This window comes from Geotrypetes seraphini, chromosome 3, assembly GCF_902459505.1.
Source record: "Geotrypetes seraphini chromosome 3, aGeoSer1.1, whole genome shotgun sequence".
In the NCBI taxonomy this organism is placed as follows: domain Eukaryota; kingdom Metazoa; phylum Chordata; class Amphibia; order Gymnophiona; family Dermophiidae; genus Geotrypetes; species Geotrypetes seraphini.
The window spans coordinates 103,827,949-104,092,738 of record NC_047086.1 but is presented as its reverse complement, the minus strand read 5'-3'; the positions used below and the strand labels follow the sequence as shown (position 1 = coordinate 104,092,738).

At 43.6% G+C, this 264,790-nt stretch overlaps 1 protein-coding gene and 1 long non-coding RNA gene across 2 annotated transcripts; one reads left to right on the top strand and one right to left on the bottom strand.

Moving 5' to 3' along the window:
- Positions 1 to 25,876: 25,876 nt before the first annotated feature.
- On the bottom strand, positions 25,877 to 33,191 carry LOC117357908. Its single transcript, XR_004538896.1, has 3 exons — positions 32,996 to 33,191; positions 27,678 to 27,791; positions 25,877 to 26,361 (listed from the first exon to the last, which is right to left on the bottom strand). It is a non-coding gene; the product is annotated as an uncharacterized LOC117357908 (long non-coding RNA).
- Positions 33,192 to 33,472: 281 nt separating this feature from the next.
- SDC1 (syndecan 1) lies at positions 33,473 to 161,683 on the top strand. Its single transcript, XM_033939158.1, has 5 exons — positions 33,473 to 33,615; positions 129,096 to 129,174; positions 139,097 to 139,638; positions 144,346 to 144,490; positions 159,139 to 161,683. The coding sequence occupies exons 1-5, from the start codon at positions 33,559 to 33,561 to the stop codon at positions 159,303 to 159,305; spliced, it is 990 nt and encodes a 329-aa protein (XP_033795049.1). The 5' UTR covers positions 33,473 to 33,558; the 3' UTR covers positions 159,306 to 161,683.
- The last annotated feature ends 103,107 nt before the right edge of the window (positions 161,684 to 264,790 follow it).

Below are 264,790 nucleotides of genomic sequence, written 5' to 3'. Positions count from 1 at the left end.
TGTCCAGCTGCCATCACTTTGGGAGGTTTGCGGGGCAAAGAACCTGCACATAAGGAGGGGGCAGAAGGAGATGCTGGACCTGTGTGGTGGGGGAGGGGAAGCAGAGGACAAGCAGGCATCCCTTACCATTAGGTGGCCCGTGTCATTTTGCAGGGCTCATTCATTGGTAGCCAAGCCCCTGTCTCAGCAGATTGCTCCCCAGTAGAATTGCAGGAGACTTGGCAGGTTTGAGCAACATCTGGTTTAATAAACCCATGAAAGAAAGAGAAGCAAAAGAGCAGCTGTTATGGAGACAGAGCATTTCCAATTCTGCCACAGTCTGTCTCTGTGTGCAGCACTTTCAGTCAGTTTCACAACTCTGACAGAGAAGGAATTAAGCTAGCTCTCCAAGCTCATAGAAAGGGGCAGAAGCCGAAGAGACTGATTAATAGCAGACCTGTCAAGTCTCTCGCATTCAGTGGCAAACTCCTGCTTTTGTGAGCAGTGGCAAAATGAGGGTTGGAGACACCTGGGGCAGTGGTGCCCTCCCCACATCATCCTCTCTGCCCCCGCCAACCACTCCTTCCCCCCCTCCTGCACCCTTCTTTCCCACATATCTCTTTAGATCTTTGCCAACGCGAGCTGCTTCTGCCTGCTGCTCGTGCCAGCATTGGCTCTCCCTCTGACATTGCTTCCTGGCCCCGCAACCCGGAAGTGATTTCATAAGTAAACCAGACCAGTTAGCGAAGCAGACCTGAGAAGCTGCTCACACTGGATAAGATTTAAAGAAGTACTGGGGGATGTAATGTTCCTACCAAGATGGCAGCCAGGGCAGTCCACCCCCCCCTTACTATGCCACTGTTTGCGGGTCCTCTCCCCGTTAATCAGCTTTCCTTCCCATCAGCAGCAGATGCCTTAATAAAATGTTATCTGATGCTGCCGGGGAAACAGTCTTTTAACAGAGCTGTGAGACTGGTCCCTTGGCAGTAAAAGATTACATTTTATTAAGGTGTCTCCTGCTGCTGGAAGGGGAGGCAACTGCTGGTGCTGCAGGCTGTAAATCAAGATGTGCCAAGGGCAGAGCTGTGGGTGGAGCTGGGCAGAGTAGGGTGGCTGGGAGTGTGGCAGCTGTCATTTGCATTGAAATGTATACTGTAAATAGCACACTCAGCATCTGTGCATGCTCAAGTCCTGCTACTTGCACCCCCACCAACCTTGTTTCAGAGAAAGCAGATGCTCAAGGTCCCGTGCTTTTTAGCCACATGATGTCTTTTATGCAGCTGATAGTTGCCACCATGGGGAGCAAGGCAAAAGGAATGAATACCTCAGAGTAAGAAGCAGGAAGGAAAGATACTGGGGTGCCATGGCACCTGTGGCTTCATCTGTTCCAGCACCTAAGGGTTCAGTGTTTTATTCACACTGGCAAGCAATGAGTGCAGAAAAGTTGTACCATGGGGAGAGGGAAAAGTACAGTGAATGGGGAAAAAGGATGGCGTGGTTTTCCTGGATCCTTCGCAGCATTCCTAATCTACCTGCAAATGTACCTTTGATACTCCTATGTCACTGCCTCATACAAGGACAACCTTCCACCCATCCCCCACCCTGGTCATACCTCTGCTGAGCACCAGACTCTTCAGGTATCTGACACCCCACTGCATGCATTCTCACACTCCTGTTCCTCCACCTCAAACACCTAACCCAAGGCAAATTCTCCCTTACACATCCCCAAAATACTCTCAGTTCCTCTAGGTGCCTCCTCCCTGCACCTTCTCAGCTGTTACTGTATCAATGAGGAGAAGATGTGATTGTAAATAATATTTTCAAGTTGGCCAAACTGGTGGAAAGTGCAATGGCAAAAGCTAGAAAAATTCCTTTGAATTCATAAGGAAAGGAATGGCCAAAGATGGTGATAGCTCTCAGCAGAGATTTAAAGACACTGTTTTGGATTACTCATGCTTGGAGAATAATATTGAAATGTTCTTATGTTAGGTATTAAATTGTCTAGTACACATTGATTTCTAATTGGTTTTTTAATTCTCTTTACTTTTATTCGTGTATGAGAAAATATAGCATTCCCTCATAGAATATAAAAGACAAGGGGGGAAAGGTTGGTTACTAAACTGGTACATGTTAAGTGCCATCAACTTATGTTTGAGGCCTAGTGACTTGATGAATTAAAGATCAAGGAATCAAGGAAATTCTTATATCTTGGCATCCCAAGTCCTCGAAATTTTCTTCACACTTCTACCTCTAACCCTCTGTTGTAGTGCCTTCCTATTTCTCCTACTGTAAACCGCGTCGAGCTCTACGAACGTGGAGATGATGCGGTATACAAACCTAAGGATTAGATTAGATCTAAAAAGAAATCAGTTTTGTGCTAGTCTAGTAAGGTCCTCCAGCGTCATCCCCATGGTTTTCAATGTGTTCAGCCATCAGACTCCAGTTCACCCTCTTCGCCTGTTTCCTTCGATCTTCCCAAACATGACATCCTTCTCCAGTAATCTGTCTCTTCTGACAGTGTGACCAAAATGGAAAAACAGTCATAACTTTATCATTTGGACTTTGAGTGACATAGCCAGTTTGATCTCTTCCAGAATTGATTTGTTAGTTCTTCTGGCAGTCCATGGCAAGCATAAAATCTTTCTCCAGCACCAAAGCTCAAATAGTCAATCTTCTGTCTTGTTCCCGTAGTGTCCAGTTTTTATATTCACAATTGATCACTGAGTGTGTGGACAAGTCTGATCTTCGTTTGGAGTGTTATTTCTTTGCCTTTGAATACCTTGTCAAGAGCCTTCATTGAAGAGTGACCAAGTTCTGTTCTGCAGAGTATTTCTTCACTAGTTGCTTCTTTTTTTTATGAAAGAGCCCAGGAGATTGAAATCTTTTACAATTTCTATTCTATTGCCTTCAAGCTCAAAATCTTCATCATTTTCCATATTCATGATCTTCGTCTTGTTTATGTTCAGTTCTAATCCCATTTAATGACTTTCGGCTTTGACTTTTCTCAGTAGATACAGCAAGTATTCTTTGCTGCTGGTGATAAGCGTTGTATCATCTGCATAGCACAGGTTGTTTATATTTTGCCACTAACTTTGAAAACAACACTTCTTCCAAATTTGCTTTTCTGAAGATAGCTTCACTGTAAATGTTGAACAGGTAGGGTGACAAGATGTATCTTTGTCTGACACCATGTTTAATTAGAAACCAATCAATGCTGCCTTGTTCAATTCTCACTGCAGCTTCTCGATTTTCATAGAGGCTCTTTATCAGCTGAGTTATGTGTTTGGGTATTCCCATTTGCGCTAAAGTTCTCCATAGTTTATCACGAACCACACAGTCAAAAGTTTTGCTGTAGTCGATGAAGCAAAAGAATAGGGGTTTTTGGTATTCTTTGCTCTTCTCCAATACACTGACAATAATGTCTCTTATAGTTAAGCTCTGGAACGTGTTGCCAGAGGATGTGGTAAGAGCGAATAGCATAGCTGGTTTTAAGAAAGGTTTGGACAAGTTCCTGGAGGAAAAGTCCATAGCTGTTATTGAGAAAGACATGGAGGAAGTCGCTGCTTGCCCTGTATCGGTAGCATGAAATATTTCTACTCCTTGCGTTTTGGCCAGGTACTAATGACCTGGATTGGCCACCGTGAGAACAGGCTACTGGGCTTGATGGCCCATTGGTCTGACTCAGTAAGGCTATTCTTATCTCTTATTAATGCTTTCTGGATTATTCCATTGGCATCTTTAATTGTCCCCGATCGAGGTTGGAATTTCTGCTGCAATCTCTTAATATCCTGATACACTAATCTGGTTTTTCCATTTACAAGTTCTTTTTTCAGTTCCAAAATTTTATTATATTTTGAAATAATAAATCCAAACAGGAGAAAATATATGCTTAGAAAAATATGTTCATAAATACAGACATATCCATAGTATAGGGTATTTGAGAATTCACATGAAACATGTTACAAAAACACCCAATCCAACCCACCCTCAATCCCTAATGCAGAGAGTGATTCACATACCAATATCCACACACATACATATATAATCATTCTTCCAACATACATTCAACCATTATTATCCACATATTCTTGTATTGGTAACCATATCCTATGGAATTTAGCCCTCTTACCCCTTTCCTCCATAATTGCAGCTTCATATTTCCCAGTCAAACATACAAAGTTCCACCAAAACTGAAAAGATAAGGACGCATTCTTCCACATTCTTAAAATGATTTGAAGTGCAATCGCAGTAAGAATTTGCTACTAACATGATCTTTAGTTATATTGACAGAAGCATTAAAAATGTGGAAAACAGCTCCAGCATATGTTAGAGAAACATTTAATGTGTAATAACATATGAACATGACTCCATACCTGTTGCCAAAAATCAAACTTTAGGACAATAAAACAACATATGATCTAACGTTCCCTTATCACAGCAGCAGGACCAATACAAAAACATAGTAGTAATGGAAAAGGTATCAATCCAGGAGTCATTAAGCACATCAAATATAAAACACCTCATAAAAAGACAGCATAATCTATTTCCTGGTTAAGCCCATGTGGGGTGACTGTTGAATCTACAGTATATATAAATCTTTGTTCAGTTTGAAGGAGCAATCTATCTACATCCCCACCCCTCCATGAGGGATGTGGCATGCTTAAAGCAAAGGAGAAGTCTTCAAAGATGTATGCTTTCTCAATGCAATGTTGCACCAGTGGCTTCTTTATGACAGACCTTTTTATTGCACTTTTATGTTCCCAGCATCTGTCTGTTCAGTGGTCTGATAGTTTTACCAATATACAACAATTTGCAAGGGTAGATGGCAACATAAACCACCCCAGCACTCTTAGTGAAATCATGTAACTCGAATTGTGTCCTGTAAATATTTTAATGTTAACACTACATGCAGCACAAATGCCACATTTATAGTGCCATGCATGTCTGTGAATGGCTGTGACGGTATTCCTTGGAAGTGCTGAATGAACTAACAAGTCCTTTCAATTTCTTCCTTTTTTATGAGCCACCATGATTTCCTTGCCCTTGAAATATTCAATAGATTTCACAATATGCCAATGTTTGTATAAGGCCTTTATAATGTCTGCTGACAAGTGTATGAAAGGTGAGGTGCATACAGTTTTCTCATTAAATTGTTTCTTACTTGGTATCAACAGCTTTTCTATAACCAGTTGTGATAGCCACATACCTTTATCTGAATTTTAGGTGACACTTCCTTTGATCTTAGATTTTTAGTTGGATTTTTTAGCATTTTCCATTTCTCTTTTTGAGTTTTAACCATATTTTAAGCTTTTTATAAGGGTTGTAACAGTTTTTACATTTTTAAGTGATTTGAATTAACTTTCACTTATATGTGGGACATCAGACTCCTGCCACACAAGTTTGGCTGTGTGACCAAGTTAGTCTGTTTGACACTTACAAACCAACCCAGGACTCTATAAGCTTCTTACTGGACATCTTCTGTAAGTTTTAAATACATTTTTTAAAATCCTATATTTTATTAGAAATTTTTAAAAGAGTGTTTTTAACTTACTTTTTACCTAATAGTACGTGTGGTACCAGATTCCTGGTACATTAGTTTGCCTGTATGAGCAAGTTAGTCTGGATGATGCTCATAAACCCAGGACTCTAAGCTTTCTGAGGCATGCTTTTTGTAAGTTTTAAAACCTTTAAGACTTTTATTTTACCAGAATTAGTTGGAAGTTTTTCAGAATTCTTCCTGACCATGAGATAATAAATTTATAACCCTGGCTTCCCGCCTTGCGCTCGCCATGCAGACTCCGGCCAGCTCTGCAGAGTCAGGGAACCCGCAACTAGGGCTCACAAAAAGATATTTCTCACTTGTACACATTCAGTCTTACGGTTCTTACCGTGCTTGGGCATAAGTCAGAGCCAGATAACTTCAGTAGGCTGGAGAAGACACAATTCCGGGTCTCAGTTAACTATGATCGGGCTAGGCTCTGCTCTCATGCTGAAGGAACAGCCAAGTCCAAACTATAACTGAATAAACAAACTCTTTATTGAACTTTGGTGTTTAGTTAACTGCAGAACTATTTACAATTTTTTCACAGATTATTTGGCAGTTGCAGGTACAAAAGGCATTTCATAACAGTCCAACAGTTTTTATCCTTTTTCTTCTCTTGGTACTCTACAAGGAGTAACTATAATCTTTGTCCTTCACCTTCCAGGGGATTTTAATGACAAGTATTTTTTTTAAAATTTTATCTTTTAATTTGTTTTTAAGTCAGTTGGATTATATTGGATTTATGTTTATATCATTTAGTTATTAGCCCCTGAAGAAGCGGTACTGGTGAAACGTGTTGGGCGCTGCTTCTGGCAGAATTTTCAATAAATTTATTCATTCTCATTTGGTCTATCTGTTTTATGCTCCACTTTGTATTCCTTAGTGGACCATCTGCCTTGCTGTTTCCTCACACTAACATTGTTATATACAATGTAATTTTTTTTTTTTTTTAATTATTTATTTATCAAGTTTTCACATTTTATAAATCAAGTATCCACTTGTACAGAAAGTTGAAGAAAAGCAGGAAAAATAATACTCAAAAGTAAAATACATAATAATCAAATAAAATAAATGTTTAGCTTAAATTCAGCTCAAGTCCTCTAATTAGATCCAAGAAGGATTAGGCGAACATATTAACAAATATTAATTCAAATATATAGGAAAACAAGATCCCTTGGCTGAGGAAGGATATCATTTATTCAATTGCACTTCACTTTAATTTCCCTTCGTCCAGTCGAGTTCTTGCCAGAAAGGCTGTCAACTGGAATGGCTCAAAGAATATATATTTTTTCATATGATATTGTATTACACATTTACAAGGGTGTCGTAGAAAAAAAGTCCCTCCAAGAGATGTAACCCCTGGCTTCATCAAAAGAAATTCTCGCCTTCTTCTTTGAGTGTCCCGTGCCAAATCTGGAAACATTAATATTTTATATCCAAGAAATTCTTTCATTTTATTTCTAAAGAACAATCTAAGCAACCAATTTTTATCTGGTGCAAGAGCCACAGTGAGAAGCAGTGTTGCCGGAGATGTAGCCTCTCTGTCCGAAAGTTCCAGCATTGCTGAAACATTAAGTGGTTGATTATCCTCCTGTTGTTTAGATGGTGATTTAATAACTTTCACTGGCAAGTAATATACTTGAGTAAGTGGTGGTAATGTATCCTCTGGAATACCTAAAATCTCCAACATATAACGTTTCAACATATCCCTAGGTGTCACCGAGGCTATCCTAGGGAAATTAATCAGTCGGAGATTATTATTACGAGAAAAGTTTTCCAAAGTTTCCAGTTTTCTGCGCAAATTTGTGTTATCTTTTACTAATGCATCACTAAGCTGTTTTGATGCTTTTAACTCCTGTTGTATATTCACAATAGAATTCTTGGAATCGTCAATTTCAACCTTTATATTTTTTATCTCAGTTTCTTGAAGAATGATTTTATTTTCCAGCTGCAAAAGCTGGGGCTTAACAGACTTGGCTAGGTCAGCAACTAGGTCCCAAATTGAATCCAGTGTTACTTCTCTTGGTTTTTCTATAACATATGAAAGATTAGAAATTTGAATAGCCTCACCAATTGTTAGCTGTTCCTGGCAATCCTTCTGCTGGGCTGGGATATTCCCTGATGTTTCCAAGTCCTCGGTACTTCTTGGACTCACCTGAGAACTCAGGGAGTCCATCTCCTCGCTCCTCTCTCTGTTCTTCCTAGCCTCCGAGGATAGGTGCTTGCCTTCTTCCGGCAGCTCCTCCACTCGTGGGGAGCTGGTAACCTGAGGAGGTGGGGGAGGTGCCCTAGCGTCGGGGCTCAGCGTAGTCTCTAGCCCCAAGGAGATCACCTCATTTCCGCCCCTCTGAGGCGGGGGTGCCGACGCTGCCGGGATATCCTGCATCCGACGCAGGAGTTCTTCGATATTGCCAAAAGAGGGGACCGCAGAACGCCGTGAGGCTCCAGCGGCGCTGCGGCCTCTCCTCTTCGGCATTTTCAAGTAAGTAATTCCGCTCCAGGGAAAATTTCAAACAGTCTCCTCCGGTGTGCTGCTCAGCCTCCGAGACCGTTGGCCATCTTGGATCCTACAATGTAAATTTTTATTATTATTCATTCCACAAATTTGACATCATAGGCTGGGATCTCCTAGAGCAGTGGTTCCCAATCCTGTCCTGGAGGACCACCAGGCCATTCGGGTTTTCAGGATAGCCTTAATGAATATGCACGGAGCAGATTTGCATGCCTATCACTTCCATTATATGCAAATCTCTCATGCATATTAATTAGGGCTAGCCTGAAAGCCCAATTGGTCTAGTGGTCCTCCAGGACATGGTTGGGGACCACTGTCCTAGAGCAGGGGTAGGCAATTCCGGTCCTTGAGAGCCGGAGCCAGGTCAGGTTTTCAGAATATTCATAATGAATATGTATGAGATGGATTTGCATACACTGCCTCCTTGAGATGCAAATCTTTCTCATGTATATTTATTATGGATATCCTGAAAACCTGCTCTGGCTCTCGAGGAATTGCCTACCCCTGTCCTAGAGGCATGAAAACTGCCTCTGCCACCCCAGGCAGAATGATGGCCAAAGGAGGCAGCTGCAGCTTTGATATCCAAAGCCAGTGGTTTAAACTGTCTTTTAAGGACCACTTGCACTATGTGTAGAATCCACTTTCAGCTGCACAAACAGCTGTTGGAAGTCCAGAGACATTGGATAGAGCCTAGACATAGCTTTGGTCACATTTATAGAGAGCCTTCAGGTGACTCCTATTGGTCCGTGATTAAGGAGGTAATGTATGGATAAGCAGGAAAAAAAGGTCATCTGTGCCACTTATAATGGGGTACTGAGAGGTGGAGGGCTGCTGGGCATCAAGCTTCAACGCACGGACGGTGTCAGAAATGATATGGGAAATGGAAGCTGAGTTGAAAAGGTGATGCATAAAGGGATCATCAATCACTGTGATCTTCAACCACTCCTGACCCCAAGAGGAATCAAATTTCATACACTGAGTAGCCATGAGATAATGTGACTTCCAATCATCCCAGTTATCCCAGGACAAGCAGGCAGCATATTCTTTACGCATGGGTGACGTCACCGACGGAGCCCTCGGTACGGACCTTTTTAACTAGAAAGTTCTAGTTGGCTGCACCGCGCGTGCCTTCCCGCCCGACGGAGTGGTCCCCAGTTTCTTCGTTTCCGCGGAGCGAAGAAGACGCGTGTGTTTTTTCAACAGCCGTTGAACTCACTTTTTGCCTTCCCGCTCGCGAATTTTTGTACTTTTTCTTTCTTTTTACCTTCGGGTTTCTTTTTTCTTTGATTTACAAAAAAAAAAAAAAAACAACTTCTATTTTTTTACCCTTTTTTCGACTTTGCCCCGGCGGGGCCTGTTGCCATTATACAGGCCTCGGGGTTCGATTTTGCGGAGGCTGTTTTCCCCTTCATGCCCCCGCAAGCCGGTTTTAAGAAGTGCCAGCGGTGTGCACGCCCGATCTCCCTCACTGACCCACACAATTGGTGTTTGCAGTGTTTGGGTCCGGAGCATCGGGCGGACTCCTGCACCCGCTGTGCCACTCTTAAAAAGCGGACGCTTAAAAATCGGCAAATCCAACAAAATCTTTTGTTCGGCACCGGGTTGACGATGGACTCCTCGGCATCGACAGCGGTACCATCAAAATCGGCACCGTCTACTTCGATGCCACCCGACCCCGCATCAGCGCCACTGGCGCCAGGTAAGCCGGCTAAGAAGCCTCCCTCTTCCCTCGAGCGTCCACCAGCCACAGTGGCGACACCGACCTTGCCGGCCTCGCGCCGACCCCGAAAGCGATCCGCCCCGATTTCGGTGAGTGCCTCGTCATCGGCCTCCTCATCGCCGGGGCGTGGAGCGGCACCTAAGGAACCGAAGCAAAAGAAAGCGGTTCCGGTGCCACCCCTGGATGACCGTATTGCGGCCATCCTCCAAGTTCAACTACAGGAACAGCTGCAGCATCAACTCCAGCACCTGTTACCTACTATCCTGGCACCGCTCCTTTCGGTACCAGACCGGCCCGAGCCCCGTACCGAGCCACCGGTATCCACCCCATCGGTACCAATTAACACCTCCATGCCGATTCTTTCGGCTGAGCAACTTCATGCCCATCCTGTGGTTCACTCCCATACCACTACGGATCCACCTCGGGACCGGGCAGGGCACCATTCTTCCCGGGACCGGGATCGACGCCGGTCCTCTTCTCCCGGTACCGTTTCGGTGCGCTCTGGGAAGTCTTTATCCAAGACTCACCATACCGCACCTTCCACCCCAGTGTCTCGGCATGCACACCCAGAGGTCCGGGACCCAGACTTATGGGAAGAGTCCCCCCCCCGGTACCGAGGAGGATCTCTCCTCATCTGATGAGGATCCCTCAGCACCCGATGCCACCTCCAAACCTGAGCAATCCTCCTTCTCAAAGTTCCTCAGGGAGATGTCTGCAGTTTTATCCCTCCCTCTGGAATCAGACTCCAAAAAATCTCAAGCCTTCCTGGAGGCTTTGGATTTTGAACAACCTCCTAAGGAGTTTCTTAAGCTACCCGTACACGACATCCTACGGGAGACCTTTTATAAGAATTGGGAGAACCCCCTTACAGTACCTGGGGCCCCCCGCAAGCTGGATAACCTCTATCGAGTCATTCCAATTCCAGGGTTCGATAAGTCCCAATTGCCCCATGAGTCCCTTCTTGTTGAATCCACCTTAAAGAAGACTCAGGGCTCCAGTGTCTATGCCTCCACCCCTCCTGGCAGAGAGGGTAAAACCATGGACAAGTTTGGCAAGAGGCTCTATCAGAATGCCATGCTGGCCAACAGGGCGAACAATTATTCCTTCCATTTTACATGAAACACTTGGTTCAACAGCTGTCCGCCCTCCAAAAATATCTCCCGGAGAGAAAGGTTCCACTTTTTCAGCAACACATCTCTGGTCTCCTTCAGTTACGAAAATTTATGGTCCGCTCTATATATGATTCCTTCGAGCTCACCTCCCGTGCCTCTGCCATGGCCGTAGCCATGCGCCGCCTGGCCTGGCTGAGAGTCTCAGATTTGGACATTAACCACCAGGATCGTCTGGCCAACGCCCCCTGTCTTGGGGACGAACTTTTCGGAGAGTCCCTGGATTCCACCACCCAGAAACTCTCTGCACATGAAACCAGATGGGACACCCTGATTAAACCCAAGAAAAAGGCTCCGCCTGCCCGACCTTTCAGGCCTCAATCCTCCTATCAGCGTAGGTTCTCAGCCAGGCCACTCAATCCGCCTTCCCAACAACCTCGGCGGCCCCGGCAACACCAACACCAGGCACAGGCTCGTTCTCAGTCCAATCAACCCAACAAGCCTCTTCCTCCTGCTAAACCTTCTCAGCCCTTTTGACTCTTCTCTCCAGGGCATAGCCAGTCTTCCACCTTCGCTACCTCTTCCACAACCAATCGGAGGTCGTCTCCTCATATTCTTCAGCCGTTGGGAGGTCATCACATCGGACCAGTGGGTCCTCAACATCATCCACCACGGCTACTCTCTCAACTTCCAGACTCTTCCACCGGACAACCCTCCCGTAGAGTCTGCTTCTCACTCCTCTCAAACCCCCCTCCTCCTGAGGGAGGTTCAATCCCTCCTTCTTCTCAATGCCATCGAAGAAGTACCTCCGGAACAAAGGGGTCAGGGATTCTACTCCCGCTACTTCCTGGTACCCAAAAAGACGGGAGACCTCCGTCCCATTCTCGATCTCAGGGACCTCAACAAGTATCTCGTCAAGGAGAAATTCAGAATGCTCTCCCTTGCCACGCTTTATCCTCTTCTTTCTTAACACGACTGGCTATGTTCCCTGGACCTCAAGGAGGCCTACACTCATATCCCAATCAATCCGAATTCACGCCGCTACCTGCAGTTCCAGGTACAACACCGCCACTATCAGTACAAAGTGCTACCCTTTGGCCTCGCTTCATCACCCAGGGTATTCACCAAGTGCCTTATTGTAGTAGCGGCCTTCCTCAGGTCTCACAATCTCCAGGTGTTCCCCTACTTGGACGATTGGTTGGTGAAAGCACCTACGTCTCAACTTGTGCTACAAGCTACTCATCACACCATCTCTCTCCCCCACCTCCTGGGGTTCGAGATCAACTACCCCAAGTCGCATCTGCTTCCCACCCAGCGACTTCAATTCATCGGAGCAGTTCTGGACACCACACTAATGAGGGCTTTTCTCCCCTCCGATCGTCAGCGGACCCTGCTCCATCTCTGTCGTCAGGTACTCATGCATCCCTCCATTCCTGCCCGACAGATGATGGTCCTCCTGGGTCACATGGCCTCGACAGTACATGTCCTTCCTCTGGCACGTCTCCACCTCAGAACACCTCAATGGACTCTCGCCAACCAATGGTCACAGACTACGGATCTTCTTTCTCATCCCATCTCTGTGACATCATCTCTTCAGCAATCTCTCCAATGGTGGTTGAACTCCTCAAATCTTTCCAGGGGTCTGCTCTTTCATCTACCCCCTCACTCCATGATCATCACCACGGATGCCTCCCCCTATGCGTGGGGAGCTCACCTAGGAGATCTACGCACCCAGGGACTTTGGACCCCACAGGAGCGTCAACATCACATCAATTTCCTGGAACTCAGAGCCATGTTCTACGCCCTCAAGGCTTTCCAGCATCTTCTCTGCCCTCAGGTTCTTCTCCTGTGCACAGACAATCAAGTCGCCATGTACTACATAAACAAGCAAGGCGGCACCAGATCTCGCCTCCTTTGTTTGGAGGCTCTCCGCATCTGGACCTGGGCCACGGCCCACAATCTCTTCCTCAAGGCTGTCTATATCCAAGGCGAACAGAACTCCCTGGCCGACAATCTCAGCTGCATCCTTCAACCTCACGAGTGGACGCTGGACCCTCCAACACTCCACTCCATCTTTGCTCGCTGGGGCACTCCGCAGGTGGACCTCTTTGCAGCACCTCACAACCATCAGCTGCCCCAATTCTGTTCCAGACTCTTCTCTCCTCATCGTCTGGCCCCAGATGCATTCCTGCTCGACTGGAGAGATCGGTTCCTTTATGCCTTCCCTCCACTTCCTCTGATGTTGCGGACCTTGTCCAAACTCTGCAGGGAGAGGGCCACCATGATTCTCATCGCTCCTCGGTGGCCTCGACAACACTGGTTCTCCCTCCTGCTCCAGCTCAGCTCCAGGGAGCCCATTCCTCTTCCTGTGTTTCCTACTCTGCTTACACAGCAGCATCAATCTCTACTACATCCCAATCTGTCTTCGCTCCACCTGACAGCTTGGTTTCTCTCGGGCTGACCTCTCCTGAGAATCTATCTCAGCCTGTCCGTCTCATTTTGGACGCCTCCAGGAAACCGGCCACCCTCCAATGTTACCATCAGAAGTGGACCAGGTTCTCCTCTTGGTGTCTACGGCATCATCACGATCCCACCTCTTTAGCGGTGGAAACTGTACTGGAATATTTGCTCTCGCTGTCCAATGCTGGCCTCAAATCTACCTCCATCAGAGTCCACCTCAGTGCCATCACTGCGTTTCACGAGCCTATCCTCGGAAAACCTCTCACGGCTCATCCACTGGTTTCCAGGTTCATGAGAGGTCTCTTCAATGTCAAACCACCTCTGAAGCCTTCTCCTGTCGTCTGGGACCTGAATGTGGTTTTATCAGCACTCATGAAACCTCCGTTTGAGCCTCTTGCCACAACTTCGCTCAAATTTCTTACCTGGAAGGTGCTTTTCCTAATTGCCATCACCTCTGCCAGGAGGGTTAGTGAGCTGCATGCACTGGTCGCCGATCCACCAGTCACTGTTTTTCACCATGACAAGGTGGTCCTGCGTACCCATCCCAAATTCCTTCCAAAGGTGGTCTCAGCTTTTCACCTCAACCAGTCCATTGTGTTGCCTATCTTTTTCCCTAAACCCCATTCTCATCCTGGGGAATAGGCGCTGCACACGCTGGATTGTAAGCGTGCCCTTGCCTACTACCTTGACCATACCAGGGCTCACCGCTCATCTCCTCAGCTCTTTTTGTCCTTCGACCCTAACCGTCTAGGTCATCCTGTCTCCAAACGGACGCTTTCCAATTGGCTTGCTGCCTGTATTGCGTTCTGTTATGCTCGGGCCGGTCTCTCACTGGAAGGTGCTGTCACGGCCCACAGAGTCCGAGCTATGGCTGCTTCTGTGGCTTTCCTCCGTTCCACGCCCATCGAGGAAATCTGCAAGGCGGCCACTTGGTCCTCAGTTCACACATTCACTACTCACTACTGTCTGGATGCCTTCTCCAGACGGGATGGGCACTTCGGCCAATCTGTGTTACAAAATTTATTTTCCTAATGGCCAACCATCCCTCCTCCCTCTCTGTTAGCTTGGAGGTCACCCATGCGTAAAGAATATGCTGCCTGCTTGTCCTGGGATAAAGCACAGTTACTTACCGTAACAGGTGTTATCCAGGGACAGCAGGCAGATATTCTTACGTCCCACCCTCCTCCCCGGGTTGGCTTCTTAGCTGGCTTATCCTAACTGGGGACCACGCACTCCTCCGTCGGGCGGGAAGGCACTCGCGCACGCGTGGTGCGGCCAACTAGAACTTTCTAGTTAAAAAGGTCCGTACCGAGGGCTCCGTCGGTGACGTCACCCATGCGTAAAGAATATCTGCCTGCTGTCCCTGGATAACACCTGTTACGGTAAGTAACTGTGCTTTCTGCTCCGAAGGGTCATTGACACTAGGAGTCAGCTTGGTATGAGTCAGAGACAACTGTTTGGATGAAGATCCCCTCCCCTCACCGCTAACGACTAAAGGGAAGTAACAGCTACTGTACAGAATCACTGTTATGCATTTCCAGCTACATCTCAAATACTGTGTTCAATTCTGGTCACCAAATCTCAAAAATTATATGTGGAATTAGAAAAGATACAGAGAAGTATGATGAAAATTATAAAGAGGATGGGATGACTTTCCTATGAGAAAAGGCTAAAGCAGCTAGCACTCTTCAGCTTGGAGAAGGGACAGCTCACGGGAGATATGATAGATGTCTATAAAATACTGAATGGAGTGGAACAGGTAGATGTGAATCATTTATTTACTATTTTCAAAAATACCAAGACTAGGGGGGCATGCAATGAACCTACTAAGATTTAAAATGAAGCAGACAAAATATTTCTTCACTTAACATGGGATTAAACTCAAATTCATTGTCAGAGAATGTGGTGAAAGCAGTTAGCTTAGCAGGTTCTAAAAAAGGTTTGGATAATTTCCTAAACAAAAAGTCCATACACCATTATTAAGTTGGAGTTGGAAAAATCCACTGCTTAATTCTAAAATAAGCAACATATAATGTTTTGCCAGGTACTTGTGATCTGGGTTAGCACCTGTTAGAAACACTGGGCTTGACAGACCTTAGGTCTCTTAGCAACTCTTGTGCCAGAGTGGAAGTGGCACAGAAAGTGAAAAGAGGCAAAAAGTATGTATTTTATTTGGGACAATTCACATTGCTTTCTTTATCAGCTGCAAGGCATAGGAAATGGCAATGTCTTCATGCATGTGTAAGACTCTTTCATTTGCCGATAGAATAGACATTATCAAATGACTGGACAATAAGGAAGATCAGGCATGCATCTAAGCCAAATCTCATGCATCTATAAGCAGAAAGACAAGCTTCAAGGATTGACAGACCCCCCCACACACACACACCTAATTCTGAAAGAAAATGCAAGAGAGCTGGCAAAGTTGAAGCTGTAGAAAAAGCTCTTCTATGATGGTTTTCACAAACAAGCCAGCAGCTTCCTCTCAGTAGTCCTCGGCTGATGAGAGACATCCAATCAATCATTTGGCACAAAACCTTGGCTTGGTCAGTTTTAATGTAACAGTTGGCCGGTTGGAGTGATGAAAATAAGAGAACAAGAACATAAAACTGCATAGTAAAAAACAAGATATTGATGCGTTGGATGCAGAGAGGTGGGTAGCAAAACATTTTAACTGGCATCATGAAAACATAAATCATGGGACATTTTTAATGCAAATTAATCAGGTCTGACAGGACACTGGCATTCAAGCAGGGTGAGATGGCTGTAACAAAAGTGCCAAAAGATTTATACTACTATTACCACGGCATGTGGACTGAAGTTAAGCTAGAGCCACTGACAAGTGGGAAAAGTGAATAGCCACATTTCTTCAAGAATGTTAAACAGCTTCTAGTGGCATATGAGGCAAACAAAAATGCTTGGACTACATAAGGGTGTTGGCTACAATAGATTAAAAAATGGATAACACAATACTGAAGGCAGAAGCATGAACTTCTGATATTTTCTGACAACTGTGCAGTACACAGCAGTGATGTTAGGAACATAAGCTTAACATTTGATGGTTCATCAGCTAGATAAAAGAAGTTATGTTAGCTGATAGACTAACATATCATAGCCAACTTCAAGAAGCATTACAGAATACTGGTGCTGTTCCATCTGATGGCCACAATGGATAATGATACAATCATAAAAATATAAGAATAGCCTTACTGGGTCAGACCAATGGTCCATCAAGCCCAGGAGCCCATTCTCATGGTGGCCAATTCAGGTCCAAAACCCAAAGAGTAGCAACATTGCATGCTACCAATCCAGGACAAGCAGAGGCTTCCCCCCATGTCTCAATAAGAGACAATGGACTTTTCCTCCAGGTATTTGTCTAAACCTTTCTTAAAACCAGCTATGCTATCCACTTATACCACAACCTCTGGCAATGCGTTCCAAAGCTTAACTATTCTCTGAGTGAAAAAATATTTCCTCCTATTGGTTTTAAAAGTATTTCCCTGCAGTTTTATCGAGTGTCCCCTATGTAATTTTTGACAGATCTACTTCTACCGGTTCTACTCCACTCAGGATTTTGTAGACCTCAATCATATCACCCCTCAGCCTTCTCTTTTCCAATCTGAAGAGCCCTAACCTTTTTAGTCTTTCCTCATACAAGAGGAGTTCCATCACCTTTATCATCTTGGTCGCTCTTTGAACCTTTTCTAGTGCCGCTATATCTTTCTTCAGATAAGAAGACCAGGATTAAATGCAATACTCCCAGTGAGGTTGCACCATAGAGCAATACAGTCTTGTTAACGATCCCTTTTTAAATAATTCTTAGCATCTTATTTGCTTTTTTGGCTGCCGCTGCACATTGGGCAGAAGGTTTCATTGTATTGTCTACAATGACACATAGATCCCTTTCTTGGGTGCTAACCCCCAAGGTGGACCCTAATATCAGGTAACTGTGATTTGGGCTATTCTTCCCAATATGCATCACTTTTCATTTGTCCACATTAACCCCCTCTTCTGCGAAACTGCACTAGTGGGTTTTAGCGCAGAGAGCCGCGCTGAATGGCCCGCCAAGCTCCTGATGCTCATAGAGTTCCTTTGAGTGTCGGGAGCAGCGCGGGCCATTCAGCGTGGCTCTCTGCACTAAAAACCACTAGTGTGGTTTCAAAGAGGGGATAAATTTCATCTATCATTTGGACACCCAGTCTTCCAATTTCCTAAATTCTGCCTGCAATGTTTCACAATCTGCATGCATTTTAACAACTTTGAACAGTTTAGTGTCATCTGCAAATTTAATCACCTCACTCATCGTTCCAATTTCCAGATCATTTATAAATAAGTTAAATAGCACCTGTCCCAGTACAGATCCCTGCGGCACTCCACTGTTTACCCACCTCAATTGAGAAAAATGACCAATTTAACCCTACCTTTTGTTTTCTATCCAATAATCAATTCCTAATCCACAACTGAACTTTTCATCCTATCCCATGGCTTTTTAATTTTCTCAGGAGCCTCTCATAAGGAACTTTGTCCAACGCTTTCTGAAAATCTAGGTACACTATATATCAACTGGTTCACCTTTATTCACACCTTCAAAGAAGTCAAGCAAATTGATGAGGCAAGATTTCCCTCAGTTGAACCCATACTGACTCTCATTAAAATCATATTTGTCTACGTGTTCCACAATTTTATTTTTTATACTTGTTTCCACCATTTTAGGAGGAGTGTGTGGCGCAGTGGTTGGATCTACAGCCTCAGCACCCTGGGGTTGTGGATTCAAACCCTGCGCTGCTCCTTGTGACCCTGGGCAGGTCACTCAGTCCTCCGTAGCCCCAGGTACGTTAGATAGATTGTGAGCCCACCGGGACAGAGAGGGAAAATGCTTGAGTACCTGATTGTAAAAACCGCTTAGATAACCTTGATAGGCGGTATATAAAATCCTAATAATAATAATAATAATAAACATTTTGCCAGATACTTAAGTCAGGCTTACCAGTTTGTAATTTCCCAGATCTCCCCTGGAACCCTTTTTTCATTGGCCACCCTCTAATCTTCAAGTACTACAGATGATTTAGCGACAGATCACTAACCAGCAATTTCATGTTTGAGTTCCTTTAGTACCCTGGGATGTATACCCTCCAGTCCAGGTGATTTATCAATTTTTAACTTGTCGATTTGGCTTAGTACATCTTCCAGATTCACAGAGATTTCTTTCAGTTCCTCCGCATCATCACCCTTGAGTACCATTTCTAGTTCTGGTAGATATCTTACATCTTCTTCCGTAAAGACCGAAGCAAAGAATTCATTCAGTCTCTTCGCTATGGCCTTATCCTCCCTGAGTGCTCCTTTTGCTCCTTGATCATCCAACGGTCCCACATATTCCCTCACTGGTTTTCTGCTTCTGATGTACATAAAGAAATTATGAGTTTTTGCCTCTTTGGAAAGTTTCTCTTCATATTCTTTCTTAGCTTTCTTTATCGATGCTTTGCATCTAACTTGGCAGTGTTTGTGTCTCTTATTTTCTTCATTTGCATCCTTTTTCCATTCATTAAAGGATGGGTTGGTGGGTTTTTAGGGTTTTTTTTTGCTCTAATAGCCTCTTTCACTTCACTTTTTAACCATTCCGGCTCTTGTTTCCACCTTTGCTAATACGTGGGATACATCTGGTCTGGGCTTCCACCATGGTATCTAATATAATAAAGAGCTAGCCGCGCATGCGCACTCCTATTTGCGTGTTCTGTGCGCTGTAGGTCTGTGGCCGAAGGAGTGCGCATGCGCGCTAATACGTCACCAGCCTATCGCCTCCACAAGCCGGATCGCAGCCAGACGACGATCTCCGTTCCTCCTGCTGCCACCGATCTCCGTTCCTCCTTTGCCGCACACCCCCTTCTCTTCCCACGGGCCTGAATGGCGATTCCAGCAGTGTGTACATCAGTCTTCGCACGCTGCTTCGGGCCCTTCTACTGCCCTGATTTGCTCTGCCGCGTCTCTGATGATGTCATCAGGGACGTGCCAGAGTAAATCAGGGCAGTAGAAGGACCCGAAGCAGCGTGTGGAGACTGATGCAAGCGCTGCTGGAATCACCACCTTTGTAGTCCGGACCGCGGGAAGGGAAAGGGGGAGGTAGAGGAAACGCTAATGCTGCTGCACAGGGAACTGGTGGGGGGGGGGGGGAAATGGAGGGGAAGGGAATGCTGCTTTGGACAGACAGACAGAGAGAGGAAGGGAAACACAAAGAAAATAAGAAAGACACAGGGGCAGGGGCACAGGGAACTGGTGTGGGGGGAGGGAAATGGAGGGGGATGGAATGCTGCTTTGGACAGACAGACAGAGAGAGGAAGGGAAACACAAAGAAAATAAGAAAGACACAGGGGCAGGTGCACAGGGAACTGGTGTGGGGGGAGGGAAATGGAGGGGGATGGAATGCTGCTTTGGACAGACAGAGAGAGGAAGGGAAACACAAAGAAAATAAGAAAGACACAGGGGCAGGGGCACAGGGAACTGGTGTGGGGGGAGGGAAATGGAGGGGGATGGAATGCTGCTTTGGACAGACAGACAGAGAGAGGAAGGGAAACACAAAGAAAATAAGAAAGACACAGGGGCAGGGGCACAGGGAACTGGTGTGGGGGGAGGGAAATGGAGGGGGATGGAATGCTGCTTTGGACAGACAGACAGAGAGAGGAAGGGAAACACAAAGAAAATAAGAAAGACACAGGGGCAGGTGCACAGGGAACTGGTGTGGGGGGAGGGAAATGGAGGAGGATGGAATGCTGCTTTGGACAGACAGACAGAGGGAGGAAGGGAAACACAAAGAAAATAAGAAAGACACAGGGGCAGGGAGATACACAGAAAGACAGACAGGCAAAGGGGGCCAGGGACAGACAGAAAGGACAGCGGGAGCCGCGTCAGGAGGGGTGCGGGATGCGGCAGTGGGAACTTTTCCAATGGGTGCAACTGGGCGGCTGTTGGGAACCTCTGATCAGGGGCAGAGCAAGGTAAGAGTATCATAGGGATAAGAAAGAGGAGGGAGGATAAAAAAGGAAGGGATGCCTGCTGCTGGACAGGGGGAGAAGGAAAGAGATGCTGATGGACAGGGGAGGTGAAAAAGGAATGGAGGACTAATGTTAGACAGGGGGAGAAGGAAAGAGGTGCTGCTGGACAGGGGGGAGGTAAAACAAAGGGAGAAGGGCTGCTGCTGCATAAGGAGAGCAGTGAAGGGGTGGTGGTGGACACAGTGGAGGTAAAAGGAAGGGAAAATGGACAGGGGGAGCAGGCAAGGGGTGGTGATGGACAGCCAAGGAAAAAGAAAGGCAGAAAGAAAGCGGCTAAGAAGAGAGAAAGACAGACACACACACATATGTTCTAGCACCCGTTAATGTAACGGGCTTAAAGACTAGTTTATAAATAACATCCATGCCTGATTTATAGTCCTAACCTTTGCAAATGATCATTTTAGCTTATTTTTAACCATTTTACTCATTTTATCTTAGTCTCCCTTTCAAAAATTAAATGCCTCTACAACAGATTTCTTTTGTGATGTCACTCCAGGTATCAACTCAAATTTCATCACGTTATGATCACTGTTTCCCAAGTGGACCCAACACAGTTAACTCCTGCACTATGCCTTGCATTCCACTAAAGACCAAATCTAAAATAGCTCCCCCTCTTGTCGGGTCCCGGACCAGTTACTCCAAGTGGGCTACTGAGATGGCTTGTAAGCTTATACTGCTAGACTCAATATACATGCAGACTGAGGTTTGGTCTTGTGTTACCCATAGTATGATTGCCAACTACAATAGACAGGCTAGCTTTCTGAAAGAATGTTAAAATTATGAAAATACTGCTTCCTTGGTGAACACAGATAAGCTGTTTGTAGATCTACTTGCTGGAGTGATGTCCAAGGAGTTTGATCACTTTGCCAGTTAATTATGACCTTCAGACATCTGTTGATATAAATGATGCTGAGATTTTTTTAGACCTGTCATTTGCAATTGAGGATGCTGCAGCTTGCAATCAACCAACAGAGCTGGAAGTTAACAGTAAGTGTGATGCAAGACTCATTGTGACATTTGCCGCTGCACATTATGAGGGCATTGCATGTCAGAGCTGCTACAACATTATAATCTAATCTGGTATTTCTGAATCGCGCTATGCCTACACCAGGTTCAAGGCAACTTACAATATAAGGAATTACAGAATGTATATGCCACATTATAGAAATTTGTTGAGGGCAGAATTATGAAAGAAGTAATAGGGAAAAAGAGTGGAGGTGTGATATTAGTGGCATTAGGAATTTTGAGTTAGTTGTTTACGGTGTGTATGCTTTCAAAGAAGAGCATTTTTCATTTTTTTCGGAATCTATTGTAGAATGTTTCTATTCTGATGTCTATCCTGGAGGTTGTTCTAGGTCTTTGGGAGATGGGAGGAGCAGTTGAAGTGATTTCAGTTTTCAGGTTGATGTAAACCAGAAACTGGCATATAAGTTTGAGTGGTTCAGCTGTTTTTGCATATAAGATTTGGAACATTATGCATGTTAGTTTGAAGGTGATACAAGTTTTGACAAGTAGGCAGTGTAAGTTCTTATAGTAAGGTGAAACACAGTCAAATTTTTTTTGTTTGATTATTAGTCTGACTGCTGTGTTTTGAATCATCTCTAGTTTGTTCAGGAGCGTAGAGTTTAGACCCATATAGAGGGAGTTGCAATAGTCTAGCTGGGAAAGTATAAGCATTTGCATTAGTACAGCAAAGTGGCACTCTTAAAATAAGGATCTGATAAGTGTTAGGGCTCCTTTTACAAAGGTGCGCTAGCGGTTTTAGCACGCGCTAGCCGCTACTGCCTCCTTTTAAGCAGGAGCTAGTTTTTCGGCTGGCGCACGCTAATCTTGTGCATGCGCTAAAAACGCTAGCGTACCTTCGTAAAAGGAGCTCTTAGTCTTTTCATATTGTAGGTGGTTTTCTTCCTTAGGTTGGATACTTGAGATTCGACCTAATTTGCAACACAATAGTCAAAACTACTGTGTAGAAAACTATTAATGATTGTTTTTCTTCCATTGAATAGCCTATTAATAACTGACATGACAAGTTTTTTTGTTGTTAGATATATATATATCTAATATAATAAAACTGTAAGCCGTGCATGCGCACTTCCTATGCGTGCGTCTGTTTTCCGTGAGCTGTAGCACACATAGGAAGTGCGCACGCGCGGCTTACGGTTCTTTCAAAGACGCAGCGGTGGCTACTCTCATGATCTCCGCCTGCGTCGGACTTCCGACGCAGGTGGGGATCATGAGAGGAGCCATCGCCGCGTCTTTCAACTAAAAAAAAATACTCACTTTTAAAATCTTCAGGCGCCAGCGACGGCTTGCCGCACGCGCCCCAACTTCCCAAAGCCAAGCACCCTTTTAAAATCTTCAGGCGCGAGCAGCGGCTTGCCGCACACGCCCTGATCTCCAAACCCCCCTGCCGGCATCTATTTTTCCTCCTCCTCCCTCTCGCATGCTCACAGCATTTAAATGAAAAGCGCTGCGCTGTGCTGCCACTGGCCTCACCATCTCCTCTCCACTGCGGCCCGCCCTCTCACAACTTCCTGTTTCCGCTAGGGTTGGCCGCACTGTAGAGAAGACACCGAGGCCAGCAACAGCGCGGTGCAGCACTTTTCTGTGAGGCAAGTAAATTTCTGTGGGGCATATGCACAGGGGGAGCAGAAAATGAATGCTGCTGGACGGGGGAGGGAAAAGGAAGGGAACAGGGGGAGCAGGCAAGGGGTGGGTGCACAGGGAAGAGGGGGAATGCTGCTGCTACACAGGGAAAGGGGGAATGCTGCTGCTGTACAGGGAAGTGTGGGTGAATGCTGCTGTACAGGGAAGGGGGGAATGCTGTTGCTGCTACACAGAAGGGAGAATGCTGCTGTTGTTGCACAGGGAAGTGGGGGAGGGGGGGAAGGGAAAGGGGGCCAGGGAGCAATCTTGGTTTGCTTTGGGGGGAGACAAAAGGGGGCCATGGAGCGAGACAGAAAGATAGGCAGGCAGCGCACGAGAATGAAAAACAGACACACAGAAAGACAGCAGGCAGGGAGAGAAACAGAAATAAAGAAACACAGACAGGCAAAGGGGGCCAGGAAGAGAAACAGACAGAAAGAAAGACAGACAGTGGGAGGGAGAAAGAAAGAAAGACAGATAGACATATTCTAGCACCCGTTAATGTAACGGGCTTAATGATTAGTGTATACATATATATATAGTGTATATATATATGTATATATATATATATATATATATACTAGTCTTTAAGCCTGTTACATTAACGGGTGCTAGAATATATGTCTGTTTTTGTTTCTTTCTGTCTCTCTCTCTCCTTGGCCCCCTTTCTCTGTCTGTCTTTCTGTCCCTCTCCCTGCCCCTGTGTCTTTCTTCCTTTCTGTCTGTCTCCCTCCCTTCCTGCTGTCTGTCATTCTTTCCCATTTCTCTGTGCAGCAGCATTTCCACCACACTTCCCTGTGGAGCAGCAACAGCATTTCCCTCCCCCCCCACCCCCACTTCCCTGTGCAGCAACATTTTGCAAATTGTAGACTGTCCAATAATAGTAATAAATAGTGCTACACTAGTTCTGTGTGGTTACCTAAATTATGCTATGAAAGAGTAACATCAGTTATTTGCATGCTCCAGTTAAGTGCAAGTTAAACTTTGGGCTTACGGTCTTGCACTTAACTGTGCTGAGTACATGTAGCAGCACTAAAGAAATAAGTAGTAGTAACTGGGAGTATATTGTCATAATTAGGGTGCTTAAGCCCCAACTCCTGAACCAGCCTTAAAACAAACAAACCCCAGGATGAAAGCAGTCTTTTCTGAAGAACAGGGAAATCCCAAGCTGGAGTAGGATGGGAAAATCTCAGGTGCTTAAGAAGTTTGTCCATGGGGGGGGAGGGGGATGACTAATGAGAGCATGTAATGGCTCCTAGCAGGAGCTGAGAGGCTGGAAAAACCCTTCCAAATGGAAACAGGAATTTCTGCACTGCACTTGGCAGCTGAGTTTGAACCCCAAGGTATGGAGATGTGAAGGGGAGGTTAGAGTTTAAGCCATTGTTGTTGAGAGGAGAGACTTATATGCTAGAGAAACTGGGCCTCTTCTCCCTTGAAAAGAGAAGACTGAGAGGGGAAATGATCGAAACATTCAAGATATTAGTAGAGACAGAGAGATTGTTCACCCTCTCCAAGGTGAAGAGAACAAGAGGGCACTCACTAAAGTTAGAAGGGAAAAGATTCCGTACAAACATAAGGAAGTTCTTCTTCACCCAGAAAGTGGTAAAGGTCTGGAACGCTCTCCTGGAGGCTGTTATAGGGGAAAGCACTCTTCAGGGATTCAAGACAAGGTTGGATAAGTTCCTACTGGAACAAAACATACGCAAGTAAGGCTAAATCAAATAGGGCACTGGTCTTTGACCTAAGGGCCGCTGTGTGAGCGGACTGCTGGACACGATGGACCACCGGTCTGACCCAGCAGTGGCAAATCTTATGTTCTACCACTGATAGCTATGGGGCAGAGGATGCTGCCCGTTGCTTAAAGTAAAACTATCCCAAGGGGAGAAACTGTCAGGAGCCTGGGGGATTTTGAACACTGGAGAAACTGTGAGAAGTGAAAAGTGCCAGACAGAGTAAGAAAACTTTGGAGGACTGTATTTCCACTAAGCTTGGATCAAGAAAGGCCCTCTTGAAGGACTATTGAGAGCAACTGTTGGCTAGGCTAGAAGATAGGCAGCAGGGTTTTGCTTCCTCCAAGCCTCATCTGCACAAGAATGTATGGATTATTTAATCTCTTGGAATTACAAGTTGTTTGGGACATTACAAGTTTAAAGTTATTAAATAGCTTGCTAAAAACACTCATCCAGAAATGCAAAGTGACTAAGAATTGAACTTGTTAATTATTCAGCAGCAGAAAACAAGCAAGACTAAAGCAATATCCTAGTGAAATCCTTTGGGTTACCTAAGAATAATAACCTGTCCAGTTTGTGGAAATTAAAAATAAGACTAAATGATTTCTGGGGTGCCATGTAAATCAAAACATAGCTCATGTTTTTGTTTTTTTTTATGGTGAGATAGTGGCATGCTCTGCAGTTGCACACTTTTGTTATATGTGTCATCATTGCTTATATAGTGTACTAGTGTTTAAGCCCATTACATTAACGGGTGCTAGAATAGATGTGTAAACTTTTAGCACAATGGGGTGCTGAGGCCTTCCTTTCTTTCTCTGCTTCCAACTCCCCCTGTCCAACAGCACCCCTTCCCTGTTCCCCCTATCCAGCCCTTTTCCCTTCCTTTTTCCTCCCCCCCTTGTCCAGCATCACCCCTTCCCTGGTCCCCCTGTCCAGAAGTAGCCCTTCTCCCTACCTTTTACCTCCCCCCTGTCCAGCAGTACCCCTTCCCTACCTCCCCTGTCCAGCAGTAGCCCTTCACCCTTCCTTTTACTTCCCCCATGTCCAGTAGTACCCCTTCTCCCTTCCCTGCTCCCCCTGTCCAGCATCCACTAGCCCGGGCAGCCTTGGGGCTTTTGCTAGGCTGGCCTGCCTCACATTAGCCAAGTGGGCTGGCCTAGCAAAGACTCTGCGGCTGCTTGATAAAACCGCGGCTGCTGCTGCAGCTACTGGTCCGGGGTGAGAAGAAGAGGCATCTCAGCAGCATAGGCAGAAGGCAGGGAATCAGCTGAGGCATGAGGCAAGCATGGGTGATCGGTGGCAGGCGAATTATTGTATTGCGCAGGTCTGTAATAATTGTCATGCCCATTAGACATTCACTAAAAGAATTGTTTAGAGCTATTAGGGCATTATCTGAAATTAAACTGAAATGGGGAGACATAAGAAAGAGACAACAAAGAGCTTGAAAGGTTCATTTCAGTGTCATTGTCCATTGCATCATCTCTGTGCATAAGCTCTTGGTTTGCACAAAATAGGACCCAGAGGAAGGCCGTACAGCTGAAACATGGCCTGTATTGGGCCCACAGGAGTGTTTCTGCTATATACTTGTAACTCAGCATCTCAATAAAGGACTTGTCGCTGTAAAAAAAAAAAAAAAAGACAATAAGCTTGTATCCTATAACTTGCAAGAACCAGCATTTCCTATTCCATTTTTTAGCACTGTCTTAAAAGTGAGCAAACACTTCCTTGCTAGGTATTTGCTCAGTGCTGCAGCCACTTTCTGGATTTAAACAGAGCTCTGGCCTATAGGAATTGAATGGACTTTGTTGGATTTGCTGCCCCTGAATCACTAACACGGCTTTGTAAAAAGAGTGCTCAGTTCTTGAGGAGCACAACCCAGTGGGATGTTCAGATTTCCACAATTAAAAAATCCACAGGATTTTGATTACAATGGAGGTGGTGACTGGAGACAAATCTCATTGCCACAATCTGTCTGGTTTTCAATCTCGGTTAAATTCTGAATCATTGTCTCCAAAATCCTCTGTTTTATATTAATTTCCTGTGATACTGAAGTTTTATTTACAAAATAGAAAACAAGGAAAAAGGGTTTCAAAGGGCCCAACTTTCCTTTTCATCACTTGCATAACTAATCGCTCACTGCATTCCTGCAAAAGTCCAATGACTTCATCCACTGATCTAAATGATATGGTACAGTGCTCTACTAGTCTTTATAAGGCCACCTGCAAACATTAGTACAATAAGCCACATTTATTGCTATAGCAGGGGCTGCAGAGAAATGTACTCCACGAGGGAAATCTTTCAGAACCTAGGGTATTCATAAAGCAAAAAGTAAAAGCTAATGTCAACCTAGGAAAGAAGAAGCAGGGTTAGATGTTTTGACAATCTGCATAATATCAATATAAGGATATGAAAACAAACATTAATACTGCTATATCATACAGATCCCGCTAGTCACTACTCCCTGTCAGGACAGGATTAATTCGTCGAGGGCCCCTAAGCACACAAGTACACTGGGCCCCCCACCCCACCCCACCATGCATCCAGGCAGAAACAGGAAGCTGTGTCAGAGGGAAGCTTTGGGCAAGCAGCACCACTTGCACAATTACAGTTCCCGTTGCCTTTCTTACCCACGTTGCTTGCTTGTCTTACTTTCTGTCGTTGGGGGGGGGGGGGGGGCCCGCATTGCCAATTGATGCTGGAGGGGCCCATCACCGTTTGGAAAAAACAATGTTGATGCCCTCCTTCATTGGGTCCCCCTGACCATTTCGGGCCCTAGGCACTTGCCTACTTGCCCTATTGGTTAATCCTGCCCTGCTCCCTGTAGGCCACTGAATCTCAACCCAGTCTTCTGGACAAACCTAGTCAGTCAGAAAGATTTGCACAGAATATAGGAAGTGCAATGTGGTATTTCAAAATATTGTGTTTTCAATTACCAAGGACAGGCAGGTTCCCTGGAGTTCTGAAGAACTTGCTTGTCCCTCACTATTGAAAATGTGATAGTGAAACAGCATCTCTCCCTGGCAGGACTCCCCATCACCTTAGAGTGCCTGCAGTGAAAGCAGTTAGCTTATCAGGATTTTAAAAAAGGTTTGAACAACTTTCTAAAAGAGAAATCCATAAGACATTATTAAGATGGATGTGGGAATATCCACTGCTTATTCCTGTTTAGACACAGAGTGACTCAGAAGTACTATTATTCCTAGCACAAGCAGTATAAAATATGTTTTACTCTTTAGTATGTTGCCAAATACTTGTGACCTAGGTTGGCCACTGCTGGAAATAGGATACTGGGTTTGATTTACCTGTGGTCTGTCCCAGTAGGCATAGGCAATGGAACGGGAGGCTACAAGGGCTGTGGCCTCCCCCAAAATTTGATCCCTGGTGGTCCAGGGGAGCAGCAGGCAGGAGCGAGCTTTCCACGCTCCTACCCACTGCTAACCTGGTTGGTGGCAGCTGATTTCTTCTGCCGCTGAGGGCAAACCAGCAGGAGCGCACTTTGGCACTGCCTGCTCAGCAGCTTCTTTGGCTCCCGTGAATTCTCACAATTCATGAGAATTCACGGGAGCCAGTTAAAAAAGCCGCTGAGCGCTGAGGAAGCAGCGCCAAAGCGCACTCCTGCTGATTGCCGCTCAGTGGCAGAAGAAATCAGCTGCCACTGACCGGGAGGAGGTAGTAAGATTGGACAGGGTGCACTGCAGAGCCTGGGAGGGAGGGGGCTAGGTGCAGAGTCTGACAGGGGTTGAAAGGGAGCTGGGTGCAGAGTCTGACAGGGGTTGGGAGGGAAGGGAGCTGGTGCAGAGTCTGACAAGGGAGGGAAGGAAGGAAAGGGGCTGGGTGAAGAGCCTGACAGGGGTTGGGAAGGAAGGGAGCTGGGTGCAGAGTCTGACAGGGAAGGAAGGAAGGGGGTTGGGTGCAGAGTCTGACAGAGAAGGAAGGGGGCTGGGTGCATAGTCTGACAGGGAAGGAAGGAAGAGGGCTGGGTGATGAGCCTGACAGGGGAGGGAGGGAAGAGAGCTGAGTATAGTGTCTGATAGGGGAAGGAGGGAGAGAGGGTGCAGGGCCTGACAGGGGAGGGAGGGGGCTCGGTGCAGAGCCTGGCAGGGAGAGGCTGGGTGCAGAGGGTAAGGAGTTGGGAAGGCAGGGAGGATAGATGCTCAGGGGTTTGGGAAAGGCATATACTGCACGTACTGGGAGAAGGTTGGGAAGGACAAATGCACGGGCTGGGGGGAGCGGGTTAGGAAAGGAGGAAAAGAGAGATGCTGCACAGGTAGAGTAATGGGAAGGGAGAGAAATGCTGCCGGTGGGGGAGGGAATAGGATCAGAGAATTGTTGGACATAGGTGTGTAGCATGAGAGGGAAAGAGAGATGATGTATATGGGGAAAGGAAGAAAGAGGGAGAATTGTTGGACATGATAGCGGTGGAGAGGAGGGAGAAATGTTATACTGGGAGGGAGGAGAGATGACCCAAAGAAGGGAGTGATGTCAGACCACAAGAATGGGAAGGAGAGCGAGAGATGCTAGACCACAGATAGGAGAGGAGAGAGATGTTAGACCTTGGGAAGAGGAAGGGAAGGAGAGATGTCAGACCATGGGAGAAGAGAGAGATTCCAGGCTATGGGAAGGAGAGGAGAAAGATGCCAGACCATATGAGAGGGGAAGGCAGAAGACCAGATGTCTGACCATGGGAGAGGGATGAGATGGTGCATACGGATGGAGGGGAAGGGGAGATAGAGGCTAAAAAGTTCAAACTGTTTCAAAAGTTCAAAATAACTGGTTTGTTCTTGTTGTTAATATCATGCAAACGTCACTTCATACTTTATGAAAAAATCCACTTAGCTGTTAAACAGGAGTGAGGGGGTCTCAACGTGGCCCCGTTTCGTTCCCTGCTTCAGGGGACCCGATGTAAGTTGGTTCAGAACGTGGCCCCGTTTTGTTCCCTGCTTCAGGGGACCCGATGTAAGCTGGTTCAGATAGAATCCTAGTTGATACTAGTGCTGGAATAGCATAACTGCGTGACTTGCAAACAAACGCATCTGTTTAAAAACCACAAATAGAATTGTGTCAAGTGTGAGTGAATACCCTTAACACACCCACACAGGCACATTTAACTTAAAGTACTGCATAACGCCAAACCTACAGGTTGACAGCACACTGTTCACAAACTCCAAAAGAGGCTTCAAAAGTCAAAAAGATAACTTCTTGCGATTCAGACCACCAGGCTGAAATGGATCACTGGCGTGTTTTTATGCAAAAACTATTCAAAAAACATCGAAGACGTCAGGATGTCAAAACGTGTTGCAAGTCACGCAGTTATGCTATTCCAGCACTAGTATCAACTAGGATTCTATCTAAACCAGCTTACATCGGGTCCCCTGAAGCAGGGAACGAAATGGGGCCACGTTGGGACCCCCTCACTCCTGTTTAACAGCTAAGTGGATTTTTTTTCATTAAGTATGCAGTGACGTTTGCATGATATTAACAACAAGAACAAACCAGTTATTTTGAACTTTTGAAACAGTTTGAACTTTTTAGCCTTTCCAGGTCGTGATCAAAAAACATTTTTATAGAATAACAATGACTGGAAGGTAAACTTTTTACCCAAGGGAGGTTTTGTAGCCTTCCTTTCAGAGTTTCACATCTCTGAGTAATTTTATACAGTATTTCTTGATCACCCTTCAAAGGCTTGTCTAATTTACATGGTCAGTTATATGTCTTTTGAAAGACGGATGTATGGCAGAAAGTGAAAGAGAGAAAAACAGCAAATGGATAAGGTGGCCCTGGATACACAGTTAAAAGTACAGACAGAAGGACATGCAGCCAGAGAGAAAGATGTTTTGAAAACCAAAATAACCAGGCAGGGGGAATTATTTTATTTTCAATTTAGTGATTGAATTGTCAGTTTTGAGAAATTACATCTGCTATCTATATTTTGTATTGTTCAGGAAGAAATGCATTTATTTCTATTTCTCTGGGGGTTGTACTGCATGAAGAGTCTTGCATCTTAGGGTTGTGTTTGTATATATTAGTACTTTTAGTTTGTGGTCCTGTATTTGCATAGGGGTTATCTGTGTTCTGCATGTGTGACCAAGGCCAGGTATTCTGGTAGGAATGAATGTTGAGAAACATACAGTGTGCTTTGCATAGTTTAATTTTGTGGTTCACCATTATGTATTTTTAATAAGATTATATTGTGTATATATGAAAAATGGTATTACAATTAGTACTATTATGGGGCAGGGTCTGGGGCAGAGCTTGCGGACCCCCCAAACAAAAAAGCATTCCACTACCTATGCCAGTAGGGCAGCTCTTATGTTCTTCTGCGCTTATTGATATGCTCACTATGGAACTGCTCCATGATTGAATGGGGGTTTGTCTGTGTGTTTGGGTGTGTGCAGTTCCAGTACATGGTGGGCCTCAACTTTTGCTGGTGGAGCAGGATGGAATTTTTTCCCCAATGCAGCTCAGCAAAAGGGAGATTTCCCCGTCAGGTGAGAGTTGCTGCGGGGTCAAGCAGGCTAGTACCTTTTTGGTGCTTGGAAGAAAGCTTGGATACTGTTTGCAGCTAAGTTTTTTAATCTTTCTGCTCACTATAGACATTGTTTGAGACTGTGCTATGTGCTGCATGTTGTGCTCACACACTTGAGATTTGGCATGCTGATGATTTTTTGAGGTGGTTCCTTTGAGGGCTGCTACAGGTTTTTTTCTCACTGCTAGTTGTTACACTTTTGTTTGCAGCCTTACCTCCTTTTTTTTTTTTGCCATATGAAGCTCAACTGAGGCTTTTTCTCCACTTTTCTCTCTTTTTTTTTTTTTTCTTGGATTGACTGTGTGCCGTGTGTGGACAAGTGCAGTGGGTATTCCTTGCAGTGTCTCTTGGGGACCCTTTATGGTTCCTGATAGGACATAGGTTGAGAAACTTAGTGTTTATATATGTCCTTTCCCTAGTGTTTTGAGTGGTTCCATTTGTACCCAGTCTTAATGCTAATGGTATTTGGTGCAGTGTTAATTGCTCCTAAATGAATCCTATAGGGAAACTGCCCTCATGAGTGGGATTAGTTATACCAGGACTGATGTGGAATTTGATTTTCCATTTTCTCTATGAATACTAGCTCCAATCTGTCTCAAGATAGTGTATTCAAGATTAGAGTAGCAAAAAAAGGGTGAGGATAAGAATTAGTCACCCAGATATGCTATTATAAATTAGAACCTAAACTTAAATATAGCAAAATTGTATCTCCACAATTAACACATTTGTCCTTGTTTTTAAAACGTATTGACTCACAGTTAAAGTGAAAACTACCTTACATGGTGAAAGGAGATAGGAAGAGAGATCCAGCTACATCAGTAAAGGCTGTAAACTTGTCAAGACTTTAGAGAAAGAAGGGACTCCTTATGGTTTGTTTATTCAATGCTGATATTAATAAACGTTCAGTATCAAATGATACACTCCTGTCCTACTTATATTAAACCTGCATTGGAGGAGGAGATGTCTTTCAAAATTTAAGCCTCAATGTTAATAAGATACCAGCGGACTCCATTTTTTTCAGACTTCTTAAATTACGGATAACTTTCTTTAGCCGCTTGATGGCGATAGCAACCATTATTATCGGCTGAGTGATTTATTGTAGGAGTTTCTTATGAGGCCGCTTTTCTTAGTCAGCAATATTAAAAATGAAGTAATTCAGTTATGCTTTAGGGCAAAACAGGGCTACTTGATCCTTTTCAAGTAAGAAAAAAAAAAAAGCTAAGTCCTTAGAAGTCTAAAAGGTAAATAAGGCGCCTTGCCCTAAAAAAGGTCGACTTTAGACTTTCATAAAATTAAGAGAAGATCAGTTACAACGCTTAACAGTTCTTTAACGAAAGGAATTTCTTCCAAAAGCGTTATTAATTACTCGAAAGCTTGTTACCTATAAAGCAAAAAAAAAAAAAAAAACAACAACAACCCAAAAGAGTAGTTAAACTACTGTATAATGGGGAAAAAAATCACTTGCCCACAACGATTTCCCTAAAGAAAATCATTCCCACCGTTACGTTAGAAGCAAGTTTTAAAAACATGTACTGTACTATTACTTTCTATTATAGCCCTTGCTAGGCGCACGCAGCGCTGTACCCACATTACTGTCTATGCAGGTACTTTTTCTGTACTAATAGCATAAGCCGGTCGGTAAAGTAGTAGCATCTACTTATTCTTTCAAGCAACAGCCATATGAATCGCGCACAGCCAATAACTCAATCCAGCCGATTGGATTACTTTGTGCTTTCTTCATTACAATCAGGCGCACGGCGCTGGACCTACGCAGAGAGCGCGCGCTATTTTTGCCTCGCGCTCTCGCTCATCAAAGCACAGTTGGCAACGCTCTCGCTCGAGGGCTTCCCGCAGAATCCCATGGACTTATTTTAAAAGCCGTAGACAGCTAAGTGTAGTTATCATGCTCAAGGAGAGTCGCAAAATGAGTCGGCAGGAAACGACCCCCAGAGGAAGTACTTATTAAGCCAAAGACTTGCTATGAGCCAGCAATGGGACTCACACGCTTCCGGCTGAAGGGGCGGGGCCTAGGTCAAGTAAACGCTAGGAAGAGGTGTGGTGTTCGACCTGTGGCGTTCGATGGGCGGGGCCACGGCCAGGTAAAGGAGAGAAAAGCATAACGCCGTCCTGTGGAGAGGGGAGGAGCCCGGCAGGTATGGGCGGAGCTCTTGAGCGGCTGTAAAGCTGGGGTAAGGGGCGGGGCGGCGTGCCGTGTTCTTTTCTGTGGGTGGAAGTGCTCGGGCGTTCTGTAGAGAGCCGTCTGTTCGCGCGGAGCACTAGGTGTGAGGATGGTGAGGATAGCAGCCCTGAGCGCCCTGGTTCTCTGCTTCACGCTGGTTTTCTCGGTGAGTGTTTAGCTGGTTTGTCTCTCCTGTCTTTTTGATCTCTTGGTTATCGTTCAGTGAGGAGGAAAGCGATTCTGACCCGAAAGTCTAAAATAATGTGTTGGTGGAGTGGCTGCTCCGGTGGGGTTTGGCTTATGCGACCTAACTGCTTCTGGCCTAGATGTTGGTCTTTAGGTTTAACCCTGACTGTGCCCCTTTCTGCCCGATTGGCTGGTGCATGTTGCGCTTGGGGTGTTATTGGATTATGTGTTCTCCCAGAGTGGGTTTTTTTGTTTGTTTGTTGTTGGTTTTTTTTTTTTTTTTTTTTTGGGGGGGGGGTTTCCCCTGGGAATGGGATTCTCCTGGTTTTGATAAAATTAAGAGAAGATCAGTTACAACGCTTAACAGTTCTTTAACGAAAGGAATTTCTTCCAAAAGCGTTATTAATTACTCGAAAGCTTGTTACCTATAAAGCAAAAAAAAAAAAAAACAACAACCCATATTTCATGATGTCTTTAAGTCCTCATGATGAAAAGACTGATCCTGGGTTTACTATGTTTTAAAAAGTTCTCGAGGGCACGTCAGTAACTTCAAGTGAATACCCCCTCCCCCTTCGCACACGTGTTTAGTTATATCTGCTTTAAGCCAAAGGGTAGTGACCAGTTTGCTCTGGATGCGCAAGCGATTACTCAAGATCTGTGAAACTTTCGGGTCAGTTGCGTGGTGTGTCCTTTTGCTAAATGTACTACTCCCTGACGAATTTTCTTCTGTTTATGAAACAGAACAGACTATTGTTTGTGCTCTCTATAAAATCACTTAACATTTAAAGTTGACAGTGACTTTATCAAGCTCTTGTGGCTGTAGGGAGGGTGGTTCATTTAGTTTCATAAACGAACAGATCATTGGGAAGCTTTTTTTTTTTTTTTTCTAATCTGATTGGAAATAGTTCATATGTGATCTCAAAAAAAAACTTCAATGGAACCTGTTACACGATTGTTGGAACAACTTTAGCTGTTGTATTCCTCTTTTACCACAAGGGGGTCAGTTAGCTCTTAGCTCTCCGCTTACCTCTAATTTAAACAATTACAAAGTATAAGAATATTGCAAATGTTGGCTTGGTGGAGTAATAATATGGTGGAGTAAGGATATGTAAATGTAGAAAGCTTTAAAAGTTGCTACTAGCTAATAATTGAAGGGGGGCTTTTGGTAGTTAATAGTTATCTGTATTTTCTTTGTATCTCTTCTCCCCGAAAATGAAGCTGTTATGGTAATTCCTTAAAAACAAATCTGACAGTGGATATTTCAGACTCACAAATGAGAAAGCAATAATCAATCAATCTACTGACCAAAAAGCAAGGCCAGGTTCCATTTCCTATCTTAAAATGTATAAATCATTCTGGTAATAACTTGCTGCACAACATAACTTTTAAAAATAAACTATTAAGGTTGAAGAGCGTGATCTATGGTGGGAAGCAGCCTCTATCTTCCTAAAGACTGCCAAAAGACATGTTGTACATCTAAAACATTATAGCATTTAACTTGAAGTTTATTGAATGACATCTGGCTTTTTTTTCTACTAGTTACTGTGGCTGAACTGTTTACAGTTCTGAAACATTGGAGAAAATTTAAGGTTTATTCTGACCTTTGAACTAGCTTCGTTGTAGGCTAACTAAATTGAATCATTATAGTTGTATGTATTTGTGTTGGGTATAAACTAACTGCAGGATCTTAAGGTCTCCTGGAACCCAGATCTGTTCTATGGTGTGATCGGCTTTTATGATCCAAGACAATAAACTTTAGCATTATGAGGGGGATTCAATAACTTATCTACCCGAGTATGAGAGAAAGTAGCAAGCATGTTGTAACATGTCTCAAGATTACTCATGATCAGATATGGCTCACTGCAAGTCTAACATTCCAAGATACAGGATGTCCAGGAGAATTCTTGGGTGAATCAAGTAAGAAACTGTTAGATTTGGAGCACTATTCAGTGATGCAATTTCTCAGAAAAGAAAGGAAAAAGCCAAAGGAGATCCATGAACGCATGACTGCAGTTCTTGGTGAGTCTTCCCAATCATCCTGCAAAGTAAAATTTGGGGGTAGAGAGTCAATTGAAGATGATCCTCGCACTGGACAGCCGGTATAAGCAATTTCCACAGAAATGTGCAAGAAAGTCAAGGATTTAATTTTGTCAGACAGACTCATTGAAAGTTTGTTGACTAGCTGAAGAAATCGGCATCTTGGTGGGTACAGTTTGGAAAATCATGAAAAGTTGGTGAAGTCCAAGGTTAGTGAAAGATGGGTGCCAAGAATGCTGACGCCATGTCAGAAGGCCACCAAGCTCCACTGCTGTCAGGAGAACTTGGAGATGCTCTGTGAAAACCAAATGAAACTTTTTTTCATCATGGAGATGAGACTTAAGTCTATCACAGAGATCCTGAGTCCATAACAGAGTAAATGCAGTGGAAGCACAAGTCATCCCCCCACCCCAAAAAAGTTTGAGACGGAAAAATCTGCTGGCAAAGTTATGGGATGATGAAGGACTTTTGCTTCTGGAGTTTATGCCACACAAGACAACCGTAACCGTGCAGAATTACGCCAACACAATGATTACTTTGCAGGAGTCACTGAGGGAGAAAAGATGAGGAAAACCCACAGCAGGTATGTTGATTCGTTATGACAGTATGCTGGTGCAAATGTCGTAACAATCGTAGGCTGCCTTCTGAGAATGTGGGTTTCAGCAGCTGAACCATCTTCCTTACGGTCCTGACCTGGCTTCCCTTGGATTATTTCCTGTTCTGAGTTTTGAAGAAATCTCTCCATGGACAGTGGTTTTCAAGTGATGAAGATATCAAGGAAGCTGTGAAGTCCTGGTGTGAAAGTCAAACAGAAAAAATTCCCCCTTTTCAAAGGGGTTAGTCGTTGCAGGAAAAGTGGATGGAGTTAGCAGGGGACTATATTTAAAAATAAAACACATTTTTAAAAAAACTCTTCTTTCCTACTAGAATTATTGAAGACTCCCTCGTATGTTGCAATTGTCACTTGTGCAAGAATTTGAAGAGTTAAGTTCTTTGCTTTAATCATGTTACCCCATCTCAAAGATTTGGGCAAAAATATCAAAGAATGAAGTCAAAATAGACGAAGGCCCAACTCCCAGGGTTTTTTCATCACTATTTACTTTAAACTGTTGCATGCATAGTCGAGCTGATCAGGTTTGTTTTCTGAAGCTAGTTGAGAATTTTATTGGGATTTATTAACCATCTCTTTCAAAGATTCACCAGTTGAACATGTAGCAACTTGTGCCAGGCTCTGCCTCAGTTTCTGTGAACTATGCTTAGACAAAAACATAAAAATGGAGACATATGACCTATGCAGCCTGGACCATATTCTAGATAGGACTCCTTAAATTGGTGCCAAAGAGGACAGCATTTAGCTTCAGAGGTGTTTTATAGAAGAGCACTTAGTTCCTGCACCCATTTAGGCTTTGAAAATGGACCTAAATCCCTATGCTTACGTTGTGCATGAACTGGGCATATTCTTTTAATACAGTGTATCGCAAGCTGTGTGCCTCTTGAAATTTCAGATGTGCTGCGAGATGCTGGGGAGGAGGTGAGGCGCTGGCTGACTGTCCTACAGGACGTGACTTTTGCGGCGAGAGGTTTAGGCAATCAGCCGGCGTCAGTGCCTCTCCTTCTCTCCATGTGTCTTCCCTGCTGGCACCCCCCCCACCGGGGGTGCCTCAGGACCCTTCTGGACGGCCTTCGCATGTATAGATCAACATGATAACATCACACATGCGCATGATGTCATGTCGCGCACTTCGGGGTACCTCAAGCCACAGCCACTAGGTTTAGCATGCTGCGGCTCAACAAAGTTTTGCGGGACACTGCTTTAACAGCATGCCGAAGTTTTAGGAATGCTCATGGACTACTCGTGTTTCTCCCCAGGCCATGCCCCCTCTTGAGATACATGTACTAGAATTTGTGCACCTCTTTATAGAATATGCTTAGAAAGCTGTGTGTAAATTCTGATTAGAGCCAGGTAGCATCTATTAGGTTTTAATTTTCAATTTTTGCACCGATTGGCTTGTTAAACAACTAAGCTGCTCGTGCAGATTGGCAATAGGCACAGATTTGCATGCAAAACCTGTTACACTGTGCAGAATCCGGCCCTCTGTCCAGCCACCCAAACAGCTCAGTTCTGTCATTCTTGCTTCTCCCTCAGATCCTCTGCTGTTGTCCCATGCTTTCTTTTTCAGTTTAACTCCAGTGCCACTGAGAGGCTGTTATCTAAAATTCATATATTATTAACTTCAAGAGATTCCTTTTTTTGAAGCGCTCCCTTCCCCCCCATGTATGCATTTATACCTTGACTTGTTCATTTTCTTCTTTGGTTATTTACATGTTCAGATCTGGCTGCACTTTGTGCTTTGAAGACTATGCAGCATTAAGCATAAATACTGTATTGGATCAGACAAAGGTCAAAGTGTGACAACAGCCTGGTAGGATTCAAAAAATTAGATCAGTCCTTTTTCATACCTAGTGGTAAAACAGTGGCTCTTCCAAAGTCTACCTGGTAACGGCTTATGGATTGTTCCAATTAAAAATAAAAGCAGCATAATGATGTAAAAACATTTGCGCTGCTTCTCATACTATTTTTGTTTTTTGATTGCATATATTGTACAGATTGCCTTGTCTTTTTGGGTTTTGTTATACACTTTGTTCCTACAAGGAAGTGTGCAACCTCTTTAAAACTTTGCTATACTAACTGCTTTCACCAAATGATTTTATATTGCACTTAAAAGAAATTTTTCTTATTATCATTGCCTCATGGAGTATTTGTATTGATTTCAAATATTTTTATTGAAATTTTATCAGATAGAAAATACAATAAACAAAACAGATATAATAGATGCCAATGCATGACTCCCAAACTGTGTAAGGAGAAATTACAAACATCATCAGTAAATATATAAGAAGGCAATCGTACAGGGCACTCCCATAGGAGACACTAGGATAACCTGGAGAGGGGAAAAAGAGGAAAAAAAACATTGTGCCTTAAACGTAAGCACTGCGTACCAATAATAGGGTGTGCACTCCGAACATGTTATTGTATTATTTATTGTTTTCATTTTTATTAGATACTGAAATTAGGTTATCTGAGGAGAGTAAATAGTGGAAATGTCAACAGTTATGGGGGGAAGTTCCTTATAGGAGTATTTGTATTGTGATGTGACCTTCTCCCCCCCCCCCCCCCCATTTTTTTTTTTTAACATGTCATTGCTCTTGGTTCTATTTTTATATACAGCTTATATCTATGTATCTAAGCACATTGTATCTGATGGACTCCAGATGAATGCTATTGCCAAAATGCAACTTGTGTTGAGTCCTGGCTATATATCTTAAAACCAGAGAGCTGCTTATATTCCTTGATTCATCTGCCTGGTCCTTCCCATTCTACTCTCTTTGCTCTTGGCTGCCTCTTGTGGGACTTTGTTGGTTTTCCTTTTGCTCTGTGTTCCTATAGATGTCATGCTGCCTCTTAAGGTTGAAGAGCCAAACCTATTGGAACTGTTGATCAATGCTATTCTGGCTGCTATAACCTTCTTTATGGCTATCGGAACTGTTCACAGTATTTGAGGTGCTGTCATAATGGATATGTACAGAGGGATGGATTGTTTTTTCCCATTCCTTCACCATTGTACAGAAAATTTCAAGTGTTCTGATATCTGAATACATCTCTAAGTTCTTGCCCCAAGAGGTCTGTGACAGAAGTGGGGTCTGAATCCTGGCTTTTATGGTTCTCCATGTCTTTGAATCCTAGACTAGTGATACTCGAATCTGTCCTGGGGGACCACCAGCCTGTTGGGTTTCTATGATTTCTCTAATGAATAAGCATGAGACTTCTCTCCCCTCCCCCCCCTATAATGGAGGTAGTAGGCATGGTTTATTGACTTATATTCTGCCTTTATACAAGGTGAATAACGAGATTAACTTGCATAATTAAAAGAAGGAACAAAAACAGTTTACAGATAGCAAAGTCTAGAGAACAAAGTCTATGCATTCAACTCTTTCATATATTAGGGGTATCCTAAAAATTTGACTGGCTGGTAGCCCTCATGACAGATTTAAGAACCACTGCCCTAGTTAACATTTTAGCCCTTTGTATGCTGTTAGTTTGGTCCCCCTCCCCCAATATCGGGATGCAGTAGCAGTTGAATCTAGTTGAATCTTATTATGACAATCAGTTCTTTAGTTTCCTTCATGTTAATAATATTCCTGTAACTGCTACAGACTGTGATAATGAACATAACTGCATTTCACTCCATGCTGTGGTATAAATGAATGTAATAATAGCATTATGCTGAATACGGTGGTATCCACATATTGTATTTAGTGTCTTCGTACAATGAAGACACTACAACATGCTTCATACCTAAGGTCCCACCTTCTCTTCAGCTGATATGTGCTGAAAGCATTGTTAATGTAGCAAAGCTAAGAAAAACACTTGAAAATGAATTTGTACTTTCAAACCAAGATGAGTGGGAGAATCTTGCCTTTATTGGGACGTGTCATTTTTGAGCAAGCTGGCAAGACTGCATGAATTTGCACATTACATAGTTGTTACTTGCTTTCAACAGTTACAATTGCATTAACTGTTGCATAAGTGGATGGATAGGTTTTGGCTCCTCGTCTGGAATAAGTATCTCTTTAAGGATGACGACAAAGCATTTAATTGTATAGTACATGCTTCTGCTAGTCAGCACAATCTTAACTGCTGGAGAATCACCTTAGGGTGGGCAGAAATTAGCTCTGGTTTACATCCCAGATTGCATCAGACATGCATATTTGTCATTTTGTCTATGAAGTTGAAGCGGTTTATATAAGCAAGTCAATTGTAGTCCAGGGATTCTCACTTCTGTTCTCAGGATACACCCAGCCAGTGTGGTTTTCAAATTAATCCACAGTGAATCTTGGGTTCAATAAGAACATAAGAATTGCCGCTGTTGGATCAGACCAGTGGTCCATCGTGCCCAGCAGCCGGCTCATGCGGCAGCCCTCTGGTCGAAGACCAGTGCCCTAACTGAGACTAGCCCTACCTGAGTACGTTCTGGTTCAGCAGGAACTTGTCTAACTTTGTCTTGAATCTCTAGTGGGTGTTTTCCCCTATGACAAGACTCTGGAAGAGCGTTCCAGTTTTCCACCACTCTCTGGGTGAAGATGAATTTCCTTATGTTTGTACGGAATCTATCCCCTTTCAATTTTAGAGAGTGCCTTCTCATTCTCCCTACCTTGGAGAAGGTGAACAATCTGTCTTTATCTGCAAAGTCTATTCCCTTCAGTATTTTGAATGTTTCAATCATGTCCCCTCTGTCTCCTCTTTTCAAAGGAGAAGAGGCCCAATCTCTCACTGTACGGCAACTCCTCTAGCCCCTTAACCATTTTAGTCGCGCTTCTCTGGACCCTTTCGAGTAGTACAATGTGCTTCTTCATGTACGGTGACCAGTGCTGGATGCAGTACTCTAGGTGAGGGTGCACCATGGCCTGGTCAATGGATTCTTGCCCAGAAATAGCTAAGAAGAAAAATTTTAAAAAAAATTTAAATTGAATCAGGAAGAGCAGACTGGATGGACCATTCGGGTCTTTATCTGCCATCATCTACTATGTTACTATGACTGTTTATTGTTGGTCCCACTGCTGGTTGTCTAATTTATGATCATCACAAATATTGAACTATTGAGGTAGCCTACACTATATTTGGTGCACACTGAAAAGTGATTTTTTTTTTTTTACTAAACAAGTGGCCTCTTACTGGGTAGATCTTTGGTTGGAAAAGTTGCTGGACTAAGGAGCTCAGCACATTCAAAATATCTATATCTTTTCAGTTCTTGCTTGAATATGAAAAGTATTTAACCCCCACCCCCCAAAAAAAACCTACACCACACAATTTTATTCATCACCTGTCCAGGGAGTCAACATGATGGAAAGATAGGCTCAGGTTATTCTGTCTGACATTTTCGTCATGGAAACTAGAACTCACCTGTCTTTTGGGCAACATCTACAAAACTGGGCATGAAAAACCTTTTCCTAGTGTTATAAAATCTAATATAATAAACCACTAAGCGTGCATGCGCACTCTACCACCATGTTGCCTGATCCGTGGTCCGTCAAACTGGCCGGCAGCGCTGGACTCCCTGCTCTCCACCTCTCAAGCTGTGGTGTGGGCTCCTCTCACAAGCCTGCACCAGCGTCGGAGAAGGCATCCGACGCTGGCGGGAATTGTGAGAGGAGCCGCCGCAGGCACTTTTAAACTTTTAAAAAAAACCTTTGGCCACAGCAGGCCAGCCCGCGGGAAGGGAAGGGGGGGCCAAAAAAGAACAGGATGCAGGCTACACTACGGGAAGGGAAGGAGGAGGGGCCAAACAGAGCAGGCCAGATCGTTAAGAGAAGGGACAGGCCGAACGGAGCAGGACAGCTGGCAGTAAGAGAAGGGAATGGGGGTGGGGGAGAATGCTGCTACTGCTTCACAGGGACCTGGAGGGGAAGGGAAATACCGCTGCTGTTTCTGCAAAGGAAAGTGGTGGGGGGAGATAAGGGAATGGGGGGGTGGGGGAAAATGCTGCTACTACTTCACAGGGACCTGGAGGGGAAGGGAAATACCGCTGCTGCTTCTGCAAAGGAAAGTGGGGGGGGGGGGGGGTTAGGAGGGAAATGCTGTTGTTGCTGCACAGGGAAATGGGGTGAACATGCTGCTGCATAGGGAAAAGGAGGGAAATAATGACAGACAGACAGCGAGAGAGAGGGAGACAGAAAGAAAGACAGGGGCAGGGAGAGGGACAGAAAGACAGACAAAGAAAGGTGGCCAGGGAGACAGACAGACAGACACAGCGGGAGGGAGACAGACAGTCAGACAGACATAGGGGCAGGGAGAGAGAGACGGAAAGAAATACAGACAGACAAAGGAGGTCAGGGAGAGAGACAGACAGGGGACCAGAGAGACAGACAGACAAAAGGTGCCAGGGAAAGAGAGAGAGAGAGAGAGAAAAATAGCAGGAGGGAGAGAGACAGAAAGGAAGAAAGAGACAGGAGCAGGGAGAGACAGAAATAAGCAAAGACAGACAGGCATATATTCTAGCACCCGTTAATGTAACGGGCTTAAACACTAGTGTTCTCTATAAAATGAAGCACTTTTCCTATTTTGTCTGGGATTTCATGCAGTCATTTTGTCGTGTACATCTATTAAGAGGCTGGCTGGTGCATCATAACTAGCTATTGTATACATTGTGTTGCTAATTACAATGTCTTTTACACTGCCTAGTGAAATGAGCCTGAGATGTGCAGATCTTGCCTCTTTGGGCTACATGCTCATTTAGTATCTATGCTGGGATTGGGCACCATGAGTGTTAACAGTTCCCTGGGAGTTCCTGTTAGCACACTATTCACTTCGTCCAGTCACTATTCACTTCGTCCAGTCACTATACACTTCTCCCTTGTATTCGCTGTGATAGGGGATTAACAGAACTGCAAATACTGAAAAACCGCGAATAACTTTTTTTATGTTCGCTGTTTTCTATTAAAAACCATCGTGAATATGGTGAAACCGCGAATAACATGGTGAAAGAACTGACCTGTTCCTGAAGGAGAGGCAAAACACGGTGAACAAAGTGCTGGGAATCGGTGATTTTCTCTGTAAAAGCTTAGAATTAACGATTTCTCTATGCAAACTAAAAACCGTGAATAATTGAAACCGCGAATGCTGAGACCGAATATGGAGGGAGAAGTGTATAACCTTATGCCTGGAGATTTCTGGAACTCTGCAAATCACAGGCGTTAAATTCAGCCACTAGATGTTGCAATTGTATAATGGCTAATGCAGTCTCCATGACACCTCAGTCTGTTTTTCATCCCAGATTTTTTTCCAGCCTAACTTGGGCTCCATATGGAAGTCTGCAGCACTTACTGGGCAGGCACAAAACCCTTTCGTAGCTTTTATAGGGAACATAAACTCCTGAGGCTTGTGAAACAAGTATAGACAATTAGTGGTAGTTAAGTCCTCTTTGAAGCTTTTATTTTGCCGCATGGTTCCCCATTCGTTCGTTCCTATTGTGTTCTATCTGCTCAATCACTTCCTGAGAATCCGGGGAACATCGGTTTGATTTCCATTGCAGTTCCTTGTGGGACTGGGCAAGTCACTTAACTCTCCATTGCCTCAGGAACAAAATACGTACCTGTATATAATATGTAAATTGCTTTGATGTAACCACAGAAAGGCAGTAGACAAATCCTATCCTTTCCCCTTAATGGGGTAGTGGGGGATGAGAAAGGGATTGGGATTTGTATACTGCCTTTTTGTAGTTATACAATCATAAAAACATAAGTAATGCCTCTGCTGGGTCAGACCAGAGGTCCATCATGCCCAGCAGTCCACTCACGCGACGGCCCATCAGGTCCAGGACCTGTATAGTATCCTCTATCTATACCCTTCTATCCCCTTTTCCTTCAGGAAATCATCCAATCCCTTCTTGAACCCCAAAACCGTACTCTGTAAGCGCATTCCAGGTGTCCACCACCCTCTGGGTGAAGAAGAACTTCCTAGCATTGGTTCTGAATCTGTCCCCTTTTAATTTTTCCGAATGCAGGTACTTCAAGCATCTTCTGTATCGGTTCTGGTGGGCTTGCAATCTTTCTAAAGCACCTGGGGTGATGGAGAATTAAATGACTTGTCCAGGGTCACAAGGAGCAGCAAATGGTTTGAACCCTACAACTTCAGGGTCCTGAAGCTGTAGCTGTAACCATTACACCACACTCTTCTCCCAGGACTTCAGCAGTTGTGAAACTGTGCACTGAAACTATCTAAGAATGGATGCAGAAGTGCAGCTATGATGGTACTACTGTTGTTATACCCAGTTATCCTTACCTCTTAGCTGTCTCTTTTCCAAGCTGAAGAGCCTTAACCTTTTTAGCCTTTCCTCGTATGAGAGGAGTTCCATCCCCTTTATCATCTTGGTTGCTCGTTTTTTGAACATTTTCTAGTGCTGCTATATCTTTTTTGTGATAAGGAGACCAGAACTGAATGCAATACTCAAGGTGAGGTCTCGCCATTGAGCGATAGTCATTATAGCATTCTTAGTCTTGTTAGCCATCCCTCTTCTAATAATTCCTAGCACATTGGATGGAAAGTTTTTCATCCTATTGTCTACAATGACACTCTGACCGATAACTATGATTTGAATTGTTCTTCCCAATGTGCATTACTTTGCTTTGGCCGCATTGAATTTTATCTGCCATTTGGACACCCATTCTTCTAATTTCCTAAGGTCTTCTGCAATCTTTCACAGTCTGCATTCATTTTAACAGCAGTTAAGTTTTAGTGTCATCTGCAAATTTAATCACCTCACTCATTGTTCCAATTTCTAGATCATTTATAAATAAGTTAAATAGCACCAGTCCCTGCACAGATCTCTGCGGCACATCACTGTTTACCCTCCTCCACTGAGAAAAATGGCCATTCAACCCTACCCTCTGATTTGTATCCAATAACCAATTCCTAATCCATAACTGAACATTGCCTCCCATCCCATGACTCTTTAATTTTCTCAGGAGCCTCTCATGAGGAACTTTATCAAAAGCTTTCTGGAAATCTAGATACACTGCATCAACCGGCTTGCCTTTATCCACACCTTCAAAGAAGTTGAGCAAATTGGTGAGGCAAGACATCCCTCGGCTGAACCCATGCTGACTGTCTCATTAAATTATGTTTGTCTACATATTCCACAATTTTATTTTTTTGCAGCATGATTTTTGCCTTTATGGTCCCAGAACCAGTTCTCGCAAGGGTTTTGTTGGCATTATAGCACATAACAAGAAATATATAAATTTCCAAGAAGTGTTGATATCCTTTCTCGACACATATTTTCTCTAATGCAGTCCCTGGTTTCTTAAGTTTTCTAGCTTTTACCTTTTTTGTTGTCTCTTGTTTTTTTTAAGTTTTTTACTTTTTGGCATCGCACATTTTTTAAGGATATTGTATAACACATATTTGTTAAGTATACTATATGCACTCCTTTGTACATGGCACATGAGTTTTATTTTTCACAATGTTATTCCTGCGCTCATGTAAATCCCCTGTGCCTGTAATGCTTGCATTAGTAGCGGTTTTGAGTTAGTATATTTTCATTCAAACCCGTTTCAGGCCCTTTTTTGTTGTCTCTTGTTTTTTTTAAGTTTTTTACTTTATCCCAGGACAAGCAGGCATGATATTCTCACATGTGGGTGACGTCATCTACGGAGCCCCGATGCGGAAGCATTTTCAAGCAAACTTGATTGAAGATTTAAGTTTGCTCTGCTGCTCCACGCATGCGTGCCTTCCTGCTCCACTAGGGGGTGCATCCCCTCGTGGTCTCCAGTTCAAAATTTTCCGCGAGCCTAGAAGACGTGTTTTTCAGGCTCTGCCCCAACTGCCTTCTAGCACCGCGATTTTTTCTTGTTTTTTCACGATTAAGTCGCTGTGCGCGAATTCCTTACCTTTTTACTTGATTCCTGCTTCGTTTTCAACGACCCGGAGGCTTCCGGGTCCCTGTGGCCGCGTGGCTAATCGAGCCGCGGCTACTTTCGATTTAATGTCCCGGCCTTTGACCGGCTTTAAAAAGTGCACCCGGTGCGAGCGGCTTCTTTCTCTCACAGACCCGCATCGCCGGTGCATCCTTTGCCTGGGGGCGACTCATCCAACCGACTCCTGCCCCCAGTGCGCTATTTTCCAAAACCGGGCCCTCCGCCGAAGAAAAGCCCGCATGGCGGATCTCTTCACCCCGGACCAACCCTCCACCTCGGCCTCGAGGTCGGCCCTGGCCTCGGCCCCGGCCTTGACCTCGGCCCCGGAAACCTCGGCATCGCCTCGAGACTCGACCCCGAAGTCCTCGGGACAACAGAAAGCCTCGGCTCAGGGTAAGTCCCCTCTTCCCTCTTCAGGTTCTGTAACAGCGAAGAAGCCAACCTCGGGGACAACGGCGACGCATGGCGGAAGCCCCATGCTTACAGCCCCGTCTAAGCCCTCCAAGCCTTCGGGCCGTGCCTCCACCACACGGGAATACTCTGATACGAGGTCGCCCCCGGTGGAGCGCACCGAGGCAGGGGACATGCCTTCGATGCTGTCCGTGCCCGTTTTCCAGGACCTACTCCGAGCGATGTCCGCTGCAATGGCCCAGTTTCAATCGGCCTCGACCTCGAATGTGCCAGACCAGCCTGAGCCTCACACCGAACAACCTCGAGGAAAGGTGCGCAATCCTCGCCGCATCCCATCCTCCTCGGACTCCTCGCCGAGACGCCCGAGACGTTCCCCCTCTGCGGACCGCCGAGGGGCAAAACGTCGGGCTAGAACGACAGAAACCTCGAACCGCCGTACCTCCAAGAAGGCCCGAGGTTCACCAACCCTACGAGGCCGTTCTCCCACACCTCGTACAGGACCACTAAGGGTGGCTGAGTTATCACTCTCCAACCCTCGCATCCTCCGAACTCCCTCTCGGACGCATTCTCCGAGGGAGTCCGGATCGAGGTCACCAATCCGACATCGATCGGTACCCCTAACCCCGGCATCGTCTCCGAAGGGCTCCTCGAGACGCCGAAGATCGACAACCCCGGAACACTCTCACAGTGCTTCCCCAGCCTCGGAGCATGGATCAGAGCATGAACCTCGATACTCGAGGGAAGCCTCCTTATCCTTCTCCACCCGACGAAGGTCTCGTTCCCCGACCCCGCACGGGGCCCCGGGGACATCTCGCCCATCCTTCACTCGCTTTGTCCAAGACATGGGCCACGCATTGGACTTAGACCTCCAGTCCGACTCCAGATACTCGAAGGAGTACCTGGCGAAGCTGGATATGCCATCACTGCCCAGAGAGTCCCTTCGCTTACCACCTAACCCGGTACTCCAACAGGCCTTCTTCAGGAACCTGGAGACCCCTTACATGGTCACGGCCGTACCCTCCAAAATGGAGGCCAAGTACCGCACAGTACCTTATACCGGATTCGAGCAACCACAGCTCTCCCACCAATTGCTGCTAGTGGAATCCTCCTTGAAAAAGGCTCACCCGTCCCGGGTCTCAGCAGCGGTCCCCCCAGGCCGAGAAGGCCGAACCCTGGACAAGTTCGGCAGGAGACTATACCAAAACGCAATGATGGCCTCTAGGGTGCAAAGCTACACTTTCACCTTCACTTCATACCTCAAACATCTCATTGGACTATTGAGAGCCTTTGAGACTGACTTACCGGCCTCCCGGCAGGGAACGTTCAGCCTGCTTTTAGAGTCCCTCTCCAACCTGCGCCTTCACCTATTCCACGCGGCCTACGATGGCTTCGAACTCTCCTCCAGAGAAGCAGCCTTCGCTATCGCCATGCGCCGACTAGCTTGGCTGCGCCTGGTCGACATGGACCCCAACTTACAGGACCGGTTGGCTAACCTCCCCTGCGTGGGAAAGGAATTGTTCGATGACACTATCGAGGCGGCGACAAAACGCCTCTCCGAACATGAACGCTCATTTGCCTCCCTTGTCCGGCAAAAGCCCAAACCGCCAGCGCCCAGGCCATACAGGGCCCCTCCGCGCCGCTACCCACAAAAGTCCACCCCTGCTTTCTCGCGGCCCCCACCCAGACGTCCGCAAGCCCATCACAGGGCCATGCCCAAGTCTCAACCGCCCGCGACCACCAAACCATCCCCGTCCTTTTGACGGGACACGCGGAAGGGGGCGGGCCCCCTCCGCCATAGTCCCAGGCCGCCTTCCCATCGGAGGCCGACTCAAAGCCTTTTACCCTCGCTGGGAACAACTCACGTCGGACACATGGGTCCTTGGCGTGATCTCATCAGGGTACTCTCTCAACTTTCGGGCCATTCCCCCGGACAATCCCCCAAGGAATTGCCCTCCCAACCGGACCCAGCTACCTCTACTCCTCTCCGAAGCTCGAGACCTGCTTCGCCTGAGAGCAGTGGAGAAGGTCCCCCCCGACCAACGGGGGAAGGGCTTCTACTCCCGTTACTTCCTGGTACCGAAAAAAACGGGAGACCTACTCCCAATACTAGACTTGAGACGCCTCAACAAATTCCTGGTACGGGAAAAGTTTCGGATGCTCTCACTACCAACACTCTACCCCCTGATCGACGAGGGCGACTGGCTCTGCTCCCTCGATCTCAAGGAGGCGTACACACATGTCCCAGTGCACCCCGCTCACCGCAAGTTTTTGCGTTTCCAAGTAGGGGACTGGCACCTACAATACCGAGTCCTCCCCTTCGGACTAGCATCATCACCTCGGGTCTTCACCAAGTGCCTCGTGGTGGTAGCAGCAACCTTACGTTCCCAGGGCCTCCAGGTATTCCCCTACCTGGACGACTGGCTAATCAAAGCCCCGTCCAAAGAAGGGGTTATCTCAGCGACCCAACAGACTATTACCTACCTGCAAAGTCTGGGGTTCGAAATAAACTTCCCAAAATCTCAACTACGCCCCTCGCAGTCCCTACAGTTCATCGGGGCCACGCTGGACACGGTTCGCCTCCGTTCCTTCCCCCCCCCTCCGCGCCTGGAGACGTTAGTAAGTCTGAGCCGAAGGATCTCTCGGCTGACCTCAGTATCAGCTCGACAGATGATGACCCTTCTGGGCCACATGGCCTCCACCGTCCATGTCACACCATTCGCCCGCCTCCATCTGAGAATCTCTCAATGGACCCTGGCGTCCCAATGGCGTCAAGACCGGGACCCGATCGACCGCTCCGTGACAGTGACTCCTTCATTGCAACGATCGCTCCGCTGGTGGGCCGACTCTTCAAATCTTTCCAAAGGTTTGCTCTTCCTCACCCCACCCCACAGCAAGCTACTCACCACGGACTCGTCGGAGTACGCTTGGGGAGCCCATCTGGACGGCCTACGCACCCAAGGAATGTGGTCAGCACAAGACCGTCGCTGCCACATCAACGTGCTAGAACTTCGGGCCATCTACCTCGCAGCTGTAGCCTTCCAACATCTACTCCGCGACCGAGTGGTTCTCATCCGAACCGACAACCAAGTAGCGATGTACTACGTAAACAAACAAGGGGGCACAGGGTCTTGGCCCCTTTGTCGGGAAGCCCTACGCCTCTGGAAATGGGCAATCTCCAACAACACCTTCCTTCGGGCGGTGTACATACAAGGAGAACAAAACTGCCTGGCGGACAGACTCAGCCGCCTCCTCCAGCCACACGAGTGGTCACTACACTCTCAGGCCCTACGAGGAGTGTTCGAACGGTGGGGGACGCCTCAAATAGACCTGTTCGCGTCCCCTCACAATCACAAGCTGCCTCTCTTCTGCTCCCGGATATACTCCCCGGACCGACTCGAGGCCGACGCCTTCCTCCTCGACTGGGAGGGAAGGTTCCTGTACGCGTTCCCGCCGTTTCCTCTGATACTGCGGACCCTTGTCCACCTGAAAACAGTACAAGCCACCCTGATCCTGATTGCCCCTCGCTGGCCACGCCAGCCGTGGTTTTCCCTTCTACTTCAACTCAGTGTCAGAGATCCACAGCCTCTGCCTCTGTTTCCCTCTCTACTGTCACAGGGTCAGGGTTCACTGTTACATCCCAATCTTCAATCTCTTCATCTGAATGCTTGGTTTCTCTCCCCCTGACTGCTCTCCCCGTGTCTCAATCAGTCAAGGAGATATTGGAGGCCTCTAGAAAAACCTCGACGAGAACCTGCTACTCCCAAAAGTGGACCAGATTCTCAACCTGGTGCTCCTCCCACAGCCAGGACCCGGTGTCGGTCCCCGTCCCCCTGGTCCTGGACTATCTACTTCAACTATCTCATTCCGGCCTAAAGACCAACTCCATTCGAGTACACCTCAGTGCGATTGCGGCCTTTCATCAGCCCCTGGAAGGGAAAGCCCTCTCGCTCCATCCCTTAGTCACTCGCTTCATGAAGGGTCTGCTGAACGTCCACCCCCTCTCAAACCTCCCCCGGTGGTTTGGGACCTTAACGTGGTTCTGGCTCAACTAATGAAACCTCCATTTGAGCCCCTAGACAAATGCCATCCAAAATTCCTCACTTGGAAGGTAATTTTCCTACTCGCGCTCACGTCCGCACGGCGGGTTAGTGAGCTACAAGCTCTGGTAGCGGACCCACCCTTCACGGTATTCCACCACGACAAGGTGGTACTCCGCACCCATCCAAAGTTCCTACCTAAAGTAGTGTCTGATTTCCATCTCAATCAGTCCATTGTCTTACCTGTGTTTTTTCCCAAGCCCCACTCTCACCCCGGAGAAGTGGTGCTCCACACTCTTGACTGCAAAAGAGCATTGGCCTTTTACCTCCAACGCACTCAGCCACACCGGAAAGTCCCACAACTGTTTTTGTCCTTCGACCCAAACCGGTTAGGTCACCCAGTTTCCAAACGCACCTTGTCCAACTGGTTGGCCGATTGCATCTCCTTTTGCTACGCTCAGACTGGTCTCACGCTGCATGGTCGAGTAACGGGACACAAAGTCCGAGCGATAGCAGCCTCCGTAGCCTTCCTCAGGTCCACACCTATTGAGGAAATCTGCAAGGCTGCCACGTGGTCTTCGGTTCATACCTTCACCTCCCACTACTGTCTGGACTCCCTGTCCAGAAGCGATGGCCGATTCGGCCAATCGGTGTTGCGAAACCTATTTGCTTAAATTGCCAACTTCCCTCCATCCCTCTTCAGTAAGCTTGGAAGTCACCCACATGTGAGAATATCATGCCTGCTTGTCCTGGGATAAAGCACAGTTACTTACCGTAACAGGTGTTATCCAGGGACAGCAGGCATATATTCTCACAACCCGCCCACCTCCCCGAGGTTGGCTTCTTGGCTAGTTAAGTGAACTGGAGACCACGAGGGGATGCACCCCCTAGTGGAGCAGGAAGGCACGCATGCGTGGAGCAGCAGAGCAAACTTAAATCTTCAATCAAGTTTGCTTGAAAATGCTTCCGCATCGGGGCTCCGTAGATGACGTCACCCACATGTGAGAATATATGCCTGCTGTCCCTGGATAACACCTGTTACGGTAAGTAACTGTGCTTTTTGGCATCGCACATTTTTTAAGGATATTGTATAACACATATTTGTTAAGTATACTATATGCACTCCTTTGTACATGGCACATGAGTTTTATTTTTCACAATGTTATTCCTGCGCTCATGTAAATCCCCTGTGCCTGTAATGCTTGCATTAGTAGCGGTTTTGAGTTAGTATATTTTCATTCAAACCCGTTTCAGGCCCTGTCCATTTCACTTATCACTCATATTTATCCTCTATACCTCTGATTTGTTATGCCTTTGTTGCCTTTACACTTCAGGTTTACTTTGTCTTAGGACTGTATAATATGTTTCTATTATTACTACTTTTACATTTTCTATTTTCATCTTTATTTTTATCCTTATTTTTGCCTTTTTTCCTCTTGAGCCACTAAACCCTTTCAGATACTGCCCCTTTTAATATATATTTTGTGTCTCCGCGTTATATACCTTTTGCTGGAATCATGCCCTTGTGTTGCCCTTACATTTTAGAACTATTTGGATGTTTTAAGTTTTAGAATTGATCAATATGTTTATTTCTGTATGGTTTTTTTGAGTTATTCATTAATTGAGTTTTAATTTTACAGTTTTTGCTTGCGGTTTTATTACATTACATTAGGGATTTCTATTCCGCCATTACCTTGCAGTTCAAGTGATACCTTATCTAACCTGGGTAGGTTGACGACATACATAATTTCTTTTTCTAACTTGCATATACATGTATTTTGGCATGTTTCTCTTTCAGCACATTGCTCACAGTTTACAGTTATCACAGGATTTTCTGCATGATATTACACATTTTTAATGTCACTTAGGTTGGATCTTGATTTAATGACCTGTAATAGTTGGCATATATTTTCACAAGTTCCACATTTATTATTATTATTTATTTTTTTTTATATATTCTTTCACACATTTCACCTTTCATGTACAATTGAGTTACTTCTTTTAATTCAATAGGACCCCTGAAGAAGGCGTGTTTTACCATAACATGAACCATGTCTGGTCCTCTGGTTTGGTTCAAGGTGGTAACATTAACCGCATTCATGATTTTGGTACAAAGATGCAGGCTAAATTTATTGAACATCTGTCTGCAGTTTTCCTTGTTTTGGACAACTTATTCTCATCACAGTATTTTCATATTTACATCCTGCTTGATCTTAAAATTTTCAGCAGATCACTAAAAACATTCCATTGACTCAAAACAAAGTTACACATTCATTCTTTACATTCAAGAACCACTCTAAATAGTAAATTACTACTCCCCATGGAAAACAAATCCTTCAGTCTTTATAAAGTACATCTAGCGTGCGTCTCTCAATGTACCAAATATCTTCAGGTTCTTTAAGTACTCTAAGGGTCTCTACTTAACACTGAGGATGGTAAGACAGTTCCAGAGTAGAGAGTTGCGCAGGGACAGAAATCCCACCCGTCCCCGCGAGGAATCCCTCCATCCCCACCCGTCCCAATAAACTTCAGAAATTGTTATTTCATTTAATTATGCTACTGAATTAAAGGCTCTGGTAGAGACCCATTTACAAATAAGCAAAGAGACTTTATTAATTTGGAAATATTAATTGGGAAGAATACATACTTTGTAAATGGGTTTCTACCAGAGCCTCTAGTGTAAATATAAAATATAAATACTCAGCTGATGAGAACCCCCAAGCTGTCAGCTGAGCACTTCTTTGCAGTTGGCCGGGGGTCCCTTTTGCCAAACTTGGCAGGCAGCAGTAGCGTCCCTGAGTCACAGAAGCTGGCACCTCAGTGGCTCATGGATGTTGATAGCGACTGCTGTGCTTGGTGGAGGGAGTTCTGGCCGTCTCTAGAGGAGGTCCTCTGCTGATGGTGCTTGGGGATCCCCACCAGTTGCAGGAAGGGTCAGCAAGTACTTCAACACTGTAGAAATAAAACCAGAAATGCATTTCCTTTTCTTTTGAACACAATACAAAGACATCTGCTATATACATTTCCCAAAGCTAACATATTTTAGTCAATAAATTCCGTTTTTTACCTTTGTCTGGAGACTTATTTTTCCATAAAGTTGGTCCCAGTTTCTTTCTTTTTTCTGCTTTCCCATCTTCTGTAAATTCTTCTGTTGCTGTCCATTGGTTCCTCCCACTATGGTCCAGCATTTATCCCTTTCTCATCTTTCGTGCCTGCACACCAGCCCCATGCCCAATATTTCTCCTTCTATCACCCCTCTCCAGCACCATGCCACATCTCTCCCTCCATTCCCTTCTCCACTATGTCCATCGAGGAAGACTTCCGGTCAGCTATGTGTGCTGGGGCAGTGCAGGTAGGAAAAAAGTCGAGCCTCGTGGCTCGAGTTATTTTGAACCCCATGGGATCACCGCGACCCTAGGGGGCAATCCCCCCCCCAGGATCCCCGTGACCCTAGGGGGTCCCGTGGAATTCCCGTCGTCCCCATTCCTGTGCAGCTCTCTATTCAAGAGTTGTCCTGCTACTTAAAAAGTTGAACAGCCGTACCCTTCATATCAAGTGATTAGATTAGAAGAAATCTCCAAAGATTTACATGCTGACCTTGAAGGTCTAGAGTAGACACTTGATAAATCTTTAAGCTTGCTGAGACTAAATTTATTCAGAACTTTAAAAACAGCAATAAGGTCTTAAATTTACATCCACCCCCCCACCGACGCTCATAAGAATTCTGTGAGCATCGGAGCTAATACTGCCACAGCTGGTGATAATGTAGCTTCCTAAGAGGGGGGAGGGTTAGTGTAGCCAATATAGATCTTTCAAAATTGAAGAAATGAGTATAGTTGAATGTGAGTTGCCCTTTTTTTGGCAGCTGGGTTTTAGAGCAATTTGTAGAGCCTTCAGGGAGCTACATGAAATTGCCAATGAAAAGCCATTATGATAAGTCAAAACAAGGCACTGATGTACTCTGCATCATAAGTCTAAAGTTAGTGATCTCGTGAATTCTCGATTTGCCTTAATTTTCAAAATGGAGGATTCTTTTTTTTTTTTTAATATGTGAGAACGGTAAGATAAAACAAAAAAATCCAACACTGTCTGCAGTGAAACAGAAACAGCACAAAAAAGAAACTGCAGACGAATGTACAAGATGCAGGCTATGTTTATTAACACAATTGTTGCGGTTTATGTCGCCACCTTTTTACAAACCAGAGGACCCGACACGGTCCATGTTTTGGTCAATACGCCTTCATCAGGGATCCCTAATTTGTAAGGTATCAAATTAAACTGAAAACAAAAATAAACATAAGCCTGTGTAGTCTGAAAATGATCGCTGACCAAAGGTCTCTGTGTGAACTTGCTGGAACAGTAAGATAGCAATAGGAGTACAGCTAATTATTCCCAATACGTACAAGTATTCAGTAACCTAAGGCAGTGATTCCCAACCCTGTCCTGGAGGAACACCAGGCCAATCGGGTTTTCAGGCTAGCCCTAATGAATATGCATGAGAGAGATTTGCATATGATGGAAGTGATAGGCATGCAAATTTGCTTCATGCATATTCATTAGGGCTAGCCTGAAAACCCAATTGGCCTGGTGTTCCTCCAGGACAGGGTTGGGAACCACTGACCTAAGGAACCACATGCTAAAGATTTTGACTCGCATTGGTAAGTTCATCTAACCACCTGGACACTGTGGGATGCATGTGGAAAAGTCCATTGCTCAATAGACCTTACAGGTCTTATCTCTCCCTCTCAGATGCCAAATTGAGATTTCAGCTGGTTCCTGGACAAGGTCCATATAGAAACATAGAAACACGATGGCAGAAAAAGGCCAAATAGCCCATCTAGTCTGCCCATCCGCAGTTATCATTCTCTTTCACTGAGATATCCCACACCTTCTCGAATTCAGACTGTCTCCACCGTTTCTTCTGGGAGACTGTTCCTCGCATCTACTACCCTCAACCCCAGGGGTGCCCACACTCTTTGGGCTTGCAAGCTACTTTTAAAATGACCAAGTCAAAATGATCTATCGACTATATAAAATTAAAAAAAAATCCCACAAAGCACACTGTACGCAGAGAAAATGTTAATTATCATTTATATTCTGGTTTTTTTTCAAAGAGGTCAAGGCAGATGACTTTATGCAATGTCACCTCAGTAACAACTATACAAAAATATACAAATATACTCCTCCATTTTTACTAAACTGCAATAGCTGTTTTTAGTGTAGGGAGCTGAGCTGAATACCCTCTGCTGCTCTCGACGCTCACAGGCTCCCTGCGCTAAAATCCGCTACTGTGATTTAGTAAAAGGGGGCCCTAGTGCAAAATATAGACAGCAGATATAAATTCTCAAAATGGACACATTTTGATCACTAAATTGAAAATAAAATCATTTTTTCTACCTCTGTCTGGTGATTTCATGAGCCTCTGGTTGCACTTTATTCTTCTGACTGTGCAACCAATATTTCTTCCTTTCCTCCAGACCTCATTCCTTCCCCTCCCCTCCCCTTTCTTTCTGTCATCCTGCCCCCCCCCCCCAAGTCACCGCCACCACTGCCATCGGGGAATAGGCCCCCAACCAACCGCTGCTGAGCTCTCTCTGCTTCCTGACACTGTAAACAGGACAACGGAAGCACCGGGCCCACCAGCCTTCCCCCAGACGTCAATTCTGACGTCTGAGAGGAAGTTCTGGACCAGCCGGGCAGTAATTGGCTGGCCCGGAACTTCCTCTCCGACATCAAAATTGATGTTGGGGGGGTTGGGGGGGGGTCAAAGGCTGGTGGGCCCAGTGCTTTTGCTGTCCTGTTTAAGGCGTCGGGAAGCAAGGAGAATGTGAAGGCAACGCGAGTATCACAGAGCCGGTCCACAAAATAATTATTTATTTCCGCCAGTCCATAGGTGTCAAAAAGTTGAAGAATACTGATATAGAGGATGTCGTATGTGTAGCACAGATCTCTGAATGAGCTGGGCACACAGATTTGCTTGCATTAGGTATGTGTGTGGACAGATGAGGTAAGGCTTTGGATAATTAGGACTACTGAGCTGATAACAAGGTGGTGGTCATTAGAATGGCTGTCTGAGATCAGTGTTCCCCAAATCCATGCTGGAGCACCCCCTTGCTAGTCAGGTTTTCAGGTTATCCACAGTGAATATGTGCAAGATCAGTTTATAATGGAGGCAGCAAATGCAAATCGATCTTCCATGTATGTTCATTGTGAATAACTTGACTGGCAAGTGGGTAGTCCAGGACAGACTTGGGGGAAACACTAGGTACATTTCGGCTGAAACTTGACATTCATTTGGCCTCTGCACAAACGGAAGCGTCTAAACAGAATGAGTGACACAGAAAAGGCGATGACATTTATTGACATCTAGTCTGCCCATCAATCTTTTTAAAGTTTATATTGACCGTTAGTATGCGTAAATCCTCATTTCTATGTTGCTTTAATATCAGACTTAAAATGCAGTTGTTGGCTATGTAACTAGATAAAAAAAGGGGGGGGGGGGGGCGGCAGGCAAATAGAACAAACTCACTGTTGTAAGATAATACCAGAATATAAATTAGGTCTAAACACCGATTAAATTTTTTAACCTGGTTTAAACACCCTCCCACCTCACCTTTGAAAATTTAAGGGCATTACAGCTGTTGGTGGCTTCCCTGGAGATCTTCCTCTGCCGCAACCCAACTCCTCTAGATCAGGGGTGTCCAACCTTTTGGCTTCTCTGGGCCGCATTGGTCAAGAAAAGTTTCTGGGGCTGTGCAAACGCTGCAGCAAGACAGAGGGAGCTGGCAAGACGGTAAACACCCGAGGGTAGCAGAGGAAAACACTGCATCACCCTCGATCGGGGCTACACAAAATACTTCACGGGGCCGCATGTGGCCCTCGGGCTGTGCTACTTCTGTTTCTGGTTCAGCAGAAACAGAAAATGTATGAAAATGTAAGCTAGTCATTTGCATAAGTTCCTCATAGAAATACCAGCAAGGCATGCGTTCAATTAGCCGGTATTTTTGTCCCCCATCCCTAAGGGATCTCTTTATCCCTGCTCTGTCTCCACCCCCATTCTTGCAAGCTCTGTCCTCATCTACACAAGCCTTGAACACTTTAAAATTACAAGTGTTCAGGGCTTGTGTGGTTAAGGCAGAGCTTGCAGGGATGGGATGGAGATCCCACATTTGTCCCCATGTCGTTCTCTTGGGCACTGTTGGAAACAGGATACTGGGCTGCTTATTCCATAAGACTACATTTATTTTATTTTTAAAAATTCTATACCATTTTTTTCCAAAAAAGTTACATACATAAAATTTTATAAAATATCAGAACAAGATAGGAACAAAAACAGACAGATTCAATCTTTACATAAGGTCAATTGCTCAAAGAAATGCATCTACAAATAGTTGTGTTTTTTAACATTTTCCTAAATGCGTTCCTGTCTCTACTTTTTCGGATTTGATCAACCAGGCTATTCCACAGCTTAACTCCTGCACATGTGAAAGCTATGGCATTCGTTTCCACATATTTAGGATTAGCCTTCGTTTTCAGCAATGCTGAACTTTCGGAGCGCAATGATTGCCCAGACATCATCCACGGTGTTAATTGATCTTGGAAGGGCCTTTCATAACTTAGAGAAGGATGAGAAGGTGGCTGTTATAACTGGAAATGCAGTTGTACCCATTTTAACAGTAGGTGATAGTTTCCTTTATGTATTTTTGCTAATACAGTGTTTTTTCGTTAATTTCTTTTCAAGGCACAACCATACTGGTGTTGGAGTTATCTTTTTGATACTAGGAAAAATCTTTACATAGAATAAAAATTGTGCTAATGTGTAAAGTCAGGAACGTTTACAGAGTTGGGATTAGTTTCAATATCCTTTTACTAAGCTGCAGTAAGCACTATCTTTTAGAAAACAAAACTCTTGTTCACAAAATATGTATTAGGCCTGTTTTTGGTGTGTTTCATTTAGCTGGTGTTTTTTTGGGGTTGTTTGTTTTTGTTTTTTTTAATTTCAATGTAATTCCTAGTACTGTCTAGTGGCTCTTATTAGCCATTTGAATCTTAATGGTAACTGCAGGTTATAAAATCTTCTTTTTAATGTAATGAATGGAGCTGTGGCTGGCTGTCAAATTAATTTCATGTGTTTTAAAAGCCAAGGTAACCTCCTGTGTTTATATGATGCAGTTATTCAAGTCCATTCTATTTTTTGCATTAAATGGCTATTGACTGCATTTAAGTTGAGCATTTGCTGAAAAATCTATTACTTTTCCCTACTGATTCTTAAACACAGGCTTAAACTTGTACAGGGCGTGTGAATCTAGTCATATCGGCATGTAACATTTTTTTCCCCTTTCAATTTGTTAGTGAACATTGGGGTCTGAAATTTTAGGTTCAACATAACTGGCAGCTCTAACCTCTTACATTCTGTATATAGAAAGGTTTCCCAGAATTTAATGTTGGCTTCATCCCATGCCATTATGGCTTATATTCAGAACTGGCTGTGGGGGAAACATCCGATTTCAAGGCTATATCTGGCAGAAAAATGGCTTGGTAAGATATTGGAAAAGGATATCCTTTTGCTTGGTTGAAGTAGATACAGAAGATAATGAGATAATGGAAGCTGATAGCCACTACAGATGGGAATCTGCCCTGCATCAGTTGCCAATAGCATACAGTATTAGTGTTCAGGGCCATGGAGGGCACAGCGCTTTTTAGGTACTCTCTCCCCTCCTCCATGATCCCCCATAGATTGCTGGCCTGTGGCTATGGAATAAACTTCAGCTCGTGAGTGGGCTTTCTTACATTTAGAAAACATCTGACATTCCATTCTCTTATTTTCTCAAGAGTTCATGGATATTGGATGTAGGCGAAAAGGAAAAATCAGAGATGAAGGTAGTTATGGATCAATTGTTACCCCTTCCCCCCCAAAAAAAAAAAAAAATTCTAGAAAGTGGGGGGAACAGCACAAGTATGTACCATAATACTGGGTCAGACTAAAACCCTGTGAAGTTGGCATACTATCTGAATAATGGCCAATTCAGGTCAATCAAGATTAACAGGATTCCAGAGGCTTTCTGATACCCATAGAAGCGGTGGCTTTGCCAAGTCTACATTGCTGCTAATGGTTAACATTCCTTCAAGAACCTTTGAACTTTTTTCTAAAATCAGTTGTAACTGGCTTGACCAAATCTTTTAGCTATAGATTCCATAACTTTTAGCTGTAGATTCCATAACTTAATTATTAAACATGACACTGGTTTCATGGGGTTTCAGCTCATCATGGGAACTATTTTAAAGAGTAGCTGTTCCCTATGTACCATGTACCTCATTTTATAGACTGCCTCTCCAGTTCTACTGGGATATGGAGAGGGAGGTGTGCCTCATAACTTCTTAACATACTCATTCATATTAAATGCATAGTGGTGGCTTATATAAGAACATAAGAATTTCCATACTGGGACAGACTGAAGGTCTTATCAAGCCCTTTTTCCAAAAGTGTACAACCCAGGTCCAAGTACCTAGCTTGATGCCAAGTAGTAAAATATGCTGCTTATCCTAGGAATAAGCAGTGGAATTCCCCAAGCCATCTCAATAATGGCCTATGGACTTTTTTTTTTTTTTTTAGGACATTTTCCAAATCTTTTTTAAACCCTACTAAGCAAACTGATTTCACAGCGTTGTCTGGCAATGAATTGGAGTTTAATTATACTGTACATTGTTTGAATAAATATTTTCTCCAGTTTAAAATCTACTACTAGGCTTCATCGCATGCCCCCAGTCCCATTATTTTTGGCCTTTCCACTCCACTCAGTATTTTATAGGCCTATCATATTACCTCTAAGTTCTCTGCTTCAAGCTGAAGTCGTAGCCACTTTAGCCCTTTCCTCATAAGGGAAGTCATCCCATCCCTTTATCATTTTTGTTGCCCTTCTCTGTACCTTTTCTAATTCCGCTATATCTTTTTTTTGAGATAATGGCAACCAGAATTATACACAGCATTTGAGATGCAGCTGTATCATAGAGCAATACAAGAGCAATATAGCGTTTTCATCTTTCGTTTTCCATTCCTTCCCTGATAATTCTTAACATTCTGTTTGCTTTCTTAACTGCCACCGCACATTGAGCTGAGGATTTTAACATATCCTCAACGATGGCACCTTTTTCTGGGCAGTGACCTAATGTGGAACCCTGCAGGATTCCTCTTTCCCACATGCATTACTTTGCACTTGCTCACATTGTAGTCTAACATTTTGACTTCGTCTTTGCAATTTTTCATAATCCTCTTGCAATTTAACAACTTTGAACAACTGTCATGAGCAAATTTAATTCTCACTAGTTAATCCCAACTCTAGATCATTGATAAATATGTTAAAAAGCAAGGGTCCCAGCACAGATCCCTGGGGCACCCCATTATTTACCCTTCTCCATTAAAAATATTGACTATTTAAATCTACTGTTTTGTCTTTCAACCAGTTCTTCATCCATAATAGAACATTAAAGTCATGGGATAGGAGATAATTTCCTCAGTCTTTCATGATGTGCTTTTCTCATACATCTTTTGAAAATCAAGATACACAATATGAACCTGACTCACTTAACCCCCATCACACAACTCTTATTCTCTTTGACATTTAGCGTTTCCACATCCCTGATGCTCACTAGAATCATATGACATGTCCTAAATGCTTATAAGGTAGCTTGAAAGAGGCAGTTTTGAGGGACTGCCCTGCTCTGCTTCCACCTGATTACTTCAGGGAGGAGGAAGAACTATAACAGTCTGTACAGAAGGAAAACTATCCCCAGGGCACTATCTTGTGGGCATCCAAAGCTATTTCAAGAGCATTAAGTATATCGCAACCTTGCATTCTCCGCTTCAGACCCATAAGCCTCACCCCTGTATGGTGGCTTAAACTGACAGTATATCAACACTACCTATTGCCTTTTCACAGTACTGGTCTTACTGAAATATGGAAACATGAAGACAAAGGCCAAATCTGCCCATTCACAGCATCCACTCTCAACCACCTGTCCCATGCTTTCTTGAATTCAGACATGGTCTTTGTCTCCACCACCTCTTCCATGCATCTACCACCCTTTCTGTAAAGTATTTCCTTAGAACAGCCCTAGGTACGGACTCTTTCTTCTCTTACCATCTATACTGAGACTCTAACACTGTTCATTTCTTGAGTTCACCTTCTATTACCTTACTTCTATTGTATTCCGCTCTGCCCTTATTATGATCATTTTGTTATTTATACTCCTACATTACTTGAACTTCTATTCTCAACTCTTATGTACGATTTTTCAATTAACTTCTGTTAACATCATCAGACTTCATGGTGTATTGCGATATACAAATAAAATTTTATGTTATGTTAGGCTCAGAAGTAACATATAACCTCTTAGCTACATCCTATTCCCTCTCATTTCAGAGCTTCCTTTCAAATAAGACTCACCTCATGTGCATTTATGCTGTGTAGGTATTTAAACATCTCTATTGTATCTCTCCTCTTCTGCCTTTCCTCCAAAATATATGTATTGAGATCTCAGTCATTCCCCATATGCCTTATGATGACCACCAAACCATTTTAGTAACATTTCTCTGAACCAACTCTATCCTGTTTGTTTTATTTTTTTGAAGGAACAGTCTCCAGAATTGCACACATTCTAAATGAGGTCTCGCCAAAGTCTTATAGCAGCATCAATACTTCCTTTTTCCTACTGGCCATATCTCTCCATATGTATCCTAACATCCTCCTAGCTTTCACTGTTGCCTTTTCAATCTGTTTGCCACCTTGAGATCATCACATATTATCACACCCAACTCCCGCTTCTAAACCCCATAAACTGTACTGTTCCCTTGAGTTTTACAACCCAAATGCATGACCTTGCATTTCTTAGCATTAAATCTTTAGCTGCCAAATTTCAGACTATTCTTCAAGCTTCGCTAGGTCCTTCCTCATGTTGTTCACACCATCAGGGATGTCTACTCTATTGCAGATTTTGGTATCATCTGCAAAGAGGCAAATCTACCTGACAGCCCTTCAGTAATATCACTTAAAAAATATTAAAAAGAGCAGGCCCAAGAACTGAACCTTTTAGGCATACCACTGGTAACATTCCTTGGAGCAATCTTTATTGACCACTACTTCTCTCTGTCTCTGTCGACTTCCACTCAACCAGTTTCTGACCCAGCCTGTAACTTTGGGGCCCATAACAAGAGCACTCAGTTTATTTATTAGACGTCTGTGTGGGACACTGTCAAGGTTTTGCTAAAATCTAAATACATAACATCTAGCATACACTATTTAATTCTCTGGTTACCCAGGCAAAGAAATGGATCAGATTTATCCGACAAGACCTACTTCTAGTGAATCCATGTTGCCTCCGGTCCAGTAATGCACTGGATTCCAGAAACGTTATTCTGTTTTAAAAGCATTTCCATTATTTTATTTACCATAGAAGTCGGACTTACCAGCCTGTAATTCCCTACTTCTTCCTTGCTTCCATTTTTGTGATGAAGGACCACATCCATCCTTCTGCAGTCTTCTGGTACCATTCCCGCCTCTAAAGAAGCATTGAAAAAGTCAGATAGTGGAGCTGCCAGAACTTCCATAAGTTCCTTCCTTCCGTATCCTTTAATGTATATCATCCTGCCCTATCACTTTGTCCACCTTTTTAGTTTAGCTAGCTCTTCACAAACAGTCTCCTGAAAATCAATTGGGGTCTTCCACACCTCCATCCCTATTTGCATTTGCCTTATGTGGTCTTTCAGCTGTGATCACAGAACAGACATATGTATTAAACAATTCAGCCTTTTCAGTTTCTGCATATTCCTCCCTTTCACCTTTAGTCTAACAATGCCAATTTTTGTTCTTCCTATCACTAATATTTCTATTATAAAAATTGTCCCCTCCCCCATTTTACCATGTCAGCTATTTTTTCTTCCATTTGCATCTTTGCTTTCCTGACTACTCCAGTTATTTTTGCCTGTCTTTCTCTTTCTGTGATATCTTGTATTTTATAACAGCTAACCTTCTCAACTGCTACATTTAAGAACCAGAGTGGCCTTCTTTTCTTCTTCTTCCTTTTTTTTTTTTTTTTTTTTTTTTAACTTTCCTTACAAAATGGTTTGTTGTCCTTATAATAGCTTTCAGTTTTGCCCACTTTCCTACTTCCAGATGTTTCCAGACAACAATTTCTTAACATAATTCCCCCATCCAAATAAAGTTAGCGTTGGGTTGTTTTGGGAGCGGCAGCGGCAGCGAAAAGGGCGAACAGAATGCTAGGAATGATTAAGAAGAGGATCATGAACAGATTGGAGAAGGTTATCATGCTGCTGTACGCCCTCACCTGGAATATTGCATCCAGCACTGGTCACCATACCTGAAGGACATAGTACTACTCGAAAGGGTCCAGAGAAAAGCGACTAAAATGGTTAAGGGGCTGGAAGAGTTGCCGTACAGTGAGAGATTAGAGAAACTGGGCCTCTTCTCCCTTGAAAAGAGGAGACTGAGAGTGGACATGATTGAAACATTCAAGATAATGAAGGGAATAGACTTAGTAGATAGACAAGTTGTTCCCCCTCTCCAAGGTAGGGAGAACGAGAGGGCACTCTCTAAAGTTAAAAGGGGATAGAGAGTGGTAGAAACTGGAACGCTCATCTGGAGGCTGTTATAGGGGAAAACACCCTCCAGGGATTCAAGACAAAGTTGGACAAGTTCCTGCTCAACCAGAATGTACGCAGTTATGGTACTGGTCTTTGAACTAAGGGCCACCGTGTGAGCGGACTGCTGGGCACTATGGACCACTGGTCTGACCCAGTAGCGGCAATTCTTATGTTCTTATGCTCTGACAGTTTTCTTGCAAACAGCTTTTATCAGTCTGGCTGGAGATGTCCCAGGTTCGTAGCCTATTCAGTTTCATAGTTCATAGGCTCATGATCCAATGCTTTTCCAGTACACTGTTCTAATGTTGCCTTTTGATTAAGTTGTGCCACCTTGGTGGAAAGGTTCTTTTCTTTAATTCAGAAATGCACGTCAGCTTTTTCAATCTAGAAATGTTTGCACCATTTTTTTTTTCTATGCTTATTGTGAACCATTTTGTCAGATTCAGCCCTATATAGCTGATCAGTCGCTCTCCATTAGGTTTGACTTCTTATAACCTTTCACATCTGGACTTGATCCACCTTTATAATTCCTGGAGTTTTACTTTTTCGTATGGTATTTGATAAGACCACCATTCAGAATACATTTTATGGTGGTTTACTTAAATATCATATATTGCAGGCATATGATACTGTTGCTAATTTTAAACAGACCATAAACAAAGAAGGGTATTGAATAGAACAATAGGCTTTGGAGTTGATACTGTATATCTACCCTAACGACATCCAGATACTGGTGCCTTTTTAGATTCAGCTGATGCTCTCACTGGCTGTTGTTGGAGCAAAGCTGCTTCAGTCCTGGTTTAGATCAAATAAATTGGTACTTGATCTTTAAATGCGTCTAAATTGGGGACTGCTTCTCTTCAGGTTAGTGGTGATATTAAAGTAACATACATAGTAAATGAGGGCAGATAAAGACCTGAATGGTCCATCCAATCTGCCCAAATATTGTTCTTTTTCTTAGTTCTGGGCCAGAAACCCAGAGCTCTGCCCGGTATTGTACTAGGGTCATATTGGTTTCCAGCCTTTTCTTTCAGTACCCAAGTGCCATCTCCATTAAGATCTTTCTTTCCATTAAGATGAATTAGGTCAATTCAACACTTGAGGCCATGCTTCACATTCTTCATGCTTTCATCACATGTATAAATGCAGTGTACTCTTGATGTTGGTCAGAGGGAGATCAGATGACTACAGTTAATACAAAACATTGCAGTCAAACAGCTTTATAATACTAGTACATTTTGACCATGTGACCCTGCTGTTGAATACAGAATTATGTATAAGACCTTGTTTAAGATATTACAGTCAGAGTCTCCTACATTCTTATCTTCCCTTCTGTTGCCCTATATTCTCCAGGACCCTACACTCTAGTCAACATTTGCTGTCTGTGCGTTCAGTTCAGGAAGTGCCTTGGAGTATATTCTAGGAGCTGATGTTTGTGGAGCACGGCCCTCATTCAGGCCTGCCAGGTCTACTGCTTTTGTGGGTCTTCTCCTGCTGTTAAGCCATGATCTCTGAAGTTGCTTCCACATGCTGCGGCAAAAAGCAAGGCCTTCATAAATCACGTCCTGCTGCCACTAAGCCCATGGCTTAAGAAATTACATTTTTATGAAAGCCTTTCCTGCTGTGTTGGCACAGGGAGGCAACACTTTTTGCCTCTAGCTGCCAATTGGCTATGCCAGGGGTAGCCTGGGAGTTAACCCTGAATCTCCCACTAAGTGAGTTAGTCTTCCTGATAGCTCTGCTTCTTGTGAAGTACCTTTTTGTTGTGACTTTGCAAAGTTCAAGAGGGCATTCCAAGCTTATGTCAAACTCCCATTTTGTTTAGCTTTCAATATGACTCGCACTCGGGTTCATTTTAGGAACTGGCAAACTTCTGCCCCTGGGTTTGTGAAACACGGCAGCCTTATTACTTTTCACCACTATATTTTCAATCGGAATGGAGTTCTTTTCTCTTTATTGAACATTATTGAATGTAATCCACTTTGATGGTTAAGCTCTAATCGGGCAATCAAATAAAAAAACCTTGAAGATGATAAGGATAGTTTTGGGCATATAGTCTATAGGAAAGTTAGGTTAAACTTGGACTTTGCTACATAGCTGTTCAGACCAGGCCTGAACTGTATTTTTTAAAGAGAATTAAGCTGTCAGAATTATTGATACAAGCTGGTATACTGAACCCCCCCAAAAAAAACAAAACCAAAAAACAACAAAACAAACAAACAAACAGAACAACCAATCAAACAAACAAACCTAACAATAATATTGTAACATGGAGCTGGATTGTTTATTCTAGATAAAATCAAGGGACAGAAGAACCATGGAGGAAGGCCATTTAGGTCATGATGATCTGAAACAATCCTGCACACCCATGAAGGTGGTCAGAGGGCAGGTCTCCTGAGGCTCCCCTTTAATGAGCCTATCTGAGAATGGGTTGTGTATGCTTAAGATGACTGGCCTTTGCATCATAGGACCAGTTCCCATGACTTAATCCACATCAAGCTGGACCAATCATGAACTGCAAAGCTTCACTACTTCCATGTTAGCCTGTCAACAGCCAATGTCAAGACTTACCATTAATGACTATGGAGGCAAATCCTATATACCAATGGGGTTTTTTTGAGATTAAAAAGAGGAGGAGATGGAGAAGAAGAATGGAGATAGAACTGGTAGCATCCAGTCCTGCAAGGAATGCCTTGCCAGGAAGGTGTGTGTGTAAGACAATCTCTTCCTGGGCAGAGGTGAAAAATGCTGCTACAGTGAAATTCTGTTTTAAATCGGACTCTTTAGAGCAGTACTATTCTGATAGCAACTAGCGAAGTTCAAGTCTATTCATTAAACAGGGAGTAGGTTCGAGTAAATACATAGAATTGACTGTGTGGAAACATTAAACATATCTTGCACAGAGATTGTAAGTTTCTATATTTTTCTTTAATCTGAGCCTAAGATTGTTGATCTATTACTATTGAATTGAGTTAAAGCCAATTTTAAATCCCAAGCGCCTCTCATAAGTACATATAAAGCATAGCACTGAGAAGGTATACCGTATTTTAACGTAGATACTGCACACCCGTGTAAAACGCGCACACGGGTATAGCGCGCGAAAACCACAAATTTATGTACAGAAATTTGTATATACCGCGCACACCTGTATACCGCGCATGCCGCCCCGACTCTCCTTTCGCCCGCCCCGAGTCTCCTCTGGTCCCGACTGCTCGTTTCCTGCCCTGCCCCAGTCTCCTCTGGTCCCGCCTGCTCGTTTCCAGCCTTGCCCCGAGTCTCCTCTGGTCCCGCCTGCTCGTTTCCAGCCTTGCCCCGAGTCTCCTCTGGTCCCGAATGCTCGTTTCCAGCCCTGCCCCGAGTCTCCTCTGGTCCCGAATGCTCGTTTCCAGCCCTGCCCCGAGTCTCCTCTGGTCCCGAATGCTCGTTTCCAGCCCTGCCCCGAGTCTCCTCTGGTCCCGAATGCTCGTTTCCAGCCCTGCCCCGAGTCTCCTCTGGTCCCGAATGCTCGTTTCCAGCCCTGCCCCGAGTCTCCTCTGGTCCCGCCTGCTCGTTTCCAGCCCTGCCCCGAGTCTCCTCTGGTCCCGCCTGCTCGTTTCGCTGCCCTGTCCTGCTTGCCGCTCTAAGCATGCGCAAACCATCTACAGACAAAGAAGATGGTCTGAGCATGCTTGCCGCTCAGTTTTCTGCGCCGGGTTGTCGGGGCGCGCTTTTGATCTGTCACCAAGGCGGGCCTTTGTCACGGTGTGCTTTTGACAATGTGGCTTTGTCCCCCCCTCTATCTGGCCTTGTAATTTGCCCAGTAAATACCATTTTGCCTTTACAACAGCATCTCAGCCTTTGGGTAAGCCTATAAAAGATTAATGCTGCATGTAGAGCCCACATTTCAGTAATTTGATCTCTTCAGATTGGTATTCTGCATTTATCTACCCGGTAGTAGAGTTTATCAATTAAATTTAAATTTACCGCCATAATGGAAGGAATGAGACGAAAGTCATATACAGCGGACTTTAAGCTTAAAGTCGTTGCGAAAGCTGAGGAAATAGGCAACCGGGCCGCAGCGAGAGAGTTCAATGTTGGAGAAACATCGGTGCGTGAATGGAGAAAAGATAAGAAGGAACTGGAGAAATGCAATTCGCGAAAACGGGCATGTCGTGGGGCCAAACCAAAATGGCCTCAGCTGGAGGATGACTTGAAGCAGTGGATTCTGGAGAGAAGGGAGCAAAATCAATCAGTCTCTACTGTTGCGATTCAGATGAAGACAAAACTACTTGCAAATAGAAGAGGAATACCCGACTTCAAAGCTGGCTTCACATGGATCTCAAAATTTATGAAAAGGAACGGACTATCAGTTCGAATGAGAACAACTGTTGGCCAGCGACTTCCGGATGACTGGCAGCAAAAATTGATTGATTTCCGTGACTTTGTCTCCAAAGAAATATCTGAACTTGGCATCACTGCAAAGGACGTCATCAACATGGATGAAATTCCAATGGCATTCGACATTCCAGCGACAAGAACCGTAGTCCCCACAGGTACTAAATCTGTTGCCATCACCACAACTGGGCATGAAAGAACGTGTTTTACAGTAGTTCTTGGTTGCTCAGCTAGCGGGGTTAAGTTAAAGCCCATGCTCATTTTCAAAAGGGTCACTATGCCCCGTGAAAAGCTGCCCACCAGTGTGGTTGTGCACTGCAACAAGAAGGGATGGATGGACTGCGACGTAATGAGATTGTGGGTAGATAAATGCTTTAGGGCAAGTCAGGGTGGATTCTTTGCAAAAAAATCCTTGTTAATTTTTGATGCCATGGCTGCCCACAAAGAAAAAAATGTTCAGGCCTACATTAATTCTACTCGTGCCCACATCGCTGTGATACCTGGAGGCCTGACGTGTAAGCTGCAGCCACTTGACATCGCAGTGAATCATCCATTCAAGACTTTTGTTAGAAAGGAGTGGGAGCAGTGGATGCAGAGCGGCACGCACGAGTACACACCTGCGGAGCGGCTGAAGCGGGCAACTTTCACAGAAGTCTGCAAGTGGGTGGCTTCAGCATGGGACAAAATAACACCAGATACCATTCGAAACGGATTTAGAAAAGCGGGCATTGTTTATGAAACCAATGACACTACGGCTACTACCAGTGCAGCGGAAGGAGGCAACAACACGGATATCAGCGATGATGACGACGACGATGACGATATCGCTTCAGAAATAAACAAGGATCGTCTGCAGGCTGTGCTCACTTTATTTAACGATGATGATGACAATTCAGATTTTGATGGATTCAAGGATTCAGATGACTGTGATGATGACTGAATAAACCTGTAAACTTTGTTTATTTACCGTACAACTTTACCGTAACTACGGTAACTGTATTTAGGTTATTTTGTCCTCGATACTTCGTTTGATCTACCGGTTAATGTTATAGTTTATAAGAATGAACATGTGATTTCTGTTCTTGTTGCTGAATTCATACTCACTAACTCTAGATTAAAAGTTAAACGGTTGTTTATAAGAATGAACAGTTTTTTTTCTTTTTACGTTTTTAGTTGGAGGGTGTGTGAATGGTGCGTGAGTTCTCCTATGTCCATTTTTGTTCCCATTCTAAAAAACACTGATAAGTTCCCAGAAAAAGATACATTAAAATAAGAAGTGAAAACAAAGGCCCCTACAGATGAGAACATAAGAATAGCCTAACTGGGTCAGTCCAATGGTCCATCATGCCCAGTAGCCCATTCTCATGGTAGCCAATCCAGGTCACTAAATACCTGGTCAAAACCCAAAGAATAACAACATTCCATGCTACCGATCCAGGGCAAGCAGACGCTTCCCCCATGTCTTAATAACAGACTATGGACTTTTCCTCCAGGAATTTGTCCAAACCTTTTTAAAACCAGCAACGCTATCTGCTTTTACCATAACATAAATCTTTCATTCCAAACAGAGACCTTGCTAGATGTCAAATACAGACAGAACAAGGTACCGTAACTTCACAAGGACTTAGCTGTGCAGGAATACCTATACCTATATACCTATACCATATACCTAGTGCAAAAATGTGCAAAGGTCTTTTTTTTTTCTTTCCATCACTACATAGCCTACGGTAATGCCACACAAGCAGCGCTGTTACAAATATATTCTGAAGGTCAATGCTAAGGTTAACAAAGTTTCCTTCCTTGGACCACAAGGAGATACTGACAAACCACTGAAAGAGATCCCAGGAACAACACCCAAAGACCCACTCAGTGTGTGAACCAGTTGAGTGGAGTGGACTAGGGTAACTGGGGGGTGGAAATGGACCCGGAGTTTTCTCAGCAGAATTTCCCAGACCACCTCTTCCTCTCAACACATTGACACGCTAGTGGGTTTATTTTATAGCTTTTTCACCCCCTTAGGTCTGCCTGTCCCCCCTTGAAGGTCTGCCTGTCCCCCCTTGAAGGTCTGCCTGTCCCCCCTTGAAGGTCTGCCTGTCCCCCCTTGAAGGTCTGCCTGTCCCCCCTTGAAGGTCTGCCTGTCCCCCCTTGAAGGTCTGCCTGTCCCCCCTTGAAGGTCTGCCTGTCCCCCCTTGAAGGTCTGCCTGTCCCCCCTTTAAGTCCAGTCCCCATCCTGAAAGCCTGATGCCCCCCCCCCCCGAAGCCCGATTCATCACCCGGAAGGAACGCTCACACCCCCACCCGAAGGACCGCTCGCACCCCCACAGCCTCCCCCCCTCCCCCATGGAGAAGATGTCTACCTTGTTTTCGGATGCCAGCGAGCCCAGCTGTTTCCTCTGCCGGCAGTCCCGCCCCTTCTCTGAGCCCTGCTGCGCTGCTTCCTCTTCCGGCTGTCCCGCCCTTTCTCTGATGTCAGAGAAAGGGCGGGACCGCCGGAAGAGAAAGCAGCGCAGCACAGGGCTCTGAAAAGGGGCAGGACCGCCAGCAGAGGAAGCAGCTGGACTGGCATCCGGAAACAAGGTAGACAGCTTCTCCATGGGGGAGGGGTGGAGGCTGTGGGGGTGCGAGAGGTCCTTCGGGTGGGGGTGCGAGCGGTCCTTTGGGGTGGGAGTGCGAGCGCTCCTTCCGGTTGATGAATCGGGCGTCGGGGGGGGGGGGGAACTATGTAAAAAAAATTGTACAACGCGCTCACGCGTATAACACGCAAGGGTATGCGCGGTTCGTAAAAACCACGTATAACGCGCGCGTTGTATGCGAGAAAATACGGTAAACAGATCCCGTTACAAAACAATATAGTCTGGATTTTATATAAACTGGGATATAAACAGGCCTTGTGAAGATGAGTAGTCTTAATTGAAGCTCCCAGGGATTAAAAAATAGTTGGACCTAGAGAACAACCTGCCACCTTGCTTTCTCACTTATACATAGTTAGGCCCACTTTTATCGAGCTGCATTAGGGTTTTTATCACAGGCCGCTGTGGTAAAAGCTCTGACACTCGTAGGAATTCTGAGCGCTGGAACCTTTACCTCAGCAGCCAATGAGTTAAAAAAAATAAACACAAAAAAACCCAATAACCCTAATGCGGCTTGATAAAAGGGAGCCTTATTTGATTGAAAGCTTCTATACAGCTACTAATGACCGGGGAGTTGATTCGGAGCAGTTTGTGAGCTTCTGTAATGGTTGTACAAAACAGAGTTTGAATTTTCTGTGATTAGTATACTCCTCCTATGTATATATACACACAAACTGCCACCAGATAAATTGGCATTCAAAGTGAAGCAAAACTTGTAATCCAACCACATAGGCAGCTTCACTCCATATCCACTTTAGCTCATTTAAATCTTCTCTCCCTCTTATCAATATACATCAATTAGACTAGCTTTCAAATTATTCTAAACATGACCTCAGCGACTACACTCGAACAGTATATTTCATGTAAAGTTCGAACTTACTGTAGCGAGCTTCCACATCGGTCACCTTATAATTTACGCCAAATATTATAACTTCATATAATCAGTAACTTATCTTAAGTCAGCAGACTGTACGGGATGCCGACATGCATTCACGTTTTGCGAATGAGCTGTCTTAAGGAGTAGCCCCATTTAGAATATAGCACCAACTCCGTAGTTCAAAAGTTGGTGGTGCTATGTTCTAAATGGGGCTACTCCTTAAGACAGCTCATTCGCAAAACGTGAATGTAGGTTAGTAATTCCGGTATGATTTTGGTTGGCATAAGCTAAACGCTGATAGCCTGAACATTTCTGTACTTTTCCCGACCCTGAAGAAGAATGAAACGCTTCGATGGGGAATGAAACAGTAATGATTCAAAAGCTAAGTCTCAGTTTTCATAAGAATTTATAAACTTATGAATATATTTATAAGATTGATTTCAAGAAAAGCACTGGCACTTTAATAATGAAATGAAACAAACCGTATAAAATTTACAAAATTATAATTAGATATAAATTAATTGATAAACACCGGTTTTTAAGTTCTAATGAGGACAGTCACCACACAGGCTCCTTTGCTGACAGTTTAAGTGTGGCATACTGAGGAACTTCTGTGGGATAAATTAACTATATAAGAATTTAATATTCTGCTTCACTCAGAGTGGTTGACACCTGGAATGCCCTCCCAGAGGAGATTATTGAGGAATCGACCGTCCTAGGCTTCAAGAGCAAACTAGATGCATATCTCCTTAAGAGAGGCATATCGCGTGTGCGGATCGCCGGACTTGATGGACCGAAGGTCTGATCCGGAGATGGCAGTTCTTATGTTCTTATGTTAAGAATTTACTTTCTAAGAACTAATTATTTGAGAATTAATTATTTAAGGAGGTGCAATTAAAGAACCAGTTAGTGGAAGTGCTCTCAAATGTCAACACTTTTTGTGTATGTGTGTCTTTGAATTCATTGGTGCTTTTAAATCTGTTTCTGAGGCCCAGTTCTCCTTCAGCTCTAGGAATGCACAGCCTTGCCTATGGGAGTGAATGAGGTTCCTCATGGCTGCTGTTAACACATGATGTCAATATAGGGGTCACTTACTAAACTAAACTAAACCTTAAGTTTGTATACCGCATCATCTCCACAGAAGTAGAGCTCGACACGGTTTACAGGAATTACAAAAGAAAGGAACTCCAATGGGAAGAAGAAGAGCTTGGTAAAAAGGGGAGAGAGAAGGGATTAAGTGTAGAGGAGAGGGAGGGAGTGGTTACATTTTAGAGAAAAGCCAAGTTTTCAAATGTTTTCTGAAGCGTTGAAGGGAGGTCGCACTCCGGAGAGGGGCAAATAAGCTGTTCCACAGCTCGGTGATCTTGAAGAGGAGGGATGTTCCAAGTTTTCCTGTATGGGATATGCCTTTTAAAGAGGGGAATGATAGTATGAATTTTTGAGAGGATCTGGTGGAGTTAGGATTCGCGGAGAGCCAGGATAGTGGAAACAGGGGAGGAAGGATGCCGTGTAGCACATGCTAATAACATTGTTTTGCAGGGCCCTCTGTATAAAGTGAGGCTTATGCTAATGCTCATTTAATTGTCAGCAAGTGACCACCCATGTTGGGGCTAGAAAACACTTCTAGCACAAATTTGTTAGGCCTGCTTGTTCAGCATATGCAGAGAATAAGACTTTACTTTTCCCTTCTCCTCTCCCTGTCTTCGCTAGCACAAATAATTAACTTCTTCCTCCGTATTCACAGTTTCAGCAGTCACGATTTCGATTATTTGCAGTTTTTAGCTTGCTGGCTCCTCCCTCCAAATTACATCAGCTTGCATAGAAAAATCGCTGATTCTAAGCATTTACAGAGAAAATTGCTGATTCCCAGCACTTTCTTCACCGTGTTTTGCTTCTCCTTCAGGAGCAGGCCAGGTCTCCCACCACGTTATTCACGATTTTACCATATTCACAATGGTTTTTAAAAGAAAACAGTGAATAACATGAAAAAGTTATTTGCGGTTTTTCTGTATTCGTGGGTCTGTTAATCCCCTATCACAGCGAATATGGAGGGAGAAGTGTAGTGTTACTGTATTTCAATCAAGGGCAAAAAACCCTCCCAAAACTGCTGTCATGAGACCTTTATTGCAATGAAAATTGGAAAGACTTTAGTTTAAACAAGATTGACCCTCTTTCCTTTCCATAAACTTCCAATTCAAGGAAGAGCAGCTGCAGTTCAGACTGGCGCTCATGTGTGCAGAGGGCAAAAGTGCTGGATCCTAAAAATTAACTGCTTAATAAAAAATCCACTTCTGGAACTGTTGGTTTGATGAACATGAGCATAAAAATACATAAGCTAACGTACATATTAGGACAGCTTACTTACTTACATACGTATGTACGTACTTACATATTTTTATTCAATCATGCATTTCTTTAGCCTATCCTCCCAAAAGAGCCCAGAACGGGTTACAGGAGTACATACACAGTATGGGTCAAAGACAATACAGACAAGATGTATTTGGAAAGTTGGTAATGCAATAACTGAGTTATAGTCAATACAAACATCCGAGATTCACTAATTAACAATACAGTGGTGCCTCACACAACGAACTTAATCCGTTCCAGGAGCAAGTTTGTTATGTGAAACGTTCGTTGTGTGAAACGCGTTTTCCCATAACAATACATGTTAAAAAAATTAATTCGTTCTGTAGCATAAAATATGCTAAGATGACATAAAAAAAGATAAATTTTTGGTTATTATTTTTATTTAGATACATCTAAAAACATAATTGTTTTTTAAAACAACACACATTTTTTAAATTTAAAGACAGACTAAGTAGAGTCTAATTTTACAGTGAGAGGGCAGAGTCTCAGCGGCAAAAACTGGGACTTAACTGTTCATTTTTTTTTTTTTTCTACCGTGTTTCCCCGATGATAAGGCAGGGCCATCAAATAAGACAGCCCCCCCTTTTTAGAAAAAAATGTAAAATAAGGCACCCCCCGCAAATAAGCCACCCACCGATACCTGCGCTTACCCGAATCGGGTGGTACGGTGGGTGACTCCGTGTGGTCCCTGGCACCCCCGACACGATCGGGGCAAGAGGGAGCTCAAGCCCTCTTGCCCCCCCCGACTCCCCGACACGATCGGGGCAAGAGGGAGCTCAAGCCCTCTTGCCCCCCCCGCCTCCCCGACACGATCGGGGCAAGAGGGAGCTCAAGCCCTCTTGCCCCCCCCGACTCCCCGACACGATCGGGGCAAGAGGGAGCTCAAGCCCTCTTGCCCCCCCGACTCCCCGACACGATCGGGGCAAGAGGGAGCTCAAGCCCTCTTGCCCCCCCGACACGATCGGGGCAAAAGGGAGCTCAAGCCCTCTTGCCCCCCCGACTCCCCAACTCCCCGACAATATCGGGCCAGGAGGGAGCCCAAGTCCTCCTGGCCACGGCGACCCCCTAACCCCACCCTGCACTACATTACGGGCAGGAGGGATCCCAGGCCCTCCTGCCCTCGACACAAACCCCCCCTCCCCCCAACGACCGCCCCCCCCCAATAACCTCCGACCGCCCCCCCAGCCGACCCGCGACCCCCCTGGCCGACCCCCACGACACCCCCAACCCCCTTCCCCGTACCTTTCTGTAGTTGGCCGGACAGACGGGAGCCAAACCCGCCTGTCCGGCAGGCAGCCATCGACGGAATGAGGCCAGATTGGCCCATCCGTCCCAAAGCTCCGCCTACTGGTGGGGCCTAAGGCACCTGGGCCAATCAGAATAGGCCCGGGAGCCTTAGGTCCCTCCTGGGGGCAGGGCCTGAGGCACATGGTCGGGTTGGGCCCATGTGCCTCAGGCCCCGCCGCCAGGAGGGACCTAAGGCTCCCGGGCCTATTCTGATTGGCCCAGGCGCCTTAGGCCCCACCAGTAGGCGGAGCTTTGGGACGGATGGGCCAATCCGGCCTCATTCCGTCGTTGGCTGCCTGCCGGACAGGCGGGTTTGGCTCCCGTCTGTCCGGCCAACTACAGAAAGGTACGGGGAAGGGGGTTGGGGGTGTCGTGGGGGTCTGCCAGGGGGGCCGCGGGTCGGCTGGGGGGGCGGTCGGAGGTTCTTGGGGGGGGCGGTCGGTGGGGGGAGGGGGGGTTTGCGTCGAGGGCAGGAGGGCCTGGGATCCCTCCTGCCCGTAATGTAGTGCAGGGTGGGGTTAGGGGGTCGCCGTGGCCAGGAGGACTTGGGCTCCCTCCTGGCCCGATATTGTGTGGGGAGTTGGGGAATCGGTGGGGCAAGAGGGCTTGGGCTCCTTTTTGCCCCGATCGTGTCGGGGAGTCGGGGGGGGGCAAGAGGGAACCAGGCGGAGAGAGGGCAGTTAAGCGCAGTGCCTGCGCGGAAGGATGCAGCTCGGGCGACTTCATTGTGTGAAACGAAGTTCGTTGTACGGATCAAGACATAAAGTTCGTTGTGCGCAGCGTTCGCTGTGCGAGGCGTCCGTTATGCGAGGCACCACTGTACATTCATTGGTATGGAAATTAGACTTATGGCCTAGTTAGTGAGGCTATTAGAGTTCTTTAAGGCTTGGTCTTTTCATGGAGCTAGATTTTTGAAAGGAAGGTTTTCATGGCCTTTCTAAAGTTCCATAGGTCACCCAGTTCTCTTAATAGTTGGGGGGACGAGGTTCCATAGTTTGGGCATGAAATACGAGTAGGTGTGCCTGCGGGTTGATTCTATTTTGAGGGTGCTTCCAGGGGGTAGGGGGACAGTCTTTCTTTTATGAATCAGAATGGTCGGCTAGGGCTTGGGAATCATATAGTGTGGTATCGATTTCTGGAAGGTTTAATGTTAATTGCATTAACTTGTTGAAACTTTTATGGCAGGCCTTTCAGTCCACATTTTGGGGGGAGGGGGCAGAGAAGTGCTAAGTAAAGAGAGAGGCAGGGAGAAAAGCTGTGCTTTGGAGTAGGAGAAAATGTGAAGGTAGTGATATCAGGCCTACGGAAGGAGAACAGGGAAAGTGTGGAAGGGGGCATAATGGGAGAAACTGCCCACCGTTGGCTACTTTTCAGTTAACCCCCTCTTTAAAAAAAAAAAAACACACAAAAAAAAACCCCAAACAAAAAAAACAACCTTCTATATTTTCACTGTTTGATATATTTTCACTATTTGATATATTGCCTTTAGAGAATGATACGGTGACAGAATTTATCACCGTCCCTGTTCCCACAGATAACTGTGGGAAACAATCTCCATGTCATCCTTTTAAGGAGAGAGGGAAGAATCTGTGGCTGTGCCCATTCATATTCTGACCCTCAGACCTTGCATTGAAGAATGCTGATGTAGAAGGACAGGTTGAGAGATACTAGAATGACAAGTGTTTTTTTTGGTTTATTTTAATAACCATAATGAATATGTATGAGGTATGTATGCAAATAGGCTAATGAGCCACACCCTTCCTTTTGTGGCTTCCCCCCTCCACCCATTAACATCAAACTATGCCGATGCCCAGAGGATAGAGAAGCTTCCACACCATGGGGGCTTGTTTTCAAAGCTCTTAAACACACAAAAGTTCAATAAGTTTAACTGTAGTACTTTGAGTCTTAAGTGCTTTTGAAAATGAGCCCCTATGCTTCTACAATAAAAGTAACCAACAATAAGGCAAAAAATGGTCAAGGGTTCCGTGAGTGATAGCAGGACTCGGAAGACGCCAAAAACCACTAATAAACAAAACTAAGTACAGTGGTGCCTCGCATAACGGACGCCTCGCACAGCGAACGCTGCGCACAACGAACTTTATGTCTTGATCCGTACAACGAACTTCGTTTCACACAACGAAGTCGCCCGAGCTGCATCCTTCCGCGCAGGCACTGCGCTTAACTGCCCTCTCTCCGCCTGGTTCCCTCTTGCCCCCCCCCCCCCCGACTCCCCGACACGATCGGGGCAAAAAGGAGCCCAAGCCCTCTTGCCCCGCCGATTCCCCAACTCCCCACACAATATCGGGCCAGGAGGGAGCCCAAGTCCTCCTGGCCACGGCGACCCCCTAACCCCACCCTGCACTACATTACAGGCAGGAGGGATCCCAGGCCCTCCTGCCCTCGACGCAAACTCCCCCTCCCCCCAACGACCGCCCCCCCCCAAGAACCTCCGACCGCCCCCCCAGCCGACCCGCGACCCCCCTGGCCGACCCCCACGACACCCCCAACCCCCTTCCCCGTACCTTTCTGTAGTTGGCCGGACAGACGGGAGCCAAACCCGCCTGTCCGGCAGGCAGCCAACGACGGAATGAGGCCGGATTGGCCCATCCGTCCCAAAGCTCCGCCTACTGGTGGGGCCTAAGGCGCCTGGGCCAATCAGAATAGGCCCGGGAGCCTTAGGTCCCTCCTGGGGGCGGGGCCTGAGGCACATGGGCCCAACCCGACCATGTGCCTCAGGCCCTGCCCCCAGGAGGGACCTAAGGCTCCCGGGCCTATTCTGATTGGCCCAGGCGCCTTAGGCCCCACCAGTAGGCGGAGCTTTGGGACGGATGGGCCAATCTGGCCTCATTCCGTCGATGGCTGCCTGCCGGACAGGCGGGTTTGGCTCCCGTCTGTCCGGCCAACTACAGAAAGGTACGGGGAAGGGGGTTGGGGGTGTCGTGGGGGTCGGCCAGGGGGGTCGCGGGTCGGCTGGGGGGGCGGTCGGAGGTTCTTGGGGGGAAGCGGTCGTTGGGGGGAGGGGGGGTTTGCGTCGAGGGCAGGAGGGCCTGGGATCCCTCCTGCCCGTAATGTAGTGCAGGGTGGGGTTAGGGGGTCGCCGTGGCCAGGAGGACTTGGGCTCCCTCCTGGCCCGATATTGTCGGGGAGTTGGGGAATCGGCGGGGCAAGAGGGCTTGGGCTCCCTTTTGCCCCGATCGTGTCGGGGAGTCGGGGGGGCAAGAGGGCTTGAGCTCCCTCTTGCCCCGATCGTGTCGGGGAGTCGGGGGGGCAAGAGGGCTTGAGCTCCCTCTTGCCCCGATCGTGTCGGGGAGTCGGGGGGGGGCAAGAGGGCTTGAGCTCCCTCTTGCCCCGATCGTGTCGGGGAGTCGGGGGGGCAAGAGGGCTTGAGCTCCCTCTTGCCCCGATCGTGTCGGGGGTGCCAGGGACCACACGGAGTCACCCACCGTACCACCCGATTCGGGTAAGCGCAGGTATCGGTGGGTGGCTTATTTGCGGGGGGGTGCCTTATTTTACATTTTTTTCTAAAAAGGGGGGGCTGTCTTATTTGATGGCCCTGCCTTATCATCGGGGAAACACGGTAGAAAAAAAAAAAAAAATGAACAGTTAAGTCCCAGTTTTTGCCGCTGAGACTCTGCCCTCTCACTGTAAAATTAGACTCTACTTAGTCTGTCTTTAAATTTAAAAAATGTGTGTTGTTTTAAAAAACAATTATGTTTTTAGATGTATCTAAATAAAAATAATAACCAAAAATTTATCTTTTTTTATGTCATCTTAGCATATTTTATGCTACAGAACGAATTATTTTTTTTAACATGTATTGTTATGGGAAAACGCGTTTCACACAACGAACGTTTCACATAACAAACTTGCTCCTGGAACGGATTAAGTTCGTTGTGTGAGGCACCACTGTATAGTTCAATAACTTGTTAAAGTGAAATTAGGTATCCTCAGTGCGAGAGGTCAGCGACGGGAGCAGTGCTCCAACGCTTCACACAATGGCCTGTTGGTCTCTACCTCATTGTGTAAAACGTTGGAGCACTGCTCCCGTCACTGACCCCTCGCACTGAGGATACCTAATTTCACTTTAACAAGTTATTGAACTATACTTAGTTTTGTTTATTAGTGGGTTTTGGTGTCTTCTGAGTCCTGCTATCACTCACGGAACCCTTGACCATTTTTTGCCTTATTGTTGGTTTCTTTGCAAGTTCCTTTGGCAATTACTTTTTGGCGTTTGTTGCGTTCTACAATAAAAGTTGCAGTTTTTTTACAATCTTAAATGATGTGCAGCTCTAGTACATATCCATCCTTGGACTTGAGGTTGTGGGGTGGGGGGGGGGGGGAGGGTTGGCTTAGTGACTTCAAAAAGTACTTCATTTTTAAACTGAGGGTGTTAGATACCCGTGCATGGTGCCCCACCAACACCACACACAGGAGATAGAGAAGATAAAAATTAAAAAAAAAATGTGGAGGATAAACACAGGATTCCTACAAGGAAAGAGATTGGAATCAAAAATGTAATAAAGCTTAGACAGCAACTCTAGGACATGGGAAACTTTAAGGCCAGACTTCTACAGTTTCTGCCCCAATTATGGCCAATCAAATATCAAAAAACTGAACAAATTAAATTAGCCCTGCCAAAATTCTCTATTTTCAAAATCTCAGGGCGTCATCTCAAAATGTATATTAAAATAGCACCACTTTGCTTAAACACATACTTGTTAACTGTGAAAGAAGTGCTCAGTGCCAATTGTTTTTCCTGTTGAGAGGAAAGGACATCGGAGAACCATCATCACACTTGAATTGTTCCCGCAGCCACCACAATACGTCACAATTTTTTTTTTTTTAAATACAGTCACTTATCTGAACAGTTAGGTGGTGATGCATTGAATATCCAAGATATTCAATGCTTCAGAGCCCTTTACTCTCACAAATAGTGCTCAAACCCCGTACAATCATAACTTGCGACCAGTCTTTATACTTTGTCAGCTCTCCCCGACTCAGGTCTGGGTTTCACCAGACAGGAGAAGCCATCCACCCTATATAAAATAACACACTAATACCACATAACACTTCATTTATTTACATGTATCCATTTCATAACAACCCTTCTTTAATTATCATAGTGTTAACAATGACTGACAACCCACAGACTGGACTAGACTAGACTCCTTCTGGCTAACAGCTCTTCAGTGTTAGCATTTGTGTGGACTTACACCAGATTTATTGATGTAGATGTAGTCCAACAACTCTCTAAGATGGGCATCATGAGCATCTTAATTTTGGTGTAATTAAGACTGAGTAATGCTAAGTTCATAGCCAATAGTTATGACCAATGGCTTACCCCTTATGGACTACTACCTGCTTTCAGTTAACTTATCAATTTTAAATAGCTTGCTGATCATGGAATAGATGCCAGCTTTCTACTCTGGAATTTTTGGCACATCTGTTATTCCAGGGCTCATGTTCTTCTAGTATATGTCCAATTGTAGTGTTGCTAGTCGGTGAATGCTAAAAAGGCAATGTTTTGCAGTTCGAGGCCTGTTTTAATATATCCTGGAGACCTCTGGGGTGGCCCCCATTGTCGTATCCCCCCCCCCTTGCACTCTATCGAGGCTTAGGACAGAAAGAGGAAAATAGATTGTGGGATAAGCCACATGCTTGAAGGATAAGGTATTTCTTAATAGATAAGAGAATACATTTGGAAATGCTCACTAGAGAATGACACAGGGACAAAGTTTGGCTCTGTCCTCTTTTGCACAAGCCTTGAACACTTGTATTTTTATATTTATATCATTTTTTATTAAAGCATAAAAGAGACAATATCTGGTAGAACTGTTTATAAATCACAAATAGAGCTTTCCATTTTGATCTGGGTTTAGTACAACTTTTCCAAAGATTCAGTTACCTATGGGAAAGTAATTGTTTTTCAGACATGGGTGTAGAAGAAAACCTAAACTGTTTACTGAACAGGAAAATAAGTGTGCCTTAAATGTTGGAAGTGCTTTGTGATGCCAGCAACGACGGATGAATCTGTTGCAGTAATAGTAAGATGTTTGAGCAGCTGGACACATGATGGAAGGACATTGTAGATGGTAGGAGTCTGATCAGCAGACAAGACTCTTGTTGCCACATCAAAGACAGAAAAAACATAAACAATGTCATTTTACCAGTAGTTCATTTAAAGCCAAAGTAGCTTCTTCAGTTTTTTAATCATTGAATTCAGTTGTTGGTTGTCTCAGATGTTTACGTTTTTACATATTGATACTAGTCTTCAAGTTTTCAGAGTGGCACTGGGACAAAATGTGTCCCTGTCCTCACCCTGTGGTTAACAGGTACCCATCCTCATGTCATTCTCTAACCAGCCTTAGGATACTTGTCCCCTCCCCCCAATGAAACTTGAAGATGGGCTGGTAGCAATGGATGTCATCGACACACCCACTAGTTAGCAGTTTATGGCCCTGCATGTGAAGATAATGAGCAGCTCTCCTTCAGCTCATTAGAATACAAAATGGTTCCAGCTTAAATAAAGACCACTGACCTAGAAAATCTGACTTCTTTGTACAGTGTGATGTAACAAGTGTGTTTTCTCTGTTTGGCAGGAGTCCAGCCACCCGTTGCAGAAGTCCATTGTCTGTTATTGAGAGAGACATGGGAGAGGCCACTGCTTGCTCAGGATCAGTAGCATGGAATGTTGTTGTTCTTTGGGTTTTGGCCAGGTACTAGTGACCTGGATTGGCTACCATAAGAACAGGCTACTGGGCATGATGGACCATTAGTCTGACCCAGTAAGGCTGTTCTTATGGTAGTATTTTTGAGAGATACTCCTAGAATGTATGAGCCATTGCTCACAAGCTCGGCTTAAAGGGAGCATAGTTTACTACCAGCACTTTAGAAGGGTTGATGTTTTTGGTCACCTTGGGCCAGTACCATCTGTGTCAATTTTTGCAGTGGAGTTAGGTATAGGGTTATCAGAAATCTGGGAAAACCCAGACATGTCCTCCTTTTTAGAGGATTATCAGGTTTCCCAGACAGACTTTCCAAAATCCAGCAGTTGGTCTGGGTTTTGGAAAGCCCTGAGCTCCAGCCATATCTGGAGGGCCATCAACAAGCATGCACTGATAAGGTCGCATGCTGGAGGTCCTTCATATGTGGTCTGGAGGTCAGGGGAAAAAGATGAGGCTTTTTGGGGGTGTGGCTGGAGACAGAATGGGGCGCTGGCTTACCTGAAGATTACAAAGATGTATTCTTAGAATAAATTTGATTGGGGGAGGAAGCAGCCAGGGAAGGATGGCTGGCTGTGGAGTCACAAGTGAAATCCCCAATGTTAAACCATGGTAACTGCTCTAGAAATGATATCAGATGGTATATTGGGTCTTCTTGGTAACTGTTGGATAACATCTAGCATTGAGAGAATTGACTTTTTACAGTTAATTTAAATGTGCCTTAATGTTGCTCTCTGAGCTGCTTATGTAACGAGCACTTTAATGTTAATAAGTACATAGGTAGCTTCATAAGCCACTGATTTAGGGATCAGTATGCCCACAGGTACAGTAGCTGCCTTGACTTCCCCCTGGCAGGAACCAGAGTTGTCATGCTGGACAAGATCTGTCTGTATTTTGTTCTGATTTTTATATTTTATGTAAGTAATTTTTTGTAAACTGTTTCGGAAAAAAAAAGTATAGAAATTTTATAAATAGGTGTAACATGTTTTTAATAAATAGAACTGCTAGACTTTTGCTTTTAACTAACAAGCACTGGTATACCATATTTTCCTTCCCGAGTATTTAGATCACTACAATAGATTAGTTATACCATCTGCTGATAAGAGTAAAATGGGAAAATAACATATAACAATCCACTTGTATACCGCTATACCCTTGTAAACAGCTTAGAACGCTAAGCTGTTTACAAGGGTCAAGGAACTATACATACACAGTGAATATAGCACACACATTAAAATTTATCAAATAAATGGGGTCTTCAACATCTTTTTAAAAAGCCTGATAAGAACTAGAGCCTGATTCTAACTTACTGAAACTCTTATCCCAGCATGCCGCTTAGTAGGCTAAGACTCTCTGAAAGTAACACTTAAAAGTACAACCTTTCACTGGTTCATAGACAAAACCGCCAACAACTGAGCGCAAGACGGAAGCATGCGCTGAAGAAAAAGGGGCTCCGATGGGGGGTATTGTTGGGGAACCTCCCCCACTTTACTTAATACAGATCACGGCGGCGTTGTGGGAGGTTTGGGGGGTTGTAACCGCCCTCATTATACTGGAAACTTAACTGTTTCCCTGTTTTTTAGGGAAAAAGTTTAAGTTTTCAGTAAAATGTGGGGGTTTACAACCCCACAACACCCCCACAATGCGGCGCAATCTGTATAAAGTAAAAGTGGGGGGGGGTCCCCTCCATACCCCCTGTCGGAGCCCTTTAAAACAGTCATTTTCTTCGGCAAGCACCTCCGCGTTGCGCTCAGTTGTCTGCGCGCGCCTTTGTCCCGGCGCGCTTTTGACCTGACACCCCTTTCACTGGGCGAAATGAAAATCTGATATTCATACGCAAAGATGGTTTTCTGTCTGCTAACTTGAAATGGTCAACAAGATACATTGGCACCAAGCCATACAATGTTTTGTAAGAGAAACAAGCCATTTTGAAAAGTATTCTTGATTTAAGTTTATTAGGATTTTTTATACCGCCTATCAAGGTTATCTAAGCGGTTTTACAATCAGGTACTCAAGCATTTTCCCTCAAGCATTTAACAGGGAACCAGTGCCGTATTTGATAGTACTTAGTCACATGATCAAATTTTTTCACATTAAAGATCAGTTGCACTGCTGTATTCTGGATGAGCTGCAATCTTTTCAAATTTTTTTGGGGCAAAGCTAGATAAATGATGTTGCAATAGTCTGAGAGACTTAGGGTCAATGATTTGTACCAGAAGTCTGAATGCTGAAAAATTTAAATAAGATTTAATTGTCCGAAGTTTCCTTAACATGAAGTAACTTTTCGTAAAGTGTTAATTTGTGCATCAAAAGTCAGATTACGATCTAAAAGGATGCACAAGATTTTAATAACTGGGATACTAGAATACCAGAGCCAAAACATTTTTTTGTTTGGCTTCCAGCCTATGGAATCGATTACTGGTTTTTTTTTGCAATTAGAACCTAATTTTATAGCATTTTAAAACATTTATTAAGTTATTTCATTTCTCAAGCTTTTGGTAAAAAAAATACCTAGCAATGAACATATTTACTAATTTGTGATACTTCAGCAAATGACTAACCTTGCCTTGAACAATTGCATGAAACTGTTTAAATAGGTGTTTTTGTATGAATGTGTGTGGGGTTTTTGGGGTTGTTGGTTTTTTTTTGGTCTTATTTTATGGAGTTCAATTCTTATTATAATTGTATACATTTTGTAAACCGATTGGAAATTGGAGCAGTATATCTTATTTTGCCATAACACTGCTTTCATTATTTTGCACAAGTGGGAGTTTTCTGGTGTTTACCCTAGTACCCCTTCCCCTTCCCTGGCTTGTCTTGCATCCTGTTCTTTACACTGTTTCTACACTAACTCGTAGCTACCCCTTTGAAAATATATATACTTTGTTTGACATAAAGAGAAATGAGATGGGTAGCACCTTAGACTAAGGCATTCTTTCATAGCTAAGAGGAGGAGTTCTTTAAATTAGTTGGTCCATAAAGGACTATGGCCTAGGTTCACTAAACTCGCCGGGTCTGGATCGTTGTTGAGCGATTGTGGCAGAGTTCTGCCGGGCGACTGATTCACTAAAGAGTCCTCATGCAAATTATCTGATCGGACGCACACCCCACGGATCTGCTGCACAGTGATCGACGCGCATGAAGACCATCTTGGTTGGTTGTAGATGCGATCCGCGCATGCGCTTGCTCTCAGCTCAAGCGAGGTAAAATCAAAGAGGGAGGGGTGCATAAGTACAAGCAGCTCCCGAAAGGCATCATTTTTAAATTTGTGCAGGCAGAATGGCACAGAATTAAATATATGCAGCCAGACTATGGAACACAACATGCTTTAAACCCGAGGGTTAGAACCACAAACTCGCATTGCGCTTTTTGCAAAATATATAAAAAGGGGGGAGTATGCATATGCACAGGTTTGTTTGTTTGTTTTTTTTAATGTTGATGATTGTTTTCAGGGCGGCAGAGAGAAGGGAGATTTCAGGGTAGCAGAGAGCAGGAGAGTCGGCAAGGACAGTAGAGACTGATCCTCAGCAGTTGCTTCATTTAGGATCGGCAAACCCAATTGATTTCCTTCTGTTTAGTGAATCCATGGCTTCCTACTTATGCATGGCATTGTCCCTCATTTGCATGTGTGGATCGGATTGGAGCTTGATCGCACAACTGTTTAGTGAATCAGGTTGAGGAACAATCGGGTCAGGAAACTATCGCAAAACCATCGGCTTCCAGTGGAAAAGTAACCTAACAGTACCTATGAAATGAACAATGTGTGTCCTCAAAAGAACCCCTAATTAGCTGGAATATAAACTTTTTTACAACTTGTATCGCATTCAAAAAGGGTAAGAGTGGGGAATGTGTAGCAAAATAGCATATATCCATTTGCCAGGGCTTCTGCTCTTGGCTGTTCATATCACTCAGTTAAAATAAAGCTTATATTGTTGAATAGATCTATAAACTTTAGATAGCCATAAAACTTTACAAGTATATAGACACCGTGCTACTGAAATATACTTCGCTTCTCTTCAGTAGTCCTTGGGATTGCCATGCCATCGATCTGGTCTAAATTCATTTTCAGGTTTTTGAATGGGGTAGAGGTTGCTTTCCTAGAAGCTAGTCATTTATAGAAGTCTGCCCCACTGAGAGGAAGGTATTGATCCTGAATGTGGTGCTTACCCAGCACTTGGAGGCATGTCCCATTAAACATCTCTGCTTGGATTCCTCTTCTACAAATGGAGATTTGATAGTTATCCGTGACTTGGCTTTTGGGCTCATGGACAGTATAAGAAATGAAATATGATTGAAGCAGTGTACTTTTAGGTACAGTAGGTATCTTTCCATCCCTGGAGGGCTCATAATGTACCTGAGGTGATGGAGGATTTAAGTGAGTTGCTTAGATATAACAAGAAGCTGCAATGGGACTTGAACCACGATCCCCTACTTCTCAGATCATTGCTCTAACAATTGGGCTACTCCTTTAGCCTTTCACTTAGAAGGCATACAGATTCTGCCTGTTAGCTTGTTGATCTTTGTTGCTTCTATTATTCGGACATCTGAGCTTTTTTGACTTTGGAAAGTTCTTATTTCTAGAACCAGGACAGACCTTTCTGCCTGAATGACTGACTGACTGACTGACTGTGTAGGAGACGGCATATTGGATTGAAACTGAGGGACTAATACCATGCCTGTGGGAGGGGCCTTGTCTTAACAAGGACCAGGGGCCAGAAGACTACTGCATCATTGATGTAAAGGGAGCTTGTGAGTAGAGAGTGACATGGGGAGAAATTTTTTCCCTGTCCCTGCGGGAACTCATTTTCCCATCCCATCTAGTTCTTTTCCTGCCCCTGCCCCTGCCCCATTCCTGCAAGCTCCGTCCTCATCTGCACAAGCCTCAAACACTTTAAAATCATAAGCGTTTGAGTCTTGTGTGGTTAAGGCAAAGCTGACAGGGACGGGGAAAAATTTTGTTCCTGTGCCATTCTCTAATTGCTGAGTTAATACAACCAGTGCACAGAGGAGCGAGGGAAATGGTATCAGACCCTACCCAGTTGCAGTACTGATCCCAGATGTACTTAAAAAGGGGACCAAACCATAAACACTGCCTTTAGAAGATAAGTGAAGGAGCAATGGAAAACATCTATCCAGGAGAAGTACCTGAACAAAGTGCCTAGTATTCTGTTCCCATAGCAGGGGCTGAGGACTTTACAGCTGCAGACTCAGAGCTTTGCCTCTTGAATACCTTTAAACTTCTATCACCTCTGCAGGGCTTGATCCAGAGAGCAGCAGCAACAAACTTGTACCAAGGCAGAATGTACAGTAGACTACATAACAAAACATAAAAATGTATTTATATACCGCAGTACCTTAGGAGTTCTATGCGGTTTACAAAAGAAAATTGAAAGTGACAATCAAAACAAAAGATCTAGAAATTACAAAAATTTCTTAAATAAGTAGGTTTTCATAAGACTACAAAGTGTTTTGTTTGCTAGTTTTTCTACCAATATCTGTAAATTACTGAAAGGTTGACCCATGTCTTACCTGCCTTATCTATATTAAGTAAATCTTTTGGCATTGCAGTTCTGGTCTGGCCTATGATGAAGTGTATGCTGAATGAATGGATTTTAGGTGTCCTCTGACCTCCTAGCTTGCTGGTCTTTGCCATCGCATCAGTCCCCAAATATTATTCAAGGTAATCCTTCCTTGATCACCAGGCGCAAGAAAGGATTGCGCTTGTAACAAACAAATCTATACTGCCATAGGACTTCAGTTCAAGCATTCTGACCTTTGAGTTGGGCGATTAAACTTTTTCCTGCGAGTTTTCCTTTATTGCTTTTGTTTTTGAAGATATTAAATGTCTTTTGGTATCACTTTTCCATCGTTCAACAGGTTGCAGCTTGATGCCAAATTGCACAGTTGAATGGCCTTTTTCTGTGAACATCGAGTCATTTCTTTTTGGAAATACTAATTTAGCAAGAGACAGCCTCCAGCTCAGCAAATTAGAGGAAGCATCAGCTGAATGCTGGCTCTTTTTCAAGTTTATAATTAACATTTTTCTTTATATTCTAAATTCCCTCAAAACAAATGTTACTTCAGTGTTGGGTAGTTTCAGTCCTAACATTCCCCATTGAACATGGAAAAACTTCCCTTTTTGTTTGTTGGCTTTTGGGTACTATTTCCCATATCTGCCTGCCCCCCTCACCACACCTTACATCAGTGTTTCTCAACTTCTTCAAGCCAAGTACCCCCTAAGTCTCTAACAAATATCAACCGAGTACCCTTCCCCCATAATAATAATACTAATTGTAATGCAATTTCTTCCATTCATTTTTCATATATCTAATATAATAAAATGCTAGGCCGCGCATGCGCAGTTCCTAAGTGTGCGCCGCTTTTCCGTGAGTTGTAGCGACAGGTAGGAGTGCGCATGCGCGGCTTAGGGTTCTGTTTTTCGCTCTGCCATGCTCTCTGCTGCTCCTTGCTGTTTTTGAGTTTGGCCTGCTCTCTGCCGTATTGTATTTTTTCGTTGAAAGACGCGGCGGTGACTCCTCTCACGGGATCATGAGAGGAGCCACCGCCGCGTCTTTCAACTAAAAAAATACAATATGGCAAGACGAGCGGAGAGCAGGCCAGACCAAAGCTCCAACTTTAACTGCCAGTCTGGCCTGCTCCCTGTTGAAAGACACAGCGGTGGCTGCTCCATTATTGCCGTCGCCGCGATGTACGGACCCGCAGGTAGGAGCCGCATGCCCCTACAGTACTCTCTCCCTTCGCCGCCACCGTTCGTTCTTTCAAAGACGCAGCGGTGGCTACTCTCACGATCCCCGCCTGCGTCGGACTTCCGACGCAGGTGGGGATCATGAGAGGAGCCAATGCCGCGTCTTTCAACTAAAAAAAAAAATACTCGCTTTTAAAATCTTCAGGCGCCAGTGACGGCTTGCCGCACGCGCCCCAACTTCCCAACGCCAAGCGCCCTTTTAAAATCTTCAGGCACGAGCGGCGGCTTGCCGCACACGCCCTCACCTCCAAACCCCCCTGCCGGCATCTATTTTTCCTCCTCCTCCCTCTCGCATGCTCACAGCGTTTAAATGAAAAGCGCTGTGCTGTGCTGCCACTGGCCTCTCCACTGCGGCCCGCCCTCTCACAACTTCCTGTTTCCGCTAGGGTTGACCGCACTGTAGAGAAGACACCGAGGCCAGCAACAGCGCGGTGCAGCGCTTTTCTGTGAGGCAAGTAAATTTCTGTGGGGCATATGCACAGGGGGAGCAGAAAATGAATGCTGCTGGACGGGGGAGGGAAAAGGAAGGGAACAGGGGGAGCAGGCAATGGGTGGGTGCACAGGGAAGAGGGGGAATGCTGCTGCACAGGGAAGGAGGGAATGCTGGTGCTGTACAGGGAAGTGTGGGTGAATGCTGCTGTACAGGGAAGGGGGGAATGCTGTTGCTGCTACACAGAAGGGGGAATGCTGCTGTTGCTGCACAGGGAAGTGGGGGAGGGGGAGAAAGGGAAAGGGGGCCAGGGAGCAATCTTGGTTTGCTTTGGGGGGAGACAAAAGAGGGCCATGGAGTGAGACAGAAAGATAGGCAGGCAGCGCACGAGAATGAAAAACAGACACACAGAAAGACAGCAGGCAGGGAGAGAAACAGAAATAAAGAAACACAGACAGGAAAAGGGGGCCAGGAAGAGAAACAGACAGTGGGAGGGAGAGACACAGAAAGAAAGAAAGACAAGACATATTCTAGCACCCATTAATGTAACGGGCTTAATGACTAGTACACAATATAATCTTAATACATAATGGTAACCACAAAATTAAACTACACAAAGCACACTGTACGCAGAGAAAATGCTAATTATCATTTATATTCTGGGTTTTTTCAGAGATGAAGGTGGATTACTTTAAAATATGCAATGTCACCTCAGTAACAACTATAGAAAAATAGACAAATATTTAAATCAATAAAAAGAAAGAAAAGAAATAGACAAATATAGTGCAAAATATAGACATTTCGATTCCTGAGTGGAAAATAAAATAATTTTCCCTTTCTTTGTTTCCTGATTTTATTTTTCTAATTATCATTTTCCAGTCTCTGGTTGCACTTCCTTCTGACTGTGCATCCATTGATTGCAGGGCAGAAAGTGAAGGAGAGAGAAACATCCATCTTTGGCATTAACTTAACATTCAACTTTTTCCCATTTTTCTGCTTTCATGAAACTTGGGCAGCAGGAGCTGTGGAACTTCTTTTTTTTTTTTTTTTTTTTTGCCGAGGGTGGGGGGGGGGGCTCAAATTTTCAAGTGACAGTAGCTTCAAATCAACTAACCTCAACAGATGTAATATGAAACTCCATGCCCCTCCTTGACTGTGGCTTAAATTTCTGCATAGATCATAGATCTTCCTGTTTTTGGTTCACACCACTGAACATTCTGCATGCAGTTTCAGAATTTACCCCACGAGTGACTAGGGAGCTTGTCTGCCTATTCTATTGAAAGCATTTTTAAAGTTCCAGGACTGAATTTGTGAATTTCCTAGGATATTCTGTATTTTAGCAACTTATACTTAAAACAGTGCCTAATTCCTCTATTTATGGAATCTACTTCCTTTTTAATGAAAAATTGAAACCTCTTTACCTAGATCTAAAATGTCCCTTAAAACCTATTTATTTCAATAGGCGTTTGGATACGAGTTAGTATTTGTGTCTGTGTGTGTGTGTTTGGGGAATTTTATATGGGTATGATGGTGTCCATTTGGGTTTGGGTTTGACTTTGGAGAGGCTTTTGGTGCCCTTGTGACATTGGATATCACCATCTGGCTGATCACACACTGCTGTTCTTGGCTGTGTGCTGTCTCTGCTCTCCACCCACGTGATCTTCCCCTTGAAAAAGAGTTTCTCAAAACACGATCGATATTGAGGATGCAGAGTGTGGATTTACTGTTTTACATGGATTATATGAATGAATGAAGGATTATGGATTTGAAGTAATTTTTTTAGTTTTTGGGGGGTTTTGGACTATTTATTTTGTACACTTTTTGTGGTTTGGGGTATTTGGGAGCTCACAGATATTGTATTTGGCTCTGGAGGCCGTAACTTGCTAAGGTTGTAGTAAGACTTGAAGTGGTCCAGGGGAAGGCGACAAATGATATCAGGATTGTGCCAAGAGATGTATGAAAAGTGGCTTGAATACCTGAATATGTATACCCTGGAGGAAAGAAGGGCTAGAGGAGATCTGATGCTGACATTTAAATATTTGAAGGGTATTAATTTACAAACAAACCTATTCCAGAGACAGAGGAGGTATAAAATTAGAGAACATAATGAGATTACAGGGTGGTAGACTTAGGAGCAACGTCAGGAAATGCTTCACTGAGAAGGGTGGTGGATGCTTAGAATGCCCTCCCTGTAGAGCTGGTGGAGGCAAAAACAATGATGGATTCAAAAATCCGCTTTGACACGCAGAATCCCTAAAAAGAAAGAGGATAGTATCAAAACAACTGAACAGATTAAAAATTAACTTCAGTTATGATGCGCAGGAGTGGTGCTTACATTGAAGCACTAGCAATGGGGAAGTGAAGATGATGCCAGACAGACTTCTGTGGTCCCGTATATGTCAAGATAGATAGGGAGGAGCTAGAATTAGCTTTGATGGCGATTCCAGCAGTGAGACAGTGTAGCTGATATTGGACAGACTTCTACATTTTCTGTCCCATATGCGGCAAGAAGGATCAGGAGCAATTATATGTATTTTATACCATGTTCAAATCTGAGTACAGGTCTTACCTAGCTTGGGGGGTGGAGGGAAAACGGTAAGACATCTTATACTGGAACTTATCAAGTAAAATGAATAGTTACTAGTTTGTTGCTTCAACATTGCCTTGAAAATGAATGAGTGTTGGGCAGACTGGATGGACCACACAAGTCTTTATTTGCCGTCATTTACTATATTATGTTTTTTAATGTGCACACTTGCATTCACTGTTTGCACAAACTTTGAAGATGTTTATAGGTATGTGATCTTAACAAAAGAGGGTTAAAATGCTCTGTATAAGTGTAATTGCAAAAAAATCCCCTTTTTTTCTGCAATACAAATGGACAGGTTTTATGAATGGATTAATCATGACATATCAGACATGCAGCTGAGCTGTTTTTCCACAACTCAAGGGAAGGTCCTAATCAAATATGCCATGTGTGTGCTTGATCTTGGAACTCCATCTGTTGGGGAAGGGACGCTTACAAACCTAACCTTTTAGCAATAGGCTGATATAAACTCAACCCCTAAAGTAATTCAAGGAAATAACTGGTTTACCTTGACTTAACTGTAGTCTTGTTTTGACTATTGTGACTTATATGCTTATTTAAATGGTGTTCATTTCCACCCACACAGCCTTGCCTTTCATTAATTTTTCCAATAATCTTTTTGCTCTAAGGATTCATACCTGCTCAAGTATATAGACAGAACTGTAAAAGGATGAAATATAATCTGAGTAACAAGGATGGCATCCTGTTTGTCAGAGAGCAGGTGGAATGGGGAAACCAAGGTCAGAGCCTCTACCATTCGATGATTAAATTGTGTCCCACGTCATCAAGAGATTCAATCTGAATTTTTTCCTTACAAATTGTATGTGTGATGCTTGAGTTCTAGGTAGGGTCCTGCTTCCCCACCTCAACCCCCCAAACATCCACGAGGATGCTCATATCCAAGTCTCTCCACACTGAACATATGTATTAGGGCAAACTTTTCTAGGTGATAGTTAGGTAGTACCTAGAGGAGTCGATGCACACTGGGCTGCATAGGATAATGGCAAACACAACTTGGTCATCACAGCTTCTTCTGAATGTTTGAGAAGGTACCCCCACGTTACTGCCATAGGGTATAAACTTGCAGAATTTTCCTGTTTAATGGTATACTAGGATTTGTACTTTGTAATCTGGCAGCATGAGATTGCTCTTTTGCAACTCAAGAGTTGGATGTCAAACTGCCCTATGGACTTTGAAGGTCGATTTCCAAGTTATTATGCATTTGATATACTGCCCATTAATGGCCTTTCTGAGCAGGTCTGGGGGAATAAAGGAATCTCTACTTAGTACACAGGTCCAATGCTATGCCTACTCTGTCAATACACTTAGCTTAAGATAATACTCTGAAGGTAATAGTATGCAGTCTGTTAATGCAGTCATTGGAGCACTGCAACTTGCTACCAATACTCCATCTAAGGATTGGCCAGGTGCGTGCAAGTTTTTTTTTTTTTTTTCCTCTCATATGAGGAACACGTTCTAAAAACAGTTTTCCAAATGCAATATCCTCTTCCACCGAGGATGTCTCTCCAGGGGCTTCTGTCCAAGAGGGAAGGGTTAGGACAGCTGTTGTAGTAGGTGATTTGATCATTAGGCATATAGAAAGCTGGGTGGCTGGGCGTGAGGATCGCCTGGTCAGTTGCCTACCTAGTATGAAGGTGGTGGACCTCGAGCATCACTTAGATAGAATTTTAGATATTGCTGGGGAGGAGCCAGCTGTCTTGGTACATGTAGAACATAAGAACAGCTGTACTGGGTCAGACCAATGATCCATCAAGCCCAGTAGCCCACTCTCACGGTGGCCAATCCACGTCCCTAGTACCTGGCCAAAACCCAAGGAGTAGCAACATTCCATGCTACTGATCCAGGGCAAGCACTTGCTTCCCCCGTGTCTTTCTCAATAACAGACTATGGACTTTTCCTGCAGGAAACTGTCCAAACCTTTCTTAAAACCAGCTATGCTATCCACTCTTACTACAACCTCTGGCAAGGAAATGGGATACACATGTGGGATCTCTAGGGGGGTAAAATCAAGGGGATGGGTCATTAGAGTGGGCAGACTTGATGGGCTATGGCCCTTTTCTGCTGTCATCTTCTATGTTTCTAACACGTTTCAGAGCTTAACTATTCTCCGAGTAAAAAATATTTCCTCCTATTAGTTTTAAAAGTATTTCCCTGTAACTTCAAATATCCCCTAGTCTTTGTAATTTTTGACGGAGTGAGAAATCGATCCACTTGTACTTGTAGTTACCAATCACATCCACTTGTACTTATAGGTACCAATGACTTAGGAAAATGTAGAAGGGAGGTTCTGGAAGCCAAATTTAGGCTGTTAGGTAAAAAGCTGATATCCAGATCCTCCAGGATAGCATTTTCAGAAATGCTTCCAGTTCCACACGAAGGACTCGAGAGGCAGGCAGAGCTACGAAGTCTCAATGCATGGTTGAGACAATGGTGCAGGGATGAGGGATTTTAGATTTGTTAGGAACTGGGCAGCTTTCTGGGAAAGGGGAAACTTGTTTCAAAAGGATGGACTCCATCTTAACCGGGATGGAACCAGGCTGCTGGCGCTAATGTTTAAAAAGGAGAGCAGCTTTTAAACTGGGATGCGGAGGAAAACAGACAGGAGTTGATGGTTTTTGTGTGAGGTATCCTTGAAGGGTCCTATTGAAACAGGATATTTAGAGAGTCTCAGTATAGAGGTTTCTCTCTCTTTTTTTTTTTTAATATCTTTATTCATTTTGAAGCCAAAAATAAGTGCAACAATATTATGCAATCATATTATACTATAATAGCACCTAAATTCAATCAAAATTGTAATCCATAACAAATACATATATCACCCCCCTCTCCCCATTTTCATATTCAAAAATTGCACTCAAATTTAAAAATTAAAAATATTTTCCAACCCACCCACCCTGGACATGTATGATCAAGGGGCAAAATCAACAATTACTCTGCAAAATTCTGTCAATGGCTCCCAAATATCCAGAAACTTCTTATAATGTCCCTGTTGTATAGCCATAATACGTTCCATTTTAAAGAAATGACAGAGACTCCTACCAAAATATATAGTTTAATCGATCCCAGTTTTTTCAATTCCTTAAAATAAGCTGTATGGCAACCCCTGTCATAATAAAGAGAAGTTTATTATTGTGAGATGGTATTTGACTTAGCTCTCATTAAAGTGCCAAATAGCACAGTGTCATATGTTAGTGCCACTGGATTTTCCAGTACTTTATTCACCTGACCTCAAATGGATCTCCAAATTTGAAGTATCAAGGGACAATAGTATAATAGATGTATTATAGAGGTTTCAATAATGGTGAAAGAAAGCCAGGAGGGTTTAAAAGAAAGGCAGAGTAAAAGACTCAGATTTTCCCATTTCTTAGCAACAGCAGCAGATGAATCCAGAGACCAATGGGATAGCACATATCTACCAGCAGGTGGAGATGGAGAAACTGATTAACAGGTGGTCCTATTGGCTGGCACGCCTCCTGCATCTTCAGTATGCTCTATCTCTCAGCAGGTGATGGTTGCTATTCATCTAGCTCCTAAATTCTGATTGTAATTATTTTCTCCTGTTGAGGTTTCTCTTTAGTGAGATGGCAATTCTATTTCTCCTGTTGCAGTTTCTCTTCAGTGAGACAGGGATGTCCGACTGAATGGTGCCAGCTTTATGGATTACACCTTTGCCCCCCCAGGTCCCTGCCTCACCCTCCCTCCAATGATAGAGGGTCTGACTGGGTCTCTATTGTTTTTGTTTTCTTCTTTCCCTTCACTGTAAAAAAAACAAAAAACAACATACAGTGACTATTAAACAATTTTGCCCTGAGCAACTGGCATCTATCAACAAAGTTGTGAGTATGTTTTATTTGAACTTCTTTTCTGGTTTCTGGTTGTAGTGGAGTTGCGGGTTTGGTGTGAGTCTACAGAAGGAATATAAGCACATAAGCATTGCCTCTGCCAAGTCAGACCATAGGTCCATCATGCCCAGAAGTCCGCTCCCGCGGCGGCCCCCCAGGTCAATGACCTGTAGTGATCTATTACTCTAAAGCATTTTGTACTGTATAGCAACCCTCTAATTGTACCCCTGGAGTTATGGAAATGGTTTAGCGACTAACATGTAAATTTACATTTGTACGAAGATTATTCAGTAAAGGGCTTCGGGTGTATGGATAGAGCTCCGTTGACGGAACTGGTGCCTTCCCGCATGTTGTAGGCACGCTCTTGTTTTCATACTCTGGCGGCAGCAGCACCACATTGGTAGTGGGATTTCTCACCGAGGCAGACTCTGCTTGGCAGTTCCCACAGCTGGGTGGAGGTGAATATTTGGACAGCTCTGGGTGTGTTTTTCACATAGCCGGTTCCTGACTGAGCGCATAAGGCGTATGCTTATTTTCCTAAGTTGAACGAAGCAGCATTCATTTCTTTCTTTCCAATGTTTAAGCATTTTATACCATGACAGTGGGAAAAATATTTTAATGGTTGGCTCCGGGTAGGTTTTTTAAATGCATTGTTGATAGAGCCAGCTCATTTAAGCATGAAACAGGCACACGCTTGGGTCTCCGGCGCTAGAGGGAGCACCGGAGCATTCACGGAGTTTATTTTGCAGCTGATTTAGGTCACTATCCCGCAGCTTCCCTGTTTTTGAGGTTCTACGTATCAGGAGTGTTTCAACAGCTTTTGCCACTGTTGCGGTGATTGATATACCTTGTGTGTGTGTTTCCCCATTCTCTCTGCTTGAAAAGACTTATCTACTTTAATTGCGACTGTACTGTTATGCTTCACAGTGCTTAAAGAGATTCTGCCCTGTGCTCAGCCGCCCAATATAGTTTTTTTGCCGTTATGGGTTGGCAGAAGGCAAATTGCTGCACAGTGATGTCAGCAGCACAAGAGTACCCTATGTTTCATATGGGTATCTTGTCTCTTTCGGGGTCCCTGAAGGGTGAGTCTATAGAGGTTTTCTTATTCTTTGTGCCTATGTGCAGCTCTGTGTGTCTGGTAGCACTAAAGAATTGATTCCTGAACGTACTACGAATAGATTACGAATTGGGGAAGTCTCGAGGGTCATAACGGCACTTCACATCTTTACTTTTCTATTTCTAGGGTGCCAGGGACTGCAGGTTTCAAAGCTTCTCGCACAGATTTCTCAGGTCGAAAATCTTCTCATGGCACCTGCTAGACAGTCCCTCAAACTGGCAGGAAGAGCTGTATGGCTCCTTCTAACCAGGGACAAGTTACCTATTCTCCTAAACCCACAGAGTAGCAAATGCTATGTGGCTGTTGCAATTATCCCTGAAGCTCTCTTTAGGGGATGTGAGCTTTGCCTGATAACAATTAGGGTACAAATTGTTTTCCAAGGGGCGGTCAATGCAGCTTCTAGATTACGTCTAGTACGTCTTTAATTTAAAGGCAGTAGGTTTTTGGCTAACATTGCATGGAATTAGTACTATCTTCAGAAGAAGAAGCCCAACACCTCTGCCTCGACCAGTAGGATGAGGTGTATGGGAGAAGTGGTAGCCACCATGGGAATGGCGGCAGCTGCAGTAGAGTCCTCAGCCAAGCAGTGTCAGGACGTTGAAGTCAAGGAGTATACTGGTGTTACTTCTTACTCCTATTTCCCTGAGCCTCTCTAAGCTAGTTCTGGCACTACCTTATATACTTCCTGGCAGCTGCCTCCCTGACTCCTCCTGCCCATTTCACTTCCTCCTAAGAAAGAGCTACCTGTGTTAAGGTAATTCTGACAATGTGCGGGAGTATCCTGCAGGGGGAGTGGTAGTGTCCTATAGATTCCCCAAGAATATACTCCATCTTACATCGTAAAGCTGGATTTTTTTTTTGTGGGAAAGTTCCTTTCTTCCAGAATTTACAGCTCTCGTCCAGCCGTTCCCCGATATAAGCTGCTCTTCATTCTGAAGGGGTCTTCACTTCCTCTGGTAACTCTTTATGCTTTCTCGTGAGGGGGGGGAGACACTATGATGTCAGGTCAGGGGGCTTTGGGCATTTTTCAGGATGCTTGCAACTTTGAATCCTCCTCCCAGTTCATGGAGTCACCATGTATTGAGCTTCCATTTGGCCTAGCCACGGCTCCACGAACATTTTAGAAAATGAGGGCAGTAGTGGCATTTTGGCGCAAACAGGAGATTCATGTACTTTCTTTCTTAAGATGACTACTTGATTCGGATGTCTTCCAGCCAGGTCAGTTTGTCAGACACAAATGGGTGATTTCTTTTATTTGAACTTCTTTTCTTCAATTCTTTGGATGTGAATCTTCAAATTTCCAAAGAGCTCTTTTCTCCTATACTAATTATTGGAATATCGGGAGGAGATGTTCACGTAGGAAAGGAATGTGTTTCTTCCCAGAGACTGGGGCGACAGGTTACAGTCTCAGGTTTGCCGTCTTCTTCAGTCACCAAGAACAAAAGTATGGGGTTCTGTACAGGTTCTAGGATCTATGATGGTGACTCCACTGGGAACTTCAGCTCACTTTCACATGAGAATGCTACATCAGTCGCGCTTGTTCCAGTGGTTCCCGGTATCTCAAGGCTCCAATTGTAGTATCTAGTAGGCTCCTCAAGCATCGCTCAATATAATTTGGTGGCTCAACAAGATTAATCTTTTCAAAGGCATGCCTCAGTTTTTGCTGGACTGGCTCATAATCACCAAACATCCCAGGCTGTCGGATTGGGGGACTCATTGCCTTCAATCCTCAGCGCAAGGAGTCTGGTATTTAAGAGGAGATTTGATACTCGTTCATTCTTCTGGACTGAAGCATGGTCAGGAGTTTAAGACCAGTCTTTTGGAATGACAATAAAGGTCTTTTAGGACAGTGTTATGAAGGTGGTATTTCTCTACAGCCAGGATATGAAGATGGTATTTCTCTACAGCCAGGAAAGTATGTGATGTACTCAGTTAGCAAGTAAAGTAATGGTTCTACTTCAATGGGTGGATTCTCAGCTTCCTCTTCTGTCAGAAAAGGGTTTAGATAGACTTTTTCACCACAAAATTTGAGCAGGGACCATCTATTGTATTTTAAAATGTACTGCGCTGTGTACGCCTTTCAGCGCTTTAGAAATAATAAATAGTAGTAGTAGTAAAATCTTCTGCATCCTGGAAATTGGGAACTATTTGCTCAGGCGTTCCAGCTCTTTGTATAAAGGTGAGATCTCCTAGAACTAGACCTCATGGCCTTGTCTCGAAATTCAAAGTTTCCTAGCCTTTTCAGCAGACGTAGGGAGTGGCAGTCAGAAGGGGTAGCAGCATTTGCTTCTTTCTCGCCTCTGGTTTCTCTTTAAGTGTTTTCTCCTGGCTGATGATTGGATGGATTTGCCATCTCAAGCTCGCTTTCAGGGCACAGTAATCAGAGAATCTCCGGATTGGCTGCGCCATCCTTGCTATTTGGATCTGATGAGTCTTTCAACAGCCGAATTGTTGAGATTCCGGTATCTCATGGATATTCGTCCTACTTTGGTATTACGACCTAGCTTCTGAAAAGTCATGGCTGACATGTAAGGGTTATGCGAAGCAGGTTATCTCTCCTCTTCTCTAGGCGATACAGACGTCTGCACCTGTGGCTTATGCTACCTTTTTGGATGCTTTTCCTTTCTTGGGTTCTTGTCAACATTGATACCCTTACAGACTTCTATGTTTATAGTCTTTCTTTTTTGGCACACGTGTATTGCCAAGGACTTAGCATTCAATTCCCTTCAGCTTTAAGTGGCAATCTTAGCTTGTTACAAGGGCTAGATATCTCGCTCTTCACTTACTTCTCAGCTTCATGTACTTCATTTCCTAAAAGGAGTACAATACATTCAAACCTCGGTTTACGAGTGTTTTGCAAGCCGAGCAAAACATTTGCAAAATCTGCAACTTGTAAGCCGAGCTTGACTCGCTATACGAGCATGTCCCAAAGTAAAATATCCCGCATCCCCCTCTCCATACCTTGCAATGCATGCACACCGACTGCAGATTTTCTTTCTGCTTCTCTTCCACACTGCATTTTTGCCTTTTAGGGTGTCCAACCTGCTGCCCCGTGTGGCCCGCTCGAGGGCAATGCATTTTTTCCCTCTGCTGCCCCTGGATGATTGCCTTCTTGCCGGCTCCCTCCTCCTTGCTGTGGTGGTCACTCGGGATGGCGGGCAGCGGCTCCTGCATGCCTCCTGCGGCTGGTTTGGAGGCGTTCCTCTGATGTCAGAGGGAGGACTTCCGGGTTGGTCGCAGGGGGCACGTAGGAACCACTGCCTGCGGCTTTGAGCAAGCACTGCAGCAAGAAGGTAGGCACCCACGGCACAAAATGAACAAAAAAAAAAGTTAAAGCTGTAAGGCCCCAGTGTGGTTGGTTCGGCTGTGGAAAGAGCAAAGTTCTCTTGAATTCAGCTGCCTTCTGGTTACTTAACCATTCTGTCCACACGGTGATCTAGAAGGAGGTGGAATAAACATTCCCTACTGGGCTCAGCATTTCTCCCCTCGGAACAGTTTTTCTTCCTCCTCTTCCCTGTAGATCGGCACTTCATCACCTTTCTCAGTCCTCTGCAGTTCTGTCATGTTTGTCGGTCGCTGGCAGCAGTAGCAACGAATCGTCGGTCTCCATTATATCCTATGGGGAACTTTGCTTTGATAAATGAGCATTTTGGATTACGAGCATGCTCCTGGAACGGATTATGCTCGTAAACCAAGGTACCACTGTATATTCGTACACCTCTTAAGAAGCCCTGTCCGGAGTACAGTCTTAAGGTACTTCGCAGTTTACAGAAGGCTCCACTTCAACCTTGTCTTTTGAGACTCTTAAAGGCTGTAATGTTGAACAGTGTTTCTTGTAGCTATGGCTTCAGCTCGGCGGTTTTCTGAGTTGCAGGCCTTGTATGGCAGGGATTCTTATTTCTGATTTACAAATTCTGGGGTATCAGTTCAGACAGTACCACAATTTCTTTCTAAGGTGGTGTCATCCTTTCTTTTATGCCGCTCTCACTTTTCCTTCCTTCTTCCTGGGAGGAGGAATGGAGAGGCAAACTTTTCTTCACTGCGTTTCTTAAGTGCTTAGCATTCTCCATAATCTGTAGGTGTCTAACGACTTTTAGTCATTTAGATCACCTCTTTGTATTCTTCAAGGGACACGACAAATGTATGGCAGCATCCAAAGCCTCCATTGCTTGAAGGGTCCAGGAGGACATTCTTTATGTTTACTTGATGGCAGAGAAACGGTTGGCGGAAAAACTTCATGACCGTTCAGCCAGAGCAATGGCGGCTACTTGGACTCAGTCTATAAGTTGGGTTTTTTGTTGTTGTTGTTTTTTTTTTTTTTGGGGGGGGGGGGTTTCCTGGGAGGAATTTTGTCATGCGGCTACTTGGTCTTCCAAGAATACTTTATCTCAGCATTACCGGTTGGATGTGGGGGTGCATGCGGAAGCTGTGTTTAGTGCTTCAGTTGTTGCGGAGGTGTCATTTGCTTCCCACCCAGATTGAGGATTGCTTTGCTACATCCCATTGATCTCTGGATTCATCTGCTGCTGTTGCTAAGGAAGGAAAAATTATGTTCATACCTGTTAATTTTCTTTCCTTTAGATGCAGCAGATGAATCCAGAGCCCCACCCTTTTTGGGTATTCACTATCGGTTTTTTTCTTTTGCAACTTTCAAAGTCTGTTATTATTGATGTTGTATTCTGTATTATTACCTTTTGAAATTTATGGGAAAGAAGTTTTTTTACATGCTAAGCATATTGATGGTTAAGGATGCTCGGGCAAGGAGTAATACTGAAGATGCAGGAGGCGTGCCAGCCAATAGGACCACCTGTTAATCAATTTCTTTCTCTCCACCTGCTGGTAGATGTGTGCTATCCCATTGGTCTCTGGATTCATCTGCTGCATCTAAAGGAAAGAAAATTAACAGGTAAAAACATAAGTTTTCTATTTTCTCAGCAACCTGTAGTTACAAGGAAAAAAACCCCACAATTTGAAGTGTCTGTATACAAATGCTAGAAACCTAAAAAATAAAATGAGTTGAATGATGAAGCAGATATAATAGGCATCTTGGAGACCTGGTAGAAGGAGGTCAGTTGGTGGGACATTGTATTACCTGGGTGCAAATTATATTGCAAGTATAGAGTAGATCAAATTGAAGGATCAAATTGCGTTCTCTTAGAGGGAATTGAATCAAAATAAACATTCTGCATGACATAGCAGTGTGGAATCCATATGGATAGAAATTCCATGTGTGAAGGGAAGGAATATAAAGTTAGTTATACTACCGTCCCCTGGGGCAAAATAAGCAGACAGATGAAGAAATGTTTTCAGAGATTAGGAAAGCAGGAGAATTGGGCAACAGTATAATGGTGCTCTCAATTACCCCAATATTGACTGGTTAAATGTTACATAAGGGAGTGTTAGGGAGGTAAAATTCCTAGAAGTCATAAATGACTGCTACTTGGAACAACTGGTCCAGGAACCAACAAGAGGGGGAGCTATTTTAGATTTGGTCCTTAGTGGAATGCAAGGCATAGTACAGGAGTTAACTGTGTTGGGTCTGCTGGGAATGGCGAAAATAACATTTTCAAATTTGAGTTGATACTGGGAGTGACATCGCAAAAAAAAATCTGCTGTAGAGCCATTTAATTTTCAAAAGGGTGACTATTATAAAATGAGTAAAATGGTTAAAAAGAAGCTAAAATGATCAATTGCAAAGGTTAAGACTGTAAACTAGGTGTGGATTTTTATTTAAAAATAACCATTGTGGAAGCTCAGACCAGATGTATGCCACATATCAGCAAAGGTGAAAAGAGGAAGCGAGAGCTGGCATGGTTAAAAGGTGCATTGTTTGAAGACTATTTTCACTACGATGGCTACCCTCACACACTAACCTTTTATAGGCATCAGACTTTTTCATGCTGTTGTGCTCTACTTTGTTCCCTCTAAAGGGAATACCTTGGACCATTGAAGTCCCGGTTTCTTTAGGACAAAAAGTGGATCATTTTTAAAACAATGATTTAATTGACTCAAAGTGCCTGTATCAATTACATCTGTTCTGCAGTTTTCTTCTTTGGTTTTTGGAACACGTAGACAAACATGATTTAATGAGACAGTCGGCATGGGTTCAGCTGAGGGAGGTCTTGCCTCACCGATTTGTTTGACTTCTTTGAAGGTATGAATAAACATATGGATAAATAATCTGAAATAATAAAACGCTAGCCGCGCATGCGCACTCAACTGCGTGATTCCGTTTTCCCTGATCCGAGATGTATGTCCGTGGCCTTGCAGGTAGGAATGCGCATGCGCGAGCGCTGGGCAGGTCACCTCCACAAGCCGGGACCGCAGCCAGCCACCGCGACACGGTGGAAGAACAGCAGCAGCCCCCGAGCTCCTCACCAGCCTGTCCCACCCCCTCGACAAGGGCTGAAAAGCTGGCCTCGCGCGCTCTGCAGCCAACTGCCGCTCGCTTCAGCGTGCCAGGGTGATGCGCAGGTGCGGGGGCTCCCGCAGTGTCCGGAAGTGGCGATGGCGGCGCTGCTCCCGCTGCTGTGCACGAGCGACACGCCGGAGCAGGACCCCGCCTGTCGGCAGCATGCGCTTCGCTCGGCCGCTCCGTCTCCAAAACACCGGTCCGCTATTTCCAGCCCGCTGTCGGCGCCTGCAGGCCACGGTGTTGGTTTCAGGCCCGCGGTGCCGAGCGGCGGCTGACAGGAGGAGACAGTTTCGCCGCGCACACCGGTGCGGAGAAGTGGCTGCCAGGAGGAGGCCTTCACAGAGCGGGGACAGGGGGAGCTGTTCCTGCTCCCCCTGTCCAGCAGTAGACCTTCCTTCAAGGCAGCACAGCTAAAGCACTCGGGTAGTACATAGGACAGGGGGGGAAAAAAAGGAAGGGAGGCCTACTGCTGGACAGGGGGAGCAGGAACAGGTGCTGATGGACAGGGGGGGGAAAGGAAGGGAGGCCTACTGCTGGACAGGGGGAGCAGGAACAGGTGCTGATGGACAGGGGGGAAAAAGGAAGGGAGGCCTACTGCTGGACAGGGGGAGCAGGAACAGGTGCTGATGGACAGGGGGGGGAAAGGAAGGGAGGCCTACTGCTGGACAGGGGGAGCAGGAACAGGTGCTGATGGACAGGGGGGAAAAAGGAAGGGAGGCCTACTGCTGGACAGGGGGAGCAGGAACAGGTGCTGATGGACAGGGGGGGGAAAGGAAGGGAGGCCTACTGCTGGACAGGGGGAGCAGGAACAGGTGCTGATGGACAGGGGGGAAAAAGGAAGGGAGGCCTACTGCTGGACAGGGGGAGCAGGAACAGGTGCTGATGGACAGGGGGGGAAAAACGAAGGGAGGCCTACTGCTGGACAGGAGGAGCACAAAAAGCGGCTAAGGAGACAGAGAAAGAAAGAAATAAACATTCACACACACATATAAAGATGCTAGGGGATGAAGAGAAAGGGACAGGGAGATATAGACTGACCAGTGGAGAGAGGGAGGGGTATTCTGAAAGTGGTGAGCCATTTGTATGAGGTCAAAAGGGAGATGACAAGATGAATGAGAGTATGGAGAGAAACAGAAAGAAACACAGACATATATTCTACCGCCAGCGGGAGGAAGGGAGATAGAAATAAAAGAAGAAAGACACAGGGACAGCGAGAGACACAGAAAGACAGACAGACAAAGGGGGCCAGGGACAGAGACAGACAGAAAGAAAGACAGCAGGACAGAGAGAGAGACACGGAAATAAAGACAGACAGACATATATTCTAGCACCCGTTAATGTAACGGGCTAAAATACTAGTAATAATAATAATAACTTTATTCTTATATACCGCCACAATCTTGCGACTTCTAGGCAGTTCACAATGAAGAAAAACTGTACAGACAGCGATTTACAGAGTATATCATTGAACATCTTGTGATAGTTCTAGGAAAATTACAGGGTCAGCGAATTACACGGTTTCACAGTGAGTAACTTTATACAATCAGCGGAAATTGAGAGCATAAGTAGGATAGGAGAAAGGAGATTGCACGGTCCATGAGTTACAAGGTGTAAGATTGAAAAGATGATAAAGATAACTTAAGAATGTTGGTGAGGAACTAATTTGTTATCGTGGTCCATTAACGGAGGACAGGCACCAGTGAATGAACTGGTAACAATTAAAGGTGGAAAATTTGCTGAAGAGGTTGAACGGGCTTCTTAGGGGGGGAGGTCTGGTTAGGTTATGAATTTCTTAAACAGGGTGGTTTTTAATTCTTTCCTAAAGACACTATAGGATTCTCTGGCAGCATCGGTGAAGTAGCCTAGCCAAGTGTGCAGTCTACCTGCTTGGAATTTGAATGTTCTGTCTAAGAAGGTACGATATCTACAGCCTGTGATATTTGGGTAGGTAAAGAGGTTACGGTTTCTGGTAGGTCTGGTAGAGGAGTGGAATTCAAAGTGTGGTAGTAGGTAGCTGGGGGCCAATCCCCAGATTAGTTTGTAGCAGAGGCAGGAGAATTTGAACAGAATTCTTGCTTCAATTGGTAACCAATGAAGGAGTTTATAGAATGGGCTAACGTGATCGCTTTTCTTTAGTCCGAATATTAAGCGGATGGCCGTATTTTGAACTATTCTCAATTTTCTCACATTTTTTTAGGTATCCCCAAGTAGACAATGTTGAAGTAATCCAGGGTGGATAAAATCAGTGACTGAACCAATATTCTGAAGGATAGCGGGTCGAAGTATTTTTTAATGGTTTTCAGTTTCCAAAGGATGAAGAAGCATTTTTTGGTCACTGAGTTTATATGATCGGTCATAGACAAGTGGGTGTCCAGGGTGACTCCCAGTATTTGTATGGTTTTTAGTATTGGGTGATCGTGGCCATTTACATGTATTGTGGTTGCGGAGATTTTTTCGTTTGGGCTAGCTAGGAAAATCTTTGTCTTTTCTGCGTTTAGTTTCAGTTTGAAGTTTAAAGTCCATTTTTCTATTTCGGTCATGATGAATGAGATTTGTTTTGAGTAGGCTGGTGTCACATTTGTTATTGGTATTAATATGGAGATGTCATCTGCGTATATGTAATAAGTTAGGTTATGCCTTTGTAATAGGTGACCTAGGGAGGAGATGTATATATTGAACAGGGTGGGAGATAAGGGGGAACCTTGTGGGACTCCCGAAGGGCTTTTCCAGGGTTTAGAGTAAGTTCCTTCATGGACCACTTGATAAGACCATTTGGTTAGGAATCCTTGGAACCAGGTCCATACTCTTCCTGATAGTCCCATTTCGTCTAGGCACCTAAGCATTGTTTTGTGGTCCACGAGATCGAAGGCGCTACTGAAGTCTAACTGTAGGATCAAGGCGCTGGAACCTTGATTGAAAAGGTCGTATAGGTGGTTAAGGAGAGAGCCTAGGACTGTCTCAGTACTGAATCCTTTTCTGAAACCTGATTGGTGGTCGTTTAGGAGAGAGAACTTATCTAAGTGATTTACTAATTCCAAGTTGACCAGCCCTTCCAGCATTTTGGTGAAGAAGGGGGTGCTCGCTATGGGTCTGTAGTTGGATGCCATTGTGAGTGAGATCTTCTGGTCTTTGGGTATGGGTGTGATTAGGATGTGTCCCATATTTTCCAGATAAGTTCCGTTATTGAGAGAGTATGTTGCCCAGTTAAATAGATCCCTTTTAAATTCTGGTAAGCCAGTTGATATAGTGTATCTCTGGATTTTCAGAAAGCTTTTTTTAAAATTATTATTTCTTTATTCATTTTAAAGCCATAAGTGCAAAATAAAATACAATCATAATTCTGTAAAAGCACTTAAATAAAATTACAATTATAATCTATGACAAAAAGATTATCACCCCCCCCCCCCATAATTATATCTAAGAACTACACTCTAATTGAGAATTGAAAAATACATTCCAACCTGTCCTCCCACCCACCCACCCTGGATGTGTATGACCAAAGGGCATAATCAGCAATCACTCTTTGCAAAATTTTGTCAATGGCTCCCAAATCTTCAGAAACTTTTTATATCACTGATGTTTCAGAAAGCTTTTTGAAAAAGTTCATCATGAGAGGCTCCTGAGAAAATTAAAGAATCATGGGATAGGTTGCAAAGTTCAGTTGTAGATTAGGAATTGGTTATTAGCTAGAAAACAGGGTAGGGTTAAATGGTCATTTTTGTCGATGGAGGGAGTGTAAACAGTGGAGTGCCACAGGGATCTGTACTCGGACCGGTGCTATTTAACTTATTTATAAATGATCTGGAGATTGGAACGATGAGTGAGGTGATTAAATTTGCAGATGACACTAAACTGTTAACATGCATGCAGATTGTGAAAACTTGCAGGCGGACCTTAGGAAATTGGAAGACTGTGCGTCCAAGTGGCAGATGAAATTTAATGTGGACAAATGCAAAGTGATGCACATTGGGAAGAGTAATCCAAATCACAGTTACCAGATGCTAGGGTCCACCTTGGGGGTTAGCACCCAAGAAAAGGATCTGGGCGTCATTGTAGACAATATCATGAAACCTGCCCAAAGTGCAGCGGCGGCCAAAAAAGCAAACAAGATGCTAGAAATGATTAAAGGGATGGTTAACAAGACTAAGAATGTTATAATGCTTTTGTTTTGCTCCATGGTGCGTCTCACCTGGATTATTGTTTCAATTCTGGTCTCCTTATCTCAAGAAAGATAGATATATAATGGCACTAGAAAAGTTTCAAAGAAGTGTGACCAAGATGATTAAAGGGATGGAACTCCTCATGTGAGGAAAGACCAAAAAGATTAGGGCTCTTTAGCTTGGAAAAGGAGATAGCTGAGGGGAGATATGATTGAAGTTTACAAACTCCTGAGTGGAGTAGAACAGGTACAAGTGGATCGGGGTTTTTTGTTTTTTTTTAACTCAGTCAAAAATTACAAAGACTAGGGGGCGCTCGACAAAGTTACAGGAAAATGCTTTTAAAACCAATAGAAGGGATTATTTTTTCACTTGGAGAATAGTTAAGCTCTGGAACACATTACCAGAGTTTGTGGTAATAGCTGATAGCATAGCTGGCTTTAAGAAAGGTTTGGACATTTTCCTGGAGGAAAAGTCCATTGTCTGTTAAGAGACATGGGGGAAGTCACTGCTTGCCCTGGATCGGTAGCATGGAATATTGCTATTCTTTGGGTTTTGGCCAGGTACTAGTGACCTGGATTGGCCACCGTGTGAACGGGCTACTGGGCTTGATGGACCATTGGTCTGACCCAGTAAGGCTGCTATTATGTTTTTTGGTAGCATTTTTGAGAGACGCTCCTAGATTATATGAGCAATTGCTCATGAGCTCAGCTTAAAGGGAGCATAGTTTGTTACATAAATCAGCACTTTAGAAGGGTTGATGTTTTGGTTCACCTTGGGCCAGTACCACCTGTCTCAGTTTTTGCAGTGGAGTTAGGTATAGGGTTATCAGAAACCTGGAAAAACCCAGACATGTCCTCCCTTTTTAGAGGGTTGTCAGACTTCCTGGACAGATTTTCCAAAATCCAGCAGTTGGTCTGGGTTTTGGAAAACCCAAGCTCCAGCCATGTCTGGAGGGCCTTCAACAAGCATGCGCCGATAATGTTGCATACATCTGCGCATGCTGGAGGCCCTCCAGAGGCAGTCTGGAGGTCAGGGAAAAAAGATGAGGCTTTTTGGGGGACGATGCTGGAGACGGAATGATGCAGGGCCATTCATCCGGGTTTGTCCATCATTAAATATAGTAACCCTAGTTAGGGAGCTGGTTTACTTAAAGATTACAAAGATGTATTCGTAGAATAAGTTGGATTGGGGGAGGAAGCTGCCAGGGAATGATGTCTGGCTGTGGAGTCAAAAGTGAAATTCCCAATGTTAAACCACGTTTACAGCTCCATAAATGGTGTTATCAGATGGTACATAATGCGGCTTTTGGGTAATTGTTGGCCAACATAGAGCATTGAGGGAATTAACTTTTATTATAGTTAACTTAAATGCCCCTTAATGTTGCCTTCTGAGCTACTTATGTAACGAGCACTTTAATATTCATAAGTAGATGGGTAGCTTCATATATCCCTCGGGGTAGTGTCTCCAAATGGATTGGTTTTGCACATACCATTACAGTATCAAACCTCACTCCTAATCTATTTAGAGTATCAGCCTTTCAGATGTATACTGGTGAGTAGTGACTTGTACGCGTCCCCTGCTTGGCTTGCTGGATTACAGGTAGATACTTGCCTTGAGAGCCGGAAAATTTGCCTATGAGAATCATTAACTTTTGAAAGCTGCCATTGTTTTGTTCCAGCAGCTGCACCTAAATTGCAGTAAACTGTGCCCTTGGAGTAATTTTGGCAGACCGGCCACTCTGAGAAGCTTCACCACTGTTCTGAGACTTTATTTCTGTTTGGAGATAATGGCTCTGTGGTTTGGTGGAGTCCCAGAGCTTTAGCAACAACTCTGTAACCCTTTCCAGACTATTTCAGCATTCTCCTTTTTTTTCCTTTTCCTTCTGGAATTTCCTTTGTGGCATTGCTCTGTAGAAACTTTTGGTCACCGTCATGGTAAGACTCTTAATATATAGTAAGAATTAGATTTGACAGGGCTGATTGTGTTCAAATCAGTCATTTAGTTTGACTATGGGGACAGTTACTTTTTCACATGGGTGATATGGTTATTTTAACTTGTTCTTAAATGATATTTAGACAAAGGAAACCTGAAACAGTTTAAAATATTTGTTTGGGGTTTGTTTGGTTTTTTGTTTTTGTTGTTTTTTTTTTAAGTCAGTGTGACACATATGTACAATAAATTGCCCACTCTGAGGTATTTTTTTTTTTTATCTACCACTTGAACTGCTCTGGCCTTGAGCCCTTAATAAACTTGAAATCATGTGAGGGGAAACTTTAATATCCACTGTAAGACTGGAAGGCCACTGGTCTGCCACTTCCCAGAAGCTTAGTTCAGACCAGGTTTTGTTTTGGGTTGCTTTTTTTCCTGAATTGGGAGAACAGAATAGGAAAATGAATTAATGATAGCAGAAAGCAACCACAAGCTGAATGCAGGTTATGCACAGACTATTACTACCACTATCTATCTTTCTTTTTTTTTAATTTTTTTTTTATACTGCAGTACCTCACAGTTCAGTGCGGTTCACAACAAGAAACTGTGGAAACACGGCGATAATGCATTAAGATCCATGATTGATAAAATCACAATTTTCTTAAAATTGACAAATGACTTTATACAAATTTATCAAACAGAAGTTTTCAGTGATCTTCTAAAAGCCTGGAGAAGTCATAATCAAGCCACTTACTCTGATTCCATTTTCCCGCTTGAAAGGATGAAGTCCTTTCCAGAAATCTTTTATATATAAATAAAAGATTTCTGTAAAGGACTTCATCCTTTCACACAGTACATAGCATTTCTATAGTGCTGAAAGATGTACGCAGTGGTGTATGTTAACTTTCAAAAGATGGCCCCTGCTTGAGAGAGCTTACAATCTAATTGACACAAGATTCAAAGGATGAATCTATACACCCTCCCCAGGTAGGGAACTAGATGGAATGCTAGGGTAGGGGACTCTAAAGGGAATGCCAAACGGATATGGGTACTTGATAAGTGGGTTGGAGTTGGGACTTAAAAAACAGCTTTAAAAATGGACTTTTAGCATGGATTTGAATACTGCCAGAGAGAATACTGAGCGATGCAGAGCACAATTATTCAAGGGCTCTAGCTTATGTGGGAAGAGATTTGCAGGTTGTATTAAAATATATGCAAAAAGCTAATTAAGGTAGTCTGAGCAATGTAGAGTATACTACCCACTTCTGAAGTGTGCACGATGTGAGAAATCTGTGAGTCTGACATGGCATAGAAAGTCTTGTAGAGAGGATTTCCCGTCGCTTTGACATTTATTAAGTGCTGGTTTTGTTTATTTCTGCAAGTAGAAGGAAGCACTGCAAGTTTTAAAGGCAGATGGTAAGTGCATATTCTGTGCTCGTTTTTTTTTTTTTTTCTTGTGCTAGATATGGGCCTCTAAATGTCCAGTGCAAATGCTTTTTTTGTGCAGGGTTCATTTAGGCACAAAAATAAGCATATGTAACGCTTTGGTTTGGACATGCACACAAGCTTCCAGGTTTTATTATGAATTCTTGTGTGCATGCATCTGGCATACTCCTCCCCCCCCGTTACTGGTTTTCTGGACAACATGTGCATACTGCAGTATTATGCTTGTAATAGAAGCCACTAGTGCTGCCTGATTCACTTTGGCGATCAGTGAAAATCAGACTCAGTTCAGCGACCAAAACTTTCTCCCCCCCCTCTGGTGAGACCTGACATACCTCTGAGGCCTCCTAAAGCAGCGGCAGCGGTGGACAGTCAATAGCATCGCTTTGAACGGGCAGCTCTGTGGCCTGCCCCGTCAGGGCCTTCCCTCTGCCGTGTCACTGGTGACAACACTTATGTGGCAGAGGGAAGCCCTAGTGGGGCAGGCTGCAAGAAGCCCATTCAAAGTGATGCCACTGCTGACCATCCATTGCCACTGCTGCTTTAGGAGGCCTCGGAAGTATGTCAGGGTTTCAAGGTGGGAGAGTCGGTGGGGTGCTGCTGCACAGGGGGATGGGAGGGAGGGATAGAAAACTACTGCACACGGGTTTAGAAGGGATGGAAAGCTGTTACACAGGGGAATGGTTGGGAGATTGTAAAAACCGCTTAGATAACCTTGATAGGCGGTATATAAAATCCTAATAAACTTGAACTTGAGAGGAGGAAAGCTGCTGCTTAGGGAGATGGGAGGGGAGAAAAGATGCTGCACATCGGGGGAGAGGAAGAATTGTTGGAGTGGAGGAGAGGAAGGGAGAAAAGAGGTAGAAAGGGGGAATAGGGAGAAATCCTGCATATGGTGGAGGGGAGGGAGACATGCATGGAGGAGAGAGGGGAGAAATGTTAGACATAGTGTGGAGGGCAGGGAGAGATGATGCATGGGGAAAGAGAAAGAAATGTTGCACATAATGGAGGGGAGGAAGGGAAAGATGCTGCATAGAGGGGAACCAGAGGCTTGGCTCAAGATGGGGGGGGGGAGGGTTCAAAGAGAGAGATGGTAGACAGAGGGAAAGAAACAAATGCTGGATTTGGCAGTGGAAGGTAGGAAAAAAAATTATTTTCTATTTTGTGATTACAATGTGTCAGATTTGAAATATGTATCCTGCCAGAGCTGGTGTTGGCAAGGAAAATACTTTTGTTTGTTTACACCACAGTGCCAGCATTGGATTGGAGAGGGAAAAGTGGGTTGAGGTGGGTGGAAAGGCTACAAAATAAACCCACTAGGACAGTCGGAATATAAAAACACCCAATTGGGCAGGAAAAGCGAATCCAAAAAAAAAAATTTTTTTTCCTGAATCAGACAGCAGTAGAAGCCACAAGCTTTAAAACATCTGCAAGTGACTACCACAAACCTTTCTGTTTCATCCTTGATCTAGTAGCCAAGACAAGGGGAAACTGATATCTGAGTATAAATAGTAATCCTTTGCACCCCCCCCCCCCCCGGGATACCCTTTAAGTAAAGGGGGATACAAATAGCTTATACGGAAGCTTCTGGAGACTGGACACAGATTCAGGCTGCAGCATGTTTCATGTATTGTATAGGTCCCTGGCCTCTTTGCCTTGGCTCATAGCTTGCCCTCCAATTCCTTATCCAAGGTTGGTAATACCGTAATTATTTCAGAGGCTGCCTCCTGTCTAGGTTATCCTCCTAAATCCTTACTGCTAACCTATGTTCCCTCTAAGCAGAGCACATGAGCAATCGCTCATATTTTAGATCGTCATTACATGGTTGCTCACAAAAATACTGAGCCAACTTTACTTTCAAAACAAAATTAAACTATAATTTAAAAAAAACCTTAAACTAATCAATTACCATATGTATGAGTTTTTTAATGTACAAAATTATAAAGGTATTTTTGTCAGTTTTTACTTTTCAAGTATATAACTTACAGACAAATCACTACCCTGTAAACTGTCACTGCATACAAACAGTTAATTAAACGAGCCTCAGACACACTGACTGAATACACAATTTCAAGTCGGGTACTTTTAGCCAACTTTTAGTTTTTTTTTATGTTGCATAAAGAAATGCATTGCTAATACTGGGATCAAAGACTGTTGTTTTTTTTAGAAATTGTTACTCACATGAAGAAATATTTGCATGCACCTGGTCACTGAGAGGGAACAGTGCCAACCCTAGATAACATGATTTTATTTCAGAGGCTGCCTCCCTCCTGGTTCAAGTTCAAGATCCTACTCCCACTTTATACCGACCCACTGGAATCAACTGCCCACACAAATAAGATCCCTCAGACTCCTCAACTTTAGGAAAGCAATAAAAACATACCTGTTCACCTAACTCCCATGACCAATAGATTACAAAGAAATATATTGTATATTGATACAAGATCCTCGGTATGTGTCGCGTTAGGATAATAATAATTTATTTTCTTGTATACTGCCCTGCCAGTAGTTCTGGACGGTTCATAGCAAGAGAAACTGAGACATTTCAGTGAAAAATATACAATACAGAAAACATATTTACTACTTTAAATACAACATCAGTAAAAAAACAATTCAATTAAAATACAAATTCCTAGATAAAATAGACAGTCGATGATATGCTATTAAAAGTTAACATTCTCGCTTATCAAATAGGTAAGTTTTTTTCCCAATAATTTCCTAAATTTAAGGTAAGAATAGGATTGTACTGTAAGTGTCAAATTTAACCTGTAAACTATACAGTATATTACGGATATTGGTTTTAGATCCCTAGTATATGTTGAGTTAGGATAAAACTTGTACTGAAAACTATCATTTGATGACCAGATTACATGGACAAGAAATAACATCCCAAAACGAAACAAATCTAAAACAAAAATATTGAGGTCTGGAGATTAGTTCTGTGCTTGGTAGTGCATTATAGAGTAAGCCACAGGTGAAAGGCTAAAGATAGAAAATTCCTGAAATACTGGGAGTTACACTTGACTCAAACCTAACCTATAACATACATATCACGTCTAGTGAAAAGTCTTCAAGTCGGACCAATCCTAAGAGATCAGTTTCACCTAATACCCCCACCTGGACTACTGCAACTCACTATATGGTAGCACTACAGAAAAGGAACACAAGAGACTCCAACTGCTACAAAACATGGCTGCAAGACTAATCCTCAAAAACAACTGATATGATATGGAGAACTTGGAAGGACTAGCATCTGATATCAGTCCTACGTTCTTTCAATTCACATAAAACACAGTGCTTCAAACTACCCCTCTTGTTACCTCAAAAAAAATACAGATGTTTGAAACTACCTTTGAATACCAAGCTCCCCACATTTTGAAACTGCCAATGCATTTAAGACAACCCACCATATACCTTGACTTCAGGAAGAAACTAAAGACATCTCTTTTTCCCTATAACAACTTTCTTGTCTTCCTCCAGTCACCTCCCACTCTAAAAATGTAACATCCATCTTATTTTAAACCGCATAGATTCCTTGCAGAGAATTGCAGTATACGAGACTGTATTATATTTTTGTATTGTAGCTGATGATGAAAGAATCTTGCCATTTTGGGTGCTTGGTACGTTAATTGCAAAATGAGCCCCACCTCCCCCAAACTAGTGTTTCTGAAGAGATGCTTTTGGAAATATGTTTGCTTAAAGCGCTTATTGCATGTTGCTTTGAAAACCATACTCTTGTTTGAAGTTCACAACCTGTGTAGCACTGCAACCCAAGACCTGTTCTGTACTTAGCTGGTATTTAAGTCTTCAAAACTTCTGTTTGGAAACATCACTGTAAGATGCCTATCGGGAGAGCAATGGAACCAATGCAGTTAGTCCTTAACATCTTGCCAGTTACTGTAGAGCTATTTATTGGTTAACCATCAATTGTCTAAAAACTCTCAAAATAATGAAGAATGAAATCAACAATAAGATGATGCACTAGTCCAGGGGTAGGCAATTCCAGTCCTCGAGTGTATCCAGGTCAGGTTTTCAGAATATCCACAATGAATATGTACAAGATGGATTTGCATGCACTGCCTCCTTGAGATGCAAATCTATCTCATGCATATTTATTGAGGATATCCTGAAAACCTGACCTGGCTCCAGCTCTCGAGGACCAGAATTGTTTACCCCTGCACTAGTCTAATAAAAAGCCAAAACCATTTTCCTCTGATCAAGGCAAAGGACCATGTAGGCATTGTATGCTGCTTGCTGTGTTTGAATGTCGGCTATTAATACAGACTTGGGGGAAGCCACTGCTTGCCCTGGGACTGGTAGCATGGAATGTTGCTACTATTTGGGTTTCTGCCAGGTACTTGTGACCTGGATTGGCCACTGTAGATAAGGACAGGTTGTTCACCCTCTCAAAGGTAGCCAGTTAGTCAGCATTGTTTGCCTGAAAATGTTTGGAGGTCTTTTTTTTCCTCTAGTCCAGTGGTCTCAAACTCGCGGCCCGCCAGATACTATTTTGAGGCCCTCGGTATGTTTATCATAATCACAAAAGTAAAATAAAACAGTTTCTTGATCATATGTCTCTTTAGCTATAAATCACAATATTAATATTAAGACTTGGCCAAAAGGAAAGATTTATAAAGTTTATCTCATGCAAAATTGTCATTTCTTTAATAAGACATTAACTATTTTTTTTCTGAGGTCCTCCAAGTATCTACAAATCCAAAATGTGGCCCTGCAAAGGGTTTGAGTTTGAGACCACTGCTCTAGTCAGTACATGCATCATAAGATACTTTAATACATTGGAACACTGACATATTTAATTAAAAAAAAAAAAAAAAAGTATTTAAGTCATGTTGATATTTTTGAAATTATCACTCCACTTTTTTGTTTTATTCTTATATTCTTGCTCTCCCCAACCTCTTTGCTGGTTATGCCTATGTAATCTCTCATCCCCTTCACTCTAAGCACTGCTGTGTAGGCTATTTTGCTGCTTTGACCATCATTTTACACCCACAGCATTTTTTCTTTGTCTTCCCCCCCCCCCCCCCTTACATGAATTGCTGTATCTCAAATATACTGTAGTAACAGTACATGATGGACCATGTCTGTCATACATCACGTCTGACCAGGAAGGTTGTTACTGCTTCATAATGCAGGTTACTTATGAACTTCCTACTATAGTACTAAATTGTACACAACTAGCTGAAGTGAATAGTGCTTGGTCTACATTGTCTTGCCTATTTTGAAATTGTGCTTTGTACTGAATCTTGAATGTTTGGTGGTCAATCATGCCTCAGACTGTCACATCGCACTGCGTCTGTTGCCTCAAGTCTGGTATGTCTTTGGAAGGGTTAGATTGCAATCTGCAGAAAAAGCAGTTTTCTATTGCTGACGTTAACACTGGGCATAAACTCTGAGTAAAGTATTAGCAGAGTTAAATATTGGACTCATTTTGACCAGATCAGTGAGGAAAGAATTGACAAATCTGACTAGTTTTGTAAATAGCTAATGTATTTAGTGGTGAATAGGATGTGGCATGTGATTATGCACTGTAATCAAATCCTGCATTTTAAGATCTATTAAGCCATATTTCCTGTCGATGATATGAAAAGAGCCTGGCAAATCCTGAAGGCCAGGGAAATGGGTAACTCTTGGCCTTCACCCACCCACAGAAGCTTACCTAACATAATCCACCTAGGCTCTGATCTAGGAAAAAGTCTAGGATCTTAAGTCATCGAGAGTGGAATATAATCTGGCGTTGGAGTTTATCGGCATAGCTGTGTATTAACATGGTGTTAGACTATGCTGCCACCAAGGTGACCAAATTAAAAACAAAATTGCTAAAACCCCTGAAGCTCAAATGCACTGCGCACCATAGTCTGTGACTCCAATACACTTATAGAAGTGTGTAACACTCTTAAAACAGTTCAGACTTTTTTTTTTTTTTTTTTCCCCTAACCCCAGACGCTATATTTTCTGACAGGGTAGTAGACTCCATCCCTTGGAGGGAAACTGGAGATCTTTATAAGTACATAGTCTAGGGCCCAACCCTGTCTTGGAGGACCAGCCAGTCGGGTTTTCGGGATAGCCCTAATGGATATGCATGAGAGAGATTTGCATATAATGGAGGTGATAGGCATGCAGATCTGCTCCATGCATATTCATTAGGGCTATCCTGAAATCTTGACTGGCTGGTCCTCCAAGACAGGGTTGGGAACTACTGGTTTAGGAGATATTTTTGTCTGCACCAGAATCATTTAGCTACCTCCATGCTGCAGCAGTCAGAAGGAAGTCCAACCAGAAACTAATTAAATCACCAGACAGCAAAGGTAGGAAAAATGATTTTATTATCAATTTAGTGATTGAAATGTGTCAGTTTTGAGAATTTGTATCTGCTGTGTGTATTGTGTTTATAAGAAAAATGAAAGAAAAAAATTGCATTACAATTAGTAAAGGGGCAGGATCTGGGGCAGAGCTTGGGAGGTCTGTGGTTGGGGGTACTTAGCTTGAAGTAGTTGAGAAACTGCTGTAGGCAAGTGCCTCTCCTTCTCTCCCATCCTCTTCCTTGCTGGCACCCCCTACTGGTGTCTCGAGGCCCATCTGGAAGGCCTCTGTGCATGAGCAGATGTCGACATGATGATATCACGCATGTGCATGATGTCATCACAGCAATGTCCATGCAGTCCCGGGTTCCTCAAGCTGTGGCCACTACATACGGCCCTCGTTACGTTTTCTGACTTCATTGCAGCCCTGGATCATTTTTGAGTTGTGCAGGCCTGTTCTAGGGGATCTTGATCTTTCTGAGGGAGATTCAGAGGATGAAGGGTCTCTTACTATTCCCTTGCTGTCTCGGGGCACACTCCCTCCCTGTCAGGAGATGAAGGGTTGCAGACAGGCACATATGTGTTACACCCCGTGTTGGCCCTCGATCATGGGGATGATACCACGGTCCTCTGTCTGTTCAAACCCTCAGCTCTGATGGATCTTTGTATTGATTCTCTATGGGAGTTAAACTTGGACTCCCAGCAGGTCCCCTCTGCTCCCTCTATTATGAGTGGAGTGAGAGCCCAATCTTCTACATTTCCCTGGCATCCTGATATCAGTGAATTGGTCACAGAGCATTGGGATGCTCCTGAAGGGTCATTTAAAAGTGGCCAGGACTATGGTTTGACTGTATTCTATGGCATAGGAGTGTCATCGGCTATTTGCTCAGCCCAACATGGGTTCCTTTTGTAGCTCAGGTTACCAAGCGAGGGAGGTATGATGTTAAAGGATATGCAGGATTGCAGAGTAGATGCGATTCTCAAGACAGTTTTGAGGCTTTAGCCATAGGAATCAAACCAAATACAGCGGCTTCCTTTGACGCGCACCTGTCATACCAGGTTGAGTAGTCTTGAGCTGTCGGACAGCAAGCCTTTGCCTCAACTCTTGTTGGCAGGGATAGATTACATGGCGGATTCTCTTTACAAAATCATTGGAGTCATGAGCACAGTTTTGGCCTATTCAATCTCAGCCTGCAAAATGCTCTGAATCGAGCAATGGGCTGGTGATTCCACCTCCAAGGCTACTTTCAGCAGACTCTCTTTCAAGGGACAAATGTTCAGTAAAAAACGCTATTGCGGTTTAGTAAAAGGGGGGCCATAGTGCAAAATATAGACAGCAGATATAAATTCTCAAAACGGACATTTTGATCACTAAATTGAAAATAAAATCATTTTCCTACCTTTGTTGTCTGGTGATTTCATGAGTCACTGGTTGCACTTTAGTCTTCTGACTGTGCATCCAATATTTCTTCCCTTCTTTCAGCCTCCTGTATGCTGCTTCTCCTCCAGACCTCATTCTCTCCCCCAATTTTTTCTTCCTTTCTCCCAGTCCCCTCCCCTTTCTTTCTGTCCGTCTTTCTTTGTCTCCCTGCCCCCTTTCTGTTTCCCTTCTTTCTGTATCCCTGCCCCCCTTTCTTTCTTTCTCTTTTTCTCCCTGCCCTCCCTAAACTGCCGCCATCAGGGAACAGGCCGTGGTGGCGTCCTGAGCTCTCCCTGCGTCCACACCATAAAGAGGACGCAGAAGCGCTGGGACCAGCCTTCCCAACCCAACGTCAATTCTAACGTTGGAGAGAAAGTTCCGGGCCAGCCAGGCAGCGACTGGCTGGCCTGGAACTTCCAGTCCAATGTCGGAATTGATGTCGGGTGAGGAAGGTTGGTCGGTCGGGTGCTTCTGCGTCCTCTTTACAGCATCAGAAAGCAGGTAGAAAACGAAGGCAACGCGAGTCTATCATGGAGCCCGGGATGTGCTCCGCGATCGACTCGCATTGCATTTGCAATCTACTGGTTGATCGCGATCGACCTTTAGGGCACCCCTGCTCTATATCATGCAGGCACATGGGCTTTTGAATGCAGTAATCCGCATGGATTGGTTGTTATAGGTAGTCAAGTTGAACTAAACATAGGAATGTAGAGTTCTGTGCTAGGAAACCTAATCTGACATGTGTTGAAACAGTTTCAAGTTTAACTCTATGTGCTGAAGGTATTCCACAATGGGTCACATGATCAGGAATTGATATAACAAGCTACAAAAATATTCATGTTGGCAGGGATAGATTACATGAGGTGAGGCCCCACCTGGAATACTGTGTGCAATTCTGGAGGCCGCATTATCGCAAGGATGTGCTGAGACTGGAGTCGGTGCAAAGAATGGCCACCCGGATGGTCTCGGGACTCAAGGATCTACCATACGAAAAACGGCTTGACAAATTACAGCTATACTCGCTCGAGGAGCGCAGAGAGAGGGGGGACATGATCGAGACGTTCAAGTATCTTACGTGCCGCATCGAGGTGGAGGAAGATATCTTCTTTTTCAAGGGTCCCACGACAACAAGAGGGCATCCGTTGAAAATCAGGGGCGGGAAACTACGAGGTGACACCAGGAAATTCTTTTTCACTGAAAGAGTGGTTGATCGCTGGAATAGTCTTCCACTACAGGTGATTGAGGCCAGCAGCGTGCCTGATTTTAAGGCCAAATGGGATCGGCACATGGGATCTATTCACAGGGCAAAGGTAGGGGAGGGACATTAAGGTGGGCAGACTAGATGGGCCGTGGGCCCTTATCTGCAGTCTATTTCTATGTTTCTATGTTTCTATTTCACGACTTGGAACATTGGCCCGCATTTTAAACTAAAGATTGCCTAATTAAACTATTAGACAGTTTGGAAGAACTACAAAGTTAATTTCAGAAGACTTGGGCATTTTTGGTGAGATCAAGGTTAGAGGCTGCACTTTACTGTATAGCCCTTAGTAGTGTGTCTTTGTGTCATTTGGTTGCTCCTGGAATGATGCTTTGTGGTGGCCAAGTAATATGTTGTGCGGAACCCACCATTCTAGGATTTAAGGGCAAGTTAGATGCACATCTCCTCGGAAGGCAAATAGAGGGATACCGGCGACTAAGTTTTCGCCAGGTCGCACCTGGCTGGGCCTCCGCGTGAGCAGATCACCGGACTTGATGGACCCAGGGTCTGATCCGGTGATGGCAGTTCTTATGTTCTTATTATCTGATGAACTATCCTAGAAAGACAGAATTGGTATCTTTTGCCTACCCATCTGCCGAAAGCATTTTATCAACATTAGAAATGCTGTAGCATAGGGTTATCATATGGTGCCAGAAAAAGAAGGATGATTGTGACATCCAGATTTTACTTCCATTGCTTTCAATGGAAGTGAAACCCAGATGTCTCGATCGTCCTTTTTCTTGAGTCATATGGTAACTCTAGCATAATGGTGTTTAATCCCCTAGGCTAATGTGTCCCAATCTTTTATGGCTGTGCCCTCAGTGGTTGTGGCTAAATAAAATTATGATTTCCTCCTTCCTTTGGGGATGCAGAATAATGCTGCACCTATGGAAAGCCACCTAATCTGACCCCCTTCCCCCGGCAGGTTTCTTGATCTCATTTAGGGTCTCAACCCACAGTTTAGGAAGCTCTGTCCTAGCCAAACTGAGATTTAGTTGCATACTATTGTGTGTGTAGAATCTGTTTCCAGCATCGTGGGATTTGGCAGATACTTGTAATTGTAGACTTGTGAAGATAGGACACTTCTTATTCCCTTGTTGGTAAATTATTAAACAACTCGGCATGAAGGTTCTGTAGAACAGGGACCTGCTACCACTTCTGTGTAGCTTGTTAATGATTTCTTGATACCTTGTACACTATTGCGCATACTGTGTAGTGTAGAAATAGCACGATCAATAGTATGCTGATCTTTGGCATGGCTCAGGTGCCTGTAGGAACTTGCCCAAGGTTTTAAAGCCAGAAGGAAAGCTTTTAAGGCATGTTTAAGGGGTAGAAACATAAGCATGTGCATCTTAAAGGAATGTCTCAATTCCATTGAATTCAACTTCATCATAATAGATCAAGCTTCAGCTGGAGTTCTGAAACATATTTTAAACAAAGGCCATGAAATATAAAGAGAGGCCTCCTCAAATGGATAGGCTTATACTAAAGGTTAGTGGCGCATGCGCTTTTAAAAAAGCGTGATTACTGCGGCCGTGGTGTGTGATCCGTGGCCATGTTCCATTTTAGAACCCGGCCAATGATCACTCTGGCCACTCCCCTCCTCCTGCCCTCACCAACCCGAAGGAAGCTCAGCAGACCTCCTGCCCTCGCTCACCGCTGCTGTTGCTGCCGCTGATCCTCCTTCGGGGCAGCCTGCGATCGTGGCCGGCTTTGGCGGGCCTCGCGGGCCGCTTTCTGGCCTTGGTGGCACGTTCCCTCTGACGCACGGGATTGCGTCGGGGGGGGGAGCGTGCTGCGAAGTTTGCTGGGGCTGGCCACCAAGATCGCGGCCTCCTTTGAAGAGGAGCAGGCCAGGTAAGCAGGGGGATTAATTCAGGGGGCCAGAGGGAAAGGGGCCATGGAGAGATAGGGAGAGGGAAAGTGGGCTGCTTTGGGGGGGGAGGTGTGCTGGGGGCAGACAGTTTTACTCTGGGGGGAAGACAGAAGGGGCCATGGAGAGACAGGGAGAAGGAAAGGGGGCTGCTTTGGGGGAAAGGTGTGCTGGGGGGAGACAGAAGGGGCCATGGAGAGATAGTGAGAGGGAAAAGGGGCTGCTTTGGGGGGAGAGGTGTGCTGAGGACAGACAGTTTTGCTCTGGGGGCAGACAGAAGGGGCCATGGAGAGACAGGGAGAGGGAAAGGGGGCTGCTTTGGGGGAGGAGTGTGCCGGGGGGAGACAGAAAGGGCCATGGCGAGATAAGGATAGGGAAAGGGGGCTGCTTTGGGTGGGAGGTGTGTGCTGGGACCAGACAGCTTTGCTCGGGGCGGGAGACAGAAGGACATAGACAGCAGCCAAGGAGAGAGAGATAAAGAAACACAGACAGACGCTCTATTCTAGCACCCGTTAATGTAACGGGCTTAAAGACTAGTACTAAAGTAAGAGCCTTACTGCTAGACACTTGTCCAGGGAACTTGCTCCAATTTAAGTGTGTGTCTAACTTAATGAAAAACCAAGAAAAGTTGTTTTGGGGTATTTTTTTGTTAATCTTTATTCATTTTTTAAAACTCACAATAAGTGTAGCAAATAATACAATCATTTATCAAGTTTCAAGTTTATTAAAATTTTGATGTAAACGCAATATCAAATATTTTCAATGCGTATAACAATAATAATTTTAGGGGACAAGATAGAACAATTTATACCAATAAACATACAATTGATATACATACTAGATAGTGATACATAAGGAAAGAGGGGGTGAACTACAATTATTTAAGGAATAGAAAACCATTTATACTTTAACATCCCTTAATTTATCATCAAATTATAACTCGCATCAAATATCCCCCCTCCCTTATACCCAACAGTTATTCATAAGCAAAAGAAATCACAAAATATTCCCACCACCCCCCATCACACCCTGGACGTGCATGAACAAAAGGGAAAAATTAATATTTATTCTATGCAGTAATTTCAGTCTTTACAGTATCTTGTTAATGGCTCCCAAATAACCTGAAATTTCTTAAAATTTCCCTGCTGCATGGCAATTATCCTTTCCATTTTGAATATGTGATACACAGAGTTCCACCAAAAGCTATAATTCAGCCTATCCCAATTTTTCTAATTATTCTTTATCTGTTGTATGGCAACCCCTGTCATAATGAGTAGAAACTTATTGTTAGAGGATATTTGGCTTTTTGCCCTCATTGACATTCCAAACAATACAGTGTCATAGGATAATGCCACCAGATTATCTAACAAATTATTTATTTGACCCCACTTGTCCAGGAAACTTGCTCCAATTTAAGCTATGTCTAACTTAATGGAAAACCAAGAAAAGTTTTTAAGGAGTTTAAAGATATTGTGTAGTTGTATAATCCAACCCTTTAACACAGGATTCTACTTTTGAAAATATCAAAAACAAAATATAATGAATTACTTCTAAAAGTAATATGTGCAGTATTTGGACCCACACATCTAGTGTTTCAAATTAATGAATCAAGCAGAAGGAACCATTGGGACCATCATAGCACTCGCATGTTCCCAAAACTGCCAATAACTACTAAAGGAGTCCTTTTAAGGTTTGCTAACCAATTTAGGGCGCTAAGGCATTCAGTGCGCACTAATCTTTAGCGCACGATAAATTGGTTAGCATGCCTTATTAAAAGGACCCCAAAGTGCTTTAAATTCTTATAACACCAATTTATCTTGTTTCAGATAAGTTGGTGGTGGTATAAATTATTGGCGGTTTGGGGACCATGCAAATGCTATGATGGTCCCAATGGTTCCCTCTGTATGATTCATTCATTTGAAACACTAGAGGTGTGGGTCCGAGCACTGCACATATTACTTTTAGAAGTAATTCATCATATATTACATTTTGTTTTTTGTTTTCAAACATAGAATTCTGTGTTACTGTTGAATAATAGAGAATGACACGGGGACAAATTTGTCCCTGCAGGAACTCGATTTCCCCGTCCCATCCCTGTGAGTTTTTTTTGCTGTTCCTGCCCCATTCCTGTAAGCTCTGCCTTAACCGCACAAACTTTGAACACTTTAAGGCTTGTGCAGATGAGGACAGAGCTTACAGGAATGGGGCAGGGACAGGAAAAGAACTCGCCAGGATGGGAAAATGAGTTCCTACAAGGATGGGGAAAAATTTGTCCCCAAGTCATTCTCTTTTGGATAACTTAATAAGAAGCCACATCCTAAATATTGGTAAATGAGGGATTTTTGAGGTACTAATTCTGTATGTTACTGAATGGATGATAGCCAAATGCATGGCAGTAAGGAGGAGCAAGGGGGGGTCTTCTCAAATTCATTTCCCTCTCTTCTATCCCTAACTGTAGCTTTAGTTTGAGAGGGGGATAGGACTCACCCTAAATTTCATGGTCATAAGAACATAAGAAATGCCTCCACTGAATCAGACCTTTGGTCCATACAGTCCGGTGACCTGCACACGCGGAGGCCAATCCTGGTGTTCCCTGATGAAGAGCCTATTTTCCCGTATCCCTCAATGTGATTTGCAAGGAGGTGTGCATCCAACTTGCACTTGAATCCCATAATGGAGGTTTCCGTCACCACCTCCTCCAGGAGAGCATTCCAAGCGTCCACCACTCGCTGTGTAAAACAGAACTTTCTGACATTAGTCCTGGGCCTGTCGCCCATCAATTTCAGTCTATGACCTCTCGTCCGAGTCACATTTGACAACGTCAATAATGATGCTTCTTGTTCTATTATGTCAAAACCTTTTAGTATTTTGGAAGTCTCTTATCATATCCTTTCGCAGCCTTCTCTTCTCGAGGGTGAACAATCCCAGTTTTATGAGGTATTCTTTGTAGCTCAAATTCTCAATACCTTTTACTAGCTTCGTGGCTCGCCTCTGCACCCTCTCCAGCAGAGTTATATCCTTCTTTAGGTAAGGAGACCAGTGTTGGACACAGTACTCCAGATGTGGTCTGACCATTGCTCTGTAAAGCGGCATTATGACGTCCGCCGATCTACTTGTAATACTCTTCTTTATCATGCCCAACATCCTGTTCGCTTTCTTTGCCGCCGCTGCGCATTGTGCTGATGGCTTCAGGGTCCTGTCTATCAGTACCCCCAGGTCCCTTTCTTGTTCACTCTTGCCCAATGTCACACCTAACATTATATAATCATGTTCCTTGTTTTTTGTACCCAGATGCATCACTTTGCATTTGTCTATATTAAACTTAATCTGCCACTTTTCCGCCCATTTTTCTAGCTGGTTCAGATCTCTCTGGAGTTCTTCAATGTCCTTTTGTGATCCAACTGATCGACATAGTTTCGTGTCATCTGCGAACTTGATTATATTACTCGTCGTTTCCTCTTCCAGGTCATTTATGAATATATTGAATAATATTAGTCATGTTTTTAGGATACAACTTCCCTCTTAAGAATGTATACTATGCTGTTTGGTCCTGTAAATCTGCATATATGGTACATTCTGACATTTCCGCCCCTGACCAGTGAGATCTTGCTTGATGAACTTGCTGAAGTTCTTTGAGGGAATAAACAGGCATATAGACAAGGGTGACCAGGTCGACATTGCATATCTGGATTTTCAGAAGGTGTTAGACAAGGTCCCGTATGAATGGCTACTTCGAAAAATTGCAAGCCATGTAATTGAGGGTGAAATAGTGGATAAAAAACTGGTTGGCAGATAGGAAACAAAGAATGGGGATAAATGGACAAGACTCGGACTGGAAAAGCATCGCAAGTGGAGTGCCACAGGGTTTGGTGCTTGGACCTGTGCTCTTCAACATATTTATAAATGACCTGGAAATTGGTACGACAAGTTAGGTGATTAAATTTGCAGACAATATGAAGTTATTCAGAGTAGTGAAGACACAGAAGGATTGTGAATACCTGCAACATGACAAACACGCTCGAGAAATGGGCCACGACATGGCAAATGAGGTTTAACGTGGATAAGTGTAAGGTGATGCATGTTGGTAACAAAAATCTTATACACGAATATAGGATGTCCTGTGCAGTACTCGGAGAGACCCCCCAGGAAAGAGACTTGGGATAACTGGTCGATAAGTCAATGAAGCCATCTGCGGCAGTGGCGGCAAAAAGAGCGAGCAGAATGCTAGGAATGATTAAGAAGGGGATCGTGAACAGATCGGAGAAGGTTATGCCGCTGTACCAGGCCATGGTACGCCCCCACCTGAAATACTGCATCCAGCACTGGTTGCTGTACATGAAGGACATAGTACTACTCAAAAGGGTCCAGAGAAGAGTGACTAAAATGGTTAAAGGGCTGGAGGAGTTGCTGTAAAATGAGAGACTGGAGAAACTGGGCCTCTTCTTCCTTGAAAAGAGGAGACTGAGGGGACATGATCGAAATATTCAAGATAATGAAGGGAATAGACCAGGGGTCTCAAAGTCCCTCCTTGAGAGCCGCAATCCACTCGGGTTTTCAGGATTTTCCCTAATAAATATGCATGAGATCTATGTGCATGCACTGCTTTCAATGCATATTAATTGGGGAAATCCTGAAAACCCGACTGGATTGCGGCCCTCAAGAAAGGACTTTGAGATCCCTGGAATAGACTTAGTAGATAAAGACAGGTTGTTCACCTTCTCCAAGATAGAGAGAACAAGAGGGCACTCTCTAAAGTTAAAAGGGGATAGATTCCATACAAACGAAAGGAAGTTCTTTTTCACCCAGAGTGGCAGAAAACTGGAATGCTCTACTGGAGGCTGTTATAGGGGAAAACACCCTCCAGGGATTCAAGACAAAGTTAGACAAGTTCCTGCTAAACCAGAACGTACGCGGGTAAGGCTAGACTCAGGGCACTGGTCTTTGACCTGGGGGCCGCCGCGGGAGCGGACTGCTGGGCAAAATGGACCACTGGTCTGACCCAGCAGCAGCAATTCTTAGCTTCTTAGTAGAAGCTGAGACATTTCCGTCCCTAACCTGTGAGTAGAAGCTGGTTACAGGAATCGAACCCCAGTCTTGTATACAGCAGTAAAACCACTGCTCCCAAAACTGGTTCCTGTTAAGAAAGGAATGTTCTGCTTACACATTCTAGGATGTTTTTTGACTTAATATGAAGTTCTGCCACAATGTGCATTGTACCGTCATGTTATACAGATCTGCCAGTGAAGGGTTTAATAAATCTCATGCAAGTCACCATCATTAGAAATTCTCTGCTGGGAGTTGGTGTGAGGTTGTTGTTTTTCTTTTGGCTTTGACCTCTGTTGCAACTATTGCTGGAGTAGGAACTTTTCATTACCAAACAATTCTGTAAATCTGAGTTCTGCATACTTGCTTACCTCAGGTCTTATGATCTGGGTAACAAGAGTTCTGCACTACATTGATCATTCAACACAACTATGCAGTACCCCAAGAAAGAAGTTCTCCTCTCTAGGTCTGGACAGACAGCAGGGTAAGCTACAAGTAAGGGATAGTATCTTTTGAGGCCTAATGAGGGATGGGAAAGACTATCATGCTGGGTTAGGTACAGGGGTTTGGGGGAGTGGCTGACCAGTTTACAGGTAGGAGTGAAGTAGAGGGAAGGCTAGTTTTTTTTTGTTGTTGTTGTTGGTCTTTTTTTAGGGAGGGAGGAAACTAAGGGGGGGAAAAGACAGGTGGGCTAAAAACCTGAGTTGCAGGACTGCTGGCTATATTTCTACCAGTGGAGTTCATGGATTCATTAAGGGCCTAATTACTAAGCTTTTCTCTTCCCTTTGGACAAAGAATAAACTTATTTAAAAAAACAAAAAAACCACAAGCTCAAATGGAGGTGAAGTAGACCTCTCCTACAATAACTAGGGGAAGGGGTGGAAAAGATCTAGGGCAGGCCATTGGGGCTGAAGATCTAGGCTTATTCCTATATCAAAAGAATTGATCAAAATAGCCTAATGGCACTGTAGAAATAAGCAGTAGAATTGTGCTGTACCAATGAAAAACTGAGCATGAAAACACAATAGGCAGACTGGATGGGCCATTTGGCCTTTATCTGCCATCATGTTTCATGTTTTTATGTAACACACATGTAGCAAAAGGCTAAACAAGAAAATACATTAAGTTTGGGTGTGTGGGGGGTTATTTTTTTTTTTTTAATTAAAAGTTCTGGAGAGTCTAAAATGAATAACTGGATGCACCCAAACAGGGCTGGTCTGAAGTTAACCCTTTCAAACCAGGATTGATATTTTCTTACTGTAACAGTGATACTTCAGGTTTTGTGCAACTGAAGAAAAATTGTAGGTAATTGGGAAGTAAAATCGTAGAGCACTATTTAGACTGAGTTTAAAATAGTGATATGCAAACAAGTGATGAGATTCCAGTGTGGTGAAGGATGTTTCCAGTTTGCTCCCAGCTCCGATAGTTCTGCTCCTTGTATTATGGAAGCTTGGCAGAAGACCAAGGACCAAACTAAAACTGTAGTAAAGTTGGTGCTAAAGTTTTCAGTTTAAAAGAATATCTCAAGGCTTTCATGAGTGGAATTAGTTTGCAGAGCTGTTTCCTTGATCTTTGATACAGCTGCTCACATACTGTGTAGCACAGTGGTCTCAAACTATAACCCTTTGCAGGGCCACATTTTGGATTTGTAGGTACTTGGAGGGCCTCAGAAAAAAATAGTTAATGTCATATTAAAGAAATGACAATGTTGCATGAGGTAAAACTCTTTATAGTTTATCAATCTTTCCTTTTGGCTAAGTCTTAATAATAATAATAATATTATAATTTATAGCTAGAGACATATGATCAAGAAACTATTATTTTACTTTTGTGATTATGATAAACATACAGAGGGCCTCAAAATAGTATCCGGTGGGCCACATGTGGCCCCAGGCTGTGAGTTTGAGACCCCACTGGTCTAGCACCTTCCCTGCTACTCATGAACTTCATTCTCTGTTTTATAGAATGATATAACAAACCAGGCTCCTGAAGATCAAGATGGATCTGGTGATGATGAAGACACATCGGGCTTCGGCTCTGGATGTAAGTATTCTTCACTCCCCCTTTCTGCCCCTCACGCTGTCTCTTCTATAGTACTGAAAATGAAAAGTGGATGTTCATACAGATGTCGGTAGCAAGAATATTAAGTCCCCTCACTTGTGGGAACACTGATGGTAAACATTTCTCTCCTTTTTGTTAATCTCGAATGCAATATAATAAAGTAGAAGAATTTTGTAGAGAAGAGAGGGGTACTTTTATCATACAAGTGTGCTCAGGTCTCTGAGTTACAGGAGTTGGTGTTTTACTTAGCTTTCAGCAAAGCTTCTGATACTATCTCATAAGAGGGTTTTGAGTGCTGAGCAGCCTTCAGGTAGCCCCTCATGTGCCTGATTTAGAAGTGGTTGACTGGCTTGAATAGTAATTGCTGTCCATTTCCATATGAATTGTATGTTCTGTACTGGAGCTATTGTCTTCCTTTAATCGCAAACTTTGCAGAATGATGTTGCTCATATCTTTCAACTCCTCCCCTTCACCAGTGGAGAATAGCTCCCTCTTCAGTTTTTCCTTCTGCAAGTGAACTGAGGTGTGCTCTGTTCTGATCTGCTTTGCTTAATTCTATTATTTTGGGGTATTTTTGTCGGTAGTTTTGTGGGTTTTTTTGGGGGGAGGAGGGGTTTCCTGTGTGGCTTTTGTGCCTGGAGGTCCCCTTATTGGGGTTACTCCACCAGGGAAAAGACGCAGACCCATAAGGTCAGGCTGCTCACAGGCCAATCACTTGGAGTACCTTGCTTGGAGTATCACTTGAAGTGATTGGCTTGCAGGCCAATCACTTGGAGCCTGCTTTGTGATCCATCTATACATTCATTCTGCATCAGGACTTGCTTGGATCAGTTCCTTATCTTGTTTTAACTATACAAGCAACTTACCTTGAGTTTAGCTATCCATCTGTTTATCCTAATGGACTCTGTACCACCCATCTTGTCCCTATCTAGAATCTTCATGTGGCCCCTCGGCTATATGATAAAGCTATATTGTAGAAAAGCATCAGCATCTTTCTATTTGAACCTTCTAATGTGTGTCAGGTGTTTCATAAGTATTACACTGACAACAACAATAATTTATTTCTATAGCGCTACCAGGCGCACACAGAACTGCATATTGTACATATAAGAGATGGTCCCTGCTAAGAAGAGCTTACATTCTAATTATGACACACACAGGACAAAAGGGGAGTCGGAACAAGTGCTCATGTGGGGTATTAGATTGGTGGGGGGAGGTGCTGATGAGGTGGCATCACATAGGACAAAGGAGAGTCCAAACTGGTGCTCAAGAAGGGAATTGGTGGAGGCTGAAGAAGTGGTAGCGGACCATTGAGGGGAAGACAGATATATATATTTTATTTATTTATTTTATTTAAAAATTTATATACTGCATACAACTATGTGATTTCCATATGACATACATAGAATCTTGTTTCCCTCCGATTATCACATATAACATAGACGTATCAAGAGAAAAACATTAATCATCCCTGTTATAATAGAGATAGAGCACAAATTTGATCAGTTCAGAAGTACAAACAAGCTTTAAATCATATGTTGGTAGGGTTAGGATTTAAACACAGCTTCAAATAAGTGGGTTTTCAGTCTGAATTTAAATACTGCCAGAGACTTAAACTGACCGATTTAAACTGACAACGCGGGGAGCATGAACTGCTAATACTGAGGGGGATTTCCTTGATAAAGCCCGTATGGGCGGAACGTAGACTACGTCGGAGTGCGTACCCCCACCCGCGTAGCAGGAGATAAGATGAGTAATTTATTATTAAAATTTATTTATTGAAAATAACTTAAAAAGTATTGCAAAATAAATAATATGACCGATGACGATTAGGGATACCGATTATCTCTGTATGATCTAAAGTTTAGTGACATACAGATGTATCACTGAGGTCTGTGAGTACATCGAGATAAAGTACTGCTATAAGTTTTTACAAGATCTTCTTACTGATATATATGTTGCTTGACTTGAAGGAAGATTAAAAATTTCATAGAGTCAGTGGTTAGGTTGTAGAGACTTAGCCTGACATAATGAGCCAGTCAGGTTGTTCCAGGCATGTGGCGTAGCAAGATAGAAGGAATGGAGATTTGAGTTGATAGTAGAGGAGAATGGTACCGAAAGAAGGGCCTTGTCTGCTGGACAGAGTTCCCGGGGGGTCAGTAAAGGGCGTAATTAAGAGGAGAGATGCTGAGCAGCTGCAGAGCGAGTACACTTGAATGTCAGTAAGAAGAGTTTTGAATTGTTTGTGGAGATGAGACAGGAAGCCAGTGAAGTGACCTGAGGAGAGGTGTAATATGCGTATAATGACACTGGCAGAATATGTGGCTGCTATTTGGGTTTCAGTGCTGTTAAATATTTTTGAAACTGATGAGTTTATCTCATTGTATTTTTGTTTATACATAAGAACATAAAAGTTGCCTTATTAGAACAGACCGAAGGCCCATCAAGCCCAGTATCCTGTTTCCAATGGTGGCCAGCCCAGGTCACAAGTACCTGGCAAGATCCCAAGGAGTAAAACAGATTTTATGCTGTTTATCCTAGGAATAAACAGTGAATTTCCTCACATCCATCTTAGTAATGGCTTATGGACTCTTGTTTTAGGAAATTATCCAATTTAAACCCTGCTAAGCTATTGTTATGCTGTTAACAAAATTGTAAGTGTGTTATGTTGAACTGTATTCAATGTGCATTGCCTTGACTGAATCTCTCCATAAAGGTGGTTAATAAATCAAAAAATAAACCATATCTTTGCTGGTAGGGATTCTATGGCGCCACCCCCACCCCCAGCCAAAGATTTCCTGTGCAAGTCCTCACACATGCAGCCACAGCAGCACTCAAGTCAGTAGGGTGCTTGTGTTATCAATGCTGATATTCCTGCACATGCTCAGTTTTATGTCAGACAGAGCATGTGCGAGAGTGCAAGCAATGGCAGCAGATGCATGCCGGCCAACTTAAGCCTGTTCAGACAGCACAAGCGGGGAGTTGTACAAGGGATCCCTTCAGCTGGCAGGGCTTGGACAGATGTGGGAGGCTCCTCGTGATGATCAGCCTGTTATCTGGATAAATTTAGGGTAGCAACCTTTACCTAGAGACAAACGTGATGGCAGATAAAGGCCAAATGGCTCATCAAGTCTGCCCATCTGCAGCATCCACAAGTCTGCCCATCTACAGCATCCACCTGCTCTCCCTAAGAAATCCCACATGTCTGTCCCACACTTTCTTGAATTCAGACGGTCTGTCCCTGCTACTTCTATCGGGATACTATTCTGTACATCTATTACCCTTTCTGTTAAAATGAATTCCCTTAGATTACTCCTGAACCTCTCACCTTTTTAACTTCATTATATGCCCTCTCATTCCAGAGCTTCCTTTGAAATGAAAGATTCTCCTCATTTTGTATTTATGCCACTTAGATACTTAAATGTCTCTATCGCATCTCCCCTTTCCCACCTTTCCTCCAAAGTGTGTGTTTGTGTGTGTGGCTGTGGTATAGTGATTTCTATTCCGCCAATACCTTGTGGTTCAAGGCGGATTACAAAAGAAGTTATCTGGCCATTTCCAAAGGAATTGAAGAGAAGAGCGGGTTGCTTCAGAGAAATTGGGATGAGTCTTGCAGTGTTTGTCTTCCAGGATTTCTTGACTAGCATGGTTTTTATTTCTTTTCTAAACGATTTGTAGTCTGGGGTCGTTATCAGGAAATTGGAGAGTCGGTAGTCCAGTTTTGCTGCTTGTGTGGCTAGAAGGCCATCGTACAGTTTATAGATAGAGATCTTTGTTTGTATGCCTTATGATGACACCAACCATTTTAGTAGCCTTCCTATGAACTGACTGCATCCTGGTTATATCATTGTGAAGGTGCATTCTCCAGAATTGCACACAATATTCTAAATGAGGTCTCACCAGAGAATTGTATAGCAGCATCAATACGTCCCTTTTTTCTACTGGCCTTACCTCTCTCTGTGCACCCAAGCATCCTTCTAGCTTTTGCCATCATCTTTTCAACTGTTTGGCCACCTATAGATCATCCCATACTATTACACCCAAGTTCCGCTCCTCTTTCGTGCACAAAAGTTCTTCACTCCCTAAACTGTACCATTCCCTTGGGTTTTTGTAGCCCAAATGCATGACCTTGCATTGCTTAGCGTTAAATCTTATCTGCCACATTTCAGACAATTCTTCAAGCTTCTCTAGGTCCTTCCTCATGTTCACACCATCAGTGATGTCTGCTCTATTGCACATTTGGTATCATCTGCAAAGAGGCAAATCTCACCTGAAAGCCCTTCTGCAATATTGCTTACAAAAATGTTAAAAAGAACAGGCCCAGGAACCGAACTTTGAGGCATACCACTGGTAACATCCCTTTCCTCAGAACAATCACCAATTCTCTGGTCACCCAGTTAAAGAAATTGATCAGATTGTCTGACAAGACCTGCCTCTAGTGAATCAACGTTGCCTCGGATCCTGTAATCCACTGGATTCCAGAAACATCACTATTCTCTCTTAAAAGTGTTTCCATTAATTTACTTACCACAGAAGTCAGACTTGACTTAGCCTGTAGTTCCCTACTTCTTCCTTACTCCCACTTTTGCGGAGAGGGACCACATTCGCCCTTCTCCAATCCTCTTGTCCCCTTGTATCACTCCCGACTAAAGAAGCATTGAAGAGGTCAGCCAGCAGAGCTGCCAGAACTGCCTAAGTTCCTTCAGTACTCTCAGATATACACCATTTGGCCCCATTGCTTTAGCCACCTTTGGTTTAGGTATCTCCTCATAAACACAATCCTCTGAAAATCGATTGGGGTTTACCACACCTCCATCCCTATTTGCATTTGTCTTATGTGGTCCTGGTCCTGCTCCTGGTACTTCTGCTGTGAACACAAAACAGTAATATTTATTAAGCAATTCAGCCTTATCTAAATATTTCTCCCCTTCACCTTTTGAGTCTCACAATGCCACTTTTGCACTTCTTACCATCACTAATACTGTATATCTAAAAAAAGTCTTGTCTCTTCCGCCCCCACCCACCCCCAATTTTATTGTCAACTATTAGAGAATGACACGGGGAAAAATTTGTTCCTGTCCCCCGCAAACCATCTGATCCCATCCACAGAAGCCTCGAATAGTTTTATACTGAACTTATTTTGTTAAAAATATAAAAAGAAACAATATTCTGTACAATTGTCATTTTATAAATCAAAGTTTTAGCTGCTGAACTAGAGAAAGAGTTGTTCAGCTGGCAGGGCTTTATTTATAAATGTTTATCAATACAACTAATATACTACTTTACCCTAAAGCAAAAAAATAAAATAAAATAAATAGAAATTTTTGTTTCTACCTTTTCTCATCTGGTTTCTGCTTTACTCATCTCTTCCATATGCTCTGTTATTATGCTTCTCCCTTCCATCTCTCCTTCCCCACCTCTCCATTGGTCTGGCATCCATCTTCTTCTCTCTGCTCCCCCATAGTCTGGCACCTCTTGCCCATTTCCCTTCAGCATCTTCTCCCCACTCTCTCCTGCCCATTTCCCTTCAGCATCTTTTCCCTACTCTCTCCTGCCCATTTCCCTTCAGCATCTTTTACCCACTCTCTCCTGCCCATTTCCCCTCAGTGTCTTCTCCCTACTCTCTCCCTCTCTCCACTTCCCTTAAGTATACCCGGTCCAGCAGCCTCCCTCCCTCTCGATCACCCTGAATCTTAACAACATCCATTAAAATAAAAACATCTTGGTGTTAGTACCTGACATGCTCTGAAACAAAAGCTCTTTCATCTCCCATAGACAGAGTGTAGCAGCTCACTGCTGAACATTCCCTCCCTTCCCCTTACCACGGTGACTCTCCTCATCTCCCAGTGGCCCCCTTCAAGTTGCGCGTGGCCACAGAAACCTCTCCCCTGACGCAACTGTAAGCAGGAAGTTGCATTAGCAGCCACACGCGACAGACGAAAGCTGGATCGGGCAGCTGGGAGACAGAAAAAAAGCAGAAAATCACTATGGCAAGGTGAAGGAAGGAAGTAAGATACCCAATCGGTGACCCTGTAAGTTCCCTCCCATAACTGTGGAGATAAGGCCATTCACTGCTCCACGGGGCGGTGAATGGCTTTGTCCCAGTACCCACGGTGACCACTACTTTCTCACACTGTTTCGGCGGGCTACCCGTGGCTAGCTGCAAGTAACAGCCACCATGTCAATCTCTATCAGCTATCTTTTCTTCCATTTGCATCTTTGCCTTTCTGACTATTCTACCAGTCTTAACTTTTCTAGATATTTTGGCCCATGTTTCTCTTTCTTTGATCTTTGTAGTTTATGAAAGCTAACCTCCTTTTTCTTTACCTTTTCATCTACTACTTTTGAGAACCAGAATGGCCTTCTTTTTCTTTTATTTACTTTACTTACAAAATGGTTTGTTGCCTTTACAATAGCTCCTTTCAGTTTTGACCACTGTTTTCCTACTTCAGACATTCCCATCCAGACAACAATTCCTTGATACAATCCCCCATTTGAATAAAGTTAGTTTTTTAGTCTAGAACCTTTACTTTTGAATGAACCCTCTACACCTGTCTTAATATTAACCACACCATCTGGTGATAGCTGGATGCCAGATGATTACCCATTGCAACACCAGAAACATTTTCTCAGTTTGTAAGTACTAAGTCCAGTATGGCCCCCATCCCATGTGGGTTCCATACCAACTGCTGGAACAGTTCTCCTTGTGGAAAATCCAGGATCTCATTACTTCTAGAAGACCCTGCAATAGGGATACCCCAATCAATATCTGGATTGTAAAAAAATCACCTTGTTAGCTAAGCAGAAGGTAGGCTGACTATCGCAACTATCCAGTTAATTGTCCATTGTTCAAGTTAGTGACTAAAAATGGAATTTTATAACTACAATCATTTTTAATTGGTGACCAATCACAAGTTAAAATTTTTGATTAAATATCTGTACTTTAAACTAAGTTAAGCAGGTGATCTAGTCCAAGATCTGTTTCTTTTCAAGTCATCGTTTCCTCCTCAAAACAAAATCTGATTTATTATTTAACCTATAGTACTAATAGGGAAATTTACTTCAACATTACACACCACTTCCATTGGATAGAATGTTTGTGAGGGAGAGGTTGGAGTTGGTAGCTGATTGGGCTTCATGTTCTTTTATGACCAAAAGTAGTTGCCTGGTGGCCATTTTATCCCATGTAAACTTTTTAAATTCCGGGGTCATACTTCCGGGAAATGGGCAAGAGAGTGGGGAGAAGACGTTGAAGGGAAATGGGCAAGAGAGAAGCCAGACTATGGGGGAGCGGAGGGAAGAAGATGGATGCCAGACCAATGGAGAGGTGGGGTAGGAGAGATGGAAGGGAGAGGCACAGTAACAGAGCATATGGAAGAGATGAGGAAAGCAGAAACCAGATGACAAAGGTAGAAACAAAATTTCTATTTATTTTATTTTTTTGCTTTAGGATAAAGTAGTATATTACCGTATTTTCGCGGATATAATGCGCGCGTTATACGTGATTTTACGTACCGCGCATACCCCTCGCGCGTTATATGCCTGAGCGCGGTATACAAAAGTTTTTAAACATAGTTCCCACCCCGCCCGACGCCCGATTCACCCCCCCAGCAGGACCGCTCGCACCCCCACCCCGAACGACCGCTCGCACGCGCTCCCACCCGCACCCGCATCCACGATCGGAGCAAGAGGGAGCCCAAGCCCTCTTGCCCGGCCGACTCCCCGACGTCCGATACATCCCCCCCCCCGGCAGGACCACTCGCACCCTCACCCCGAAGGACCGCCGACTCCCCAACAATATCGGGCCAGGAGGGAGCCCAAACCCTCCTGGCCACGGCGACCCCCTAACCCCACCCCGCACTACATTACGGGCAGGAGGGATCCCAGGCCCTCCTGCCCTCGACGCAAACCCCCTCCCCCCAACGACCGCCCCCCCCCAAGAACCTCCGCCCGTCCCTCAGCCGACCCGCGACCCCCCTGGCCGACCCCCACGACACCCCCACCCGCCTTCCCCGTACTTTGTGTAGTTGGGCCAGAAGGGAGCCCAAACCCTCCTGGCCACGGCGACCCCCTAACCCCACCCCGCACTACATTACGGGCAGGAGGGCTCCCAGGCCCTCCTGCCCTCGACGCACACCCCCCTCCCTCCAACGACCGTCCCCCCCCAAGAACCTCCGACCGACCCGCGACCCCCCTGGCCGACCCCCCCACCCCCCTTCCCCGTACCTTTGGAAGTTGGCCGGACAGACGGGAGCCAAACCCGCCTGTCCGGCAGGCAGCCAACGAAGGAATGAGGCCGGATTGGCCCATCCGTCCTAAAGCTCCGCCTACTGGTGGGGCCTAAGGCGCGTGGGCCAATCAGAATAGGCCCTGGAGCCTTAGGTCCCACCTGGGGGCGCGGCCTGAGGCACATGGGCCAAACCCGACCATGTGTCTCAGGCCGCGCCCCCAGGTGGGACCTAAGGCTCCAGGGCCTATTCTGATTGGCCCACGCGCCTTAGGCCCCACCAGTAGGCGGAGCTTTAGGACGGATGGGCCAATCCGGCCTCATTCCTTCGTTGGCTGCCTGCCGGACAGGCGGGTTTGGCTCCCGTCTGTCCGGCCAACTTCCAAAGGTACGGGGAAGGGGGGTGGGGGGGTCGGCCAGGGGGGTCGCGGGTCGGTCGGAGGTTCTTGGGGGGGGGCGGTCGTTGGAGGGAGGGGGGTTTGCGTCGAGGGCAGGAGGGCCTGGGATCCCTCCTGCCCGTAATGTAGTGCGGGGTGGGGTTAGGGGGTCGCCGTGGCCAGGAGGGTTTGGGCTCCCTTCTGGCCCAACTACACAAAGTACGGGGAAGGCGGGTGGGGGTGTCGTGGGGGTCGGCCAGGGGGGTCGCGGGTCGGCTGGGGGACGGGCGGAGGTTCTTGGGGGGGGCGGTCGTTGGGGGGAGGGGGTTTGCGTCGAGGGCAGGAGGGCCTGGGATCCCTCCTGCCCGTAATGTAGTGCGGGGTGGGGTTAGGGGGTCGCCGTGGCCAGGAGGATTTGGGCTCCGTCCTGGCCCAATATTGTCGGGGAGTCGGCGGTCCTTCGGGGTGGGGGTGCGAGTGGTCCTGCCGAGGGGGGAGAAGAATCGGACGTCGAGGGGGGGCATCAGGCTTTCAGGATGGGGACAGGACTTCAAGGGGGGACAGGCAGATCTTCAAGGGGGACAGGCAGACCTTCAAGGGGGACAGGACTTCAAGGGGGGACAGGCAGACCTTCAAGGGGGGACAGGCAGACCTTCAAGGGGGGACAGGCACGGAGAGGCGGGGCAGTGCACCGAAAGTCAGGGCGGGTGAACGGTGAGTCGGGGCAACCAGAGGAGAGTCGGGGCAGTGCACCGAAAGTCAGGGTGAGTCGGGGCAACCAGAGGAGAGTCGGGGCAGTGCACCGAAAGTCAGGGTGAGTCGGGGCAACCAGATGAGAGTCGGGGAGGGCGAAAGGAGAGTCGGGGTGGCCAGAGGAGAGTCGGGCAGCATGCGCGTTATATGCCTGAGCGCGGTATAGAAAAGTTTTTGTACATATCATCGTGATTTCTGCGCGCTATACCCCTGTGCGCGTTTTACAATGGTGCGCGTTATATCCGCGAAAATACGGTAGTTGTATTGATAAACATTTATAAACAAAGCCCTGCCAGCTGAACATCTTTCTCTAGTTCCAGGAACTATCCATATTTCATGTACCCTAATTAATTGATCTTTTGTGAACAATACTAAATGTATATGGAAATGGACTTGGAAGCCATACTAAACAGGACAAATGCCATAGGTTTTTGATATCTATTGTAGATATGGGATTTATTTTTCAATGCTGCTTTATTTTTCTGTTTATATAAAATGAGCTCTTCTGCACCAAGTTAACACCCACACCCCTTTTTTTCCTGTTAAGTTATTTTTGTACAGGACACTGTTACAAGTAAACCAGAAGGCATCGAGACTATATTAACCACAGTTCCACCTTCGGAGTCTACAATAGACCATCAGTCCGCTATTGATGAAGTGCAGAGGACCAGTGACATGGTAACCACATCCCCCACCAAAGATTCAGAAGAAAATGCATTGGTTGGCTCGGAGGAAGTACAGAAATCTAACATCACTGCTGAGGATTCTGAGATGAAAACTAGTGTTGATAGGAACCAAATAAATCCAATTCCAGCCACTTCTACAGCCAGCGTAATTAATTCTACAATTGTAAAAGATGTACATGATTTTGATCCAAGTGCAAAAGAAAGTGAAGGTGTTCGGGAATCCACAACAACTGATGTCCCCTTAGAAACGGATCTCATTGATAAAGAATTCCTTCCAGCTGAAGATGTGAATGTTAGCACTGCTGTGCCTGTTACAGGCGATGCAGTCCCTACCAACAACACTGCATTTCGTGACGAATTTGTATCTGAGGTTCCTGAAACAGAAGGCTCTGGACAGGGATTGGTAAGGACAGACTTTTAAATGAACTTTTCCATTTATTGGAATATTTGTGGAGTGTGTGGTACAATATAGAGAATGACATGGTGGCTGTTACCCGTGGTAAGCTGCGGGTAACCTGCTGAAACAGTGTGGGGGGAGGAAATAGTGTTCACCGCAGCTACAGAGACAAGGCCATTCACTGCCCGGTGGAGCGGTGAATGGCCTTGTTTTTGCAGTTAAGGGAGGGAAACATGTGTGGTCACTGATTGCGCTCCCTCCCTCCTTACTGATAGCAGCTGCCACTGCCTGATCACTACCACTGCCCAAGCATCTTCCTCCCTCCTTACAGATGGCTGCCGCCCAATCGCCACCTGAGCATCTCCCTCCCTGCCCCTTACCTTTGCGGCAGGCAATTTCTCTAAATGTGCTTCCTACGAGCAGACAGAGCATTGAAATCGCATGTGGCATCCGTTAAGGTCATTTCTGATGCAACCGGAAGTTGCATCTGAGACAATCTTTCCTGCATCTGCGCATGCTCTTGCCTGGGCCTTGAGCATCTGCGCATGCTCAAGGCCTTCTGGTTCTTGCTCAAGGCCCAGGCAAAAGGCAGGAACTTCTTTCACCAGCACGTCCTGTGGACTGCGTGCTGGTGCCAGATGGGGGGTAAGACTGTATTCTGTTCAGGCGGGGGGTGCTGGTTCGCGCCGGGTGCGGGGGGGGGGGGGGGGTGCTTGCAAATCAAGTTGGCGCTCGGTTTGCGAGGCAAGATTTGAGAGAATGTTTTGCTCGTCTTTGCAAAACACTCGCAAACCGAATTACTCACAAACCGAGGTTTGACTGTATATATTTTCTTGTTTTAGGATAAAGTAGTATATTAGTTGTGTTGATAAAAATTTATAAACAAAGCCCTTCCAGCTGAACATCTTTCTCTAGTTCAGCAGCCAGAACTTTGATTTATAAGGAAGGAATAAGCTAAATATTGCAGTACTGAGGCTTGTATGGATGCTGTGGGGACAGGGTAGAGACGGGGACAAATTTTTTTCCCCATGTCATTTACTAGTGCAGTGGTTAAAGCTACAGCCTCAGCATCCTGGGGTTGTGGGTTCAAACCCACACTGCTCCTTGTGACACTGGGCAAATCACTTAATCCCCCCATTGCCCCAGATAGCCGGGACGGGGACAGACAGAGAAAAATGCTTGGGTACCTGAATAAATTCATGTAAACCGTTCTGAGGTCCCTTGGGAGAATGGTATAGAAAATTAAATAGTTTAATATGTAGTAGGTTCATGGTGGTGCACTGTAAAGTAATATAGTAACATAGTAAATGACGGCAAATAAAAACCTGAACAGTCCATCCAGTCTGCCATTAGTGTTATCCATTACAAATACATGATTAAATTAACTTGTCTCTTCTTTGATATTTCTAGGTCATACGACTGTAAAGCCCACCTGGTATTGTCCTAGGTTCCAAATGCTTAAGTTGCCATCCAAGCTCACTCCAGCCTATCCAACCATCCTATTTGTAGGATATCTACCATAAGTCTGGCCAGTAACATCCTCATGTTCCAAGTTAGTGGAGTTCCCATTGCTGCCCTCCCCAGCCCATCCTACACCAAATCACCACATATGGGACACAGACCGTGCAAGTCTGGCCAGTACTGGCCTTAGTTCTTTAATTTACATCCTTTGTTTTCTAATTGGAGATCCTCTGTTTATCCCATGCTGTTTTGAATTCATCACCGTTTTCCTTTCCACCACTTCCCTCGGGAGGGCATTCCAGGCATCTACCACCCTCTCTGTGGAAAAAAAAAAATTCCTAACATTGCTCCTGAGTCTTCCTCCCCACAACCTCAAATAATGCCCTCTAGTTTTACCATTTTCTCTTCTTTGGAAAAGATTTGGTTCTATTACCTTTTCAAGTATTTACATGTCTGTATCGTATCTCCCCTGTCCCTCCTCTCCATATTTAGGTCTTCCAATCTACAGCAAAAGGAAATGGTCAACTGGATGAAGGGAAAATGTATAAAGTTTAGATGGCAAACTTGCTCTGATTTTTCAGTGGAACCAAAATTGGAAACCTTTTTTTTTTTTTTTTTCTTCAGCTTTCATAGACTGTATATACGAATTAATGGGGTGGGGAAGGTGTCAGGTTGGTCTGGTGGATAGGGGTTGCAAGAAAGAATCAAAGGAAATGAGCAAAACCTGAGACAAAACAGTTAAATTTCGCACACCTCAAGGCAGTAACTGACCTTTCCCCTGGGTAAAAAGCTGCATTAGCTTGCAGAAGTCTGTTTTTGATTGGCCCACCTTTCTAGGGAGGCAAACGTTCTCAATATCCATCTTCCTATTTTAGAATCTCATTGTAATTGCTTATTTATATTGAAATTTAACAGTATTCATTTAAAATACAAGTGGAGTATTGCATTCAATTTTGGCCTCCTTATCTCAAGAAAGATATAGTGGTACTAGAAAAGGTTCAAAGAAGAGCGATCAAGATGATAAAGGGAATGGAACTCCTCTTGTATGAGGAAAGATTAAAACGGTTAGGGCTCTTCAGCTTGGAAAAGACGGCTGAGGGGAGATTTGATTGAAGTCTACAGAATCTTGAGTGGAGTAGAATGGGTACAAGCGGATCTTTTTTTATTTTTTTTTCCTCACTCCATCATTGGCCACCATGAGAACGGGCTACTGGGCTTGATGGACTTTTGGTCTGTCCCAGTAAGGCTTATGTTCTTATGAATGTATTTCTGTTGTAAGCTGTTCTTAGTTTGGGCTAAATAGAGACAGAGACAAAGGAGGCATTACCATGGCAAGGTTGTCCACTACATTGCATAGCTTAGCGTCATCGGCAAATAATGTAATCTTACCTCAAAGTCCTTGGGGTAGGTCTCGTACAAAGATATTAAATAGTATCGGACCCAAGACCGAGCCCTGCGGCACTCCACTGGTCACTTCCGATGTTTCTGAGGGAGTACCATTTACCACCACCCTCTGAAGTCTACCATTGAGCCAGTCTTTAACCTATGCAGTCAATGTTTCTCCTAGTCCCATTGTATTCATTTTGTCCAATATCCTGCGGTGTGGGACACTATCAAAGGCTTTACTGAAGTCTAAATACACTATATCCAGGGATTCTCCCCTATCTTAGTTGTTTTGTTACCCAGTCAAAGAAGCTTATCAGATTGGATTGACAAGATCTTCCCTTCGTAAATCCATGCTGGTGGGGATCCCTCAGCCTCTTGTCATCCAGAATCATATCCAATCTGTTTTTGATCAACGTCTCCATAAGTTTACATACTATTGATGCGAGATTCGCAGGTCTATAATTTTCAGCCTCTGACCTGCATCCCTTTTTGTGGAGCGGAATGATGTTAGCAATTTTCCAGTCCAAGGGGACTTTTCCCTTGTTAGGGACAGATTGAAAAGCGCAGCTAATGACTCTGCCAGGACATCTCTCAATTCCCGAAGTACCCTGGTGTGTAGATTATCCGGTGCCATGGCTTTGTTCACTTCAGCCTCGATAGCTCATGGTAGACGCTGCTCGTGGTACATTTAAAGTCCCGGAACGGGTCCTCGAGTATCTTCAGTCCAGACCCGGTGCCTCACAGGTAACAAACTACAGGCGAGATCATCATTTTGATGGTTTGGACTCTCCCCCACCAAGAAAGATGTAATGGATTCCAATGCTCACACATTTCTTTGACTTTCGACAATAAGGATTTTTCATTTACTGCAATTGTATCTTCCAATGTCTTTTGAATCATTATACCTAAGTATTTTATTATTCCCTCTTCCTTCCAAAGGAATGGGAATGGATCATATAAATCTTTTACACAATGTACATTCAATGGAAGAACCTCTGATTTACTCCAATTTATCATATAAGCAGAAAATTTACCAAAACAATCTATGAATTCCAGCAAATGTGGGATGGTTGATTCAGGATTCTTCAAATGAAGCAATATATCTGCATAAGCCGAGACCTTATAATCTCGACCTGCATATGGAATTCCCTGTATCTCTCTTGCCTGCTGAATAGCCAACAAGGGCTACAAAACAATATCAAAAACACACAATTTTTAAATGCGCACAAGCAAGCACAGCCCTTGTGCAAATTTCCCTGTAGTTTTTAAAAAAAAAAAAAACAAAAATCCCTACTTGTTGGATGTCCTACACCATTCATGGGGTTTGTTTTGTTTTTTTACAAAAACTAGGAGTTAATGTTTAACTCATGTTCAAGGAGACTCTGAATATCCTGAAAAGTACTGGAGAACTGGAGGTAATCCCCCTCCCCCCAAGGTACAATGTTGAACCAAGTGTTCCCAAGTTGGTGGCTGTGTAACAGAATAATTTGCTGATACAGGTGTAAAATGAGATATCTTACTACCTGCGCCTGGAGACTTCATAAAACTGCATTTACTTAAGAACTGGTTTGCATAAAGTATAAGTGTATTAGACTCTTTGCATGGATGCACAAAAAAACCAGATAAATGTGAAGAGGAATGCAGTCAAGACCCTTCATTTTATTTGACCTATTTTTTTGTGTGTGTATCCTTTGTCATTTGGCAGATCAGTGCCTCTTGTTAGGCTTCACTGTCTTTCTCTCTTGTTAGCATGCAGGATTTATTTTGTACTAAATGTACTAATTATCAACTTATAAGACTTACTGGAGAAGTTTAGTTGTGAAACTAGATGAAACTTAATACTTGTCTGTCTTTATTGCTTCTCAGGATCGAGGGTGGTTCTTTGAAACAACAAAAGAGGTTCCAAAGGAGCAAGATAAAAAATCCCGGATTCTTAATGAGGTGGATTCTGAAGATAACGGAACAACAGATGCTTCCAAGGGAATTATGGATAGGAAAGAAGTCTTAGGAGGTACTTTGTTAAAGCTTCATGTGCATGCAGCCTTCTTATGAAGTTAAGGTTTCTTACACTGCTGCTTAGTTAATATAGAACAATTGGGGTTCTGATGATTACCTCTGGAACAAGATATGTAAGCATGAACACTTAGAGGTTAATCAAACTACCAGTGCTTGATTGATTATGCACTTGGTTAATCAGTAGCCAAGCTGTGTAAATTTTTTCCAAATGCAACCATTTCTGTAAAAACTTAATTTAACTTTCTGCAGTTGTAGGTGGGAATGGAGGAATGGCCAAGTGGTTAGAATTGCAGTTTCAGCACTCTTGAGGTTGCAGGTTCAAGCCCAGTGCCGCTCCTTGTGACCCTGGGCAAGTCACTTAACACTCCATAGTTCCAGAATGTAAACCACTTGGGCTATAAGCAGTGTATAAATAGGTGAGGTACTGTATAATGTTATCGGATACGACTGGTCTTTGGCATTTACATACATGACATTCTTCTGTCTGTCTTGTTAGCTGTATCAATTGAGTTGTATCATGTATGTAACTTTGAACCATTAGTGGTGGGTTTTCACATGAGCAATGTAGCTTTTATCTATTCATGACTCGACTAATTTGTCATGGGTCCAATATAATTTTGATACTTTGCATCTAAAAATGCTGATATCAATAGTATTATTTTAACTGCCTTAAGTGTCGCAACAAATTCTGGTTTTAGATACTTAAATATAACTTATCTTGCTGGACCAGCTAATGACATGGTCCATGTTTCACCGACTCGCATCGGGGAATTTGATCCACTATAAGAACTGGTAATCCTCAAACCCCCTTCCCCTTGAAATAAATAAATAAATAAAACTCTTAAGATGCAACCTACCATTTCTAACTAAACCAAGAGTTCTACTGTATAAGTTGACTTCTTGGAGTGAAGATGATCAAAATGGCACAGACTTTAAAACTGATCCCATAACTATCAGACCTAATCTGAAAAGTTAGATTACCGTATTTTTCGCTCCATAAGATGCAGCTGACCATAAGACACACCCTTGATTTAGAGAAGAAAAACATTCTGAACCAAATTCTCCCTGCCAGGCTCTGCACCCTGTTCCCCCTCTGGTGGTCTAGCGGTAGGGCAGGGCACAGGGCAGGCAGGGAAAGAGGGCAGGCAGGCCTAGTGGCAGGTCCAGCGCTATATCGACATCGCTCCTAGCTGGAAGCTTTTCAAAACTCGGACAAAGAGCTGGGTTTTGAAAAGCCGTCCGGATGCCAGGACACCCCACACTCACTCTTCTCAATGGTATAGCCAGCTTCTGGAGTGTAATATAGGGGGATACACATTCAGTCAGATATTGTGGGCCATGTGATTACCGTATTTTCACGCATATAACGCGCGCGTTATACGCGTTTTTACCTACCGCGCATACCCCTCGCGCGTTATATGCGTGAGCGCGTTATACCAAAGTTTTTAAACATAGTTCCCACCCCGCCCGACGCCCGATTCACCCCCCCAGCAGGACCGCTCGCACCCCCACCCCGAACGACCGCTCGCACGCGCTCCCACCCGCACCTGCATCCACGATCGGAGCAAGAGGGAGCCCAAGCCCTCTTGCCCGGCCGACTCCCCGACGTCCGATACATCCCCCCCCCCCGGCAGGACCACTCGCACCCCCACCCCGAACGACCGCTCGCACGCGCTCCCACCCGCACCCACAATCGGAGCAAGAGGGAGCCCAAGCCCTCTTGCCCGGCCGACTCCCCGACGTCCGATACATCCCCCCCCTCCGGCAGGACCACTCGCACCCCCACCCCGAAGGACCGCCGACTTCCCGACAATATCGGGCCAGAAGGGAGCCCAAACCCTCCTGGCCACGGCGACCCCCTAACCCCACCCCGCACTACATTACGGGCAGGAGGGATCCCAGGCCCTCCTGCCCTCGACGCAAACCCCCCTCCCTCCAACGACCGCCCCCCCCAAGAACCTCCGACCGCCCCCCCCAGCCGACCATGTGCCTCAGGCCGCGCCCCCAGGTGGGACCTAAGGCTCCAGGGCCTATTCTGATTGGCCCACGCGCCTTAGGCCCCACCAGTAGGCGGAGCTTTAGGATGGATGAGCCAATCCGGCCTCATTCCTTCGTTGGCTGCCTGCCGGACAGGCGGGTTTGGCTCCCGTCTGTCCGGCCAACTACCAAAGGTACGGGGAAGGGGGGTGGGGGGGTCGTGGGGGTCGCCAGGGGGGTCGCGGGTCGGCTGGGGGGGGCGGTCGGAGGTTCTTGGGGGGGGGGCGGTCGTTGGGGGGAGGTGGGTTTGCGTCGAGGGCAGGAGGGCCTGGGATCCCTCCTGCCCGTAATGTAGTGCGGGGTGGGGTTAGGGGGTCGCCGTGGCCAGGAGGATTTGGGCTCCCTCCTGGCCCGATATTGTTGGGGAGTCGGCGGTCCTTCGGGGGGGGGGGGAGGGATGTATCGGACGTCGGGGGGGGGGCATCAGGCTTTCAGGATGGGGACAGACCTTCAAGGGGGGACAGTGCACGGATGTCAGGGGGGTTGAACGGAGAGTCGGGACAGCGCACGGAGAGTCGGGACAGCGCACGGAAAGTCAGGGCAGTGCACGGAAGTCAGGGGGGGGTGAACGGAGAGTCGGGACAGCGCACGGAGAGGCGGGGCAGTGCACGGAAGTCAGGGGGGGGTGAACGGAGAGTCGGGACAGCGCACGGAGAGGCGGGGCAGTGCACGGAAGTCAGGGGGGGTGAACGGAGAGTCGGGACAGCGCACGGAGAGGCGGGGCAGTGCACGGAAGTCAGGGGGGGGTGAACGGAGAGTCGGGCAGCATGCGCGGTATACCCGTGAGCGCGGTATACCAAAGTTTTTGTGCATATCATCGTGATTTCTGCGCGCTATACCCGTGTGCGCGTTTTATACGGGTGCGTGTTATTTGCGTGAAAATACGGTACTATGTAACAACTGATTTAGGGTAAATGACCATAAATAAACAGACACTCCATGAAAGCAGCTGCCAAAGTGTTATTTTTTCTTCTCTTTTTAGTAATTTCTGTCCATCTCGTATTTCTTCTCTCTCCATGTACTCCATCTTCCTCCTGCAGCCTTATCTATCCTGTGTAACAAACAGCTCCCTTCTATATCCTGTTCCTTTCCTCTCTCCTGTTTCTACATCTGCTCTCATTCAGCATTTTCCATCTGTGTGTGTGTTCCTGTCCTGCATTTCATCCTCTTTCTCCCTGGCCATCCTTCTCCCCCACTGATCAGCATTGCCCCTATGTGTCTCTATCCCTTCTTCTTCCATGCCCACCATCTCTTATGTCTCCCTTTCCCTCCCTCCCCCCCCCCCCCTGGGATTAGTATATCGCACTGTTGCTTCCCACCCCTCAACTCCCTCAGTATGACTCTTTCACGGGTCTCCAGCGTCTTTCTCCTATCCAGCACGGAAGGAAGGATCGGGCTCGAGGGATCCGCAGTCCAGCAGCCCATTCACAACTCTCACGGGTCTCCAGTGTATTTCTCCTATCCAGCACGGGAGGAAGGATCGGGCTTGAGGGATCCGCAGTCCAGCAGCCCGTGCGCTGTTCCACAGCATGCCTGCCGCCCTCATAGTCCAGCTGTCCTCTTCTCTGAACAGCACGTGCTAGGCGAAATCCGGGGGCAGCCACATGCAACTTCTGTCCTGGTCTCACTCAGTCACGGTCTTCGCTCGCCCATGCCTTAGAGCATCAGTGTCAATCATGCGTGCGCAGGGGAGTCAGCGGACAAAGACTGGACAGCAGGGGCCACCGGGAAGAGAAAGGCCTGGTGCAAAGAGACGAGACTCGTGGCAGGTGGACGAGGAGCTTGAGGTGGAAACGGCTCCGCCAGGTGGGCAGGCTGGTGAAGCTGGCTGCCGAGATGGGAGCTGTTCTGAACTGCAATCTGGCTCAATCGCAGTTCTGCTGACCTTTGAGCAATGCTCAGCACTGTGGGAGTGTGGAAGATTGCCTGTGGAAGCGCTGGACTATCGGGATAACAAAAGGTACCAGGGGGGGAGGGCAGTATTCACTCCATAAGACGCACCCTTATTTCCACCTACTTTTTTGGGGAAAAAGTACATCTTATGGAGCGAAAAATTTGGTAGATGTCCAATCTCCAGTCAAACCAAGAGCAGCTATTGAATTCAATTCATATATCCCCAGACAAGAATAATTAACTTTAAGTAATTAGGACATGTACCAGTACTTCCAAGGTTTTTGACTATAGAACTATTGGCCCAAGCACCACTTCTCAGTTAAAAAACAAAACCCCCATCAGTACTGTACTACAAATCAGCAAGCAAAAATTACTATGCTGGCATGATGCTCATTCAGGACTCGCATGAACTGACAGCAGCTATTCAGGGAGCGGCTCGGGGCGAGGCTGGAGCATGAAAAACTTGCTCCTGCCTTTTGCGCTACTGGCCGCAAGATATGATGAGGCAGCTGTCCAGCGAGGGAGGGGCAGGAGTGCAGAAAGCTCACTCCTGCCGATATACCGCTGGACCACCATAATTAAAAAAAGGTACCGGGGAATCTAAAAAAAAAAAAAAAAAAATTGTTTTCGCACCATAAGACGCACAAACATTTCCACCCACTTTTGGGGGGGAAGTGTATCTTATGGAGTGAAAAATATGGTACATTTCAAATCTGCTATTTTTTTGTATATTTAAACAAAATATACTTGGAGCAGGATCTTCGGAACTTTACTTCTTCAAAGTTTTTCTATATACTGCATTGTAAGTCTCCTTTTATAATACTAGTAACAAATTTTGAGGGTCCTACGATAAATCATGCTCAGATCTCAACTGAATGTTCAGTATGAAGTGCAAATAGTTGCAAAATGTGCCTCCTAGAGCATATCAACTGATTCAAGAAAGTTGTACTTCACGTGAAAATTCAGCATGTAAATCGAAGTAGATGTTATGTATGTTTGTTCTGAACTGAATTTGCATTGGAGGCTCAAACACTTCTCCTGCATTTCCTTTATGCTTCCTGCAGTTTACAAATTGGTTATCTAAGTCACACTAAGTCTGCTATAGCCAGGTAATTGTGACTTGGATTAGCCACCATAAAGACAGGATGCTGGGCTAGATGGACCATTGGTCTGACCTAGTAAGTCTATTCTTATATTCTTAGGCATGATCTGGGAACCTCCTTTACTGTTATGCCTTTTCAGTTATTCAGCATTATAAGCTGCGTGCCATCTCATAAAAAGTGGGAAAACATAGATATTTATACAAGCTTTTTAAAGCACTACATGAAGGTGGTTCATATATCGTGACAGTTCCATAATGCTGGATGCTTGAAGGAGGTGAATAGACTTCTCCCTCCATATTTGCGGTTTCAGCAATCGCGGTTTTGATTATTCACAGTTTTCAGCTTGCTGGCTCCTCCCCCCCAAAAAAAAATTGCTTCAGCTTGCATAGAGAAATCGCTGATTCCCAGCACTTTCTTCACCGGGTTTTGCCTCTCCTTCAGGAACAGGCCAGATCTCCCACCATGTTGTTCGTGATTTCACCATATTCACGATGGTTTTTAATAGAAAACAGTAAATAACATATGAAAAAGTTATTTGTGGTTTTTCTGTATTTGCGGTTCTGTTAATCCCCTATCACAGCAAATATGGAGGGAGAAGTGTAATCCTATGTGAACTTAATAAAATAGGAAACTCTGGTGCTGCTCAAGTGCTCCTTTCTCCCTACCCCGCTGCCCCTCCCCCCCAAAAAAAAAAATCTAATCTGGCCAAACCAAAGATTATAAAGAGAAATAAACTATATAATCTTACTAGCAAAGCTTTACAAAATATGGAGTGTATAACCAGAAAACAGGCTAAGCACATTAGCAATTATATCAATAGAAACTGCACAAATTTCAAATAGAGAAAAAGACCTCAGATATCTTGCTTCAACAAGTCCCAACTTCATGAGGCCCAAATCAATAAGACAACCCAGAAAGCTTTTTTAATTATGAGAAATCTACGTAAAATAAGAAAATTCTCCGATCCAGAGCAATTCAGGCTAATTGTCCAATCCCTAGTCTTGGGTCTACTGGACTATTGCAATTCTCTCTATCTACCTTGCCCTGCCAACATGCTAAAACAACTTCAGTCTATACAAAATACCGCTCTCAGACTGATCTACTCTGAGAAAATATGATCCAGCTATCTTACCTCTTTTGTAACCAAAAAACAATTATAACGTTACTGGAAATGTCCAGTTAGCTCTTTTGTAATCCGCCTTGAACTGCAAGGTATAGGCGGAATAGAAGTCACTAATGTAATGTAATATTTTAGATATCGGAGCTTCTCCAGTCATTGGTCAAAAAAACACTCCATTTTTAAGTACATTGCTCTATTGCAATCTTCAAAAAAAAAAAATTGCAAAAATGTGTCTTAAGCACAGTTTTCATAGACATAATCCCATATAATTTATAACTCACAGCCATAACAGTTAAAGAATACAGCTGAACTTTGCTTTTTGTATCTCGCACTCAAAAAAAAGCCAACAATGGCCTTGTTTTGCCTCCAGCTTTATCAAGATTAACATCCTTTACTTTTTTTATTTTATTTTTTTTTTGGGGGGGGGTCATGTGATACAGCAAACTAGGAGGCAACACTTCCCCTGAGCGCTATAGCGACATGCATCACCTTACACTTATCCACATTGAACCTCATTTGCCATGTTGTGGCCCATTTCTCGAGCATGTTTTGTCACGTTGCAGATCTTCGCGATCTTCCTGCGTCTTCACTACTCTGAATAACTTCGTATCAACAAAATGTGGTGAGAGGAACTCATTTAGGAAAATTTTAGACTCAACTATTTGTAGATGCATTTCTTAGAGCAATTGACTTTGTAAAATTGTATCTGCCTGTTTTTGTTCTTATTTTGTACTGACTTATAAAATTTTATGTATGTAAGTCCCTGTAAAACCGTTTTGGAAAAAACAGTATAGACATTTTAAAAATAAATAAATAAAATCTGTCCTAAAGATCAAAATTCTGCCTGCAAAGTTCCTTTTGGAATGACACAGCGCTGGAGAGGGATGCATAGACAAACTTTTGAACAAATCAGCTTTTTCTCTTTGTTTATTTCATGATCATCTCTGCAGCAAACATGCAGGGGCAACATGATCCCAAGATGGCACATTCAGGACCTGAACTCATGACAGTGTCAGAGGACCCTATTAAAACCTTCAGAGGCAGTCTATGCAGTAGTAGATTTAAAACCAAACTGGAGAAAATTTCTTCACTCGGCATGTAATAACTCTGGAATTTGTTGCCAGATAATATGGTTAAAGCATTAAGTTTAGCAGGTTTTAAAAAGCTTTGGATAATTTTCTAAAAGAAAAGTCCATAAGATGATTATTTCTAGGCTAAGCAGCATGAAATCTTTTTTATTTCTTGGACCAGAAGTTGCAAGCTTTTTTATGCAGACAAGTCTCATCTTGGCTAATGAAATCTGCAAAAATGGTGATGTCTAAATGAACTGGGCAATCATCACAGAGTCAGCCTTAGTTGAAAAAGTAAGATACTAGCTCTATTGTGACACAGTTGTTGTTGGACTGTGGTATGACCAAAATATACGGTGGATTGTTTGCTTTAACGTCAACCAATCCTCCTTTGGTTTTAAGAAAGGTTTGGATACTTTTCTGGAGGAAAAGTCCATAGTCTCTTACTGAGAAAGACATGCCCTGGATTGGTAGTATGGAATATTGCTACTTCTTGGGTTTTGGCCAGGTACTAGTGACCTGGATTGGTGAGAACAGGCTACTAGGCTTGATAGACCATTGGTCTGACCCAATAAGGCTATTCTTATGTTAACAGCACCAATTCCTGTTACTTATCAGGTTGGGTCATGTTTGTACCATTCCCTTGATTTGCAACTGCTCTAGCAGCACTCTTGTCTGTTCCTACTTGATGGGAGAGGATGAGGTACAGTGGTGCCTCGCATAACGGACACCTCGTACAGCGAACGCTGCGCATAACGAACTTTTTGTCTTGCTCCCTATAACGAACTTCGTTTCACACAACGAAGTCGCCCGAGGGGCCCGGGGGGGGGGCGGAACTACTCTCGCCGCTTCCTAATGTGAGCCGGGAACAGCAGCACCCTCCTGTCTGAATGCAGTGTTCCATCATCTCCCTCCACCTTACCTTAGATGCCGAGTTTTCCGGCTTTCTTTTTCGGCCAGCCACACACTTTCAAAGAGCAGCACATGCGCGCATGCTCTGTTGTTCAATCTTCTCCTCTGACGCAACCGGAAGTTGTAGGAGAGGAGAACATTGATCAACTTCAGCAGCTGCGCGTGCACAGCTTTTTGAAAGCGTGCGGCTGGGTGAAAAAGAAAGCTGGCAAACTCTGCATATAAGGTGAGGTGGAGGGAGGGAAATGTAGGGCTGCAGAACGAATTATTTTGTTTTACATGTATTCTTATGGGAAAACGCGTTTCACACAACGAACGTTTCACATAACAAACTTGCTCCTGGAACGGATTAAGTTCGTTGTGTGAGGCACCACTGTACCTGAAAGAGGTTTTGTTGTTGTTGGGTTTTTTTTGCTTCGTGATCAACTTATGATTTGGATCCATTTTCAACTGTTTTTGCTTACCACTAGAGTAGATTGTATATTGATCAGGGGTCTTCAAGTTCAGTGAAGGTTGTTGGAATATTGATGGAATTGTCAAACTTGTTTGACTGCAAATCTGTCTGCTGTATATCTAAAACTGTCCCATCATGAAAACCTATTATTTCTCTATCATACAGAGATAGATATAGGATATACTTTTTTCAATTTTGCTTTTCATTTGTATTTTGATACTGTAGTGGCACACTAAAAGAATGGTTTGATTTATTGGTGATCTTCATCCCCTCTTGTGTACAAATGACCATTTTGGTGGTTTAGTCAAATTTAACTACCTATTAGTATGTCTATTTTAATTTTCATCCTTTTCCTGTTGTCCCAGTTCTACACTTAAGGTTTAGTTTAGTTTTGCTTTATATACCGGGTCATCAACCTAAGGAAGCTCGACTCGGTTTACAACAAATAAAAACGAAAAAGTGAAAAACAAAGGTTTCAAAAGAAATTAGTCTTCAAAATATTTGGCAAATAGAAAAGTTTTTAGAAATTTACAGAAAGGTTGGAAAGAACTGGGGCTCCTCATAATTAGGGGGAGTTCATTCCATAGTTGAGAAAGTTTAAAAGCCAAAGATTGACTGAAGATCTTAACTCCTTTAATTCCTTTTCTAGAAGGAAGGGAGAGTTTGAATTGTTGGATACCTCTTGCAAAGGAAAATCTGTAAGCATTCTATAATAAGGGAACGAGGGGAATAAAAATGCCACATAAAATTTTAAGAGATGTAAGCACCACTAATACTTGCAGGTTTTTGGTTAGTTTTGATTTTACTTGGGTTTGGTTTGAGGGGGCTGAGCTATATGACAATCTGTGATGCTCTTTTGTGGATTATCACTACTGTTTGGGTTTTTGCCAGGTATTTCTGACTTGACTTGGCCTCTGTGAAGACAGGATACTGGGCTAGATGGACCATTGGTCTGACCCAGTAAGGCTAGTCTTGTGATGTAGAGAATGACATGGGGACAAATTTGTCCCCGTCCCTGCCCCATTTCTGTAAGCTCTGCCTTAACTGCAGAACACTTATGATTTTACAGTGTTTGAGGCTTGTGCAGTTGAGGACAGAGCTTGCAGGGACAGCAACAAAACTCATGGGGATGGGATGGAGAAATTGAGTTCCTGCGGGGACAAATTTGTCCCCGTGTCGTTCTCTGTTAAATGAGGGTGGGGTAGAATTAGTGAGGTGGGCTGGAGCAACACTCGGAATACACTGATCCTTCCATCCTAGTTCTATGGATTCTGTGGGCTATATTCATGAAGAGCTTGGACAATGGGTTTAGATAACGTCCCTCCATCAGGATTCTCTTGTACCAGTGCTGTTCTGCTTTGTCCAACTGTTTTCATGCATCAAGCTTTTTGTTTGGAATGGGCATGCTCTATTTCAGGGGCTCCCAAGTATTCTCCACCAACAAAGGTGTAATTTTTTCTAATTGGTAAACTGTGTACTTCTCCCTAATTCTATAAATACCGTATTTTCACGCATATAACGCGCGCTTTATACACGATTTTACAAACCGTGCATAACCTTGCGCGTTATACGCGTGAGCGCATTGTACAAATTATTTTTTACATAGTTCCTCCCTGACGTCCGATTCACCCCCCCGCACCCCTACCCCGAAGGACCGCTCACACGCACTCCCATCCGCACCCCCACCCTGAAGGACTGCTCGCACCCCCACAGCCTCCCGACCCCCCCCCCCCCCATCATGTAGAAGCTCCTACCGGTGTCCTGCTGCTTCCTCTTGGTGGTCCCGGCCCTTCTGTGAGCCCTGCGCCTGCGCTACTTCCTCTTCTGGCAGTCCCGCCCTTTCTCTGACGTCAGAGGTGGTGCGAGCGGTCCTTCGGGGTGGGGGTGGGAGTGCGTGTGAGCGGTCCTTCGGGGTGAGGGTGCGGGTGCGTGCAAGCAGTCCTTCGGGGTGGGGGTGCGAGCGGTCCTGCGGGGGGGTGAATCGGACGTCGGGGGGGGGCATCAGGCTTTCAGGGTGGGGACAGGACTTCAAGGGGGAGAGGAGAGTCGGGGCGGGCGAAAGGAGAGTCGGGGCGGGCGAAAGGAGAGTCGGGAGCGACGGGAGAGTCGAGGCAGCATGCGCGGTATACGGGTGTGCGCGGTATACAAATTTTTTTACATATATTTCGGTTTCCCGCACGCTATACCCGTATGCGCGTTTTACACAGGTGCGCGTTATCTACGTAAAAATACGGTAGTGTGTACAATTTGATGGTTAGTATGTAAGTTATAGAATGCTCTCTCAAGGTTTCTGCAGCTGGCATCATGCTTGTTGCAGGTTTCTGGGTCTCAGTGTGTCTTGTTAAGTAGAAACCGCCATTTCAGCCATCAATCATGCTGTGGCTTTCTTCAGGGTATGCTGTGAGGTCTGCAGTTCCTGTTGTAAATAGTGGGTTCACTGACCTGATTGAGAACAGGGCAGTTCATTGGTCACCAATTTGAATTTTGATGGGAAAGTCAGTTGCACTTTATTTCCCATAGAATGGAAAAGTCTTTTCTGAGTATAAAGATGAAGTTGGATTTCTGCAGCTGGCATCATGCTTGTTGCAGGTTTCCGGTGGGAAAGTTAGTTGCTCTCTCTTTTTTGGTAACCAACGGACTGCTCTCTTCCCAATCAGATCAGGGGGGCCCACTATTTACAAAGACAAAGGGCAGACTTCAAGGCATAACCCTGAAGAAAGCCACAGCATGATGGCTGAAACATAGGTTTCTACCTGGCAAGATGCAGCGAGACCTGGAAACCTGCAATAAGGAAATTATAGAATGGTTCCAAGTTGTGTGTGTGACTTTGCTAAATTAGCTGCTAATTGGCCATAATTGGTGCCAGTTGGCCATAATTTGCAGGAGTTGTGAAGTGGCCCAGTGGTTAGAGCTGCTACCTCAGCACCCTGAGGTTGTGAGTTTAATCCCAGCCTGCTCCTTGTGATTCTGGGCATGTCACTTAGCACTCCGTTGCCCCAGATACCACAGTTAGACTGTGATCTTGCCGGGACAGGTAAGGGAAAATACTTAGTACGTGATTGCAATGTAATATATTCTGAATCTCTTCATGAAAAGGCAGTTAATTACAAATAAAGAACTACAGTATGCAACTAAAAGGGGGCATAGGCAGATTGGGGGGTGCACCTAGCATGTATGTACCTAGGCCCGGATTCTCTAACCAGTGCTGTTGGCGGCTGCCAATTGCGTGTCGATCACGCGACAGCACCGGATAGAGAATCTCACCTCTGGCCAAGGTAAGTGCCAAAAATGTAGGGCCAGGGTTTTCCAGGCCTACACCATGCCCACAGCGCTGTTATGCAACATAAAGCACCTACAGAGGCGTGATTCCAGTGCAGATTTATTTTGATTACGTGTCTTGAAAGCAGTGAAAACCGGTGTTTAAATGACTCTTTTTTTTACTGAGCTTAGGTACGCTACTGACACCTAAAAATCTGATGCTGTTTAGAGAATCTGGGCTCTTGTCTATAGAAATACTATCAATTACAACATACCTGACGGCAGTTAGCTGCAAGCATTTATACTTACAAAAAAATTTGGCATTAAATATAGAAGGAGCTGTGGACCCTCACTATATTGGCCAAAATGAGGAGAGCCATGGAAAATTGAATGCAGTAAAATACAGCAAGAAACAATGAAAAAAGAGAGACCCTTGGTACTGGGGAACTGCGATGGGTCAATCCACTAGTAGTGTAACCCCAGGCAGACAATTCCATTTTTAACTATCCTGGTGATTGTAACCTAAATGAGTTTGCCCTGTACATCATAATGTCTCCTCTATCGTGAGAAAATGTAATAAGTGAGAATAATAGTGAAAACTTTTCAATATACTCTCCTCGTTTAGAGAAAGTAAGTTTCTTAAAAACTACTATCTTCAGTTTTCTTTCGCTGCTCAAACCAAAAAACACCAAAAATTAAAGGATCAAAAAACAATAAGTGAAAGTCCAACTTATCTGAGTTAAAAGGAAATTAGTTACTAGCCATTGAGCTAGCATAACTGCTCCAGCCTAAAGTTAGGTGCATAAGTGCTAGTATTTTATAATGGTATTTATACATATAATTGTCAATCTGTAGTAGGTCTAGGACAGGGGTGCCCAAAACGTCGATCGTGATCTACCGGTCGATCGCAAAGGCAATGCCGGTAGATTGCAGAGCCAATGTTCTCCTTAGCATTCCCCCAGTCACTCTCTCACCTTTAAAGTAGTGGAATTACGGCAGCCTGCAGAGCAAATGGAGCAGACTGCCGCCAGCCTCTAACACGTTCCCTCTGCCGCTGTCCCGCCCCTGACGTTAGAGGAGGTGCGGGACCACAGCAGAGGGAACGTGCTACAGAAGCCAATGGCAGCCTGCTACGTTCGCTCTGCCGGCTGCAGTAATGAACTTTCAACTGGTAGGCCCAGAGGGAAGAACGGAGGTGAGGGATCCAGTCTAAGGGAAGCAGCCCGATGATCCAGTCCGAGGGAAGCAGCAGAGATAAGGCCCCACACGTCGGGGTAAAATTGTGCCCATCGCGAGGGCCCCGGTGGGAGGGGGATTGACTTAGAGACGCTGGATCGGGGAGGTGGGGAAAGAAGAAACAAAAGGAGCTTGAGGGGTGGGAAAGCAGCCTTGAACCAAAAGGGAGTGGAAAGACAAGGCAGATCCTGGAGTGCTAGAGGGGTTAGAGAGGTTGAAACACTGAACCGAGGAGAGAGATGCCAGGCCCTTTGAAGGGGGAAGACAAAGAGAGTGAGAGAGACAAAGACCTGGACCAAAGGTGGGAGGACTCAAAATGTTAGCAGAAGGAAGATAGAGGGAGAAACCTGAAACAAAGAGGGGGCAGATGTTGGGCTATGGGAGGTGCAGACAGAAGAGACAGAGGGGGAGAGACCATGAGGAAGAACAGAGAGATGCAAGATCAGAACAGAGGAGGGAGACATGTTGCCAATAGGGGTGGAGGAGAGAGGAAGATCAGCTGGCTCCTGGAGGGACAGAATGGAACGAGGTCTGGAGGACAGAAGAAGTGCACTCGGTATATATATATATACACTTCTTCTGTCTTCCAGACCTCGTTCCATTCCCCAACCAACATCTCTCTCTGTCCCTCCAGGAGCCAGCTGTTCTTCCTCTCTCCTCCACCCCTATTGGCAACATGTCTCCCTCCTCTGTTCTGATCTTGCATATAAATAAATATGGGGGGGGGGTTACTAAGGCGCGCTAGCTGATTTAGCATGCGCTAAATGCTAACGTGTCCATAGAATATAATGGGCGCATTAGCACTTAGCGTGCGTTAAATCAACTAACGCACCATAGTAAAAGAGGAGGTATATGTTTAGTGTTTTTATTGTTGGTAGATCATTTTGACTTGGTCATTTTAAAAGTAGCTCGCAAGCCATAAAAGTGTGGGCACACCTGAACTAGGATGAAGTGCACTAAGTGCAAATCCTAACTAGGCAATCTTTAAAGCAGTGTCTCGCAAACTTTCCAGCCAGCAGCCCACTAAATTCAGTGCCCCGGCCGGAAGACACCCGGAAGTGTACGGACGTCGACATGATGACCGCCTGCGCGGGGGGGGGGGGCCCATTTGGCCACAACCCGCTTCCGTGGAGAGACCTGGCAGGTGCGGGGAGAGGAGGAGAGACGCTGGCCAAGAGGAGTCATCTGTGCCGGCTGACTGCCTACAGGACGTGCCCTTCACCGCGAGAGGCACATCCTGTAGGCAGTCAGCTGGCGTGGCCGACGCTCCTCCTCCGCCAGTGTGTCGCGGCACACCTGAAATCTCAGGAGGCCCACAGTTTGCGATACACTGCTTTAAAGGATCATTCATCTTACTGTGGATGGGCAGACTAGATGGCCTTTTAGCCTTTATCTGCTGCCATATTTCTGTTTCTTATGGTTTTTCTCCCAACAGAACTTTGTAGCCAGCAGTTGGGAAGAGCTGGGAACTTAGAAAACAGCTGAGCTTTTGCATTTTTAACCCTGAAATTTACAGTTGGAATGGGTTGACATTGACCTGATCTCCTTTTTATTTTCTAGGTGTTATTGCAGGAGGATTAGTAGGTCTGCTGTTTGCTGTGTTCCTGGTTGGTTTTATGTTGTACCGAATGAAGAAGAAAGATGAAGGAAGCTATTCCTTGGAAGAACCAAAGCATTCAAATGGAGGATACCAAAAGCCACACAAGCAGGAGGAGTTCTATGCATAGTCCTGTGACTTTAAGGATAGATTCATTTACTTTTCTTTTAGACCACATTGTTGTTTGGGTTTTTTTTCTATGGAACATCAAGCTATTTGGAAAGTCTAGCCTCTTGCCTCCCTACCACTGGAAGCCAATTTCTAAAGGAGGCGGGGGAAATAGCCAACTTAATACTAAATCTTTTGCACAGTTTAAAGACTTGGGACTGATCTATTAATCTTGCTTTGGTTAAGTGGTCTAAAAACCACTGGAGGGGAGAGTATCCCTTGGATAGCAAGAATAGGAACTGACTTGTACTCGTAATTGATACCACCTTCAGTCTTCATGCCTCAGGCAGTAGTGCTCGAGGCTTGATGTGGATAGATCCAATCTGGTACAGTATTCCTTGTAACTGTGTGTGGTTAGAGCACTTTAATATTGAAAGAAATCTAGTGTCTCAAATGCCCTGGCTCATTGGGCGTAGTAGCTAGGCCAGGCACCGTATCCTATTTCTCTGCTTTAATGACCTTCATTGGCTTATACTATCCCAAACGTCTCTTTATACTTTTCCTACAGGGTTTAAATTCTTAGTCAAAAGACAACGTCAGCTTAAGCTTCCTAACACCACTCGACCATTTATTTAAAGCTTTGTTCACTAAACTAAGGCATTGAACACAATATCTAACTCAAAGCTTGATATGCCATTCTTCAAATACTGTATTGTGAATTGCACATGTTTAACTTGTAAATCTCCAACACAGTTAAGTCCGTTCACACCTGATTTACACCGATACTCAAAAACTTAATTTATACAAACTTTTTACTAGACATATTATGACGTACCCGGAATACTCATGCTAAAGGGACGCTGATCTGCTTTGGTGACTAACCTGTTCAGGACCACAGATTCCAGGACTTAAAACCCTCGGCAAGATTTTCTTGCATCATGTTTATTAATATGTATATAACATGTTAGTAGATTCCTTCCATGACCATTTTCCATTGCCCCCACCTCACTTTCCATTGACCATCTTGACATTTTACTTATGTATTTTGAGACCTGACTTGGAGGGAAGGGGAATGGTGTCTTTAATCCTTTATCAGTAGTATTATCCTGCTTTGCCCATAGGAATTAACTCGTGTTGGGTGCTGCCTGCTTAAACAGCCTGAGGGGTAGAACACTTCCCTAGAGAGGGAGGTGTGGGAGTTTCCATTGGTGGCATCTTTTGCCAAGCACAAACTTGTTCAAGCTTTTCTTTCAAACCTAGCTTTCCTGTAAAGTTAAAGGTGTAGTAGGACACCCCTTGCATATTCTCCAATGTTGGTACTCAAGCAGTAAATTAGTGCCTTAAAAATGCCTTACAGTGAATTTGACACAGCTTTAAGCAAGACTTTTCCAGTTGCCAGAATCAACGTGAAGCTACAGTAAGCAATAAGTCGTTTTTTGTTTAAGATATTTGAAAATGGCACTCTTAATTTGAAAGCCCATCAATGTATATTTTATGTATAGTCAATGTTTATAACTGCACAGGCATTTCCAGTGGAGGGATGTTTTTTTTTTTTTTTTTATTTATTTTGAAACTGTGTTCTGGTTTGTTCCTAGCCTTGTCCCCTATCTATTGCCCTTAGCATGTCTAGATGAGAAGTTCAACAGCCTCCTTTGGGTTTATTTGTAGGACCCATCAAATATCTAATGTTAAACTTATGCTGTGTTTTTCAGTGTCGGTACAGCTCTTTGCTTTGTACCCTTCTCAAAGATAACTCAGTTGGTATCTTGTGACTCACTAGCAAGTGTAGCACCCATAATTCATATGCTGGAGTGTTTACCTTTCTCCTTCCAATATAAGGATTCAGACAGTACCAGCTTGGTCATAGTATATTCCATTATAGGTCAGTTATTGGTCTCCCAAACATTAAGACTTGCACTGTGACTGTACATCTAATGCAGCGGAGTTTACTTTTTTTTTTTTTTTTTAACTTTGTTGAAATGCTGGATTTGCTAGAACCATGTTCTAAGTGCTGTTACCAGAACACAGGTTAACTTTTATTTTTGTATATTTTGTTTTTCTGTTTTTGTAATGAGATTATGAAAATAACCAACTGTAGCACTCTAAATACTGCCACTTTACAAATATTCTATAAATCTGAAATCTAAAATCACTGGGATACCTGTACCCTTCTTCCCCTAAATCCCCACCTTGATTGCTGTGATCACATTGGCACATGCAAACTGCATTTCTCTATTCTAGAAAATTTAATTTTGGGCCATGCAGTTGGATAGTGTGTCAAAGTTGAGTTGAAAACTGCCATTTTGAAATTGAGTTCAACATTAATCTATATATTTCCTTTTGAAAATTGCCTATATGAGGCTTGTTAAAGTCCTGCAATAAACTAGTTTTACCAATAAATTAGTTGTGTGTATTTTTTTGATAGTCTATCCTAAAACTAAAATGTGTTCTTTGTATTCCTCTGGTACTGGCTAAACCATCCAATCCTGAGCCAGTTGCCAAAACTACACTTTTCTTACAGTTGCCAAAACTTACACTTTTCTGTAAATGTCAGTGGACATGTTCAAAAATGTCTGAGGGCCAGATTTCCCCTCACCCCCTGGCAAATTGAAGCCCCCCCCCCCCAAAAAAAAAAAAAAGAGATTTCCTTCCTTTCAGGATGCACTGGGAAAAGGAAAGGCCTGCCATTTTGAAGAGGCAGGTCTGTTGGTTGGAGGGAGTAGGCATTCCTCCTGCTGACCTTCATCTTAAAGGTACTGGGATTGGGAGGTGGGGGTAAGGAATGCCAGTGGCAGGAGGGAGTGGCATCCCTCCTACTGTCCTTCATCTTAATGGTGCAGAGGAGCTGTCGGGGAGGTTCAGAGGCTGGGGGACCCTGGCGACAGGAGGGAGTGTTCATCTCTCCTGCCAATCTTGTACAGGGTGTGGAGGAGGGAATATATACCTCTGCTGCTCTTCCTGCTGGTCAATCAGCTGAGCCGTCAGGACTCAGAGACCTGTGGCTCAGTTGATCGGGGTAGGGAGAGCAGCCTTGACAGGAGGGAGGAGATATATCTAGTGATTACGCTCTGAGTAAGTGCCAGGCTCAGTTCCACCCCCTTCCTTTACTGGTGATTCTCCACACAAACAGCGTACATATAATTTGTATGCCAAGTATCACCCATAAAAGTCAAATTGCTCCCATTACGGCCACAAGATCAATTCGCTGGATTTTACCAGTTAGTTTTTGTGAATTTGACCCAGAGTCAGTATAGCTTTTGGATAAGATATAGGCTCAAAGATTTTAATAGTCTTCAAGTATCACTCTTCAGAATTAGCATGTTAGAACACAATGTGTAACTCAAATTGACCAACCTTCTTAGGAACATTAAGAGATTTCTGAAAAGTCTAGACCTGTTCTTGAAGTACTTAGGTAGCTGATCTGCACAATCTCTCCCATCACAATCTCCCATCTCAGTCTCTCCCATAACAACTGATCTCTTAAACTGTTAGCCACTAATCTCCAACTATGTAAATTCCACTCAATTTGTAGCATCTTTCTAATCATTGTAAACCGCATAGAACTTCACGGTCCTGCGGTATATAAACTGTTGTTATTATTAATAGAACCCCTTTCACCATTGAAGATGAGGTGATATGGCCTGGAGAGAGAAGCCAAGGTGTGCAGACTTCATCTTGTGAACCACAGAATATGAATAAATCGGATTGCATAAGCAAACTGACTGTGTACCGATGGGTTTGCAACCCGATTTTACCCCGGCCCAATTCACTTACCTCTTTGCCGATCCAATTCCGATCCGCGCATGCAAATGAGGGGAACGGCATGCAAAGTAGGCAGGGACGCGATTCACAACACAAATTTTGCAATCCGACTGGGCTGGCTGATCAACCCAAGAAGCGACTGCTGGGGACCAGTCGCAAATGTCCTTTCTGACTCTCCAGCTGCATTGCTGCCCTGCTGTCTGCCCTTCTCTCTGCTGCCCCGAATCTCTCCTGCCCTTCCCCGCACAGCGATCCTGTGGTTTTAACCCACCGGTTTAAAGCGAGTTAAAACCACGGGCTCGCTGGACTAAAAAGTAAAGTTTAAAAAAAAAGTCAATGGCTTGGACGGGTCTTAGACGCATGCGCAGACCATCTACAGATGGTCTGCACATGCGTCGGGATCGCACACTAGCAATCCGTGCCGGCAGATGGGGGCATTCCTCTGATCGCCCCCGTTTGAATATTACTGGTTGAAGAATCCATCGGGCCTGCCTGGATTGGACACAGATCAATCACGATCGGGCAGGTTAGTGAATCTAGCCCTTTGTTCTTGAAATTCTGTTTAAGTGCAGCAGCCTCGGAGGTTACTGAAGAGGCTGTTTCCCCTGATCTTGCAAAATTCTAAGAGTTCTTAAGAAAACCAAAATGAGCAGCATATAAAGGTTTAACTGGTTTTCTTAAACTTTAACATCATTTCTTTGGCAGTATTTTATTTAAGAGCAGCCTTAATATTAAATTAAATTAATAGAATGCAGCCTTAATATTAAAATGCCTCTGCTTCTAGCTGAACCAGAACCTAGTCCAGCTGTAGTGCTGGTTGCCAGTAATCTTTATTCACATCTAAGTAGGGTACCTCCCAGCTTCCTTCCATACTATTCCCCTGTACTACTGCCCCCTTTCACTTTCCTCTGGCTGAATGGCACAAGCCATGGTTCCTACCCAAATCTGACAGAAGCATACTGTTGGATCAAGTAGGTCTTCCGCTTAGAGAGAGCTTGGAACATAACGTTGGCCTCCTCCATAGCAGCACACTGCAGCTAAACTTATCTTCGGTATCACATAACCCCTCTGCTCAAGGAATTACATTGGCTTCTCAGAATTCAATTTAAGTGCGTTTGTATTGCATTTAAGATCCTATTTGGCATTTTTTTGCCACTTTGATTCTTTTAGACTGGAATGTTCATAGATCTCACCTTGCCAGAAGTTCTCAAAAATTAAAACTTACATTTCCCCCTCTCAGTGGTAAAAACAGAATGTGTAAGAGATTGTCATTCTTTTGCTTTTAAATTAACTGAATTTTGGAATGCTTTACCACTTACATAAAGAAGTTTAGGTTCTTTTGCTTTATTCCGGAAAGTTCTGAAATTTTTTTGTTTGTTTGTTTGCAAAACATTTTGGAAATTAACTATTTCAGTCTACTTTTCCTTGTTGAGCTCTTCTTGGTTGACTCAGTCTATAAAACTAAGTTTTAATTTAATTTAGTTTTGCCAGTACAGTTGTTTGCTGGGCCAGCTCTTCAACTCTTCTGGGTCACAAATTTCAAACTACTTTTTTTTAAACAGGAAACGTATGAGCGATCTTCAAAACTTTTCTGCACTTTTGAGATATTTAATAGTACAGTAAAACCTTGGTTTGCGAGCATAATTTGTTCCAGAAGCATGCTTGTAATCCAAAGCACTCGTATATCAAAGCAAATTTCCCCGTAGGAAATAATGGAAACTCAAGTCGATTTGTTCCAAAGCCCAAAAACTTTAATACAAAATAATATGTACTTGTATTGCAAGACCTCGCTTATTTAGAACAGTCGCTACACTCCAGCAGTGTCGGAGAGAGAAGAACCGCCGGCTCAGTTGTGGTGATGTGACGCGTGTATACCGTATGTACTCATATTGCAAGACATTGCTTGTATATCAAGTTAAAATTTAATAAAATGTTTTTTGCTTGTCTTGCAAACCAAGTTACTTGCAATCCAAGGTTTTACTGTATATCCCTTTTCCACATCATCACCTTGTTTTGCCTGATTGACTAGTTACAAACTCAACAAAACCGGCAAAAATATGGGGAGAGAAGGACACATCTTCCCATATATTAAGGAAAAGGGAATGAATGAAAATGTCTGTAAAAAAAATCTTCTACTTTATAAACCTAACAGTGTGAAAGAGACTTCAGTATCGGGGAACTGTAGTATAACTAAATGCTCTCAATCAGTATCAGAATCACGGATTTTTCAACACAGATAAGTTGGACATTGCTAGTGCTGAATTTTTGTTATTTATTGTTATGCATTGTGCTGGTACACCCTCATTGGACATTAATTATTGAATTTTGTTAGCAAAGGGAGATGGATGAATTATGAACTTCACACATTTTTTTCACTGATTTTGATAAAGTTTTTGACTGCGCATTACACAATAGAGGTGATATATCTGAGGAACTCACTCGGGCTTCAATAGTACTCATGAGTTATCAGCCCGGGGATACTTTAAACAAGGGTTCTCAACCTAGTTTTGGGGCTACACTTAGCCAATCAGGTTTGCAGGATCTCTACAATGAATATGCATGAGAGAGATTTTTATGTGCTACCTCCATTGTATGCAAATCTGAAAGCCTGAGTGGCTAGCTGCATATTGAGTAGGGTTGCCAGATTTCCCCTAAGAAAGACACCTGGTTCAGCTCTGTTCTGCCCCAGCCCTATTCCAGCTCTGTTCTGTTCTGCCCCCACACGAACCTCCCTGAGTTCGGGACCATGTCTGTACATTCACGGATGTCAATGCGATGACATCACACCCATGTGTATGATGTCATTGTGTCGATGGCTGTGCATATGCAGATACCCTCCAGATGCTGCTCTGAGGTCGGAGACTTCCAAAACCCAGACAAATTGCTTGGTTTTGGAAATTCCTCCAGGCACCTTAAAAGTCTTTTATAAAGAGATCATATCTGGGTTTTCCTGGACATCTCATAACCCTAATCTTGAGGACCAGATTCAGAATTACTGTTTTTAAAAGGGTAGCGATCTGGTTTTTAATGAATCCTGAGGCTGTATTCTCTGCTGTTTTCAATCCATGCAGATTTCAAAGAAAAGTACACTTTCTAGTTGAGTTAACAGGCAGGGCTTAATTTCTGGAGGAACGGCCTGGAATACAGTTCCACAACTTTGTTTTAGACTCCAAAGGAGTCCAATCCTCCTCCTCCAAGGCAGCCTGGAGTGAAGGGCAGTGACCAAATAATCCAGCTCCTCTTCTAGTGCTGTTGCCTCTAGTTCCACAGCCTGTTTTCTCCATAAATTAAGCCCTGGTTCCAGTAATAAGTATTTTATGCAAAATATAAGTATTGCTGTAACACCTATAGTAGGTTTTCAGCAGCACAATGCTAGGCTTGAATTTGCAACCCTGAGCTGATATGAGTTAGGTGTGTCTCGACAGTGATTCACTCTGCCTTTGTAGCTGATATTGACTTTACTGTAATGCCAACTACTGAATCTAATCTACAGCTTGTTACACATGTATCTGCCTACAGCTAACATCCAGCAGAACATGGATTTCCTTACCTGTGCTGGGGGACCTCCTGCTAATCAGGTTTTCAGAATACAGTGGTGCCTCGCATAACGAACGCCTCGCACAACGAACGCTGCACACAACGAACTTCGTTTCACACAACGAACTTCGTTTCACACAACGAACTTCGTTTCATACAACGAAGTCGCCCGAGCTGCCGATGTATTGCATCTTTCCGCGCAGGCACTGCAGGCAGTCGTTAGTCACTGCGCTTAACTGCCCTCTCTCACTGTATACAGTCGTCCTTTTAAGATAAACTCAATATTTTTTATATATCATGGCTTCTAAAAAAAGCAGGAAGGTGATTTCTGTTGAAATGAAACGGGAAATAATTAGAAGGAGTGAATGTGGGGTAAAACAGTGTGACCTCGTCAAAGAGTTTGGCCTCAGCAAGACCACCATTTTCACCATTTTGACAAATTTATCTTTTTTTATGTCATCTTAGCATATTTTATGCTGCAGAACGAATTATTTTTTTTAACATGTATTGTTATGGGAAAACGCGTTTCACATAACGAACTTTTCGCATAACAAACTTGCTCCTGGAACGAATTAAGTTCGTTGTGTGAGGCACCACTGTACCTGCAAATGAATATGCCTGAGAGAATTTACATAATGAAAATGGAGGGAGCTGGCAAAACCTCACTTAGGCTGTTTGTACAAGAAACCCATCAAATGTCACAGTACTGAACAGTTCTTTTTTATTATTTTATTTATAATTTTACATTTAAATATCAAGTATAAACTTGTACAGAAAGCAAAATTCAAGCCAAGAACTTGTTACAAAGACAATGCAACATTTAACAAAGTACTAAAACAATATGCTTAAATTTCAACTCAAGTCCTCCATTTTTCTGATCCCAAATGTGACAAAAAGCAAGATTTTAATAGGTAATATATATAAGAAGAATAACACAACTAATTTAACTGAACTCAGGAATGTCCCATCATTTTCTCCCTTTATCTAGGGCTTAGCTCTTATCCTTTGCCAGTCGTGATAACGACAGAAATGTCAGCTGGAAAGGTTCAAAGAAAACATATTTTTGTGAAGAATAATACACAATACATTTGTATGGGTGACGCAAGTACAACGTCACCCGTAAGGCTAACACTCCAGGTTTTAAAAGTAAAAATTCTCTACGATGCTTCTGGGTATCTCTGGCCAAGTCTGGATACATTTGTATTCTCATACCTAGAAATTGCTTCTGCTTGTTTATAAAGAAAAGTCTCAATAACCAGTTTTTATCAGGTGCCAAAGCCGCTGTTAATAGTAAAGTTGCAGGTATCACCCTTTCCTTGTCAGATAGCTCCAATAAAGTGGAGACATTCAAAGTTTCCTGAGCAATTTCTTGCTGTTGGTTCTGCTGATTATTAGGGAGATAGTAAATTTGTGTAAATGGAGGTATCGCCTCTTCCGAAATATCAAAATTTCTAACATGTAACATCTCCCTAGGGGTTATCATAGTAACCCTAGGAAAATTCACCAATCTTAAATTATTACTATGAGAGAAATTTTCTAAAGACTCAAGCTTTCTCCTAAGATTTGTATTGTCTTTAATCAAAGTTTCTTGAACCAGTTTGGACTTCTTTATTTCCTGATTAATACTTCCAATTACCTTTTTAGAATCTGTTACTTCAGATTTTAAGTTCTGAATATCAATTGTCTGAACTTTTATTTACTCTTCTAGTTGGTGAAATTGGGGGTTTATTAATTAGGTATTACCTCTCGGGGATTCCTCACTTGAGGTAAATGAACCATAGATTCTACTTCCTCACCAGCTGACTTTTTTCCTCGTTGGTCACTCTTTGATTTGCCCGATCCCAGGTGTTATCAAATCCTCAGTCTCCATGCCTAGACTCTCCTGGAATTGTAGAAAGTCTGGCTCCAAGCTCCCCTCAGCATTCTCACCGGCCTCCAGAGCAGAGCGAGTTCCCACTTGCGAAGGCTCCTCTGCCCGTGGAGAGCTGGTAACGTGAGGAGATGGGGGCAACGCCCTTGTGTCGGGACTCAGAGTAGTTTCCAGACCCAAAGAGATCACCTCTGGCCTGCCCATCCAGGGCGTCTCTAGTGGGGGAGGGGTCACCGATGACTGGAGGGCTCTCAGCATATGCCAGAGGAGCTCTATATTGCCCAAGCCAGCCGCTCTGGAGCTCCGTGAGGCCCCAGCTGAGCTCCTTCCTCTCCGCTTGGGCATTACCATTCCCAAGGTAAATTTAGCAAAAGAAAATCTAATCTAGAGCAAACTCACCAACGCGTGACACTCGGCTAGACTAGTCAGCCATGAATTTCACTCTTAACCCGTTCTACTGAACAGTTCTTATGGAAGAATGGGTTTGGATATTGTTCACAACTTTTCAGTAGTAGATCGAGGTGAGTTACAGTGGTGTGCCAAAGTCCTGCATCACATGGTGAAATTAGAGAACTTGGTCATTTGAGACTCAGTTAACATAGTTTAAGCTACTAACTGAACATAATTTTGTCTGAAAAGTGTAATTCCATGTAATTTCATGAAACTTCTGGTAATTCCTTGATAACTGTGACTATTCAGTTACATCAGATTGATCTTGATAACAGGAATAAGAATTTGTGTGAAAGTTGAATCGAAATTCACCAATTGGCAGTGTAGCATTTGCAGCCAATCAGCATTGAGCTTCACTATATTGTGGGAAGTATAAATATCTGGGATTCCTGCAACTGGTATCATTCAAACTGACCAGCGATATCAATAGCAATGAAGTCCAAATTTCAGATCTTGTTGGAGGAAAACCAGCTTTGAATAGTGGTTCTTGGTGAAGAGGGTATTCCTGCAGGCAGATCACACAGAAGATGGGATGCAAGCAAAGTACAGGGATTGGGGTGCTTCAGAAGGAGATGTTCAGGTCGACCAAGATAGACAAGTTACAGACAAGATCGAGTGTTGAGATGCACATCTCTTGGCAATATGAAGCTGACGTCACCTCACTTGAGAGAGAGTGGCAGGACAAGTGCTCAGCCATAGTACAGTGAAGTGTAGGTGCCTGGAATTTTTGGTTTGAGAGGATGTAATGCAGCAAAGAAAGGCATGGGCTGTGCAATAGCAAGTGAACAAAGGAAACATGGGAGGTGTTATTTGGTGATGAAAGCACTTTGTGCATCTTATTTATTTAAACATTTCTATCCTGCATATCCATATTCTATGTGGGTTACATAGCCACGTTCATAATTCAGATTAAACACTTTACAACATCCTAAAAGCACATTAAACATACTTTGAGAATATGAAACAACCTTCTAACATCATACAGCTCCCTTTAAACATAACAGTTTCTTTGAAACATATAACAACAAAACAAAAACTATTGGAAAAAATTCCCATCACTATTATCTTGGGTGATCAGTGCAAAACGTATGTGTGCAGATATCCAGAAGAATTCAAGCCTGAATGCCCTTAACCTGTCGGTTAAGCATCCTTCAGTGTGGATGTGTGGCAGCAAGTGGTGTTGGTCGGCTTTACTTTGTTTCCTGGTTATTACTTCTTTCAAGCTGATAATGCACCTTGTCATCGAGCAAAAACTACACTTGGAACGGATGAGAAAGAAAGGAGTGAAGATGACTGATTGGCCTGCTTAGTCACCAGATCTCAGTCCAATTGAGAACCTGTGGCACAAGCTATCACTGGAAATATCGATATAGGAGTCCAATGCATTCTTTGAAGCAAAAATTAAGAGGATTAAAGTACAGATGCAGCTCTCAATTTAAAGGTGTAAGCCCATATGGAGGTCCAAGATTTGTCATTGAGGGATATATTTAATCCTTATTCCATTTGACATATAGGTCTGAAGAAGCCAAATCTGTACCAGTTAGAGCATTTATCTGCACTTAGGGATCCTTTTACTAAGGTGCGCTAACTGATTTAGTACGTACAAAATGCTAATGCGTCTGTAGAATATAATGGACTTGGCTAGTACGCCTTGGTAAAAGAGGGTTAATGAGGAAATAATTTACAATTGCCAGTATTATCACAAAGGATAATACAGTTGCCACAAATACAGTAGATGTATCAAACTGCTTCCAAACATTCTATCAAACGCATTAGACTTCTGAAATTGATCATAAATTGCACAATATTGATTGTTGGAATAATTTGCCTCATCCTGTACTTAGGGCTCCTTTTACTAAGGTGCGCTAGCAGTTTTAGCATGCGCTACAATGCCGTGCGTGCTAGACACTAACGCCTCCATAGAGCTGGCGTTAGTATTTTCTGTGTAGCGCACGTGGCATTGTAGCGTGCGTTAAAAATGCTAGCGCACCTTTGTTAAAAGAGCCCTTAGTGATGAAGATAAATTATTATCTGGTCATATTACTAAAGAAATTGTTGAAGCCATCAAACTTATGGCAACAAAAAAATCCCCTGGTCCAGATGGACTAATGGTTGAATTTTATGAATCCTTACAAAACTCTACTTCCACATCTGCATGACTACTTTACTTATTTAGCCCTAATACAGGTATTGAATCAGACTCGTTTACAGAAGCTACTATTATAGTAATCCACCAAAGAAATGCATAACTCAATAATTAATGTTGATACGAAAATCTATGCTAAAATCTTAGCAATGAGACCACAGAAAATTCTACCCCTCATTATTTCCCCTGATCAAACAGGTTTTATGAATGGTAGACAACAATAATACCACCAGATTGTTAGCCAATATAGTTTCTTTGGCTTCTAGTTCATCGCAAAAAATTGTCACAATGGGTCTTGATGCAGAAAAAGCATTTGATTGTGTTGAATGGCATTTTCTCTTAAAGTAATGGAGTGGTATGGTTTTTCTACCAACTTTATAGACATGGTTAAGGTTCTTTATTCTCATCCCACAACCAAAATCATATGGTGAATGGTTTCCTCTCCACACCTTTCATTCATCTCGGGGAACTCATCGAAATTGCCCCCTTTCACCACTCCTGTTCAATATTGCGCTAGAACCCTTATTTATTTTGTGGCTCTTTAGTTTTGTTTGAGTATATTTAACAGTTGTTGAGAACTGGCTCTGCCTCCTATACTTTGTGGAAGTTTTTATGTATACTGTAGAATTGGGGCCATTTTGTATATAATTTATGGTCTCAAAATCAGACCATGTAAGCCCATACTACAGAAAACTTCACTGGTTGCCAATGGAGGCAAGGGTCATCTTCAAATTTGCCTGCCTTTGCTTCAAAACCTTAACAGGTTCATCCCCGATCTATCTGTCACACAAAAAGAAAGCTTTTTAAATACCTATCTGTTTGCCTTCCCCTCCCTGAAGGGCTGTATCTACAAGAGATTCCTTGATAGAACACTGTCATTCCAAGTGGGCAAATGGAATAAATGCCTATCCACCCTCATTTCAAATGCTCCCTCCTACCAATCCTTCAGGAAATCAATTAAAACCTATCTCTTTGATAAATTTCTCTGACTCCTTCCTGCCTTGTATCACTGAAATACTTGTATCCCTGACATATTTCCGATTACACCTAACCACTCTCGGCTTCCAATGTAATTGAAATATTTTACTAATGTACCTGACAATATTTACTGTAACATCACTGTATATGTACAGTCTCTTCCTCTGTAAACTGCTCTGAACTGCTTGTGGTATTGCAGTATACAAATAAAGTTGTTGTTATAAAATTGGGCTAAAATGAGACAAAGGGCATTTATAAATTTTTCTTATGTACTATAGATTTGTATAAACTGTGTATGCATATCCTGAAAACTAGGTTAGTTAACACCTTCAGGAGAGGCTTGGGAAACTTAACAGTGCAACCCAGTTTTCATAAAACCTAAAAATGTTTGTTTTTTCGCATTTTTGGATTCTGCACTTTTTTTATAAACGAGCATAAACCAGAGGAGCAGAAGAGGTTGAGGTAAGTGTGCAGTTCATCTGAATAATTACCGTATTTGCCGGCGTATAAGACAACTTTTTAGTACCTTAAAATCTTCCCCAAAGTTGGGGGTCGTCTTATACGCCGGGTACAGTTTACATGCCCTTACTTGCGGGGCTGGATGTACTCAGTCGCGCGGCTCTTCTTCTCCCTACCTTCTCTGCTTGCAGCACAGAGCCGAACGGAAGCCTTCCCGACGTCAGCGCTGACGTCGGAGGGGAGGGAGGGCTTAAACAAAGCTTAAACAAAGCCCTCCCTCCCTCCGACGTCAGCGCTGACGTCGGGAAGACTTCCGTTCGGCTCTGTGCTGCAGGCAGGGCAGGTAAGGAGAAGGAGAGTAGCCTCGCGGTACCAAGAGAGAGGGGCGGCCGCCCCGCCCCGGTTGCAGCACAGCCGGCCAGGTTCCCTTACTTTTGTGGCACTTCCCCGACCGACCGATAACAGCCCGGGTCCGACAATCCTCCCTGCCCTGTAGCCGCGAATCTAAATACCTTCTTACAGCAGCTGTAAGAAGGTAATTTAGATTCGCGGTTAAGGGCAGGGAGGTTTGTCGGACCGGGGCTGTTGTCGGTTGGTCGGGGAAGTGCCACAAAAGTAAGGGAACCTGGCCGGCTGTGCTGCACCCGGGGCGGTAGAGAAGGTGTGCGGAAGAAGGGGTCGTCTTATACGGCGAGTATAACACAAAACTCTATTTTTTAACTAAAAGTTGGGGGGTCGTCTTATACGCCCAGTCGTCCTATACGCCGGCAAATACGGTATATTTAGTACTTCTTTTGCATCAGAGCCAAGTGGAAATAATGGTGTAAGTTCAAATTAAGGGGCCCTTTAACTAAGGCGTGCTAACTGATTTAGTGCATGCTAAATGCTGAGGCGCTCATTATATTTTATGAGCGCCTTAGCATTTAGCGTGTGCTAAATCAGTTAGTGCCCCCAGGCAACAACTGCAGCAAGGATCCTGTTTTCAGAAGGTCCAGGATTTCCTGCAAGTGGGTCCCCTTTCTTTTTAGACCCCTCACCCCCACCCTGTGCTGTAGGGCTATTTGAAATGTATTCAACTGGATAGGAGCTTACAATAAGTAGCAAAAAAAAAAAAAAAAAAAAAGCAAAGCTATGCTTTAGTTTAAAAATGTATACTTAGATGTGGTCCCTGTACCATCGTTTGATCAGATGCAGAGGATCTTCAGGGTGCACTCCATGCTCCCCAGGCCTTTCCTGTAATGGGAGGGGAAGGCAATCTTTCAAGGCTTTCAGGCTAACGGAAAATGGGAAAGCCGTTGGCACCTGCTTGCTAAATAAACAATCCTCACACTATCACACCAGTTGGAGTTATTCCAGAATTCAGCAGGTTATTGAACTCCTTGATGCAGAATTTTTTGGCAGCTGGTGGACAATGTACTTTCTCTGGTTTTGGGGTGGGGTTTTTTTTTTCATTTGGTTAGCAATGCTGCAGAGCAGGGAGTCCTCAAATCCAGTCCTCAAGGTCCACAACCCAGCCTGGTTTTCAGAATTTCCTCCTGTAAATGTGTATGAGATCTATTTGTATGTACTGATTCCACTACATCCAAAGAGATTTGGTTCATTGTGGAAATCCTGAAAGCCAGCTGGGTTGTGGACCTTGAGGACTGGGTTGGAGGACCCCTGCTGTAGAAAAAAACCTGCCTGACAAGTTTTAGCTTTGTCTACAAAGAACTACTCCATGTCTCTAAATGCAAAGGGCCCCTTTTTTAACTAATCTGTGGTATGCACTTACGCATGTATACTGCAGCTTAAACTGCCATACTTTGGAGGAGATACACTCTAGAGCAGTGGTTCCCAACCCTGTCCTGGAGGACCACCAGGCCATCAGGTTTTCAGGCTTGCCTAATGAATATGCATGAGAGAGATTTGCATATAAAGGAAGTGACAGGCATGCAAATCTACTCCTTGCATATTCATTAGGGCTAGGCAGAAAATCTGATTGGCCTGGTGGTCCTCCAGGACAGGGTTGGGGACCACTGCTCTAGAGAATGACAGGGGACAAATTTGTCCCTGTCCCCATGGGTTCTATCTCTATCCCTGTGTTTGAGGCTTGAACAGAGCTGGCAGGGACATCGACAGACCTCGTGGGGTCAGGGCAGGGATGGAGATAGATCCTGTGGAGACAAATGTGTCTCCATGACATTCTCTAATACTCTCATGAGTCTTGTGGTAACTGCCAGATACCCAGCTTCATTCACAGTGATGGGCTGTGATCAAGGAAGAATAATCTCTTAGCTGAAGTTTTCACGTTGATTCATTCCTATGAGGCCAGGACAATTAAGCGTTTTGAAAAATAAACTACGCTGGGAATTCTGGAATCTTGCTATTCTTTGAGATTCTGCATGGAATGTTGATACTCTTTGGGGGTTCTAGAATCTTTTGTTACTCTTTGGGTTTCTGGAATGTTGCTACGCCTCGGGTTTTGGCTAGGTACTAGTGACCTGGATTGGCCACCGTGAGAATGGGCCACTTGGCTTGATGGACCATTGGTCTGACCCAGTATGTTCTTAAACATTCAAGAATATTATGTGGGACTGAAATATTTTGAGTTATTTTTAGTTTTGCTAACATCAGGGCACACGATTTTTCAGTGTTTCCCAAACCTAGGGTTATGAGATGGCTCCACACAAGGAGGATGAATTGACATATTTACTTTCATTGCTTTCAATGAGAAGAATCATTCTGTCTCAACCCGTTTTCCTCTTTCTGGAGCCATATGGTAACTGTATCCCAAACCTGCCCTGAAGGATCACTATCCAGTAGGACTTCAGGACATCCACAGAGAAAATGCATGAGAGGAATTTGTATGCAGTGGAGGCATAATATTCTATCTTATGAATATTCATTGCAAATCATCTGAAAACTGTGACTGGCTTGGGGGGGTCTCCCTGGATACATTTATGAACCACTGCTCAATGTGGGTTCCCTTCCTTTTCTACCTGGAGCTCAATATCATCTAAGCGAGTTTAAAAATCAATGTTATGTTCCGAATGATGAGATTTACTAATTTGAAATGATAGGAATATTAGCAAACAGAAGACATAGCAGAAGGGGTAGATAACATGAAAATAAAATCTTGCCCAGTTCTCGGGACACCCTCAGCTAGTCAGGATATCTACAATGAATACTGTATATAGTATATGTATAGATTCTCTGTGAGCTGTTGAAATATTGATAGGGTATGAATTTTATAAACACTAAATAACTTCCATGTACTACCTCCATTGTATGTGAATCTTTTGTGTATATTCATTGTGAGTATCTTGAAACACTGATTACCAGGGTGTGTCTCCATTGTCACCCCTATTCAAAAGTCTAGAAACTACATTTTATTCCCCCCCAAAAACCTACCAAATTAGGCATGCAAGATGTGGAAATCCAAAAGCCAATTATTTGTAATCGGGGTAAAGTAGTGGTTGCCATGTTTAGGTCTCTTTAAAGGCAATGAATAGGATAAGGTTATCCCCTTTTTAATTGAACTTAAGACATATTTTGACAACCTTTTGAAGGCAGAACTTTCTTCTTTAATATAAAACATGAAAAGCATTCCAATGATAGTCTGGCAGTAGAGTGCAACATTCTCCATGCAGATGGCATAGTTGTATATAACAAATTCCTGACTACATTTCCCTGTTCCCCTGATGCTTGCAAGAAACTAGTTTTTTTTTTTTTTTAAAGTCAAATTAATCCTAACCCACAACTATCTGTGCTTCAATAATAATACTGCTATGGGCACTATGATGAAACCACAATATGTTGTCAACCTTTTCATGACAGAACTGGAAGAGAATTTTTTTTAACTTGAAAATTGATTAAAAAGTTATTTAACATATGCATGGAACCCCTTCTCCAACACCACAGATAGGGAAAATGCTCAAGTACCTGATGTATAACCTATTCTGAGCACCTTTGGATGGACGGGCTAACAAATTGAGTAAATAAATGAAATAATGTACATTTGCATCTCAAAACCAAACAATTGAATAAGTTATCTTTTACACATAAACTACCCCAACCCTTGCTTCAGTCTTTACAGAAAAAGATGGTTTTCAAGGGTGGCAATGCGGAGGAACTGAAAGAAATCGCAATGAATCTGGAAGTTGTACTAAGCCAAATTGACAAGTTTAAAAAGTGATAAATCACCTGGACCGGATGGAAATAGGTCAGATTTTGATTACCCGTATTGTAAAGATCCAAAAGAACCTATTACTTGTAATTCTAATTTTAGACCTATTGCCACTATTCCACTGTTTACCAAGTTGATGGAAGGACTAGTAAATATTGAACTAGTGAACCATTTAGATAAATGTGAAATTCTCCATAGCTTCCAATCCGGATTTCGCTCAGGATTTAGTACAGAAACTGTATTGGCTTCATTGATTGATCATGATCATAGCTTATTCAGGTTATTGTCTAGTGCATTGATTTAATTGTATTTTTGATCTTTAACTTATATTTGAGTATGATTCTTATTTATTATACTTTATTTCTGCTTATTTGGAACTGCCTTTGAGACTAATTAATTTTGATTCTGATTTTGAATTAATTGTAATCTGTATTTTTTCTGAGAAACCATTTGACAAATATTGTAATTCGCTTTATGTCCAGCTTTTTCTTATTGTCAACTGCCTCGAACTGAAGGTTTGGCGGTATATAAAAATAAATAATTATGATGATGTTGATAATGATAATGATGTACTAAAATAATTCAAACATGAAATTGCTGACCTGCTGTTAATGATTTGTAACCTGTTGCTAAAATCATTTCTAGTACCTGAAGATTGGAGAGTGGTCAATGTTATGCTAATTTTTAAAAAGGGTTCCTCCTTTTACAAAACCGCACTAATCTTTTTTAGCGCTGGCCGCAGTGGTAACAGCTCTGATGCTCATAGGAATTTTATGAGTGTCAGGGCTGTTACCGCTGCGACCAGTAATAAAAATAATAGTGCAGTTTGTAAAAGGGAGGGGGGTGTAAAAAAAAATTTTTTCAAGTTTGCACTTTTCTGTTATCTAGTCCAATATCCTGATCACAAGTACCTGGCAGAAACCCAAATAGTAGCATCATTCCATGCTACCGATCCCAAGGCAAGCAATGGCTTCCCCCATGTATGTCTCAATAGCAGAGCTTGGACCTTTCCTCCAGAAACTTGTCCAAACCTTTTTTTAAAACCAGATATGGTAACTAGAGCTGTCTGATTTAGGAAAAAATGTTTCAATTTGATTTTGCTAATTGAATTGATTTTTCAAATCGATGTGATTCAATTTGCTTTTTATGATATAGCTTTAAAATTAGCTGGTTGGTTTATTTTGCAGCCTCTTCACCCACTCCTACCCCCATTTGCCCTCTCCAACCCCACACCAGCGCTGTTATGTGTAAACAAAACAAACACTGTTAGGTCCTAGCTCACACTTGCTGTCTAACAGCAGCTCTGGCAGGATACACATTTCAAATCTGAAGTATTGTAATCACAAAATAGAAAATAAAATTATTTTTTCTACCTTTTATTGTCTGGTTATATTATTATTCAAATCATGTTGGTTCCAGGTTCTGATTTATGATTGTCTTCTGTTAACTCGCTTGCCAGAATCTCCTGCTCATTTGACATTTTCTTTTCTCCATGCTCACCATAGATTGTGAGCCTACCGGGACAGACAGGGAAAAATGCTTGAGTACCTGAATAAATTAATGTAAACCGTTCTGATCTCCCTTGGGAGAACGGTATAGAAAATTGAATGAATGAATGAATGAATAAATAATAAAATCCATCTTCCACCTCTGTACCTTCCCTTCCATTCTCTCTCCTCCTCCCTGCAGGTTCAGCATCTCCCCCCCAAGGGGCCAGCACCCTCTCTCCTTTCCCCTCCAGCTCCGGTCCACAGTCTAGTGTCTCCATGTGGGGTTTCCCTGGGCTCACCGCTTTCCCCAATCTTGTTCAATCTTGTTCAATCTTTATATGATTACTTTGAACACTTATAAGTTGTCAGCTTGGGAAACGCTTTTTACATATGCGGATAATATCTTTATATTGATCAAGATTGATTCATAAGAACATAAGAACATAAGCAGTGCCTCTGCCGGGTCAGACCAGAGGTCCATCCCGCCCAGCAGTCCGCCCCCGCGGCGGCCCAACAGGTCATGACCTGCCTTAATCACCAGAAGGGGCCCCCTTGCCCCCTAGGTTTCTCATCGAAGTCCTATCTTCCCATCAATGTCCTAACCCTCCGGCCTTGCACCTGCACGACCTGGTGAGCTGTCTATACTTATGCAACACCCCAGCACCTCCCTCAGTACCCCACGATCCCCTTTTCCCTCAGGAATCTGTCCAATCCCTGTTTGAATCCCTGTACTGTACTCTGCCGGATCACTTCCTCCGGGAGCGCATTCCATTTGTCCACGACCCTTTGGGTGAAGAAAAACTTCCTTGCATTTGATTTGAACCTATCTCCCTTCAGTTTCTCTGAGTGCCCCCTCGTATCTGTCGTCCCTTTTAGTCTGAAGAACCTGTCCCTGTCCACCCTCTCTATGCCCCTAAGTATTTTGAAGGTCTCTATCATATCCCCCCTGAGCCTCCTCTTTTCCAGAGAGAAGAGCCCCAGTTTATCCAGCCTCTCGGCATATGGGCAGTTTTCCAGCCCTCTTACCAGTTTCGTTGCCCTCCTTTGGACTCTCTCAAGAACTGCCATGTCCTTCTTGAGGTGCGGCGACCAATATTGAACGCAGTATTCCAGATGTGGGCGCACCATCGCTCAATACAGCGGCATGATGACTTCCCGCGTCCTGGTTGATATGCCCCTCTTGATGATGCCCAGCATCCTGTTGGCTTTCTTCGAGGCTGCTGCACACTGTGCGGATGGTTTCATGGATGGATCCACTAGCACACCCAAGTCTCTCTCAAGTCCGGTGTCTTCCAGCAATCTCCCCCCCATTTTATACTCGAACAACGGGTTCTTTTTCCCTATGTGCATGACCTTGCATTTATCTACGTTAAAGCGCATTTGCCATTTGTTTGCCCAGTCCTCCAGCTTATCGAGGTCCCTTTGCAGTTCCTCACACTCCTCCTTGGTCCTAACTCTGGCGCAGAATTTGGTATCGTCTGCAAATTTTATAATCTCACAATTTGCCTCCGTTTCCAGGTCATTGATAAATATGTTGAAGAGTAGCGGCCCCAGCACTGATCCCTGCGGCACACCGCTCGTGACTCCCCGCCAGTCAGAATATTGGCCCTTTACTCCGACCCTCTGTAGTCTACCTGACAGCCAGTGCTTGATCCATCTGTGTACATCCCCGCCCACCCCGTGGTTCCACAGCTTCCTAAGCAGCCTTTCATGTGGCACCTTGTCAAAAGCCTTTTGAAAATCGAGGTAAATGATGTCTATGGGTTCCCCTTTGTCCACCTGGCTGCTTATTCCCTCAAAGAAGTACAGAAGGTTTGTCAGGCACGACCTTCCCTTACAGAATCCGTGCTGGCTTGTCCGCAGTAGGCCATTTTTCTTGATGTGCTCGCAAATGCTGTCCTTGATCATTGCTTCCACCATCTTCCCTATAACTGAAGTCAGGCTCACCGGCCTGTAGTTCCCGGGGTCACCTCTCGATCCCTTCTTAAAGATAGGTGTGACATTCGCCAGTTTCCAGTCCTCTGGTACCTCAAGTTTTCAAGGATAGGTTGCAAACATGCTGGATTGCGCCCGCTATTTCCTGACTTAGTTCCTTTAGAACCCTTGGGTGGATCCCGTCCGGTCCCGGTGATTTGCCGCTTTTCAGTCTGTCAATCTGCTTGAGGACATCCTCCCGACTTACCTCTAAATGCCCCAATCTTTTGGCCTGCTCCCCACTTATGAGCTTCTCTGAGTCCAGTATATTGGACGTGTCCTCGCTCGTGAAGACCGACGAGAAGAACGTGTTCAACCTCTCAGCTACCTCTTTATCCTCCTTAATCACTCCCTTCCTATCCCCATCGTCCAATGGCCCCACCTCCTCTCTCACTGGTTGCTTCCCCTTTACGTAACTGAAGAATGCCTTGAAGTTTTTCGCCTCCCTGGCCAGCCCCTCCTCATATTTCCCTTTTGCTTTTCTAACCACTGTATTTCCAAACTTCAATCTTGGGCTATGTCTGTCTAGATGAAGTTAAATGCAGCCAAAACTAAACTTTTGTGATTAGGTCCAAAACTGGACTTTCTCCTTTCCACTATACTTCTGGATTCTGGGGTCTCCCTGCAAATTGAGTTCTCCTCCAAGATTTTGGGAAAACTTTTCGATTCTTCCCTTACCTTTAAGGATCAAATAAACTCTCTGGTTAAGAAATGTTTTTTCAGTTTACGAATGCTGAGGAAGATTAGATCTCTTTTCTATCAATGTCATTTTTCTGTCTTGGTCCAATCTTAATGCTATTTATCTTAGCATCACAAAGATCTGCCTCCAAAGACTACAATTGATTCAGAATACCGCTGCAAAATTGATTTATGGAAAGAGCAAATTCGACCATGTGCCTCCTTTGCTTTTGAGCCTCCATTGTCTCCCAGTTCATTTCAGAATCCAGTTTAAATGTATATGCATAATTTTCAAAATTTTATATGGTAATTTTATTCCTCTTGCTCTTCTATGGAATTTTTACAGATTTTCTTATGCAAGAAGCACTCAACAATTTAAACTTTCCCCTCCCTTCTAGGAAAGGAATTAAAGGAGTCAAGAATTTCAGCCTCTCTTTGGCTTTTAAATTTTCCCAATTATGGAATGAACTTCCCTTAATTTGCTAAACATTTTGAAAATTAATCTCCTTGCAATTTTAGCATATCTTTATTAATTATTGGTGATTGACCCGGTATATAAAGCTAAGTTTTAGTTTAGCTTAGTCTTTCTTCCTTTCCTCCAGCACCCCTTCACTCCATGTGGGCAGTACCTTCTCTCTCTTCCCTTTCCTACAGCCCCCTTCATTTCAAGTGGCCAACACCCTCTCCTTTCTTCCCTTCCCTTCCCTCCCCTTCAGCCCACCCCCACCCCATGTGACCAGCACCCTCTCTCTCTCTCTTCCCTTAGCCCCAGCCCACCCTCACCCCATGCCCTGGCATCTTACTCCTTTCCTTCCTGCACCTCTCCTCCTCCCTCAAATACCTCTTTAAATGTTTGCCAGCAGGGCAGGATTAATCAATAGGCCCAGTAGGCAAGTGCCTAGGGCCCGAAATGGTCAGAGGGGCCCGATGAAGGAGGGCATCAACATTGTTTTTTTCCAAATGGCGATGGGCCCCTCCAGCATCGATCGGCAATGCGGGTAACCCCCCCTCCCCGATCAGCAACGTGGACCCCCCATCAACGGAAAGTAAGACAAGCAAGCAACGCGGGTAAGAAAGACAACGGGAACTGTAATTTTGCAAGCGGTACTGCTTGCCCAAAGCTTCCCTCTGACACAGCTTCCTGTTTCTGCCTGAGTGCATGGTGAGGTGGGGCGGGGCGGGGCAGGTGGGCCCAGTGTACTTGTGTGCCTAGGGGCCCTCGATGAATTAATCCTGCCCTGTTTGCCGGCATGAATAGCTCTTTCACCTGCTGCTAGGGCTGGCCTCAGCTCTCTTCTGACATTACTTTCAGGTCACGGGACCAGGACATGATGTAAGAAAAGAGCTGAGGCCAGCGTGAGCAGCAGGTGGAAAATGCTGCTCACGCCGGTGAATTTGAAAAGGTACGCAAGGGTGGGGGATGCTCAAGTTGCAGGAAAGCAGTGGGAAAGATTGGTGAGCATTCAAGTGGTAGGGAAGAGTGGGGGCCGCATGGCGGTTACATCTCTCCTCACCAGTGACAGTCTTTTCAACTCACTGCTCTGCCAGGGTTGGGCCTCCCTCTCTGTTGGTCTCACTTACTTCTGTTTCTGCAAGACCCAGAAGAGAGGAAGGCCTAACACGGGGTGAAGGCTGCTGCCACTACAGCCTTTGGAAGGGGAAAAAATTTGGAAGCTGACCCTGGAAACACCCCCTCATGGTCTGTAGCTAGGGCGGACTGCCCCCTCCCCCTCCTGCAGTGACTGAATGGGTGAGCCCAATTTTTTTTTTTTTTAAACCAAACCAAATCAATTCAAATCGAATCAGCCAAACTGAATCGGTGAATCAATTTGAATCGCAAATCGGACAGCACTAATGCTAACTGCTCTTGCCACATCCTCTGGCAATGAGGCTCATTTTCAAAAATGAAAGCATAAACCAATACTAGGATGTCCTAATCACCAGGATGTCCAAGTGCTGATTTTCCAAGTCTTGCTAGGCTTCTTAGCCACTGTGCATCCGAAGTTCGAAGGGGGTGTGTTAGAGGCATGTTATGGGTGGGCTTTGGGCATGATTAGCACTTGGATGTCTTGCGATGACAATCAAACCTTTCCCATGACGTCCAGGACGAAAGTTAGATGTCCAGAGTGCCAAAAAGTGTGTCTAAGTGGCAAAAAAGTACCCAAACTGACAAGATAACTACTGGAGGGATTAAGTAATGACCCCACACACTCCCCCAGTAGTCGCCATTCCCCTCCCATCCCACAAAGATCTGAATGAAACAGTACATACCTGTCTCTAGAATAGCAGCACCTGGTATGGATAAGCCTAGTAGAGCAGAACACAGGTGTCTTAAGTAGCCTGGTGGGTGGGCTAGTGAACCATAGAGAGGAGGACCCAGGCCCATAAGCTACTACATTTATGGTGGAAAGTGTGAAGTCACAAAAAACCAACAAAATCCTACTATACTACCATAAGGGTGTCACCTGCAGCCATAAAGGCTATTGGTGTGGTAGACAGGTGGGTATACAGTACTCCCCTGAAATTCACGGGGGTTCCATTCCAGGAACCCCTGCAAATTTTGAAAACCCCTCGAATATGGTTTTTAGGCAGGGGAGACAGGAGAGGGCAGCCGGAGCACCAGTGAGTGAAGGAAATCATTCGCGGTATGCGCCGACCGCTTCTTCCTGTACTAAAGTTGAGCCTCACCAATCAGGAGCTGCTTTGACACGCAGTTCCTGATTGGTAAGGCCCGACTTTAGTACAGGAAGAAGCGGTCGGAGCATACAGCGAGTGATTTCCTTCACTCGCTGGTGCTCCGGCTGCCCTCTCCTGCCTCTCCCAGCTGCCCTCCCTTGCCCGGTCATTCGTGATCAGAAAATACCACGAATGACCGGAATCTCGAACTGCCAACTGTGAATTTGCAGAGGAGCACTGTAGTAGGTTTGGGTGAGATTTAGAAGGCTTACCATAAATTATAAGGGGGTTATGGTGAGATGTACATCTTGCACCCTTTATGTGATGTTCCCAGTAGTGTTCTCTAAGGTGCCCCACTGTTCCGTTGGCATGTCTGTGTGGCCAGTCCATTACAATGCTGGCCCCTCCCACATCCAAATGATCTGGATTTGGACATTTTGAACTCGGAAGCTTTTGTGTTCGAAAATGGCCCAAAAAGTTTGATGCCCTAAAGTTGTATGTCCTGGTAGTTAAGTAGGTGATTTTGGAGGAAAAAAAATTGGACGTCTAATGGTTTCGAAAATGGATATTTCTCCGTCCTGACTTTTTGGATATCTTGCGGGAAACGTCCAAAGTCAGATTTAGATGTCCTATTGAAAATGGCCCTCAATGAGTTCCAGAGTAGAGAATGGCACGGGGATAAATTTGTCCCTGTCCCTGCGGGAACTAATTTTTCCATCCCAGTGAGTTCTTTTCCTGTCCCTGCCCCTTTCCAACTTGCACTTTTAAATCATAAGTGTTTGAGGCTTGTGCAGTTAAGGCACAGGAATGGGGCAGGGACAGTGACAAATCTCTTGGGGATGGGATGGGAAAATGTTCCTGCAGGAACGGGGACAAATTTGTCCCCATGTCATTCTCTATTCCAGAACTTAACTATTCGTTGAGTGAAAAAAATATTTCCTCCTAACTTACTTTAAAAGTATTTCCATTTATCTTTAACATAAGTGGTCATCAATGTGGGTATGTGGCACGTCTGCATGCAAAGGACCCTAAAGTGGGTGCATACTTCACCACTTAAGCATTCCTCTTCCTTCATATTAAATGATCCTCACTATGACCAGAAGAAGTGATGTTGCTGCACGGCACAGATCACTTTTGGATGCAAAGTTCAGAAATCTTTTTTGTGTAAATGATTATTTTTTTATTTTCTTGCTTGTCTGTTGTGACTGTGTGACCTTCACCTTTATTATTTTCTTTTTCAGGTACAGTAAGTTACACCCAGCAGTCTAACGCCATTAAGGAGTGGCTGCAATAATTACTCCCCAGCAAACATTAGTCACATATTAACCACAGCTGTGCAAACAGGTCTTTGGGAAAGTATTATCAAAACCAGTGATTTTTTTTTTTTTGACCCAGCAGTTTTCACTTATAGGCCTCCAGCTCAGTTGGGACGGAGACAGGAATTATGGCACCATGAATCTTCATTCACAAATCACTGGAGACTAATCTTCCCTATTTTATTTCCCCATGGGCAAACAACTTTTATCTAGTCTGATTATTGCAGAAGGCACCTGAGCTGGGGCTGTGCAATAAAGTTCTCCATAATCTTGTAAACTGGCCAGTAGGTGTCACCCTGCGGTGATAACAATAACTCCTTCTCCCCCAAGGGGCTGTAAATACCAGCCCAGTAGGGATAAGCACAGGATAAAAATATTATCCCCCACCCCTTTACTAAGCTGCTCCGACGCTCATACAATTCCTAAGAGTGACAGAGCATTTAGTGCCCCCGGCTGCGGTAGAAACCTCCTACTGGCCTTAGTTTTTCACGATTTTTGGACTGTTTTTAATTTTGTTTATATCTCTTCAGCTTTTTTTTTATTTTTTTTTTCAGTTCAACAAGTTTTATTATTTTAATAGTAAGATATAGAAAACCAAGTGCACAACAGAAGGCATAGTGCCAAATAAAACCACCACATCAGATAGTATATTACATATATAGTACAAGAGTGATATTAACTTCATACACAGTATGTGAAAAGTATAATAAAAAGTAATACTTCAGCTTTATTAAATATTTAACATTCCACCAATCAAACCATCTTAGCAGTTTACAATGCCACATTAAACATTATAGGCTCTCTTTTACTAAGCTGCAGTATATGTTTCTACCACAGCTCGGGCACAAAATGTTTCGACGCTCATAGGAATTCTATGAGCGTTGGAGTATTTAGTGCTCCCAGGCCATGGTAGAAACCTATAACGTGGCTTAGTAAAAGTGTGTGCGTGGTGGTGGGGGGGGGGGGGCGGGGATAGAAAAGGAGTAGAAGAGACATTGATATAAAGTTATATTAAAACAATAGCATTAAATTAAAAGTAAAAAATTGAAACAATATAAACAATGCTCTCTAAGATACTGCTCCAGAGGCTGACAGATTCCTTAGCATATTCATGGGCATTTAAAAAAAAGAAATGTTTTAATATCCTCTTTTTTTTTTAATTTTAATTTTAAATCTATTTTATTAAGCAATAGTAAATACAAAAGCAATGACAACCAAGATATGCATTTTCATCAAACACCCGCGGAGGACTGGACTCTTATGCCCTCCCCGGACCCACCTCACCCCACCCCACTGCAAAGAATCCCCAACCCCCTGCCCTCCCCTCCCCATCCCCCCCCAGATACAAACAACAAATGCATAAGCAGGGAACAGCGAAGAAACAATAAAGCATTGAATCAGAGGTGAAGTCTATTCAAAACACGACTACGACTCTCAGGAGTCAAAATGTTCAAATACGGAGTCCACGTGTGAACAAAGTCTCCGCTCCGGCGTCGAGAAGAACATGCCAAGCGGGCCTCCCAACCCAGAAGTTCATGAAGGCGATTCCTCCAATACCAGAAGGAAGGTGGTTCAGAAGAAAGCCAGCAACACAAGATACATTTCTTCCCCAAAATAAAGCATTTACTAAGAAATAGTTTTTCATAAGAAGTGTACATATTCAAGAAAGAGAAATGGGCAAACAGCATAGACTGCACTGAGACTGGCACAGGGGTCTTCAACAAGCCCTGTAAAAAGGAGGCCAGCTCCGTCCAGAATAACTGAATCCTCTCACAACTCCAAATGCCATGAAAGTAGGAATTTACCTCCACTGAACAGCGGATGCATAATTGAGTATCAATACAACCCATATGGTAAGCCTGACTCTGGGAAGCATAGGCCCTCAGAACAGTGCGAAAATGACATTCACGTAATTCAGCACTGTATACCAAGCCCGTAGTGCGTCTCAGGACAGTTAACAAAAACATTTCCCCCAAGTCCCTACCCAAGTCCCGTTGCCAGGCCTCCAAAATACCAGGGAAAACCCTCGGCGGGCAAAGATCCAGTCTGGTAAAGTGTTCCAAAATGTAAATGCTGTTACAGAAAAGATAGTATGTCTTATAAAATCTTAGCATAATCCCACTTGTACAGCAAAAATTCCTTCTATAAATACCTCATATAATCATACAATACCACCACGATATTTGAGGTTCAAACAAAATCTTTCATATAAATCTTAACGGACTTCAGCGGTACCACTTTAGGGCATAATGACTGCCACTAAGCATATGGCACCCACCTCTTCATTGGTCCATCTTTAGAACTTATATACACAAATATTACTTTTTATATCTTCATAAATCTTAATTTTTTACTTATTTTATCTTGGGGTATTTTCACTGTTAGGAGGTTAATTATTCCAACATGTCGCATGTTTTGCCATGAAGGCTTTGTCAAGGGAACCCTTGCTAAAATAAAGATATTTGTCATTTAAAAGATTAATGATTCACTCCCTATTCCTACATATCAAAGGTTTATCATTATATTATTTTATTACCTGTTTAATACATCACACCCATTCATCCCCTGCTCTTCTCTAAACTGAGAATAGCGAGGAGATTCACTGCACATTTTTAACATAGCTCCTCCCATCACCTGGTATATCATCCAATCAATCACAAACCACTGAATTAGAATAAAGACGTTCATTCAATTTCTAAGTTTAAGCCGAAGTTCTGTAACCCCATTTGTCTTAAATTTAGAAGGCATCTGTAGGCGCAAAAACAGTGCCTAAGTTAAGCATTTTAATTGGCCATTAACGGTGCAGTAATTAAGCATGCCTTTAAAAACCAATTAAAAATGAAAAAAGAAAAAGTAGGCACCTGAATCATATGTACACAGATGCTTACTGGTGCCCTACATCAAAAGAGGAATAGTTCTAAGTGGGGTTGACGTTTGGCTCCGCTAAGCATTGAATATAGGCCCCGGCAATGTAGGCCTGTAAAACCCTGGCCCACATTTCTGGTGCCTATCTTTGAGCAGGCCGCGATTCTCAAAATGGCGCAGTAGTTTGGGTGACATACGACCGGCACTGTTTTTTCAGGCACTGGACGATTCCGGCACTGTTTTCAGAATCCAGGCCTTAGCGTGCTCTAATTCTGTTAGCACGTGTTAAGCTTTAGTAAAATGGCCCCCAAGTTTGCACTAAGGAATGTGTGTCTCTACAATCTTGGGAGCAGAAGACCTGATAAGGATCAAACTTGACTCACTCACACATGGCAGTATTATGTACAGCCACTGCATTGTACCAAGGGTTCTGATGCCAGATTCTTGCATACTTAGAATGCTTTATTGACTTCAGATAAGCCACTGAGAGCTATCTGTGTAGCTAGCAGTGTGAACAGACAAGGTCTGAAGCATTACTGTGAAAAACAAAAGACTGAATAAAAACCCAACAGTATTACTACTACTATTAATTATTTCTAAAGCGCTACCAGAAGCACGCAGCACTGTACAGATTCACAAACCACAGCTCAAGCATGGTCTTGAGAGGAGGCCATGCCGATGAGGGTGCCGCACATCTTATGAGAAGTTTATCTGGTGTGATTAATTCTAACTAGCTAGACAAACACAGAAAGATCAATACCAGTTGTACTTCCTGCAGCAGGACTTGTTTACCACACATTCATCTTCTCTGATTCCATTTGTACTTTTTCTTTAAAATTGCTACCCTTATATCTGTCTATACATTATGTTCCACCTCTGCTTACCCCTATACTACTAAGATGCTTCAATGTGTATTGTGTTGAAATTGTAATTAGACATAATGGATAGTGTTTGAATATTATTTCTGCTGTCTGGGTTATACTTCCTGCCTATGTCTGGGATACACTTGCCGTACACTGCCTTGGGTGAATTTCTTCAAAAAGGTGGCACATATAAGAACATAAGAATAACCTTACTGGGTCAAGCCCAATAGCCCGTTCTCACGGTAGCCAATCCAGGTCACTAGTATTTGGCCAAAACCCAAGGAATAGCAATATTCCATGCTACCAATCCAGGGCAAGCAGTGGCTTCCACCATGTCTTTCTCAATAACAACTATGGACTTTTCCTCCAGGAAATTGTCAAAACCTTTCTTAAAACCAGCTACGCTATCTGCTCTTACCACAACCTCTGGCAATGCATTCCAGAGCTTAACTATTCTCTGAATGAAAAAAATTTCTACCTATTGGTTTTAAAAGTATTTCCCTGTAACTTCGAGTATCCTCTCGGCTTTGTAATTTTTGACGGAGTGAAAAATCAATCCACTTGTACCCATTCTACTGCACTCAGGATTTTATAGACTTCAGTCATATCTCCCCTTGGCCATCTCTTTTCCATGCTGAAGAGCCCTAACTGTTTTAGTCTTTCCTCATACGAGATGAGTTCTGGCCCCTTTACCATCTTGGTTGCTCTTCTTTGAACCTTTTCTAGTGCCACTATATCTTTCTTGAATTAAGGAGACCAGAATTGAACACAATACTCCATATGAGGTCGCACCATGGAGCGATACAGGGGTATTATAACATTCTTAGTCTTGTTAACCATCCCTTTTTAATAATTCCTAGCATCCTGGTAAGTCACCCTGAACCTAAATAGGCATAGAGCGACCCATAAATTGTAGATTAGATTAGTTTTGGCTTGCTGCTTACAAAGAACTGCAACTTTGAGGAAGTCCATCTATTTGTCTCTTTTCAATCAAAGTAAGACTATTGTGCCAGTTACAAAAAGAAGTTTGGAAAACTGGCTAGTCTCTTGCATGCAATATTGCTATCAACAAGAAGGTATTAATCTAAACACCGAGGTCATCAGATCAGAGCTACCGCAACATTGGTAGCCCTCTTGAAGTCCACCTCTTTAAGTACTATCTGTAAGGAAGCTGTCTAGCTTTCTTGTCATATGTTCATTGTACACAAATTTGGACTAGGTTTCAACACAGGCCAGTGCCTTTGGTTGAGCGGTGCAGGTTAGTCTGTCCTTATAAATTAACAACTCTCTCATTTGACTGTGCAGGTTGTTCAAAAAGACTGAGGGATGATTTTTTCGTTGCCACTGGCTTTATGCCCAGATTTCAATGTCAGGCCATGGAGGTTAATGTTTTTAATGCCCTATCCATAATTGCTGTCTTTTAATGATGGTCCATCCAACTTGTTTTTAATTGTACATGGGGGAGGGAACTAGGATCCTAGTGTTCCTAGAATGTGGCTGAAAGATGTAATTGTGGTGAACAGATAAAATTATATAATATCTGGGTCCAAACAAAGGAACTTGTTTTGGTCACTTATTACCTAAAATATGTAACGTTCTCACTCAAGAAAATAAATGAAAACATGTCAGTCCTGACATAATGACTTAATAACGTTTCACTTTAAGCAGCATTTACATATTATAATAGTATAACAAGCATATGGATTTTCATTGGGACACAGCCAGTGGTGTAGCGAGGATAGAAGTTACCTGGGGTGGAGGCGCCCCCCCCTCCTCTCTACTCCCTCCTTCTACCCCCACGCCACACTCATGGCCACCCTTCCCACATACCTCTTTAAATCTTCATCAGTGTGAGCAGTTTGTCCAGCCTGCTGCTCGCACTGGCATTTGCTTTCCCTCTGACATCACTTCCTGGCCCTGTGACCCAGAAGTGATTTCAGAGGAGAGCCAGGCTGGCGCAAGTAGCAGGCTGAAAAAGTTGCTTCTTCTGATGAAGATTTTAAAGAGATGGAAGTGAGGGTGGGGAAAGGAGGGCATGAGTATGGTTGGAGGCAGAAAGGTGCTGGCACCCCCACCAAGATGGTGCCTGGGGTGGTTGCCTCCCCTCTTACTATGCCATAGACTGGCTTCTGACTTAGGGGGAGGGCTATGGTTTACATGCAACAGTATGCAGGGACTGGGTTGGAGGACTGGAGACATGCGCCTCAAGCTGCCTCATGGTCTCTATGAGGGCCTGTATTCAACCCTCAACCCCTCCATGGTGTTAACCTTGAGGCCCATGATACAGTGGATGTGGGCAAAGACTTGCAGCAGGTTTTCTCTGAGGGACTGGAACTGCTGCTGAACTTCATGCAGCCATTTCAGACCCTCAAAGTTAACACCATGGTCTATAAAATGGGGGGTGGGGTGGGGAGGCATTCTGCTCCTGTGGGGACAGCTGCTGCAAGAGTGAAGATGGGACATAATATCTTATACCATCTTCTGCTGATGACTATCAGGCTCCACAGCTTGCCTAAGGGTGATGGGCTAGGCTCAAATAGAGACATAGGACCCTAGTTCCCACTACCTCATCCTCCCCTCTTTCTTATTCATTTCAGGCTCCAGGGAAGGTTGGGAGTCAATATGGAAGTGGCACCCCTAAAGACCTTCTCCTTCTGGACTAGGTGGTATGATAGGGCAGCTGCAGTTTCTTAACTATGTCCCCCTCCTCATCTTCATCTTCTTCCTCAACCTCCTCCATCAAAGTAGGTGAGCTGGTATGGTCCTCCCCTGCCCCTCCTCCTCTTCTTTGTCCTCTTCCTGTGTCTCAGCTGTGGTAGGAAACAACTCTAGTTAAACTTTTCAAAAGGATGCTTGATGTATTTCATTGGCATGCTTTGAGGATGTAATGCTAGTTCTACAAACCTTACCTTCTTAATTCCTATGTCTTTTCCTTCCCCACTCAACCAGCCAGAGGGGTCAGACCTGTGTTTCTATGGGGACTCCAGTACTGTACTTGTTCTCAGTCAATACTGCCTACATACTTTCCCCATTGCAGGCTTGGGAATACCAAAATTGTCTCTGTTTGGAAATGTAACACTCAAGTTTGATTAGAAAATTGAATCTGCTTATGTCCCAATGACTAGTAAAGGAGGCCGGCCATGCATGTCCAAGAGCTGCAGTGTGATTCCAAATGTGTGAGAGGGAATTTACGACATAGGGCTTAATGTACAGGATGCGTCTCTTCTCCCCCGTATTACATGTGCATATCATATGCCCTCACTGCACTGTAATTGGTTTGGTCAAGGGGGAAGAGGGATAATGGGATTGTGGTAAGGTGTCTTGTACATTGGAGGTGGTCAGGGAGTAGTCTAGGATGGTACTATCATCAGGTGGGTATAATACCTTTGTATCACAAGATTACTAATTATAATAACAAAATAACTTTAATATATAATCAAAAATGTTATTAGCCAAATGGTGGAAATATAATCAGAGGAGAAAAAGCCCCAACCATCAACAATATATGGATGGCAACCCAATGAGTTTTTTAGCCAGTCCTGGTTTGTATCATAGGCAAAAAACTCCTCCACTTTTTCAAATGTAGTTTTTCAAAATAGGAAAAAACCACCACTGTGCACAGGGAACAAAGAAAAAGAACCAAAAACACAGTTCACTTATCTTCATAGATGTTCATTCCAGACTCAACGAATTGATCTTCCTGCAACAAGGCTCTTGTTTTGCCATGTAATGGCTGCATCAGGGAAATCAACGTTCTCTCCTGCTCCGTCCACCTTTGTACCCATGTGCACAAGGCAGCTGCTCAGCACTTCGTATGTACTGTGTACTGGCCACCCTTCCACTGCACTGTGGCTTCAAAGGTACATATGCTGTCAGAGTCTTGCTGTATGGGATGTGTGTGGGGACTTATTGGTAATGTAGGTTCTTACTTTGCCAGGGACTTCCAAGTTTCCTTCCAGACTATTCTTGCTGATGCTTGTAAGATCCTGTGCCTCCTCACCCTGAAAAGGCACTCCTCATTCTGTATCACTCGGAGTGCTAGGAGGTCATTTTTCTTTCTCAGAGAAATTGTGCTCCCTCCTGGTCTCCATCTTGCATATGTACGTGGAGTGGCACAGCGAGGGTAAGAGGCACCCGGGGCTGTGGCGCCCCTCCCCCGCTCTTATCTCCGCTCCCCCACCCCACCCGTTGTATGTGTGCCCCTTCCCCCATACTTCTAGGTGTTCACCGCCACCTTTACTAAGCCACTGTGTATATGGCAGGTTCTGACAGTAGGTATAGTTTATAGTGTGGGACTTGGACCATGTGCATATGGCTCTGCTCACCATTTTATGGCTGCCCTAGACATTGCTGGAAAAAGCTGCGTATCTGTTGCTTGGCATACACATTTATCACTACAAAGACTAGGGGACACTCGATGAAGTTACAGGGAAATACTTTTAAAACCGATAGGAGGAAATTTTTTTTCACTCGGAGAATAGTTGAGCTCTGGAACGCATTGCCAGAGGATGTGGTAAAAGCGGATAGTGTAGCTGGTTTTAAGTAAGGTTTGGATAAGTTCCTGGAGGACAGGCCCATGGTCTGTTATTGAGAAAGACATGGGGGAAGCCACTGCTTGCCCTGTATCAGTAGCGTGGAATATTGCTACTCCTTGGATTTTGACCAGGTATTAGTGACCTGGATTGGCCACTGTGATACTGGGCTACTGGGCCTGATGGATCATTGGTCTGACCCAGTAAGGCTATTATGTTCTAATGGATGGCAGTCATTGTATGGCTAACAGTACACATTTATGGTTGCTAGTGGACCCAGATATACATTTTTTCCTACAGGTACCACATGGCCATCTTCCATGCCCAAGGAACATTATGGCCGCTGAGTACCACACATGTATGGAACAGTCATGCGTGCGTTTTCATATTTGGACCCACTTTTGACATTTAACCTCCCATTACTAGCCATCAGGATTTGCACATCTACAGTTGTAATATTCTACTAACATCCACATATATCCTCTATATATTTTCCCCCTTTTAATATATTTTTTTTCCCTGGGCGATGGAGATGCATCAATTTTACGTGGCACGTATACATGTAGCCCTGGTCTTGTAAAACATAGAGAAAAAATCCAACAGGAACTACAGCAAAACCAAGCGAAAAGCAAAAACCAAAAAACAACTGCAGACTATGTACAAGATGCAGGCACTGTTTATCTCAAACTCTAATGGTATATACAACCTTATTACCAACCAAGGGACCAGGCACAGTCTGTGTTTCGGACAACAAATCTTCCTCAGGGGTCCAATCGCGGTAGATAAGGTTTTGCAACAAACAGCATTAAAGGAAAAAATAAGTGCCTAAACGAGTGTAGTGCTGGATTGTAAAAAGCATTGCTCACTTGTCTTGCGCTCACTTGTCTTTGCGCATTTGACTATGACCTGGGAAAAATGCTTGCGGACCTGAATAAACTCATATAAACCGTTCTGAGCTATCCTGGGAGAACAGTATAGAACAGGGGTCTCCAAAGTCCCTCCTCGAGGGCCGAATCCAGTCAGGTTTTCGAGATTTCCCCAATGAATATGCATGAGATCTATGTGCATGTACTGCTTTCAAAGCATATTCATTGGGGAAATCCCGAAAACCTGACTGGATTCGGCCCTCAAGGAGGGACTTTGGAGAGCCCTGGTATAGAAAATTGAATGAATAAATAAATAGAGGATGAACAACCATGTCCAGAGAGCACGCTTCTGGATAATCCTTTGCTTTTTGTCAATGCACAATCTGCATGTCCCATCAAAACATAAATAGTGATTGTGTCACTTTTCTCTGAAGCATCTTGCATTAAAAGTTTGCATAAAAGATCAACATGTAGTCTGTTTACTAATATAAAAATTGAAAAAAAAAAAACGCTTATGAAAAATGGAGCATTGTGTTAAGTCTTCGTTTTATCTGAAACGCCTTACTTAGATACAAGGCCTATCTGTGCTAACAGGCAGGCTCTTGTTCTTTCCCGCCAGGTATTTGTTCTTTGCTGCCTTTCATATGAAGTGAAAACATGCCTAGGCTGGCTATTTGCATTAGTATCAAATAAGCATACTGGTTGACTTGTCAAGATACTACCAGTTGTGTTATTGGATTGCAGGAGAATAATAGTGCCAATAAATATGCTTGCTTAGAGGTAAATACACCACTTTATTCTCCGTCTTCTACTCCTGTTGCTCTGTTTTATTTATTTGGTTTTATATCCTGTCCTCGCAAGGGAGCTCAGAACGAGTTACAAGTTTACATACATATTAAAGTGTTTTTGTACAAGGTGTTGGCCAGCATGGCTTGGCAGGACATTGTCTGACAGAGATGGCAAAACACAATACAACATAGCATGGTATGGTGAGACATAACGTGACAAACATTGTATAACAAGCGTGGTTAACATAGCATGGCAAACCTAGTATTATCTATACAAAGCATGGCATGGGAAACAGCATGGTAGATGTGGAGGGCCATAATCGAAAACTACATCTAAGGCCGATTTGGATGTAGGATGCTAGTCGCCCAAAGTCAATAGAACAAAAAATAAAGTCACCACTGATTCATCAATACACTTAGAAAACTTATTTTATGTTTAGAACTCTGCTCAGAGACATGAAGGCTGATTACTCGGCCTCACCTACCAATCATTGCAGTGTTCAAAAAAAGATTATTAATTTAAAGTACTTATTAATGCGCTAGCCAAAAAGCTATGCTGAACATATAAATGCTTTCATGAGGTTTATAATGATGAAAGAAAACTTAACTTTGAATAGTGACTGGTTCCGACGTGCACGTTTCGTGGCTGCGTCAGGGAACCGACAATACAGCTGGATTTAGAGCTGGTAGTGAAGTCACATGCAATTGAAAAGCTAGGTCTCTCAGAAAAATATTTCTTCTCAAATGTCTCAAAAGTCAGCAGTGGCAAAATGTCCATTCTTGAAAAGTACGTCTAAAATATGTTTTTTTTCAAAAATTGTCTATCTGTAAGTCCAGCTATTTGATCGTCCAGACTGCCACTACATCTATCTTTATATCACATTCTCAACCAAAATTTCGTCCAAGTCCCAAAAATCCACAACAAGACTTTTGGCCTGGGAGGGGCCAGCATTGTGATGGACTGGCCAACTACACATGGCAACACAGCAGTGGGGTACCTTACAAGGCACTGCTGTGAAGTTCACAAAAAAGGTGCCGCATAAACATCTCACCAGATCATGCCTTAATCCCTCCAATAATCATCTGGTCAGTTTGGGCATCTTTTGTCCCTTATGATTTTTGGGACATTTTTCTCTTTTGAAAATGAGCCTCATAGCGGAATTAGAAAAAGTTCAAAGAAGAGCAACTAAGATGATAAAGGGGATGGAAATCATTTTGTATGAGGAAAGACTAAAGAGGTAAGGGCTCTTCAGCTTGGAAAAGAAATGACCGAAGGAAGATATGATTGAAGTCTACAAATTCCTGAGTGGTATAGAATAGGAAAAGAGAATCAGTTTTTTACTCCATCAAAAATTACAAAGACTAGAGGGACACTCGATGAAGTTACAGGGAAATACTTTTAAAACCAATAGGAGGAATTTTTTTTATCACTCAAAGGATGCCAGAAGATGTGGTAACAGCAGTGAACGTAGATGGGTTTAAAAAAGGTTTGGACAAGTTCCTGGAGGAAAAGTCCATAGTCTGCTACTGAAACAGACATGGGGAAACCACTGCTTGCCCTGGGATTGGTAGCATGGACTGTTGCTACTATTTGGTTTTCTGCCAGGTACTTGTGACCTGAATTGTCCACTGTGGGCTATATGGACCATTAGTCTGTCGTAGTATGGCTTTTCTTTCTTTTTTTTTTTTTCTTTTTTCATTTTGAAATCAAATACATAGTGCAAACAAATGAACAATTAAGTGATATAACATACTGCATTCTATTCCAACAAATGATATAGAGTTGTTGCACTACCTCCAATGGTTACCTTACGTTCTGGAACGTTGCCCGTCTCACTGATGTAACCTCACGCAAGCGCTTTCCTGCGTCTGCACGTGATTGGACTCCACCTCACAACCGCATACAGATGCAGGAAAGCGCTTGCGTGAGGTTATAGCAACTGACGGACACTTAAGGCACAAGTTTTCCATAATGAATCATTCTTTATAATACCGAGGGCCTCAAAACCCGGGCCGCGGGTTTGAGACCACTGATTTAGATCAAATTGGAGAAAATCTTTTTTCACCCAATGTATAATTAAGCTCTGAAATTCATTACCAGAGAATATGGTTGAAGTGGTTAGCATAGTAGGGTTTAAAGAAGGTTTGGACCACTTCCCAAAAAAGTCCATGAATCATTATAAAGGTGGACTTGGGGAAATCCACTGCTTATTCCTAGGATAAGCAACATGAAATCCATTTTACTGTTTTGGGATCACCAGGTACTTGTGACCTGGATTGTTCATTATTGGAAGCAGAATACTGAGTCGATGGACCTTTGGTCTGTCCCAGTAAGGTAACATTTATGCACTTATCTCTTAGGTGAACACGCAGTAAGCACAGCATTATGTAATGTAATGTAATTTATTTCTTATATACCGCTACATCCGTTAGGTTCTAAGCGGTTTACAGAAAATATACATTAAGATTAGAAATAAGAAAGGGACTTGAAAAATTCCCTTACTGTCCCGAAGGCTCACAATCTAACTAAAGTACCTGGAGGGTAATAGAGAAGTGAAAAGTAGAGTTAGAGGAAAAATAAAAATAAAATAAACATTTTAACAAGACAGCATTGATCTAAATACTTTGGAAGGTAGAAGAGAGGAGAGAAAGGAATAGAAGCAGAAGGGGGAGCAGTTGAACAGTAGAATTCTGCAGCATCCACTATCTCTCCCTATTGGCTAAGGCTCTTAACATTTGCATATCTTCTTCCCATTGGCTAAGGCTCTTTGCCTGCATTGTGATGTCATAGAGCTTTATGGTTATAGAAACCTAGAAACATGATGGCAGATGAAGGCCAAATGGTCCATGTAATGTAATGTAATGTAATTTATTTCTTATATACCGCTCCATCCGTTAGGTTCTAAGCGGTTTACAGAAAATATACATTAAGATTAGAAATAAGAAAGGTACTTGAAAAATTCCCTTACTGTCCCGAAGGCTCACAATCTAACTAAAGTACCTGGAGGGTAATAGAGAAGTGAAAAGTAGAGTTAGAGGAAAAATAAAAATAAAATAAACATTTTAACAAGACAGCATTGATCTAAATACTTTGGAAGGTAGAAGAGAGGAGAGAAAGGAATAGAAGCAGAAGGGGGAGCTTGATGATTAGCTGAATTCTCATGATTACATAAGTGACTGGAACTATTTTTCCAGTCACTGAATCCAGAATTGAAATCAGGTTCTTTCTTAGGGGTCCTTTAACTAAGGCACGCAAACCAATTTAGTGCGTGCTAACTGATTTAATGCATGCTAATCGATTTAGTGCGTGCTAAAGATTAGCGCACGCTAAATGCTAAGGTGCCCATTATATTCTACGGGCGCCTTAGCATTTAGCACGTGCTAAATCGGTTTGTGTGCCTTAATAAAAGGACCCCTTAGAGAACAATAGATAATGATAGCAATAGAAGGAGAAATGGATGCCATTCTCTTAACAGTATTTCTCCATTTATTTTTCCTCAGTAGAACTGTCCCATTGTTAATCTTCTGTTTGTGTGTTCATATTTCCTCATAGAAGAAAAATCACCAATGTATTGACTAGGTTCATTTAATGAACCCCCCCCCCCAAAAAAAAAAAAAATGTTTTGCAGATTTCAACAATAAGCCATTTAACAGGATCAATAGAATAGCTAGTAATGTATGATGTTAATTTCCCAGGTAGCTCCTCTTGGAGTCTTAACTTCCTATTCTGTTTTGGAAACCTGCTTTTCAGCCAATGCCATAAAAATCTGTTCCCCAGTCTCGTCTGCATGGAAACCTGCTTTTCAGTTGCTGTTGTACATGGCAAGAAAATAGACAGGCTCAGATTCTCAAAAATTCACGTTAAAAACTGATGGGCCGCTATCGATCCATTATCGTAGTGGTTTTAAAAAGAGTCATTCTCTGAAAAAACACTCAAGCAAATGAGGTTGGCAGAGAGGAGCGAAGATTTGCTAAATTTGCATGTGCCCATCACAGAGTAAACGCAACCCCCCCCCCTCGAAACACCCCAACAAATCAAGCCACAGATGTCAAGCAACCATCCACCCAACACCTGGAGAGATGCCCATTCTTTCCCACCACCAAGGAACACTCCCCCAGTAGCAGAAGAGACACCCACTTTCCCGCTGCCTTACTTAGATGGCTGGCCAGAGGAATGCCTACTCCCTCCGGCTAGAGGCCCGCATCTTCAAAATGGCAGGAGTTCCTCTCCCCGGTGCATCCTGGGTTGCACTGGGGAGGGGCCTAAGGCTCTGATTGGCCCAGGTTGTTTAAGCCCCCTCCTATGGGAGGGGCCTTATGCATCTGGGCCAATCAGAACCTTAGGCCCCTCCCCATATGCACTTAGGAGGAGCCAACAGCTTTGATTGGCCTAGATGCCTTAGGCCCCACCAATAGGAGGGGCCTTAACCTGAGCCAATCAGAGCCTTGAGCCCCTCACAGGTGCATCTGGGGTCGGGCATGAGGCTCTGATTGGCCCATGTTTATAAGGCCCTTTCCATAGGAGGGGCCTTAAAAAGCCTGGGCCAATCAGAGCCTCAGAACCCTCCCCAGTGCCATTTGAAGAGGCAGGCCTGACCGGAGGGAGTAGGTATCCTCCAGAGAACCATCTAAGTAAGGTAAGAGGGAGAGGGCGGGAGTCATCGGAGGCACAAGGGAATTGCATGGTGGCGGGAGAGGGTGGGCATCTCTACTGCTGCCAAGGGGGTGTTGAGGTGTGTATGTGTTGCTAGGCGGCGGGAGAGAGTGTGCATCTCTCCTACTGCTGGGGGGATCTTGAGTGAGGGTGTTGCTTGGTAGCAGGAGAGAGTTGGCATCTCTCCTGCTGCCGAGGGGGTATTGTGGGGTGTGTTGCTTGGTGGTGGGAAGGGAGCTGTAACGTCAGCTTTTAACAAGTATGCATAAGACATGCCTTTTCTCCCACAAAACTACTATAATTCATAAGACACAGCTATAATACATACACTCAAGAAGGGTGCTTTTACCACTACTTCCCTAAACAAAAAAAGACTATAATTTATGTGAATCATAGAATCTGAATTTTGTTTCATTAGCCACAGTCAAAACACATGCCACAAAATGCACTTTTTACAGTACCGGCACCCCTGGACCAGTCGCAGATTTTTTTTGTTGCCAAAAGCTAATGCTGCGCTTGGAGAATGATTTGGCAATATTGAAGAATCCACCAGAATGCTTGTTTAAATATCGAAGAGCCCATTTGCATGCCGGAGACTGCTAGAAAAAGACCGTGATAAGCTGTTTTGATAATCTGCCACTAAAATGCATGTTGGCTAAATCGGCTGGAACGTGTTTAGCGACCGCTTTAAAGGCAGCCTTAAGTTTTGAGAATATGGCTCTCAAAATATAAACTAAGGAAGGACTGGAGGTACATACAACTGTAAGACAGAATGAACCACACTCCAGTAAATTGGTATACAGTGCTCCTCCACAAATTCGCGGTGTGCGGTACTGGTCCATTCGCGGTATTTTCCGATCGCGAATGACCGGACAGGAGAGGGCAGCCGGAGCACTGGCGAGTGAAGGAAATCTTTGACACGCAGCTCCTGATTGGTGAGGCCCGACTTTAGTACAGGAAGAGAAGGTCGGAGCATACCGCGAGCGATTTCCTTCACTCGCTGGTGCTCCGCCTGCCCTCTCCTGTCTCCCCTGCTAAAAAGCATATGATTAACTCTTTATGATTGCTGTTCTGTAGTACTAGCAGCTCTGTACAATATTAATAATTTTCAGCATATACGGTAAGAGTTGTTTATGACTGCCATTTTAGTCTGCAGGTCTGAATATTATATGCCTATGATAGATGGTATGAAGCAGAGCTAGAGCAGTGTCTCTCAACCCAGTCTTGGAGTACCCCCTTGCCAGTCAGGTTTTCAGGATAGCCGCAATGAATATGCATGAAAGAAATTTGCATATAATGGAGATTATGCGTATTCATTGTGGAAATCCTGAAAACCTGACTGGCAAGGGGGTACTCCAGGACCGAGTTGAGAAACACTGAGCTAAAGGATCTCGGCTCACGTCCCCTCTTATACAAAATTGTAGCATGGATTTTAGTGCTGGCCATGACGGTTACAGCTCTAACGCTCATCGAATTCCTATGAGCGTCGGAGCTATTACCGCTGCACTAAAAACTGTGCTATGGTTTTGTAAAATGGGGGGACGGGAGGGGGGGTGTCATTAGGCACATTAGAAATGGTTCTGAGTGTCTTTTGAGGCTTTTTTCTTTCACCTAGATTTTCTCTGTGTTTATTAAGAAAATAGACTCAACATGGCCAGTGTTTCAGCACTAAAAAGTACCACCTTCAAAGAGTCTTGCTGGTGGTTTGTTTTCCAGGTTGATGTGTTAAGGTTAGTCTTGGGGTAGTTTTGGGCCTATAGCAGGGGTGTCCAACCTTTTGGCTTCCCTGGGCCGCATTGGCCCAAAAAAATGTTTCTGGGGCCGCGCAAACGCTGCAGCAAGACAAGAGGAGAAAGCCGGCAAGACAGTAAACACCCAGGGGCAGCAGAGGAAAACACTGCATCGCCCTCAACCGGGGCCGCACAAAACACTTCACGGGGCCACAGGTTGGACACCCCTGGCCTATAGGCTATAGGGAAGTTAGGTTAAACTTAGGCTTTCCTACATAGCTGTTCAGACTATTTTTTTTAAAAATAATTAAGCTGTTAGCATTATTGGTCCAAGCTGGTATACTTGCAACATGGAGCTGGATTGTTTATTCTAGATGAGATCATGGGAAAAGAACCATGGAGGAAGACCATTTACTGTATTTTTCGGTCCATAAGATGCACTTTTTCCACCCCCAAAAAGGGGGTGGAAAAATTGGTGTGTCTTATGGAGAGAAGACAATTTCCAACCGCCCCCCCCCCCTCCTCCCTGGTACCCTTTAATAACACGGCCCTCCGGCCAGCTCTTCCTTTTAAAACACCCTCACTCACCCGCCCGCAGTAGCTTTTTAAATGCCCCCTGAAGCCTGGTGGTCCAGCAGTGTAAGGGTCGGCAGGAGTGCACTATCTGCGCTGCTGCCTGGGCCTACCCCGATTTCTGAATGGCTGCATCAGTTCTCGCGGGAGTTCTCACTGATGCCCTCCCCAGCCCATCCTACACCGAATCACCACTTTTGGGACACAGACCATGCAAGTCTGCCAAGTTCCAGTCATGAGTTCTTTAATTTATCAGGCCCAAAGAAAAACCTATGATTTGCCAAAATGTGTATATCAAAAACCCAAAAACAATTTGCAACAAAATCTCAATCCCACTCAGGGTAAACACTGGTGTCTGAATCCAGTGTTAATATGCAGACTTTGTTCCAGTTCTTGGACCATTGGATTCAGACACCAGTGTTTACCCTGAATGGGATTGAGATTTTGTTGTCAATTGTTTTTTGGTTCTTTAATTTATACCATTCATTTTCTAATTATAGATCCTCTGTGTTTATCCTATATCTTTCTGAATTCCGTCACCGTTTTCTTTTCCACCACTTCCCTCGGGAGGGCATTCCAGGCATCCACCACTCTCCCTGTGAAAAAAATGTCCTAACATTACTCCTAAGCCTCCCTCCCTTCCTGCAACCATAGGGATGCTAGACTAAGGCAGTTAGATGAAGAGGTAGGTTTTTATTGCTTTCTTAAAGCTCAAAAGCCCTTCAAGGGATCTGATATGTTCACTTACACTTTCCATACTGAACCAGCATAAGCACCATTCATTAAGCTACTTATTAGTACAAGAAGTCTCAGCACCACGGAGGAAAGAGTTACAAGTCTATGCATGACATGGGGTAAAACCAGGACTGGGTTAGCAGAAAAGGAGCCAATTGGCAATCTTAGCTGGGCTTCCTTCTGCCTCTCTTGTCTTTGTTGCCTGCACCACACCCAAGGCCTACAGGTGGATAAACTGGGTCACAGAATTTGACTTGGCTTTGAAAGCCATACACAAGCGAAGTGAAATTAGGTACTACTATTTTCCATCCTTTTTGTCATTAGGTTTGTCTTTTCTTTTCTTATTCCTTTATGCCTTGGTTTCTTCTAAGTTCCACTTCTGCTTCATTTGTATTCCTTTTATTTTTTTTCTAGCTGCTTTTTAAATTGTGTTTTTTCTTTAGCTTCCCTTTTTCCTCCTCTACTGTACATGTGTGTATCTGTCCCTCACTTTCTTCTCTCTGTCACCTCTCAATCCCCATCTTCTTGTTCACTTTGCTCCATCTTCCTTCCGTTCATTCTGCATTCTGATTCCTTCCACCTCCTCATATTCTTCCTGTGTTTTTTTCTTTTCTTTTCCCTCTTTTCTCCCTCTTCTCTTCTACCTTAGCAGTTTGCTTGTCTTCCTCTTTCCCCCTCCCTCTCTAACTGTCTTTGCCATTCCTCTTCTGCTTGTCAACTATACATGTGAAAAATGTAAACAACAATATTCTACAGTATATTTTGTAATGTCATCATCCATAAAATCAAATCATTTTTCTACTTTTGTTGTCATGAGTTTTATTTTCTTTACTGACTATTCCAGGTCTTTCTTCTGATTTCTATGCTTTTCCTGACTCCTTTTCTTATTGTCTATTGATTTTAATTTTCTCTTTTGCATTGGTATCCCTTCCTTTCTTTTTCACATAATTTCTCTGCACTCAATTTGTCCCCTGTAACTGTATCACCTACAGAATATCTCTTTCATGCTCATCCACTCCTCTATTTTCCCTACTGTTGCCTATTCCTTCATCTCCTTCCTTAATCTCTCCTTCCTTATCTTCTCTTACAATTTTATCCTTCACTCATCACTCTGTTCCTTTCATTGTCTCTGATTCTATTATCTTTCCTGTCCTTTTTCTACTTCTCTGTTTTTTTATCCTCTGATTTCCTTCCACATTCCTCTTTCTTACTACCTTCTAGTACCTTTGTTACACCTCTTCTCCACCCCTTCTTTTAGTTCTCTTACACTTTCCACAACACTTTATCTACTTCTTTTCTAACCTCATACTACTATTTCTCTATCTAATCCCCTACTTCTTTCCCTATTTAATCCCCTTTCCCATCTGTCTTTCTGCCTTCTTTTTCCTCCCTTATGATTCATAATATTCTCTCTCTTATCTATTCTTCATAAATCCCCTGCTTCTTTTACTGTAACACCATTTATTCTCTTGGCTGTGTTACTATATCATTCATCACATTTTTTCTGTTTCCTTTCCAAACATTCTTTTCTTTCCTGCAAACTTTTTTCCTTCTCAAGTTTCTCCCTCCTCTCCCACTCTCCTGCATCTTTCCCCACCCTTTTTCCTTTCCCTAATGTCCAGTGTCTTTCTCCATCCTCTTCTCAGAATCTACCACCTTCCCTAATCTCCAATCTCTTTACCCTTCTTTTAGGCTCCAGCATCTTCTTCCATTTCCTAGCCCTTGATTTTTCTTTCTTCTCCTCCCTCTATCCAGTCTCCCAACTTCTTCCAAACTCTTCTCCCTTGACCCCCTAAGAAAGAAGTGTTTCTTCAAAACACGGACCATGTCGGCTCCGGTCCACATGAATACTAGAACCAGATTTTTATGTATGTTTTTATGACTTTTTATTAAAATCCTGCACCTTGTACATTACACTGCAGGCTTGTTTTTGTTTTCCACATACTAAATGCCGGCATTCACACAAACTCCTTTCAGGTCACAGATTTCAGCGTGAAGTAGCTATGGATCTAAAATGTATTGTATGTTTAGGTATGAAAAGAAAAAAAGGATTCTCCACTTGTAAGGGTGGCTTATTGTTTCTGTCATCTCTTAAGTGCTAGCTCTAGCTAGGCTTTGTCCAAGGATCAGATAAAGATGAAGCTGCCTTCTTTTGACTAAGCATGCCGACTTGCTGGTTCTTAAATAAGCTGTTTTTAAAATTACTGTAAACTTAGAATTAGGGTATCCACTGGTCTATCTTGCTAAAAGTGTGAATTTCACATTTGAGGGCCTTGAAATGTACCATTCTGGGGTATAAACAGTGGGAGCGTGTTCTGAGACTGTTAAATAGGTGTTTCCTCAGTGGAAACATCCGCGTGGTACCTGCCTCCTTCTAAAAAGTAGGGCGCATGTGGCTTTAAATTCAGGAGTGTGGGTGAGCAAGAGAAGAAGGCGCTAGACACCCTGACCCTGATTCAGTATAGGATGCGCTAAAGTTAGGCAGCGGTACGCATGCTACTGTTGCCTAATTGACCAATCACAGGGCATATTTTCTGAAAAAAATTAGACGTGCCGTCTACAGAGGTGCAGGGGGGAGGGATACTTGGAATGGGCAGACTTGGTGGGCTATAGCCCTTTTCTGCCGCTTTTTTCTATGTTTCTATGTTTCTATAGTGGCGTGTATGGACATAAGGTGGAGGCATATGGCATAAGGTGGAGGCATGGTTTGCGCCTGAAGTTGCCGTATGTTATGTGCAGCCTTAGGCTGTGACCAGCCAGGCATTCTCCCTGCCAAGGTCCCAGTTAGATCACTAGGTCAGACACCAAAGAAACCCCGGAGAGGAATCAGGAAGGTACATGTGGTTCCTGATACTGACAATATCTCCTTGGACCAGCAGGGGGAGCCTGATCTAGCTGAGTATGAGTTAGGTGATCTATACCCAAGTCGCCACCGGGGGAGCCCAAGAGGCCCCTGGAACACTGCTGACTCAACTAGAGTAGGGCGTTGCCCCAGAGTATTTAAGCCAGCAGTGGCATTCAAACAGGCAGGCCGGTTAGGGAGGAAGTTCAGGCCTTGCCTCCCTGAAGATCCACCTGGGCCAAACAGGAGCAACAGACCTATGCCTATGGAGCTGACTGAGGCTGGACAAGCAGAAGACTTGCCATTCCTGAATGGAGAGCCCATGGACTGTCAAGAAGCTTGTGCAGGCTGTGAATCTAATTATCCTGAGCCTATGCAGGTGGACTTGGCCTCAAGCTGCAAACAGTGAGTGTGGATTATTTGGAACTGTTTGTTTGCTGTGTTTTGTTTTTTCTTGGATGTTGTTTTTTTTGAGAAAGCTAGGAGTGTGTGGGGAGAGGTTTGTCACCCTGGGTGGGATTTTGAAGGCCATATCTGTGGCTTTATTTTTGACAAAACCTGTGTCACTCTCCTTTCCTGGCAGTCATATAATGTTGCCAGAGGCTTTCCTCATTTTCTTTAATGACTGAGAATTGTGGAAACAAGTATCCTGAACTTTATTTTTGATTTGTTGAATTACCTGCTTAGGAGCAGGCAGTGCTAGCTCTGTGGAGAGCTGAAGTCTCAGGAACAATTGGGACTTAATTAGGATTGAAAGAGAGTTTGGACTTTATTTTGGACTGTTTTATTTTCTTGCCTCTTTTGGCAGTTTTGCTTTGTTGCTGTTTGGAATCCTGACTAATGTTGCAAATGTTTGATGAATTACTTACCTGCATGAAGAAAATAGTAAACTGAACTATTTCTCTAAACAACCTCAATTGTTGGGATTTTATTTTGTTTTTGTTTGATTTTGGTTACTGCTGAGAGTCCAGTCCAGCAGGGTGACTCCATGTCGGGTCACACGCTGGTGTGCTGTTTATTGTAACCACCGGGATTGCTATAGAGCCCTGCCCTGGGCTACAGTGGTGGTCACAAGGCGCAAGACCAGCACCTTAAATGTAGGCCTTTAAAATGCTACATTTAAGGTGCCTGTACAAAACTAAAGGCCTGATTCTACAACGCACACCTAGCAGTTGTAGGTGTGCTAAGGCACTGTTGGTAGAATCAGGACCTCTATATCTAAATTCCTATTAATTTTTCACTCTGAGTCCTTTCCCAGGGTCACAAGGAGCAATGTGGGTTTGAACCCAAAACCTCAACCACAACCATCAGGGGTATCTGCTCTATTGCAGATTTCATTATCATCTGCAAAGAGGTAAATCTTACCTAACAATATCGCTTACAAAAATGTTCAAAAAAACAGGACCAAGAAAAGAACCTCGAAGGACACCACTAGTAACATCCCTTTCCTCAGAGATCTCCATTGATCACTACTCTCTGTCGCTTTCCACTCCACCATTTCCTGACATAGTCCGTCACTTTGGGGCCCATCCTGAAGGCACCTAGTTTATTTATTAGATGCCTGTGTGGAACAGTGTCAAAGGCTTTGTTAAATCTTTTTTTTATATAAATCTTTATTCATTTTCAAAATTACAATAAGTGTTATATATGTTCAATCACATTAACAATAAATACATCACTTAAAAACTATCATTGGTATCTTACATAAACTCTTATCCCTCCCCCTCCCCATCCCTCCCTACCATATATTCCATTATCTTATATAATATATAATATTAAAATATCCCCCTCCTTCACAATTAAACTAATAAATTAAGGGAAACAATGCCAACTAATCCGTACAATATTTTGTAAATGGTTTCCACACATCCTGAAATTTCCTGAAATATCCCCGCTGCGTTGCAATAAATCTTTCCATTTTATAGATATGACATAAAGAGTTCCACCAAAAATTATAATTTAATCTTCTCCAATTCTTCCAATTATATGTAATTTGTTGAATGGCAACACCAGTCATTATAAGTAATAATTTATTGTTGTTCGCAGAAATCTGACTTTTTGCTCTCATTTCCATACCAAATATCACAGTATCATATGATAATGCCACTGGGTTATCTAATAAATTATTAATTTGGCCCCAAATTGATTTCCAGAAATTCATAATAAATGGGCAATAAAATAATAAATGATCTAAAGTTCCTGTTTTGTTAAATCTAAATACACCACATCTAGCGCACTCCCTCTTTCCAATTCTCTGGTCAAAGAAATTGATCAGATTTGTCTGACAAGACCTGCTTCTAGTGAATCAATGTTGCCTCGGGTCCTGTAATCCACTGGATTTCAGAAACACCATTATTCTCTGTTTTAAAAGCATTTCCTTACCAGTCTGTAGTTCCCTGCTTCTTCCTTACTTCCACTTTTGTGGAAAGGGACCATATCTACCTTTCTCTAGTCCTTCGGTACTACTCCTGATTCTAGAGAAGCATTGAAAATATCAAGCAGTGGAGATGCCAGATCTTCCCTAAATTCCTTCAGTACCCTCGGATGTACACCATCTAGCCGCATTGCTTTGTCCACTTTCAGTTTAGCTAATTCCCCACAAACAGAATAGAATAGAAATATTTGTTAAACAATTGAGCCATATCGTTATCAGCTTCCCTATATTTCTTCCCTTCACCTTTGAGTCTCACAATGCCACTTTTGCACTTCTTCCTATCACTAATAAACCTAAGAAATGTTTTGTTCCCCCCATTTCACTGTCAGCTATTTTTTTCTTCCATTTGTATCTTTCATTTCCTGACCACTTGACCAGCTTCTCTTAATTTGCCCAGATATTGTAGCCTGTCTTCCTCTTTTGCGATCTTTTGTAGTTTATGAAAGCTAACCTCTTTTTCCTTACCTTTTCAGTTACTACTTTTGAGAACCAAAGCGTCCTTCTTTTCCTTTTCCTTACTTTCCTTACAATCTCGTTTATTGCCCTTACAATAGCTCCTTTCAGTTTTGCCCACTGCTTTCCTACTTCTTCCAGATGTTCCCATGCAGATAACAATTGCTTGATGTAATCCCCCATGGTGACATCACATTGGCACATCAACCATGATACGTGCAAACTGACGTACACACAGCACTGCACTTGGGCATTTGAGTTTTTGCAGTTCATAAAGAAAGAGGTACAGTTTTATTTCTTAAGGCTTCATTTTTTTTTTTTTTTTAAGTTTAATTGCGCTGGGAAAGGTCACTTATGACACAAATAAGTTGGAACTTTGTGTGGTGTTTCTGTTCCTTTAACTCTAAGGAACAGCTGACCTTTCCAGTCCTGTTTGCTAAATCTGATTCTGACAAGCAAAGGCAAGTTTCAACTACCTTAAAATTCTCCACCCAGCAACATTTGCTACAGTATTAAAACCAGGGTAAACGCATGAATACTACCATAGAAGAAGAAAAAAATCCACCCTTTGATGCATAGAATTACATTTTATACTGCACCAAATCTAGTGGTAGACACTCTGAATCTGCAGGTTTAATGAACTACACATTGCTTTGTCTTAGAGATACAGGACAACCTTATTTAGCCTAAATATTTACTTTTAAAAATGTGTAATCTTTTTTTAAGGGAAGAACTAAATAACTCTTAGACCATAAGAATACTTCTAAATCTTACCTCTAGTTTATTAGCCTTCCAATATTAAAAACTCACCAAGCCAATATATGCTGGCTTTGTGTTCTATTCCACATGCCTTGCCCCAGAGCAGACAGATCTGCATGAATCCCATAGAAACTTGAAAGACATCTTGTGGATATTACTTTGCAAGAGAACTCATTAAATATACTGTGTATCACAATGAGAACTGAGACACCGTTATATAACACCCATAGCTAAAGAAACCAGACGCTGGGGCTCAGTTTAAAAAAAGAAAAACATCCAAAAAGTGGCATAAAGGGGCAGATAGACATTTTTCTTGTCAAACCCTTCCATGTTTACTATTTTTGAAAAATAATCTAGATCTGTCCTGGAGAACCACCAGCCAGTCGAGTTTTGGGGATAGCCCTAATGAATATGCATGAGAGATTTGGATATAATAGAGGTGTCAGGCATGCAAATCTGCCCCATGCATATTCATTAGGGCTATTATGAAAACCTGACTGGCTGGACAGGGTTGGGAACCACGGGTCTAGATGGATAACTATACTGTTGACCAGTAGTTCATCTAAATCTCAAGGGGGGCATGTTGGAAGCATGGTGTGGGTGGGACTAGGAAGTGCTTATGAGTTGGACCTTTTTCTGCCAAAATCAAAGATTTTAGAATACGTACAAGACACAGTTTGGATGTTTGGAGCTTCAGATGGTATGGGCAGTATTAATAGAACAGCAAGCAAGTCTCTTGAGTAGCCTGGTGGTCAGTGCAATGGACAACAGAGAAGAGGACTCATAGCCACATCCTACTCTAACTACTTAATTTGTGGTGGAAAGTGTGAGCCTACCAAAACCAACCCAACTGTACCTATAAATAGGTGAAACCTGCAGGCATAAGGGCTATTCTTGTAGTATACAGTTGGGTCCAGTAGGATTTGGGTAGGTTTTGGAAGGCTCACTATACAGTATATAAGGGGGCTTTAGTGAGATGTTACCTGGGATCTTTTATATGAAATTCACTGTAGTGCCCCCTAAGGTGCCCCACTACTCTGCTGGGATGTTTGTGTGGTCAGTCTACTACAAATGTTGGCCCCTCCTTCATCCCAATGGTTTTGTTCTATGAGTTTTTCCATCTGGATGTGGTTTTTTTTTTCTTCAAAATAGTTTAAAAAAAGACACACATTAAGGGCAATCTCATCTAGAAATGGTCATTGAAAAAAAAAAAGATATTTTGCTTTTTGAAAAATGGCCATTTTCTCTACCTGATTTTTGGACGCACTTCCAAGAATGTTTAAACTTGGATTAGATGTCATATCGAAAATGCCCCTCCACACATCTCAGACAAGGCCACTTGAAATTTGACCTCCTTAGTCATTAGAAGAACCATTTAATAGTGATCTAGCCCAATAACTAAACTGGGGTAGAAACTACAGCCCTCAGAGAGAGGCTTAGACAAGTTCCTGGAGAAAAAATCCATAGTCTGCTATTGAGACATGGGGAAAGCTACTGCTTGCCCTGGATTGGTAGCATGGAATGTTGCTACTATTTGGGCTTTTGCCAGGTACTTGTGACCTGGTTTGGCCGCTGTTGGAAACAGGATACTGGGCTAGATGGACCATTGGTCAGACCCAGTATGGCTCTTCATATGTTCTCATATGATGTGCTCATAACATATGTGCTTTTAACCCAATTAAAAGGAGATATTCCCACTGGTGTCTTTGGATGAAGGGAGTAAATAACACATATGCAAAAACATTTTCAGATGCATGTGCTTTGTAATATACCCCTTCCAGCAGAAATAGCAGCAATTCACTACACTAATAGCAAGATATGTGCAGAGTAAACAGCTTGTCCACCTGGATGCTAGTGGTTTTGTAAAAATTGCCTCCTTATTGACCATTCTTTGTCTTTGCCACCTGCTTTAAGGTTGATATTCAAAGTGTTTGGTTGGCTAACTTTTGGAGACAGCTGAACAAAACTTGAAATGACTTATCAATGAGTTTTCTCAGTGGTTGGACCTTTGAAGTAGAACAAGTTGCCTCTGCAAATATGATGCCCACAACCTACTGCATCTTTTAAGAAATTGTTAAGGCATCACCTGGATTTTGCTCCAGTTTAAACAGGACTTAATTTTGTGGCTCTCAGTTCATTGATTTTTAGCCAATTGTGCATGATATATTGGGGGGGGGGGGGAGGGGGTTGTCTTATGTGTACATTTTGTTCCTTACCTTGGATAATAGCAGACTATAACTGGCAATAAATCTAAATCTGAACCCCAACATTTCATATCCCTGTTCTCAACTTGCTTATCGGCTAAATTTTGTCTTGATAAATTGTTGTCCTCGCAGAAAGAGCATCTCTATAAGGTGTGTCTAAATTTAGGCATGATTTATGTGCATTAATGTAAGAATATAAGAATAGCCTTACTGGGCCAGACAACAGTCCATCAAACCCAGTAGTCAGTTCTCACGGTGGTCAATCCAGGTCACTAGTACCTGGCAAAAACCCATAAAGTAGCAACATTCCATGCTACCAATTCAGGGCAAGCAGTGGCTTCCCTCATGTCTTTCTCAATAACAAGCTATAGACTTTTCCTCCAGGAAATTGTCCAAACCCTTCTTAAAATCAGCTACGCTATCCACTCTTACCACAACTTTGGCAATGCATTCCAGAGCTTAACTATTCTCTGAGGGAAAAAATATTTCCTCCTATTGATTTTAAAAGTATTTTCCTGTAACTTCGAGTGTTCCCTAGTCTTTGTAATTTTTGCCAGAGTGAAGAATTGATCCATATATACCCGTTCTACTCCACTGAGGATTTTGTAGACTTCAATCATATCTCCCCTCAGCTATCTCTTTTCCAAGCTGAAGATCCCTAACCTTTTTAGTCTTTCCTCATACGAGAGGAATTCCATCCCCTTTATAATCTTGGTCGCTCTTCTTTGAATCTTTTCTAGTGCCGTTATATCTTTCTTGAGATAAGGAGACCAGAATTGAACGCAATACTCCAGGTGAGGTCACACCATGGAGTGATACAGGGGCATTATAATATTCTTAGTCTTGTTAACCATACCTTGTTAAATAATTCCTAGCATCCTATTTGCTTTTTTGGCCGTCACCACACATTAGGCGGAAGGTTTCATCATATTGTCTATAATGACACCCAGATCCTTTTCTTGGGCACTAACCTCCAAGGTGGACTCTAGCATCAGGTAACTGTGATTCGGGTTATTGTTCCCAATGTGTATCACTTTGCATTTGTCCACATTAAATTTCATCTGCTACTGGGACACCCAGTCTTCCAATTTCCTAAGGTCAGCCTGCAATTTTTCACAATGTATATGCGTTTGAACAACTTTGAACAGTTTAGGGTCATCTGCAAATTTAATCACCACACTCGTTGTTCCAATTTCCAGATCATTTATAAATAAGTTAAATAGCACCAGGAACAGCAACAGTTTACATCCCTGCGGCACTCCACTGCGGCACTCCACTGTTTACTCTCTTCCTTTGAGAAAAATGATCATTTGACTCTTGTCGTGTCATATTACATTAACCATGCTTTGTCTCATACTATGTTTGCCATGCTATGTTTTGCCAAACTATACTCATCATGCTATGTCTCACCATATAATGTTTTATCATATATTTTATCATGCTTTGTTAGCTATGTTTTATCATCTTTGTCTGTTTGCCATGCTATCTTTTACCATACTATGTATGAGAATGCAGCACCATGCTTGGAGCTATGCTCTTGACACCCTGAGGTTGTGGGTGCAGGCCCACGTTCCTCCTTGTGACTCTGGGCAGGTCACCTATTCCCTCATTGCTCCAGGTACATTAGATAGATTGTGAGCTCACTGGGAAAGACAGGGAATTATGCTTGAATACCTGAACAAATTCATGTAAACTGTTCTGAGCTCCCCTGGGAGAACGGTATAGAAAATTGAATGAACAAATAAATAAATAAGCCTAGCTGGTCACTGCCAATTTTCATTAGTTGGCCGGCTGAGGCATGCAGCCAGATAGACCTGCCTAAAAAGCAATTCCTATCTTTGTCCATTAGCCTTAACCAGCCAGTTGATGAAAATCAGATTGGCTGGCTAAGTCTGCAACGGTGACCTTTGCCTCAGATGTTCAATGCCAATAGCTGGATACAGCCCCAGCACTGAAAATAAAGGCGAAAGAGTTGGCGTTCATGAAATATAAAAAAACCCAAGAAGAGGAGAGCAGAAAGGACTACAGGGTGAAACTGAAAGAAGCCAAGAGAGAGATACGTTTAGCGAAGGCACAGGCGGAAGAACAAATGGCTAAAAATGTAAAAAAGGGAGATAAAAATTTTTTCAGATATATTAGTGAAAGGAGGAAGATAAAAAATGGAATTGCTAGGCTAAAAGATGCTGGGAACAAATATGTGGAGAGTGATGAGGAGAAAGCAAATGTGCTAAACAAATACTTCTGTTCTGTGTTCACAGAAGAAAATCCTGGAGAAGGACCGAGATTGTCCGGCAAAGTTACACGAGAAAATGGAGTAGATTCTGCGCCGTTCACGGAGGAGGGTGTTTATGAGCAACTTGAAAAACTGAAGGTGGACAAAGCGATGGGACCAGACGGGATCCATCCCAGGATACTAAGGGAACTCAGAGAGGTTCTGGCGAGTCCTATTAAAGACTTGTTCAACAAATCTCTGGAGACGGGAGTGATTCCTGGGGATTGGAGGAGAGCGGATGTGGTCCCTATTCATAAAAGTGGTCACAGGGATGAAGCAGGAAACTACAGGCCGGTGAGCCTCACTTCAGTTGTTGGAAAAATAATGGAAGTGTTGCTGAAAGAAAGGATAGTGTATTTCCTTGAATCTAATGGGTTACAGGATCCGAGGCAACATGGCTTTACAAAAGGTAAATCGTGCCAAACGAACCTGATTGAATTTTTTGATTGGGTGACCAGAGAGCTGGATCAAGGACATATGCTAGATGTAATTTACTTGGATTTCAGCAAAGCCTTTGATACAGTTCCTCATAGGAGGCTGTTGAACAAACTTGAAGGGCTGAAGTTAGGACCCAAAGTGGTGAACTGGGTCAGAAACTGGCTATCGGACAGACGCCAGAGGGTGGTGGTTAATGGAAGTCGCTCGAAGGAAGGAAAGGTGACTAGTGGAGTCCCTCAGGGTTCGGTGCTGGGGCCAATCCTGTTCAATATGTATGTAAGTGACATTGCTGAAGGGCTAGAAGGAAAAGTGTGCCTTTTTGCAGATGATACCAAGATTTGTAACAGAGTAGACACCGAAGAGGGAGTGGAAAATATGAAAAAGGATCTGCAAAAGTTAGAGGAATGGTCTAATGCCTGGCAACTAAAATTCAATGCAAAGAAATGCAGAGTAATGCATTTGGGGATTAATAATAGGAAGGAACCGTATATGCTGGGAGGAGAGAAGCTGATATGCACGGACGGAGAGAGGGACCTTGGGGTGATAGTGTCCGAAGATCTAAAGGCGAAAAAACAGTGTGATAAGGCAGTGGCTGCTGCCAGAAGGATTCTGGGCTGTATAAAGAGAGGCGTAGTCAGTAGAAGGAAGAAGGTGTTGATGCCCCTGTACAGGTCATTGGTGAGGCCCCACTTGGAGTATTGTGTTCAGTTTTGGAGACCGTATCTGGCGAAAGACATAAGAAGACTTGAGGCGGTCCAGAGGAGGGCGACGAAAATGATAGGAGGCTTGCGCCAGAAGACGTATGAGGAGAGACTGGAAGACCTGAATATGTATACCCTAGAGGAAAGGAGAGACAGGGGAGATATGATTCAGACGTTCAAATACTTAAAGGGTATTAACGTAGAACAAAATCTTTTCCAGAGAAAGGAAAATGGTAAAACCAGAGGACATAATTTGAGGTTGAGGGGTGGTAGATTCAGGGGCAATGTTAGGAAATTCTACTTTACGGAGAGGGTGGTGGATGCCTGGAATGCGCTCCCGAGAGAGGTGGTGGAGAGTAAAACTGTGACTGAGTTCAAAGAAGCGTGGGATGAACACAGAGGATTTAGAATCAGAAAATAATATTAAATATTGAACTAGGCCAGTTACTGGGCAGACTTGCACGGTCTGTGTCTGTGTATGGCCGTTTGGTGGAGGATGGGCTGGGGAGGGCTTCAATGGCTGGGAGGGTGTAGATGGGCTGGAGTGGGTCTTGACGGAGATTTTGGCAGTTGGAACTCAGGCACAGTACCGGGTAGAGCTTTGGATTCTCGCCCAGAAATAGCTAAGAAGAAGAAAAAAAAAAACAAAACAAACAAAAAAAAAAAAATTTAAATTGAATCAGGTTGGGCAGACTGGATGGACCATTCGGGTCTTTATCTGCCGTCATCTACTATGTTACTATGTTATATCCAGGATCACCGCTGACTGCAGGAGGTAGTCGGGATGCCTCCCGTGGTCTCAATATCAGCCCCTGAAGATTCATTATATAACCGTGTGACCGGTAGTCTGGGCAATTGTTTTGTTTTGGTTACACTGAACATCACATAGATTTATGACCTTTCAAATACAGAGCGGTGAACTTGGAGCTGGGGAAGCGATTTCCTTATGTGTCACCCGCAGAGTGACCTTGAGGCAGTCTCGTCTTCGTTCTCTGTGCAAGTTCTTTGGAGAAAGGACATTGGCTGTCTGAAGTCTCTGATACACCAGGGAGAACACTGATGGCATTGTATGAACGATGCACATTATTGTCATATAAATAAAGAAAACAAAACAAATCTCTTTAATATATTGTGCAATTGCCTATATTCTTTTGGTATGAAACCATGGTAACCTTTATACAAAGAGTTCATTCTGAGACACAAGTGTGTGCCTGTTCTGTGCCATGTGTTTTGTTCTTGGACCAGTAAGAAAGGCTCATTAGGTGTTGAGTGTATATATGAGTTTAGAATTCTGTACATGCCTTGGGCATTGGCTGTGTATATTCAAGCAGTGGCATGTCACCTTGCTGTAAACCAAGCTTCATGTACTGCCTGATGGAAAAGATGATCACATCATTTACAGTTTATTTTTGCATCAGCCTGGAATAGGACATTTTTTTTCCCTTACAATTGTGCAAAATAGATGTATCAGGTATCTTTCCTGGAGCCTAGTAATTAGTAATAAAATGATGCTGCATCTGTGATTTAGAAGAGCTGCCAAAAAAAGTATTGTTTTTGAAAGACATGCTTTTGTTTTCTCATTCTCCCTGCCCAATAACCTTCCCTGAGTTTTTTTTTTTTAAGAAAGAGGTGTCAAGGAGCCTTCTGAGTTCTGGAATGTTTTGCCTCCTATCCCAAAGCATTTGGGGTTTTGTACCACAGTAAGGATTATGCCAGTAGGATAGACTCTTCTACATGCATTCATTCATGCAGATCTGCCTCAATCACCAGGTCACTTCAAATATTGCAAAATGTATCGGCACAGCTTTTGATTGGATGCAGAATGTTTGGGATGATTTCTCTTCACTGGCCTCTAAATTGTCAGTAATCAAAACTACAATTGCATACCATGGTTTAGATTTTACAAGGTTCTGTGTGGTTGCGCTGTGGCCTGGGTTTTGTCTTATCAACCACCTTATCTGTTTTGCTCCCCACAACAAGCAAGGGAGGCAAACTGAGCATGTGTGTGCATTCTCGATAGTGGCACCAGTCTCCTGGAATTCTCTCCCTGATTGCCTGAGGAGTGAACTGGTTTGGAAGGATTTCAGGATGCAGCTTAAGACAATGTTTGTTAAGAAAGCTTTTGATCTTGTTGAATAATCAATAACACGGCAGTTTGTGTAGTTGTTTTGTTAAGGGCCATATTTACTAAAGCTTGGTGCATTATAACAGACAGGGGACTAAAATGAGCCTCATGATACTTAGCACACACCTATGCCCATCAGGGTATGCTACATTTAGTGAACATGGTTTCCCAGGTTTGTCTTTTATTTTATATCGAATGTTGAAGTGTAACCTGCTTAGAAATGATGAGCCATAAACACAATACACCCTGGATTCTGTATATGGTGCTTTGAGTTGCTTACGCAAAGTTGGGCACGCCCAATTTGTGTGTGCAACTTAACTGAATAACAAGTCAACTGGCATTGATAATTGGGCAGTAACAATCAATTGTGGTCACACCGTCAGAAGAAGGAGGAAGAAGCGGCCTAGTGGTTAGAGCTACAGCCTCAGCACCCTGAGGCTGTAGGTTCATATCCCACACTGCTTCTTGTGACCCTGGGCAAGTAACTCAATCCTCCATTGCTTCGGGTACGTTCGATAAATTGTGAGACCACCAGGACAGATAGGGAAAATGCTTGAGTACCTAATTGTAAACCACTTAGATAACATGACAGGCAGTATATAAATACCTAAATAACAAAGAGAAAGATCACTGGAGAAAGACATCACGTTTGGGAAAATAGAAGGAACCAGGCGAAGGGAGTGACTTGCAATCTGATGGCTGGACATTTTGAAAACAACTGCAGGGATGACGCTGGAGGACCTTACCAGACAAGCAAAAAACACCCAAAACAACCCAATCTCTTTTTAGATCTATAATTCATCAAGTTGCTAAGACTCGAGCACAAGTCAATGGCACCTAACCAACAATCAATTATCAGCACTAATTGGTAATAATTAGAATTTTTATGGGCATTCTTTTAAATAGACTCCATAAACTGGTGTGTATAAATTCTAGTGCACGGATCCAAACAGAGGGTGTAGCCTTGGGAGGACTGTGAGCATTTCAATGATTTTCATGCACTGTTACAGACTATGCCTGATTGACAGATATCCACTTAACAACACATGATTAACAAGAACAGTGGGGAGAGTTGGGAGAACTACAATTTAAAAGTAAAGAATACATAAAAAGGGAGAACACAGTAGGAGGGGCAGGTAGTTAGCAGTAGCGAGCTGTTCTAGCTATGTTTAATATTCCCTAGGGACTTGGAGCAGGACCAACATTCATTTGAGTATGCATTATTAATTAGATGAGATCTAATTGGTGTCCCTATTTTTAATCAATTTTGTAAAACGCTTCGAAATCTTGATTTGCGTTTAATCAAAAAATTAATAAACTTGAAAATTTGAAACTTAATCCTTATTTTTTAATGTCCTTTTTCACAGTTTTTTGGGTCTCAAGTCTGGAATACAAAATGCAAAATATTCTCCATTTCAGTTCTTTTCTCTTACAAAATATTAATATTGAAGAGTACCTGTGGGCCTGTTTTACAAAGCCGCGCTAGCGGCTGCCACGTGGCAACAGCCCCGAAGCTCTTTAAATCTCTATGGGCTTCAGGGCCATTACCGCAACCATGTATTTGATATGGACTATTTACTGTTGGACTTCCTTCTCTCGCTTGCTTTGAAAATAATCTGCTTCCCTTGGGAAGATTTAAGGCAGAAGTCATATGATAAGTGGTGGAATTTGACCTGTTTGACTTATAGATATTAATATTATTATGCTAAGAAATCTGATTCAATGACTAAATTTAATAACAAATGGTCTGCTTTAAAAGTATGTCTGTCTGTAATACTGATTAAATTCTCCACTCGTGTAACATGTTACCTCATTTATTATGTTTGTTTACCTCGTTCCCTTTTTTTTTCTATTATGTGTTTTGATATAATTTCACCCATCCATTGGACCAATTGCTTGTCATGTTTTATAATTTGAAAACTTCAATAAAAAAACAAAGGCAAAAAAACCCAAAACTGGTTGAAAGACAAAAAATAGAGAGTAGGTTTTAAATGATCAATATTCTCAATAGAGAAGGGTAAATAGTGGGGTTCCCCAGTGGTCTGTGCTGGGATCGCTGCTTTTTAACATAAGAACATAAGAATTGCCGCTGCTGGGTCAGACCAGTGGTCCATCCTGCCCAGCAGTCCGCTCACGCGGTGGCCCCTAGGTCAAGACCCGTCAATGATCTAGAGCAGTGGTCTCAAACTTGCGGCCCGCCAATATTTTGAGGCCCTCAGTATGTTTATCATAATCACAAAAGTAAAATAAAACAGTTTCTTGATCATATGTCTCTTTAGCTATAAATGACAATATTATTATTAAGACTTAGCCAAAAAGAAAGATTTATAAACTATAAAGAGGTTTTTTTACCTCATGCAAAATTGTCATTTCTTTAATAAGACATTAACTATTTTTTTCTGAGGCCCTCCAAGTACCTACAGATCCAAAATGTGGCCCTGCAAGGGTTTGAGTTTGAGACCACTGATCTAGAGACAGCAATAACTAGCGAGATATTTAAATTTGCTGATGACACAAAGTTGTTAAATCGCAAAAGGATTGTGAAAAATTGTAAGAGGACCTTATGAGACTGGGAAACTGGGCATCAAAATGGCAGATGACGTTTAATGTGAGCAAGTGTAAAGTGATGCATGTGGGAACGAGGAACCCGAACTATAGATATGTGATGCAGGGTTCCACATTAGGAGTCGCTGCCCAGGAAAAGGATCTAGGTGTCATTGTTGAAGATATGTTGAAATCCTCAGCTCATTGTGCAGCGGTGGCTAAGAAAGCAAAATAGTACGTTAGGAATTATCTGGAAAGGAATGGAAAACAAAGATGAAAATGCCCTTGTATTGCTCTATGGTATGGCCGCACCTCGAATACAGTGTGCAATTCTGGTCACTGTACCTCAAAAAAGATGTAGGGCAGTATTAGAAAAGGTTCATAGAAGGGCGACAAAAATGATAAAAGGGATAGTACGACTTCCCTATGAGGAAAGGCTATAGCAGCTAGGGCTTTTCAGCTTGGAGAAGAGATGGCTCAGGGGTAATATGATAGAGGTCTATAAAATTCTGAGTGGAGTAGAAAAGGTAGATGCGAACTGCTTGTTGACTCTTTCCAAAAATACTAGGACTAGTGGGCATATAATGAAACTACAAAGTAGTACATTTAAAAGAACCCGGAGAAAATATTTCTTCACACAATGTGCAATTAATCTCTGGAATTCTTTGCCGGAGAATGTGGTGAAATCAGATAGTTTAGCAAGGTTTAGATAATTTCCTAAAAGAGAAGTCCATAGACCATTATTGAGATGGTTTGGGGAAATCCACTGCTTATTCTTAGGATAAGCAGCATAAAATCTGATTTACTACTTGGGAGCTAGCTAGGTACTTGGGGACCTGGGTTGGCCACTGTTGGAAACAGGATACTGGGCTTGATGGATCTTCGGTCTGTCCCAGTATGGCAATTCTTATGTTTGTATGAGCACACAGCAGCAGGAGTGGCACAGCACCAGCTGAATGTGTATACGTCTGTCTGAAAAGTGGCAGAATGCATGTGTATGTCTGATTAGGGGTTGGGGGATGGGTGAATGTGTGTGATTGCAGTATAGACACTGAAGAAAATCCCCAAAGGCCTCTACGATTAAAGCAGTAAGACAAATCAAGGAATAGCGAAGGAGAGATGTCAAAATACTCAGCCGTGGATTATTCAAGATACATTTTATTGATAAAAGCAATTTGTGGACTCGACACTGACAGTGTTTCAGCAAATATGCCTTTGTCAAGAGCATATAATGTACAATAATGCAAAAAACAATATAATGAAATCGTACATTACAATATGTCTTGTGCAACAGTACAAATAACAGAATAATAAAATCATACAATAAATATAAGAACAATATCTAAAACAATAATAGCCAATACATTTTGCATAGAACTTTGGCTAAAAAGAGCAAAAAGGCAAAAGGATTGTGAGCAGGGGAACCAATGAAGTGTGCACATGAAATGAAACTATTTAAATGAACCACTGAAGTGAAATATTGGTAAGGGGCAGTGTGACAAAGTGCAAGAGTGTGTGTGTATGTTTTTGTCTCATATAAATAGAACTTCCCTGTGAAAATTTGAGCTGGAATGGAGAAGTTCACTGGTACAAATGCACCTGTGCGCCTTCTACATGAAGGGGAAATTCACCCTGGAGAATCTGCCCAGCTAACTACTAAATTACCTGGGCAAATTCATTTGAACATGATCCTAATGCTGCCTCCAGTGTGCTGATATCCTTTCAGAAACACTACAGTATACAAAACTAAATACATGACTTTGTTTCTTTGCATGTTTGTACCCTGGAGCTTTTTACTAGGTGTTAGAGCTCACCTACACAGCTGCCTAGTACAAGCTTAGAGTCTGAGCTTCTCACCAGCAATACATTTATCTCAGGGCAGGGGCCTAGGACGCTGGAAGGCAAAGTCCAATACTCCACATGCTTAAATAAAGTAGGCTACTCCAGAGGAGTGCTCTGAATCACTGTCTTTACTGAAATTGCTACAGGTAAAAGGGGCAATAAACAGGCTGCAGCAAATACCTACCAGTAAGTTTACAGCAGTAGATAGCAGACAAAATATTTGTAAAGTCTCTTCTCTGTATCTCTTTCAATTATTTGTGAGATCATATATAGACACTCTCTACCTGCTTCACTTTCCATAGCTAGTAACACTTACAATCTCGGCACCTTATCTCTTAGAAACATAGAAAGATGACGGCAGAAAAGGGCTACAGCCCATCAAGTCTGCCCACTCTTCTGACCCACCCCATCAAGTCTGAGTACTAATGACCAAGTTCCTTAGCTCGACCCCCGTAGGGATCCCACGTGGATGTCCCGTTTATTCTTAAAGTCGAACACGCTGGTGGCCTTGACCACCTGCACCGGCACTCCTCTGAGTTTGAGCGGGTTCCCCCTTGTGACCGAGGGTCCCCTGGGGAAGAATATATCGCTTTCCGCCTCGACTCGACCTCTTGTTGCAGGCTCGGAGTTCCTTTGTCAGGGGAGTGCTTTGCCCTGCAGATGGAGGGTTGTTCCTATGGGACAGAGGACTGCCAGAGGATCGCTGCAGCTCTTCTTTCTTCAGCTTTTGGTGATAGAATTGAACTGGAAATTCCTAGGATGCCCAGCTGGAATTATTTAATAAGTTCACACCTCCCTTCCTCCTGAGCTCTGGAGAGGATCCAGCAGGTATCCTGCTCTTACTGTTCAGATACAGTGGGCTGTTTAACTACCATCCCAAATACTGTATACTCTCCTAGATTCTTGTTAACAGACTGTCCTGGTCTGGGTAACTAGGTATCTCTATACTAAGAATTATTTGAGTTTATACTGCTAGGGCTTAAGGTTGAGGGTTACCAATACTGAATGTACGAGTATGCTGAAATCGATCCCTCCCTTAGCCATCCACCCCAATCACAAACTCTGCCCTTCCATCACCCAAAGGATCTCCTTGGACCTAACTTTAGAAACCCTAGTGGTCTAGTTGCCTCTTTGGGGCATAAGCGATCCCGAGTCACTCCTGCCCGTGCAGGCTTTGCAGTCAAAATGGCTGCTGTGACTTCCCTAACAGCCTCGTAAGACCACTGTGGGAAGTCACGTTAGCTATTGAGAGGGGCATGGGCAGGGAGGGCCTTCAGGTGGTAGAAAGCAGCAAGCAGAGTGGTCATGAGGAAGAAAGCAGTTGGCATTTTCGGCCAAAACCAAAGCATAACTGAACCTGGATTTCAGGCTGGTTCAGTATCAAAGCTGAAACTGAAATTTAGTCGGTCTCTAGCTAAGGAGCACTCCTTAATAATATGGGTCCTGGTCAGAAGGCAAAAACCAAAAGACCAAGATTCAAACTGCTTCAGGCTTTATAATTCTGAGCAATTCCCTCCACAAATATTCTCCACCTTCACAAGTGGCATGGGCCAAAGAGAAATCTCTGATCTTCTGGACTCTCCCTCTAAGCTTCTAGAATCATAAATATTTAATTTGCCCAACATCTCATTATGTCACTGATGAAAATGCTTTATACTACTCCTTAATTGGACCTTGAAGGTTTAATGCTGGCATTGCCTTTTGCATGAATTTCTTGTAGTCCTTACATGTAAAACTTTGTAAATATGTGTGGTGCAATGGTTGGAGCTATAGAGGGGCATAATAAAAAACAACGTCTAAGTCCCCTTTTGGCCTAAGGCCTTAAACGTTGAAAGTAGAAGCAGGGAAAATGTCCATTACCAAACAAAAACATCAAAAAGGAGGTTTTTTTTTTATAATGGCCTGCCTCCACGTTCAGCTGTTTAAACGCCCAGACCACCACTACATCTAAACTTACACCATATAATCAACCTAAAAAAAGCCTAAGCCCCAAATGTTCAAAACATGCGCTTTTAGGCGAAGGAGGAGCCAGTCCTTCACCTAAAAGCTGGATTCTGTAACCGGTATCTGTCAAAAACAACATCCGCTACAGAATCCCCCCCACAATGATCCGGGCAGGAGGGAGCCCAAGCCCTCCTGCCCCGCGGCACCCCCGAACCCCACGACACGATCAGGGTAGGAGGGAGCCCAAGCCCTCCTGCCCTGGCAAACCGCAATCCTCCCCCCCCCCCGCTGACATCAGGGCAAGAGGGAGCCCAAGCCCTCTTGCCCCGCGATCCCCAACCCCCCCTCCCGCTGAGCCAACTAAAATACAGGCAGGAGGGATCCCAGGCCTCCTGCCCTCGATGCAACCCCCCCATGACCGCCCCCCCAACTCCCGATTGTCCCCCTGCTGATCCCACGATCCCCACCACCCTTCCCCATACCTTAAAAATTGTTGGTTGGGCAGACGGGTGCCAAGCCCGTGCGTCCGACAGGCCAGCCATCTCGGGAATGGGCCAGGAGGGCTTGGGCTCCCTCCTGGCCCCATCGGACTCGGGGGGGGGAGGGAGATTGGGGATCACGGGGCAAGAGGGCTTGGGCTCCCTCTTACCCCAATGTCAGCAGGGGGATTGTGGTTCACCAGGGCAGGAGGGCTTGGGCTCCCTCCTACCCTGATTGTGTTGCGGGGTTCGGGGGTGCCACAGGGCAGGAGGGCTTGGGCTCCCTCCTGCCCCGATAGTGTGGGGGGATGTATCGCGGCAGGAGAGATTGGCCATCTCCCCTGCTGTGATATGATCACTCCTCTACCCGAACTGCCACAACCCGCGGCAAGAGAGATTGGGCATCTCCCTTGCTGCGGGTCGCAGCAGTTCGGGTAGAGGGGTGATCGCATCGCGGTAGAGGAGATGAGGCATCTCTCCTGCCGCGATGGTTGCGGTGGGGGTGGGTGGGTAGGATGCCGGGCCGCTGAACTGATTGCGCCAGCTGCCATCAGCTCAGTGGCCCCTTTTTCGGCACTTATACCTATTTTGACTTGGTCTAAGTCAAAACGTTTAAATGCCAACTAGGCAACCTGTCAAAATCTTTGGTTATACATGTTGTACGCCTAGGTGTAGGTCGGCCCACCTCCTGCCCACCACCCGCCCTTTCCCCTCCTCTAAAAACGCCTCTTTTCTCTCTGTGCGTTTAGAGGCGTTAAAACCAGCTTTGATTATGGGTACTTGGACAATCAGGCTTTTGGATCGTCCAAGTACCCATTTAGGCCACTTTTTAGACGTTTTTGTTTTTTGATTATGAGCCCCACAGCCTCTGCACCCTGAGGTTGTGGGTTCAAACCCTGCACTACTCTGTGACTCTTGGGCAAGTCACTTAATCTATCCAGGAACATTTTAGGCTGCTGAATCCCACTGTGCGCACAGAGCTGAAAGGGGCATTTTTGGAGGAGTGGTTAGGGTGGGATGTGGGCTAATCTAGACTTAGTCATCCTGCAGCAATAATCGAATATTTGACGAGACTGCCTTGACAAAACTTATACATTGTTAGTTAGAAGATGTAGAGACAGGTATAAGTACCCAAAAGGTATCCAAAGTGAACAGATAACCACTGCAGAGACAAAGTAAAGACCCCCCTCAAAAAAAAAACATTCTGTGTTCACTGACCTCATCATAGCCCAACAAAATTCAGAATAAAAATGTACATACCTGCCTCCGGAACATCAGCACCTGGCATAGGAAAGCCTAGTACAGCTGCACAGCGGTGGCTTGAATAGTCTGGAGGGTGAGCTAGTGATCCATAGAGAGGAGGACCCAGGCCCATTAGCTACTCTAACCACTACATTCATGGTGGAAAATGTGAGCCCCCAAAACCCTACTGGTCTGCCATATAGGTGGCACCTGCAGCCATAAGGGCTATTGGGGTTGTAGACAGGTAGGTATAGTGCAGGGGTCTCAAAGTCCCTCCTTGAGGGCCGCAATCCATTCGGGTTTTCAGGATTTCCCCCAATTAATGTGCATGAGATCTATGTGCATGCACTGCTTTCAATGCATATTCATTGGGGAAATCCTGAAAACCTGACTGGATTGCGGCCCTCAAGGAGGGATTTTGAGAACCCTGGTATAGTGGGTTTTGGGGTGGCTCACCATCTATATATATATAAAATCGGAGGTATGTATGTGTGTGTGTATGTGCCGCGATCACGCAAAAACGGCTTGACCAATTTGAACGAAACTTGGTATGCAGATCCCTCACTACCTGAGATGATATGTTCTGGGGGTCTCGCGGCCCACCTGCACATGTGGGCGGAGCTACAAACAGAAAATCAGATTTCACCCATTCATGTCAATGGAAAAAATGTAAAAAGCTGCCATTCTCACAGTAATTCAAAAACGGCTTGACCGATTTGAACGAAACTTGGTATGCAGATCCCTCACTACCTGGGGTGATATGTTCTGGGGGTCTCGCGGCCCACCTGCACATGTGGGCGGAGCTACAAACATAAAATCAGATTTCACCCATTCATGTCAATGGAAAAAATGTAAAAAGCTGCCATTCTCACTGTAATTCAAAAACAGCTTGACCGATTTGAACGAAACTTGATATGCAGATCCCTCACTACCTGGGGTGATATGTTCTGGGGGTCTCGCAGCCCACAACTTTATGTTGCTTGCTCAGGCCTGGGTTCACCCAAGAATTTATATGTTGTTGCTCCAGGAGGTGAAACTAAAAATGTTGTTTATAATCACGTTTTGCGTTAGTTGTATTGTATTCATTTTGTCAAATATTTCACATTATAATTTGAATATTGTACTTTTTATTAAGCTGTAAAAAAATAATTTCATTCACCACTATAAAGTATCTTTATTTGAATCCATTTACAGTGTTATTGCTATAATTAAATTCCCGTGCAACGCCGGGGCATCAGCTAGTAACCTATAAAGGAATTCTGGTGAGATGTTTATGTGGCACCCTTTTTGTGAAGTTTACAGCATTGCCCTATAAGGTGCTCCACTGCTCTGTTGCCATGTCTGAGTGTACAATAAAAATCAATACTCCACTCGTATTAAATTATCTATATTCTGTCACTCATTCTTATATTCTTCTTAAACCAGTTGATTAATCATGTGTTGAATATTAATCAACTGGTTTAAGAAGAATATAAGAATGAGTGACAGAATATAGATCATTTCATACGAGTGAAGTATTGATTTTTATTGTATACTGACTACCAATACCACTCAGTTATAATCACAATGCTGGCCCCTCCCATGTCCAAAAGGTCTGGTTCTGGGCGTTTGGGACTTGGACAAATTTTTGGTTGAGAATGTGGTATAAAGACAGATGTAGTGGTGGGAAAAAAATATTTTGGATATACTTTTTGAGAATGGACGTTTTGCCACTGCCATCTTTGGGCAACTAGCGCTTTATGACCAAATTGGACTTAGACATATCTATTGATTATGCCCCTCTATCTGTAAATCTCACTTTTTAGGACAGTCTACCTTGGCATCTCTGGTTTGTACTAGAGACGATGAAAGGCTAAAATAACTTGCCCAACTATCCTGGTTCTCAGCCCATTATTGCAGAGCTTCCAAATTATTGAGTTCTTAGAAGGAGTTCTTTTGGCCATTCTAGTTGTTGAACTTACTGTACATCTCAATCCATTGTGAGCTATTTGTAGGTCCTGAAATCAGCACTTCTGGTCTCATAATGCACAGAGATTTCAGCAATCCAGGACTTGCCTAAAATCTCCCTTCTGGAACTCAGTAATGTAGCAGCTCTCCAGCTCTAACAATTAAGCCACTCTGTTTGAAGTACAGTATGTGCTTACCTAGTCCCTATGCGCACTCAAAACTATTACTTCCTTCACACCCATAGCTATGCTCTGCATTTTTCCCTACTACTTCCAGAGAGTTGAAATGTGTGTGTGTGTGTCTTTTGGGGGCCTGAATAAAAATCATGGCCTAGCAAACGGCACCAACAAGCATCACCCTTCGATCAGGCAAAACCCTCTCCATAGACGAGTCTTCCAAAAGCCTAGGTTGCATACTGGACTCCACTCTAACCATGGAACCTCAAATATCTAGTCTCCGAAGGAAATCCCTCTACACCCTAAGACAACTAAGACTAATCAGACCGTATTTTCACCAACACCACTTTGCCTTAATCATACAACTGATGATCCTACCACAACTGGACTACTGCAACTCCACCTACATGGGAATGAACACTGCTCTAATTCACAAAATGCAACTCATCCAAAACACTGCCGTAAGACTTATCTTCAAACTGAGAAAATACTACTCAGTCACAACTTTCATCAAATAATTGCACTGGCTACCCATCCCATCACGAATAACATTCAAAATAGCTTGCATCATTCACCACATACTTTATGGAAACTCTGCAGCCCCACTCATCCAGCTCTTCTCAATAGCATGGTCTACTTCTCGCAAAACCCTTAACTGGATACTACTAAATCTCCCATCCACAAAAGATGTTCACTACAAACGAGTTTTCCACTCCATGCTTACCTTTCTAGAAGTAAAAACTTGGAATGGCCTTACAGAAATGACCAGAACTGAACCTTGCCACATCATCTTCCGAAGATAACTTTAAACCCATCTGTTTGACACTTAATCTCCTTTACCCTCTCCTCTTTTCCTCCCCTTTCCCCTTCCCTCCCACCTCCACTGCCCTCTCTTTTCTCTCCCCTTCCTCACTTTCCACCTCCCCTCTCTCCCTCCCTCTCCATCCTCTCCCCTCTTGCCTCTCTTTAAAGTCGCCTTGGGCCTGTATAGGTATGAGCAACGCACAAATAGAAGGTTTGATTAAATTAGATCTTGGGGGAGGGGCCATGATAGAGGTCCCAAAAATATCCTGCCCTGGTTTTTATGATGTTTTATTTTGATATTTGTAACATTTTAAACCTTTTATTGAGGCATGTTGTTATGTTCTATTAAATAAATAAATGCATAGTTTTTCTTCATTCTTTCTGAAACTGATCTGTATTGTTGCTAAATTTAGAACTTGATGTTTATCCTCAACATTAAAAGATAAACAAGATAATTTAAGTCTATCCTAATGCCCCTTGCCTGTTAATGAGCTTTGCAGGACTAAATTTCAAGTGGAGGTACCTGCAGGCCCCATTTTGATCCTCCTCTTTATTATGGTTGATTCTGAACAGCAACAACAACAAAGCTGTGCTAGCTGTGAGCATTCCAGCACTGATAGGTCCTGTGGTGCCCTATCCCTTCCACTTGCAATGGTAAGCCACATACATCACTCTACAAGTCAGACAGGCTTATGCCACTGATAGTAATCCAAGCACTACAGGACTCTTTCATTGGGTTGGACATGTTATTTTACTATTTAGCAAACTAATAGTAGTAGTTAGGTACCATTGATTCGTGCTCAAGTCCTAGCAACTTGAATTACAGATCTAAAAAGAAATCGATTTTGTGCTAGTCTGGTAAGGTCCTCTAATGTCATCTTCATGGTTGTTTTCAATGTGTCCAGCCATCTGTTTGCATCTCTTCATTTGGTTCCTTTGATCTTCCCAAACATGATATCCTTCTCCAATGATCTTTCTCTTCTGACAGTATGACCAAAATAAGACAGTCTTAACTTCATCATTTGGGCTTCGAGTGACATAGTCTGTTTGATCTCTTTAAAGAATTGATTTGTTATTTCTTCTGGTGGTCTACAGCACAAATAAAATCCTTCTCCAACACCAAAGCTCAAATGAGTCAATCTTCTTTCTGTCTTGTTTCCGTAGTGTCCAGCTTTCACATCCATAATTGACCACTGAGAAAATGAGTGCTTGGACAAGTCAAATAGAAGATTAGATTAGACTAGATTATTTCCTTGCTTTTGAATACTTTGTCAGTAACCTTCGTTGAAAAAGCGACCAAGTACTATTCTACGGAGTATTTCTTCCCTGCTAGTTGCTTCTTTGTTTACAAAAGAGCCCATGAGATTGAAATCTTTTACAGTTTCTATTCTATCGCCTTCAATCTCAAAATCTTCATCATTTTCCATGTTCATGATCCATGCAAGCTCCAGTGGCACAACAAGCCCATGTAGAAAACAAAAACAAAACTGCAGTGTAATGTACAAGGTGCAGGATTTTAATGAAAACTCATAAAAACATATATAGCATACATAAAAATCTGGTTCTAGTATTCGTGGATCAGACCCGACACGGTTCATGTTACGAAGAAACACTTCTTCCTCAGGGGTCACAGATGATGGTACGTGGAATATCAAAAAACCAGATAGTATAAAAACAAATCAAAATCGAACGGAACAGTCTCAAAAATCTCCTGTGTGAGCACTGCACAGCATGTTTTTTGTTGGTTATTTTGTCTTGTCTTACAACAAGCCCATGTACCATGACTGAAGAGCAAACTCATACTAGGATACAAAAGTACCCTCAATGATGTAGGGCAGCAGCTGAAGCAGAGTCTTCAAGGGAGATCCAGAGGGACATACAATTTAGGAAGGATTCAAATGGTATTGAAAAGCTACAATGAAAAAGAAAGCTAAGCAACGCATAAGGTGTCTCAGGTAAAAATGTAAACAGGGTTTATGTTCAGAAATGTAGTCTCTAAAATGTGCCTACCCTGTTGCAGCAAAAGATATGAGTAGGTCCACAACATGAATAAGTTTGCTTGAATATTAAGGAGGTATGATTGGAGTGGGGAGTAGACTTTTTCACATACCTTCCTTTATCCAAAGCATGAAGTAAAGATTACAAGAGAAGAATATCCACACAAATATCAGGTGCAGATCTGTGTAAGTCCATTTCAAAGTGAAGTTTTCCCCTTTGGAAACTGATGTAAACTCTATGGATAAAACGTACATGCAGACTTTACAGTTAGAAAGGACCCTCTCAATGTACTAACAGTATAAACATAGAAACATGATGGCAGACAAAGGCTAACTGGCCCATCCGCAGTAACCATTATCTCTTCCTCTCTCTATAAGATCCCATGTGACTATCCCAGGCTTTCTTGAAATCAGACAGTCTCTATCTCCACCACCTCTACCAGGATATTGTTCCACATATCTACCACCCTTTCTATAAAAAAGTATTTCCTTAGATTACTCCTGGGCCTATCACCTCTTAACTTCATCCTATGTCCTCTCATTCCAGAGCTTCCTTTCAAATGAAAGAGACTCGACTCATGCGCATTTACATCAAATAGATATTTAAAAGTCTCTATCATATCTCCCTTCCCCTCCAAAGTATACAGATAGAGATCTTTAAGTCTGTCCTCATATACCTTATGATGAAGACCACATTTTAGTAGCCTTCTTCTGGATCGACTCCATCCTTTTTATATCTTTTTGAAGCTGCGGCCTCCAGAATTGTACACAATCTGATATGTAATCCCTGATCAGCCTTTTAATTCATTCTATAATATTATTGCATTGTTTGGTCAATCTTTCCTAAAGTTTGTGCAACTACATCTTCTATTCATGGTATAATGTGTTATTACATTCTCTGCCTGTAAAATCTAGCTGGAAATCCCCTTAGGATTATCTTTCTTGAAAGGGAACAATTCCCTTTATTGCTATACCACAAACTAACTGCTTAACATTTTTTATGTCTAGTATCATTATAGATATAAGTAGTACTATAAATTTCATGTCTGTAGAATGCTGTCATTACATCCAGTTGATTGGCACTCTGGCAGGAATATTAATAGCATTAAAATTTAAATGGAAGTTTTCTTCAACCCAGTTGGACTAAACATCATCTCAAGTAGACTTGATCTGGAATTCCCCTAATGTTAGAGATATTAAACATTATTTTTTTTCTTCCTGCACTTGCCATTCCAGAACATGAGTGCACACATTTAAAAGAAATAGTTTACTGAGTACATGCATTTGTTTAAATTCATAATTTATTGCAGTATTTCAAATGAGAAAGTGCAAAACTAACTGGCCAAGTGGCAATGCTCTGCACCACATGAGGAGGGATCTGTGTTTAATTCTTCATTCAGGCCTTCTGTTACCTGGTTGGGACTTGAGAAGTTGTGGAGGGATTCAGTGGTGAATTTACCTGGCAACCCTAACTACCCATAGGCAATTTGACCATTGGTCACCTCCTTGAAGTTATGACCTAATGAGGCCTCACAAAGTTGTGGTCAATGGAAGAAATCCCTATCTAAAGTCATGACTAGCAAGCTAGCCCAGGGAGAAAATCCCCCCCCCCCCATAATGCAAGAAAATCTGAACTAAGATCATATTCAAAGAAAATTAAACATCATAAAATGTAAAAATTAAATTACAGGCCACATTATGGCTATTCACTATTTGGATAATGATGGCGCTTGTGCTTCCACATATATTGAGTAGAAGCTGCTATCTAGATAATGGTGCTGACTACAAAGGAATGGTGAAAAGTTCTCAGTTCAAGCAACCAACTTCTTAAATTCTGAATATTATTTTGCCATTGTAGCTAAAAAGAGTGTTATCATAGGCCCCCTTTTATCAAGCTGTGTTAGGGCTTTTTATTGCTGGCTGCTGCGATACAAATCCGACGCTCATAGAATTCCTATGAGCATCAGAACTTTTACCACAGCGACTGGTGATAAAAACACTAATGTGGCTTGAGAAAAGGGGGCCTTATTTTGTTAAATGGCAATCTGCAGAAATGAAATTCTATGTTTTCACATTGTTTCAGATCATTGATTGAACCATATTGTCATTCTCTTCTTGTTTGGACCGAGACCTTTTCAGTCCCCTCCCTCATATATAATCATAAGTGCCACAACCTAAAAAAATGCTTTATAAAATGATTATTCCTGCTATTCACATGGATTTTGGGCCATCTCCAATGTCAAGGACATCATTAAATATTTTAACTAGCCTAGATGCCAAAGTCCGGTTAAACATTTTGTAAATTTGGCAGTGAGCCCATTCAACCCTGGAGATTTACCCTCCTTAAGAGATTTGATGACTGCAAATACTAGTGCTGCCCGATTCACCAGGAGAGTTCCTATGAGTGCCGGGAGCTGCGTGCAGCGTTCAGCGTGGCTCCCGGCGATAAAAACCACTAGGGAGGTTTAGTAGAAGGGGGCCCAGTCTAGAAACGGTTCCTTGTACCTCACCTCGTTGTCTGTCACTGCCGTTATGGTGAAGAAGCTTGCGAAGGAGCCCAACTGCCACTGCTTTGAGTGTGAGCAGCACGGGGTAACGTAAATTGACATCACCGTCGGAAACTTCCTGTGCACCTCCTGCTCCGGCCTCTTGTGAGTATCATCTAATAGGAGTCCCAGGGTATTAATAATCATCTCAGCTGGTAATAGGGCTTATGCTGTTCCTATGTGTATTCCTTCTTTCCCTATCATAGTAATACAACTGGGTTCATAGTTGCATGGTGGCAGACAAATGCACAAAGACGTCTTGTGCTCAATTGTGCAATTGTCCGCACGCTTTTGTCTTGCGCGCATTTGACTTGCCACCATGCAACTGTCTGTTCTGTGCCCTTTTTGTGAATTCTAACAGTATTGCTAACCCCATAAACGTCCGCGGAAAAAACATAATTGGCCCTGTGCTTAGTTATTCCTGCCCACACTTCTTACATGGATTGATTGCTTTCCTACATCAGCTTTAAAAAATGAGCAAAAAGAACAAACTTTTTTATTTTGTTTACACCACAGCGCCTGTGTGGGTAGGAGAGGGCAAATTGGGTGAAGAGGCTATAAAATAAATCCACTAGGATGTTTGAAAAAAATAAAATAAAATACCCAATTGGGAAGGAAAATCGAATAGAAAAATCGATTCAATAGGCTGAATTGAATCGAATCAAATCAAAATTTTTTTCCTGAATCAGGCAGCACTAGCAAATACCTCTTCCTATAGCAAGACTCAAACACATATTCAATTCTGGATGTCCTTTTTTAGAGGATGGCTAACGTATGTTGCTTTTACACTTTTTGTCTTCTTTGTACTAAGTTAAAATCAATAAAATCATAAAGAAAAAAATAATAATGCTGATTCACTGTTTAAATATTGGCTCACAAAGGTTAATGTACATCACAAGATTTGCAATTGTTTTTCCTTGTAAGAATATTTGAAACACATAAGAACATAAGAACATAAGCAGTGCCTCCACCCGGTCAGACCATAGGTCCATCCTGCCCAGCAGTCCGCTCCCGCGGCGGCCCAAACAGGTCACGACCTGTCTGAATCTCCAGAAGGGGTCCCCTTTCCACCTTGGTTTCTCATTTAAGTCCTATCTTCCCATCAAAGTCCTCACCCTCTGGTCTTGCCCATGCACGACCTGGTTGGCTTTCTATACCTGTGATACATCCCAGCACCTCTCTCAGTATCCCACGATCCCTTTATCCCTCAGGAATCCGTCCAATCCCTGTTTGAATCCCTGTACCGTACTCTGCCTGATCACTTCCTCCGGTAGCGCATTCCAAGTGTCCATGACCCTTTGGGTGAAAAAAAGGGGACAAGTTCCCCGCAGGAACTCAATTTCCCCATACCGCCCCTGCGAGTTTTGCCCCTGTCCCAAGCCTGCAAGCTCTGCCTCAACCGCACAAGCCTCGAACACTTAGGATTTTATGTTTAATATGTTTATTAATTTTCAAAAAGGAAACAATACACTCAAGCGCATGAGACATGGTGTACAACAAAACAGTTGAATACAGACATTCTCCCAAAATTCACCATAGAACCAAACGCCCACCCATTCCCCTCCCCGCCCCCCCCCAAACTAGGTCCAATACAACAAAATACACTCCATTCCATGTAGTGCCACAAAGAAATTTAAACATTAAGCAGATGACTACGAGCCCTGTGGGTTAACGTAAGCCAGAATGGTTTCCAACAAAAACTAAAGGCCCCTCACAGAGTCAAAGTCCGAGAATTGTAAACGTTACACTTAGGATTTTAAAGTGTTTGAGGCTTCTGCAGATGAGGATGGAACTTGCAGGAATGGGGCAGAGACAGGAAAAGAACTCACAGGGATGGGAAAAAATTTGTCCCCATGCCATTCTCTACTCCAGACTTAGAACCTGTTCTAAAACACAAGGGGAAATGGACATCTGTGTGCCACTGCATGCAGCAGAGCATCCATTTTACAAACAGCAGGTAGAGACATTCATTTCACCACACATTAAAGTCCATGTTATGCAATACCAACAAACACATTCATTTGATGTCACCCAACCTCCTGCATTTTGCCTGATCCCCTTTCTGAACCCTCATGTCTTCCAATCCACTTGTTGACCCCCCTCGCCACGTGTTCCTATCCCCCCCACTCCTCCACCTCACTTGAGGAAAGAACCTGAGGAAGCTGGAAGGGTTCAATTTCCACAGCAGCTGGGGCAATGGAGAGTTACGTGGTTACGTGACTGACTCTCCATTGCCCCAGGTACAGAATAAAATACCTGTATATAATACGTAAATCACTTTGATTTTAGTCAAAATAAAATGTGGTATATCAAGTACGATCTCCCTCTCACAAAAACCCTCCAACAGTGCTAGAAGGCAGAGGAGGTATCCTATTGAATCCTGATGCCATCCCTGGTGGTGCATTCGGAGAGTGGGGGGGGGGTTGTCCGAGGTGGTATTTTGTGAATGGGGGGGAAGGGTGGTCAGGGGCTCTGCAAAGAGGATCAGACCTTGGAGGAATGGGAGGGAGAGAAGGGCTTCAGGCCTACCAGGAGAGGCTGGAAGGAGGGCACATGTTTGGGGGTGCATCACTACAATGTTTGGAGTTATAACACCCTAATGAAAGGTCTCTTGCCACATTTACAACTACAGCTACTCATGTTCTGCCTTACAGAATGTATTGCCTTTGTTCAATGAAAGTGCTCCATGCACTGAAATTCAAAACAGTGCATATTCTTTGTGAGTGATACAAGGCATTATAACATTTTCATCTTTGTTTTCTATTCTCTTCCTGATAATTCCTAACATTCTATTTGCTTTCTTGGCCACCGTTGCACACTCAGAGGAGGGTTTCAATGTATCCTCAACAATGACACTAGAGAATGACACGGTGAAAAAATTGGTCCCCGTCACCGCCCCGTCCCCGTCTCACCATCCTCTTCACCGCCCCGTCACCGCCACTTCCACCCCATTCACCGCCCCGTCACCGCCACTGCAATCCCATTCACTTTTCTTTATTTACGTATAAAGGAAACATTCTTTAAAACTTTAAAACTTAGTTAAATATTAGTTAATAACTATACAAAAACAAAACACGCAGAGAAAAAATTAATTAATATAAATTCTCAAAACTGACACATTTTGATCACTAAATTTAAAATAGTTATTTTTCATACAGTTTTTCAATCACTAATCTTCCACCACCCCTGGGGCTAGCAATGCAAAAACAAACACGACATGTACTTTAAATGCTGCCGTGATTAGCATAGTGACCGCGGCTACGGCTGCAAGTCTCCCCTCCCCCCAGCGATCACGGCAGGAGGGCACCCAACCCCTCCTGTAGACCCCCCCAACGGCCCTCCCGACAATCGCAGCAGAAGGGTACCCAACCCCTCCTGCCGGTCCTCCCAATGGCCTCCCCTAAGATCGCCGGCAGGAGGGTACCCAACCCCTCCTGCTGGACCCCCCCCCAACGAACCCTCCCACCCCGGAACCCCCTTAGTCTTACTTTCCAAGTTGGACCGGACGGCTCCTCACACGTATGGCCAGCAGGCTTGCCTCCGTCCAAATGAGGCGGGCCCGCCCCTACCCTGCCCAACACACAGGATCCTAGGGCCTGATTGGTCTAGGCACCTAAAGCCACTCCCGCTATAGGAGGGGCCTTAGGTGCTTGGGCCAATCAGGCCCTAGGATCCTGTGGGTTAGGCAGGGGAGGGGAGGGGCGGGCCCGCCTCATTTGGACGGAGGCAGGCCTGCTGGCCAGACGAGCGAGGAGCTGTCCGGTCCAACTTGGAAAGTAAGACTAGGGGGGAGTAAGACTTGGAAAGTAAAAGGGGGTTCCGGGGTGGGAGGGTTCGTTGGGGGGGGGTCCAGCAGGAGGGGTTGGGTACCCTCCTGCCGGCGATCTTAGGGGAGGCCATTGGGAGGCAGGGGAGGGGAGGGGCGGGCCCGCCTCATTTGGACGGAGGCAGTCCTGCTGGCCAGACGAGCGAGGAGCGGTGAAACACAGGTAAATAGCGGTTCCTAGAAGGGGGTACATTGGCCCGCGGGGACAAACCTGTTCACCGTTTCCGCGGTCGGTGAATGGCCTTGTCCCCGTCACCGCAGCGACTGCTAGTTTTCTTCCCCGTTTTCGGCGGTGACCCGCGGCTTAAATGCGGTGGCCGCGGGTAAACCGTCACCGTGTCATTCTCTAAATGACACCTAGATCCTTTTCCTGGGCAGAGACCCCTAACGTGGAACCCTGCATCACATAGCTATATTTCAGGTTCCAATTTTCCCCACGCATCACATTGCACTTGCTCATATTAAATGTCATCTGACATTTTGATGACATTTCCCAAGGTCCTCTTGCAATTTTTCACATTCCTCTTGCAATTAAACAACTTTGTATCATTAGCAAATTTATGTTCAAATCTATTTTATTAAGCAACAGTAAATACAACAGCAATAACAACCATGGTATACATTTCCATCAAACACCAGCGGAGGACTGGACTCTTATGTCCTCCCCGGACCCACCATACCCCCACCCCCCGATAAAGAAACCCCTACCCCCCACCCACCCCTCCCCCTCCCCCCACAGATACAGAAAAACTCGTAAGCAGGGAACAGCAGAGACACCTAGAAGCTCAGTTTCAGAGGTGGAGTCTATTCAAGACCCGGCTACGACTCTCAGGAGTCAAAATGTTCAAATATGGAGTCCAAGTGTGAACAAAGTCTCTGCTCCGGCGTCGAGAAGAACGAGCCAAACGGGCCTCCCAACCCATAAGTTCATGGAGGCGATTCCTCCAGTACCAGAATGAAGGTGGTTCAGAAGACAGCCAGCAACACAAGATACATTTCTTCCCCAAAATAAAACATTTACTAAGAAATAATTTTTCAGAAGAATTGTACATATACAAGAACGAAAAATGGGCAAACAGCATAGACTGCACGGATACTGGCACAGGGGTCCGCAACAAGCCCTGTAAAAAGGAGGCCATCTCCGTCCAGAAAGTCTGAATCCCCTCACAACTCCAAAGACCATGAAAGTAAGAATTTACCTCCACCGAACAGCGGATACATAACTGAGTATCAATACAACCCATATGGTAAGCCTGAGCAAATTTAATTATCTCACAAGTTATTCTTATCTTTAGATCACTGGTAAATATGTTAAAAAGTAGCAGTCCCAGCACAGACCTCTGAGGAACCACACTATTTACTCAAAATATAAGCTGGATCAGTGCATTAGAATCAACAGAAGCAACACATTCTAATGCACTGATCCAGCTTATATTTTGAGTGATACAATTTCTAGCTGCTATAGGGTTTTGGTTTTGATTAGAACCTCACTATTTACCCTTCTCCATTGAGAATATTGACCATTTAACCCTACTCTCTCTTTTCCATCTTTCAACCAGTTCTTAATCCATACTAGGATGTTATCTCCTATCCCATGACTCTCTAATTTCCTCAGAAGTCTTTCATGAGATACTTTGTCAAAGGTTGTTTGAAAATCCAGATGCACAATCTTGACCAGCTCACCTTTATCCACATGTTTATTCACTCTTTGAAGAAATGTAGTAGATTGGCGAGGTAAGATTTCCCTTAACTAAATCCACGTTGGCTTTGCTTCATTAATCTATGCTTATATAAATGCTCTGAAACTAGAAAAACCCGAAAAAATGGGAGCTGAAAAAACTGAAAGAACAAAAAGACTCCCAAGCCCCAAGGCGTAAACTGTGATCAGGGGTAGAGACCGCCCACAGAGAGAATGGAGGAACTAAAGTGTTCCGCTCAAATTAACCTAAGAAAATATATAACTTAGAATTGTGTAGAGAGCCCTCAGTCGCACAGCCACCTCCGAACGGAGGCAACGGCTGTCACTGGCTTTCACCGAAAGGTGTCAACTGTGGAACATCCTTGGGCTCTCAGTGAATTTATATAAATGCTCTGTCATTTTGTTCTTTGTAATAATCTCTATCATTTTGACCAGCACTGATGTCAAACTCACCTAGTGGTTCTTATTGCCCCTGGAAGGGACAAAACATGGTTGTGTCAGACTATTGCCTATGTTAAGTATCATTTATTAATAAATATTGTTGGAAGGATTTTTCCATCTGGTCTGCAACTCTTTTTACTACCTTCCTAGCATTATATTCTGTATGTGCGTTACTTCTGTTTTTCACTGTAGATTGATGGGAAGAAAGTTTAGAGGCTGGTCCACTTTCTTGAGTACTCTGGTGTGCCTATGATAGGGCTGTACTATCGAACAAACACCAAAAAGTCCAACAGGATAGAGAACCCACGGGTATAAAACAGTACAAAAGGAAGTGGGAACGGACAATGAACACTCCACTGAAGATCTCTGATGTAAAACCAACTTGTTTATTCCACAAAAGGACACAAGCAGAAGCTGTGGACCCGACATTTTGAAAATGCTTCCACAGCTTTTCAGTGATTTTGGTTACTCTGGCATGTTAGTTGGACCGAGCTTTGTTTTATCCCAGAACTGCCATCTGTGAACTTATAGGCTACAGGTTTGGTTTCATTTTTAGTGACCCCTGATGCAGGCGTTCCTCAGACGCCAAAACACAGTGCTGTGTCGGGTCCACAGCTTCTGCTTGTGTCTTTTTATGAAATAAACAAGTTGGTTTTACATCAGTGATCTTCAGTGGAGTGTTCATTGTCCGTTCCCACTTCCTTTTGTACAGGGCTGTACTATCAGCATGAACCTTTGCTTTCTCACTTGTTTGTACTTGATAAAGGTTTAGCTTATTAATTGATTTGGTTGAACCTTGTTTAGATCTTGTACTGGCATGGATTTACTTTCTGTTGTTTTGCATTGTCTTCTGTTTTCGTTTGTGTGTGTGTGTTTCATATTTTAAACTAGCCACAATTCTTTCCCTGACACAGTTTCTGGTCTCATACTGTGCGTCATATGATTATATAATGATAATAATGATTATAGGTGGGCAGCAGGAACATCTTTGGCCTAGTCGCATTCTCGTAAATGATCATCTGATTACCGTTAGTGAAGAGATCAAAATGCTGGGGGTAATTCTCAAGTCAAAATTATCTTTTAAGTCTCAAATAATGAACGTAGTGCAGGCTGCATACTTCGCAATCAGAATGTTGCTCCAACTGAAAAAGATCTTATCAAGTTGGGATTTTAGACAAGTCTTACAGACACTAGTGCTCTCAAAGCTTGATTACTGTAATGACATTTACCTGGGTCTTCAATCCACCCACTTAAAAGCATTACAGATTACACAAAATTCTGTGGCACGAGTCTTAATGGGAACAGCACGGTATGAACATATTACACCAATTTTAAAGAAATTACATTGGTTGCCAATCTATCATCGGGTACAGTTTAAGATTTTGAAAATAATCCATCTAGGACAGGGATGGGCAACGAGGGCCACAATCCAGTCGGGTTTTTAGGATTTCCCCAATGAATATGCATGAGATCCATTTGCATACAATGGAGGCAGTGCATGCAAATAGATCTCATACATCAAATCTTGGCAAATAAATTTCTCTGTTTCATTGAGGAAATTTTTACCATATCCACTAAACATAGAATCCTCATTTATCCATATACTCCGAACCTCTTTTGTATATACTTTTCTAGAATCTTCTGATATCATACATTTTTTTCTAGTTTTCTTTCATTTATCCATTTAAACCCTATATCATTTCTGGCGTGGCTCAAATTTCATCTATATTGGGAAATGACCTCAGTGGCTACTTCTGTACAGAATAAATCTGTTGAAAGTACAGACTTTCAAATGTAGCTAGCCTCCTCATTGGCCTTCTCCCCTATCTTACTTATAGAATTTTTCTTTATCATTTCAATATTTTAAATACTTAGCTAAGTCACTTATTAAATTATTTACTAAGTTATTCAAAGTATTTAAAATATTGAAAATGATAAAGAAAAATTATATAAATAAGATAAGGGAGAAGGCCAATGAGGAGGCTAGCTACATTTGAAAGTCTGTACTTTCAACAGATTTATTCTGTACAGAAGTAGCCACTGAGGTCATCTCCCAATATAGATGAAATTTGAGCCACGCCAGAAATGATATAGGGTTCAAATGGATAAATGAAAGAAAACTAGAAAAAATGTATGATATCAGAAGATTCTAGAAAAGTATATACAAAAGAGGTTCGGAGTATATGGATAAATGAGGATTCTATGTTTAGTGGATTTGCAAATAGATCTCATGCATATTCATTGGGGAAATTCTAAAAACCTGACTGGATTGTGGCCCTCGTTGCCCACCCATGATCTAGGGATATATGACACCCTTCCAGACTATCTGACCAAATGCTTGAAAATATATAAACCTAAAAATAATTTATTATCTGCTTATCTCCTAAGTAGCTTACAAGTAAACATACACAGTAGAGGTCACATTTTACCATACATTTTCCAGTACATTACAAACATCAATCAGCTTTGTTTACATTGTTCAACAAAAAATTGCAGTCATTCTCATTTTATTGGACGTCAGAGGAATAGCTAAAAGCTAAGACAAAAAAATGAGCCTTAAGCAATATTCGAAATAGCAGTACATTGTTACAAAAACATATTATACTTGACGCCTCTTCATACCTCCACTTTAGAAAAAAGCTCAAAACTCTACTTTTCAATGAACCAAATCCTTAATGCTCCCCTCTTCCGCCTTAACTCTCCCCCTCTCCTCATTAGTAAACAGATCGAACTCTCTTCTCTGCATCAGACCAATTCCTTCTCTCCCCCCCTCAACACGGCCCACCTTTCTTTATTTTTTCCCCCTCCTCCTCCCCCCTCCCAATGATCCCTGCCCCCTCCTCTCATACAATATGCTTTGCTCCCCCTTCTCTCAAATTCAATTGTACTCTTTTACGGTAAATACCGTTTATGCTCTGTATTAGTCCTTCCTTACTTAAATTGTCAATGTAAACTAGTTTGACCCTTTGATTGTCTTGTTATGTTCTTCTTTTTCAACTTCACTGTATGTAACTCATCTATTTGTTGTGAACTGCCTAGAACTCCCTGGGTATGGCGGTATACAAAAATAAATTATTATTATTATTATATTGCTCCGGACAGTCCATTCCAAAACATCGGACCCACAATTGAAAATTAAGACTTTCTAGTGGAGGCATACTTAATTTTGTCTCTTATTCTAGCATCTAACAGCATCCTTTTCTGATCTCAAAACTCTATTAGGTTTATGTATTTTCAAGCATTTGGTCAGATAGTCTGGAAGGGTGTCATATATCCCTAGATCAGGGGTGGGCAACAAGGCCACAATCCAACCGGGTTTTTAGGATTTCCCCAATGAATATGCATGAGATCTATTTGCATGCACTGCCTCCATTGTATGCAAATGGATCTGTTCATTATTTTTTAAACGTACTGGTTTCAAAAGTAGTGAAGTAAAAGTAGAAACTCCTGGTCAAAATAAATACTCGAGTAAAAGTAAAAAAGTGCAGCTCTTAAACCAATTTTTAATTACAAAGTAAAAAGTATTTTCAACAAGTTGGACCACAGAATCTAGTATGTTTACAAGAAATATTCTATTGTGATTATGTACATATCTAGAGCTTGCAAGGGTTTGTGCGACTCACAAATGGAAGATTAGATTAGATATCAATTTGTAATATGTCAAGATCTCTGTGGACACAATGGAACAGAAATTTAATCAATGAAATTACATCTAAATTATATATATTCCAGTGTATCGCAAACTGTGTGCCACGGTACACTAGAGTTCCTCCTGAGATTTCAAGTGTGCCACGGCACACTGGGGAGGAGGAGAGATGTCGGTACCAGCTGACTGCCTACAGGACGTGCCTCAGCTGGTGCCAGCACCTCTTCTTCTCTCCAGCACTCTTCCCTGCTGGAACCCCCCACTGGCATCTCAGGGCCCGTCTGGAAGGCCTTTGCACATGTACAGATGTCGCCATGATGACATCACACACTTCTGGATGCCTCGAGCCATGGCCACTATATTTAGTGGGCTGCAGCTCGAGAAAGTTTGCGGGACACTGATATAGTCCAACTACACACCCTACTGATAGGGGCTTATTTTCAAGGCACCTATTGCTATGGACTCATACAGCATATTATCTTGGACTCTTAAAGCAGGCTTGTTCTCTGGACTCTTAGGGCAAATTCTATAACTGGCATCCCGATTGTAGGCAGTAGAAGGCATCTAAGCAGCCAATCAGGATGTATGTTTTCTAAAAAAACAAACAAACCCCAAAAACTACCTGAGGCAGGCCACCTATTACTGTAGGCATCTGTCAGAGGTGGAGGGAGGTGCCTAGGGATGCTTAAGCTTTCCTAAGGCTGGCCGTGGTTTTAGGTGAGCTTAAGCGGCCCTAGGTGTCTCCCTAGGGCCACATCTATTTGAAATGCTGGCCTGCCTCAATCCCTGCCACAATCAGCTCAGCAACCCCCAAACCCCACTGCAAATCAGCTGGCAGAAGGGATGCCCACTCCCTCCCGCTACCACCCCCAAACCCCTCTTCCCCCACACTGCACAGCAGGAGAGATGCCCACTCACTCCTGACAAAACTCCCAAACAACCCATGACAGGGGGGATGCCCAATCCCTCCTTTTGCAAACCCTGAAACAATCCCCGGCAGGAGGGATGCCCATGCCCTCCTGCCAGGTTTCCTGAACCCCCCCCCAAACCCTACTCCCTGAAACCCTGACCCCCCCCCCCCCACCCCAAAGCCCACCTGGACCTCCCCTCTTACCTTATTCAGCAAGGCCGGCCAGAGGGATGCCTATTCCCTCTGGCCAGCAGCCCTGAAATCCAATCAAGGATAGTCAATGAGTAGTTGATGATTTACCATGTCAAAAGCTGGATGAGGATGGAGGATTTACCATGTCAAAAGAAGGATGAGGATGGAGTAGAAGCCTTTGGATCTGAGATGAGAGAGGAAAGAGACTGAGGAGCTGTTCCCTGATCAGACTGGCCAAGTTGACAAGGAATAAATCAAAACCAGGGCTAGTCTTGCAATTTTGACTTTGGCATAAAGGGGGCAATTCTATAACTGAGACTGGGTGCCAAAATTTAGGCTGCTAGATGCAGTACATTAAGCACTAAGTTTATGGGCACCCAAATTACATTATAGAATACTAATGTAAGTTGACATATATATAAATATGTGCACCTAAATGCACATATTTAGCATATAACTTACAGGTATGCCTCCTTGCATTTATGTTCCAAGTGAGTTGCGTGCATCAGTTATAGAATACTGCTTAGTGTGTAAGTGTACATTCACTTGTGTGTTAGTTTTCTATATCTTTAGCATACGAGTTACAAATGGCACCCAGATTTGAGTGCGGAAAAAAAATGCGCACTGAGCGCTATTCTATAAATGGCGCTCCGAGCTGGGTGCCATTTATAAAACAGTACTTAGCACTGGGATCCAGACTCAACTTTTACCCCCTCTTTTACTAAGGGCTCCTTTTACTAAGCTGCGTTAGCATTTTTAGCGCATGCAGCATTTTAGCGTGTGCTAAACCCGCGCTATGTGGCTAGAACTAACGCCAGCTCAATGCTGGCGTTAAGATCTAGCGTGCGCGGCAATTTAGCGTGTGCAATTATTCTGTGCGTTAAAGCCCTAACGCGGCTTAGTAAAAGGAGCCCTAAGGTGCGCTAACCAATTAGTGTGCGCGCTAAACGCTAACGCGCCCATAGACTAACATGCACATGTTAGCATTTAGTGCACGCTAAATCAATTAGCGCGCGCTAATCGGTTAGCGCACCTTAGTAAAAGATTTCCTTAGGCATGAGGATTTCAATTGGCAGGATGATTTCAGTATTGAACTCCTGATGAAGGCATACGAATAAAGAATGCAGGTGCTGAAACATGGACCATGTAGGTTCTTATGTTTGTTTCATCTCTTAAGTCCATACCACTGCTACACTACTGCTCAGCTTCTCTGATGTACTGAATTTGTTGTTTCTTTCGCTGCTATTGTGTATACAAGGTGGAATTATTTACGTACAGATAACTGCGGAAGCCTCAAATTGATTGGTACAAACTTGAGATTTCATGCTGCTATCATTGTACTGTGCTTCTGCCAGCGGAAACTGATTTTATTATTTCGATTGATTTATGCTGAATAATAAACCTGGTTGCTCCAATTCAACTCCACTTTGCTGGATTTTTGTGTACTGGCTTTGGTTTGTGGTTTATATCAACTGAAAACCACAAAAACAAGATACTGTACACATCAGCCTTGGAAACAATGGGTTTTATTGATTGTACTCACAGAAATACAAATTTAATACATGTATAAATACATGAATATAATGTCCTTTTTTTTTTATGACCCATTCCTCACTTGGTTTTTTGTCCTTATATCAACTGAAAATATTTCCCTCTATGTTTGAAACCATTCTATATCAGCGTTCAAGCCCTGAGGGTGCAACGTCCGCCAGGAATAAATAAACCTTTGTTCTTTAACTAACAAAGCCTGGGATACATCGCCATCCAAAGGTAAAACAACTTGAACCAAAACAGTGTATTTCAAATCCATTTCTGTATGACCCTTGTCCCTCCAGTCAGCAAGCAAGGGTGTCTGAATCCACTCATTGCGGATGTTACTCAAATGTCCCGCAATTCTTAATTTGATCATTCATTTAGTATGGCCTATATAATACATGTGGAACACACTGAAATCCTCAAAATATAGGCTATTGCGTGAGTTCAGACATTAACTATATACCAACCAAACAGCTGAGTTAATCCCGGAAGTGAAGTAAGACGCCTTTAGAATCTCCGCGATCAGCGTCTCGGGCTATCCCAAACAGGGAGTGCCTCTTCGCTAAGCAGCGTTTAAGATTTAAACAGTGCCGATAAACTGCACTGAAGAAGCTCTGTCATTTTTAATGAGAGCGAAATGGAGATCTTCCGTCATCCAGTTGTCCAGTTCTCAACAGGCCGGGTTAAGAACCTACACCCGAGCTAAGTATTTGAATAACTTTACATGCAGTAGCATAACAAATTAGAACTATAAATCATACAATAATATTGAAATAAATGAAATTAAAGTACATAACAAGAGTCTAAAGGACCGATGATAGCTCAATCGGCATATAACTGTGAGCACTTGAGATCCCAATAAGCTCTTAACTCAACTGTTTGGTTTGGTATATAGTTAATGTCTGAACTCACGCTATAGCCTATATTTTGAGGATTTCAGTGTGTTCCACAAGTTTTTGAAGTGATTTTTAATATCTATATAATACAAATGACAGGGGCAACTTATGCAGTAAACTACTGCTTTGGAATTACAATCAGTATTATTTCTTTTTTTTTTTTTTTTTAGTTCAATAGTTTTTATTGAATATTATAAGAAATTTACAGAAAGCAGTTCAAACACACAAAATCTGAATAAGACACAATGGTATAGAAAAAGTCCATATCTATAATCATTTACTTACAACCAGATTAATAAAAAGAATCTAGGGTATGTGTAACTGCTATTAGAAGATATATGAAAGGCAGAAAAGCAGGGAGAGTGAAATAAGAGAGAGGGAAAGAAAGAGGGAGAAAAAGAGAGGGATAGATAGATAGAGAGGCAGAAGTGTCTATTGGTTAGAATGAACATATGAATCTAAGAATGACCAAGGTGATTTATTTTGCACCATGTTTGTGGAGAGTCGAGAAATCATGTTTTTCTCATATGCATAAGATTCAAATTTGTGATACATGCTCAAAGAGTTCCACCAAAAGGTGTAGTCAAGTAGCGAGGATGATTTCCAATTTTTCAGAATATGCATAAGAGCTGTTACAAACATGGCATCAATGAGTTTAGGTGGGCAGTTTGTTTGTGTGAAACAAGGGTGTTGAGAACGAAGAATTATAATGAATAAATAAAAAATAAAGAATAAAGAATTGGAAATCTCTATCAAAAACTTAGAATTACAACATATGTCCACTCATTTGCATGATCCATCCATGTTCCAACACATTCAAAATCTTAAATATGAATATAATACTCTGGTTTCCCACACGGCCCGACGTGATATTTTCATTTCCTCCTCCGGTCACTATATGGGAGATAATCTTATGGGTCGCCCTTTAGCTAGATATCTTAAAACTAAATCAAAACGTTTACACATCTCAGCTGTTCAAGACTCATCAGGACAATTAGCTAAAACCAGATCTCTGATTTCTTCCCAATTTGAAAAATTTTATACTGCTCTATATCAATCTGAGCTTTCAACCCCTGAATCGGACATAGAGTCTTTCCTCGCCTCTTTAACTCACCCGACTGTATCAGAATCTATTAAAACAAAACTGGACGCTCCCATCACCACGTCTGAGATTGAAACTGCTATATCCTCCTTACCCACTGGGAAAGCCCCAGGTCCGGATGGCTTTACTAATGAGTTTTTCAAAATTTTCCGAACTCTCTTATCACCTCAACTCCTCATGTATTATGATTTTCTCCACTCCACTCCGGATAAACAGTTTAATTTCGCTGAGGCCACTATTGTAGTTATTCCTAAACCAGAACGCGATGCTACTTTGGTTAAGAATTTCCGTCCTATCTCTCTTTAATTTGGATTACAAAATTATGGCAAAACTACTCGCATTAAGACTCACCACAGTGATCCCAACCCTTGTACACAAAGATCAAACAGGATTCATCAAACAAAGATACATAGGAGATAATTTACGCTTATTTCACCATATCAATGCTCACGCCAAAACACTGTTGGATCCTGTGATTGGTCTAGCCATTGATGCTGAGAAAGCCTTTGACCGAGTGGAGTGGCCATTCTTATTCTGAATACTGAAATGGTACAATTTTGGTCCTTTCTTCACAAATTGGATAGAAACACTATATAGACAACCCACAGCCCGTATTCTGATTAACAACTCTCTCTCCAACAAATTTCCCCTTCATAGAGGCACCCGTCAAGGCTGTCCCCTTTCACCATTGTTATTTGACTTAGCGTTGGAACCTCTCCTGTCAGCTATCCGACAATGTCCCCTAATTAAGGGTATCCCCTCGTCCAGTCGAGACATTAAATTAGCAGCCTATGCTGACGATGTCCTTCTCTTTCTCAGAGATCCTCTTGTCTCCTTGCCCCATCTTATTAACACTGTTTCTCAATACTCTCAACTCTCTGGATACTCTGTTAATTGGGAGAAATCAGAGATCTTTCCTCTCAATGACCATATCTCCTCCTCAGATCTGGCTCAATTTCCTTTTTCATGGTCACAGGGAGCTGTGAAATATTTAGGGGTCCTAATTCATAAAGATCCAGTACACGCTCAGGATTTGAACATATCCAAAATCAAAAATTTAGTTTCAAATACTACAACTCGTTGGTCCCCACTTTATTTGTCATGGTGGGGTAGAATAGCCTCCATTAAAATGACCTTAGCCCCGCAAATTAATTACACCCTTTCCATGCTTCCCCTCCTATGCCAGAAAAAATTATTTCATTGGCTCTATGAAAATCTCTAAATTTATTTGGAACAAGAAAAAACCCCGTATTGCTCTCGCCAAGCTGAAAGCCTCTAAGATTAATGGCGGATTAAATTTACCAGATTTTTATTATTATTATATCGCATCTTTAGCCAAATATGGAGCTTATTGGATCATTAATTCTAATCCTCAGGATCAACCAGCATGGTTTGAAATGGAACGCTTTTTATGTGCACCACTGCGCGTTTCCTGCTTCCTTACGGTGTCAATACCTAGACACTTGAAAAAGTATTCCTTGTTGAGTGCAACACAGCATGCTTTTCATCTTCTAGATGCAACAGCTGAGATCTCTGTTAGTGAAAGCCCGCTCATGTCCCTTTAGAATAAACCTAAAATTCAAAATAATGGTAGATCCCTCTCATGGAAAAAGTGGCAACGGGCGGGAGTTGAGTTTGCTCATCAATTGATCTCCTCCACCTCAATCGTTCCTTTTGATATTTTTTGTTCTGCATATTCACTTCCATCCTCTATACATTCCCAATGGCTCATGCTTACTGGAATACTGTCTAAGGTACATATGCGCCATGACTTTATGACCTCTAAACACACTGTTCACCACTGGTCTACTCTGGCCTTAATGAAGGGTAGAGCGATATCTCTTTTTTATAGTATTCTAAGGGATCACTCTTTCACCTTTTCACCTCAATCAATGAACCAATGGGACTCGATTCTGCAGACTACGCTTTCTGATATAGATTGGGAACTTTTCTGGTCCTCCACAAACCGTCCTCTCCTATTTTCCAGAGTCTCGCAATCAATGTTCTTCGTTATGTGGAATGCAGTATGGACACCATATCGCATGTGGAAAGCAAAGCTAAAACAAGACTCCACCTGCTGGAACTGTTTGAAAGAGTCTGGAATTCTGGATCACATGCTTTTTCATTGCACTATAGTCCACTCCTTCTGGATTCGTATTTGGGACACTATAAAATCTATTACTAAGTGTTCAGAAGAGATTTCCATGGACATTATAATTCTTCGTTCTCAACACCCTTGTTTCACACAAACTGCCCACCTAAATCAGTATTATTTCTGAGGTAAAATACACACATTGACCACAGGGATGATGCTCCCTGGGTTTCTCTATTCCCTCTCTTGTCCCACATTATTTCAATCTCTCCCCGAAATTGTGTGCTTATTTAAATGCAAATTTTGGTAACTCCCTCATACCTGGATGCACCCTCAATATAGGCCAGTATTTTTAAATAATATCCTGCATTCTTACCCCCGGTGTAGTATAACGTAAGACATAAACCATTACATTTTCTGTACTATGGGGAGCCTGAATCAAAAGCCACTCACGTTGACAGAATCTCGCTCTTTTCCATGCTTTCTTAATAAGCCCCCTGGGGTAGCCCTGTTGAGCAAATTTATCATATAACACTCCTGCCTGTCGCTGGAATTCCTGGTCATCTGAACACAATCTTCTAAGTCTCAAAAACTGCTCAACTGGTATGCTATTTCACAGAGGTTTTGGATGGGAACTTTGATAATGCAATAATGTGTTCCTGCCAGATGGTTTACTGTACAATGACATCACAATCTCCCGTGATCTAAATGAATGTTGATATCTAAAACAGAAATTTTTTGCTGGTATCAGTGTGGAAAATAAATTTGATGTTTGGATCCCTGCCATTCAATTTCTGCATAAACAGGTGCAACTGACCTTGAGTGCCTTACCACATAAAAAACACATTGTCAATGAACCTTCTCCACATGATAACAAATTTGAAAAACCACGATGTGCATACCCATTTATCTTCAAATTGGGTCATATATAAGCAGGCAATAGAGGGTGCCACAGTGGAACCCATTGCCACCCCCTTAATTTGAAAATAATACTCCTCCTCAAATCTGAAAAAGTTATATAGTATTACTAGCTGATGTCCCGGCGTTGCACGGGTATTTAATTATAGCAATAACACTGTAAATGGATTCAAATAAAGATACTTTATAGTGGTGAATGAAATTATTGTTTTACAGCTTAATAAAAAGTACAATATTCAAATTATAATGTGAAATAGTTGACAAAATGAATACAATACAACTAACGCAAAACGTGATTATAAACAACAATTTTAGTTTCACCTCCTGGAGCAAGAACATATAAATTATTGGGTGAACCCAGCCTTGAGCAAGCAACATAGAGTTGTGGGCCGCGAGACCCCCAGAACATATCACCCCAGGTAGTGAGGGATCTGCATACCAAGTTTAGTTCAAATCGGTCCCACAGCTTTTTACATTTTTTCCATTGACTTGAATGGGTGAAATCTGATTTTCTGTTGTAGCTCCGCCCATGTGTGCAGGTGGGCCGCGAGACCCCCAGAACATATCACCCCAGGTAGTGGATCTGCATACCAAGTTTCGTTCAAATCGGTCCCACAGCTTTTTACATTTTTTCCATTGACATGAATGGGTGAAATCTGATTTTCTGTTTGTAGCTCAGCCCACGTGTACAGGTGGGCCGCGAGACCCCCAGAACATATCACCCCCGGTAGTGAGGGAGCTGCATACCAAGTTTCGTTCAAATCGGTCCCACAGCTTTTTACATTTTTTCCATTGACATGAATGGGTGAAATCCAATTTTCTGTTTGTAGCTCCGCCCACATGTGCAGGTGGGCCGCGAGACCCCCAGAACATATCATCCCGGGTAGTGAGGGATCTGCATACCAAGTTTCGTTCAAATCGGTCAAGCTGTTTTTGCGTGATCGCGGCACATACATACATACATCCGATTTTATATATATAGATAAACTCTACCAGTTTTGTTAAGAACACTACCCTTGAATGGGAAATACCCAATGTGTTTACATGTTGCTAGACAAGATCAATGGCTGCCCGTTGAGGGATATTGGTGTACCAAGGTTTGGTGCTCCCAGGACAGCAGAAGAACTGCCCCCCCCCCCTCACCGACTCATGCCCTGCCCATCCCTGACAAAGTCTAAGCTCCCTTCCCTGCCCACAGCCCCATTTCCTAGACAGCCTTCAACCCCCTCAATGAGACATCATTTAACCACTGGTGAGTCTGGTGGGAGGTCTTTGGGCAGAAATTATACCCAGTCTGGTGCTGGCTGCAAAATGGTGTCCCTTGCTAACAGTGACAGATGATAAAAGGGGACTTACCCCAGGCCTCTACAAATCTAGACAGCATTAGCCCATACAGTGTCCTCTATCCTGCACCATTGGGTCTACTAGGTAGAAATGCCATGATGTTCAAGGGCAATTCTTCACCCTCTCCAGTGTTACCAGGGTGTTCCCCATCCTGTGATGATCCAAACACTTCTTCTTCAAAGCAACAAGATCACCGAAGCTATCACTGCAACCATCACGGCTCTGGGCTCTGGCTGAGAGGGCCTTCCACTCTAGAAGCAGTGAGCCCACCAGCTCTGGACATTCCAGAACCAGTAATAATCAGGTGCCTGACTATATTGGCTGATGGTTTGCTGACATTCTCAGCATAAGTGAGAAAAGGGAAAAATGTAATAAAGGTAAAAACCTCCCAGAAATGCAGACGTCCCAGCCCATACTCCTCTCATAACACTATATTGACCAAGGTTGAAAGGCCAAAACAAATGGCAAATTAGTAGGATAGAGTCTATTTTCTGGTTAAATTAAGAACACCACGAGTTTCCAGAGTTTCCACCTGTTAGCTTTTCATTGCACAAACTTCACTAGGAAATTAACAAAATATACATCAAGTTTCAAGTTTATTAAATTTTTGTTATGTACGCAATATCAAAAGCTTCAAAGCGTATAGCATTTTAAAAATGGGGGGGGGGGGGGAGAACAAAACTCTTTTATACAATTACATTCAAATTCTATCCATTCTAATACATGAGGAAGATATATATATTTTTTAAAGGTAACCTGTACAAAATGTACAATCTAAGGCCTCTTTTATCAAGCCATTAGGGTTTTTTTTAAAAAATCGCTGGTCACTGCAGTAAAAGCTCCAAGGCTCATAGGAATTCTATGAGCGTCGGAGCTTTTACTGCAGCGGCCGGTGATTTAAAAAAAAAAAAACCCCTAACACGACTTGATAAAAGGGGGCCTAAAATTTAATAAAACTTTAAGTTGCAAAAGAGGAAGAAACCAGCTTGTTTTTATTTTTCTCCTACCACAGCAAGTTGTTTTAGTTCTGTAACTCTATCATGATCACGATGTCCTTGTCAGTGTCACAGTTCATAGGAAACAGCAGAGAACATCAAAATACCGGTAATCAATGTTTCATTCTTGCAAGCTGGCAATTTGCAGGAAAAATGTACTTTTTCCATAGAGGCGTGGGTTCAGGTGTTAGATTACACTCTATAGCCACTGAAACCATCATGGAAGAAATGTCAACATTCTGCAAATGCTCAGTCTTTACAAATACAGAAACACATATAAGTGGGCTACTGTTTTCAAAAGCAAGCAAACCCACCATTCGAATAATTGACTGCCTGCTCATCTATCACTGCCGTCTGTAATTTGTGCTTATTTTACATAAGTATGCAAGGTTTACATTCAGAAGGATAGAAAAGCATATTGCTCACTGTAATGCAAATCGCTTTGTTATCTTGCATAAGATTCTTGTCCCGTATGTGTACACTTTTTGGTTTGTTTTTGCTTTAACATATCATCTAGCCCAGTGCTTCTGAACCCTGGTCCTTAATGCCATTAATGGTTTCCAGCATATCAACAATGAATTTGCATATTCAGGCCCTGATATTCAAAGAAATTTAATTGGGTAGAAGAGGCTAGTATCCACTGGTATTCAGTGGCATTGAACTGGTTAGTGTTGCCGAATATAAGCACTAACCACAAAAGCTGTAGTTGACTATTTTGTGGATGGCCTGGGGGCGGGGCCTATAGCCTGGCCACCCCGACTGGGCTTGCCCCATCATCAGAAGCAAAGCAGGGCCAGGCCTGGCCAATACCTGGATGGGAGACCACCTGGGAATACAGTACTCCCCTGATATTCGCGGGGGTTCTGTTCCAGGAATCTCTGCGAATGTTGAAAAAGCGCGAATATGGTTTTTAGTAAGGGAGACAGGAGAGGGCAGCCGGAGAGGCAGGAGAGGGCAGCCGGAGCGCTGGCGAGTGAAGGAAATCACTCGCAGTATGCTCCGACCACCTCTTCCTGCACTATAGTCGGGTCTCACCAATCAGGAGCAGCGTGTCAAAGCAGCTCCTGATTGGTGAGGCCCGACTTTAGTGCATGAAGAGGCGGTCGGAGCATACCGTGAGTGATTTCCTTCACTCGCCGGCGCTTCGGCTGCCCTCTCCTGCCCGGTCATTCGTGGTCGGAAAATACCGTGAATGACCGGGTCTGCGAATCACTGACCGTGAATGACCGGGGAAGCACTGTACCAGACACTGTAGACCAAGGGGCCCCATGCTGGGCAGCAGCAACACAGTGGAGCTACACACCATGCAGGAAAAGGCAATGGCAAACCACCCCTGTACTCTACCATGAAACATCACAAAGCAAATTCCTCACAGTGCATGTTGCCATGAATCAGTGGCTGACTCAGTGGCATGGTCCATCCATCCATCCCTGGTTAGGAGTAAACACCTATATGGTTAAGTGCTGATATTCAGCACTTAACTGCCTAAGTTAATTGGACAGCATCACACTCAGTCCTATCTTTGCCTGGTTTTGCTTCGGCATAGGGTTACCAGTTTTTTGTCCAGAGAAAGCCGGACGCGTGGCCATGCCCTGTTCTGCCCCTAGTCACACCCCGTTCCGCCTGCAGTCCTGCCCCATTCTGCCTCTAGCTCTACCCACCACAAAGCCTTGTCTTTGTTTTCCAACCTAAGGGCCACGTCTGGAGGGTCTCCGAGCATGTGCGGATGCATATGATGTCATCCGTGTATGCTCAGAGGCCCTCCAGACCCGGCCAGGAGGTCAGAACTTTCCATAACCCCAAACTACCAGGTTTTGGAAAGTCCGTCTTAGCGCCCAGTCAGTCTTCTAAACAGAGGACATATCTAGATTTTCCCAGACATCTACTTAGGCAGAGAGATGCCAAATATCATACTTAACTGGATAAGAGATAGATGGCTTCAGAAACCCAGACATTCAGTGCCAGATCCAGGACATGAAAAGGTGAAGCACAAGGAGAAGATACAAGAGGGGTTCCCCCCCCCCCCTCTGTATCCTCTGTTGTTAAAGAACAATGGAAAAGCATGCAATCCTTGCAGCACAAGTGGCTGCTTCTGTACCAGGTGGTGAACCTTTACTGGTACTGGCATAAGTAGGGTTACCAGACTCTCCGCTTGGAAAACCCGGACCCCTTAGACCTGCCACCAGGCCCGCCCAGTTCCACCCATCCCCGCCTCCGTCTTGCCCCCAATCCTGTCCTAGCCCTGCCCCCTGCTCTGGTTAGGCAGGAGGGCACGCGCGCCTGCAACGCAATGACATCAGGTCCACACATGTGTGCGTGATATTATCACATTGCCCTCCTGCTTGCCTCCTGCCCGACGGTGATTTTGAGGAAGGCTTTTCAAAACCCGGATAAAGTGCCGAGTTTTGGAAAAGCCATCTGGACCCCCGGACATGTCTTCTAAAGGACCAGACATCTGGTAACCCTAGGCATGAAGTAAGAGTTCCTGGATGCCACTTTATCCCTAGTTGATTGGTTCCCACCAGAGATCCCTGAACTGTTCCATAGCAGCACATGTCATTTGTCATCATGTCATCCTGGCAGGAAGTGGGTACAATGAAGAGTGATGAATCAGATGCTGGAAGAATTCAAGTTTCCTTGATTAATGTACAGTACAATGATGCCCACAGGCAGCAGAACGCTTTTTTGTTTGAGGGGGCACAAAAGTTCCGCCCTATACCTCTCTCTCCAGCTCTCACCTATCTCTTCCCCAGCCACTCTCATTTTAAATCTTCAGGCAGCAGCAACGAGTGAGCCTGCTACCGTCGGCCTGCCCTGGAAGTCCTTATTCTGCAGCAACTGCAGATCCAAGCGTTCCAGGGCATGCTGGCGGCAGCAGGCTCACTCGTTGCTGCTGTATGAAGATTTAAAATACAGGATGTCTGGGGATGTACTTGGAGAGACCTCCCAGGAAAGGGACTTGGGAGTTCTGATCGACAAGTCAAGGAAGCCATCCGCGCAATGTGCGGCGGCGGCGGTGAAAAGGGCAAACAGAATGCTAGGAATTATAAAGAAGGGGATCGCGAACAGATCGGAGAAGGTTATCATGCCGCTGTACCGGGCTATGGTGCGCCCTCACCTGGAGTACTGTGTCCAGCACTGGTCGCCGTACATGAAGAAAGACACGGTACTACTCGAAAGGGTCCAGAGAAGAGCGAATAAGATAGTTACGGGGCTGGAGGAGTTGCCGTACAGTGAAAGATTAGAGGAACTCGGCCTCTTCTCCCTCGAAAAGAGGAGATTGAGAGGGGGCATGATTGAAACATTGAGAGGGGACATGATTGAAGGGAATAGACTTGGTGGAAAAGGACAGGTTGTTCACTCTCTCCAAGGTAGGGAGAACGAGAGTGCACTCTCTAGAATTGAAAGGGGATAGATTCCGTACGAACGTGAGGAAGTTCTTCTTCACCCAGAGAGTGGTGGAAAACTGGAACGCTCTTCTGGAGTCTGTCATAGGGGAAAACACCCTCCAGGGATTCAAGACCAAGCTCGACAGGTTCCTGCTGAACCGGAATGTACGCAGGTAGGGCTAGTCTCAGGGCACTGGTCTTTGACTAGAGGGCCGTCACGTGAGCGGACTGCTGGGCACGATGGACCACTGGTCTGACCCAGCAGCGGCAATTCTTATGTTCTTATGAAGACGCATGCTAACTGATACTTTTGCAGTTAGTGTGGGACCACTTATTACCTTCTCAGTAGGAGGCACCAAGAGGGAAATTTTGTAAGTGCCTAAAGAAGGCACCTAAATAAATAGGGGCTTAAAGTTTGTTGCCTAACTTAATTAGTAAATTGGTTTCAATTATGAGCTTTAACATGCTCATAATTGAAAAAATATAAAAATTAATTGGGTGATAGGCCCCTATCTTCTACTACTACTATTTATTATTTCCATAGCGCTGAAAAGCGTACACAGCGCTGTACATTTTAACATACAATAGACAGTCCCTGCTCAGAAGAGCTTATAATCTAATTTAGACAGGACATTTCAGGGTTGGGGAGATTATAGTGGGTATAGGTATCTGACCACAGTGAGGGGGAGTTAAGAGTTGAAAACAAATTTAAAATAGTGAGCTTTTAGTTTGGATTTGAATACCGCTAGGGATGGAACATGATGTATTGATTCAAGCAGCCTGTTCCAGGCATGCAGTGCTGCAAGAAAGAAGGGACGGAGTCTGGAGTTGGCAGTGGAAGAGAAGGGTACAGAAAAGAGGGGCTTGCCCGATGAACGGAGATCACAGGAAGAAGCATAGGGGGAAAGAAGTGAAGAGAGATATTGGGGGGTTTCACAGTGAATGCACTTGTAAGTCAACAAGAGGAGTTTAAACTGTATTCAGAAATGGACAGTAAGCCAATGAAGTGACTTGAGAAGAGAGGTAATGTGAGAATAGCAGCTCTCACAGAATATAAGTTGTGCAGCAGAATTTTGAATGGTTTGAAGAGGTGAGAGGCGGGTGCACGGGAGGCCCAAGAAAAGTATGTTGAAGTAGTCTAAGCGTGAGGTGATGAGAGCGTGGACAAGGGTTTTGCTAGTGTTCAGAGAGAAGAGGATGGATTTTGGTAATATTATAGAGGAGGAAGAGACAGGATTTGGCAGTTTGTTGGATCCGAGCAGAGGAGAGAGATAAGTCAAAGATCACCCCAAGGTTGCGAGCTGGTGAGACAGGGAGGAGGATAGTGTTATCCAGAGAAATAGATTCTACAAAAGATAGGTGCCTATTGCATGGTGCCTAATGGTGACTAACTCTGCAGTAGGCAAAATACTTAAGCATCACTAGATGCGATTCTCTGTAAGGTCTTAGGCACCTATAATGTAGGCCAGGGGTGCCCAATACGTCGATCTCGATCGACCAGTAGCTCAGGAAGGCAACGTGAGTCGATCACGGAGCCCATCCCGGGCTCTGTGATAGACTCGTGTTGCCGTCCTGATCTACGGGCCGATCAGCCTTCCTCTCCAGTGTTCTCCCTAGGGCCTTTTAGCTGGGCGGTCCGCCCAGCTGTCATCTGCCGATGCTGAACATTAAAAAAAACCCCAAAAAACCGGCTTGGAGATTTCAGCCTGTAGCGAACTTATGCTCCGGGCTCTAACATGTGCGTGCCGGCTTCTCTTCTCTTCCCTCCGAAACCGGAAGTTATTTCCGGGGGGGAGAAGGGAAGCCGGCACGCACATGTTGAGAGCCCTGAAGCAAGCGTTCGCTACGGGCTAATGCGGGAGACAGGTTAGTGAAGCATTTGTTCTTCTTCCTGCCGGGTCCTGCCTACTTTCTGTTTCCGCGAAGGCAGGACCCGGAAGCATTTCCCCCAATAGGTTGATCACGATCTTGGGCTGATCAGCTTTCCTCTTCCCGACGGCAGAATTGACGTCGGGGAGAGGAATGCTGGTTGGCCGAAGCAGGGAGAGCTTGGGGCCTGTTATTGGTGGCGTTTGGGTCCTGGTCCCCGATGGCAATGGCAGTGGCAGTGGCTTGGGGGAGGGCAGGGAGAAAGAAAGAAAAAGGGCAGGCAGGGAGACAGAAGGAAAGAAGAGAAACAGAAAAAAAAAGAAAGGGAGGCAGAGAGAAAGAAAGGGCAGGGAAGAGGAAGGAAAAGTTGGGGGAAGGAATGAGGTCTGGAGGAGAGGAAGCATACAGGCTAAAAGAAGGGAAGAAAGATTGTATGCACAGTCAGAAGAAGAAAGTACAACCAGAGACTCATGAAATCACCAGACAAGGTATTTTAAATTTAGTGATCAAAATGTGTCTGAATTTATATCTGCTGTCTATATTTTACACTAAGGTCCCCTTTTACTAAACCGCAATAGAGGTTTTTAGCGCAGGGAGCCTATGAGTGTCAAGAGCAGCGCTGGGCATTCAGTGCAGCTCCCTGCGCTAAAAACTGCTATCATGGTTTAGTAAAAAGGGAGAGGGGTATATTTGTCTATTTTTGTATGGTTGTTACTGAGGTGACAGTGCATAGAGTCATCTGCTTTGACCTCTTTGAAAAACCCTGGAATAGGAATGATAATTAACATTTTCTATGCGTACAGTGTGCTTTGTGTTTTTTTTAAATTTTATTGTTGGTAGATCATTTTGACTTGGTCATTTAAAAAGTAGCTCGCAAGCCCAAAAAGTGTGGGCACCCCTGATGTAGGCCTTTAAAACTCTGGGCTACATTTCAAGTGCCTATGTTTTAAGTTAGGCATGATTCTGTAATAGGTGCCTAAGTGTGATTGACAAGAGATAGGCGCCTATCTTTATAGACACCATTTACATAATTTTCCCCCAAGTGTTTTTGCAGCACAGTACCTGCAGATTTAGCATGGCACCTATAAGGGCAAATGTGGAGCATGTCCCCCAAAAGTTGTTGGAGTGTATTTACAGCTATTGTACAGTCTCGTTCTGCATTAAGCCATGGCAATTGCAAATTTTATCATAGCTTAGTAAACGGAACCCCAAGTCGCTTCTGCCCATGTCAGCTCCAATCTCAAAATGGCTACTGTAACCTCCAGCTGCAATCTCACAAGACTGCTGCTGGAAGTCATGGCAGATATTTTGACTGCAGACATGAGATGGGCAGGATAAGAACTTAAGAACATAAGAATTGCTGCTGCTGGGTCAGACCAGTGGTCAATCGCACCCAGCAGTCCGCTCACGCGGCGGCCTCCAGGTCAAAGACCTGTGCCCTAATCAAGATCAGCCCTACCTGCGTTCGTTCTGGTTCAGCAGGAACTTGTCCAACCTTGTCTTGAATCCCTGGAGGGTGTTTTCCCTTATAACAGACTCCGGATGAACTGTGTATCACTTCTACACCCACTTCCCACTAGACAACCAAGGTGGTAAGGTAGGCCTAGGAGGGGCAGCCTATGGGTGGGCTGGATGGGTGGTGGCAGAGGTAGCAATAGCCTATGGGTAGGCCCAGAACTTCTTATGTTTGGGGGAGGGTGGGTAGAAGAAGAGCCACAGGACAGAAGAAAAAGTTTCAGTATCAGCTGAATATCCACCTGCATTTTTGGCCAAAACCAAAACAAGGTTGAATGTGAATTTCAGAACAGTTTCAGTAGTGAAGCTGAATGTGACACTGAAATTTTGTTGGTCTCTACTCTACCCAAGGCATGCCTCTCCTAAAAATATTCTTTAAAAATGGGCAACATGCAGGTTATCACGCACAAACAGGCAAAACATTTTGCAAGCCTGTTCTCAAGCATTAACCACATGTTAAGGGCTTAGCACCCTTTAGTAAAACATAATAACATAACATAATAGCAAATTTCTAGAACCTTTAGTTCAATGCGGTTAACAAAAGAGATAATATGATGTACAGAAATTTAGCTAGCCAAAAATTTGGAGAAAAGAAAAGTCTTCAAAAGTTTTCTGTAATGTTTATAAGATATAGATCTAATCAGTAATGGATCGAAATCTTTGTCATAAGAAGCAGCTTGATAGGAAAGACAATGCCCATGATTCTTACTTTTACAGCCCTTTGCTGAAGGAAACGTAAATAGGGCATGAGATTTTCTACTCCTTTCATGTGTCACGATAACAAATCTATCAATAAGATATGATGGGGCAACACTAAAAGCAACTTTATAATATAAACATCCCAACTTGAAAATCACCCGGGCCTCCACTGGAAGCCAATGCAACTCACGATAATAAGGAGTTACATGATTGTACTTCTTCAGGCCATAAATCATTCTTACAGCTGTATTTTGAAATAAATTCAGTCTAGCCAAATTTTTCTTACTACTTGTCAAATATACAATATTACAGTAATCTAAAATACTCAAAAATAATGTCCGAACTAAGAATGTAAAGGTGGGAGCATCAAAGTAGGATCTGATGGTACGGAGTTTCCATAAGGTATAATAACTCTTCTGAACCACTGCATCTGATTTTTCATAATTAAACACTGATCAAAAACAACTCCCAAAATTTTAATTATGGGGCTTATTGATCTTAATTGTTGGTTCAAGGGTAATCTTTTGTGAAGACACAAAAAAAGAATTTAGTTTTTTCCTGATTTAGTTTCAGCTTGAATTCTAGCATCCAGGATTCCATCGTATTTAGCACAGACTCAATAAATTTAGTACTGTTGGATAATGTATTACAACATGGGATAACAATTGTAATATTGTCAGCATAGCTGAACAACCTCAAACCCAATTTACTCATCCAATGACCCAATGAAATAAGATACACATAAAAAAATATAAGAGAAAATGGGGAGCCCAGCGGGACTCCACACGGATTCTTCCAAATTACTGAAAGTGCGTCCTTGAATTTAACCTGATAGAGTCTTGATTCTAGGAATCCTTTAAACCATGAGAGGGCCAAAGTGTGCTCTGAGGTTATCTTTACTTTCATTTGCGTGCATTACTTTCAGATTGGTTTGAAATTGGTCACATGTCCTCATATTATGTTGGGCTTCTAAATCCACCTTTGGATAGGATTATTTTCTTTACTAGCGAGGCATGTGTCATCAACCCTTTAATTGGCAGATGGTGAAACTGCTGCTTTATGTAACTTGATGTTAAACAAGACCAACAGTGCCAAGTAACAGGCATTTGGAGATGCAAATCTCCCATAAGAGCCATAGGAGACATATGCTGCTTCTGAGCAACAATACCAAATAAAGGGTTAAGGCAGAAATATTCTTATTCCAAATTTTAACGTGCAGTTTCTTGCTACTACTCTTAGTTTTAAGCACCTTTTTCTAATATATTTTAATTTTTATACTTCATAAATAGCTGAAAAGACAGAAAGTTTTAAAGGGTAAAGAAGCCATGTACATAAGCAGGCATATGCCTGGGGAACACTGTTGCCAAAATACTGTACTTGGCAAACAGTAAGTAAAGAAAGAGCCAAAGTAAAAATATTTATATAAAACAAAATAGACATACATTGCAACACACCAATTGGATTATGGGCAGATAAAAAACAGACTACACATCTCCTTGCACTTTTGCAAATAGAAATGCTTTCTTAGAGTGGTGTCTTTTTTTTTTTTTGCAAAATTTGCAGATAGAGACAACACATAATTCACTCTCCTGAGCCTAAATGTAAGATAATCCACCAGTTTTCCTAATACTCACTCATTTATTTATGCCCCACTGCCTTTTCTTTGATTATACATAGGCCCCCTTATACAAAGCCACACAGCCACGTGCTGCGCAGCAAGTGCTCTGACGCCCATGCAATTCCTTTGGGCATCGGAGCATTTACCAGGGCGGCCGGTGCTGCTGGCTTTTGTAAAAGAGGGGGGCTGATGACAGCAGGTAAAGACCAAGTGGATGTTCCTGTCTGTCCAATAGTCCCTGCTGACACTACTGTAGCTAAGAATATATCTTGGCTATCACCTATAGAATCTTGACTTCCTAAATGAAATCTTTTTATCCATTCTGGGTTGCTGCCATAAAAAATTCCATACTTAAGGTAATGCTCAAGCCTCTCTCCCATCTCTCTCCTCTCTTTCACCTTGGGGCAGATGATAAACTGCATCAAATCGATCGATCGATCAATCAGTCTAGTTACCCATCTATTTGCCTGCCTACTCGTTCATGTATAATACAATAATTCTACCAGCACCCAGAGAAAACAAGTACCGTGGCAGATAAGGCTTAGAGGGACTCTCATCTGGAAGAAGTACAGGTAGCACTGCACAAATGTTTAGAATATAATAAGATCCAAATATTGGTCCCTCTGTCAATTTTTTAATGTTAACTGAATAAAAATTTTAAAATAATTCACATTGTAAGCATTATGTAAATATTTGTAGGGCAATAATCAAAACTCTTTCCATGAGTAAAATGTCATTTTACCAGCCAAGATCGAGGCTTTCATTATGGCCCAACAGCCTCAGACTGCCTGCAGACAGAAATTTGCCCATTCAACAATACATAAGAACTTAAGAACATAAGAATTGCCGCTGCTGGATCAGACCAGTGGTCCATCGTGCCCAGCAGTCCGCTCACGCGGTGGCCCTCTGGTCAAAGACCAGCGCCCTAACTGAGACTAGCCTTACCTGAGTACATTCTGGTTCAGCAGGAACTTGTCCAACCTTGTCTTGAATCCCTGGAGGGTGTTTTCCCTTATGACAGACTCCGGAAGAGCATTCCAGTTTTCTACCACTCTCTGGGTGAAGAAGAACTTCCTTACGTTCGTACAGAATCTATCCCCTTTCAATTTTAGAGAGTGTCCTCTTGTTCTCCCTACCTTGGAGAGGGTGAACAACCTGTCCTTATCTACTAAGTCTATTACCTAAGTCAGTATCTTGAATGTTTCGATCATGTCCCTTCTCAATCTCCTCTGTTCGAGGGAGAAAAGGCCCAGTTTCTCTAATCTTTCACTGTACGGCAACTCCTTCAGCCCCTTAACCATCTTGGTTGCTCTTCTCTGAACCCTTTCGAGTAGTATCGTGTCCTTCTTCATGTACGGCGACCAGTGCTGGATGCAGTACTCCAGGTGAGGGTGCACCATGGCCCAGTACAGTGGCATGATAACCTTCTCTGATCTGTTCGTGATCCCCCTAATTTATCATTACTAGCATTCTGTTCACCCTTTTTGCCGCCGGGATTGATTCACCTATCTACTGAAGAGGTGTCCAAGAGGCAGGTCTGGAGTGGGGCATGGAAGGGCTGAGGGGAGGGCAAGTAAGGGAGGAGCAGTCCACCACTCCCACAATGTGGGGGGTGCTGGTACCCCTCCTGCTCACCACCCACTCTGCCTCTTCCCACTCCTCCCATCGCCACGTGCATGCCCCCCCTTCCCTTCCCCCATACCTCTAGTTGTATAATGCCATGCGCAACGACATTAACATGTTCCTCACAATAGCTTCAGCTCCTTCTGATATCACTTCTGGGTGCCACACATAGGAAGTGACATCAGAGGGAGAGCCGCCGGGGTCATGAGGAGCATGTTGAAGTTGTTACTCACAGCGGTGAATAACTAGAGGTAGGGGGGAAGGGAAGGAGGCGCGTGTGTGGGGAAGAAGCAGAGGGGGCAGAGAGAAGGGTGGAGATGGGGGCAGGGGAGGGGTGCCTTTGCCCCGGGAGCCTCTCATCCTCACGATGTCACTGGGGGCAAGTGAGAGATTTTTCAAAAAAGTTGGCAGTTCTAACAAATCTACCAGGCGCTGGCTCTATTTTATAAGTTGATGATTATAGTATCCTTTAAACTTATTTATTATATGAAGAGATAAGCACAATTTTACTACATTATAGACAGTGCAATGTTTGTCAATCTACAGTAGTTTGCTTTGTGAAGTAACTAAAGCAATTCCCAGGAAGCTGTTGATGAACTTCTAATCTGTGTCTCTCCTATAGAAATCTCAATATTGACATAACTATAAAATTCATAAGACATGAAAGGCGCGGACGCCGAAACACTGCCAGTGTCGAGTCTTTGAGCTATTGTGACATATTGACCAATAAAGTGACTTTTTGAACCATACACCCCTGACTGATCTTTTGACATCTTGTCCTCACGACTTCTCATTGTGTATAATATTCATAAATCAGATGTCTTAATTTATACAATAAATATGTCCCTGAAGTGGCTATTTATCATTTCTATAGCGCTGAAAGGCATACGCAGCACTGTACATTTAACAAGCAATAGCATGAGCCATTTTTTTCAGAAATATTTACTTAAAATGAAGAGAAAGTGTAACTCACAAAAATGAAAAGCTGTTGGCCAACATCTTAGATAAGAGTCATTGCAGAAAAATCTCTAAAGTCAAACTATCTTTCCTAATATTACTAGAAGGAAGCAATGACTATGTGTCTACAGTTTCGGTACATCTGAACACATCCTCACTGCTGATGTTTACCTACAAACAGGCCTTCGCAGTGTCTACCTGTGTTATCCCAGCCCAAATGACCTGGCTCTGAATCAGATAATCAATTGCAAAACAAGAAACGTTTGTGTACATTTCATCAGCCATAACCTCCACTGTTTTTGTACTCTTGCTCTATTTCACTATTGAAGAAACAGACGTTAGTAGTGGTTGGTTCTTCTGTGCTCGCTCAGTAAAAGCTGGTGGCATGGCAGTAACCAAACAGGGAGAGAGAAAGTTTTTAGGCGCTTTAAGATGAGGTTATAAAGAGAATTCTTCAAGAATAAATCATGTCCATCTATCTCCAGGGACTAACTACTGCTCGACTACTGTAACATCATCTATCTGGGATCCCTCAAGAAAACCATTCAAAGACTCCGAATCATACAAAATTCAGCAGTGCGACTGATTTTCGGCATAAAAAAATGGGATCACATAACCCCCTACTATCAAAAACTCCATTGGCTGCCCCTAGAAGCAAGAGTGCTGTTCAAATTTGCCTGCCTTTGTTTCAAATCTATTCTTGGTATGGCCCCCCTATACCTGGTCTCCCATTTTAAATTGGATTGTTCCACCAGGCCTACATATGTTCAGCCATCCTACAATAAAAACCTGCCGATACAAAAGATTCCTTGACAGAACTCTAGCCTTCCAAGCAAGTCAACAGAACGGCTGGCTAGGCAACATCATCAAGCACTCCTCATCCTATCTTAACTTCAGAAAACTAGTTAAAACCAACCTGTTTAACCAATTTGTAACCAAGAACTCTTAAACCTTCCCCTGTACTCTTTCACATGTACTCGATATCCCCACATTGTGACTTTATGTAACCAATGACTTCATTGTTATATTTTCGCTGACAGTCCAGCTCTTCCTGTTGTAAACCGCCTCAAACTACTATGGCTTTGGCGATATATAAAAATAAAATTATTATTATTATTATTATTAACAGAAAGAAGATTATTAAAGGCGAAAACCTAATCTTCCATCAGGCTATGTCACACCATACCATACCATGTTTGTCATGTTATGTTTTTCCATGCTTCGTTATATATGTAAACTTGTAACGCGCTCTGCGCTTTCCTGGGAGGACGAGATATAAAACCAAATAAATAAATATCTGTCTCAGACCAGAAAGGAAGGAGTGGGGGGCAGCAGCACAGTGGTAATTTGATTGGCGGGGCTCGGCATCCCCACCAGCATAGGA

Bases quoted from the DNA above. Each gene is read 5' to 3' on its own strand.
- SDC1 (XM_033939158.1), top strand. From the start codon at position 33,559: ATGGTGAGGATAGCAGCCCTGAGCGCCCTGGTTCTCTGCTTCACGCTG. The intron at 33,616-129,095 runs GTGAGTGTTTAG...TCTGTTTTATAG, and splicing joins GCTTCACGCTGGTTTTCTCG to AATGATATAACAAACCAGGC. The intron at 129,175-139,096 runs GTAAGTATTCTT...TTTCCTGTTAAG, and splicing joins ATCGGGCTTCGGCTCTGGAT to TTATTTTTGTACAGGACACT.